This window comes from Hydractinia symbiolongicarpus, chromosome 12, assembly GCF_029227915.1.
Source record: "Hydractinia symbiolongicarpus strain clone_291-10 chromosome 12, HSymV2.1, whole genome shotgun sequence".
NCBI lineage: Eukaryota > Metazoa > Cnidaria > Hydrozoa > Anthoathecata > Hydractiniidae > Hydractinia > Hydractinia symbiolongicarpus.
This window is the reverse complement of record NC_079886.1, coordinates 5,963,866-6,207,172: the sequence shown is the minus strand read 5'-3', so window position 1 is coordinate 6,207,172 and position 243,307 is coordinate 5,963,866. Positions and strand designations below refer to the sequence as shown.

Here is a 243,307-nt window from a genome sequence, read left to right as displayed (position 1 = left end):
ATCCCAGGATAATGCTCAAATAATCGCGTTCAGAAGTTTTTCTGAACAAACTAATTGCATACTCGTATGGAGGAATACTTGGTTAACCTTCTAAAAAAACCCGAATCTTACTTACATATTTTTTTTACGAGATATGTGAGTCTAAAGTTTGGGAATTTTCGTGGTCGTTGAAGTCAATCGAAAAGTCGAAAAATCAACATGGTGTCATTGGCAATGGATTAATAACCTGATATTTTTCTAGCAACAACTAAAGCTAAGTTTAAAGTATTATACTCATGTTAAATTGTACTAAAAAATGTACTAGCTATATATATATACATTCTCTCTGGCTATCTCAGCTAATGGTCTGAATGTTAAAATTACTATACATTATATACTTTCCCCACTGGCTATCTCAGCTAATAGTCTAAATCATTCTTCGATTTGAAGTTCTGTTTTCCGTTTCTTAATCTTAGGAATATAGCTTTTGCATACTGGTGTTACTTTTAAATGGTGTTGTTCCATAATGACACGCACTCTTGATGTTGGTGGTCTCACACTACTATATGTGCTTCTTAACATATTAAACTCAGGGTGAATGCTCTCCCCGCCTTGTTCACCATACAATCCCAAACCGATTTTCCATTTTGAAATGAAATCTACAACATGATTTTCCAGCATGTGTAGTTTTGGTGTAACAGATTCACCTGGGAAAGTTTTCCTCAAGAAACTCATCAAAGTTTTGATAGCTGTATCTGAAACAAAATCTTGAAAAACTGACACGAATATTTTAAAAAAGATTTAAATCCCAAAGCATTAACAAAAATTGTTCGCTGTTCAAAAATTGTTCATAGCGATAAATTTTCTTTTTCAAATTGGATAGCATAACACACACCTGATTGTCACAAGACTGATATTAGGTACCAAGACTTATGTGGTGAGAAAAAAGTAAAGCATAGCTACAATTCCTGTATCTTTGCATTTTCAAAGTTTTTTACAGAATTCATCAAGTTGTGGCACTTTGAATAGTAATTAAAAAGGAGCTTGAAGTTTGTACATAGCTGAATGGATTCTCGGTGTATATCAGTATCACAAAATCCCAAATTCACTACCAAGATAGAGATGCTGTTGCATAATTCCAGTATATTTTTCACCTATTAAAAAAAATTTTATGATGTATGAACAAGGAGATTGAAATTCATATAAAAATACTTTGGAAAATTGATTTTTGTAAAAAATTTGTATATATAACCACTCGAAACACCAATTTACCTTTAACATTTTATGTACGTCATTACCAATAAAGGATTTTCCATGGTATGCTTGACGTTCAACGCCTATTTGCTTCAATTTTGTGTCTAATGACTTCACACAAGGCCCTGTGTTTTTCTCCAAAATATTGTTTTCCTCCAATTCATCAATTTGTGCCAACTTAAAAAATAAAGAAAAAATAATCATCATACTTTGTTTGAATTTTCCTCAGTGCGATTTTGTTTCAAATATATTTTAAAAATTAATGATAATGCATGTTTTATAGTGGGAAAAATTTGTATAGTTACATAATTCAAGTGTAAGATTAAAACCCTGCCCTATGATATGAGAGAATTACCTTTTCTCTCATTTTATCATTCAAGTGTTTCAGTCTTGGATGATAGATGCTCAGTATCTCCTCTTCTTTTTCAGGTCTTGTTAATATGTTCGTGGTAATGGCTTCATGAACAAGATTAATTTTGTTGTGGTAATCTTGAACAAGATATTCCAAGTCGCGTATTTTAATTTGTGCCGCCACATATGACTCAAAGCTTTCATCTGTCATTGTTTTGTTTTTGATTGCGGCACTACCTGCTACCTACCTCCAAGAGATGACATTGATCTTCTAGCATATTGAAAAATTTCAAATATGTTCCCAAAGAAATGTGTAGTGATGGTAGTGCTACCTGGAGAGAAATAATATGTGAAAGTTATTTTTGCATTTTAACTTCCTTTAGTCAAATTGAAATTACTAACTTGATCAAGAGGTATGTTGAACATAGCATCGTCAATAACATTATTGAAGTTTTTTGCGTTACTTATGTTGCCGCCAGCATTTCGAAATCTTGTTAGGTCACTTTTCAGTGATTCCAAGGTTCGTTGTTTTATTGTTCCTCTTTTTAATGGAGGTGTTTTCATTTCTTTTGATGTTATTTCACAAAAAAGGCAGCAATGACGACCTGTAGAAAATTTAATTGAAATATTGAGTGATTGCAACATCATTTAGAATAATTTTTCTTTTTTTTGAAAGTTACATACCACTTGCACCGGTTATTCCATATATCACACACAAAAATTCATAGTCACCAAACATGAATACCCTGATATTTCTTTGTCTAAAAAATATTTAGTATATGCATAATTCCCTTTTTCAAATTCATGAATTTGCTGCCTTTTTAGCATTTGTTTTTAACATTCTAGGAAATATATATTGTAGTATATTTTAGTATTTTTATAGTTTTTATGGTTTTTGCAATTTTTGATTACTGTATGAAAATATTTTTTTCATTGATACGTCAATTCTGTAACTCACCTCCAGTCTAATGTTTGTAGTAAATCTATTTGATCACTGAATCGCGACAAACCTAGTTTCAAGTTTATCCTAAAGTCTTTTGCCTCAAAATAGCTAAACACAACTGTGTTTCCTCTGCTATTTGGATGAACTGTGTTACAACATTGGTAGGACATCTTAAATGATTTTCCTCCATGGTCTCCTCCGATTTTCACATGAATTTCATTTTGATAGGTGCTTCTTTCAACAAACTGAGAATGTCTAAATGAAATTCAGTCCATGTGTGTTACTTGCAATGATACATTAATACAATTTTTAATGTTGTAAGTTTGAATTGAATGTCAGTCTGATAATTTGATAAGTTTACCATTTTCCTACATATTGAAAGTTTTAACTTACTCTGTGAGTGCATCAAGATAATACAGAATATGTGTAACAACATCAATAAGATAACCCCATGGTGCATCCTCAAACAAGAATTTCCCCTTTTTGTCCTTTGGGAACTGGAAGTTTATCATTTCAACAGCTATATCTTCACCAGTCCATTTTTTAGCTATTTGTCGTTGTTTTGATTGAGAGTCAACGTTTATTTTCAATGATTTTAGCCACCTGTAATTTAACACAGAAAAGGAATACGAAATTTATTGATAAATTTATATAATATTATGCATTTTTGGCTGTTTATAGCACATGACATAATTTGATAATTTTAATTTGCTCACCTTCCCATCTTTTTCAGTTTCTCCCAGGGAATTCCAAGATCAACTTTCATTGCTATCATTGTTTCTGCACTTATAACAGAAGGAAAAACATCTGCCTGACTCAAAATTTTCTCTTTATCTTCTTCAGTGAAGGATTTTACTAACTTCGAGGTTTGTGTTACCAATGTCTCAGCACCACCACCTGAATTATCAAGCAATAGCAAAATTATGTGCTTATATTGTATTATGGTTGTATGACTTGAAAGTTTCCAGTTCAAACTTTTATGAGTACACTTTTGCTGTATATATGTTATATGAATTCATTTTTTGAAATTATGTTTTGTTTTAAGTTAACCTTATTTACAGTACCGTAAATTTGCAAAAATTAGTCTTAGCCTTAATTTATCAACTCTATGTTTGTGTATGGGTATATATATATGTTAACTAACTAAGTAAAATTGTGTTAACCTGTAGTAAGCTGAAGTTGGCCTAAGATGAATTTGTTGCGTTTTTGAACAGTCCTTTTACTTAATTCTGTTGTTTTTTTTGCTTTTGGTGTTGATGTGAAGACCAAGGGCTATAAAAAAAAGTACATATAATTTTAATCGTTTTTGGGACAAACTAATATGTGATGTTGGATTGAAATAATGTTATTCTTACTCTTGATCCACCAGTCATAAACTCAATGCCATTATTTGGTAATGTTGACTGTGCCATTTTTGTTTTGATCACATGGAGAGCAGCTTTTTCAAATTCTCTCGGGATATCATTTTCCTTGTTTAATTTAAAAACATCACTCAATAGTGGCGACTTTTGCCCGATACACATGCTGAGATGATTTTCTTTGCAATATTCCCCATGTTTGAAAACTTCACCACATTTTTCGCAATCAATTTTCAAATTACTTAATAAATAGGATATGGTTTGAGAGTGTGTAACGAATTCTGGAGTCACCAAAGTGAAGCAAACGGGACATATGGTACTCTCGAGAGGGCGACCCTCCACTGTTGGTATGAAGCATTTGAAGCAAAAGCTGTGTTGACATTTAGTCAAAAGCACAGGCTTCTGCATTAAATTTTCACATAACTGGCATATGCATAAATAAAGGTTATCATTGAATTTTTCTTTAAAATTTTGCTTCATCAACACGACTGTTTCACCTAACTTTTCATTAATTTTTGATGTCTCATTTCTGGTCCAGTGTGAATTTGAGACACTATAACGTCCTGTGGACATCCTTTTTCCAAGCCTTCCCCCTTTTTTTCGTTTTATTTCGTTTTCACATACATTGCAATTTTGCTCACTATGCTCTGTCCATTTAAACAACTCAAAGTTACTTGTGCTTTTTCTATGGTCCAATTGTCCAAGTCTAGAGTAGCACTTCAGTGTCATTTTCAATGTTTATGAACAAATGTTCCTGCATTCTTCTACTGACCTTAGGGTTTGAAACCTTGAACGTATTGTTCTTATTTTTCGGGAGAAGAAATCCACATATTCGACATAGTTTGTCCAATTCAACATTGTGTTTAGCAGCCATGTTTGGCTAGCGGCTGTAACTGCGTTTAGACAAAATATGAGCTCTACGTTTCTCCTAATATTTAGCTGAAAAAATATGTAAGTAGAATGAAATTTTCACAATTAAAAACTTAAATGATGTGCCTTTATAGGAATATATACCATGTTGCTAGAAAAACTTTTATTTTTTGTAATTTTAACGTGGAAAATGGGGAAATTCACTGATTTCTCGTCGGTTATAGTTTCGTTATTTCCGTAACCACAACAATGGCTATGGCTGCAATTTTTGTTGTTTCTACGAGACGGTGGCCTCACATACCATAATAAAACACATTTTGGGTCTAATATGTAGGTGATAGACTTTATTTGGGCTGTTAGTGCATTACTTTGAATGTGATGACGTCATCGCCGCCTAGGATTTTTACGATTTATGTTTTCCAATTTTCGCGCATGCGCGTTTCTGAAGTTCGCTGCCGCGGGCTATGTTGAATGAGCGTGATCTCTCCTTCTGCCACAATTGATGGTTGGGATAAGAAAGAGATAAGATAGGAGAGGAGCATGGGTCCTACAAAGATTTACTCCACCCAGCTGCTACATACTGAGTTTGGTTTGCAATATTGTTTCCGAAGAAAAAAAAAAATAATGCTCCAATAAAAAAATTAATCAGGTAGTATCTTATCCGAAATAAATCAACATATAGAGTATATGCGATACGGATACTCTGTTGTGCACAAGATTATACAAATAAAAACATGCTAAGCACGCTATTACACGGAGTGTGCAATACGGAGAGTGTGCTATACAAAATGTGCATGCCGTAAAAAGTGTGCCAAACGGAGTGTGGTATATGGAGTTAGCCGTACATTGTGTATAGAGAGTATGTTATATAGAGTGTGTGCCATTAATCAGTGTGGTATACAGAGTGTGCAATATATATGGAGTGTATGCCGTCAAGGTTAACCTCGACTCCAGGGCCTGTAGCGTTTTTTGATATGAGGATGAAACTCGTGCGCGTTTCATTTTTATCGAAAAGCACTACGCCCTGGAATCGAGGTTGTGTATGCCGTACGGAGTACCTTATTTTTGCTCAGTTACTAATATTTTAGCCGACCAATAATTTTTCCCGAACTTCTTCTTACTTAAACGAACGTGTTTGCCGATTTTGTTTACCGAACTTTATTTTTTACCGATGTTTTTTAACCCATTTTAAATTCAATATTGGAATAGAAGAAGTAAGCGTAGGCAGCGGAGGAAACAGAGAGCCGAAAAGAAGTTGAGATCAAAGCAGAGATAATATTCAAACAGGACAAAAAATAAAAAATTATTTTACCCATACGGTATGTGCCATAAAACTGTGGGGAATACGGAGTTTTCCATACAGAATGTGCCATACGGAGCGTGCTATGGAGTGTGCCACAACGAAATAGGCCATAAAGAGTGTGGAATAGGGAGTGTGTTCCATACAAAGAGTGCTACAAGTACAAGACATACTTTTCCTAGAACAAAATCCTATAAAATCATAACTTCGCTCTTAGAACTTGCCTAATTTACGTTCATCGCACTGAGCCGCAATAAACTACATTCGTAATTTCTTTCTGTTTCGGTTCCTGATTTATATAAAGAAATATGTTTCCATTAATCAAAAGACCCTAATATTTCAGGGATATAAGAACAAAAAAGAACAAATTCAGGCCAAAAATATAACCTCGTCCCGTTTTTTCCTTCCCAGCGATTCTGCGCTCGTTTTGCCCAACCTAGACCCAGAGCAATTTTTCTCCGTTGGATATACAAAAAGAGACAACAGGTCCTGGGATCGCGGTTGGCTTGAATTGTTGTTTCTTAAAAGATGACAAACAAAGAAATTTGAGGTTAAGAAGTGTGAAATAATAAGCGCATTCGAATAAATAAGTGTTAGGAGTTTAAACTCCGCAAAAGATCTTTGACGCGCTGACCTGTCTATTCTTTATTGCTAGAAGGCGCTAATAAAGAGTAATAATGCGAAGACAGAAGTCTTATGCGCACAAGAAAACCAAATTTAGTTTGAAAAAATCTCTTTTTTAGAAACTTTTCACACTTGCGTCCTTTTGCATGTTTGTGACGCAAGGTACTCATTTCAATTCTTTGCGCCATTACTCCTTTCTAATAAACTTGCTTCCATATTTTTAACGTTTTTGTTGTTATTGTTTTCCAGCTACGAAAAATATCGCAAAGTTCTTATTACTTTGTGTACGTTGGCTTTCTGTCACGAGTTATTCTACATTCCTGTTTCAACAAACACATTATTAGATAAGAATTACACAAGAATCACAACCTTCTTTACGCAACAAACAGAACGATTATAGTACTGCATTCTAAAAACTTTGCACATTTATTGTTGTATACGGGGTATAGATGCATATTCCGAATGAACATCCTTACATCGTTGGTGAGAAAATCCTGCGGGAACAATGTCACTGATTTCACACGCTATGTGAGATGACATCTTCGACTCCAGAACTAATTAATAACGAAAGTTTTGTCAGTAGAGCCCCCAAGAAGGCACTACAAACATTTATGTGGATTGTATTGACCTTTCTTGAGAGAATTCTTTGGGGTTTAACGCAACCTGGTCCCCAGGGCCGATATTACAGATAACTTCAACAACAAGGCAAACTCCCCTGGGAACAAGGTTGGGTTTAACGTTGTTCAGGGCAAGAAGAGTGTGTTTTTCTTTCTCATTAAGACATCGATGCGGCGAAAAACCTTGGCTAAAACTTCCCTTATAACTCCCCCCCTAATGGATTTAGATCTACATAACACCATTCTCGTCCCCAGAGTTTCTTGACATTAAAACCTCGAAGAGCTCCGGGGTCGAGAATGACTTGCTAAAATGCAATAAGGGTTAAGTCCAGCAAAAACTTTAAAGTTGTTGTACCTTACCTTGTTGTACCTTGTTGTAGGCTTTCGAAAAAAGTCTTCAGGATTAGCAGGTGCCAGTCCTCCATTGGATTGAACATCCAGTTTACACCAATGTGTGCATATGCATAATAGAGTTTGAATCAGCCCGTCTTAACGTGGTGTATCCTACCAGTTGTGGTTCATCTGGTATCTGGAATAGATATTTATCAAGGAGATTTTAAAGAGGTCCAGTGTGCAACCAGACATATTACGGTTGGATTTGGGGAGAATATTAAAGAGCTTTATTCTATGGATTGGTAAAATGAACTCTGCCACCCTACTGTATGGACTACACGGCTCTAGATTTTCAGATTGGTATTTGGTACCAACTGTTCCATGATTTTCCAAATATAAATTATTCGGTATCTTTCCTTTCTATGCTCCCCAATGAATAATACAATTCCAGTTCCTTCAATACTTTCCAATTGTTGTGATTGGTCAAGTTTCGGATTTTTCGTATGTAGGACCATTGCAATGCTGTTGTTGATTTTAAGCTACCTTAACCTCGTTTGAATCCCAATTTTTTTGATGTCGAGTCTGTTTTGTCTTATTAAAACATTTCTAGCGGAAACATTTAGAAGAAAAAAAGGCGCTGGGAACGAGGTTGTTTTTCAAAACTTTTTGATAGCAGCTTATTATATCTGGTCTGTAGATTGTTGAAATCTAGTCTTAATATGGCGCACAAGTTGCATGCAGTGTGGTTACCATGTTAAATCTGGTTTCTCTTTATTTGCATTACCTAAACTAATTTTTGGTTTTTTGACCATATAGGATACCGGTTTCATCTCCACACACAGTTATATTAGGAGGAAAAGTCTCTAATAGGTTACAGCTATCACTTGCCTATAAATTTCACTTTTAGCAAAACTATTAGCTGGCGGATAGATAGATAGATAGATGTGCATATTTTACATGGCTAGCCTCACAAATATCGAGGGATATACCCTGTCTATTATTTCCAGGAGGGGCCATGGCTTAGATGGAGAGTCCTAGAGTATTTAATGCTCATTTTGAGCTACGCAGACCCAATTAGTAGGGCCCACGCTCTACTAGACAACTCCCGGCAACATCCAACGGCCCACACAGTGTGCCATCTCCCCAATTTCCCTCACATGGCTTGGGTTAACCCGGGGCTATGGTAACATTCACTCGCCCATGTTGAATCGCCGTCAAGAGGAATCGAACCCCGGTCTCCCGCACAGAGTACGAAAGCTATAACCACTAATCTACGGCGCCACAAATATTAGAGTGTAAGAGAATTGTTCTGCCCAATCTTTAGGGCACTGCCAAATCTTTGGACATAAAAATGCCCAGTCTTAAGACTGGGCAGCTGGTCTTTTGGATGCCTTTAAAAAAGGGATGTGCCTGCCACAGAAGCTCTGTTGTTTTTGCGCAGGACCCAACAACAAACATTCTCAGGCAGGCACTCTACTAAAACATATTTGGGGGTAGAATGGGTTAGCCCATATACGGCCATCACCCACGGTCACCACTTACTGCTAGGGAGATAAATTATTTATAACTTTTATTTATTACAATACTATGTTAATTCCTTGTTTGCAACACTTATAAGAACCTTCAAGCGTCAGAAAAAACCAAAGTCTATCAATTCAACCAATTTATTTGTCAAGAAATGTTGGTTCAAAGCTTGTCACAGACTGTGCACATTAAAAATGGATGACAAAATATATTGAAAATTCTTGGAACTGTCATAATTCTTGGAACTCAGTGTGACTAACATATTTGGTGCTGTCCTTTAACCACTTTGTTAACAGTTTTTTATCCACACTAGAGGATTAGAAATAATAGACCCGATAAATTTCTGCATTAAAGAAAATAGTGCCCGAATATGGCCACAAACATTTGAACTGGATTTTAATGCTTTAAACATTGTGAAGTTTCATTTTAATAATAAATATTGTAATAAACAAGCTGTTGTTATTGTTTTTCATGACATTGTTCATTTTCCTATCTTTTATTGTAACAAAACAACCACATGGTTGGTCGCGTGATAAAAATGGACTCTGGGTGGGTCACAAACTTAACTAACATGGTTTAGGGGGCTAGAAATGAATATAAAGCATTTCAGACATGTTATTAGGTAACATATAAGAAAGTTCAATTACCCCTATTGCAGATTATGCTATTGATGACCAGGTAAGAGTGTCTATTAAAGCAAATTAATCAGTTGTGGTAAACAACCGAACTACCCGGAAACTCCAGAACTAGCCAAAATCACCCTGAACCATTAAAGTGGCTGCAAATAGACGATTGGCTAAGTTGGTGTTTTCTCTGTTTACCCAGGATCTATTTGTGCTGTACACGTGATAAATATTGGCACATGAACACATACCTGTGATTAAACATATGCCTGCAATTAAAATGCGTCTGTACCTTTCTTGGGAAAGAGAGGGAAGATTCAATGAATAATTAACTCTTCAAAAACGATGCCATATTAGTTTTCAAAGCCATGATTACATTGCTCCTGATTACACACGCTCAAAATTACTTTTGGCAAAAAAAACTGTCATAATCATTAAACAAGAGGAGCTTCAAAAAAACGGGCTCACACTTCACTTGGTCAACACGGAATTTGGCAAAAAAGCTTTCCCATTTAGAGCTGCAAAAGTGTGGAATAATTTTCCAGACCAAGTGACCTGTAACGAAATTTTGCTTTCGTTTAAGACTTCCATCTCTAATGTGTTTGGCAAATCACTTTTTAACTTTTTAATTTTTGTTTTTTATTCTTTTTCTTTTCAATTTTCACAGATTATAAATGTTACATGTTTGATTGAGCTGAGGCAGTCTAAGGTTTATCATTTTTTGTTTCTTTTTTGTTTTACTGCCCCCCCCCCCCAGTGGAAACAATCCACTAATTTGTTTTTGTGTTATTCTTGGATAGCCACTTTAAATATTTTTATATATAAATAATAATAAAATGGGATAATTGGGTAAGAAAGTGTAGAGACTTGATAGTTCCTGGGGCAAACCCCAGAGGCAGACCAAGAAAGACTTGGCAGAAGGCTATAAGGACAAACTTGATACAGAGGAAGTTGAGTTTAGATCTAACACAGTCTAGATCAGATTGGAAGAGGGTCATTAATATACCCCGCCCAACCCATGCTAGCATGGAAAACGGACGTTAAGCCGAGAATGATGATGATTATCAAGACCAGACAATAGTTGTTTTTCATAGCAGTTAACAAGTTTCAAAGGTACATTTAACTCTATGTATATAAACAGAAAAACAAACTTGCCAGTACTGTTGAGATGACCATGTCTTTTGGAAACACAGTAAAAATTGTAGCTATGTAACTAACCAGGTGGAGTATAGGCTATTTGGGTGATTTGACTCTCCTAATTATACTACTGGCATGTATTTTTCTGCATATCACTGTTCTGCTGCATGGTCACAACAATTTTATTAGCTTAAAACGTTTTATTGAACCTATTTTCAATGACCCAACATATTTTTCTTTATTATTTGTCCTGTCAGAAAATATAGTGTTTAGTTGTTTTGAATTGACAAAACATGCACTGTGTCATGGCTCCTTTGGGTTATAGCCATACAGTTGCATTGGAAAAGAGATAATTTCCTGTTGAATATTTTTAACATAGATGCACATAGCCTAAAGCCAATTCAAAGACTTTTGACATATAATTTTTAGTCACCCAAAGCAGATTGCACAAAACTTTGCTTGCGAAAAGATAACTTACAGTAACGAAGTTGCAGATTATTATATAAAAAAGAACATATAGAATATACAATAAAATATACAAAACTTTTCGTAAATAAAACTTTACATCTTCAGGTAAGTAATACTGCTAATATAAAGCCACTATATATAGCTATAATAAAATTTTTTGCTGAAACTCTCAAAGGACTGTGAATAATGAGATGAGTAGAATAGAAAATAAAATACATTAACGTCGCAATAAAAAGTTGCAGATAATATATGCAGATAATAAATTATTGGATCATTGGAAAAGAATTAAGAGGTCTGGGAAGAGCAAACTAGTGTCATTTGCGCAAAAAAAATTATATTAATCAATTCACCTTTATAAATCTATGCATGAAGAAAAATGTCCAAATTTGCTATTTCTTTAAATATGACATCATAATTTATGCTCCATAATTACAAGCTTGTGAGCTTGTATTAAAACGCAATGTGACCCACAAGAATGGAAATTTTTGCCTCTCCGAGCACCGATACGAGAGAAGTCGTGTGCTCGAATCTCATCTTGGTAACTATTTTTACTTTTTTTTTTTTTTGCTGTTATAAATTTTATTTTCTGCAAAGATAAGAAAAGTGTTCAAAAGCATTATTTAACAACTCGTAAAGTAAAAGGTGTTTCCACCAAAGTTTACAAAAGTTAATATGGGGAGACTTAAGGTGTCCTCAAATGCCAGGAAAGTAGTCTGTGAAAAATTAAATTTCCACAACATTACGTAAGAGAGAAACGACGAAACTCCACCATATCTGTTTATTAAGTACATCAATTTTACAAAATTTAGTTAAAATGTAAGCAAAAGGCAAATTATATTGTAAATAATGACGAGAACGGAATTCTTTTTGCTACGCTAATGACACGCCAACATAGAGAAATATAATTTGGGAAACATGCCGAAAGAACGTAAATTTTTCGATCCCGCTCTTGTTATTTGTCTCCGCGCCATAAGTGCACAGGATTCTTTTTATCGATAAAAAAATATGTCGTGACAAACTTCATAACAGAAATCACAATCTGATAGATAGGATTTTGTAAACTTTATTCGCGAGGTTGTTTTACGTATATCATACGTCTTGTTAAATCTAAAATTCTTTAAGGTTACTGTAAAGGAAAAAACTCACTTGATGAGTAGTGTCAGAAAAACTCGTATAATATATCAATACTTTTATATTTTATCTTATTTTTTTTGTTTCTGAATGCTTGATGAAAGACGTATTTGATGGTGTTATTTTCGTGAGACGTTGATTTTCCAAAAAGAAATATAATTAAATAAACACACACCACTTTTTTTTCACTGTACGTTTTAAAATGGCTTCTTTTTCTGAAAGCGTGGTCGCAAGCTTCTCGTTTTTGCACCATTACATTCAGCATAAATTAAATTCAAAAAGGTTCCCAGATTTTTTTTTCTAATAACGTCGTTATGAAATTATTTGTAATAATTTATAATTATTCAAAAAACTGCATATTTTTTTCTTTCTGTTGTCATAAGTTGGTTATGGATAATATATGCTTAAAAATCTGGGAACCTTTTGTGCATAATTTATTCAGTTTTCCAAAAATTTCAATGAGCCAATAGGAAGCTTTCGAAAAAAGAGACCACAAACGTAAAGGCATGTATGCGAAAATTTACTATCGAGATATTTGTTTTTAAAGATTTTCATAGGTGTTATAAAAATGTGTGAACTGAGTATGCAGAAAGATGATAGAAGTGCGAACTTTTTCTTTATGCTGAATATGCGTGCGTGCATTCAAAATTATTATTAGACAGAAGTCAGGGTTATAAACATAGCGCAATTAAAAAATGCCCAAGACAAGAGTAGCACAAAAGAAAAAAATAATTCAGAAGAATAAGAATACGACTGCCAAAGAAGTTCTTAAAGAAATGGGTTTGTTGGGGTAAGTTGAAAAAATGAAAATCATAAATTTCATCATGTGTTTTTTGTATTACACAATCACAATATTTTCATTTCCTAGATTCAATGGTAATCTTTTCATTGAAAACCTGATGGAATCAGTAAAATTACGCCAAAAACGTGGAAAAGTTAATAAACAAATCCGTTATGTGCACTATTGTATGTATTTAAAAGTTTATAAACGAAGAGAGTTGATAGAAATGCTCTTTTAGATCGCATTTTAAAAGTTTATAAGCAAAAAGCGACGATAGAAACGTTTGATTAAATCCCATTTTTAAAAGTTTATACAGTACCGATCGCGAATACCCACCGAAAAAATTACTAATTAGAAAATTGAAATTACTATACACGAGTCTTAAACTACGGGTACAAATAATTTCTTCCGTGGATATTCCACGAGTACGCGACCAGTATAATGCACGTACTAGTACGTCAAAAATACTCTCACATTTTTGCTACTGTACTCACTCAGTACTCGCTAGCGTTCTTGAAAGGCAAACGATATAATTAAACAAGAAACTGGCGGAGAATGCATTTGTGGCCAATATGCTTTTATGTTGGTGTTGAATTTATTGAAAAACACTATTTTTACAGTGTTATTTTCTTTGTTCGTTAGTTTTCTAAGTTCAATAGTGAGTTGAAGCTGGCATTGAGATTACATGCTAACACTTTAAGCCCTGGCGTTTTGTTGATTTACGATTGAATCAGCAGTCCCATTTCTTGTATTATAAATATTTTAGCAAAAAAATAAATTTACAATATACCTACAATTTAGGCAGTTTATTTTTGTTATAAATAAGATAAAAAAACTAAATTTTGCAAGAGCCCCTTTTGGTTTTAGGAGTGTGTGGAGTGGCGCGTTTACAAACGTATGGAAAAATAGGAAGACTTTATATTCTTTAAAACTCATTGCATGTATATAACAAAAGATAAAACATACCTTCTGTGTGTAGGATAATAACATTCGCATTTACACAATCGAAGATACCTTAACAAATAAATTCAGTTACAGAAACAATAGAAACGCGGAGGGTATTTATAAAAATTTTATGATCATTAAATTTCACGTGTGGGACATGAAATCTATTGCTCTTGACATGCAAAAATAGATCATGTATTTAACAATGGATATATATATATTATATATTGTAATAAAAATGAAAGTACTGACACTACCGAAAGCGCGTGTAAAGGTGATAACTACTGTGCATATGTAACATTACATTCAGGCAGTACTGTACTTTTCAGACCCCTACAAAGCGAGTTAAATTCATGAAAATGTGTGACACTAAGATATGTAAGGAGAAAGGAGCAAAAAAAATAAAAACCTAAAAATTAGATGTGGCAATTAAATGTGTGTAAAATTTGTATGCGTTCAAAAAAGAAGTGACACCATTACATAACAGGACATTGTATTTAGTTGCTAATCTTTTTTTTAGTTTAGTTATATAATATAAACATGGATAATAAACCAAAACTACCACCTGGTCCAAGACCAAGGATAAAGCCTCGTGGTATGTATGATTGTATTGTAACTTCTTTTTTTTGCATTTTGTACTGTTTGTATCTGTGAAATGCAATAAATCCTAACTGATTTTCAATAAGTTCAGTAGTTAATTTAAAGTTTATTGATATTTATTAAGACAAATAACCCTTGGTAATCTCTATTTCCAATACTGTTATATATGATCTTTCTTACGAAAACCAACACCTTTCTTCTAACCAAGGTCTTATTTTATAAATTTCTAACTATATTTACTGGATCAGTAATGTTGTCTTACTCTTTGTTCTATATGGCAATAAATACGTGTTGAATTCACAGCCATCAAATTCATCTTTATCTCTGTATGTATCAGTACCCAGGACTTTAATTTTTTTGCAAGTACAAAACTTGTGACAATAATGCTTTTCTATTTTTATAAAATCTATTCCTAAATATTGAAAGGCTGTGTTGTGTGGTGTACCAAATTTAAAGGTCTGATGCAATGGCAATATCATTACTGCTGTCCTTAAAATTAGAATTTTTTTACGTCGGCAATAAAACAACCCACGTGAGATACATTTCAACTGATTTGAGTCGGCATTGCGTCGGCAATATTTTTTTGTAGTAAAATTTTTCAGCTGGCAATAAATTTCATCATTCACCTTTTATTAGGGCTAGACCCCTCATAAATTTGATGCATTGATCTCCTAAGACGATGACAAATGAGAATGGAGTACAAGTCTTTTGACATACCTTCCGGATGGTGAACTTTGTTAGTTTAATATAATAGTTCACTGCAAACTGGCTTTTTATGTTTCGAGATGAACTCATTGGGTTAGGGTATCGTTATGTTGTATATCGCAGAAGGCTACCAAAATATTGTTAATTAAAAATTTCACAAAATTACATCAGCAATTTTTTTGCCGACGCAACTACGGTATCTTCGTATTTTACGTCGGCAATTACGTTGGCAGTGCCGAATGTCGACGCTACTTTTAAGTTTGATACCACCTCTAACAAAAATCATCTAGTTGTTATAACTCCATGTAGACCTCCATCAGACATATCCATCTCTCTGGAACTCTTTAGGTGATGTAAGGTATATATCTGTTTCATTGGGTTTGCCTTGCAAAAAGGGAGTCTCATTCTTAACAAATTAATTGATAGCATTAAACGCAATGATTTTTTTGTGCAAGTTAGAATTTGGTTTTTCAATTTCTTTTTAGCCTTGTGCCACTAAATCTAACTTTCACAATTTTATGCCTATCAACATTTCTCCGTCAGAATCCATCTGGTGCTCATATTATAATCTTGCACTTCATCAAAAAACCTAGTTGTTCAATTTCTTCTTCTTGGCAATCCTAATCTCTTTTTCATTGGCTTTTTCAACCATGTCAAAGCATCTTCTGATACCTGTTTTGTGAAATCCTACTCTTTATTAACCTTTAACTGCTGTCCTTTCTTCTATAGCTAGTGGATCATTTATTTCTAGAACTGGAAAATTAAGCTTGCTGCCGAATGTTAAGTGATTTGCTGAAAAGCCATGTCTGTTTTTTAAGGAAATCATAGCAACTACAGGCCAATGCATAGTTGTCTCTGATGAATAATTTTGTTGCCGTCATTTTAAAGACTGTTTTGCCAAATGTGAAATTATTTTGTTCATCAAGCCTATTACTTCACGGGCTCTCAGTTGTTGTTGTTGTTGTTGTTGTTGTCACAAATTGATTTTTAAATTTCCAGACATCCTTGTTATCAAATTCTCCACCATTATTTACGAGAAATTTAAAGGGAACCCAAGGTATAAAATGATGTTGAGCTTAAAAGTTGGTTAAAAGCTCTTTCGTTCTCAATATATTCGCTTTTAAAGAATTTCAGATTTAATTATGCTGCATGAATTATAAAGTCATATTTAAGTAATAGCTAATTTCAACATTTTCTGTCATCAGTAATTTTAGACCTGTCAAGGGATGTGCATTTAAGCTTTATTAATGCATAAATTTTATAAAGTTGAATTAATTAACATAATTTTTTTGCAAAAATGAATGTTTTTCTTGATCCAGCAGTAAAAAATGAATGTATTAAAACCCAACAATTGGACTTGGTTCTCTACTCTATGCACCTGTCACAACTAGCTTCAGCTATGGTTACTTCAGCAATGATATTTAAGATGCATCAGCATCTCTTGAAAACTGTTGCAGCTGATCTTTTAAACTGTTTATGCAATTTCAGGGTCACTTTTTCTTTTTTTCAATACTCGTATATGATCTTTCTGATGTAAACCAACACTTTCCTTATTATTAAAGGGAGGTAGTTGGTGATTAAACCTGTTCTGGTCAAGGCAAAACATTTAACATAGGTTAAAATTTACTTAAGGAAGATAGGAATGTCTAGTTTCCACTGAAGATCATCAGAAGACCTCTTTGAGTTAGACATCTAGGGTACTTAGGTTCATAAATATAGGTTTTCCATGTTTTATTAAAGTCCTGACTGGCAATTTACTTGTTGTGTTGCGTGCTTTTATATCAGTTCTTTAAAAAAATTGAGAATTGTGTCCCTCTTTGTAAGTTACTTTCCTTGTAAAACAAAATTTATATTCTTCCTTGGAAAACAATAATAAGGAATATAAGTTGTTTTGTTTAAGTAAATATTACTGAAAATTAAATTTCTTTCTGTTTGCTAGGTTTAAAAAAAAATGAATACTTAGTAATTGGTTTGCATATTTCTTATCTTTTAGTGCTGCCACCTCCTGGAGATTTCATAGCTTTGGGAAAGTCAACAGGTACAGATTTTATTTCTGGCTAAGCTTGGGGAATATGACTAATTTTGGTCCCAATATGACTCTCTTCAACATTGGGGAAGATGTACATTCTACATAATATTGTCGTCAAGTTATTGGTACCAAAAATGTATAGTAAAATACACTCACTTTGCTCATACTAAGGCATTGTTATCAAGAAAAAAATCTTTATTTGTGATGCTCAAGTTTTGTAAGAAGGCGTTTTTGATGGTTTAACCATACACAGTAATGTTCAGGCTTTTTAATGAAAATTTTTACAACAAAATAAAGACAATTTTACTTTTAAGCATGATTTTGTAAATTGCAATAATGTTTTCAGTGATAGTAAACCAAAGTTTATTAGTTTTTTAATGTACCTATTAAAACCTAATAAAAAACCGATATGAAGTAATTTCAAATTTTTTTAATTTTTTTAAAAATACCTTTTTGAAACTCTGCCTTCTTTTCCCTGCCTTTTTAAAAAACTTTGTTTCTGATTTATTTTACTTTTTAGCAACGGTTTTTTTTTACTTTTGTCTTCAAACACTGTGAAAAATGGCATAACATTTTTTTGGAGATTCTAAAAAATTAAACTATATTGTTCAAAATTTTCTGTTTTAGCAGTAAAGTAAGGCTTGATATAATAGATGTGCTTCTTTTTCTTTAAGATCACATAAATGCACTTTTGAAATGTTAATTGGCGAATATTGTCAATAACAAAATAATGCCTATCATTTATAAACAGGTGAAAATAACTGACGTCATCTCCTGCATGTGTGACTAGGTACCACCTGAGATTAAAATAGAACCAATTTTGTATTCATTTTTTTTTTCCATTGATTTTCAAACTAGTAGATTTTTTCCATGGATTTGTTAACTAGTAAAGTCTGTAATCAGGCATACATGACTTTTAGCAACAAAAGCCCGGTCAAATGAAGCAGATTCTAAGCCATCACAGATGCCTATCAGAAAATCTGGAATGGTGTCTTCAATTACTTCGGCTCAGAAACGCAAAGATATCAATCCCATAAATCCAGGTATTTAATATTTTATCTATGCTGTGAATGCATTGATTATTCCTTCCTCCGCTTAAAGCTTCATTTCTGTTAAATTGTGTATCTCCGCTTTCCTAGTTTATTTTATTTTATGTCGTCTAAATATTGCTAACATAAATGTGATGCTCTATAGGAAAATCGACCACTTTTCTTTTCGTATTAAAAAATGCGAAATGCGAAAATTTCGTATTAAAAAATAGGGACGTTTTTTCATTAATTTAGAATGAAATACGACAACTCTAAAGCTTTGCAGGCACTTATTCTCGTCATTTTAGAATGATATATGACAACTTTAGATTACTTGCCATGTTTTTCTTGTTAATTTAAAACTTTTAACTTTATAAGCACCCTTGTGTCCTAGTTGCTTAATCCTGCGATTTTCAATAATCTCTAAAATAATATGTTTATACAGTTGTGGCGAAACAGGCAAGAACGTTTTCTCCATCTTTCTTGCACAACAAAGACATGGTTAAAACTCTTGAGATGGAACCCATGATTTCAGTAAAACTTGTAGATGGTAGGTTATTTTTGAGGTTATTAGTTAAACTTAATCTGTATTTAAAATATTACAACCCTCAAAACAACACACAGAAGCATGTTTGACCGAAGTCCAAAATTGTGTATGGAAAGTTTCCCAGACCTAAAAATGTTTTTTGTTGATATTTTTCAGAAAGGCCAAACTTTACCAACTAGCCATTTCTCTGCCATCAGTATGCTACTGAAGTTCTAATTTTGTAGATGTTTTAACGCTGGCAGTGACCACAACCCCATGTAGTTTAAACCCTTTTGAAACATAAATAGAAGGATTTTGAGTGATGTAAGAGGATACTCTCTTAATCAAATGAATGCACACTGTCAAAAAAAGTATGAATATTGGGAAATAAGATGTTGTAGTAACCTCTTCCACAAGAAATTTAAAAAGTTTAAAAGTCAAAAAGCCATACTATTTTATCTTTTTTTAGTTTTTCAATCACTTGACCAGATAATTACATCATAAAAACTTTTTATTGTTCCCACAATGTTCTTTGAGTTTGAAAAAGGGGTAAGGTTTGATTACGCATTCTTTAAAGATATTGGCAATTGAACATTGGCACTCTGAGTGTACAATAGCCAGGACCGAAAAAAGATTAAGTGACTAATTTATAATAAAAAATAAACTACATGCAAACCAGTAAACAAGAATACTGAGTAAAGGGTGTTTTCTTTGCGAAGTGAATAAAATTAATAATAAATAAAAAATTAGATAATTGTATCTTCTAATTTTTTCATTAATATAATTTTTTATTGCGTCTTTAGTTTTTTTAATTTCCTTATCCTTTCTGTGTAAGCTCAACCTGGAGATTTAGAAGATCAAGTATTATTGGCACATGCGAAAGGCGATCAAGACCAAATAGATGGTTTGTTATGCAGTGCAATAAAAAACTTAAAGATTAACCGTCTTAAGCCTGACCCGATGTTGTATCTTTCATTAATGAATCTCTCCAAGTCCAACCCAAGCATATTTTCATCGAAACGGATTGTTGAGGTAATTTTTTGTTTAAGTTTTATTATAAACAATTTGTTTTGTATCATCTCTGTAGAATTCACTCGGGCCATGTTAAGTTGGTTTTGTGTTAACATGTCATAAAAAAATTGGTCGGTTTGTCTGTTTCACTTTATTTTCAGTGCATTTACAAATTATGTTTTTCTTCACTTGTCTACCAAGTTACAGAATTTTTTGAATATTATACTCTTTTTAAATTTGTGAACCCCAAACACAAGAATCGAGTGTCTGAACTAGTGACTCTCCCAGTCTTAACTTCGTTATCTCTGATTGCCGAAATAATAATAAACAGCATAATAATTATCACGGATTGTCTGTAATAGCGATGTACGGAACATTCTTTTCTAATGTTTATAGAATTTTGTCATCCATTTATATCTCAGCAATCACAGTGTGCATGATTAAATAAATTGCAGTAATGGGGAGGAGATAGTTGCATGTTTCTTATTAATTGTTTTTTAAATTATTTTTTATATTTTCAATGGTCACCTGTTGCTTGAAGGTAGCGAAGTTAAAAAAGAAAATTATCACCTGTACATTTAATTTTACATTGTTCAATATTTTTAACAGAAATTAATAATGAAGTCCTGGGCACTAGATTGTAAAATTCATGTCAATAACACCTAAAATTGATACCTGCTATACTGCTCTATTACCAGAAGCAAATCATTTCAATGTGTGACTGCAAAGATATAAATAGATTAGAATTATATTCAACTCAAAAGAAAAAAATGATCTCCAGATTTGTGTTTTCGAGTGAGCTCGTAATAGTGGCACTTGCAAGCAATAGAAATATAAAGCAATTTCACTGTGTGAAAAAAATTAAATCACGTAGATGAAGTAAGGTTACTACGTATAGAATTGCACATGCAGTTTTAATAATCTTTTGTGTACCCTACTTTCTTCCCAGACCACCACATAAACTGTCTGAGTTGCGCTATGTCGTATTTGTTTCATTCTGCGCAATTTTATAAATAAGCAAAAAACAACACACAAAAAATTCTGTTAAAAACGAAACCTTGACTTGCTTGCACCAGTATATGTATAAATGTTAAATTTTACAACAAATGACTGAAAAATCAAACTTATCATATAACCTGCACCGCATTGAAATCCGCACCAACAGTGGAAGTCGTAAAAATTTAACATATAACCCATCGGTTTTATACCAGAAAATACGGTACCGTTAAAATCTTCTAAATATTTTTATCCTGAAAATCTGCAGGAAATAAATGGCTTGTTTAGCAGGTCATAGCAGGCAGGATCTATCAGTTCCTAAACTAATGCTGGGATTTGTGCTAAAACTTTGGGGCGTTACGTACATAGCAGGCTGGTCCTGGTTTTATTTTATTTCATTATGGTTTAAATGATCAGAGAAAGCTTTCTAAAGCGTAAAAGCAAATCAAATTGTTTTTAAGTAGTTCTGCATGCTTATACTTACTTACAGCAGATCAACCACATAGGTTAACTGAGGAAAACGTCTAAACCAATTCATTCCTCCATAAATAGACAAGTGTGAGAAGTTTTTGATGTACTGACTTAAAGCTTGTGTTATCTTGAGGATACTAGATTATTCAAAATAAAATCTAAATCTCTTCAATTCTTTTTAGCACTTGCTTCAGTTTTTGCGGAGAGAGGTGACAGGTATTGCTGTTAAACCTAAGCCAAACACACTGTTATGCATCATGACGTGCAACATTTTGCTTCATGTTTTTCAAAATGAAGAAACCTGGCCACAATCATTTATGAAGGTAAGCATGTTGCCAAAAATAAAAAAAAAAGTGGTAAAGGTTTTTGTCAATAATTTATTCAGAAAAAAAATATTTTTCATTGAGCATTTAAGTGTAAATAATAAAGTGTGGTCATGTTGTCACTATAATTCTCACATGTGTTATTTTGTGTGTAAAATGTGAGAATCTGAAAAGCACAAGGAAAAACAACTAGCCTTGTTTTAATTTTAGGCTTTGTTTACATTAGCACTTTGCAAGACACTAGTTTCTAATCTTGACCATACTGTACAAGATATATTCTATTGTAAAATTTTTGTTAAGGTGTATGTCGAAGATGCATTAGGAGATAGATCATGGGTTGATAACGACTATAATAAAGATTTCGTTGCCAACATAACAAAAGTTTTTGGAACTGTTTTACCCGTAAGACAAACAAATTTGCCGGCTACCAAAACATTAGATGCATCAACTGGTTTGTTAAATGTATCATTAGGGAAGAGTAGCGAAGAAAAAATCTTAGATGAAGCTGGGATTTCGCTAGAAGCTAGTGAGCCTCCTGGCATACATAATAGGTTTGTTTCTGCTATATGTTTAATTTCTGTTATGATTCTTTTTGTTTGACAGCTTTAGGAAGTAGAACTTTAGAGTAAGCTTCCTTTTTTTCATTGTTTTTACTATTGAGATTAGTGTAGTTTGTAACCGTACCCGTCTAGTGTGGAAGTACGAAGATTATTAGTTTTTCAGCTAAGTTATAATAAACAAAATCACCATGTTGGACAAGATAGAAAAACCTTTTTTTTTTCCTTACAAATTTATTTGCCACTACCAACTACAACGATTGCTTCTCAACTTTTATTGACTGTTAATAATCTGCAGTTTCTGAAGCTAGATTCTTATTTGCTACTTTTTAGTGACAAGAAATTTTATGAAAAGAGATATTTATTTGCTTATAAGACATTTCACCTAGCTGAAATTTGTTATGAGAAAACAACCAAAATAAAAGTTTGTTGTTTTTAAGTTATGTAAACAAACTTGAACTCATTTTTTTACTTATATTATTTCCTGTTGTTGCTTTGCTGGTTGTTTAAAATAATCCCTTATATTAATAGGCTACTTCCTTGTTTCTGTCCATAACAGGCAAGGTGGATGTGTGCATTATTTTTTGAAGTCGCCGAAAAATTCATTTTTTAAATGCTAATCCGCGAATTTAATATTGCAACATCAATAACATTAATTTAACGTATCCGATGTATTTTTTGTGGAAATAACTACTGAAAAAATGCTAAAAGGGCAAATAAACAACCTTTACTATTCATTTGTTAGTTTTACAAACAAACCACTCATGAACAGAGAGCTGGAGAGGAAATAGAAGTGGTCAAGTAGATTTTTCAGTGACTTCAAATTATCCTAAAAAGTGTGTTCTTTTTTGTGTATTCATTTTAAATATACCAGAAGATCCAAATAGCGTGATCTGGTATTTAGAATTGTGATTAACAGCTATAACAATAAAAAGCTGTTTATTTGTTTTTTTAAAATCTTTTTTTAAGAAAAACAGTTTTCCAAATGGTTCATAGCACTTTGTTTCAAAATAAAAATTATGTTCAATGTTTACATTATAAGAATAAAATCTGGCTTAATGTTTTACTTATTATATCCGTATTACGTGAACTCACTACACACCGCATTAAATGACAACCTAAGAGATATGTCTGATATAAAAAATATCTTTTCTAATCCCTTTTCCCAATCACTTCTATTTTGCCAAAGTAAATGGGTAATAAACCTGTTTCCTAGCCAAAGAGACAGGGTGGTACATTTCATCGCTAAAAAAATTGGGAGGAAATCTGTGAAATGTGAAATTCAGAACGTTAGCGTATAATAGGTTAAATTTTCAAATCAAGCCTCATTGCCACTGATTTTTTCCCTTTACAATGATCTTATTTCACACAAAAAATGTGCACAGTTAATTGTTTGTTTAAAAACTTTGTTTTTACAATGACTTAATTCACAGTCCAGAATTAGAGAAAAAGACTTCAGTCATTCATTCATTAAAAAATCGAATTTTTTACTTGTGCACTCCTTTAACAGAATAATGCTCATGCTCAAATACTTAAAGTCTAAATTCTAATTTTAATATTGACAGTGTAAATAGTTACTTGTAGGAACAATTTACAAAATTTGACCTCTCTTTCAATAATATTTGCAACAAGGTGTAGTTTTTCTGGAACTTCTTTAATCCAGTGCAGGAAAAACGTTTTTCCTTGTTGTTTTTCCACGATGTCATTATGGGATCTTCTTCACTAGGATTTTAGGATAGGATAATCAAAAGTTAAAATGTTCTTTAGGCATTTGCTATACCCTTAAAAGTATGTAGGTTCTGCTTAAAATCTACATAAAGAAAATTATTTTTTTGGAAATTATTTTTGCATTCATAAAGGGGCTATGAATTGATTGTTGTCTTACATGAAAGCTGAGCTAATTATGGTAATTTATGAGCACAAAACAACAACTTAAGTAGACAACTGTCTAAGACATTTAATCCTATTTTTTTGTTGAGTATTAAGCAGAAATGATTAATTTGTGCTTTTACATTTTTGTTTATGACACTTCTGGGAATAGAATTCACAATTGGACTTAAAATCCACAATACATCTTCTGCCATTAAGTTTTTTTCTCTTAAAGGTGAGAGGCTTCTTAGCATTTTGCAGCATTAAATTCTATTTCACCATTTCAGGTACACATTAAACAAAGATGAATCAGCTATCCATACATACATTAATGAAGTAGTCAAAGAACAGCTAAACAAAAGGCAAATGATTGATAGTGTGTCCAGGAATATTCTCCGATTTCTTACAGCTGTGTGTGGTTATGTTGAAGTGCGTCTGTTGGCTTCTCAACGATTGGAAACCTGGCTCCAAAACCCAAAGGTTTGTCCAAAAAACAACTTTATTTCAAATTTTATATTTTTAGTTTATTTTCTATTTCTAATTCTATGTATGTTAAACCCATCCATTTCTTTGTATTGTAGTTGACTCGTCCTGCTCAAGAGCTTCTAATGTCAGTGTCTATGAATTGTACAACACATTCTGTAGAAGATGTAGAAGTGATTGCAAATATAGTAAAAATGAGGCTAAAGGCCAAGCCAGTTGCAAATCAATATATCCAGTGCATCAAGTATGTGTGTGTTTATTGTTTGATAAAAAATCTTTAATTTACTAACATTGTAAAACTTGTTAGATGGCAATAAAGATGGCAATTTGGTATTTTGCAGACCAATCAATTGTATGGTCACTGTTTTATTCTTTAGAATACAATACACATTATTTTCTTAAGTTTACGTTTCATTATTTCCTTATTGCAGAAATCATATGATTTAAAGTAAAAAACGAATGTGAAATAAAAAAGGTTGTTTCGGATTGGGTAAATGACAGAATCATATATTGCAATGAAGAAGTTACTTCTACTTCTAATTTTATTAGTTTGATACGTAGAAGATGGTTTCAGGGTTAACAGAGATCATTACCGTTCTGTTAAACCTTTCCATGTTTCATATATAATATGTCATCAGAACTCATTGGTTCAGTTTCTCCCAAATATTTTGGCCCGTTTGATAATGTTTAAGTTGTTCTAATGCTTTAAATTCCTGATTTATTTTTGTAGTTTGTAACGAATGACTGTTTATATAGGGAAATGATATCACAACATCCAGAAAACCTTGGAACAACACTTAAACATGTCGTTTATAATGAATTAAGCCAACAAAGAAATCCAAACAATATGGCTACACTGTCTGTTATATTTTCAAATGAACCTGAATCAGCGGCAAAGGTATTTATTTATGTTCTTGTATTTTCGATGTTTTATAGGGCAATTGACTAGAAACGAAGTTGAATGATAACATTATAATCTAGTTTGCTTACAAAAAATTTTTTAGTATCTTTCTTTGGTGTTCCAAGACTTGTTGTGCAACAGGTAAGATCATTTAACCTTGAAAATATACCGACATAAATATTTAACTGTAATCAACCAAATATATTTCTACAATTTTATGGCAATAATAATAATGATCAATAAGCTGTAAGAGATTATTTTGTTAACCTTTTCTTTAGAGAGGATTATCTTCGAGCCATCAGAGCACTATTTCGAGAAATAGTAAAATACTTGAAATATGAAGTGAATTTAGTGGAGTTTTGTCGTGGTATGATGCAAGAAAGAAAAGAAGCAGTATTTTTAGGATTGGATCAACCATCAAAGGTGAATATGTGTTGCAATATACCAGTACATAGATTCTGTCTGTGATTTTTGGGGAAAGTGGGATGTTTTGTGTGTCATTTGTTTTTAGAAAAATGTTAATAATACGTTAATTAGTCAACAAGAATGCGGAAAAATCCACTTATGCAGAAGAAAATAAAAAATATAGGTTGTTTAAGGAATTTTGCAGACATCCGTAGTGCATAATTCAAAAAAAATTTTTTTGAACTGTTAAGGAGATATCAGAGTATAAAATTTTAAAACCTTTTTTTTTTTTTGAAACACTGATCAATAAAATCTGTGCTACTGATGAACGTTTGAAAACAGGTGGTTTGACCCAGCTTTAGTAAATTGGTCCCATTTTGGTCCCAGGTGGTCCCTAGTTATCTACACAGTAAAAAATAACTTGTAAAAATAAATTGTAGTGGCTTCATTCATTTAAATTAACCTATTTGGCATTCAATGAATGACACAATTTTATTGAAGCAATTTTATTTTGTTTCTGCAAGCGATCCCGAAATATATATTACTATCAGGAAATTTGAAATAGTGAAGTAAAAAAATTCCTTTGTCTCTGTCCACTGCACTGGGAAAGAAGTGTAGTACAAGCTCCAGCAATGCTTATGTCAGAAATTTCAACCCAGATATTAAAAATGATTACTTTATTTTACTCCAAAAAATCATCATACCAGCACTTCAAATAACATTTTCAAACCTGATGATTGTAAGATTGTTACTTTCAAAATGCCAGCGATTTTATTTTTCCTAAAAAATGTAATGATCATGCACCATGCAATATTTCACAGGTGTGGAGGTCAACACAGATGAGAATCTCATGTCACATGGATAAAAGAGGTCTGCATAATTGCACTTACAAGCGGAACAGCCCATTATATCATTGGCGTATTTCATTCAAAATTAGTTTTTAATTTTAAAACTAAAAATATGAAATTAGAAAATCTTTTGTGAAACTGGGGGAGCAGTTAATGGCTCAGCTATTATCCCTTTCTCAGATTTGGGCACACATTTGTGTGTGAATGAACAACCTTTCACCTTATTGATAGGCTTTTTGTTTTTGTGACGTTCAATTTGAGACATGCATTTTTCAGCTACCTCAAAAAATGAAGACACCCGCTATGCCTGTTATTTTGTTAGGCACTGGTAAAGGTGCTAATTCTCTCAATTAATTCAACAACAATCATGTATTTCGTAGGACCGCATGTTTGCATCCGTCGTTGACCTGATATGTCTTGGCTGCTTTTTGTCCATTTCACCAGTGGTAAAAGAGTTAGCTGTGTCTTTATTAAAAGGGGACAAAAGAGGTTAGTACATAATATCTTGTTCCAAATTTAGTCAAGAATATATTTCTTGTATTAACAATGTACTGAAAGTTTAATTTTTTGTACTATTAATGTATTTTGACTAGATTATTCTGTGCTTCAAGCATGTCAAACACAGCTGTCAATCATACAGAGAGACGCAATATGGTTCTTTCATACAAAGGTTATGCAGATGTACAATTGTTCAGAGAGAGATTTTGTTTTGGGGTATGACAGAGAAGTTCATTGCCTTGTATTTTTTCATTTAAGTAGGTTTTATGAAGTTTGACCACATTTTCTCATTTTAGATTAAACCGAGTGCTCTTTCTTGATACAAATGATCAATACAGTTTAAAGGACAACTGGCCACCTGAAGCAGAGAGAAGGTTTGTGTTTATTATTGATTAAATGATATTAAAAGTTATTTATTAAATTACACCTAGAATTATTGTTTTCACCAATAACCCTTAATATTTGAACCTTAATAATAAGTACATCTTATGAAAAGTATCTAAATGAAAATGCAATCAGATTTCTTATGTTGCTTTATTTCAGTATTAATAGTGTTACTGGTTTAAAGCAGTTGTAGGATAACAAAGAGCTGTATATGTTCCCTTTTATGTTATTTACCTGACAAAATATATCCAAATATTTTCTCTTTGGTAAGTACTTATGGAAAGAAAAAGTATATATTTTAAGTTTTTGTTAAGAGTGACAGAGCATTTTTTTCTTTTAGTCTTCTGCTAGACATCTCACGGGAAGTCCCGCTGGCTGAGGATGGTTTATTGCGGCTACATTTGCTGGGATTATCAGAAGAGATACCATTAAATTGTGCAGATGCTTTGGATGTTATTGAAAAGTTAGTAATGAGATCTGCAATTTTAAAAACCGGTCAGTGTGAAATTATGCTTAATGCCTTTTTTCTGCATGGTGATTCTTTTTTTTTTTTGAATTTACTTATTTGTTTTATAGGGCTACAAGGGCTTGAGATTGAAAGAATTGAAGTGTTAAACATGCTTCTTAGCTTATCTGCCTATTCGCATCCAAAAGATATTATGCTACCAGCTGGGTAGGCTTTTATTTTTGTTGTTTTTAATGATATTGGTGGTGTAATAAGTTTGGAATAGAAAAAGCATTGGTTGATTAAAAAACTAGCTTAAAACTTCTTCATCGTGTGATGATTTACGGAAAATATATATGATGTTATTGTGTATTGTCTACTAAGGATAAAAATTTCTTTAAAAGTTGTTTTCAAGTAATGTTCAGCACATTTACACAACCCCTGAGCCCTTTCAGTTTTTCATTTAACATTGTCTAAAAACTGCACTACTTGTATGTAGGTCTATAACACCATTGTTTTCCTGAAACTCTCAACCTAAACTTATAAGAATTTTAAGGGCTGGATACAGGGTGTTCATTCGTTTTTGTGATAATCTTGTAACAACAACCATTATCTTCACACAATAAAATTTTAGCAAAAAAAAAAAATGGAATAACATTTTATTTTATCTATTTTCTACAGCTACTCTCCTCCTCCACTTGCCATTAGTAACTTGTATTGGAAATCCTGGCTTATATTATTAATCCTCGCTGCTACAAACCCTGCTACTATAGGTATACCTTTTCACAATAATTTTAAAGTAATTATCATACTTAAACTAGCCCATGGGAAAAGTTATTTCACTTTTTTTTAAAAATGTTGCTTAAATTCCCTAAGAAACGTCCTTTGATTTTTTGTCATAAACAGCTAAATGACACAGAGTTATCTACCCACCATTAAAAGCCATCCTGCTGCCCTTTAATTTTGGGTATGTTACAGCATGGTTTGCCCTATCAAACCAATTAGTTCATTAGATGTTAAAGGGATAGTCTTATGGTTTTCTTGCCTTTATTTATTTATTTATTACAAACAGAGTGGAAATCCTTGTGTTGAAGATTTAAAAAGAGTTTGTGAAATGCCCAAGAGAATTTTTAAAAAAAATATACAGCAAGAAAATTAGTAGAATGATTGTCACAGTCAGCACCTTTTCTCTTTTTGAATTGTAGGTTTCAAGGTATGGGAAACATATCCTACAGCTCGATGCTTGATGGAGATGTTGATCACAGGGTTAGTCAATAATTTTTTTGTTCAAACAGTCAAGGACTGTCTGTATTTTGATTCTTTTTTATAGTGGAAACAATTATTTCTGTGACTGTTGTTTTGTTCTTCAGCTGTTACGAGTTTCCACCTCTCGGCATTGGAGAAGTAACTGCACAAGAGATTCAAGGAAACGATTTACAGGTTTTCAGTAAATTTCAGTATGATTTAAATAGTCAATCTATAAAATCTTTCTGAAGATGGCTGTCACACTGTTCACTATTATGTTGGAGATAACAGTCTTCCAATAGTTTTATTTTATGATTCTTTTTTATTAAGGTACTGTGATAAACAGTATTTATTAAATAAGGAATTAGCTGTTCATGCCCATGCTGTGTAAACAAACCAACTGTTTTATTTTGTATCAGCTAATCACATGATTAATGCCATGGGAAGGTGAAATAGTAAATAAAGTAAATATTGAAACAAATATTTGACTTCCTTAAAGAAATCTCTTAGAAATCTCTTCTTATTGACGTTACAATTTTGGCGTCAGAAAAATACATTGCCTTTAAAGAAGATAACAAGATTCTGCCATTGCATTGCAAATAAATTAAGGATACCAAAGTAAAGCTGAAGATTTCACTTACTTGAGTGACCAGAAAAACAAGATGGGACCAATGCTTTAGGTTTTTCAAAATAGTGCACATGACAAATAATTAGTTTTCCATGGCCTGATAAATAATTTAAACAGCTTAACATTTTTTTAAACCCTCGAACAACAGACTGATAGAAAGATATGATTTACTCAAATTTTACTTAAACTGATCAATTCTTTTTATATAGATTCAACGAGCAGAAAAAGACGATATCATTGTTTTTGAAGGACATTTAGCAGCCGCAACTAGTCGAGCTGTTATAACTGAAAGTACAAGTTTGCTGGTCAGCCAGCTAATAAGTCTTGACCCAAGTGGTTCACCTAGACACCCACCAAAACATATAATAGATTGTTTGAAAGTTTTAAATGAAAAATATGGCCTTGGGAAAATGTTTTGTCGAAGCAGAGACCCAGACTTCCTGCTGTCTATCATTCAAAGTCAGGTACAGTCTATTATTTTGTTTAAAAACTATTCTGCAAAAGAAATTTCTCGATCTTTGTTTCACCATTAATTATTTTGAACCCTTAGATTTAGAGAATTTACAATGCTAGGCTTTATTATCTTTAAAAAGTGAAAAGAGTAAATAAATAATAATAAAGAAAAATACCCTTAATAGGCTTGAAAGTGGTAACGCTATTCGGGACAGTATATACAAAAAACGAAAATTATGTTTAAACAATTTATATCCCAAGCAGAAAAATAAAAAGGCAAAATATTGCCCAGAATGTACTTAAACTCGATTTAAGTACGTAATCGTAGTTTTAGTAAAATTTCTTATGACATAAAACAAAAAATGCTGATGCCAGCAAAATATAATTATGCTAATAATTAATTTCTTAATTTATGAGCAGCGAGACTTAATGCTTTTCCCTACTTTTCAGCAAAGGCCCAAAAAAAGCTCATACCAAATAGGGTTAAAAAAACTTGGTAGACACCTTGTAAAAGGTAGTAAGCAAGAAAATTGCTACTTTAAATTAGATTTAAATGGTTCATGTTGGCATACTTGATAGCAATTGCTAAATGCCGACATAACTTTGAAAACTGCCCTGCTATCTTCCATTACTTGGCTTAACATAAAAATATGTTTATTTGTCATCCTGATTGTTATTTGTGTCAAGGTTTGATGATGTTTGTTTGAAAGGAGTTGCAATTCTAAAAAACATTACAATAAAATTATAGGGATCATCAAGAAGTATGCCATGGTTAGCTGATTTAGTTCAATCAAGTGAAAGTTCATTAAGCACATTACCTGTTCAATGTCTTTGCGAATTTTTGCTGATGAAACACAATGCCCCTGAAAGTGAAACTTATCATTCAAAACATAAATCAACCAAACCTAAGGTGGCTGCAAGATTACAAGACCTTTTACTCGGTCGAGATGCTACTGCTCAATCCTCTACAGAATTGATATCTTATTTTATACAAAGATGGCCGTCATCTGAAATGAGAGACAGAGAAGCGGCTGTTGATGGGTTCCAGTCTATTCTGCTGCTGCAAAAGAAAAGCAGGATAAGCATCAGTGGTGAGGAAGACAGTCATGATGAAATGAAAAGCATCAGGAGACCACCAAAAGTAACAATTGTCAAAGACCACACCTTCTCCTGGTTACATGAAAAGCTACCCAGCCTACCTTTTTTCAGTCATGCAAAGTTAATTGTTGTGACGTCTTTGCGGCAGGTGAATAAATACTCTTCATGATATTATTAAACTGAAATCACATTTTCTCTTCCTTTTTTCAATGCAAACTTTTTATGATTTATACATTTACTTTTCAATAATAATGCTCAAATAAATTTATTTCTCAGGCTCAAACAAACTGTGCAAGCATGTTAAATCCATAATGTACGCAATTATTTTTAGGCCTTGCATGTAGAAGTAAATGTCCCTCGTTTACAAGCATACATTTTATTCCTCACGAAACATCATTATGAATTTGGTGAGAGGTTTACACAAATGCTGACCGAAGACATATCACAATTACTAACATCACGAAAAACTATATCAAAAAGACTTCTAACCAACTCTGAAACTTACCTTGCTTTGTTGAAGCTGTATTGTTTTGCTGTGAAGAGTCAGCTTAAGCCAGTTACTGAAGAACACCAGTGGGTATGTTTTTTGCAGTGTTTCTGCTCCGCATTAAATGATGTTCAAATACCTTTTGTAGTTTTTGATATATAAAAAGGCATAATTGCATGTGGCATAGAAGCTGTTATATTTAAAGTAGTACTAGTTGACCAACTTATCCAGTGTTTTAAGACCAATTTTGCTTGGTTTAAATTTGTAGCTGTCATAGTTGTTTGCCTTTTTAAGCAGATTGTTAGTTAAATTTTGAAAAAGAGGAAGATGGGAACTTTGCTTTGATTTCGTTCAGAAAATCTCTTTTAACACAACAGAAAGTCTGGTTAGAGTTTATTGAAAGAACACCCACTCATCCATTTAATTAAACTCTAGTTTCCCAACTTTAAAAGAACTCTATTAGCCTTTTTATTTTGCAGTGCAATGATCCAGACAAAACTGTTGTTACTTGGACTGGCAATTCGATCCATGCTGGAAACACAGCTCTTCTTCATTCAAGAATAATCCATGCATCCATTATCTTGTTGACTCACAATTCAAATTTTAAGGAACAAGAGGATTTTAGCTTCTTGTTACAAACATGGTTTCCTCAAAATGGAAAGGTCGAAACACGACTAGCAGATACTGGTGACAATTGTGATATATTGCAACATTGGTTAAGGATATTTATGGTTCAATCCAATATTGAAACTCTGGTAACTGCCGGTATGTGGATGTTTTTAGATATTTTTTGTTTGATTGTCTTATGGTTTTGTTGAGATTTATTTAAACATGTAGGGTTTAGAGGATTGCCGATTGAAGAATTGATATCGTTGTTGCAAGTATTTGGGCTACCTTTACCCAGTTTGGACTTACTACTGAAACTTCTTGATTTGTCAGCTGTTGAGTCTCCTGATCAAACCCTTGATGCTGTAAATGATAAAGGTACACATATTTTTTTTTTTATCACTATTGATTTTTTTTTTTTAATTTTTTGATTCCTACTTGTGTTAGCATGCAATTAATCATTACTTAAATGATTAAAATAATTAAAAAAATAATTTTCCTAACACTTCACAGGTGTCACTATAAAGGAGCATTTTTTTGAGAGACGTGCTTTTGTTTCAAAATAAAGTCCTGCAGTATTTACATAAGTAGGTTCGGGTGAAACGTCCATCAGAATTTATCTCTGTCATTCTGATATGAAATTTTTATTTACCTAAAATGTTTTAGATCAGTTACGAGAATGTGTGTGCTTTGTATTTATACTCTAAAACATTTTCCAATATAATTCAGCTTAGTTTAGTTTAAACAGTTAGTTTTACAGATTTTATTATTAGCTATACAATGGAAAATATAAACTAGGCCATGGTAAACCCCAAAAGTCACCAATTTTGTCAAATTTTAACTAAATTATATGCAAGTAAGGGTTAAGAAGTTACAAATAAAACCCTGTCCGCAACCAAAGTTTACGTTGAACAAAAAATGATGTTGTTTAAGATTCATACGATCAAGTTATGATGGTTTTAGAACAAAATGTTGTTTAACCTATATACAATCGCGTTGTGATGATTTTAGAACAAAATACGGCACTGTTCAAGCTCCACACAATCGTGTTTTTGATCAACATATGGTGTCATTTTACCTACATACAATCCCATTTTGGTTTTAGATTAAAATACATTGTTTAAACTCAATACGATCATGTTTTTATGGTTTTAGAATGAAATATAGTGTTGTTTAAGTTCCATATGGTCGTATTTTTATGTATATGGTGACCACAGAAACTCAAAATCTAAATTCCCGGACATTTTTTCTTAATTTTCTAGGACAAAATTGTTTCTTATTTCAGGACGATTGCATAACTTTGCAAAAATGATTGCAAAAATTAATCTACTAAATCTTACCCATCACACTATTAACGTTGAGTACAAAAACCTTGAAACTATGTACAAGCATTACTGTCTAAATAACTTTCTGCTTGTTTATGAAATTTGAATATTCAGTAATCATTTAAATATTTTACCATTCTCTTTCTTTTATGTAACCAAACTACGAATAAATTTCATAACTGTAGCTAAGTATTTTCGGTAGTTGCGTAGCTTACGAAAACAAAGTTTAGTCCACAAATATTAAAATATTTTTTAATATTTGTTCTTTGATTATCTGCCTCTTCGTGGTCACACTTGCTTAAGTTATACAGCTACCTTTCATTTCATCTTTCGTGCGTTCAGTAAATCACCATAAGTAAGAAATGGTAGGCAACAAAAATTTTACTGCCTAAAAACTTTAAGTATGACTAAAAATGATGTTGTTGTTCAATCAAAGCATTTTGAAAGAAAAGAGTTTAGGTCCTTAGTAATTAATCAAGGCAAAAATTCCATTTTTTGAGGCGCCTGCAATGCAATCTTTGAAATTTTTTCAAACAACGAACTCCAGAATTTCATAGGAATGCACCTTTCCTGTAAAGCTTAGGAGGATTAATTTTTAGTAGGAAATAAATTTTATGGATTCTGCAGCATTTTTTATATCTTGGGAATTAAATTTAGTAAAAAATTTACTTAATGGTGTTATGTAGTAAGTTAAGCCTCTATATTCTATTCCACTTATTTCAGAAGAAAAAATGATTTGAACAAAATGTTGTCGTAGATGGGTTACACTATGCAAATTTCATTTCCTGCAATCTTAAATCCTTGTAACATGCTTACTGAGGAACCATTTAATAACAAGAAATTTCAGTAGCTAATAGAGAGGAATTTTTAAATCCAGACAAATTTCTCCCATAATTTGCATACAATACATTTAATTTTTGTTGAAGTTAATTTTCTAAAAATTTGGGGACTAAAAACAAAAATATGGGTTCAACAGAAAAAATAGGATATGACTTAGAAATGGTATTTAATATTCACAAATCAGACTGAATAAATTTCAGGATCAATTTTTAATTTGACTGTTAACAGTAAAGGAAAATCAAAGTCTTTTTTTTTCAATAAGCAAAGCTAGCATAATGAAACTCAGGTAGATTTTTTTTATAAGATAACAAACTGGTTCATAACTCCGATGAAAATTGGTTGCATTCTACAAATCAACTTATCTATCACATTAAAACATGTTGGAAATTCAGCAACTGTTTTTTTTTTAAGCCAATAGGAAATTCTTAATTTTTGTATAATAAATGTAAATGATCTATGTTAAAAAGTGTAGTTGGTTTAAAACATTTTTAAAACTCATTTAAAGAAAAAAATTGCAAAGAAAAATATTTGACATAAATGTTTATTAATGATTGGTTTACAAAATGCAAAAGGCACCTAATCAACTCATGCATCATCAACTTAAGAACCATTACGATCTTAATTTGATGAAGTTTCAATCATGACCCTAAATAATGTAAATAAGGAATTTAAAGAAACCTGTCCCTAAAACATTTTAACTCCTTTTTATTAAAATTCTTTTAGTAGTGTTTGTGAAACGTGTTTGTTTTGATTCCCACAATTTTCACTCAAAATAATTACTTTCCAAGACAATTACTTTTTATCAAAATTCCAGCAATTTCTAGGACAAACTTTTCTTTGTAGGAATTTCCAGGACAGCATGATGTAGCTAAACAAACTTTGTTATTATTATTTTTGAATAAAAATGTGTGATAATCACTGCATTGCGTTCTAACTTGATGAGAAAATGATCATACAAAGCTTTAAATTGATGTAGGCTTGCAGTCGCTGTACTTCTTTCTAAAATGAAAAGTGAACGAGCCTGCAAACATAAATCGCCATTTCTTTGTAATTTGTCATTTTTTTAATTGGATTAAGGTATCGAAACTAGTTGGTGTAAAATAAAGAATGTCTATTTATTCAAATATAATCTAAAGAGCTGCACTTTTGAAGTTTACTCTATGCCTTAATATATACCACCACAGTAAAGGTTTTGATGAGCAAAAACTTTTCGACTCATGTTTCATCAAAGCTCAATCGGTAATGTCAATCAAATATGCGTACTTGCAACCACGATATCTAAGTTTTTTTGTTTTCAGACTATATTATTCAACTCATTCAACTTGCCCAATCCAGAGGAGCGCGTAATGGCAAGCAGCTTTGTAAAATTCTTCAAGAGGATGACAAAATGGTTGTCAAGTCTCTATGCGTTGAAAAAATTGCAAATGATTTATCTGTTATTAAAGTGGACGATGAACCAATGGAAACAGTCCAACCAAAAAGGTATGATAAAAAGTGCACTCCTCAAAATTTACTTTTCGGCATAGCTGTTTTACTCATTCTGTTTTTACAAAGGAAAATCCAAGTTAGAAAAATGGAGAAGAAGGTTGTATTTGCTTCATAAAATTTTCATACATTCAACGAATTGTGTTTTCATTCTTTTCAGTCTAGTATGGTTCAAATCTTCATCATTTTAAAATGTTTGCTTTAAAAAGATGGAGTTAAATGACAAATGTGTAACTGCAAACCTTTGTAACACTGTCTCTAGCCAACTGGTTACAATGTCCATTGCATAATGTCTGCTTATTTGTGAAATTCCCTTAATGTGCAAATCAACAAATTTTGCATAAAACATCATTTTTTTCAATGATATAATTTAGGTTCTTTTTTGCTCCACAACACGATCCAACATTTTTTTGTTTGCGATTTGCTTGATTTCTCTCATCGCAATGCATCAACTTGCACGTTTTATTGCTTATTTTAATTTTTGCCTTCATTCAAGATTTTGGTTTTTCTCATAAACAGTGATTTCCCTGTTTGTTTTTTTGCTTTGTTATTCATTTGTTAGAAGCGTAAGTGGGAACTTTTTTGTAAAATACTTTAGGAGTTATAAGTCATAACTCTTTATATGGTGGGAAAAGAAATATAGGCACCAAACGTTCATAAATAGGTAATAACTCAACAATTGCACCAAAAAATAGAATTATTCAACAACACACTATAAGTGAGCAAATTGTACCACAGTAAAATTGTATGCAACTGCAGTTAAAGGTTTTGGAATTAAACTTCAGTCACCTTGTTAAAATGCAATTATAGCATGCAGTTAGCATGTTGCAAATTTGATGCAAGTCAGGCTTTTTGCAAATTTCACATTATCTGTTTTTTTTAAAGTGAGGCAATGCAGTGAGCGAACCATGTTGCATTATGTGCTGTAATATCACTTCCTTAGACTAAAGTTTAATTATTGGCCTCGTGCCAAATGAGCAATTTACCCTGACATCATCAAAAAAGAATCTTATGATTTTTTTAAGCGCTGACATACTTACTGAAGAATTCATCCAAAAAACTTTGCTTGATATGTTCACGTCAGATAAAAACAAAACACCGTCAAAGAAATTCTTGTGGTTGAAACAAAGGTTAGCACTGGCTTGCATTTCAATACAATCTGATGATTCAAACGTTACACAGTTGGTTGTGTCTGTACTGATAGATTTGTGTGACAAGGAGAGCTTTTGCAGTAATTTCTGCACGCATAGAGCAGCTGGTGCTATACTCAATTGTGTCATGAGAAATCAAAACACAAAGGCAGAGAGCAAAATGATGTTATTTAAAAAATTAGCAAAATGTGCGACAAAGTCATCTGAAGTAGACAAGCTTGTAAACTCTGCATGCAGAAAGTACAATTTATTGAATGAAGCAGAGAATACTTCCTCCAAATCAACAAAGTTGGATGTTGTTTTAAAAGATTTTTTGGCGTGTAAAACACAAGTTGAAGCAGTTAAGACAGGAAAGAGAATGTTATGCAAGATGCAGGAAGAGGGAATTGAAAACTTGCCAAAAGAAAAATTAGTAAAGGGTATAAATATTTATCAAATACGTTTTAGATGTTAATTATGGTATATAATACTGATTATTATTTATTCTCTTGTGGTTTCAGCATGCAAAACTATGTTATCTAAATGCAGATTTCTTTGTGAACGATTTATTCATACATTCTGCTCTGGTTTTCAAAGTCAAAGAAGCATCAAACGATGCTTGGAAGTATTGAGTATGAATTTAGCACTTTTTTTATTTGTAATGTTAGTAATACGGAATCAAATCGACTTAATTTCAACTGGAATATCCATGAACAAATGTCTATGTGAAAGTTGTATCCATTGTCCAAACATTTCAATTTTCAACCCTGTATTTAACCTGAAAAATCCTAAAAAGTTTTTTGGATCTTTCTCAGGCAAAACTAAGAAAAGCAAAAAAGACCAGAAACAGATCCTTTATTCTTTGGCTTTATTTATAAAATAGTATTAAAGCAAGTTCTGTTATTTTACTTGAGGGTTTTTCTTGCATTATGTATGTTTTTGTATTCCCAGGGAATTTTTGATTTTGTTAAATTTCATCTTGTAGTTGAAGTATTTTCAACCTGCGATGAAAAAGATTTGGGGATATTAATTGATTGGATATCGATTCTTGACCCTGAAATTCTTCATTTAAATCCAATCCTTCAACGAGAATTTCTATTCAAACAAAGAGATGCATGCTCACTGGACACGTCCTACCTTGCTTCTATGCTTGTACATGAGAGTAGAGATTTCACTTTGCAAGATTGTTTGACGTGGCTGCTGACGTCTCAAAAAGATGTTGACAGGTTATTATTAGACTTGCATACATTGGGTGATTTAATTTTAATTCACCGTATTCTATAAACATGTGATGCCCAGGATTTGAATTTACTGTTTATTTGCAAACAAATTATACGGTAATGCTTTGCTTAGGTGTATGTAGATGTATCCCAGGGACACCAGAATGTCCAGGTGTTTAAAATGGCTATGGTATTTACTTAGATAGATTGAATCATGATCAAACTTAGGGCTACTTTCATTTTTTTGAAACTGCCTGCTTTGTTTGTTCACAACATGTGTTTTTCCGAACGTTGTTATCTTATTGTAGCTTAAACACAACAACCTGCTTAGACGTTTTAAGTGCAATGTTCAACAATCCTCGTTTATGGCAAGGTCGGGAAAACAAACAAACTGACGAAAGCAGTAATCTTCAAGATAAATCTGTATGTTGTTTACGTTTTGTTGACTTCTCATATTCTTGTTTTTTCTTCATGCAATAAAAGTATGAGCTGAACATTTCTAAACTTTCTGTTAATATTTTTAAAAACCCCATATTTAATATTGGATTTATAAAAACCTGTGATCAGTTATTCTTTCAGCAATTTTTTTCATTTCTTCATAAAATTACTGACGTGAAATACCATTAGTCTTTTTGCGTTTGTGTCAACAATTGAAATAGTGACATTAATGTGTTGTATAAAAAAACATTTCCTTTTCTAGCTAAACAACCATCAAATGCGAATTGATCTTAATGTCAATCAGTTGTACAGACTTATTGAACTGATGCTGCATGAACTTAGACAAACTATGAATGGTATCCAGGATTTGATATTTGCTTTTTTTAACTTTTATGTAAAGCAAAAGATAAAATTTTATCTTTTGCTTTCATAATCCCTATAAAAATAGCGGCTGTCTATGTGTAAGAAAAGGTTCTTTTTACAGACACACCCAAATAACAAATGTGATGTGTTTTGTGAACTTCCGTAAACTTTTTCATGAGGAAATAACTAGTCGCGCATATTAATACGTATGTTCTGTTGTTCAAAATAGTTGCTGGATGTTTGATACTCCTGCAAAGAAAATCAGTAACTTTACGTTGAAGAGGCACGAAATATCCATATGGATTTTCCCATAGTCTAACAACTAGCTCCTTATAATTAATACCTTTATTCTGTTCAAGAATATACAAGAAATAGCAAATGTCTAAAATATCTACAAGGGGTTAAATTTTCTCGGTGGTTTTATTAAAGACTGACAACTAATTTTGATAAAAAACAGTTTGCTGATCAACACGTTTATTAATTGTCCACAGAGTGTAAAGATGTAGTGACTGGTGCTTAATACACCTTAAAATTCTGAATCTATGAAAAGTAATTCTTTTTTTCTGATTGTATTTATCTAGGGATGATGTAATTTTTTATCAATAAAACCCCCCAGCTTATTTGAAAAAAATAGAAAATCGCATCAGACTGCAGGATGAAATTAGTCTTGAGAAAATTAAATTGGGGCAGCTTTGAACATTTGTTATGCCTTTATTCACCAAATGCTTTAAATTTGTTGGTAATTTTTGTTTTTATATCTTTAACAATTTTAACACCTAATATTAAATTGAGTTGTATAAAAGATTTCTTGATTATCCTAATATTTTAAAACTGTTTCTGTTGCTATGTTTTTAGATGGAGCATCCAATGAAAGCGCCACGTAAGCAACCTCCTTTTGTCTTCATACAGTAACAGTGTATCTTTGTAGTTTAATTTCGTATATTTTTTAAAGCCTCGATAGTTTGATGGAAAAGCGTCTGGCGTTGTTATTGAATCTATCCGCGAAGGAGACACAGCGACTAAGAAAAGCAGTTAATCTGATGAAACAACGAAAGAAGTAGGTATAATTCAGCAAAACGATAAAAATAAAAAGAGAAAATTGGTTTCGATTTTCTTCCATTTGTGTCCGTTATGACTGTAACATTTCACATTTCGTGTATTTGTGTAAATTTATTTTATTTAACTGTGCTTTCGAGGTATTTTTCACTCAGCGTAGTCATGTTCTACCTACCCAAAAAATTTTGTTGCGTCTCTTGGGTGTGGACGCAAATGCTTGTTTCATTGATATTATTTGCAAAACCCTACCTTTGATCACCTAAATAACAACAATAACACAATACATTTCATACAAGTGATTAATATAATGATGTGAAACTGACCTGACTTCTGACGTACGAAGTGTATCAAATGTATAGGGTTGATTATACACTTTTCTTAAAGCACTTCTTGTCAAGCTTCGAGAATAATTTTATCGGTCTTTCCTTAAATTATGTCAAGGGTTTGCACATGTGTCAGTTTAAATTGTGTTTGTTTTAGTCATTTTTTATTTGCCTATTCTCAATCTATATCTGATCCTTGCACATTGCTCTGTTCTAATTCAGATATATCCTTCTTGTATACGTAAATTTTCAGCATTTGTGAGCTTTATATTGTTTTTAACCAATATGCTCAAAAAGATAGTGTATAGTACTTCAATATTTTACAAAATGTTGAACTGCCACTTCCCATATGTGAGATAATAGAAATTATTTGATTTATTAGGTTCCCAGAACACGTTGAAACCTGTTTTATGAAATATTTATACATGCGTAAACCAACTCTACTTCGCAATATGGCGGCTGAGCTTGGCTTGAATGAGAGTAATATGCTACCAAACGAGAATAAAACTGAGGTATTGTGAAACTTAATTTGTTTCTATTTCTCATGGCTTTGATGAAAAGACGTCAGATAGATTGTTTTGAAAAAGTGTGAAGGGGTGGAGTGCTTTGTAGAGGTATTTGCTTAAAGAGGGAAGGCTCATCAGGGTTGCAACCTTGTAAAATTAATCCCTTAATATTCAAAACATCGCTTTGTATTTTTTTTGTATTTTTTACTATGAGTTGAAGTTTTTAATGCATTTAAATGTAAATTCCATACAGTCCACATCTCACATTTGTTTTGTTTTTGACTAAGTTTTTGTTTTGCACCTTGTCTCAAATATTTAATCCCATTGACTGTAGAGTTGTTTTTAAGATATTCACACTGAAAAGAAAAATTTTAAGTTCGGAAAATTTTTACCGATTTAGATCATCGTTTTAATTTATGACGCGGTCCTTGAGCACAAACGTATAGTAAAACTTCCTCTAAAAAAAATCATAATTTAAGGCACACAACCTGCTTTGAAACTGAGGTGCAGGTTTTCTTAGACTAAAAGCCAATGATAACTTGGAATTACTCGTTTCTGTTTCTAATTTTAATTTTACTTTATGGCTACTTTTCCTCTTTAGATGGATGAGCTTATTCATCGGTTAATTTTAAAAATAGCCGAACCTGCTGGTACTCCTGAGTGGGAGATGAAATTTAAAAATGTTAGCACAATAAATAAAAGACTGGCAGTTACACATCCTTTTGCGTTTATCAGGTATTATGGAAATAGATTCAATTTGCTTCGCAAGCTGAGATATCTTTGATACAAAAGATAGTATTCACAGTGTTCGTATGACTTAGAAGAAAATATAGATAAGAGATTTAGGTCAAAACATGTACAAGGTCAAAATTTAAAAAGGCTTCAGACCAGAAAACCCAACAAGCCTTAGCAACTGAGACTAAACTCGCAAAGGTTGTTTTGTTAAGACACCTTACATCTTGAAGTTATTAGCTAAGAGAAAGTAACTTATTTTTCTTGGCGATGAGAACTTAAGAAGTTCAATTGTAAACATTAAAGAGGGACTTTGCATGAAACGATTGTGAAAGTATTCACATAAAGTCTTTTACCTGTAATTTTCCTCCCTATTTTAATGATTAACACAACTAAAAAAGATTATTTTATATAAGATAATTATTATTTTATTACGTCATCTTGTGGTCTTTTATTAGACAACTACCATTTATGTTATCCATGCTGAAAGGGAAAAGTCGGTTATCACATGGCGCATTTAAACTAACCAATCAGCTAATGTTGTGTAGTCACGTGTTTGGATTGTTTGATCTTCTGCGACCACATGTGTTTCAACAAGACATGGTAACGACATTTTACTTTTTGTTTATATGAGATTTTGAAAGGGAAAGAAATAACAATCGAGTTTACAACCCACCTAAAAAGCGCGTAGTTGTGTTTGAACAAAGAATTTTGGTGACAGTTTTAAAGTGAAATTTTCCTTGTCTGACAATAATGCTCTAAAGCACTGTTATTTGAAATCAAGGAATTTAATTGGAAATTATCAGTAAAATTTAGGAAGTTTCTTAGATGGTTTTATTTTGGTTGACATAATTATGATGTCTAAGTAGCAGGTACCTTATGAAAACTATTTTGTTAAAATATTCTGACCAGAATTTCTGAATTGTGTTACCCATGTTATTTGTATAAAACATGTTTCAATTGTCCTGTTTATCGTTTTCTTTCTAACCGTCTTTTTGTTTCACAAGACCTTTTTTGACTGTGTACAGTTTAAATTTCAATTTAAAACTGAAAAGCAACAGCAAAATAACTTTCTGATACCTGGTCGAAACAGTAGCAAATTATAATTGGAAGACAATCAAATTCTGGTGTTGTTTTAAAGTATTATTTTGTGTATTCACCACCCTGTGTTATACACTTGAGATGGAATAAACTCGTGGAAAATCTCTTTAAAATTTGCAAAAATAAGGAAAAATTAATTTTTCTTAACCTGTTTTTTAGCCAGTAAACTGTTCACTTTTTTTTCTCAGAAACATTTTCACTTATGTCCAACCAGATCACTCCTGAAAAATGGTCTGGGAAATTTCTTAAGTTTGCTTTCTGAAAATGAGTGGCCACCATATTATAATTTTTTTCCAGGCTTCTAAAAATATGATGTCTTTGTTTGTGGAAGTCTTTTTGGATCTAATACAGGTAATTATTTTACTTGATATCGCTTACATTCTTATTTTTAAAGCTTACCTGCCACCAAAACCCATTAGTTGAGTTGTTTTTAATTTGGACCAAAAACACAGCATACTGTAATCACTCGAATAACTGTTTCAAATAACTAAAGAGAGGTCGAGGTTACTGACAACAAGGGAATAATGAATTTATACTAGTACTGTGCTATGGTATTAACGAGCAGCCAAGTAAGACTAACAACTATTTTGCAACTCTAAGACGTACGATTCTGACTTACTCAGACAAAAATACAACAACAAAAATTATCGGTTCGGAGAACTTTACAGACAGCCAAGAATTAAGTTTAAAGAAGATGATATTTGTCGAAATATTTTTACATTTAAACCCCAGTTATTGGGGGAAATGGTTTACTTTTTTGGCTGATATCAGACGTGACTTTGGATCTTGCTGGATAGTAATGACACCTACATTGTCTTGCATCACCTTGTTCTACTTTCACCATTTCAAATACCTTATTTTCTAAAGTTGGAATGCTTCACAATCCCATATTTGGGTTTTTGGCATTCTTGTATTGAGAAACAGACAAAGAATGGAAGTGTTGAAAAAATACCAGAAGGAGCAGTGTTCTACTTTTTGTTCAGTTTTGTTACATATTGCATTTTATAGTCCTCCTGTCTGGCGCCTGACGAGTGCACAGTATTTGTGAGTAAACTGGTTGAGTTTTTGAATCATTACATCGCATCTGGTAATAATGACGTCGGTAATGTTTTGTCCAAGCACGAAATGTTTTTCCGGTGAGTCTGTTTAAACATTTTTGTTGGTATTGCAAAAAAATCCTGGAAATGTCCTGCAGTTTTTTCTTAAACTGTTTGTTATGTTTTGTCCGAACTAAATATTTATTTAATCCGTTCGTTTCATCAAGTGTTGCAGAAAACCTCATGTTTTTGCCGGCTTTTTAAGATACGGGTAGCAGGAAAAAGTGGCAGTGTTTCCTTTTTTGGTTTTTAAGAGCGGATTTTCATCTGACCAAACAGAAGTTCCTGAGTTGTTAAGATTTGAAGGTCCTCGTTGAAAGCTCTGACAAATGCTGAATCATGCTTGTCTATTCTACGTTGTGTCATGTTTGCGCTATTTTTTAAACATTCACTGTGAGACACCTAACACTGTCTCCTTTTCCGCCATATGCCTAAATTATAACGCTATTCACTAAGGGGGAGTAAAAGATGACAAGTAGAGCACACAGTTTTCAACACGCCTTCTCCATTTAGGGATTTATTGTACGATTTCCCAAACTTTCAAGGACTGACGTCAATATGCAGTTTAATCTCCACACTTCACTCTTCTCCGGAGGTGAAACCCACTTTAGTTGCCTTAACTGCAGCTCCGTGGAACGAGATTCAACTCACTTCTTTTAAACGAAGACTGTCGATGGACCACCATGATAAAGGTAAGTGGAACAAGCTTGAGTCTTGATACAATTTGGAAACTATTTATGACATAAAATCAAAGAAGTAGTAAAGAAATACAAAAAATTCATTTCCTTGGTCCTTTTGTTGTAAGAAAACTGCATTTTCCAGTTGCTCATTTGTGGACAGTAATTCAGTTTTTATAATACGACAAATAAGAAATTATTTGGAGTGTTTTTTAAACTAAAGGAAGAATTTTTTTTTACTTTCTACAAACGTTTGACATCATGTTTATGTGTGCATAAACATAAAATTAGAGAAAGGGGAAGGGTCGTCTAAAAAGATTTGAATGTGAGAGGCCACTACCAACTGGCGATGTTGTTTTAGAGCAGAGAAGAACCTCAAAAGGTGGTTCACTGTGATCTCTTATGGTGTATTAAAGTTACATTTACACTGAATTTAAAGAAATCTATTTCAACAAAGATGTAAATATGATTTAAGAAGCAGTAGCAACCTTTTAGAAATGTTTTGTTACTTCAATTGTCAAACCGTGATATTGTTTATGTTTTGTAGACTTACTAAGCGTGCTTCGTGATTTGGATGAGACTTCGAAACGAAAGACAGACATACTGCAACATTTCATGGTAAGTGTGTAGTGTAAACAAGTTATTGTGTTACGATGTTACAGCAAGCTAATCCATCCTGAAATAACCGCGAATTTCCACTCTATCGCTTTATGTCGACCAGCGCATTTTCAACGTTCCTCCCCCGCCCCACACATTTGCCAAAGGCTGCAGAGCATTCCGCAAGTGATGTTGTTTTGCCATTTTGAAAAAAATAGCCAAAAAACTGTTATTTTCCAAAATCTATGAGCAGGATGGTAGGATGGCGCGTGGCCTTGTGGTCATGGAGTTCGCTTCGTAATCACAAGGCCCGTTGTTTGGTCCACAGTGCGGGCATGTTTAGCGAGTGTCTTTGCAGCTACGGTCAACCCATGCCATGTGAGGGAAATTGGGTAGGTATTGCCAATGTACACTTAATGTATACATTCCGAACACAGGGCCCACATTGATAATAGTGTTTCCAACACTGAAAATATTCGGAATCTATATAATAATACGCCAGTTTTGTCTGTCTGTCTGTGACTTTTGCAAATTGGATAAAATATTCTTTATAATTTTCTTTAACAAATTCTATAAACATCGCCTATAAAATTGTTCTGTATGTTACCAAACATTAACGTTAAAATAGTATTGACGTCAAAGAAAAGTTAATTAAGATTAGTAAAGCCATTACAGTGCACTTAAAACTTTGAGGCCAAATAACTTGGAAACGAGGTGGTGACGTCAATGATTTTTCACCGCGTGGGTAACTAGGGACCACCTGGGACCAATTTGGGTAAGTTTCCCAAACCTGCGTCCTCGAATCCGTTTCGGAATGGACGGGTTGATGCGTCACCAAAAAACCTTCAAACTCTAATATCTCTGCAACCGTTTGTCAAAAGTACACGATCCTATACATTTTCTTGATCAGCGTTTCAAGATCTATACGATGAAAGCAGCAGGTATACAAATTTCTAAAAAAAATTTTGGGGGTTTGACTGGCCATTGCTGACGTCAGCAAAATTTTAAAACCCTTTTATCTCATTAACCGCTCATCAAAAGCACATGATCATATACATTTTCTTGATCAGTGTTTGAACCTCTGCACAGTATAGGCAACGAATAAACTAAATTTCGCCATAAATTTTTGTAATTGCACTGCTGACGTTAGCATAAAATCTAAAACAACCTATTTTTCCATTGTCCTTCTGCCTAAGTGGATTTCTCCACGGGCCTTATCGACTAGTCTATATAATAATACGCCAGTTCTGTCTGTCTGTCTGTGACTTTTGCAAAGTGGATAAAATTTCTTTGATAAAGTCTGAAAAACATCGTCTATAAATTTGTTCTGTAAAATACCAAACTTTGACGTTAAAGCAATATTGACGTCAAAGGAAAGTATATTAAGATTAGTGAAGCCATTGCATTGCACTTTTAAATTTAAGGCTAAATAACTTGGAAACGGGTGGAAATAACTGACGTCATCTCCTGCGTAGGTAACTAGGGACCACCTGGGACCAATTTGGGTAAGTTTCCCAAACCTGAGTCCCCGAATCCGTTTCGGGAATGGACGGGTTGATGACGTCACCAAAAAACCTTCAAACCCTAATATCTCTGCAACCCTTTCTCAAAAATACGCGATCCTATACATTTTCTTGATCAGCGTTTCAAGACCTATACAATGAAGGCAGCAGGTATACAAATTTCTAAAAAAAATTTTTGGGGGGTTTGACTGGCCATTGCTGACGTCAGCAAAATTTAAAACCCTTATATCTCATTAACCGCTTATCAAAAAGATATGATCGTATACATTTTCTTGGTCAGCGTTTTAGCCTCTGCACAGTACAGGCAACGAATAAACTAAATTTCGCCAAAAATTTTTGTAATTGCACTGCTGACGTCAGCAAAAAATCTAAAACAACCTATTTTTCCATTGTCCTTATGCCTAAGTGGATTTTTCCACGGGCCTTATCGACTAGTAATAATAATAATAATAATCTCGTTGTCTGTTGTTGTTGCTGGGTTTTTTTGTTTGTTTTTTATTTATTTATTTTTATTTTAGCTCATGTTCTTAAAACAAATATTTCGCGCACATCAAATTTAAATTGTTATCTCAACTGGTTTGCGCAAAATATGGATGTACGCAAAAAAATTTTATGAACCTGATCTGTTTTTTTGTTTGATAGGAAGAGTTGTGTCTGTTGACGTCATCCTCGCATCAAGAGATAAGAAATAAGTCACATATGCTTTTAATACGTCATTGCAAACAACAACCGAAGTAAGTGGAATAATTTTCATGGCGTACTATTTTATCAAATGAAGTTTTACGAGTTTTATTTTTATCTGAAATAAGCGTAATTTACGTAAGGTATTTGCAAAACATTGCAAATATTGATGATTTTTTGAAACATTCAATTCCAAGACAGCAAAAGAATAAAATGCGTAAAAAGGTAGCGCGAAAATTTGAAAGCAAAGCTTTTCAATTTATGCTGTATTTTGTTATGTTAAATCTTGGAACCTTTTTCTCTATCATATTGTATTTTCTGAGCTACCTTTATTAACATCAACTATTCTCAAAAATGTCATATCATTGATTATCGTGAGGAGATAACGTGTTTTTGGTCATCATTTTCTTGTTTTCTTAGAAAATCTGCACGACTGATCGAGTTATATTTGGAGCGTTTAAATTCCAACAACACTGACGTCATGATGTCAGCTGCTGCGCATGTGTCTCAAGCACTTCTACTTTGTGATGGTATGTTAGTTTCAGTTGCGTTGATGTTTTAACCAATAGTTTGCAACTCTCAGAGAATTTAATGACTGTATGCATTGATCCCATCGAATCCATGTAGATCTCTTTTATAGTTTTTAAGGGGTTTATAGCGACTGGAAAGTCAGGGAAAACCATGTGACCAAGTAGCTAGAGAGTCAGAGAATGTCACGAAAATATTTATTTTTTTCGTTGCGTTGTAAGAGGAAGTTAGAAATTGAGTTTTTACTGTCAAGATTTTTTTAAAAGTTGTGTGTTATTATTGATCAGTGATAAATTTGTCATGATTAAGTTTATGTTTAGTCCGGATGTTTCTTCTAATTTTGATCTAGCATGGAAGTATCAAACACTTGTTCCATGATGTCTCCTAGTATCTTTTGAAGCCTACTAGTCAAGGAGAAGGATGTAGTTTTCAATCTGTCTGGTCAGGAAAAGCCAGGGAATATTTACTTGGATAATTGTTGTGAACCTGGTTTTTATACTCATTTCTGTACAAGTTGATAAATGCTCTAAACAAAGAAAGAAATTGAATGTTTGCTAGCAATAAGTCCTGTGAATCCTTAATAGTGCTCACTCTTCTTGATTTACATTCTAATTATAGATGTGTGTTCTTTTTGTAGAAAAATGCGACGTTCTGCTGAAAAGAATGTACCGTATTGCTATACACTCGACAAACACTGAAATGACGTCACATATACAAAATGTTATGCGCAATATGAACATTGACTATTCCTAATTTGATGTATTTAGTTGCTAGGCGTTGTAAAATAAAAATGGAGGACAATTGATGTTTGAATTCTGACTTATTTTTTCCACCAAAATATGCGTCCAGTCACAAGTACGTTCCCATCTATTTTTTTATATTTTCCTATATGTACTTCTTATAGAAATAACTTGGCGGCCTCATAGTCAATAGACACGCATAATTTCGAGGTTTTCTTGCACAACTCAAATATCAAAACAGCTACCAATTTCTGCTAATGGTTTCGTTTTGCACGAATTGCTATTATATAATAATTAGCCGTATTTTGTTCAAAATAATAGCTACATCGCTATTTTGCGCTCAGAGTGTTAGAAATAGCAATGCCTGGAATATGTACGGCGTGCGAGATGACCGCAATATAAACGATGGGAGAACCCGTGGATTTTTCCAAGGTCTAACAACTAGTATATCTGTCAGCTAGTATATACAACTGGTATATATTTTCAATGGAAATTCGTTGAAACAAACCGAACGCCGCCAATGTGAGTTGGCTAGAGGTTTTTATTAACTATTTTAAAGCGTCCGTGCTTAAAGACAGAATTTAGCGATAACCATTGATGGTAACACATTTTACCCTCTTTACACTTTGCTATAAGACTATACAAGATGGTTGCCAAAAAAGTGAAAAGGAAATATGGAATTAATTTCGCAGTTCACCACATTCTCGACCCCAGAGTTCTTTGAGATAAACCTAGGTTTTAATCTCAAAGAGCTCTGGGGACTAGAATAAGTTGACCATATACACATTACAAAACTTGAGAAAGCTACTCAATTATACTATTATAGACGTAATATAATACAACCTAGGAAGAGGCGCAACCTACCTATTAGCATTCTAAAGTGAGTAGCAAGGCTTATGTTATGTATAAAATTATTTTGCAGTAAAAGCGAAATCACAGCATGTCCTTATGCACTTCATTAACCATGTTTTGAGAGAATTGCTAAGCAAGAAAAACATGTGGTTGTAAGATTTAAAGAAATGTCAGTTTTCTACCTTTTTATTATCCTGTTTGGTGGTGTAACCGTCTATTCTGATTTTATTCAGCATAACTTATTATTCCGAAAAGGTTCGTCCGACTTTTTTGTTTGTTTTATTCAACAGTTTCTTAAAAAAAAGTTATTTGAAAAGTCTGCTGAGTTAAATTTAATCCCTGCCAGAGAGCTTGCGAGTTTTGGAAAAAACAATCTGACATTTTTACTTAATTTGATTGGCAAGTCCTCCGGGCTTATTTCGCAGGACTAAACCTTGTCCCCAGAGAGCCTTTTTTGCTTTGGGAACGAAGTTGGGTAGTGGGGGTGATTTGAGGTAGAAATTAGCGCTATTCAAAGATATTAGCCTTACTATATTCTTCTTTTTGGTCGAGACAGATTTGCTTTTGCTTTGAACAGGAGGTACAATGGAATATACTTTTACGAGACGAAGTATAACACAGAGTAAGTTAAAAAAATATATACAGGGAAGAAAATAGTCAAAAACCAATCTCGTTCTCAGGGTCACTTAAATGACATGTTTTTATATTTGTGTCTGTTTCTGGAATTAACAATAATGGAATAATAACTTTGTCGGAGATTTTATGTAAAAAGTGGTGGCCAGAACTCGCCGGAAATAAAAACGGAGGAGGTAGGGGGCAAGCAGGTCAGGCTGTTCTCCATGAGCTTATTTTAAAAAGTCAACCTCGTCCCTGAGAAGAAGTTAAAAAGTGAAAGAAGATCCCTCGTAAAGAGATTAATCTAAAGGTTGCGTATTACGAAAAAGGATTTCTTGAGATGAGAGATGGAGGGTCGGGTGAGGGCGGGCTTAATTAACTTAGGTACTACAATAACAAAGTCTCAATCAGACATGCCATGACAGATATTATTCGCATCTTCAAGAGGTTTACAAATGTTCTTCTTTATTTTTACCTCCATGGTAAACCTCGATCCTAGGGCTTTTGTTCCTATATCGAAAAGAGAAAAAAAAGCCCCGGGATCAAGGTTGCTGCATGGATTATTAAGGTTTTGGGGCGGAGTTTTGTGCGGGTGAAATATTGTTCCCGGTTTTATTATAAAGTTGTAAACAAATATGGTGGCGGTTTATAGCACGTGTGTTCTTGACGGTTACTAGCTGATCTATTTTTTTTCGTTACTTTTATTATAATAAATTTATTTTATTTTAGATATACTTTTAGCAGATCTTTATGCTAGCAGTAAACTTGAAGGATGCCCTCTGGTAACTAGAAATGTGGCAGAAACAATCCATCTCATTGCTGAATGCGATGAAGGTGCTTCATTTGCACAATTTATTAATGAAGCAGATGACGAAGGTGGGTTTAAATACTGTTCTTAATATTCTTTAACATTTTGTGTATTAGCTAGCTAGCTAAATGTGTTTTAATTTATATATATGTTTATTAGAATTGCATGAATTTCTTTAGCTAGGTGTTTGCGATATAAGGGTATAGCTACACGCATTATTTTTTTAAAGTTAGCTTTAAAATGACGCTAAATGGGTGGGTGGAAATTTTCCGTGACATTTTTATTTTTTTATCGATCATTTTTTCCACATGTATCAAAAATTAACACTTTAGAAAGGGTTTCTCCACAAGGGCGTGGACAGACCCCGGATGAGAAATACCCTAAAGAATGGGGTTTCTTGTTTGTGGCCATTCTCTTATGTTAAGGCTGAAATACACAATAAGTTTAAACGGACCGTTTAGTTGTAAAAAAAAGTTTAGTTGCAGGTAAAACACCTGTCTACACATTAAGTTAAAACGTATATATAAGCTTTCTAAAAAATTTTTTTTTTACAATAAATACCTTATAAAAAACACGTATATATGCGGTTATTGCTATAGCAGCAGAAGGGATAATCGTAGAAGAAAAAAAGTTGGCTACCATTGGTTGTAATTAGAAACCTAAAAAATATGCTCAATCTGTTGTTTAAACAATAGCTCATTAATCATTCTGTTAATTTCAATAGAAAAAACTTAGCAAAAGTTGAACATGTGCAACTTTTAAAAAAACTTATAAAACCAAAAAAAGTTGTATATACATCTTTCCTGTTTACACATTAAGTTTTTTTATCTTACATTTAAACGGTCTGTTTAAACTTACCGTGTATTCTGGCCTGTAGCCAACGACTATAGGATGGTCTCCTGCCTTATCTATTTTTAAAAATTATTAGCTGCTCGTATGTCTTCGCTAGTTAACTGGCAAATATTTTTTTTACTTACTTAGTTTCTTAAGGCATTTTTGTGCTTTTCCAGGGATTTTATTTCAATTTGGATTTTACCCTGGCATATTATTACAGGGTTAACAAAACACAATTAAAGAAGCAAACGTTCCTAAACCCATGTAAAAACAACCTTGGTTATCATATTTTAAAAGGTTCAAACACTGAAATATGTTGCCGCTGTTTTGATGATTGATTTACAGCTATTGTATGACTAATCCCATTTGCAGTACATACGCCATTTTTAAAATTATGCTAGATAAAAACAAACTTAGTTTGTGGGGAAAAGAATGCTAAAAATGAGAAAAAGAACTGATAGATTAATTAGCGCTGCGACCACGATGTGTTTTTTATGTGGATGTAATGCGATCTTGTTTGATTGCAGGTGTTAGCTAAATTGCCCCAGCAAAATTAGAAAATTTTGTCTTCTGTGAGTTACTAGACACAAAAGATGTAACCACATTGGATGATTGTTTTATGAAGAGTAATCAATGTTACGGATTGGTTGTATTAACCCCTTTTTTATTCTAATATCTTATTCTAAAGTATTTTGTTAAAATTTATGAATTAAAAATTATCAAAATAAATCAAAGAAGTTGGAGAAACCGAGAAAAAAATATCATTTCTTTTGATATATTGCTTTCTATGTTCACACATTTTGAACTTTTGTTCACATGTTTCTTATTCTGAAGTTAAAGGCAAACTTTACCCTTTATTATACACAAGTAATCAATTATTTGAAAATTTTACACCCTGCAGTAGGAGTTAACACATTTTAGCAGGTTGAAAAAAACACTTTAAAATGATTTTTTTGTAGCTATACCAAAGTTTGTTTTTCGTAATCTAGCAGCCAATCTTATATATGCCTAAAGTTTGGTTAAAGATAGCAACCATACCTCAACTGTGCCTTAGTCATTTTAATTTTTTTTTTTTTGACATTGTATATTTCAGTTTGTCAACCATCACTTCCCCTGAATAATACAAAAAATTTCATAGAATCATCTTGCTCCATATAACCTATGTATATGAACAAAATAAAATTGGTAAAAAACATACATCCTTCTTCGTCACTTGATTATACACCTTCCATTATATACCTGTTTACCTTTTTTAAAAAAAATTTAATTACCACATACATTTTAGAAATGGACCAGGAGGCTCTAACAGAGAGTTTCTGTGTTTAAGTTTCCAATAGTAATTTCTTTTCGTTCTAATGTTTGAGTGGCCCAGAATGAATGCTAGTTTTGCACATTGTGCAGGCTTTCAACTAATATTAGAGTGATACCTTCTGATTTATATATACCATATTCATTTAACCCTATTTGGTTGCCCCTTTTCCTGGTCATAATATGCACCAAATTCTTTGTGAAAGAAATAAACTAACAAGAAGCTCACTTCACCTAACGTTCCCGTCAAATCCCATCAAATTGCAGATTATTCTTTGAGAATAAATACTAATTTCGTCATCACAAGAATGGATAATTAAAAAGGTATAAAGTAGAAACTGCAAAATATAGCACCTTATGTATCACAGCCTGAATTAAAGTTTTCTTTTAGATCCTAAACCTTCTCTGCAACATACTCTAAAGTTTTGTATTCAATGTTTACTATAACTAACGTGCTTTTAACTTTTGACTGAATGAGATCAATCTCAAACTTGATAAAATTGGTGAATTGTCTAAAAATTTTCTTTTTTAAATTCTTTCTTTTATTGAATCTGTTGTTTGTTAGATCTATTTTTACTAAATTCCTCTTATATTCTCTCCTCTTTATATATACAGAAAAATCCGAAAGTTCAGCAGCCAGGCGTTCAATTCCATCATCTATTGGCTTGAATCTCAAAAAGCTGACAAAAGGTATACTGGATGAAGAAAATTTGAACTTCAAACAACTTAGTTACTCCAGGAAGACATTCAAATTTAGTGGATCAGCCCTCAATACCATTCATTTTGCTGATGGAAATGTTGCTGTATCTGATATCAAAATAAAAAACTTAGAATTTCAGCAAGGTGAGTCAGAATTTTCTAAAATATACCTTTAATTTTAATATTTGTATTGTATCTTTTGCATATCTTAAGCAGAGAATTTTTATGTAGAAAAAATGACAAGATTGCTATTTGTTATTTATTATTTATTATTATCATGCAAAATTGTTCTAAAAAGATTTGTACCCATATAGCCTATAAGTGTTTTTAATGATGTAAACAGAAACTACAGCCTCTAGTCGTAACAAAATGGCCTGCTGTAAGAAATGTAAAAAAGACACCACATTAGGAGAAAAGGTAAAAATTAAACGGGAACAAGGGTAAAATTTTTTTTTTTTTTTTTTAAAATAAAGTATGGTGAGACGATAGTAAAAAGCTGTTTTTTTATCTATTTTATCTATTTTCACTCTTATGTCGAATAAAAGCAATTTAAAACTTCAATGGTTATGACATCATAGTTGCATTAGGCTTTCCGCATTATACTCAAAGTTTGTATGTAGATCAACAAAATTAAAACCAGCAAAGCTAGCAGGTGACTGTAACTTTGATATGTTGACCATGAGGCATATTTACACATATCACACATATAAAATAAATTGATAATATACATAAAAAAGTAGTACGTAATACGAAAAGGCACAGCACATTTAGCTTCAATATGATTTGTGATTTCATTAAAACGACACTATCGATATGTATCTATTACATCAAAAAATGAACTTTGTAAACAAAAATGGAAATTTTTAAATGCTTTTTATTTTGCCCTATATACATTGTTTTAGAAAATCCTTTTTTATATTAATACCAATGTTGTTTTCTGTTTCTGAACACAAAAAGTTTTCCAAACCTTCACTTTCAAGAAAATGTTTTTCCTTTGAAAATTAAAAGATAATTTAGAGAACAACGCTTATGAAGAAAAATGGTTGATGGACATACTGGATATATACTTCGTTTTACAGCCCCCGTCATTTTCAAAACGTGACTCAATTTTCAAGAAAACTGATACTATTTTTCATCACTAATGAAATTGAATTCATGATGAATTTAGCAAAATGTTTGATTTAAAAAATGTAATTCATGCCAAAAATCCCATTTCTGCCAACAGCAAAATTGTTATACTCATTCTAATTTTTCCATTCTTAATGTAGGAAGGTATTTTGTGACACATTTTATTAAGTAAACTATTATGTTTTACAGGAGAGAAAGAATTTTCTAAAGTACAGTTACTTATGGTTGGTGTGATTGAAATCAATGGTGATCAGGTTCCAATCGAATTGGAAAAGAAATTGGGAAAGAGGTAAATGGTAACCTACAGTTAAACATACTTTATATATGATTGATATATAATGCTAAATACTATAATATTTTTTTGCAATTGCAGTGCATTTGATGTAAAAATTACTGATGTAAGCAGTGTTACAATTGAGGAATTAGCTTCAACGTTTAAAGCCAGTGTAGAAAATATTGAGTTGTTGAAAAAGAAAAAGATATTTAAAGTTGATGAAATAAAAAGCATATCATTTTCGAATCCGACAGTCATTGGAAAGCTGACAAGTGAAGGAGTAATGCAGATTGTTGCCAATGCAGATGCTGTTGATGAAAATTTAGCCTTTGGACGTGAAAACTTATTTGTAGTTATCAATAAAAAGCGTGGAGAGAATCCAAAGCTTGCTTTGGTTTTTAATATAGGAAAAGGTACGTTTATATTTCCTCTTAATATAAAAGTTTAGAAATCTGTTTCCCATGCCACAACAACATATTTTGCATTAATAGCTAATTTTGTCATAAGAGGTCCAATAAAAGCCCAGAATGATTTTTTATTCATTATTCATTTTTTGGCAGCAACGTATGCAAATATACATATACCTTATAATACTGTCTCTTGAAGCTATTTGTCCTTTGTTGTGCATGATGCAGTGTTTTTGATTGAGCATTGGGTTGGTCCAATCATAAAAATAAGGTAAATAAATAAGACAAAATTAAACATTCCAATAATCTTTTACCAATCACATAAGACTTACAGACAAGAAATTATAACAAACTAGTCGGTTACCCATCGATAATTCCACGGGTTCAACCGTCCTATATTCCAAGGAGAAAAAAGTTCATTTACAAGATTAAATATGTGAAATGTATAATATTAAGATACATTGAATGAGATATTATTGTGAGAGGAAACAAAATATCGATGTAATTTAAATGTTTTCTTCATGTACAGTATGGTGGATATAAATTTCATTAATTTCTGTGTGCATCTACATACATACAGCAATTTGTTAATCACTGTTCAACCAAATTACCTGTGAATATTGTAAACTTGTGTGCTTGTAGGAAAATCAATGGACGATGTTTTCACATCAATGACTTATGGTGGAAAATATAAATCTTCATTTCCAATTGTGGGGAAAATAGGTTCACTAGAGTGGGCACTAAGTTTATCTGAGGGTGATGACATTACCCTGGCTGCTCCTGAGCCAATGCTATTACCAATTGGATTGACTGCTAGGATGGAAATACCAAAGGCTGATTTTAAAGTGATTTGCAAAGACACTAGTCCAGGTGAGTTTTGTCTTTTATTACCATCGCTTTAATCTGTTATTAGGCAGAGATAATGATAAACAAAAATCTTTGAAAAGTGTCCTTACAATAAACAAGTTTAAAATGAAATGTTATTAAAAGAGTAGATATAGCAAAGTTTAAAAAAATGTTTCTCATCAAAAACCTTTTTGTTGTTCCAGGTATACCTGCCTTTATATCTATTGAACTTCAAGTGAAAGCAGAAGGGAAATATCTGTATAAAATGACAAATGGATTGGATCCAAAGATTGAAAACTTTTTAAACTGCATCTCATCAGATAAAAAGACCGATGTAATTCTTCCTGATGAAATTTTTTCCTCAACTTCAAAAATCAACATTTCACATTTTTATTACGATCCAAAAACATCTGGTTATGGTATGTATAAAATTATTTTACATCATACTGTAGCTATCAATGCTTACACAAATGAACCAGTCTTACTGTTATTTTTTGTTGTATGCTAACCTTTTGTGGACTACTAGTTTGAAATCAATGCCTTAAGTGTTGTCTGTTCTGTTACTGGGTTACACATTTCTGGCGTTGTCTTTTACTGCAAGCTTCTTACGATTGAAAGAAAAGAAAATGCATTGTTTTATTATAGATCTAAGGATGTCTGTGCAAAAAGACTATAGTTTCTTTGCTGGTGCTTTGGAATTCAAAGAATTTGACGTTCGTATTGTAAAAGGAGAAAAAGAATGGTCTGTAACTTCAAAGTCATCAATAAACAAGAAATCTGGCCAAGACTTTGACATTTCTTTAGAAGTATATCAAAATAATAAAGTGGATAAAACCATCAAAGCCACAATTCAAAATTTGAATTTGCAAGAGATGTTATTGACACTTGGGTTCTCTAAAGATGAATTTCAGCTTTCAAATTCTTTTCCTGAATTGGCTAGTTTTGGATCAGATGAGATAGTGGTTACAGAAGAGAAAAGTGGCTATAGGTTGGTGTTTTATGCAGTGTAAGGATTCAAGTGATTTAACTTGAATATAGTAACATTGTTGTTTTTCATTAAATTTAGAATTTCTGGTGTCCCTTTCCTGTTTGGGTCCAATCTGCAATTAGCAGGTGTGGCATGGAAACCAGAAACAAATGTGTACGTAACCAAACTGTTGAATAAGAATAAAAATCGTGAAAAGGAAAAGGAAAAAGAAAAAAGTAGTCTAAGTAACCCCATTAAAGCTTTTTTAAAGGAGAGCAAAGAAGGGTTGGGTAATATAAGATCACAAGATGATAGAGAACTGTCAGACAGTAAGGTTTTTCATGATGGCAAGGAGACTTCTGATATTAAGTTGGCACAAGATTTTAAAAAATTACCAGACACTAAAGCGACACAGAATAGCAAAACATTATCAGACAATAAAGTAGATCAAGAATTTCAAAATGATTTATTTTCATTTGATCTTGTGGGATCTTCAAATTTACAAAAAGTAAACAAAGCGAAGGAAACTGCTGTGCCATTGACAAATAAAACAGAAGATCATCTTAAATCATTGAAGAAGACAGCAAAAGGCAAAGATGATAGTGACTCGCATTTCTTTTTTCGGCCGTCGTTTTTAAATCTGTCTGATGATCATAACACTACAGACTTGTCAAAAGGCGATGAACTTGGCGATTATGACTATATTGAAGACACATCATCTGGTATGTCTAGTACAGAGGATCACAGTTCCAAGCTGAAAACAAAAACAAACAATACTGAAGATGCTTCAGTAGAGAAAGTAAATGTTGGATCAATCACAAAGGAATTTGAAAAACAATCAGCACTCAACATGGACAAGGATCAAACAGATTTTGCTGATGAAGTTGCTAGATTTAATAGTGAAGATGCAAGTTCATTGACAGACACTCATAGTACAAACTTGGAAGCATTAAATAGTGACAGCTCACCATTGAATGTAAACGAAGAATTAAACAGCATTTTTAGTAATCTTAAAAAGTCTCACTTGCGTCACATTCATGATAATGTTGTGCATGAAAAAAGATCCCATGCCTCACGAATCAACAGAACAACTGTTCATAAAGCGCATGAAAGAGGTAGAAGAAATGCCAAAGATGATACAATGGTTGCACCAAAAGAAGAAAAGTACAGCTTAGTTATTGGTATTACTGCTGTTAACCAGCGCCTAAGTGATGTTTTGGAAAATATATATGGCAAAACCACTATTTCAGCATCTTGGCTTCGCAATATGGCAGTAGGTGAGTATGTTATTTAAGATGGTATTTAAATGCAAAAAATAAGTTTTAATTTCGTGTTTCCTGCAAAATTTTACATTGTTTTCACTATTTTAGTTATTCTACTCAGCAATACCGACAAAGATCTACCCCTTCAACAAAAAACAATGCGAAAGGAAAAGGTAAAAAGTTTAAATTTTGGCTATGTATTACCAATATAAATACAATAATTTTTGTATATAAATATTCTAATAATGTTTTGTGTAGACTGATGAGAATAAGTCACACCGAAGATCAGTTATTGCTACACTAATGACTACTGTTGAAGACAACACAAAAAGACAATTTATCTCCAGAAATATCCAAGAAAGTGAAAATAAAACTGAGAAAGGTGAAATGAATGGTAAGATAGAGTTTAATTGTCCTCGTTTCAGTTTAAATGAAATTTTTAAACAACACAAATTCAGAGGTGATGAAACTGACTTAGCTACTTAAACATGACAGCTAACAACTAAAACGGGTTACCATGAACTATTTTAATAAGTGCACCCATGCTAATAAGCAATAACCCAGTCTTTTCAATCCAATTTTATAACTTTAACAATTCTTTGCCAACATAAAAAATGCTTTCTGATTTCCTGCTTTCTTAACATAGTAGTATCTCATTGGCAAAAAAAGCTAGTGTACTGCACAAATAAACGTAAGCTGTGGTCTGAGTTTTAATAAAAGTATTACTTTTTCACAATTACCAGTTATGCTTTGTCTTGTTCCCGCAGAAAAAAAATTCTGAAAGTTTCTTTTTCACTGTGTTCTTTTTTGCAAATTTGAGTAAAGTGAGAATTATTTTTTATGAAAAATTTTGTGAGCAGCGTATTTTTACTTCTTGAAAGACTATCATGTTATTTTTTAAATATTTCAACAGAGTTCGTTCCTGACAACTGGGATGAAGAATTTACTAGCACTAAATTAATATTTCCTCCAGATGACATGGCAAACATCAAAATTCGAAGAGGTATAGTTTATCATTGAATTCTGTTCTGGTATTTAATGATTGAAAACCCATCTACCATAGGTCATTATCATTGCATAGAAGAAGAAAAAAAGGAGTTTTATATAATTTCACCACCTTTTTTTTCAACAAGTTTTAGTAATGAGAATAAAAATTTTTGCCCAAGGCACACATTTTTAGTGACATGTTCCTGTATGCGTGATGATGTATGTAAATACATCATCCTAACAGGAAATTGGTATAGAGTATCTGAATAATGACTGAGTGATGTGACTGATTTCTGTTAGTGGCTATGTAAAGAAGTTACAGTTTCTAAAGAATTTTTCAATTTTTGCAGGAGTAAGCATATCTTGTTCGATGAGTATTCCTGAGAACTGTAAGAAAAACGAATTGTGTCGCTGGTTGAAAAAACGAATGACAGATGATGCTCGCATTGTTTTAACTGGTATGTGATGTTGCTGTGACTTTTTTAATCACAATATAAACATCTATGTTAATCTATTCTAATGGAGAAGAACGCCCATCTTTACCTTGTAACATTTTTGGCAAGAAAAAATTTGTTTTACTTTTCATTGCAGGATTTTTGTCACAAACCAAAGTGAATTTAGCTGCTAAATTACATCTTCTGGAGTATTTTGCTATTAATGATAATGTGAAAATAGAATCTTCTGAACTAATCGTTGATTATGATGAAGTAAATACTGTTCGTTCTGGTGTTCGAATCATTATGGATGTTACTGTAAAGGATCCATATCCAATAACTATCAGAGGTGAGAATGTCATGTTACATGTCATGTTAGAATTTTCCTAGTTGATTTTGAAGGAATATATTATGCCTATAATCTCAGTTTTCGGAATATATGAATTTGTGAGTATAAATATACTCATGTGTCATTAAATCTATATATAAATAATGTCTCTTCTGTTACACTAACAATGTAATAAATTTTGTTCAGAAAAGATTTCTAGTTATTTTCCCCCAATCTTTTTTTCTTTCAATTTCTTAAATGTAGTGGTTGGATATATTTATGAAGCAATTGTGCAATAATTATTTACTCTATCAAGAATCATTATTATTGAAATTATTTACCCAGGGTAGCCTCTTCAGTTCCTATTGGTACTGCTATCAAGAGATCCTGTAAAGGGGTCCTAGTGCATTTAAAGCTCCCATTTGAGCTACAAAAGCACAGCAATCGCTCAAGACTACTCATGTTGAGCATTAAGCAGAAAGGATAGATTCACACTTTCTTAGTCTCTGGCATGAATCGACCGGGGTTTGAACCTAAGACCTTCCGCACTGGAAGCACACACTCAACCATAGCACCATGTAATGAAGGGTGTAGTAATGTTAGTCACAATATATGGTACTCAAGAGAAAAAGGCATGTATTTGAGAGAGGTGTATTGAAGAAGATAGGTGAAGTTTTTTGCTGGTTAAACAGACTTGTAGAGATATTGTCGCTTTAGTTAAGAAAGATATGGATTTTATGTTGCAAGTTCAATGTGTTAAACAGAATCATTTTCATCGTTTTATCATACGAAAAATAATAGTAATCTCCGCAAAGATATTTGTATGCACATAGCTTTGTAGTACTATGAAATATTTTGTGACCTGTATAAAGTCAACAATTTTCAATTTCTTACTTTGGTTATTGTTTTGTAGGGCAGTTATATGAATTATCTAGTGGTAAGCTTCAGATCACCTCCTTACCCTCAAGTACTGCTACATTTAGCTTAAACCCAGCTGGTTATGGTCTAAGGTACATAGCTTTTGCTGATGTTCTACTTCGGTCAAGCTTAGAAGGCGACAAAGATACATTGGCATTTGTTGGTAGGTTTATATAATTCTTGTTGCTGCATATTTTGTAAACATTAAAAGGTATGCATAAGAATGTATGGTTTCTATACAGGGAGTAAAATTTTAAGTATCAAATTTGTTTTTTACAACCACAAATTACACTGTGTATTACTTTTTCTTTGTTTTTTTTTTCGTAGAACAAAAAAATGCAATTTATTTCGTACATCAGTGTATTCAGAGTTTCGCAAACTCTGTGTTATTTTGCTTTTGTTTAGTAAGAGGGCCTTTTGGACAAATTTTAAATGCCTTTTTTTTAAAAACTGAAATTTATGTTGTGATCTGCAAGTGACTTTAGGGTTTACTTTCTTCATGAGAGCCCTTTGTTTTGTTTTATTTTATCTTCACTCGAAGAGACATTAAGGCGATGATTTTTAGTACAGTTGTTCCATAGTTGTTTAGTCGCCTGACTTTCTTGTTTATTTTGTGTGCTTATAACGAAAACAATTGTTTTGTTTTTTTTTGGTTCACTTGTTTAAGATTGATAGATTCTTCTCAACACAAGTGTTAAAATCGCAATAGTTTTCTTTGATTTCTTTAATAAATAGCTAAAATGAGTCGTTGCCCGTCGATACAGCTGTGGCTGTCGAAACGTAGCCTAGAATAAACTCGCTTGTTCATGACATAATAATATCTATAATATTTTAAAAATTTTCTTGTTACATAAATACTAATTTTATGGTTTTACAGATATTGGGTCTGTTGAAAAACAAATGAAAAGTTATTATAGATTAATTAATCCTGAGATAAACTGATTTTAGCTATTAGTACAACCATCTTCCTTGGGAAAGACAAAACGAACAAGAAGCTAGATAGTGTTTTGCAATTAAAAGGCACATTCTATTTCGACTCGAGGAATCCATCAAATAATTATTTAATTGGAGAGTTTAATGGATTTGATTTTCAAAAACTCGCAGATGCCTTTGACTATGAAAGTGCTAAAGCACAAAAGTTGGTTACAGGTGCAACATTTCCAAATGGAGCTAGGCTTACGTTTACGACAAATGAAGAAGGTGAGAGTGTTGTCATGTTTTTCGTTAGTTAGAGGAATGGACAAAACAACGGCTCAACAGAACAATGGATTAGAAAATAAAAAGAATATTTTGCAGTTTGCCATTTCTTTTAGTGAAATCGTTAAATTAAAATCCTGTTGAATTTAGGTAGGACACGAAACTACGAAATTTGAATCGAAAATAGATCTATTTTTTATAACTTAGTTCTGATAAAAACAATTTTTTGATCCATTTTAAAAAAAACTGGAACTTGATTTTTATTTTACCACAAAACGACTTTAATACTTTCCCTTCGCAAACGCGAAATTTAATTCGAAAAAAATTCTGTTATTAAGGTAGCTCTATTTAAGTTTTTGTTGAATTTGATTTGGCGAGAGGGATGGAATAGAAATGGAAGTTTATTGCATTAATTAAGATACCTTTTATTAATGAATATTTTTAAATGATTTAAATTTTCATCCACTGCCTAGAAAACTTTCCGACGAAAAGAGAAATTAGACTTATAAGTAAATATAAAATAACTTAATTTGGGGAGATTTTTACCTCAGCTAAGTATAAGCTGTTAACATGTAACCTAACTCTTTGTGTTCTTCCTTTTATCCTCAATGTTGTATAAACAATAAATTAGCCTTTTAAATGTGATCTTTCTCTGCAGGATTCAACTTAAAAACAAATGGAATACATATTGACAGTGGATTCAATATTATATCCAACGTTCGTGTTCTGGAATTCTTTCTTCCAATAAATTGTAAGCTAAAAGATGAAAAAATAACATGTTCAATACAGATGATACCCTTGGACATCATGTCCGGTCTTGTTCAAGTTCGATATTCTAAAACGTCACCGAACAAGGGACCAGTGTTAAATATAATTTTTTCAAGCCTTGAAACTAATGTAAGTATTATTTTGCATATTGCCTTACTACTGTGATACGATTGGGTTTTTCCCTAGCCACTCTCTGAAATCACACTGAAAGGAGTTAGTTAGGTCTCCCCAACTAGCCGTCGTTTTCACCAGAAACATGACCAAAGCCATCATAAGACGAATCAAGCTGACATTTAAAGGAGACGTTTACATTTGACGTTTAGTGGGGTTTGAACTAGGAACCCCTTGTTCTTGAGCACAATGTTTAACCACTAAGCCGTTACTTCTTAATTAAATTTTGAAGGAAGCAAGCCTGCTTCTCTTTCCAAAACGCATATATAAAAACAACAAAAAAAGCAAAACAAATATACTAAACAAAAATAAATAAGTACGAAAAGATATAAACAAACTATTTTTTTTCTTTATTAGGTATCGTTATCAGGATATCTGCACACTGTTGGAACTGGGTCCAATGTGAACATGTTTTTCCTCTCTGAACACGTGGTGTTTAATATTACTGGAAACTTCTACGACATTTTCTCAATGGATTTATCATTTAAAGCGAAATTCTTTGGACAGATATTGAAAACAGAATTTCAGGTTTGTAGACTATTGAAAGGAAAATATATATTATTGATTTTAAGTAGTTCTATAATGCATCGGAAAAGGTATAGTGTAATTTTTAATTGTTCTAAATGGATTCTGTAAAAAATGACTATTTCCTAACGCATAAAAAATATATTGTCTTTACATAAGCATTTAAGCATGGGAATATGTGCAATGAAGCAATGAAGTGTTGGATATTTACTGTTAAATCGTTAGGCAGGAAACATATTTGAGTTAATTAACTATACCAGAGAACTACATGAATGTTTAAACATAAATCTAATTTTAGAAGTGTATTGTTTCAAGGTTGTGTTATGTATTATAGTTTCAAGGTTGTTTGCAGCAGAAAGACAAAACGATTATTGAAGGCAACATTTTGTTCTCATTAAATACTTTCTCAGATAATGCTGAAAACACTAAAACACAAAGTGATGCATTATTTAAATCCATCGAGCTCGGTAAGTATTTATTTTATCACTTTTTCTTTCTGGATTGTATTAGTGATTTTTTCTCAGCCTGTTTTTATAAAAGTGGTGAGAAGTCTTCATTAAATTTAAATGATTTTTCTTTGTTTTTTTATATAGTGTAATTAGTTGCTTCACCACGACTCCTCCAAATTTCCCCATCTGCAAGAAGCAAACTTAAGTTGACAAAAAGAACTGTTTATTAACCAATCGCATTTAAGTACACACCTAAATTCGTATATTTTATTGCAGTAGTTTCATCTTAACAACTGTTAACTAAACAATTTAACCCAACACTCTCCTGCATTCAATCATGAATAATATTCATAATTTTTTTAAAAGTAAAGTCCTTAGGAAGTCTATCCTAATAGATGAATTCGACTAACTGCTACACGACCTGTCAAATATACATAGCTATAATACTGCAGCTTTCTTCCCTGCCACTGTGTGACAATAGGGGTCAGTTAAGGACTAACATGCTACATTTGTGGATGTTGACATTGTAGTCAAACGATGATAATTACACTACCGTAGTGGCTGTAATAATATAATATATCCACGGTTTTGTAAATAATAATCCAAAATGTTGATGTATTGATATGTTTGGGATATTAATGAAATTTTCGATAAATTTTCAGCTTACAAAGACGCCAAAAAGCGTGTTGATACTTGGAAATCCAACCTGCAGATATATTTGTTTTCGTTGAAAGAAAGAATTGAAAAGATGAAAGATTCGAAGCAGGAGCTGAAGAAAACATGCGATAGCGAATGTGGAGATGGTATGTAGTTCTTGTTGCCATTACAATGTTGGTGACTAAGGATGATTATTACCTGTACAGCGTTTAAAGCTATATCCAATGAAACCGCCGAAACAAATGCTAGTAGAATGATTTGAATGTGACAGACTAAATGTTTCCTGTTGTTTTCCAGTCTAAAGTGATTGAATTATAAAAATATTAGCTTCGCATAAGCATCATGAAATTTATGCTTTGTTTCTAGTGTGCGTTCCATTCTTTGGTTGGAATGCGCAATGTTATAAAATTTGGGGAAATTGGGTTGGATGTCCTGGATGGGATAACTGCAAGTGGAAAGTGAAAGACATCTTATGTATTGCACGTTGCGAGGTTGAAAAGATGGGGAAAAAGATCGTGTTGTGGGGTGACAGTATCGGTATTGACGTAAGGATTTGAATCCTAATTTTTATACTGTATGTAACATTTGCTTTTTCGTTACCAGTATGGATTGAACATCATTAGGTTAGTGAGCTAGACTTAGTTAGTACTAGTCCCAGACTTCATACTGCTGCCTCTGACGACCTTCTGCAAACTTTTGAATATTCGTTTAGTGACCATTTGTTAAATATAAAACAATAAATTAAATCAAACAACTGTGCGTAATTCTAGGTGATTTATAGGAAAAACGAGATAAAATTAGATAACTCGCTACTGCACTTTTCTTTCTCGATATCACTCAGGTTATATGAAAGCTAATTTTGAAAGAAGGATTTTATCACGAGCACAACAGCTGGCTGTTTTGTAATAGACAGCATTTTGAAGTGAAATATTGATTGGCTTATTTTTTAAATTAATCTTTAGCGCAGACAATTAGATTGATGCATCATCAGATTGATACATATAGAGCATTTTAACATATAAACAGCATTTTAAAGGGAAATATTATTCACATTTTTTTTTTTAATTATTTTTTTGTAAAATTCATTAGATTTTTTCGTGACAGGCATTATCAGTGTCATATGAATAAATAAAAAAACATTTTGATCAAATAGTTGCGCGTTAGTTGTGTCTATCATCCTAGGTTGTATACTGTAAATGTGCTCCATTGCCTGTCACAGAATTGGAGAGCGCTTATGCAAAATAATACAATTTGATGAACGAAAAGTGAATTCGGAATATATGAAAAAGGAAAAGGGAAAAAATGCTTTTATAAGCAAGGGCCAACATTCCATGTAAAGAAAACTATTACTTAGCGAAGAAGAGGAATCCTTTGTTTTAAATTCGAATTCGTAGCGTATATCTTGTATTGCTGAGAATAAGGATGACATTATTTTAGATACCATGAACAAAAATCTACTTTGTTAAGGCTTACTCAGTTATTATTATTGATCGTTAGGACTTATTAGGTTTATTTTAGCTCGTCAGAGGGCACTTTAGGAAGTTCGTTTAGAAAGAAGTTTTAGAGAACGCCTTCCTAAAAATAAGTAATTCTGAAGTTAAAAAAATACTGAAATTTCAGTAAGGTGTATTTGACAGAGTTCATGTAACTCTCCTACAAATGAAAAGATGACTTAGACTTTTCAGTTCAATTTTAAATCCAAAGTTTTTTTTATCATAGGCTATCATTGGTTTATCAGAAATGGCCACCTCACTGATATCAATGGCAAATAATTATTTAACGAATTATGTCACCTTGCAAGAATCCACAAAAACGTTACTACAAACTGTTTCTGCAACATTAAAACCAATGTTGGAGATGAGGAACACCATTACTTACAAAAATGCTTCCATCGTGATGGACAAGATTTGCACCAGTGGTTATTTAAATAAGGTTAATATGTATTCCTAAGAAACAGATAACAAAATACTTTAAATGTTAAATTATAAAATGGCAACCTGATGTTTCCTTTTAAAAATAAAGCAGATCTTAAGATAACGGGATAAAAATAATACTTCCACTCGATTGCCTAATTTCATAATTATTCTTTTGTTTTCATAATTTTTTTTCGTTCCCATCCGCAAGTGAGGTTGAAATAATTTCAGTTTGAATTGGCACGTATTGTAACGGAAAATTTTAACGTATGGTACTTATTCTAACGGAAAACTAATCGGATACCAGAAGTCAGAATTTTATAGATCTGATTTGTTCCATTTTGAAGTTGAAATTCACTTTTTAAAGCGTTAAAACCCCAATACTTATAAATATTAATTTTCGCCTCACGACTGTTGATGCGATAAAGCACCAATAAATAGCTTTTAAAATATTGCTTATCTGTCCATTCATTGCCATTAAATAATATAAATATTATCATGTCATGAACAAGAGAGTTTATTTTAAGATACGTTTCGACAGCTACAGCTGTCATCGACTGGGTAATTAATGGTCTTGTTTTGTCATACATATTTAGTACTGGAAAGCTTCAGCATTTGTCACAGTTCAAGGAACTCTTTTCAAGACACCTGTTCAGTGGAAGGACAACCTCCCAATCGATCTGAATATTCATCGACGAATTTCACAAAAAACAATAAATCAACGTTTTCCGCTTCTGTTTGTGGATGATGCTATCACGCAGGATTTTTCAGGTAAGCTCTTGTAATTTTTATTTTCTTTGGTCACCATTCGACGTACAATCTTTTTTAAATATTGACACAGCAGGTATTAAAATATTTGTCTTCCCCAATAAAGTCGTGGTTGAAGTTAAACAGTCGTTTATAACATTTCTTTAGAGCGGGCTTTGACTGTAATGTTTTTAAAAAAATACCATTTGATATTTTAATGTGACAAGTTTTAATAAAACGTGGAAAATAGCGAAGCAATAAAAGTCTCGTTTAACCGATTGGTAGCCTTGTGGTAGAGCTTTCGTTTCCAGTGCGGGAGATCTTGGGTTTAAACCGCAGCCGAATCATGCCAGAGACTATAAAATTGTCTATCTATCCTTTCTGCTTAGAGATCAGCATGAGAACAGGATTGATACCTTAGCCGTTTGTCTAGTTGAATGTAGCTCAAATGGAAGCTTTGAATGAACTAGGACCCCCTTCGCAGAACTTTCGTTGATAGCAGTGCTAATAAGAACGGAAGAGACTATCCTGGGTAAATAATTTCAATAATAATAAAAAAAATAATCAGAAGGAGTATGGAAAACGTCCTACACAGCAATTAAAATATATAAAGATTTTCTGGTAAGAAAACCTTGAGTTCATTCATGTTCTAAATTGGGAGGTTTAGTTGTGTGAATGTTCGTTTAACTGTCTGGCGGATTCGCTTCCATTGCTTATACTACAACCAATGAATTTATATTTTGTTCATCTCCTTACAGGCTCGTTAAATGATATGCAGCAACAACAGAAAGAGTTAGATTTGCAGAAAAACATTATCCAAAATAAAGTTGATGACGTGATTGCTGGAAGGTCCTATCCAAGAAAAGATGTGGAGGTTTGTCGCTAGGTTAAATCACTATCTTTCCGGGGTATCTACAGAGTTAGGCCAAAAGAAGGAATTTTACTAAAGGCTATGGAATTTTATTGCTATCAGATGTAAACATGTTTCTCGCAAAAATTACCTAATATTGACTTTCCTTTTTAAAATACACCATGTGTTACCATTAAAAAAAGGAAATTTGTAAGCAACTGATTGGTCAAAACTCTGTACATGTGATATTTATTTTAGGGTAAAGGTACGCGAACAGTGGTATCAACAAAGGAAGATACGTATTACCGTTCAGTGATAGAAGAACCCATCGTGTACGATCACATGAATGCAGAAAGCATGTTCGCCTATCGGTCTGCTTCGCCGTGGAATTTACTTCTGAATTTCAATTATCAAATGAACAGTGTTCCCTTATTTTCTGGTAACGTTGAAGAAAGAGAGCAATTGGCTGAAGTGAGATGTAAGGACGCTTTGTGTTGGGTAATACTACTGATTTAAGAGTTTATTAAGGACGTTCTAGGTTACGTACAGGCTTAAGGACCCTCTAGTTATAGGAATCAACTATACAAAAACGTATTCAACGGGTGAAGAATTAGTAAAGCCGTTTTTTCACTTATGAGTCTTAAACATAAACAAAATATGCAAACTTTTATGTGTCCTAACTATTTCAAAACTCATAATTCGTATAAGCAGTAATTTTTTGATTTCTTTAGCAATATATTTGGATACAAAGCCCTTTGAAGCTAGAATGTAACTTTTTCTTAATATTTTATCAATGAAAACCTTTGGTTGTTATGTGTGATTCTTTCTTACGAGACAAACGAAGAAGTTAAAGTTAATATGACATAATCCTTCGACTTGATTGACCGAGGAAGGAGATACTTTTTCGTAATGTGTTGTTTAGTAGACCTGACTTTGATGTTTTTTTCTATTTCTTTATAGCTTTAGACTCGTGTCAACAAATGCGTCGTGTCGTCGACAAATACGACAAACTTACGCAAGGGATGAAACAATTTGCAATATCGTCGGAATATCAACGTCAAATGTATTTGGCAACGAAAAAGTCTTACTTAAAAGATTTAACAGACATTAGAAAAAACATTAACGATATAGGTAACTTCTTGTGTTGGAATGTTATTTCGTCGTTAAAGATTTGCCGAATGCGTGGGATGAAGTTCTTTTAATTTATGACTTTTACCAATATCTATAAAAATATAACTTGTATATATAAGTAAAACTGATGCCTCAATTCAACTTGCTAGTTATACCAGAATTGAGACAATTGGAGGACTGCGCTACATTTTTGACTGAATATATTCTGTTCTTTTTGCATCCTAGAAAACACGAGAAATCTTTCTGTTGCTGACATTGAAGATTTGTTTTTCTGGTACAATAAAATTCGTCATGGTAAGTTAATGCTATCACTAACATAAACTGTTTTTTCTTTGTTTTCTTGTTTGTTTGTTTGTTTGTTTGTTTGTTTGTTTGTTTGTTTGTTTGTTTGTTTGTTTGTCTGTCTGTCTGTCTGTCTGTCTGTCTGTCTGTCTGTCTGTCTGTCTGTCTGTCTGTCTGTCTGTCTGTCTGTCTGTCTGTCTTTCTGCCTGCCTGCCTGCCTGCCTGCCTGCCTGCCTGCCTGCCTGCCTGCCTGAAAATTGATGTGCATATTCCTTTTTTTATTAACAAACTCTAAATTGTTTTTTTACAGTTACGCCTCTCAAAAAATTCTTTTTGAAAATCCAACACCCTGATGTACGTTTTTTTACGCCAGCCCGTAATGTCGTAAATTTTCGTAACGAAGCTTAAGCGTCAGTGGGATTTGTTTACGATAATATGACTGTTTTAAAAAATAACTCCGACAGTACAAACATTCTTATTTCTTCGTCTTTATTACAGGCTTGCAAGACTGGAACACCAAATCCGAGGCGATTTACATAGAAGGTCAGAAAAAAGGTTTGACAGCTTTTAAGAATCAAATGGATTATATTTTAAAGAAACAGAAAGAAGCGTCGATTGAAGAATACGTTAGCAGTCTACATTCGAATGGGATTGATGCTTATAAAAGGTCTCACTTACCTAACTTCCCTGCTATTAAAGGTGGTGTTTACCTTGGTGAAATTAAAAAGGTAAGCGAGTCTTTTGTTTTGTTTGTTATATATATTTTTAGCAGATACAGATATTAAAATATTTTACCACTAAGACTTGTTTAGGCTTCATTTTCATTCGATTTTGCTACAGCGAACGATTTTCGTGCTGGTGTTCCTCCACACGCCTCGAAATTTTAGTTAACTCGTAACTCGATTGCCCAAAAATCCTGAACCCGATCGACAAATTTAAAATATTTTTCTGCCATTACTGGAACGAGTCAAAGATATCGCAAAAACTCGACTGCTAAAATTAATAAAAGTAACCAGCTCCAAATGAAGCAGACGCCTACAAATTTAAATGTCTAATTGCACGTGTCTTTTTTTCTTTAACAGTGTTTCTGCACTGGAGGCTGAGTTTATAGGTACTTATAGCTGCTTACTAACAAAATAATGACAGGCCTCTTGCTGAAAAGGATTTTAAAGGTACAAAACTGGCATCTGACTCTGTAAGTTTTCTTAAAATCCCCTGTAAACTAAGAAACATGAGACCGAATTATTATAAAAAAAGATGTAGCTAATGTCGGTGTAGATGTGGAATTCAATTTCAACAATTTTTTTTTTTCATCTTATAGGCAATCTTGGATTTGTATAACGACGGAGATACGTCACCAGAAAATTTTAACGAAAAAATCGCGAAAACAGAAGCGAGAATTGATCAGTTAAAATCTTATATGAATTCATGTCAACAAGAGCAGCAGTAGAAACTAATGCAAAGCTGATGACATCTTATGTAGTGACGTCTTATTAGTGACGTCTTATATAGTAGCGTCTTATGTAGTGACGTCTTATATGGTGACGTCTTATGTAGTGACGTCTTATGTAGTGACGTCTTATATAGTGACGTCTTATTAGTGACGTCTTATATAGTAGCGTCTTATGTAGTGACGTCTTATATGGTGACGTCTTATGTAGTGACGTCTTATATAGTGACGTCTTATGTAGTGACGTCTTATATAGTGACGTCTTATGTAGTGACGATGTTATTACACTCTTCACCAAACGCTCCTGTATTTGATGTTTTTGTTTATATTTCTTTTGAAATTATTTTTCAACAAATTATCATCCTCATTCGCATGTTTTCTATTCGTGTACGAAAAAATGATGTGTGCAGATGAACTTCAATTTGTTGATGTGCAGTAAAACCCTCCTAAAGCAAATACTTGCATGATTTTTTGTGTACCTTCTTTGAAAGCGTTCGATCTGAAATTTGCCCTAACCGGGTGTTTACTCTGGAAATTCAGGTTGCGCTGGGAGAGTTTCTAAAGAATTCGTTCGGAATACAAATAAAACTGTTCGTCTTGTGGAGGTGTCTTTATAGGTTGTTCGCTTCACGAAGACTCCACTGTATTTAACTAGCTTGCCACATTATGTCTGGATGATGGTAAACCTTCTATGATTGGGATTTTTCACAAGCAAGCGATCTACTTGTTGGGAGAAATTATCTTTGTGTTAAGTGGAAATCATATAACATAAAGAAGATATTCTCTAACTGAGTGAATGCAGCAAGGCTTGTGTGTATGGAACTAGAGCCCGTCAGGATAACTCGCGTGTTGATGCACGGTAGAGTGTGTTGTTAATGGCGCAATGTTTCCACGATTAAGCAAAGGTAATGCGGTGTTGTTGGAAATATCGTATTTGATCTATTTTTTAACTGTATAAATTGCTGGCGGATTTTGGCTAGTAGCCTTTGGTGATGTTGGCAAAAGTTGATCTGTGTTTTGTTTACATTGTTGTCGGCTTCATTCGAATATACAAGTGGATTTTTCTTTTGGTTCTGCAAACACAGTACAAAAAACAGTTAGCTTTTACGATACTTTCGTATTAAAACATTCTCACTTCTTCATATAATGCATTAGTTCAAAAGCTGTCTTGTGAAACAATATTTCTTATTTTTTTGTTAAATGTTATTTTGGGTTTTGGGGACAAAGTTGGGATCAAGATAGACACTCTACTTCCAATACTGCTAAAAACTTACTCTGACCGGCAACAAGAGTAAACAGTGATCTAAAGATTTTTTACGGAATTGTAGATTAACTCTAAAACCATGAAAAAAAATTTATTGGACCCAAAATAATCATGAAAGTACTCCGAGATTCCGAGTTATAAATTCGATTCAAACAACAAGTCTTATCCCAGAACTTGTTGGGCTTTTTATATTTTTCCGCCCAAATATAAAAAGCCTAACAAGTCCTGGGGACGATGTTGAAAATCTCTAAAGTAACAAGGTTTCGTAACAAAACGATCATCTTAATGTCCTTCAGAAGTACCAAGTACGAGATTCGGTATAACCTACCCTTCGCTCTCCACCTTGGTGCTCAATCCTTTCACCCTGTCAAGTTGAACAAAGAGCAAGCCTTTTTCTTTCTCAGCTCTCTGCCATTTTTCAAGAAACTCTCTGCGCTGTTGCTCGCATTCTTTGCGCTGGTTGATCCAAACTTTTGTAAACATTTCACGTAGCTGAAATCTGTCTTTAGCCACAGCGAGGTCCATCTCCAAATCCATCACCTTCGTTTTTAGTTCTTACTTTTCATCCTCTCTAAACTTTAGGTTTGTGAGAGATCTTTGTCAGCAGCGCCATCTAATTCTAAATTGTGAATACGTTGCTTCGACTCCTTTACTTCTTGTTCCAGTAAGAAACATCTTCTCATTCAGCTTTCAATCCTTGCTTTATTAACACTAAACGAACTCTTATGCTCCCTATTATTAGCTGCTTACCAATATAAAATGTGTCTAGCATTGATGCAAGATATGTGTAGACTGAAGTTACGATTTTGTGTCACTCATATTTAACAGCGGAGACTAACGTCATCCACATTTGACGTCATAAATAGACGCAAATCCCAACCTCGACCTTAGACTTTGTTAGATTTTTAATAAAGTTTGTTATAATCCTTTTTCTGACCAAAGACATCGTTTTTATGATGGTACTGTTACGAATGCGTGATAAAGAGAAACCAGCAAAAATACACCTGGTTATGAGCATGTCCCCTGTTGTGCAAAAAAACACGAGTTTAAAGAAATCCGTATACTGGCGATAATTTTTTTATGTCGTATTATAAAGCACTCACTTTGTGCTTTGTGTAATCATAACGTTTCGATTGCAGGATTACTCTGCTTTTGCCGGTGGAATTTTCTTGGGAAGCAAGTCGGTAAAAAGCGAGCAAATTTTTAATTTGTAACTATTTTATATTTATATTAGTTTTAGCTTTTAAGGGGTGTTAAAGATTTTTATTTTAATTTTTAATTGAAGATGTTACATAAAAAAGGAGAAATTGGGAATTCCTCTTGCATGCATTATCTGTTTCGATTTCTAACAGTACTTGCTTGGAAAAAAATATTGTTTCCAATAATCGGTTAAAAATTTGAAAGATTAATATTTTCGCCGACTAAGAAATTGTTACCGACTTCTTTTAGCTGATTTTTTCCACTAATAAGATAGTCGTAAGATACAATATCAGCATCGCCAGATGTTAATTTACAATATTGTGCAACTTATCTAAAATAGGAAGGTATCAAAAGGGTTTTCTTTGAATTCAAATTTTTGTATCGTTTGAGAGAAATCTTATTTCACTTGTGAAATCCAGATAAACGCTTGGCCTCTCTTAGGAACTAATTTGTACAGAACTCAATTTTAAAAAGGGACATTTAGAAAAAGTCATGAAATGATATTAACCTGAACAAAGGCAAGACCTAATTACGTCAGATATTTATGTGTTTACAGAAAAGAATTGTTTAAATAAATATTTATGAGCCATAAAAAACCACCCATAGAAATGAAGGAAAACTAAAATTTTGAGATATTTTTTATAGTCATCGATTGGTATTATACACACGTGTTAACCAATATTGAAATCCACCGCCAGCTGTAGAAGTTATAAATATATAAATAATTACATTTGATCATCATTAAGTCGAAATTTGTTGTTGTCTGTTTATCGTACTTCGCACGCATATCATTTTCTGTCTGTGCATACTTTATGAGCCTAATTTTTTTAGCCAATTTTTTTCGGCTCCTTGTCGGTCCTAATTCTTTCAGTCCTTCTCAAAATCTCGTCCGTCACTTAAGATCTCAAAATCTTGTCACTTAGCGCCTTCTCAAAATCTCGTTACTTAAGATTTCAAAATCTCGTCACTTATCACCTTCTCAAAATCTCGTCATTTAAAGTCTTCTTAAAATCTTGTCACTTAGGACCTTTTCAAAATCTCGTCACTTAAGACTCGACGCTTACGGCTGACAAAAAATTTGAGTCATTTTTAATTATTTGTTATTACTTTTTACCAGAAAGCTGATGATAAAAACAAATAAAAGTCAGTGCAAGTTTCGACACACTTTATATATTATGTCCTCGTAACCATAAAGATGATATTAGTTTTTGCGCAAAAAACACAAAAAAAAGAAAAGAAAAATGCACAAATCTGCAAACATTTATTCATGCGAGGTTCAAAATTCGTCTCTGGTGTCTCTAAGAACTCGACTTTTTAAAACGTTTAATTTGGTCCAAAATATTTGCTGGCCATAATTTCGTCACCTACTGTATACGCTTTTACCGCAGGATAAACAAGCTACAGCAAACCACTTCCGTATTAAATAAGATAATGTATCAATATAATACTAATAAGAAATGTCGGTTAAAGAAACATAAAAATTTGACAATGTATACTTTGTCATAACTTACTCACTGTTCGTTATTATCAACACGATTGATAAACAAAATTAGGCTGTGTCACTGGGCTATTTCACCTGACTATTTCACCGGGCTGTTTCACCTGACTATTTCACCGGGCTGTTTCACCTGACTATTTCACCGGGCTGTTTCACCTGACTATTTCACCGGGCTGTTTCATTGGTATGTATCACCGAACTATATCGTCAAGTTTTTGATAACTATTTTACCCGCTGTTTCATCAGACTGTTTCACTGGGCTGCTTCGATGCACTATTTTACCGGGTTGTTTCTCCAGGCTGTTACACCGGACTGTTTCACGGAACTTCTCCATTAATAACGTTTACGAACATCGTTAAAAGCTATTTTATTTAACTTCCATGGTGCAACATTAGTACGAGTTAAAAGAACATAAATTACGCGAAGGTTTATACCCAATTTCTACAAAATATTTTAAATGGGAAAATATGTCATTTAAGTTTCATCTGTGCAACCTTTTTTCGTAGCCAAGATAATTCGGCAACGGAATTAGCATTTCCTTCACATCTTCTATCAACAGCTCTGCCAGTTCCATGTAGTGATTTAAGCAGTTTAAAGTATCAAGATTGTGTTTATGGTTCACCTTCCTATATTCATGACGCGCTTTTCATTTAAAAACAGAAATTAACCAATAATGCACCCAAATTTAAAATCAATCCACCCGCCTTGAATCTTACGCAATTGAACTTTTCGTGCAAAGAACTAATACACCCCAATTCAACCATTATTTTAAGCAATATGTGATTTTTCCAACTATTCGTACAACTTTTCCTATTAAACCAATTTTCACACAAAACAATATTGTCTCAGCCTTGTAAGAATTAAATACGTCTTCAATTGTTTCATAGCTGGCACAGGTAAGTCAGGACATATTGCCATTCTTCTTGGCAAATATAATTCGTCAAGATTCTCGTCTTCATCGCTGCCATATGGAATCGGCTCTGACATTGTCCTAACAAGTGGTCGCTTTCTTTCGCCACATAGCAAATCACCTACGTTGCTTCCTTCCATGGCTGTTTTAACAGGTTCGTCATCACATTCTGTACCTTTACGACGCGATGTTTCGTGTCCTGTGGCACTAACCTCGTGAGGTGAATATTCGTTTTGAAACTTTTGATGTGATTTTTTTTGTCGAAACTTGGAGAAACCCAACGAAACCGTTCTTTTGAATCTTCGGCGACGGTTTGCGGGTTTAGTTTCTTCTAAGAAATAGTTTTGTTCATTTTCCTCATCACTGTATGTGCCTTTATCTATCTCCTTTGGTTGATCGCTGAAATCGTAAAATTCTGCAGTATTACAGCGCCTTAGCGCAGTTTTTTTGTTTCTCTTATGAGATGCAGAAACAACGTCTTCGTGTATTTTGGATAAATTGCTTTGTATAACATTCAAGTGGAATTCTTCATCTTCGTAATGCACAGTATCGTTCAAGACACTTCGTCTGTTTGCTTCTAGCAGTTGCTTTGTCATCCGAACATGTTCTGATGGACTCTTCGTCTCACTTATCGCCCTTCGTATTTTTCTTTGAGTTTTATCATCGCTGTTTTGATGTTGTTTATCTAACATGTCTTCTCTCCTAACTTTTGACGTCGAATCTGAACTATGATTATTTGATATAAGGCCATGTACCTTTTCCTCTTTCAGCATTGTGATACAGTCTTTTCGAGTCTCTCCTGTTTTGTAAGCACCATTAGCTTCGTGCAAATCTGTCGAAGATTCACCGAGTAGATCTATTTCAGATAATTCTAAAGCTGATGTCTCAATACATGTTGAATTACACGTCGTTTTAGGTTTTTGAATAATATCTGGCAACTTTCCAACAAAGTTTATGTGTTTCCCATTAGGGTCCTTTATGATCTCTTTAGGTTTGCTGTCTAACCATGTTTCGTTGCTGTAACAACGTGCTGTTATCTTTTCATCGCGAATATCAGGAAGAAATTGTTGATTTTGATGTTGATTGTTTTTGTCCATGTTATCACATTGCAGTATTTTCAACATGTTACTGCGTTTTACTTATTTCACTTTTCTTTTTAATTAAAAACCTATGGAATATAATAATAGTATTTATATGGCAACATAATGCTTCTGTTTACTGTCGGAAAAGATTATATAGGACATGTCTGAATGGATTTTTTAAAACATGACAATCAGAGTAGTATAAAACATTTAGAGTGTCTTTTATGGGATTCACCAACCTAAAAAAAATAATCCAGACATGCATGGAAATGTGAAGAAAAATGAAAGGAAGCAAGAAGGAAGTCGTAAAAAAGTAGTTTTTTAAATTCGTTCTTTACCAAAGACGTGATCAAACATTAGCTTCCAACTTTATCAATTGCCACCTTGGCTAAAAACGAATAGATTTCATTGCTTGAAATTGTAAGCTGTTTCATATCTTCATACATTGTCCTTTTATATTCTTTTTAAACATTTTTTTGGGTTGCTACTGTTGCTAAAAGTTGCACATACATCATCATCTCGTGTAGTTCGTCTATTTTATAACATTATGTATGTTTGGTTTTTGATTCTGAAAAAAGAAGTTTTTTAAAGAGACGCTACAGTTTTTTACTGACCACTTTAAAACGTGCACACACAAAACAAATAAACAGAACAAAAACAAGCAAACAAAAAACAACGAAACAATAACAACAGCATTCAGAAATATATTAACACGTCAGACAACCCCTAAGAAATTTCTCTGTTTCTTCTTAACCTGCTGAATATTTTAATGAAATAAAACAATGAATATTTTATATAAAAAGATTTAAAATTAGCATAGGTGGCAAGCGCAATGGGAACAAAAATAATCGTCCCACTTAACGGAATTTCAAAGGAGAATTTAAGACATTTAATCGGAGAGATTGTAATACATACGTTTTAGCCAGCCTTTTCGAAGCGAAATTATATTGGACTGTTTTCATGGGGGAGGGATTTGTGAGGTCTTTTATTTCGTTATCAGTAGAAAGTTTGTCATAGGCATGGTCGTCTAAGGTAATATAATCAAACATATGGGCACAATTTAACTCAGCAGCGCTTAAAAAAAACGTTTAAGAGAACTTTCTATGGACACAGAAAATGGTGTGCTAATCGTAATACCTCTTTGGGGTAATAAATAAGCGGAGTTTCTTACCTTAAGCACAAGTGAGGGAAAGTTCACTGAGAACAAGAAACTTGCCCCATAAATAATTATGTGTCCGAACATTTTACTAACGACTAAACAAATTTCAGCATGCGCCCACTATTTACGCCCCTAATGACGCCCAATAATAAATGTACCCTGAAAAGATGGAATAAGTATTACAAATTACAACCATTAACATCTTATAACAGCGCCCTTCCTTATGAAAAGGATCAGACCTAATAGCCGTTTTAATAAGCAAAGCATCAGTATACAGCACATTAGGTGTATCGATGTTGTGATGTTTTTGACATACCAAGGAATACATTAAAACCACACAATTAAACCTGTTGACAACAACACGAGTTTTCTTTATATTTTCTTCTTCTTCTTCTTCTTCTTCTTCTTCTTCTTCTTCTTCTTCTTCTTCTTCTTTTTCTTCTTCTTTTTCTTTTTCTTTTTCTTTTTCTTTTTCTTCTTCTTTTTCTTCTTCTTTTTCTTCTTCTTTTTCTTCTTCTTTTTTTTCTTCTTCTTCTTCTTCTTCTTCTTCTTCTTCTTCTTCTTCTTCTTCTTCTTCTTCTTCTTCTTCTTCTTCTTCTTCTTCTTCTTCTTTTTCTTTTTCTTTTTCTTTTTCTTTTTCTTCTTCTTTTTCTTCTTCTTTTTTTTCTTCTTCTTCTTCTTCTTCTTCTTCTTCTTCTTCTTCTTCTTCTTCTTCTTCTTCTTCTTCTTCTTCTTCTTCTTCTTCTTCTTCTTCTTCTTCTTCTTCTTCTTCTTCTTCTTCTTCTTCTTCTTCTTCTTCTTCTTCTTCTTCTTCTTCTTCTTCTTCTTCTTCTTATAAAAACCAATTTAGGATAAAAAGAAGATTTCGGTACAGTAAAATACTTTTTTATAGCTCGCTAATGATTCTTTTTTTTTCTTTAAAAAAATGTTAATACAAGAAGAGAAAAAAAAATCTTTTCTTTCCTTTTTTCGCTGTTTAATTAAAAAATCTTAAAAAATTTGCACATCTATGATAAAAGCTAAAGAATGTAAGCTTTATATATAAAACGGAATACATTTTCACTACATTCGACGCGGGAAACTTTAAAACTTTGTAAAAAGGCGATCAACGGAATATAACACCTGCTTTTTAACATATAAATATATTTACAATGACTTCAAAAAATTCTCACCGTGGTAAAAAAAAATTTTATATCACCTGTTGTAGAAGCAGAAATACTTTGAAATGATAAAGCTAATGACACTGGTAATGGTTATATGAATATCAAAACACTTTTTATGTAAGTTAACAAAATTGAACTAAATGATATACCCTGGAAGCACAAAAAATTCTAAAGCTTTCACGCTTCGTTGAAATGTAACATTTACTTCTTTTCTGGTAATGCTATTTTGCAATAACTTCGAACCTAGGATCTGTCAAGTTTTTTATGATCAAGAAACCCGTACCCTTTCATCTTCATATCACAGGTCCTGAGTTCGAGGTTGATGCCGTCTATGTTTCTTTTAAAAGAAAGGCTAAAGTAGCTATTTATAACGCTAGATGTTCTTTAGTGTTCTGAAAAGTTTCACGCTTTAATCTTCTCAAGTTGTTACCAGAATATGTTCTTATGTACGTCACGTTTTTGCCAATATTGTCAAGTTATTTCGCTCTCTTTTTTCACTGTTTATGGCAGAATATACTTTACAAAAAAGGGTTTCGCTATTGAAAAAGTTAATTTAAACACTGGGGGTTTTGCAATCGAGAACGTAATTGTATTCCCGCCTATAATTATAGTAATGACCCCCGACTATTATATAAAGCTACATTTATTGAAATAGGTATATTCTACTTGGGTTTTTTTCTCGAATTCTTCGCTTCCTGTTAGAGTTCACTTAATTGCATAAGAAGGACGACCTTCTTGTCATAGTCACGTAAGACATTGCTACTCAATGTTAGCAGAATGAAATTTTTAGTGGACAATTTTTTTATAGTAGAACGTTCGCTTCCAGTGCGAAAGGTCTCAGGTTTAAAACCCGGCTGGTTTATGCCAGAGACTATAAAAATACGAATCTATCCTTTCTGCTTCCTTAAAGTCAAGTATGCATCCTCTCTGTCAGGGTCTCTTGCCCAGATCATTATCGCAGAGTGACAAAATTAGGGACATGTTTTTAGCATGAAAAAAATTTAATTAGTGTCGCAATGTAAAACAAGACGTAAAAGACCCTGGGAACGAGTTTGAATAAAACTTCGTTTGTGTACCTACACAAACGAAGTTTTATTCAAACTCGTTGCGACGCTAAGAAGATTTGTGTGGCTAGTGAATTTGAGATGTATGAAGTATGTAGATATATGACAGATGTATCTATGCGACGCTAAAGAAGATATATGTGTGGCTAGTGAATTTGAGATGTATGAAAGACAAATTTATTGAAATTCCTCCCAATACAAAAAACAAGAAGTTCTAGAAAAGAAGCAGCAGGAAGCCTTTAAATATTATTACTTTCACTTACCAAGCATGCTGCATCTGTTTGTTTGAAAAAGTCGTTCGCAGCCAGTAAATAACATTTCTGTTTATATGTTCATCTTTAATCGAAAAAGCGGTTAGGCTTTCTTTAACATTTATAAATTTTATTATTTCTGTGGGCGTCTGCGCATTATCAATGGTCACGATCAATAGTAACTGTTCAATACGCTGAAGATTACTACTACACGTTTTTAATAAATGATTTTCGCTCACCTACACAAAATATATATGGCCGAGAATTAAACGCCTACGAACACAAAAGTTTAAAACACACGCTTGAAACATCAAAAGAACAACAACCCAATTTGTTTGTTTTCTATCCCACGACGAGTTTTACACAGTTCTTTTACAAAACAACAGCATTCCATTACAGCCTTGAACTGTCAAGTTTTTGCAATTTCTATCAGCGCCTTAGTTTAGATCTTATCACCTTGCATGTGACATTTGAAACACAAATTCTTAATTTTTAAAACATTCTTATATTCAGTGAGATCTGCGAAATTTGTTAGACACTCACCATTCATCCTTTTCCCCAGGGTTTGTTACCTATGTCAAAGCCGCTAGCGCTTACTGTCCTCGATGTCAAAAAGGAGAAAGCACCTGGGAGCGAGGTTGCTCACCATGAACCTTAATTACTGTTTATATGGTCAAAGAGACTGGCTTGTAGGGGAGATCTCGTTTCTCAGAGGCGAATCCCGGCGGGATGAACATTTTCTCATCTAAAAAGTAACAAAACGATTGTTTATTATGCTAAACTAATTATCTTTAATTATATGAAAAATATTTCTTTTGCTCTACATTATTTAATGTTTCATCTTCCTCCTCCACAATGGTTAAGGATGACAAGCAAGACATTTTTCAAATTTTAATCTCTCTAGAATTCACCCTAAGTTCTATAATTTTCACGTGCGTACAGCATGTTTTGATATTTTACACAAAGGCACAAAAAGCCTAGGTCACTTCTTAGTAAACAAAGAAGGGACATTGTATTTTCCCTAATTAATACCAACTGATAATTTAATGCCGTTACAAAATTATATTTTGTCTCTACAACATGGCTAAACAAAAAGTCGCTAAAGGACATGAATTTTTTTTAAATAATAAAATTTAATTATTAAACATCAGATGAGTATTAATTAGTCAGTTATTAATAACTATAAAATAATGCATACTTAACAGGGGACTGAGTCAGTTGGAGAAAATATCATGTTTAGATGGTTAAGAAATTTCAATTTTACAGATTCGCTGTTGAAACAGAAGCATTACCAACTGAAATGACTTTAAGCGCGATTGGAAAATTCCGCCATATGGTTTGTATCATAATGGACATCTGTTTTTACATGAACCATGTCTGGTTCCCAGAGATGTATAATAATCTGATAAGCGTAGAGCAGGCATGGGCCATGAGGTCGGAAAGACCTACTATCACCATAAAATATTGTTGCTTTCCATTTTGAAAACAAATTATAAAATAATCAATGAAAAAGAAGACAAATAGAATCCCAGTGTTCCGATGCCTCCAGATTCTTAGGAATGCAGGTTACGTTGTTCATAAAGAAAGTGATGGCTACTGCGTCCTTTACAAAAACGACAAACTTTTATACTGCATTATGTCAAACCTAAGAAATATGATGATACCTTACTGAACAAAAAAAAAAAATGAGACAAAATTGTCATTATTCTTCATAAATATTGTCACTTTCGTCTGACTGTTAGGGTGTTGTTAATATGTAATATATACAGAATATGAGACATTTTTTCAAAATCAGCGAAATAAAAGCTAGGATATTAGGAAAATGAGAGGAAAATTCGCGTTAAAATGACTGTCAACTCTGTCAAAGAAGTTTTTATAATACAACATGGACACTAATTACAGAATTGCTCAAAATATTTTAGTTTTAAGCTTTATTTTTCTTATTTCTATCAGGAAACATGTACCGTTACGTCAGCGAGTTAAATAACCGCCCAATAAAATAACAGCCCATTTAAATAAACGCCCAATCAAATAAACGCCCATTATCAAAAAGAATATAAATAACCAGTGCTTACCCCTTTATTGTAATACACACTCCTTACGTCAAATCATCAGAAACTAACTTATCATTTTTTATGTTGTGTTTCCAAGATAACGAATATTAAACAGAATATTTGCTAAGAATGTAAACAAAAAAAGAATAGAAGAAAGAAATATAGAAAATACAGCTTACAAAAATCAACATAACATTTCTTGCACCTGCTTGTGTGAATAAAAACTAAAGTCCTAAATATTCAAAACGAATGGAAGTAAAAAGAGCTTAAAGTATTATTTTTAAAAAAAATATGTTTTGTATTTTGATCTTCGTTTTTTTATATCAATAGATAAATGAAAGAGACTAAAACAACTAACAAAAGACAGAAAAATATTGTTCACAAGTCTAAAAGAAAAAAAGGTTGGACCAAAACGCGGGCCTTTAATTGAATTCAATGTTAATGTTAATGTTTACGCGCTGTTTAAATTAGATTACCGGTAACCGATTGGTAACCTTGTGGAAGAGCGTTCGCTTTCAGTGCAGAAAGGTCTTATATTCAAACCCCGGTCCAGTCATACCAGAGTCTATAAAAGTGCGAATCTATTCTTTTTGCTTAGCGTTCAGCATGAGAATATGATTGATATCTTAGGTGGTTGTCTAGTTAAGCGATTGCTGTGCTTGCACGACTTTCGTAGCTCAAATAGAAACTTAGGCACTAGGACCCCCCCCCCCCCCCCCCCTTTAACAGAACCCGCGTTGATAGCAATACCAACATAAACTAAAGACTGATAATATTCCACTCAAACTACCATATCTTAAAATTAATAACGTAAACATAAAGAGAGAAGAAACAATAAAATTTCTTGGCGTACTTTTAGACTTATTAACATGGTATAAACATATACAAACCCTTGAAAATAAAATCTCTAAAAACTTAGGGATATATAGGGATATAAGGCCAAACGATACTTAAATTTCCATTGCTTAAAGAACCTATATTTTTCTTTTATACACAGTTACTTAACGTATTGTAATATATCCTGTGCAAGTAACAATGTAAATAAATTAAAAAAGTTGTATAATAAACAAAAACATGCTTGTCGCATAATTTTTGGTTCAGACAGATATGCACCAACACAACACTTATTTCTTATAATTGTGGCTTCGAACATTTATCAATTAAATATGCATGAAGTTTTACTTTTTATGTACAAGATAAAACAAAACATAACACCAAAATTGTTTACTAACTAATTTAGTTAAATACAACATAAATATGATACTAGGTTTTCAAAAATAATTATTAAGTGCCAAAGGTTTTATTAAAATCTTGCACGTTTTCAATTAGACATAGGGGACCATACCTATGGAATAAATTTTTATCTAATGATAAAAACAAACTCAACTCTTAATATTTTCAAGAAAAATGTAAAAACAAAATTATTAACGACTGATCTTATAGACATTTGTAAATATTTTTAGATGCAAACTCTCACAAAGACCTTTGTAAATTCAACTAATCTTTTTATGGAATATATATAGTTAGAATATTGCTTTTTTATATTAAGTATTATTTTAACTCTCTTTCTTTTTGCTTAACAACGGGGCTTAGTGATAAGGCAATTTGTGCCTTCTTTTTGCTCCGGCCATTTTTATATATATTACAAGATATTTTAACCTGTTTTATTTATATAACGGCGAAATATACCTATAACCTATAACCTAAAAATAACCTCTAACCTAAAGAGACTATCCTGCATAAATAATGTCAATAACAATAATAGAGAGAAAGGGCAGGGATGGTTATAAAACGCGGCTAAGAATAAAAAAGATTGTATCGGTTTATTAATAATGCCTCTACATATGCACTGTTTTTGGTATACAATGTTTTTCCACATCCTTGCTCTATTTTCTTTACGTGAACGTCCCGATTGGTGGACGCTGTGTTATTACAACCCACTTGAACCTACTTTTTCTTCCACTAATATGTACGTTTAGTAGGCCGCTTCCTGTTAAAAAAGTCATGACAAAAGCTCCCAGCGTTAAAACTTCGTCTCAATTTCCATTACATAAAAGATGGCAACGTTTTCTGAATTTTTATTGCTTGTTAAAAATTTTTTTTGTCTGCAAATGCTTGGAAGTTGACTAGTTTAACAGGCGTCGTGTTTGGACAATAATATAACACGCATGCCCAGATACTAAGCGCTGGTGGCTGGTCACAGCTGTGAACGCCTGGAATACGGCCTTAAGACTGAGGCACCGTATGAGAGGTTTGGGATGAAAAGAGTCGATTCACAAAACTAACTAAAGACGCAAGACTAACAGAATTCTTTACGTGGTTAACTTGGTTAGCAATACATAAAAAGGAACTGACCGAGTGATGAAGGTCATCACCAGAATTATGATATCTATTGAGGGTAAATACCAAAATTCTCTACTCTTCTTGACAAAAAAGGACAATGTAAATGGTTTTAAATTTTGTTATTATGCCAGCCTCAGGCACAAACTTAAAACTAACAAGTCTTGGGGACGAGGTTGTATCTTTTCCAGTATCGTTTGGCTTTTTATTTGCTGATTTTGCTCATATCCAACATTTTCGTTTCCGTATGAACTGTCATATAATAAAGCTTTTTTTGTCTTTCTTATGTACCCCTTCTAGAAATCTGCTTTGCTAAGAAGTGTTTTAAACACAGAAAATAAGGATTTTGTTATGCAAAATTATTTTGTTTACAATTTATGTGAACTGTTGAATTATCAGGTACATTTACCTACTGTGTATGGTATTCAAACCAACTTTGTCCCCTGGGCTCTTTTTCTCATTCTGACATTCTCGCCGTCTGAGATTGTCAGAAAGAAAAAAAGGGCCCTGGGGAGGGGGTTGGCATTCAACCTTGTTGAATTAATGGCAATTTAGATTTGTAATGCCTAAATTGATATTATTATCTTCCTCAACATATATATAAAAAAATTTATTTCAAGCTCTTACTCATTGCAAGTCTTGTGCGATATTAAAATTCGTTTTGATAGACTGTCCGTCTACATCTGTTTAGGGTTACTCTTATGGGATTATTCCAACTAATTATTAACATTGACTATGAAGTTTATTGACCTCAAGTATGACGTAGGGGGTTTGGTGACCTTAATGATTTTCCTATGATCTGATGTGACGATAAACTTCGTTTGCTGCAGAGCACGATACAACGATAACGTTGTCAGCAAACATTTCGTAAAAAAGAAAAATTCATTTGTTTGAGAGATAAGCTTTTTTCTGCCGTTTTGGAACGTATTCATTTTCCATTTAATTTTTTTTCAAATTTAGTTTTCATATTTTTTAGAACTATACCTCATAAATGGAACGTGCTCATTTTATGAATCCATAGCAAAAGAACAGTAAAAATAACGTTCTCCATGGTTGCCCGTTTTTTTTTTTTGCTTTTGACCCACTAGAATATTTTCAAACCCATTTAAAACGTTTGTCATGCATGGTGATAAATCTTTTTTTATCAGTGATACAACAAGTAGATAAAAAACAAGTACCTGTCTTGCACTTCCTCCCTTCGATTATCTTTTATATTATTATTAAACTCTTATCATCTGACTTTAAAGGAACATGCAAGTTAAGGCTTTTTTATGCATATTACTCACAAATGAAAAAGTGTATTCCCAACCTCAATCCGAAGTTAGGGGGTTAAATTTAGGGGGTTAAATTGGATTTTTTTAGTATTGCATGCCGTGAAACATAATTTTTTGGCATAATGAAAAGTATTTGTCGTTATCACACTTCACCAACCTCATCCCCAAGGGCATCTTGTATCTTTTCTGACATCGGGACAACGTTACTTGCCGTCCTGGTTATAGAAAGAGACAACAGGCGCTGGGAACGACGTTGACGCTTCACGAAAAGTGAAAACATTTACGGGCTGTTTTTAATGCAATTATCTTTACGGTAAGGAAGAGGTAAGGTTGGCGTTTAGTTTTTGATTTGTAAGTACGTAACCTGGGTAAATCCCGAAAAGTCCTGGGGACGAGATTTTATGTATTCATCATTTGATACAGAATGTTGATTATTGTTGTCATAGTAATTGTCGGTCATTAAAAAATGTGTAGCGGAGATTTTTTAATGACTATGAAGTCCTTTATAAGATTCTCGAGTTTTGAGTTTATTTTTCGCACGATAGTACCTCATTTCTCTTTTCAGGCACCAAATTCTCTTGCTGATACGGTGGCAAGTCGTTACTATAACAAATGTGGGTAAAGAAGGTGCATTCCCACACTTTCTGCACTCAACTAAAAATAAAAGCATATCAACGGCCATAGCAACCAATTCCCGTCAATTCCCAGGAGATTCATATGTCTTGATCAAAGTTTAACGTATTACGAAAGATAGATGTCACTTTTCGGTCCTTTCGAGACGATATGCTATAGTTTTGATTGCTGTGTTGTGTGCACAAGCAGTCAGAAAGCTACCTTAACGGTGTACTCTACACAGTGAATTATAAGAGCTTATTCATCACCAAAAAGACTAAAGATTAAATTGTTTCTGGGATGGTTTGAAGTTCCAACAACTTGCATTTGTGAACATTCTTTTTATATACAACGCACATTTTCTTGTCCGAAAGGTGGTCTGATCATTAACAGACATAACAAAATTAGAAATGTTACTGCTGAAGTCCTTAAAGAAATTCGCACTAATGTTTATAGATCCGACCTTAACCCACTCATTGGTTAAAATTTGAGTTACGAAGCATCAAATTGGGCTGATTTTGCCATATCTGATGTTTTAGCTAAAGATCACAGGACAAAGAACATATTGCGATGTACGTTATTTTAATCCAGTAGCTAAGTTTCATTTGAACCAAAGCATTGCTGCAGTACATAAGAAAAAATAAATCAAGAAGAAGCGACAGTACAATCAACAGATTTTACAAGTGGAACATGGCTCTGTCACTCCTCTTCTCTTTTCATGTTTCGGTGAAATGAGTTGTCAGTGCAGTCGTTTCTTTTAACTTGCATGTGATCATCCATTTGATAAACGTAAAGTTAGCAAAATTTCTGTGAACGCACTTATCAAAGCAAGATTGAACTTTTCACTGCTCAGATCATGCATGCTTTGTATACCTGGTTAAAGAACTTCGGCTAAAATCGAGCCTATCAGTGAATCTGGCTTGAATCTTATAGTTTAAGAAAACAATATTGTTTTTAAAGGCATATAAGAAATTATATTCTGATGACACCAGCAGCTTTTTGGTATACAAACAGAGCTATCCATTCTATATTTGGTCGGTCAACCGAAAAACGGAACCGGTCTTGCAAAGTCTTATTAAATATATCTCTTGTTTAATAAACAAAAGGACAAACAAGAGACGTTAAAAGCAAAGCGATTGTGCTTTACAATTTTTTTGTCGTTGCAGACATGCACTACCACTAAAAATTGAAACGAAACCTATTTTATACTGAAGTTTCGTTCTTGATTTATTCTGGCGATAAAATAATAGTTAACAAAGTGACTTTTGATCTCCGGTCTACTACCGATACGGAAACTACTTTAAGAGGTCACAACTTGCACTCATGTGATGTGATATAATAGTTGTCCGACGAAACCAAATCATGCAGACGACTATTATAGTATGACTATTGTTGTAGAATTTTATTTATCTCCTTTCCCGATATTTAAAATTTTGTTTTCTAAACTGATACGAACGTACATCAAACGCTTCCTCGTTTCGAGGGCTTCCTGTTTTTTTTATATATAAAAAGGAATGGGAGAGAAACAAGTGGACATTTAACGTTTTCATCTTTTTTATTCATTTGTTTACACATCCATTTGTTTATCCAGCAAGCTCAACACACATCCTTCTCTCAACCTCGTTCCCAGGACTTTTTGTCTCTCATTGGCGCTTGGCTTATTGATAGGTCCTGGGATCGTGGTTTTCTTCACTGTAACATATAACATCATATATGTTATATGTTACAGTGAAGAAAACCACGATCTGTCATGATCTGTCATTGACACATTTTGACAACCTCGTTACCAGGACATTTCAATCTCGTCCCCAAATAAACAGCCTAACAAAAACTTCTGGGAAAGAGGTTGGAGCATTTTTTACATTTATTATTGATTGCTATATTCTCACGAGAATTTTGCAACATTTTTTGTGCAACACGGCAGGCTGGGGAACAACTAGTAACATATTCTCAAGTTTGTTTAAAATTTGAAACCCAAACCCAAGTTTTCAAATCTTTTTTTATAGTTTTTTTTGAGTTTATTTCCCCACAAAATTTCTCAAATATTACAATAGATGGAATCATGAAAATAGTTTGTTTTTCATATTCTCCAATACTATATTTATTTCTTACCCCAAACGAATATTTAACGATACTTGTGACGCCGATTGTCGGCTGTACGCGTAACAAATTGAGTTAAAAAGGCGGATTAGATCTGGGAGTTTATTAACAATGGAGTGCCGTTAACCTAAAAATACGACCGAAAAGTTATAGATCAAATAAGCAAATAATAAAATCCGAGGCGGACCTCTAAGTTGAGGAGTCTGGGCATAGTGTAAATACTCCATCTTGAATATGTTAGAGGAGGACAAACTACAGAAACAGTGATTTAGTTGAAAATTTTTGTACACAAATATTCGTACACTTTCCTGTTAATTTCAATATTAATCTTTAATTTAGATAAAACAAACACTGATTGTTACTTCTGGAATTAGAAAGCTAGTTTAAACAATTCTGAAAGCTGTTTTAATGGTATATATATATAATGTTTGCTACTATTATTTTTTATTTTCTGTGTACTGCTCACTTTGAGTTTGTTTTCAAATGTGTTAGGAAAAGTAAAGCAAACTTAATTTGTTGCAGTTTTATCTAAATTTGTATTACAAAATAATGATAGGGAAACCAAAGGTCACTTGTGGAAAAAGGAAAATCTAAAATGTTTTTGGTATTTTAAAATTGTTTTCAATATTTGCACTAAAAAGGTTTACTGCATTTATTTCCCTATATGTAAGTTCTCTCAAAACGACAATTGTCTGTTAATTGTGATCTGATTTATTTTTCATCGGAAAGTGGGGCAGGAGGGGCAGGACAGGACAAAAAATTTTTCTTTCTTTTTTAACCTTTCAGAAACTTAATATTGAGGAATAAACAAGTAAAAACTACCATGTTGTGTCGTTGCTCACAACTGCAGTTTGTGAGGCATCGTTTCCCCTTGGCATTGATTCAAAAAAGTGAATTTTGCCCCTGGTTTTATTTGGTACTTGGGAGACCTTGAAGGTCTGGGAATTTTAAATTATATCAAACAATCAGGGAACTCCAGCCATGTGAGAGAAATTGGAAAAATGGCATACTGTGTGGGCTGTTGAATATTGCAGGGAGTTATTAGACAGGACATTCGTGAGACTAGCCATATAAAATATGCACCTTCATCTATCTACTTTTATAACGAAATTGTCATTTTGACAACATCAATAACAACGATAGCCTAATTATTCTGTGCTATGGTCGCGTCAAACTTTATTTAGACTTACTGCAGAGGTACTTTTAACAATCAATACTAAAAGAACATTTGAATAATTGATTGGTTAATTAATTAAATGTTTTCCTTGTAACACCTGTTTGATGCATCTTGGTATTCTTCTTGATTCTGATCTCAGCTGGAAGTCTCAAATTAATGCTACTTTTGTCAAGCTTAAAAAAAGCATCTAAAAGCTAAAAAAAAGCTTAAGCTCAAGCTAAAAAAAATCTTAAAAAAATTGGAATCATTGCTAAACTTTGACATTTTTATTCCACAAGTTTTTTTTTAAATCTGTGTTATTGTACTAAAACTTAGGTCAACCTGGCTTTCATTTTATTGAATGCATCTCTTGTTTACAATGATGTGTAGTCAGACTAATTTAATTTGCACATTACAAAGTTATTTCTACACCCCTATTTTCTGATTTAGAGATACTGAAATTTTCTGATATGCTCCATACAGAATTTTTTGACCCTATTCTAAAATTTTAGGTCACTATGTTGGTTACCTAATAGTATGGCTTTTTTTATTTACTTCCAGAATTAGCCTTTTGTATATTTTAGCATGTTAAAAAATATTTTTTATTTTATCAAGAGCCATTTTAATAAATTAGTAAACCATTTAAAATGACGCTTTTATAGATTAACCAACAGATTTTTTGAATTTTAGAGGTTTTTTTTGCTATTGTTAATTGTATGAAAATGACGCAAACTGGCCATAAGGTTGAATATTGGAGGGAGCATAAGCAGAAGATCCAAGTTTTTTTAGGAGGAAAGCGAGTTATTAAAGATTTTTTAGGTCAGTGAGAGAAAGGGGTAGAAGTTGGCTCTCCTGAAAAGCCTGTTAGGAAGAAGAATTAAATTTTGTCAATAGTTCCTAACATAGAAAGGAAAGGAAAGTCTAATTGTATCCTAATTGGAGTTTTATCCTGACCAAACCCAAACATATTTTTAAGATTTATATCACAAAATAATTCACAAATCTAGCCAATAAATCAATTTAAAGGACTTACTTACTTCTGATACTTTTTTTACAAGGCTTTCACTAAAATCCTTATTAGTTTAACAAAAAATTTTATAAAGATAATATTAGCGGAAATATTTTATTTTTGCAAAATTGATTTTCGTGAATAAGTATTTTTTTAAGTATATATAAATCTTAGAAAAGAAGAAAACTTTAGAAATTAGAACTTGTAGCAGAATTTTGAGGAATTACACACAGCGTAAATATTTTAACAGTCTTCTTTTAGGCTTTTAACTGTATTATAGCATGATAAAATTTGAAAAAAGTTTGGAATATTATCAGATAGTATGTGAAAAAATCATGACTTTGCGTTTGTACTATAATTAAAGAGGAGAGTGTTATTAAACTGCTAAACTTTGCATATATGTCATGATATCATCAATAGGAGAGCACACTACAAAATAGGTTTTATCATTGTTTAGTTGTGTAATATATTTATGCTGATTACCTTATTACATTAATGATGTCAAGGTCAGGTGGAAATACTTTACAGTTGTATATCTTAAAAATAAAAAAGAGAAGGTTATAAATACAAAAAAAGGTGTTTATTAAATCTAAAAGGTGTAATAAACACCTTTTTTGTAGTTATAACATAATAAGTGTGAACTACCCTGTAACCCCCCCTCTTTTACCCAAAGTTTGAATCTGTATGTATCTTACAAGCAAAAATTATAACAATAAAATTTTTTTATAATTTGTGGGAACACGACGTTATAAGTTATGCAAAACAATTATGTAATAATCATTAAAAATGAATTTCTTGAGAAGAAAAAGAGCTTTAAAATTTTAAAAAGAATTGTTTAAAATGTTTTCAAAATGTATAACATAGTCATTATTGATCCTCTAGTTTAAAGGAGAGAAAACTAGCCACACATGTTTTATGCGATGGGAATTACAAGCAATTTCAAAAAATCCATTGTTATGTTTGTATGGAAATTAATGAGTGGATATTTTACTGAGGATGTAAAGTGCCATGCAATATATAAACGTTGGATATGATGTGTAGTTCATCAAAATTTCATACTGTTTATTCCTTGGAAATCCATAGGAAAAAAACTAAATAAATAAACATGTGTTAGCAGTAAAATTTAGCTAATTATTTTTAAAATAATGGCCAAGATTTTACTATCCTGTGAAATGAAATAGTAGAGTCTTCCCATGTGGCCAGGACTAAACAACATTTTTAGAATTGAACAAGTTTTAAATCAAAAAAAAATTTAATTAAATAGAAAGAATGAAAAAAGTCATAAATTTTAAAATGAAAGTTTAACAAACCTATTGTGAGATGTTTTAATTTTCATCACCTTTTTTAAAAGAAATTTATTTTTTGGTGATCATCTTATTGTCTTTGTGCACAAAAACTTAAATAATTTTGAAATTTTTATAAAAAGGTTTGTACTAAAATGGATAGCTATAGAAATCATTTTTTTTTCTGTTTTTGCAGCTGCAATTAGCATGAAGTACAACTTTTTGCTTTTCAGTCATTTTCCTGTTTAAAACTTTCTTTGTCAACCCTTCGATTGCCAATCGTGGGCCAATCTCCCGTTAATAAAAAGTCAAAGGATAAGTCTGGGAATCGCCAGAATTGGCCTCGATAAATTAAAAACTAGCTGTTTTGTAATTTTTGAACTTTTGGCACCTCAAAGACTGATAGCAGGCCATTTCTTGAATAAAACTATGCCAGAGCTACAAAAAGCACCCGTTAAAAAAATTAGGAGTGCTATGGTGTGCGAAAAATCGCACTCACAAGCAAAATTTACAAGTGCGATGTTAATATTTGCAAGTGTGATTCACATTTAACTATTTTTTGTTTACCGCAACGTTTTATGTTATTTAAGCTGTATAGAAATGAATTTTGTAAAACGTATTAACCACAAGTGCAAGCTTGAAACACTGTTGAATGTGATGATGTGTTGGCAGATTCGCCATGTTTTTGGCATTAAATATATTTCTGGACATTCTCGATTTCTCTTTCCCCTTTTAAAAAGATTTTTTAAACTTTATTCAACATGTTTTTTCTTTGGTATTACATCACGAATATATTCGTCCGAAAGCTGTATTGAGGTACAGGACACCTAACCTCTCCCATGTTCTGGTTATATTTAACTTGCATGGGTGGGCACTCTTCTCGCAGTTTTCTGTGACGATGAAGGTCGGATTGACTTGTGGCATGGTTCCAAATTGTCTTCCGTCTTTCGTTCGAGTCTCAGTGTAATGCACTAGCCGAGCATAAGAGTGTTGGCATGAAGGAAAGGGGCCGACTTTAATGTTCTCTATACTTTTTAAACAAATCAATCACAAAGAAATGAATGTTATGTAATCAGCATAATAGCCTTTTTCATCACTCTATAATATTTTATAAATAGAAAAAATTCACGAGTGCGATAAAAAGCACTCGTAAATCTTTTTACGAGTGCGCGAGCGAGTGCGTGTGCGATCACACTCGTCTCAAGGAATGGCCTGTGATGGTTGGGCTGCAAAAATTGGCACCCTAAACTTTTTAAACTCAATCCATGAGGGTGAAATTTATGTAGTGGGTGTGAATTTCTCCATTTTTGGTAAAAAGTGGCTGGTGATTTACCAAAAAGGTCCTTGGCAGTCAAAGGTTTAAAGGAAACCTTTAAAAAAGCTCTTAGGTTCGGCACTAATAAAACTGGGCTTTTCTTGTGTCTGTAGCACGAGGGTTGCATAAAGTGTCCACAGGCCACAAGTCTGGAACTTATTGTAGAAAGTCTTTTAATACAAACAAATTCCAGGTGAAAATTAAATCGATGATGTCATACTAATGACATTGATGATGTCATACCAATGATCTGGTTTAAAGGAAATCAGAGGTTTAAAAAGTTGTTGGAAAAAAAAGTTTGTGATGACATATTTTTGGTAAGCTTATTTGGGCCCTACATGTTTTACTCACATTTGTTTGCAAATCCCAAGTTATGAAGTCATCAACAAAATATTAAGTGGCCTTGGACGAGCAAACAAGGTTTTATTCTGGCCAAAAAGTTATGGTAATCAATTCAGTTTATAATATTCAGATTCCTTTAATTGTTGGTAAACTTACTCACTAAATATAAAAAGGATTTTTTATAATAAAATAATTTTGAATGATGTCATTATGGTAAAAAATGACATCATATATATAAGAAGAAATCACATTATTTATCTGGATCGATATTTTTTTCAAATCTTGTCTGTATTTTATCCTTAGGACCCATATATCCCCTTACCTTAGTACCAACCTGGTAACAAACATAATACGTAATATAAATTTTATAACTAATATATTCTACAACACTTGTAATATACAAGTCAGCACTTTTACATTTTTTTACAATTTTACTATTTAAAAAAAAATGACACCCATCTGACCCCCAATGACACCCATACAAAAAATGCAAAGTATAAAAAATACACTAGAACTTTATCCCCCCCAACCAAGGCTGCCGGTACTAGTAGCGTTTAAGATTTTGACAATTTTAGTCATCCTGCATAAATTGATCTTGTGTAAGTTTCACAGTTAAAGACAATTGGACCCAAAAGCAACTTAAACTTTCTCCTGTTTAATTTGCCAGAGATTTGAAACTACTAAAATTTTTATGCAGACAAAATTTGGCAAGTTAGCTAAAATCCACTAAGTTTATAGTATATACATTTGACCATTCGCAAAATTACATCCACATTAAAAAAAAAATTATCAATTCCTATGAAATGTTAATACATTTTTGACTTGATTTTAAGTGAATTTTGAATACAATGCTTTTGAGATAAAAAGTTAATTGCATTATTTTTTTTTCATTAAAAAAACTATTACCACACTAAATTAATTCCACATAAATATTTTTTGATTAAGCTGAGCACAAAATTAAATCCATGCAAAATTACTTTTTAACAGGAGAGATGTTTACAAGATTTTCATTCGTTTTTTGTTGCATGTTGCATATTGCATTTTAATATTTATTCATTCTGTGTGTAGGAAGGTTAATCAAATTTACTACAAAAGTGGTAGAGTCACATCAACTGCTCAACTATACAACCGCCATGAAATTACTACATTTGTCAATTTCGTGAAAGTTTAAAAATGCTTGCTGGCATGGGTGTTGTTTTCATGCGTTAAACTTTGTGTTATTTTCTTTGAATATAACTTTTTACACCCCTTATTTGCATTTATTTACATGAGATACGAACATCTTCAGCAATTTAAATTCAATTTTTTTCTTTGATTCTTAGTTTGAGTAAGGTGAAGGTGGAAGTTCTTTATGGCATGGAAATTCACAACAAGAGCGGTTGGGATAACTTTCTTGCTATTAGGGCTTGTATTTCTTGGGGAAGAAAAAAATGTTCTTGAGAATTGGCTATGATCACTTACATAATAAACATAATAAAGTCGCATTTTTTTAAATGCCTCTATAATATTTGGCTTATACAAACTTCCGGTATAAAATATGTACATATGGTCTGCAAGATCTATGTTGGTGAGAAATCAAAAATTTATTTTGGCAAGAAAACATGAATAATTATGGTTTTATTCTGATGTACCTTGTTTCTCACAATGTAAGTGTTTTGCACAGACAGTGCCAATTTAGTGATTTAAAAACTTTATAAAAATTTCTACCGTAATAATACCCATGTTCTGTCTGTACCCAAGAAAAAAGTCTGTACCCAAGAAAAATGTCATGCTACAGATACACAAAATAGAAAATGCGATATAAATTTTCATCCACTTTATTATAACTACTGGATATTAAATTGGTGTTTGTCTGTAAGCCAGAGATGGTAGGTGCAAGGTGCAATGGGTGAATTTTTGTGGATTTTTTCACTAGCTTGCAACTACTTTTAGAAAAAGGTGGTACTTTATTTAAAAATATTTTTATTGGAAGCGTAATAAAAAAGACTGAGAATGCATTTAGGCTGAACTAATAAAATGTTGACCAGCTTATATGTAACACATAAATCAGCTTATGTTTTTGTATATTTTTTTAACTATGTTATCCTTCTGTGCTACATACTTTCCTACGATAAATGTGAAAATTTAAGATTGATTATACATTAAGCCTGGTAATTAGTGTCAATTTTATATTTAACTTTTTTATAATCTAGATTAAAATATTTTGTGTTAATTAACTGTTCCCCATTATCTAATAAAACAAACTCTGTGCAGCATTGCTATAAAACTATCTACTATGGTTTTCTTAACTTCTGTAGTAATAGTAAGTTACTTCTCTTGAGCCGTATATATTGTTGTTTTCTTTCAGGGTATATGGTTATACTGTATGTAGGCTATAAGAAATATTCATTTATATTATAAACCAAAGGAAAATACAGGATTTAAATTTTGGTGGTGTAATCCAGAAATTTTAAACAGTGGCTGTTAGATCGAATTGAAAATTCTATTAAGGATGTTTAGAGTGCGTACCATATTATTTTTAAATAATTAGAAATATGTGTAATATAGTGATTTAAGAGAAATGAATTGGGAAATTCAGGATAAATTTTAATGGCTACTGAGGATGCTGGATTGCACCCTGCACAATACAAATCTAGTCTCTTTACATTGCTGTTTTTAAAACAAATAGCCTACAAATTATTTTTTTCAATCGAAATATAAGAAAACTGGCCTCCAAATTTAAGTGTCCTTTTCCATTTGGAAACCATTAAATTTCATTTTGAAGTTACCTTAATGTAATTATTTTAAGGTATATTTTTTTAAAAAAGCTCCTTTTACTTTCAAGTTATTCACTGCATATAAAGAATTTCAGATTTAATTATGCTACATAAATTTTTATATTTAAATAATAGCAAATTTTGACATTTTCTGTCATCAGTAATTTTAGGCCTGATAAGGGATGTAAAATTAAACATAGATAGATGTTATAAAGGTGAATTGATTAACATGATTTTTTTGCCTAAATGACACTTTTCTGCTCGTCCCAGGCCTCTTTTTGACAATGTTTTTATATAAAAGTATATCTATTTAAAATCTAGAAAAATTATATATGCAATGATGTAACCTTAATATATTACATATTTATTGATATATATTTTGCATTTGATGGTTAAAAATTATCCACCAAACATTTAATCCTGTTGTTTTAAAAAAAGACTTTTGCATAGTTTAATTCAGTATTTCCATCAAAAAAAGTTATTCCATATTAGGTATTATTAAGCCAATATTCACCCATTTCAGCTCTTTTAACCTCAATAAAATGTAATTGTCTCGTTGTCATACAAAGATTTGAGACGAATTGTCGCCATGGCTTTCCTCTTTCAAAAATACTAAAAGTGTTAAAAATGCTCAAAGTTATTTACAAAACTTTGCAAGTTTTGATACAGAACGAATTAACCGTTATTCATAAATAATTATTTTAGATGTCTTGTTTGAAACATAAGAAAGATACAAAACTTCTTAAATTATTTTTCTACCTTGTCCACGTATAAAGTTTTATTTTTTTTTTTGAAAACTTATAGGATATGTAAATATGTAATATATCATTAGATGAAATTTTTTTTAAAAGAATAGTGATTTTAATTGATATAGTATCCTTAAAGAATCTTACATTGTGTTTTATGTGAAAGAAACGCATCTTTGCCTTTTTGCTTATTTAAATAATTTGATATTGCTTTTAATTCAATGTCTTTGTTACATATAAACTCTAGTTACTAATAATAATATAAACATGAACTTGAGTTGCTAATAGCTAGTTTCAAAAATTTTCAACTACACACACTTTCCTATACACTTTATAAGAAAGCTAGGGAAAAAATTACCCAGCTTTCTTATAAAATGTTCATTTTCTGTGCAAAAAAGTTTAGGTTCAATCTTGTGCTCAGTTGTGCCAGAGACCAGAAAAGTGTAAACTATTCTTTTTCTGTTTTTTTATCATCAGCAAGTGCTGCCTTTAGGATTTCACCAGTGATATTGTCGCGTTTTGCTTGGACTAAATAATTATTCTGAATTATTTGTTCTACGGACCTGACTAACTTTTCTTTTTTTGAGAAACCATAAAATAATAATGCAGATTCTTTGAGTCGAAAAAAAAGCACAAGAAAAAAATCAAAAATGTTAAAATGCAACTTGTTAGTGTGTGTATAGTACAAATACATGACAAGTTATGTTTGGGAAGACATTAGCTACACAATATAGCTCTTAAAAATTTGTGCATGTGTACAGCTTATATATTTATATATAGAAAACAACAAACAGCCTAGAAGCCCAATACAACTTGTGGGGGATAAAAACTTCAATTTGCAAAATATTCTTGTTTCCACCACATTCCACATTTCCTTTTAAAGCTATACCACACATGCTTTAAAATGCCCCTTGCAGAACCCCTTATTACTAAAAGTACTGATACCAAAACCGTTCTTTGGTTTCATTATCATAATATAATATAGATAATTGAAAAAATTGAACTGAAAACTTCTTGTAAATAAGACATGTTAAAAAGATGCAGTCTTTATTAATTATTAATTATATTAATCGCTAATTATTAATTATTAATTAGCGATTAATAAAAGAATGTGACATGAAAGTGCAATCTATCCAACCTGTTAATGTTTTTTAATATTCTGTATAGTGTCCTTTCTTATCTCTTTAGATCATGTGCACAACTGATTGTTAAGTTGACCCCACATTTAAATTATGCCACCTCCACCGCCTCCACCACCACCTGGTGCACCCCCACCTCCAAAAGCTAGCAGTGGAGGCGTGAAGAAATCAGGTGGGGGTGGGGGAAGTGCCGGCCGAGGTGCTCTGCTTAGCTCGATTCATTCAGGAGCAAAGCTTAAGAAGACAGTTACGAACGATAGAAGTTCGCCACTTGTGGGAAGTAAGAGTTTATTTATTACTACATCGCTGCTTCTAACTCAGTTGCATAATGTCAGAAAAATAGTAGTAATTGCTGTTTCTTTACTTCTTGGTAGTTTCATTATTTATAACTGGAATTACTAAATAATCAAAAGTATGTAATGTAAATGCAGGTTACTATTTAAACTATTTTTATGCTCAACTATTTACCTTTAAGCTCAACATTAGGTCATAACAATGCTCTACTCTGTTTTTAAATCCTTTGGTTAATTTCGCTCAGAATTTGCTACAATTTGTTCTGCTGCAACTACATCGTGATTTAAGAATAAATTTCTTACTGTCCATATGATTTTATTTATTGCGATATATGTATTTCTTTTCACATCTTCCTAACAATAAATTAGAACAGAAAAAACAACAGTATTGGAGTAACTTGTTATATTGGTGGGAAGGTAATTGGTTGCTAAGAGTGGTACATCGCATGACATATTTTATAAAACATATTTCATATTCATCACAGATCTTTGCACTTGACATCAACCGACTTGTGACCAGCAACTGGATTAAAAATCCTCGGCCAAATTTGGATTGCATCTTTTCTGTGTATTTTCCAAGAAAGAAAGCCATGAAGCTGGTCACTTTACAGTTGTTGACGTTCGTCTGTACTTTTTCACGCCAACATTTTCTTGATTAATTGTGCCAGTGAGGTACATAAAACAAAAATTGCATCAATTAATATTAATGACAGTTAAAGTTTGTGATGCTTTCCACGCAAAAGCATCGCAACGATACAACACGTGCATTTATACTATTCTCACGCGCCCGAAAAGTAGGGTTACATTGTAATCTGAAAAGAAAGAAATGTTCCCGACTTATCGCAGAACGTCGGAAACAGCGCTTCCATTTGTCTCTCCTAACAAATTTTTACCCGTCTACTGATCGCAAATAAATAATGCATCTTGCTTTTAACAACAACTTCGCATGCCAAAATCCGTTGACAATCTCGAAAGTATAATAGAGATTAAAAAATATAATGAATCCACCGTGAAGATTGTTGGTATATTTTGTTGTTCTAAGCTGTTTATATTGCTTTACTACTTATCATTTCTTATATTTAGAAGTCAGTAATGGTCCTTCAGGAGGTGGAGGTTCTGGAGGATCGACAGGTGGTGGTTGTGGTGGTGGAGGAGGAGGAGGAGGTGGTTTAGGTGGTTTGTTTGCAGGAGGTATGCCAAAACTGAAATCAGCTGCGGATAGAGGAAAACCAGGTGGAGGTATACAGAAAATCTTTTATAGTAATATCATTTTTTTTTTAACTGAGAAAATTTGTAATTAACATATGCAGTAGACATAACTGGTAATTAATCACTGTAATTAAGACAGAAATTTGTACGGGACGAAAATTATCTGAACTAGTTAGTTTCTGTTGGTATTTTTCTTAAATATTTATTTTTGATTTAATACCTATTCAATGAATGACTAGTTTCTGTGGACCTAGGGCCTACAATAGTTTTTTATATTTTTTTTTCAGGCTCTGGCGCACCCATGATACCAGGAAGAGGACGACCCACCGCAAATAATTCGTCCGCAGTTAGAGGTCCTACTCCATCAAACTCCAAACCAAATAATATTAAAGGTCCTCCATCTCGAAATGATCCGCTGCCAGAAGCACCCAAACCAGTATCAGGAAACCGACCTCCAGGAAGGGGAGGGTTACCTGCGCCACCAAACAGGTCACCACAGCCTCCACCGTCTCGTCAAGAAGCACACAATCGAACTTCTCAACCGCCGCCACTGCCACCTTCATCAAATCGGACTTCTCAGCCGACATCATCGCCATCAAATCGAAGTCAGCCACCACCAGCACCACTGCCGCCAAACAAGTATAATCAAGGACCCCCTCCCCCACCTGATCGTCAACCTCCATCAAGTACTCGCAACAGTGGACCTCTACCACCCCCACCACCTAATATAAACTTAGTGTCAGGACGGGATCCACCTCCGCGTCCACCACCAAATAGGGTAGTACCAGGACTACCACCTCCACCTGGTGCTACACCAGTAGTACCTCCTCCACCTCGTAGGATTTGTCCACCTCGTAGGATTTGTGCACCCCAGCCAACCCAGCCACATAGGCCTAGCTTTGTACCGCCGCCACCTGCCAGAGGTCAGGAACAATCTGTAGGATCAATTAGAAAGTCTTCTAGTCAAAATTTTGATGTGAGTATCCAGAGAGGCAATGCACCGCCGCCATTACCTGCACATAGGAACTCAATTAGTAGGAGTAGCGACTTGCCCCCTCCACCTCCACCACCCTCGAGAGATGTAAGTAATCTTCCAAGTAATCTTCCACCACCTCCTCCAAGAACAGGACCACAAAGAAGTTCGATGTCGTTTCCTCCTCCTCCACCAGAAATGACAGGTAAGGTGTTTTGTTTACTAAACAAATATCGTCTTTACTGCAAGAGAGAAACCAATCCGCTGTTACGGTGTTATTTATTTACTCACAAGTGTTTGATATTAAAGAGGATACATCATTTTCGCTTAGGCAACTCAGATGACTTTGAATCTCGTTTTAAATTTTCAAATGATTTACCGCAGCCAGATCCTTTCCGAAATGAAGCTAAAACGTATCCAAGCAAAAACCCGAGAAATACACAAAGAGGTATATTTTTATGGTTTATGGCCTTTGTCTTATACATATTATTTTATCTTGTTTTGAGATAAATAAGTAAGTCTGTTTGACGCTTTAAATTCATGCAACCCTCATTTTTTAGGTCCATCCGGAGGACCAGGAAGAACTGCTCCTCCGCCTCCTCCTCCTGCTCCAGTTCGTGGAGCTCCACCGCCGCCCTCATTTGGAGCACCACCGCCTCCGTCAATGTCAGGAGGCCCACCACCACCGCCTCCTCCTATGAGGAGATAGGAAATATTACGTTAGTAGTAGGTTTTTTAAAATTGTTTCAATATGAACTGCTGTTGGTGGAGAGTGAGCCATCTGCACTCAATCTAGTGCAGAAAAAAGGTTTCACTAATCGAAGTAGAATTGTGAAGATATAATTCCATTCGTTCATTTGATGAGGGATAAGGTGTTCAGAAAGCTATGCGATGTGATTTTATATCAACCAATAGTAATATTTGTATTCAAAGAGTCGAGAGTTTTCGTAATTTATAAAAAAATCAATCAATTTTATCGAAGCATATTAGTAATAAAATTGTGTCATTACCCATGTGGTATTAGTCAGTACCATGGTTAGTCCTCAAACTGTTAGACTGTTTGAGCTTTTGTTAAATCTTCGCTTTTAACAATTCCCATCATTTATTTCGTTAAAAATGATGTTTAACTCACATTACTTTAAATGGAAGTACCAACATGGCAGGCACATTATAATCCAGACACAATTTCTGCATTTTGTTTTGACGCATAGAATATTTTTGTTTCTTCTCTTATTCAAAATTTAAAAATTAAGTGTATTTTATAAAGTAACTTTTCGCGTTTCCGTTTTTTTGTTAATTTGTTATTTCTCCTGTTAACAAGGTTTACAAAGTTTTTATGGACAATTTCGCTATTATTTCTTCAAAAGTTCTACTTTTCAGATCTTAAAACGTAGTATAATCGGTATTAGAAGTAATATCAGCACCATCCACTCACAGTTTTGTGAACTATGCTATGGAAATTTGAAGTTAAAGACTCAAATCATTAAAGGCTAAAACAATTCCATCACCGTTACCATTTCTGTTTCCTATCAGGCCGTTGTTATCTAGTTAGAGCGCGTTGGTTAATATAGAACGTGTTTTTAACCAACTTGTTTCGCAACCTCGTACCCAACCTTTGGTTTTTTTATGGTAGGTGGAAATTTTTAATTTCAAAAAAAAAGTTTAAAAAGAAAGACTTTTTTTGCTATTTTAGAATTTAAATTTTTCAATCAAACTCAATTTAAAGAGATGTGTTTGATCATAAAGTGAATCGGTTGATTAAGATTGCTAACAAAAATTCTGCATGTAAAACAGAGGCGCTGGGAACGAAGTTGCTGCGCACATGTTTGTTGGTTAATTTATTTGTTTTTGGTACTATACAAAAGTTTATGTCATACCACGAAATTCTGACTGGCAAGAATTTTTTTATATGGTGTAAATTATAGATTGATCTTGTACATTATGTGTTATTTTTTATGCAGCATCAGCAATATTTTCTTTCAGAATAGTTTCAATATCTCTTCTGTAAATATAAAATGGTACTTGTAGCCATGGGAATGACGAAATTCAGTCTCGTTTTTGCACGTGCAAATTTTCTTGTTTTTATGTGCTGTGTATCAATACCCTAGTTAATATTTTTACAAGTTAGTTCGCCGCCCTGCGTGCTTCAAACTTTCCAAAATTTTTAAAATAATATGCGTCCGTCCGTGCCTTTGTGCGTGCGTCCGTTACCAGCTTACCTCCGGATTGGATCATTAGTTTTCTCTAATTTTTTGCACAATTACGCGGAACAATGAACCTCGAATGTGACGCAGTTAGTTTTTTTTTAAAAAAATCTTTTGACTCAATAATGGCGCATTCGTGGGGAAAATGAGTCAAAACAGTTCAAAAGTACGATTCTCGAACTATTCTAAGGATTGGATTATTAGTTTTTTCTGATGTTTTAAATCCAGGTATGTCCATTGAAGTTTCGCTTGGCTATTTATCAAATTAAAATATAGATCTTCAGCGTAGTTTTCCGACTTTTTAAATTTTAGCTACTCAGTATTCACGACATCACAAATGACATCCAAATATTAGCAAAAACAATGCTTACAAGGTTAAAACCCAAAACTAGGTAGTGTTAGGTATTCTTTTAGCGTGTTCAGAAAACTGCAAACTTAATGTAAAAAGTAAGCCATGCGGTCATGTGCGGCTTCTCTTTCTAATTTTTGTTTCTCAAGCTATGTTTATGCTTCCTCATTACTTACATATTTTTGCCAACGCAAATGCAGAAACCTCCACCTTTTGACACATGAGGATAAAACGCGTATCATCTAGCATGAAAAAGCGCTAGAAACCCTGCGATGGAGGTGTGATACACATGCAAGCGCTTCACCTTTCTTCCCAAAATTAATGTCAAATTACTATCACTCCAGTTTTTTGGCGGAAATAACGTTGAGTATTGTATTTCTTCTTATAAGAGATTCTCAACCTTGGAAAGAGAAAAAGAGTCCTGGAGACGAGGTTAAAGACTCCTTTAAATACTAGACTCACTTCTAATTGTAGCCCCCCCTCAGCTCCTATATAATCTTTCAAGATTGAAACAAATCAAATTAGGTTAAAAATTTTAGAGGTATTGAACCTTTGACAATCCTTTAGAACTCACTGACGGTGCGAGCGTTCCCACAGCTCTGTGTCATAAGAACGGACATTTGACGTGGACTAGACTCAGACGTTTATATTATGTAAAAAATTTATTTAGCAAAATTTACTGGAAAATGAGTTCCCCTTAGGTGATGTGTTTTTCTGGTGCATGGCAAACTCATCTCCGGGGTTTGCTGCCTGATGTCAAAGGGCTTACTAGTGCTTACTAAAATTCTCCGCCACCAACCTCTGATGTCAATAAGTAAGAACCACATGTGAACGAGATTGGGGTGCGTACGTGGGTGTGTTTTGATGTTTCACAAAACTGCCAAATCTCTAAAATCTTTTCTCGCGCTTTGTTGCGAATCTTCTCCAAGCTTGTTTAAAAAGGGCTTCTTTTTTACTTGGAACTTCTTTCTCGGGCTTTCTTGTCTTTTTTGATATAAAGGTGGTTTGATAGCGCAACAAAATACAATTTTTTAGGCGCCGCGTAACAATGGCTTAGGGGCAAAGACAACCTCGATCCCAGGACAAGTTGTCTCTTTTTGAATATCGGACGGCGAGACGAACATGGCCCTGGTGGAGGCTGGTCAAAAATCTTTGATTTTCGCAGATTTTTAATTAATGCACTCGTGTCTCGTTTATCAGGAATTTTATACTTCCTAGTCTTTGGTAAGCGAGTTTCAATTTAATTATTAGGGTCTGGATTTTATCGTGATCGATGGAAATAGAACTTTTTAGTGAAGACTGGACCTTGAAGGCTTTAGGTCGTGATGGCTCTAACGTATATTGATATTTTAAAGCGAATATCTTTCGCATTAAATAATTACATTTTTCAGTTTTGCCTGAAACCAAAGCAAGTCATATGTTTGGAAGCTTTGTTAAAGGGGAATGATGTGGTGGCAGTTCTGCCTACTGGATTTGGAAAATCAATTATTTTTCATTTACTTGCTGATCTCTTCCCAGTTAAAAATGAAAAGAATATTGTTTTGGTCATCAGCCCTTTAACTTCCATTATAAATGATCAGGTGAAATACTTGAATGGGATTGGTTTTTCTGCTGCTGTATTGAACTTGGAACAGAGGAAGTTTGAGGCAGATGAGAGCTTGTTTGGAAGTAATGATGCAGTGGAAGACGACCATGATGGTACAAATATTACAATTGATTGTAAAATTATAAAAAAACTTTGGTGGTTTTTTAAATTCATTTTATAAAATAATAATGAAGTACTGTAGGTATGTATATAGCACATATCATATGAAATATTTAACAAAACTGAATATATACAGTATAAAAATCTGTTATATATATATAGCTATATGTAATATATATATGAAAATATATAATGAAACTAATATAAACGAACATATCTTTTGACAAGTTGATAATATATATCTGTTGGTACATAACATAATAAATTGCTAATATATTAGCTATACAAAATTTTAAAAAAAACACTCCATTTATATGTTTTAGGGGTGCTGAATTTCGTAAAGATTTTGGAAAATTATGCACACTGAAAGCTCTTTTTCCAAGCACACCCATGATTGCTTTGACAGCAACTGCACCCCCAAGCAAAATAAAAAATTTAAAAGAGAAACTATGTTTCAGTCCTTATTGTAAGGTTGTTGTTGCAAATCCAAATAGAAAAAATATATTTTTAAAGAAATTGCCAAGACGCGGAAACAACTTTGGCTTAAGAAGCTATGACGATATTTTAGTTCCCATTGCTAAAGAGTTAAATAAATTACGGGATGATTATCCCATGACAATCATTTACATGAAGCTAAAATATTGTGGCTATGCTTATTCGTTATTTCAGCAAACAGTAACTCCAAATAACACAAAACTATTTTGTCAATTTCATGCTCCTCAAACATCTAGAATGAAGAAAGAAATCTTAGATGAAATTACAAAACAAGATTCGTCTATTAGAGTTGTGTTTGCAACCACAGCACTCGGGATGGGTGTTAATGCACCAAAGGTTACTGAAGTTATCCACATAACGCCTCCAGCCAATATTGAATCTTACATGCAAGAAATTGGTAGAGCTGGAAGGCGTGGGCAAAACTCAACTGCAACATTGTATTACAATAATGCAGATATTGCTGTTAATAAAAATAATGTTGACGATAGCATGAAGTGCTTCTGCAAAACAGATCTGTGCTTAAGGAAATTTATTCTAAATTTCTTTGGTTTTAAAAAATATGAACAAGATAATTGTTGTTCAAATTGTACAAAGTCTAATTTGCTGATAAAAGAAACAACATTACCTTGCCGTGATTTAGTATCAGAAGATGCTTTTAAATGCTTACAAACTGAGCTGAAAGAAATTATTGAAACTTGGAGACTTTCGCTATTGACTACCCTTGATCAAACTTATGAACTTCCATCTATCAATAAAAATTTGGTTCAAACACTATTGAGTAAACTTCCATTTATAAGATCTAAAAATGATCTGTTATTTGAATATGATGTTTGGGATGATCAATATGCTACCACCATATACCTATATCTTCTATACCTTGAATAAAAAAAGAAAATTTTTATATTTAGCAATATAGATGTATATATATAAATGTATAGATAGCTTTGTGTTTTTATCTTATATATAATCCCTTACCATTTTAAGAGTTAACAGAATTCTTGCAATATGTAAAATCTGTGTAATTAGCATGGAAAATACATCCAATCCTTTATCTGTTTTTGCGTTGATGTAGCTAACTGCGCTTACTTTGTATTCTGATGTTCAGTAGTAATAATAATAATAAATAACTAGTAGCTATCTATCTGTAACTATATATATGTCTACACTTCTTGTTTTATAACTAGCTAGCTCTAGACAATCTCTTGGTCAGTTGCTAATATTAATTTGAGCATAAGTAGCATGTAGTTACATACAAGCACATCTGGACTGAGAGTTAACTAGTTAAAACTAATTGAAGCCATAAAAGTTTCTTGCCAAAATGTATTTTTCAAATATTTTTTTCTGATACAAAACATGTATGCACAGTGTCGGCCATCTTTATTGTTTACAGTTAGTTTCAGCGTGAATATTTCACGGACCGAGTGACGTTTTATCTTTCGCATAATTAGGTGAAATTCTCGACCAATCACGGCTCGGAATAAAACCAGCCTCCTCCAGGGCCTTTTTCGTCAGACCTATCAATAAGCGCAGCGCCGATGAGAGACAAAAAGCCCTGGGAACGAGGTTGGGGCAAAGAGACCGTGTGTGGGGACGAGGATGTCATGCTAGCATTAACTGCGTAAACGGCACCCCATAATGTTTCTACATCCGCCAGCATGGCTTGTGACTAAACACTATCGCTCCGAAGTTCGCGGTTACAGAGTTCTTCCTATTTTCTCGGGAACTCTGAAAAACTGGCATGGTTTAGGTTCATTAGAAGAAACATTCTACATTTAAAGTGCATTGGTTGTGCACCTAAAAGATTTGCGCCTTTATTTTATCATTTTTCACAGCGTTTTGTTTTGCCTCACAACTTTTGCTTATCAACAAGAATAATAAAAGATAAAGTTATCATGACAAATCTAGAAGAAGAAGTAAAGAAGCAACGAGCTCTTGTAAAGGAACAGGTAGAACTCTTCAATTCATAGTAGTTAAGGCTAAAAAAGTTTCTGCACATTGGTTGAGATAGGAATTGCAAGCAGGCATGAGTGGCTTTTCCATGCGCATGACCTTAATTTAAGGGGGCCCTCAATAATATTAGGTTTTCTTTCTGAGTTGATGAATCAAAAAATGAAGTCAAAATTAGTGTAGAATGTACAGATCTTAAGTTTTTGTCAATTTAACACAAAAATCTGTCACGTTTTTCTAGCCTATCCTTTGACCGCAGATATCTGCCAAAGCGTAAATCATGCAAACTTGAACTTCTCTCCAGATAATTTTATATAAATGTTTAGTATGTTGTATATTAAAAACAAAATGTATTATTCCTGCTTTATGAAATATTCAACTAGGAAGTGGGCACAAGGAATTTCAATGTTTCTTTATTAAATAATTGATTGTTTTCGTCTGAAAGCTTTCAAAAAGTACCATTTTCTGTTTTTGACTTGAAAAAAAAGCAAGGTATGCTAAATCAATGTAAGATAGCCCAATATTGTTTTTAAGTCTCTTGTTACTGGTGTAGTTAAAAAATTGGGTTTACGAAGAAAATCTCATCAGATCTATGAAAAAAAATTGTTGGGTTGTAGTCCCCCTTGCGACAAAAATAATAATAAAAAAACGTGTGGAGAAGATCTGAAGCAGCGGGCCATAAAAATTTTCCTTGCTTATATTTAAACATTGTTTACTATTAAAAATGCATCTATAGAAAATCATAAAAGTGAGTGTAAACACCTCTTGGGTAAATTAAGTTCTGGGTGGTGAAATTGTACTTTTGGAAAATTTGTACCTATGGCAAAATTGTACCACCTCTCTTATATTTGTTGGTATTTGGCCTGAACAATCCTGTATCCATTTTGAAAAAGATAAAAACGAACAAATTGTTTCAATCAAGCCTTTTTGAGAACTTAACATCAACAAACTTTTAACACAAGTTCTTTGTGATATCACTGCAGTACATATCTACCATAACATTTTTCCTCAAGGTTATGTGAAAGAATTTTGGTAAACAAGCCTTTACTGCCATACTGGCCTGCCATTAAAGGGTCTACAAGGATTCAATAAGCTCTATCCCTGCACGCAAAAATAAACTTGCAAAACCCTCAAGGGATTAAATTATAACAAAAGACAAACGACTGCCGCCCTCCACGCAAAGGTGTGATCAGAAGACATGTTTACTTAACATTAAGTTTTTTTTATCTTATATTTAGGGTGATTTGGTGAAGAAGTTAAAAAATGAAAAAGCTTTAACAACAGACATTGATTTGGCTGTTAAAGAACTGAAAGCGAGAAAGCGTGTACTAGAACAGAAGGTTTTCTAAGCATCTTATGTTGTTTTACTGAATTGCTTTTAAGAACAATTTGTGTGTGTAATGTTTTTGTTTTACCTTATCCATCATTTTAATCATTTAAATATATTCAATGTAGGAACTCCTGCTTGATCCACCTGACAATTTCGATCGTGGAAAATGTGAAGATTTATTAAAAAGACGTTTTTTTTATACTCCAGCATTTGAGATATATGGAGGTAATGTGGACTAGTTACACTACACTATGCTTTTTCTAGGGAGGCGTGCAACACGCCCACACACTCCCACACACTCACAAAATAACTTAGAATGGCTGTCAAGAGCACGTACAAAATGCCAAAGTTGACTGAATGCAGCACATACTAAAGTGTGCCTAAAACACTTGGGATGTACTTTTAACACCCATGTTTTTGAATTTTCTTGAAAAAGCCTGACCAAATTGCAAATACCAAACTTGCCCACAGAAAATAATTAGACTGCTAACACAATGGTTTATTAACACAGGAGTTGCTGGATTGTATGATTTTGGACCAATGGGATGTGCAATGGAGAACAACTTGATAGGTATCTGGCGGTCACATTTTGTACTTGAAGAGCAAATGTTAGAGGTGCGATGCACTCAACTGACCCCACATCAAGTTTTAAAGTAAGTTTGTTTTTAATGTTTTTACATGGTCAATAAATATCTTAGCTTTTAATATTGGGTGTAACTAAATTAAGAAAAAATTTCTACAGTTGATTTTTTTATATTTTATTTTAGAGCTTCTGGACACGTTGATAGGTTTACTGATGTTATGGTGAGAGATGTCAGAACTGGTGATTGTTATAGAGCAGACCATCTACTAGAAGGTAGTGTTTGTATATAATTGTAATTTATTATATCTTATTTCAATGAATGCCAAATTACCCCTCACACTCTTCTTTCTATAACCATTTTAAGCCTCATGAATAATACCTTGAAATAATATTTGAAATTACTTACAAGACATGTGTTACAAATACTGCATGAAAATAAGCCTAATTCATACAATTTAGGTGCCCAAGAATTTAACTGTACAAATCATAAGGGGTCTTCTGTTTTTCTATATTCTATTCTAATCCAAATGTGAGTTTTACACATGTAGTACTAAAACAAAAACACTCAATGCTGTTTATAAAGGGATGTACAAGACTTAAAAATAAACTAACAACAGGAGTGATTTAGTGAATAATTTTTTGGGTTTTCTGCAGGGAGGTTTTGTTCTTGGTCATTAATGAAATCCTGGTCCCATTTAAATCTGTTATCTAATATTCAGTAATTTTTTGAAATTGTCCTGTTAAGGAAAAAATGTTTCTGTTTTGCTAATTATTTCAAATGAAACGATCATTTCCAACACTGCCAAGAACAAAAGCTTCCATGTATTTGATTACAGAGACAGTCGCTAACAGCACCATTATCAATATTGTTACTGATTTTAAAAATATTCTCTCCTGAATCTTACAATTATTTACACTTTAAAATAAGAGATCATATTTTTTCAGTCCAGGAACTTCTATCTGCCAAAATTTTGGTCTGTTTTTGGTCAGTGTTTGCTATATACTAATCTATAAAATACCATAAATTTTTGGGAATGTTTTACTAGTTAATATGTACTTTTATACAGGAATCATAATGGAAAAGATTTTCCTAGTAGACAGTGCAGTAGACAATGCAAGCGTTGTTTTTATGTTTTGACATGTTTTTTTGTTGTCTTGTTTGTAACTGGTAATTGCCTTTCATTTCTTTAAAGGACATCTTGAGAAACTAATGACTGGTAAAAAAACTAGCCAGGAGAAGAAGGAGGAGTATAAGAAAGTAATGAGTCAGGTATACCTTTATTTATATTAAATAAACAAAGTCAACTTGATGTGAATTAGTTGTTTTTCCCACATATAACACCGATATATATATCTTGTTAATGTAATATCCAGGCATTATTATAACGTTTTCTTTATGTAGTTATAAACTCGATTTGTTTTGTTTTAGATTGACAATTACAAAAAAGATGAACTGTGGCAACTCATTCAGAAATACGAGTGCAAAGCGCCTGGCACCAACAACGATTTATGTGACCCACAAGATTTCAATCTAATGTTTGCCACTTCTATTGGACCCAGCGGATTAATCCCTGGTTTTTTAAGGCCTGAAACTGCACAGGGCATATTTTTAAATTTTAAACGGTTATTAGATTACAATAATGGTAGACTACCATTTGGTGGAGCTCAAATTGGGTGTGGCTTTCGTAATGAAATTGCTCCTCGTGCTGGCTTGTTGCGAGTCAGGTAAAGTTCAGTGTTGTGTTTATTTTCTAGTTGTATAGTTCTGCTCTTAACAATTAGGTTGAAATTATATATTGATTTCAGTAATTTTTTGCCAGCTTTTAATTAAACAGCTTCATTTTGCTACCTTTTTTCTTAAGTATCCCCCTCTCTGTGGATAAGTAGACTAATCAATATCTCTTTATCTCCACATCATAATGTGCTTCAATAAATAATTTGTAATATTTTTCTTTCTCATTAAATGGTACAAAAAAATAATACTGTTCATACTTTTATTGATGTGATATGGTCTCTTCCTTTCATTTTTTTTTCACAAGAACCTTTATAATATCCACCTGTATCCACTCTTTTCAGAGAATTTCTTATGGCAGAAATAGAATACTTTGTCGATCCTGACAAGAAGGTGATTAACAAGTTCGCAGCTGTAGCAGCAACTAAATGCAAGCTGCTATCAAGAGAAAGACAAATGTCTGGTGAACCGGCTGTTGATTGTACTTTACAAGAAGCGCTAGATCAGGTACATAATGTTGACTCAAAAAGTGTTACTATTCGCCCAACCTTTTTAGTTTTTTAAGTTTCCAAGAAAGAATCCATGAATATATTTAAGTGGAAATTCCGAATCAGTGATCTAAAGTGATACGGGGTGAACTGTGGTATATGTTGTGGCGCCTTTTAAATGCTTCGCGGTTGATAGCTTTTAGTCATTTCTTTTAAGCTTATTTCGCGATTCAGAAATATCAAAAAACTTAAAAAAGGGTCCGTATTTGTGCAAAACTCATCAATTACCGGTAATAGACAATTCTTAATAGCGATAATGATGTCATATCCGTTTCTATTATTTTCAATGATCCACATTCAGTTTGATTATTTGGAAGTACATCAGTCTGACTTGGTACTACAAATGATTTAATTAATGGTGTCTACATTAAAAACGAAAATTTTCGGACGAAAAAACCTTCGGATTTTTTTTGTCCAAAAAATTTTCCGTCCGTCCGTCCGTCTGACTGCAGAAAGTGTTTTGTCCGAAAATTTTTGGTTTTTCTTTTTTTTTAAAAAAGGATCAGTGCATAGAAATTATATATAAGGTAATCAGAAAATCAATAAAAACTGCAGTTTTTCAACTTATTTTTCTCCTTTATTTTTACATTTGGCTAAGGCTCTATCTATGAAGTTGGATCCTGAAGACCCTTTTGGATCTTGATTGAATATTAGTACACTATATATGCTTTTAGCCTTCTTTTTTGTGTCATTTTCCGTAATCATTACTTTCGCGTACATTTCGCATGCCTCACTTATTAGAAAAGGCAGCTTGTTTAGAAATAAATAAACATGGTCTTCATTTTACAAAGTTCATCTTTATATTATTAATTTATCAGGGTACCATTGACAACACTGCCGTGGGTTATTTCTTGGGACGCATTCACACGTTCATGCTAAAAATTGGTGTCGATCCAGCTAAAATGAGATTTCGCCAGCATATGGCAAACGAAATGGCACATTATGCTTGTGATTGTTGGGACTGTGAACTAAAAACGTCATACGTAAGTCCCTTTTTCTCGTTTTTTAACAACAAAGTAGATATTTCTTTTTATATAAGTAAACTTTTTATGTTAGTAAACTCACTATTATATCTCACATATGCACCGTTGTTTCTATAATATTTTCTTTTGTTTGTTTTAAGGTCAGTTATCTGTGCTTTTAACAAGTAATGAGTTTTAGGATACGTGGGCAAGCTCTTAATAAAAAAAGATTAATTAAAAATGTCGTTTTAAGCCATGGCTGGTTCATTAAATCGCTATTTGATAAGAAAGAAAGCTGAGATAGAGAGAGTAGTGACGACGCCCCCGATCTATTCTCTTGTCAGTCTGCTTTACATTTTAAATTTTGAGGTTTTGTAGGTTAGTTTTTTTATTGTTAATACAATGTGAGCTTATGTGAACTCCGCAATAAAAATAGGTGACTTTTTATGATAATTTACACCTCAAAAGTCATGAGTCTTTTAACATTGGACATGTTAAAAGATTTTATTCCCTTACACTACTAAGAAAAATTTTGTCATCTGCTTTGAACATCACTGCTGTCTATACTCACTAGCGATGTTTGTATAAAACTCTTAATAGTGGAAGATTCGCTTGTGGCTTCTGCTAACAATAAGTGCTAATATCATCTTTTTTTCCAGGGATGGATCGAATGTGTTGGTTTGGCTGATCGTGCTTGCTTTGATCTCCAGCAGCACACTGATGCGAGTGGTGAAAAGTTGGTTGCCATGGTTGATCTACCAGAGCCAGTATCAACTGACGTTGTGGAAGTAGTGCTAGAAAAGTCAGCAGTTGGCAAGGCCTTGAAAGGAGCAGCCAAGTCTGTTACTGAGTATGTTTCAAAGATGAATACTGAGGAAATCCAAAAATTGGAAGAATCTTTGAAAGAAAAAGGGTATATTTTGTTTTTTAAGCATTTTCATATTTCTTTATTTACTGCATGCATTACAAATGGTACGCGGTCGATACTCTTGGGTTGCTTCGTTATTTACGTAAATTATTAAGTTACATAATATTTTGTTTATATTCTATTCTATGTTTGAATCTTGGTTAAAACCTTCTTTGTAAAACCAAAAGGGAAACAAGTAAATATGTTTTCTTAGCATATTTTCTTCACAACTTTTTCCATTTGTAAAAGTTTGTTTTAACAGACAGTTTATAACGAATAGGAATTTGTTGTGTGTTCTCTTCTGTTTACCAACAAAGAAGGCGTTGTATCTGAAATCAATGCCTTTGGTATATCTCCTTGCTGTTTATGACGTACACAGTCAGTTTTTGCTGTCCGTCGTTTTGCGTTTTTTTTTGTAGAGAACTTGATTAAAACACAGTGCAATTCTCTGTTTGGAATGTATTAGAGGTTTTAATAACTAGCTAGTATCGTTGACTAGTTGTTGTACCTGTATCTCTTTTTCCCCATTAAACCGCAGACCCTAGTTTCGTAGTACTAGAACTTGTTTTTCTTTCTGTTTGCCCTACGTGTTTTAAGTTACTTGTCCATATTTTTATAGATCTTACTCAATACAAGTCAATGGCAGCGATCACGAACTGTTAAAAGGAATGGTAAAAGAAATCCGAAGATATAAGAAAGATGTGCACGGTATAAAAAAGTGCTCCGTTGTCAGAAAATTTTCCACTTCGAAAAAAAAACGCAAAAAAATTCGTTTTGTACGGAGTTAGTCGCGAGTGACGGGGCACACAATTTCGCGGAAACTAATTTTTACGGCTATTCCTAAAAATGAATTTTTAAAAGTTTTGGAATTTCGTGGTACACGAAATGCCTTGATATTCCGCAGAATTTATTTTTTGCGATTTTTCGAAAACAATGCGAAAACGCAAAAAGTTCTAACATAGTAGCACATTGTGTGTTGTTGTTTTCAATATTTCAATTTTAATCCTTTTTTCTTTAAGTGCGAGAAGTTGCTCCACATGTAATCGAGCCTTCGTTTGGCATCGGAAGAATCATGTATGCTGTGCTCGAACATAACTTTCGCGTGAGAGAAAATGATGAGCAGAGGACGGTAGTTATCATTAGCTCTAAATTCTTTTCTACTGAGGAACAAAAAATATTAAAAAATGTCAATGCAATGTTAATTTATAACTCTTATATTCCACCCACCCTTGGAAAGAACAAAAACAGTAAAAAAAGTCATGTTTTTTTTTGCAAGAACCAAGTTTATAAAAACATTAACTTCAAAATCGTAAAGTTACGACATGTTAAAAAGGCTTTGTGAGGCATGACTACAAATTTTTTTCCATGAAAATATAACGAAGGGTAGCTAATAAATCTAAATAAATGAAAGATGACAAATAGCTACATGCAAACTAAATAATATATATACAGTAAAAGTAACTGAAACTATATATCATGCATTAAGATTCAAGCAAGTAAATTCTCAATCATTGGTGTGAAATTTTTACTTTAATATTTCACATGTGCAACACTGGAATAACAGCCTTTGGAAGGTAGAGCTTCAAGAACAATTTAAGAACATTTGGAGGCTTTAAATTGGAAAATTGGAAGTCTAATTTTAAGATGAGCGTTCTTATGAAAAGCGTAATTTATGTTCATGCAAATGTCGAGGAAGAAAAGTTAAAATCTAAATAATTTATCACAAAAATTACTTCCCATTTGCTGATCATTGTATTCTATTTTTTTCAGTGGCTTTCACTTCCATCACTACTGGCACCAGTCAAGTGTTCTGTGCTGCCACTCAGTAAGAATGAAGCGTTTGAACCATTCATCAAACAGATTTGTAAGTTGCATTACTTTTGGTCAAATGATTTTAAGCCCTTCACCATTAAGACAAAGTGGCATTCGTATTGCAGTCATTTTGCGAAGAATGGTCGAATAATTATTTATCCAAAATTTATCAGTTCATAATTTTATTACCACACATTAATACTATTTGGAGAGCCGAGAGCGAAGATTTTTGTACATATCTCATATCTTGTATAAATGTTTCTCTTTCCATCTACAGCTACAGCCTTAACCGAGTTGGATATTTCCCATAAAGTCGATGATTCCAGCGGCTCTATCGGTCGGCGTTACGCTCGCACTGACGAGATCGCTATACCGTACGGTGTCACCATTGATTTTGATACTGTCAACAAAAATCCACACACAGTGACGCTCCGTGAGCGCAACACAACGAGACAAATAAGAACTGCGGTACGTATGCTATGTTTTTTTTATCAGTGAGCTCAAGTTTGATCATCTAGGCTTCTTTTACCTTCTTCGTAAAAACCCTGTTTATGTGATATGGTAACTTCGCGTTGGGAAGTTGGACGAAACCCTTACCGTCATTTGAGAAGACGAGGAAAAAGCGCTGTGGTATCTATGAAAAGCCTTGTCACGAATTCTAGAAGATTCTTCTGTGGTCTAACAGCCCTGCCAGCTTTAACAAATGCTGTTGTCCTATTTTTATTTAGATCGATAGCATTCCAGAGCTTGTTCGAGATTTAGTTAAAGGTAAAACAAGTTGGGACGATGTAGAGAAGACGTATGGTTTGTTCGAAGGTCAAGAAACAGCGTCCAAATAAACGGATTGTTTTTGTAAACCATGTCCATAGTAAAACGAATAGAATTATTTATATGAAATTGTTTTACGTTGTGGTTTTTAGGCATATTCACGCTCAGATAAGGAAATTCTTTAAGCATATGCTAGGCATATTGTTCAGCCTTGAGAATCGTTCTGATGTGTGTTTAACTGATGTTGTGGGTATTTTAACTATACACAGTCTTTTAATGCGTGATTAACACCACTACACTGTTTGAACGTGGCCTTGTGTAATTATAGCCTTAGTTTTGTGACTATTCTTGTAAAGCTTAAAAGAGGACCATTTCTTCTCACCCATATAACTCATAGGACAACGTTCGAACTTTTATTCTTGCTCTAATAAACATAACGTAAGTATACTCCTGATTGTGTTTTTAGCATCAAAAGCCATAAATCCACTTATGCTCAGGTGGTAAAACTTGGCATAAGTGGATTTATGGCTCGATTTTTAAAAATTTCTGAAATCTTCCTTGTTTATGTGACATGGTAACTTTCTGATCCGAATTATGCATTTGTATTACTACCTAGTAATAAACGTATGTCTAATAAATTATTACATAAGCAACTACATTCAAGTCAGCAATTTTTATCATTTAATAAAAAATTACCTGGCTGAGAAAGAAATGTGATACTTCCAGGGAAGTTTTCTTTTCATTACAAGCCCCGATAAAAGTTGTAATTGTGAAAAATGCAGAACGTGCGTTAACTGTAAAAAAAAATTCAAAGCCCAAATTTTGAGGCTTGTGCAGTTTAAAGCATGTTATTTACGTAATCAACCTCGTTCCCAGGGCTTTTCGTCTCTTATTGAGGCTGCGTTTAAAAGATACAACAGGTCCTGTGATTGAGGTTGTTAGGTAATATCAAAAGATCCTAAGTTGCTTTGCTGTACTCATCTGAAGGAATGTTTTTTACTAGAACCGAGAAAGAAAAGCATTGAAGAGGGCCTGAACATACAAACATTTTTTCGACAACCAGCGATGTTTGTGTGTATAGCACTGCAAAGACGTTGGTAATTAACTGCAATAAGCAGACAAGAAATTATGCTGACTTCACAAAATGGCGATTTCAATATGTTTGCTTGAACTTGTTCACGTGCTTCCCTCATATATGCTGATAAAGACATTCCTTAAATAATGTAAAAATTTAATTAGTTAATAAGCCACCAGAGAGAGAGAGAGAGAGAGCAGTTGAAAGGTCCAGGATTTAATTAAGATGCGACGCAAATTGCAATGTCTAACTTCAACAATTTATAGCATCTACGGTGAAGGGTGATGTCAAAATTTTTTTTTTTGTCAATTATGACATTGTCAGCTAAATCGATCACAATTATTTTTGTTAATTTTTTTATTGCACGTAAATACCATCTGTTCAATGTGAAGTATGGAGAAGCTTTGAGATCAAGCACTCGGAATATCTTAGTGAAAAATTCAGTTCTGATTAATACAGGTACGTGCATGGAAACTTTAAAAAGGTAGTGAGTATTTTATGAGCTCTTAACTTATAAAACGATTTTTGAAAAACCTTTTTATCTCGGCTTCAACGTTGTTATGTTCTTGTCACCACTACTGCTCCAAAAGTTCTCTAAGTTGTTCTAACCTCACAAATTGGGAGGGGTATGAAAAGGGGATATTTTTTAAGATTAAAGAACCATAAATTAAACCATAAACTAGCAATCATTTAGGTCATAAAAATTAACAAACATTAAAATGTTTCTAGAAAGAACTTCAACATATCTTCAATCCTGAGAGGCTTATTAATATAAAAGGAAGCTCTCTTTTTTTTCTGGCGGTGCCAAACTCCGTCGGCTTTGAAGCAACAGGTGTTCAGAAATCGTGTTTAGTGCCAGAAGTTATCGGCAAAAAATCAAAGAAAAGCAAAGAAATTCCGTGAAAATTGACTCTAAAATTATAATAGAAGGCCTGACAATGGTTTTGCCCTCGTGCATAATAACTGACTCAACTAGCGCGATGATCAGCTCAGATGTCAAGCGACTGAAGAAACATTTTTTTAAGATATAACCAGCAGATCGACTATAATCGCTAAAAGCTCCTTAGAACTCCTGGAAATATAATAATTGCTTAGATAAAGTTCTGCAAAAGTTGACAAACTGAAAAAATCATTCTTTTTTGTTTTCAGTTTAGGTGTACTTTGCAGTCACTAAAGTTATATAAATGGTTTTCTCATTAAAATTCTTGTTTCAATCCAATTATTTGACTTGGGAAAACTTCCTGCTTATTATAAATTACTCAACCCAACCTAATAATATAAAGATTTCGCAAGATTGAGTTATTTGCCAAAAATTCGTTTCATGTGATATGTGCTATAGTTTGCTGTTGCGTGATTCTTGATTTTTACAAAAAAACAAAACAAACAGTTTAAGACAGCCTTAAAGTTAACATTTACTTAATTTTAGTCAACTCTAATTGGTCAAACTTTTAAATAAACAACCAGGTGCGCCATTATATTAATGAAACACAGAACCCGCCATATTAGCTGGGCTTTTCCACAAAGTAGATAAGTTACAATATTTACTTATTTATTTCCTCTTCTTGTCATTGTGATGCGCACAGACATATTGTGTAACGCGAAACCCTGCTTTAGAACTTGACAAATCTTTTTTTCACAGTCATTTTTAATTTTGAGCTTGATATCTACTTCAGCACAGAAGAAGAAATTTATTAGTGAGCAAAAAAATTACCATATGTTGGTAAGAATTTGGGAAGGTTATGCTTATTACAAAAGGTCGATAGAATGACAAATTTTTTATTTCTAATCTGATTATGAAAATCTTCTGACTAAACGTGAATGCAAAAGCTCCCTGGATGTGGGTATGGTTATCTTTTTTCTTCCCCAACTTCACTGTATCTCAGATTTTTGCCAGTAAAGTAAATCATTTTTAGGGTTGAGGCTTATTCAAAGGAGAGCATATTTGAATCTCGTAGATGGTCTATTTAGCGCTCCGTGTGAATACAGCCCCCCCCCCCCCCCTATTTTCAGATTATTTTTTACATAAGCGCTTTCTGATTAAACGCCCCGGAGCGGCTTCTAATGGACGTTTAATGACTATAGTTATGTTGTTTCTCGAAGAGAAAAGGTTAAAAAGTGTGGAAAATCATTTTTTCATTTAGCTCCATTTTTGTTTAGAATCCCCTCTCTAAATGCCCCCCCTCCTACTATCGATTTTGAAATAAGTCCCCGGGACTTAATCAAGTATTTACAAGGTATCAACTTGACCCAGAAATTAACGGTATCTTTCTTCTATTGTAGATATGGAGAAGAAACTGAAGCTGTTCCTGCAATTGGGTTTTGCATCCACGCTAGTGTTTTGTGCGTCGGCTTTAATCGGGTTAACTTTGGCGTTAGATTCATGGAGAAGTGCAACTATTGTCGAGAATAAAATATCAACTCACTATACGCAAGGAATATTTAAAGAATGCATTAGAAACAGTACACACAAAAATGTTTGCCACGACTGGAGAGTGTCCAAATATGCAAAAGAATTTTACCGTAAGCGTAATAACATCTTTCTAGAAAATTATGACAAACTTCTGTAAAAATACAAAGCTAATTGTGTCTATTATGCGCTGTCTTGTGTTCAAACGTGATCAATTTGGCGCTTCATACGCTGTGCGTAAAGGGATTATGCACAGCGTATGAAATAAGCGCGCTTTTTTAGTCAAGATTTTACATAAGTAACCTTTTTATTAAACAGCCAGCAAAAGTTTCCGAATATACAGCAATATTCAAGGTGCGGTTTTCTGTTTCTGTTTTTAATGAAAATGTAACCTTCAATCTCGTCCCCAGAGTAATTTTTTCACTAACGATATTGAGCTTCTTTGCGCTCTGAGTTCTATTTTTCTAAAACGTTTTCTTCCATTTAGAATTCGAAGAACTCTTACTTTCGTTGATAGTTTCATCAAGTGCGTGCGGTGGTCTCAGCTTATTGCTTTCATTAGCCGCTACCACCTCACGTCTACCTAAACTTGTACTTCAGGTGACTGTATTAGAACTCGTTTCAGGTATTTCCACTTTTAACATTTTCATTCCGCTTATAAAAAAGTCTGAGTACTAATAGCAAAGTCTAAGATTTATCCAAGAATTTACATTTTTTGATGCAAGGCTTCAAAACTCGGCTGATAAGCTATGGTTATCTCTAGTTGAAATAACTTTTTTAAGAAGATTATAAATTTCTTGGCTTATTTTTGTGTTGTGAATTTCCATAGAAAGCAGTCTGATTAACGAATCCGCCTATCTATGAAATAAATAAATAAATTAAAAAGTTATGCTTATACGCTAGAGGACTATTCGCTAGCGAGATAATCTACCGAATTTCACGGTAACAAATATACAAACACATTTGAATGTTGCATATTGTATTGAAACTTTTTAAGCCGGACGTATACCATGTATTTTGTGCACTGTTTTTTTTCAACGTTAATTTTTTTAATAGTAATAACCGTTGCGTGTCTGTTGGTCAAAATCCGACCATTCAAAACCACGCCCGAAATTTTTCAGCTACAAATAACAAATACGATATATTTTTATCAAATTTGCTGCGACGGGTAAATTCCCGTGGAATTTGTACAGACTAACGACCAGTTAGGCGGTGGTATCAACTTTTTTAACAAGCCGTGCGACCACGCCAGAAATTTCAATCATTTGATAACATCATTGTATCCTATTTTATGTTTCTCCATTTTTTTCAGCGTTGCTTGGTATCGCGTGTCTAATCATTTACACATCTCAATTCATTAAAGAACCTTGGTCACCAGGCCTCTCATATTTTTGTTTGTGGATTGGAACCATTTTTATGTTAATTGGACTAGTTACGCACACATGTGTAGGAGACGTGAAGTTTTACGGAAGAAAATTTTTTATTCCACCACAACCACGGTACCGATATCATAAAGGGTCCAACACTGTGGTCGAGTTATAGTCGTTGAGTTATAACACCGCCGTGAGTTATAACACTGCCGTCGAGTTAACAATTTACGTTTGTTTCACGGACAGTATCCTCTCAGTTTAAAGCTTGAAGCTTTTCCACTTAGTTGTCTCTGGAAATCACCACCTGGTTTGACTTTCTTTGGATCCCCTCGTACTTGTGATTAGAAGTTCAAATTTTTCTTCTTTGTTTAAAAAACTGTAGAGCTTCTTTTGGTGGCCTTATTATGAAAGATGGATCTAAAAATATGAAAAATGGAATAATTAATATTTTATATTGTAGTTTTATTTTATTTATGTACGTTGGTTTTGTAAATATATTTATCTTATCATGTTTTAAACTTGCGTTACTTTAACTAAATTTTGGAATTGAGGTGTATTTTGTATCATTCTTCTTTTTTTTTTCAGAATTTAAAAGCTAGTACAAAAAAGGGACACAAAACCTTGGCCGGGGTCTTCATACAGAGAAAAATCAACACGGCAACCCCGGTTTTCTAGGGACAAATATGAAAAAGTTAAGTTATTTGCCATCCATGTGCATCCGCCTATTAAATCAAACTCGGCAAATTTAAGTTACTATATTATGATGGCGTAAATATTCGTTGTATATATTTAAATATGTGAATAGAGTATGATAATGTCAAGACAAATACATTCTATTCTGTCTTTACTACGTGTATGATACAATCGCATGCATTCCTTACATCGTACCAGTAAATCATCATTACCGATCTATTGATATTAGGAACACGCGCAATTTGATTTTGTTCACACGGTGACTTTGGTTGCTAATGGACTTTTAACTAGTCTGAAATGGTATAACGAATGCTGATTTTAACTCTAGTTTTGTCAAAGTGCATATGCGCTATAAACAGCTCGTGTGCTTTTTGCGCTTTAGCTGAGAATGCAGACAAATGGAAACGAGCCTTACGAAAGGTTAAAAGATGTTTACTTGCGCTATGGGTCTGCAGATGTAGTATTGTTAAGTTGAGGTTAACTTCGAGATATAAACGAGATATATAAAAGTACTTGCCCTTGATGAGACTTCGTTTCAATAACCCTCCTCCATGGTGGCGATGTTCATGACGAGTTTCGCGCTCCACCTCAGCGTGCTCATGTGATAATTCTTGTTGTTCATCTTGTGATTCGAGATGATGATGTTGATTTTCACGTTCCATCTCTCTGTAATTCACCAACCAATTTGCATATTCCTACAAGACATTGAAAATTACGCAACCTCGTTTCCAGTACAAAGCTTAAAAACGTAGCAAATCAAGAAGGGTATGTTGGACGGCAAGCACAAATGATTTTTGGCAGCGTTTACTACTATATTCTGTAGAAAAAAGGCAAAAAAAGAAATCAGTTACAAACTTTTATAACGAAAGTAACATGAGACAACATACATTCAAAGTCTTTAAAAACTACTTAAAAAACAACACGTGCAACTGTTGCAGGGATAGAAAACATTATTTAAATTTAGTCCAAAATTGTCAACATCTGTTCAACATTTCTTGTGCATATCTCTTGTGTCGTTTTGTTGTTTGTAATGTTCCCATTAAAATGGGAGCGGCAACTGCTTTTATGATAATAAAAACCGGCCTTAAGTTTCTGTATTTTCCAGCTTCACCTGTTGTTTTTTCATTTTTGCATGTTGACTATCTATTTGAAAAATCAAAATTAATGTGTCTGCATGTAAGCAGGTGAACCAATAAATTTCAAACTCAGTTTTCATCACGTTTGTCGTCGTAAGAGACTTCCTATGACTTTTAAAACAAGAAAAAAATCTCAAAAACTCATAATGTTTTTATAATTTATATTGTTTGTTCTTTTTCTTTTCTCACTTGCACAGTCCAGGCTAACTTTTGGTTATAAGCTAAAAGATTTAAGACTCGAGTTTTTATAAGATGCTTCTCACACAAAACAAGCAATCAGTTCTGAGATATGTCTTCTTCAAAATGTTCTATGTGAAGACGTCATTATAACTAAAGGTTATTTCAGGTTGGCGCAGTAGCCCAACTGAACAGGCAAAAATGCAAATTTGATAATCACAAGTAAAAAGTCAACAAGAAAAAAAAAAACAGTTGAGTTTGTAAAAGAAGAGAAGATTTTAAATAACAGTCAGCCTTAGCAAAAAAAATTTACATTACTGATTTGGAAAACGTGTACAAAAAAAAAATTACCTCCCGTTTTGAGTAATACTGTTCGCTTTTGCGTTTCAACATTTCACCAAAGTGTCCAAGATAGTGCGCTTTTTGTTCTAGATAGCTTCTCAAGTGTTCATTTTCCGTATACACGAACGTTGGCAGCAAAAAATAACATAACACAGCAAGATGCATTATGTAATAAAATTTATCTAGTTTGTAATGTTAACAATTTTTTAACTTTTGAACTAACCTCAAACAGAATGATTTTTTTAAAGATAGTACAAATGACAACCTCGTTGCTAGAACTTTTTAATTTTTCTATATTTAGACGGAAAGCCTTGGGGACGAGTTTGTAGAAAGGTATGATTTTTCAATACAATACTCTTAATAATTTAAATAAATAATCAATCCCCTCAGTCGCTTGGCCTTTCTCAATCTCGTACCTAGAGCTTCTTTTTCTCTTTCTGATATGCAAGCTGGCGCGAAAGAAGAGCCCTGGGCCTGGGCGGTTGAAGTTCGAATTTAATTGGCTCAATAATTTCGCAATTTGAAATTTTTGCCCAACCAGACGCCTTATACGAAGGGTAAAAAGGCCTAAATGGTTTAAAATTACTTTGGCAATTTTTAATGTGTTTACCGCCTTGTAATAAAATAAGTTCGGCATGATATCACAGCGGTTATTTTGTTAACAACAGTACAAGCATACAATTGCAGTGCACACCTAAAGAGTTTGTTGCTGGTAAAGTAAGATTAAAATGCTATGTCAAGTTAATAACTCACTTTAAATCTAAACAAGAATTAGAATTGCAACCATCTAAGAATTTTGTGTGCTTGTTAGCTAACCAATCTAATTTCATTTTTCAAAGATAAGTAATATGTATTAGCAAGCTAGTTTTTAAAGTTATGAATGTAATGTAATCCAAGACCAAAATAGACTGAAAGTTGCTCTTCTTGGTCGCTATAGGTAGTAAAAAGCGTTTATTTAGGACTTGTATGCAGCCAAAGGTTCAACTAAAATTTAAAAATTTATAAAAACGCAAAAGGGGTAGATTTCTCGCATTCAAGTCGCCAGCCAGTCAGTCAGCAAGCTAAATACTTTTCGTCTTACCGCTTTCAGATTAGCCAGAACGTTTACATTCGACATTTGTTCACACAAATGGGAAGTTTACCTTTAAATGTCCCAGGGTAAAAACTAGACAAGGAAGCAAACGGCTTTTAGGCCGACCAGTACGAGAGCTACTTCTTTTGCGCCAGCTACATATCAGAAAACCCAAAATAAGCTCTTTGAACAAGATTGGCCGTTTCCAGGTCATTTGAGCAAAAATGACCTGTCAACGTCATTTCCGGGGCTCTCTGCTCTGTTTTAAAATAACGGCCCGACGAGATGTTTTCTTGTCCCGTTCTGAAGAAAGACAAAACCCTAAATACTTTAAGGGAAGAAACTTTCGCGAGAAATTACGTTTTTCACTAAATTTTTCACCACTGATTTCTTAGATATCTCTGCGATTTCCTTTCATTAGCTTAAATATTTCTTTTCCTTCCCTATTTTCACACTTAACGTCATTTACGAAATCTTGCAGAAGCTTTTTTTAAATGAAAAATAAATAAAAAAACATAAAGTAAAATAATAGACCTCTTTAAAAAATGTTGATTCTAATATAAAATTTGTGGAGATCATGTGGAGATCATGCCCCCCACCCATTCCCGACCCCCCAGCTCTGTGAAGAGAATACATGCCACCCCCTCTACCCCCCCTACCCCCTATGCAGAGTTCTTTAGTATAAAATTGACGGAACAGTACTGTGTGTTTATCGTGAGCACTTAAAAGATCGTTTATTAAAAATATATTTTATAAAAAATATATAATAGTAGATTTACATAACAGAGAATATTATATGACATTTAATGCTTAGCATTTGAAAAATCTTTATTACCGTTTCTCTGGCAACGTTAATTTCACAGGTCTTTCAAACCCTCTTTACAATATCTACATACTCTACTAAATATATATTCGTATATTGTACCACCACTCTGCTTGTTACGAAACATAACTTTTTGAGCAGTTAGTTTATAGTCAAAATAATGTTTTCTTACGGCTCAATCAAGCATGAAATTTAACGATAATTCGTCAGTGTATTTTGCCGAATGGTTAAAAGTAATGTTTCTTTTTTCTAGATGTGAGGAAATTGTTTGATTCTTTATCGGTTAAAACCATTTCTTTATAACCTATAAAAAAGTATATCAGGAATCTAACAAGACGGTATTTATTTTTAAGCGTTTAAAATTAAAGCTGGATAAAGCTGCAAACCAAGAAGTATTCACGTCTAGGTATTTCAAAATTGCTTTTGCACATCTTTGGCGTTAATAACTTAATAATAATAGAGACTATAGATGTGTTCTCTTGTCAAAATATGAACGCCTGAATCTTCGTTTCCAAGTTTCTAATCGCTAATTGGCTGTGCAAGTGTTGTAGCGATCTAGTTAAGTAAATCTCTGTGCAACTTTTGTTGTGGCGCTTTGTTGTACAACATGTGGTTTCAATAAAGTCATAACGGCCAGAATTGACCAACTCTTCTGCCATAATTAGCGATGAACAAAGAGACAAAAGAATCCTGGGAATGAGATTGCTCAGTCTATCAAGAATTCATCCTCATCCCCAGGGTTTGTTGCCTATGCCAAAGCCGCTAGCGGTTACTTCGCCTTGATGTCAAAAGAAAAGAACCCCTGGGGACGAGGTTGTCAAGAAATTCAAGCAATCTAACTTATATCTGTATTTTTAGAGATCATTGCTCATCACGTTGCACTTTTATTTAAGGTTGGGTAGAAATTCAGATTTACCTTTACGTTTAGCTTTCTTTTCAAAGCTACTCCTTTGTTTCCCGGGTTCGCCTTTCTCAGCCTGCTTGACAGAAGATTCTCGTTTAGTTTCATCTTGCATGCGACGTGTTTCTTGACTCTCATGCAAACTTTCATCGTACTGTTTCTTGTTTTCGTCTTGATGTACTTTGTTTTCTCTCAAAACTTCTGTGTGAATTCGTTTATCGTTTTCGTGTTGCTTTTTTTGCCACTCATAGTAAGGCCACGGACTTCCTCTGCGATTCAAACCTGCATTTTTTGGTTCAAAACGATCTACATAAAATGATTTGTAGTGATGTTTATCAACGTGTTGTGATAAAGTTTCGAAGAACTGCAGAATTATAAGAATGTGTACTTGAAACAGCAACATGGTTGAGTGGCTGTTAAACTTTCTTTAGAGCACATTAAAACCTAGTCTTATCATGCTTAAAGTGAGACATATATACAAAAATTATACAGAACATAACAGTTTGTTATACAGAAAATTTTCCAGCGTTATTGTGATTTCTTGTGCAATCCTTTGTTTAATCATGCAAACCCTAATTTTTGTCAGGTAAAGAACATTTAACCTGGAACGTCAAAATTTTCACAATTAGAAAAATGAACTGACTGTCATTCAGCTTTTTTTCTGATAAAAGGGGGCGGAAGAGGCCAGCATCTGGTTACTAAGGGGCAATACATATTTTACATTCTTTTTCAAAGGTTGTGAATCAGCCACTGATGCTAAGGTGAAAACGTTCCAGTAAAGTTTTTATTTATCGCTGAACAAACTACCACTTTTGTTGATAAACTTTTCCTTTTTTATTTTAAAATTAATTAACTAAAGTAAGCAGAAATTTATACAGAGTAATAAAAAAACAAATGTTATTCTTTACGTTCGTTCTGAAATAAGCCTAGTTAACTAAGCTTTTTTCAAATATCAAAATGATAATCAAAGTTTCTCTCACACAAAAGCTTTCTTCAAACAAAAATGTCAGAGCAACGTCCTAATTCAAATCCACCAATAAATACAACTTAATTTCTTAGAGAAAACCGGATTAAAATCAACCAACCAATGGGCATAAAGCCAGTGTGACCACATGTTACCCTCTGAAATAATAAAGGAATTAATCATGTTTGTTCTGATTAGTGAGATCATTCTTGCTCAAAGCATAATGATCACATAAGTAGCGAACAAGAAGTTCGTTTGCAACCCCAGCGTAATTTTTTCACCTTAATTATTCCAATAATTATTGGAATGGAAAAAACCTTTGAACTTCGTACATTCTTCCATGATTTTATGGTATTTTTATTTCCTGTGTTCTTTATTTTTCTTCCAGTTCTTCTCAAAAAAAACCAAGTCAGTTCATGAAGACGTGACATTGTGTTGTTTTTAATGCGCAGCTCTGCAAGGACTTCTTTTTGAATAACGTATGAAGAAAACAAAACAATAAAAAACAGAGTGTGATCGCTTCGAGGTAACATTTTTTTATTCATTTTTATAAAGAATTCTGTGTGCTTTTCACGACAAACGCCACCCTTATGTTGAATTTCGCCAATAATGATTTTCATGAAAAAACGAGTATTTTCATGCACCATAGTAAGCTGATTCAAAATTTGTTACTTAATAAAAGCTTCTTTTTTATGTGGTGTGTTCAAAAAGCATTTGTTGATAGTAGATACGTTTTTTTACTTAGATGACAGCCAATGAAGAAAACATTTCAAGTAAAACAAGCAAGAGAATGAAAGATACAGATTGTGAGCTAATCCCAACTGACCACAACGATGATATTAATATTGCTGAAGGTGACGATAATAGTTTATCAAGCATTACATCTGTAACTGTTACTGCATCAAGTCAAATGTCCAATACACATGATTCTCCCGGTGAAGTGAACCCAAATTTGGGTGTACACGATTTAATAGAAAACTTGAAACGTTTCCTCCAGAAACTTCAAAGAAGAGACGACATGTTGCATGATATATCTGTAGCATTTCAATTATGCGATTTACTTGATGCAAAGTATAGGCAGGAAGTCGCGCTGTCAGAAGAATCACATCGAGTAAGCACAGATGAACTTTTTAACCAGTTGGACATTGCAAAAACGAAGCACAAGGAACAACTTTTACTTATTGAAGCCTTGGAGAAGAAATGTGAGCAGTTGAATTCGGCACAACACGATAATGGGTTACTGAATGAGTACATCCAAAATGCCGATAGTTACCATTCGCAACAAGTGGGAGAATTAAAAGCAAAGTTAAGTCTGACGAGAATTAAAAGCGAACTAGAAACAAAAAACAACGTGACAGCTGATATTCAAATGGAAATGGAGGATGTGAAAACGAAAAAACGCCGGAAATCTTCCTTACGATTTTGGAGAAAATCTTCGAAAAGTTTAATCAGTTTAGAACACAATAAATCGCTTGACATTATTGTAAAAGATATCAACAATAATGTGATTGATAAAACAATGGAGAAAGAAATAGAAGAAAAATGCATTAAAATTGAAGAATTGGTCACCAAATGCAACGATCAAGAACGGCGAGGCGATTTACTGGAAACAACCATTCAAAATAAAGCTATTGAAATTTTTGAATATAAAAAACGAATTGAAAAACTTCAGGCTCAAGTTAAATCGCTTTCAAGCACTAACAGTCAATGTTGTATGTTACTAGATGAAATTGACAATGTGGTTCAAGCAACATGCAAAGAAATGTCGTACTTAGAACAAGAGTGCCTCAAAAATAGACAAGAAACACAAAAATATCATGAAAAACTGGAGCGGCTTGATTGGAACATCAAAAGTTTAAGCGAAGAAAACAAAATTTTGCTGTCTAAATGCAGTCAGAAAAATTATTTATTGAAACATGAACAAGTGAAATATGAAACATTAGTTCAGGATTTAAAATCACATATTAAGAAATTGTACACGAAAGTTGATAAAGAAAGTACTGATGTGGATAAATTGTTTAGGGATGAAGGAATTCGTGGTGTTTTTAAACTGATGGAAAACTTTTCGACGTTAATCCGTCGTAAAGCGAGAAACAAAGATCAAAGCAGTCAAGTAAACAAAGAAGACATGCCTTGTGAATTTCATCACCAACAGATTGATAATAGCAACATAAATGAAAATTTTGTTGAAAAACAACATTCTGAAAACATCCTAAAAGAATTGGTCAGTTACGTAAAATATGCAAAAAACAGAGAAATCGACCACTATAAAAAGGTACGACATATTTTTCATTTCCAAATCTCTTTTACCGAGGTATTTTAACTACTAGAATTTAAGGGAAGGGAATTATTTACAGCAAATCTCAATAAGCAAAAAAATTTTATCAGAGATGGAGTAGGCAATGCTGGTTATATTTACCACGGTAAGTCCCCGGTATTTCCACATAAACTGTTGTTCAACTTGTATTTCTTGTCAATGAGTTACTGGTCCTTGCATCGATTTATCAAAAGGTAAAAAGATGAGATTAATATTGACGCTTGCTAAGTTTAAACCGGGTGATTGAGAACAGTGTTCACAGGTGTCGAAAAAATTCCTTAATAGGTAGGTAAGAGAAAAGACTTCGCGGATATTGTTTTTAAATTTCGTTAACACGTGATGTCTCTTTAAATTTACTTGTATCGATATCTTGACACACAGAGATTCTGAATTGATACAACGAATATCTAGAAAGGTGATGTTTAAATTGAAGAGGTTTTAAACAATGTTTAAGTCACACAAAATTTTTGTATGAAATGTAAAGAATTTCATAATCTAGAAAATAGAGACATTTTAAAAATATAACTTTTTTAGAGTGGCTGAATCTTACAAAATGAGTCTTACACCTTAGACTAAAGATAAAAAAAGTGTTTATGATACAAATTAAAATTAGCTGTTCTTAGGTGCATTCACAATGTAAAATAAACCAATTTCTTTGCCCTAGGATATGGCCAAGTTATTAAAAGAAAACTTCCTTTTTAAAGAATCACTGGAACGCTGCTATAAAAACATCAAAACTCTACAGAACGAAGTTGAGTATTGCAAATCAATTCACATTAGTAGCATTAGTAGCTGTATGGTTCCATCTACGAAACAAAATCAATTTGAGGGGAAAAATAAATCACCAGAATTTCCTAAGAAAAATTGCAGAGTAGTTTATAACAGAAAGGATAGAAGAACATCTTCAAGGGACAATGCAGACAGATCTAGCGTTTGCAAGACCAGTCAAGCGCAACTAAAACATATCGATGATCAAATACCATTTTCTGTTCCAATTAGAACAGAATGGGACCATGCAAATGACGATATGACAAGGAAATCTCCTGATGCTCTGTTTCTAAATTCTTATCACGCTGGAAGTTCGTTAATAAATAAAATCTTTACTGAGAAAGATAAACTCGAAGAAGAGTTAAACCAATCAAGAGATGTTGTGACTAGACGAAAACTAACGCTGAAATAATACTGTGCACGAACTCTAACCATACGTTTATAATATAACAGTCCAAACAAAGGCGTTATATTTTGTTATATAGCTATATGTGTTATTGTCAACTTTTAAAACCCCTTTACCCTACACTAACTATACAATTTATACATTTCCTATGAGTTTTAACATTCAACTGGATCTTAATATATCTGTGTAGACACCACTGTAGATAAAGTAATAAACATTTTTGTGCAAGGTACCTTCAAATCTTTATTTTTTCGTGTACTGCAGTTAAAAAGAATAGGCAGGTCTTGACTTATGCTTTTATCTTCTTAGAAAGTAAAAGAGCTCAATCCTAAGAATGAGGAAAAAAGGTGGAATACAGCCGAAACTACACAAAGCAGTTATAATCTTTTCAAAATCGTTTTAGAAAACAATCATTTTATCTTAATTTTGTATCTTCGTCACATAAAAGACTTTCTCGCTGATCTGATTCAGTTTAATTGCTCTGCTCCATGTCATCACGCACATCCAAGTGGACTTTTTTGTCTCGAACACTCTCAAAATTTTTAGGCCCATACCGGATGCCCTGTCCTTTTATATCCTATCAGAGGACAATAGCGCATTATATTTAATCCTTTACCTTTACATCCTATTTTAATTATTTATAATGTCTTATAATACCAAATATATTGTAAAAGTTTCCATATACCTCCATGTATCATGAAATAGCTAATAATAACAACACGTGTTTTTGTTTTCACTTGTTGAAAATAAGCGTTACCAACTTCTTTATAGGCCCATGTGCATTTGCAATATAACAAGCGAAAGAAAATTGTCAATAAGAGTTGCTATTAGAGAAGTTTCGAAGAAGAAATAAGTCAGGGATATGACGCGGTCATTATTTAAAATAAGAAAGTAAATATAAAAGAAAACGTGAACGAATATCACATTTTAAGTTCAAAACAATAGATTGTCAATTGCACATAATTTATTCGGTTATATACGATGGCCCTGAAGGGTCATTCTCACTACTATTTTTTATTTGAAATGCGAAAGTGAAAAAAAGTGGAAATAAAAAAATTGGTAATAAAAAAGTTGTCTAAAAGTTTTGGTTAAAATTTTAATTATTTGCACAAAATTTATTCACTTTTTAGACTTTTGTTTTCGATGCTGAGTTTTTATATCAGATCCTTTTTTTATCAGAATTTTAATCAAAATGTAAAGTGAAAATATCCAACCTTTGTGTCCTCTAATTTTTAAGGAATTTTGATTATAAATGATACACTAAAAAAGAAAGGAAATGATCAGCGCAAAACCCTATTCGGGAAATATAAGTCTGTAAAAATTCTTGATCTGTAGAAAATAGTCACTGAGTCAAAATATGGTCACATTTCATTGATTTCCTTAAACAATGTTTGTTGCTAAGAGTTTTTGTACACGACAAAAAAGTTGAAAAAACGTTCGAAAGTTCATGTTTAGGTGGGCACTACAACGTCAGCAAATTTAATAGCTATTCAAAATGCCAGACAATTATCGTCTGCGTTAAAATCTGATTTGTTTATCATGGCTCAGACTAATAAGTAACGAATTCCAGCACGCGTTAAATGTAGGAAACAAAATATCGAACATAAAGAAAACAAGGCAGCCAAAAAGAGCATATAAAACAACTTTGCCATAAAGTTTCGCCTATAACCAAGATAGATTCTGCAATTCCTAATGATGGTCTTGTAGAAAGCATTCCTAGCTTCCGGTTTAATTCACAGAAGGCGCACGAGCACATTGACAGCCTTAGAAATGAAACCTGCATCCTGCATTATCCTACATGCGCTAAGTAGATAGTAATTCACACTTTCTGGACTGGAGTGGAGACTGGATTGGCATGATTCCTTGTTTCACAGAAAATACTCTTTTTTACAAATATCCCCATACATCCCTGTTCCTTGAACGCTATCATAAGTCAGAATAAAAGTGCAACCCGTGTTGTGTCAAAGAAAGGTGCCAGCACTTCCTTACATAAAATTTCATTTCGATCTCTTGTCTAGTCTTTATAAATGTGATTTCGGGTGAAGTGAAACTCATTTCAGTATTGATTTCATTTACCTTCCTATATTTATGTGAAAAGGATTTCCCTTTATTCCATGGGAACACCACAAAATTTCATTGCGATATAATTTCGGGTCAGTACATTTTCCGTTCATGTTAAGGCTATCTAAAACATTGATTTGAAATCAGACCAAAAGATGTGGAAATTTTATAAAAGAGAGACAAAGATATAAATCAACATTTGTTTTTAATTTTCTATTTGTTCTTGTAAAGTAAAGCAGAGTTGAAATTTTCGCTGTTCCTGTTAGATAATTATTAAGTGCAGCACTAAAACAATTTCTCTGCTCCAATTGGGGTTATATATTAATGACACTTTTTTTTATTTCGGTCTGATACTGAAGTCAGCAAAGAAATTTTTATACAAATTATATTTATGTTTTTAAACTTTACTTCGTAAGTTTTCTTTCGAGCTATAGCTGCTAATTTTTTCGCTTTTAATCACAGTAGGAACCATCAGTAACACCAGTAACTGCCAGTATTTCAAAGTAGCCACCAGAGAATCAGCAGTATTTTAGTTAGGCTCTGCTGGTTTTAACTTTTAGTATCTACTTACTTTTTTGGTGTAAAAAGTGGGTTTTCACACGGGTTAACGACCTGTATTCTATACTTCTACGCTAACTGTATGTGTGTGTGTGTGTGTGTGCCTATCCGTAACAGGAAAGGTCGATTATAATTTCTACAATCTTGTTTCAAAGCGCCTAGAAAGCAACTCCTAAAAGCTATGTTCTTTATTTTATAAAAAATTTTTTTATGCTTTTAATTGGCTAGAATAAATCATGTGATAGAATTGAAGCGATTTCATTAGCTGTGAAACCGTGACATGTTTTAAAAACAAGGCGAATGAAATTGCTTTAAATAAATTCACATGCAAAGTCACGGGTAATAAAGATTGTTTTTGTTGTTGTCTATTGTTCGGAAGAAATTGACTTTAAACTATTTGTAATTGGTAAAAGCATACTAAATTTTCAAGTTTTGGTAAATTTATTTTTCAGGGTTTTTTTAACTTTATGTTAATATAATTGTTTTAAGCGCATTAGCTGAAAGTTTCCTTTGTGGACGTGAAAAACACTGGGCACACTCAAATACCGGGCGTAATACAAACAATAGACGCAACACAAACAATGGGCGCAACGCAATTAGTCGATACAATTTGCCAATTGATATTTGAGTCCAATTCAGGATAATGTCCTCGGTGGTATGATATACTATTTAACTGTACAGCTTAGGAGGGTAGAAAATCCCACTAGGAACAACTAATTAAACACGCGCCCAGCTTGTATCCCTTAATGCCTAATTAAGCTTGATATCATAGGATGTGCAATGATCTTGTAATTTCTGACATCATCGATTTTCTATCAAAATTCTCTGACACCTGACCAGTTAATTAAGTTAAGTATAAATTCTTTATGTACATGAAAACACTAAAAAGTATATGATGACAACATCAACATAAAAGTGCATATTACCTCCTTACATGTATAAGAACAATTATATTTCTGCCTCGCCCACTTTTCCTTGATCAGCATTTTTGGAATTCAAGTATTCATTAACCTTTGGTGTTGCAAAATTTCTGTCTTAGCAAAGAACTTGCAATATCATGTTAGAAACATTCAAGGCATGTAGAAAGAGAAGATATGGTTTGATTAGGTAGGTGTTCTCAATCAGGAAGATATCGAAGAAGACATTTGATCTGTCGTCGGAATAAAAAAAAAATCTGTCATATTTTTACACTAATAGTACAAAAGTAAGAGAGCAATAACAGTATCGACCGCAATTGCGTTACATTATCTTCCAGTCTCTGCACCATCCAGGGTACATCTAACTATCTAGGGTCTATATTTTCCTTGCCTTTGATTACTTTGTTGCCAGACTTAATTTAATAATGTCGATAACACATCTGTCACGAGAGAATGAATCAAGTCCTTTTTTGATATACTTACATTCTTCGTATCTTCAAGCACAGTTTACTATAAAACATTTCCCTATATATATACACATGAAATTAAAGAAAGTTCTAGACAAATAACTTGTATAAATAAGCAAATACATAAACAATTAGAATGTTCTGTGTAATTCTTCAATGACCAAGATCTTCGTTGAACGTGCATTAACTTGCGAGCTGTACTTCCAGAATGTTTACGTTATGATCCTGTATATTTGTTGAAGGTGTATAATCTTGTAAATTGTATATCAAGAACATTCAAGACAGATTAAGAGAGCTTTGTTGCTGCTACTCGATAAAAAATATCTTGTTTAAAAATGATCCCTGTTGTCTGATGATGTTGTTGCGACTTCTTCTTATATGCTCATGATCTTTTAGAATGTCCTGCAGGTACATACGGACACTCTTTGCATATTGAAAGTTGTCAGCTTTCTCAAAAGAAAAAGAGCACTTGTAACACTTATATTAGCCGTGAGATGTATTTCTAAATCCTCCAGATGTTCCGATTGACTGTACGGTCTTATCACGCCAACATCATCAAGAAACTGAATCCATAATTTTGCTGACTGACTATCCTCTTTCAGAAATTCCTTTTTAAAGTCAATTTGTGTCCTTGCTAAAGCTTCAGTGAAGCCTTTTGACACTTTCAGTTGATAAATTTTAAAAAGTCTTTTTAAGGTGAGCTGCATGCTCTGGTTTAAGGGACATGACTTTATTAATCAGTAAGGCGTTTAAAGTGGAGTCAAAAAGAATGTAGCCACTTCCCTCTCTTTTCAGCATGCATTTACAACACTGAGTACATCTGTGCATATATTTAATATCTTTAAACTTAAATGTAAAAACGTCAGTAACAACGAGTTATAAACAAGAAAACATTACAATTTTAAGAATTAACTTTTAACTTTGATGACGTTGTAAAACTTTGCTGATTTTAGAAAAAATTGATAACTATACAAAATCGTTGCTTATTCCATAATGAACATGTTGACTGAGTTTTACTTCAATATCTTTGTGGTTGAAGTGACCTACACCAGCTTAAATATGACAAACGATTGTAAAGTAGTTAAATTCAAATAGTGATAAAAATTAGTGTTTAATTCCCTTGGTGATTGGTGGGTTTTAGAATATCAATGTTGAATTCAAAATCTCGTTTTTGACCAGCAGAATTAAAAAGTACGGACGCAGATAAATGCAAAAAGCTATATTAATTAGGTCGAAGGCACAGGTAGTTGCACCAAATGCGCAACTCTGACAACCGTTTTTGTAAGAATGTCAAAAAGATTTAAACCCCCCACAAAGGTTTAGGCTTTTGAATTAGGAGAAAGGTGGCTCAAATTAAGCATATATCCTGTACTATATATCATATGTATATGTATACTATGTATCACTCTAATAATGTTTTAGGGATTTGCGCTCCGACTTTTAAGAAGGTTTGGATCAACAAATCTTTTCTTAGCAATAGGGACTGATTATATCAATTGGTAAATTATTGCCAGAAACCTGGAGTTTTAAACGGCAAAACCATCTTGAAGCTTTTGCATCAGTCTTTCTCACAACTAAAATGACACCCACATAGAAAAACAACCACAAAGTGGGGAATGGCAATGGGAAAATATTTAAAAATGGTATTGAAAAATAAATAATACATATCTTATTGTATCTGTACGTTATGCTCGATCTAAATATGGAGAAAAGATGTTTAAGAAATGACAAAAGATGAATATACTCTTCAAAAGTCTTACACTACGTGTACCTCACCAATGCGTCATCTGCATTTCCTGCAATTTTGTATTGGTGTGTCAAAATCAGAGTATGCTTGAGTTACAAAGCAAGTACTTGTTGAGTTTACACACGATTGGGTGAATAAACATACGAACTCTTCAAACCTAAGCTCATATCATTATATCATTTAACTGTCTTTCAGCAATCGAGCGCCTTTTAACTGGCACGATACGTCAGCAGGAAACAAGTCGTTGAGCAAGGTTTGAGTTATCTCTCTTGGATTGTCATAGATGTCTAGGCATTTCGTCATTTTATTTTTTTGTGGTTGTTGTTTCTTTTTTCGCTTTGTTTTCTAGTTGTTGTTGAATATTTATTTAGCAAGAGGCTAAATATATAATAATATATATATCTCTAAATATTTTTAATAATTAGTGTCCGCATTATACATTTGTGGCAGTCATGTTATGCAGAAGCTTGGAGGAAAGAATACGGAAGGAGAAACAACTTCATTTCTGTATGCTTTAAATGTATTGAATTTTCTATTGTTTTTAATTTCAAAAGAATCAGTGCGTGAGGTGCTCGACCGAGTCTTTTTCGCAAAAAAATGATCAAATTCCATATTCTCCTTTAATAGGGGCTAACTTTTTTCTATTAAAATCTGACTGTAACACGCTGCAGGCACGTGATATTTGTATGGAAAGTGTGCCTAATATAAGTCGGTAAACATTGCTGTTAAAAACTTCAACAATACGTTTGGAAATAAGCGTTTAACCATGATATAAACCTATTTTTGCAGGCTTGAGTATACCACTTTGATCATGAAAAACAATATAGATAGATATGCGCCGGACGAGTGCCGACAAAATGTGTGCTGGAATAATGTTTATTCTAACTAAAGAAATAACTTCTTATAACAGAACGTCGTTTTAAAACGAGATATAAACTTTTTCTTTTTGTTTACAAAAGTGTCGAGCACGTGCTTCTTCGCTAATTATGTTAACATAAAACCAAAAGAAATTTTACCAATTTCAATGTGGCTTCTTGTTTTGGTATTATCATCAAATTCATCATCAAATTATCTAATTGTTTTTATAACCCACCATAGTTGCGAATTGTTATTCACGAATAATTTAGTCACACAACCGCCAAAATTTCAAATTAAGTTTCTATACAGACACCTGCTAGAACCTCACGCAGTGTTTCAATAGAATTAAAAGAGTTGTTTCTCCTTCTGTATTCTTTCCTCCAAGGTAGAAGTAATGCTATGCCCACTTTTCTATTTTTATTTTTATTCGCTACTTTACTTTCTTATTGTGCTCTCAAGGGATTCCATTTAATTCCTCCCTTCAGACAAAACGTTCTTTATAGACAATCGATAAGATGATAAATGTCTTCAATTTTCCCAGGATACCTTTTTTACTATCTGTGTTGTCGTTAACCAATCTTTGTTTTAACATTCAAAAAGTCAAGTCGGGCATAGGCGTATTACAAAGCTGTCAGAATCCAACAAGATAGATTTTAGTTAGAATGAATAGGTGAAATTGCTAATAAAAAACATTCATCCAGTTTGTTAATTTAACAACAGAGAAAGCTGGATTAACAAAGAAGCCGCCCAATTCATTGAATTTGTTATCTAAATTGGTCAAAGCCTTACCATATGAGATTTGTACGCTTTACCATATGTGTGACAGGGGGAAGGACTGGTCAGAAATTATCATCATAGAGAGAAAAAAGTTTGATTTTATCATGTACCGCCATGCCCAGAACTGAACAATTTGTGTTTCTATGTTGACATCCAATAAACAATGGAGTTCTGTCATTGCAAACTGATCTGATCAAAGGAGGAGCTTGAAGTTAAATTAAGTTGTTACTACTAAGAGATCTCTTAACTGCGGGAAGGCAATCAGCTGATATAAGATGCTTATCGTGATCGTTGGAGAAGTAATCCAATTAATCCTTAACTAATCGTTTCACATCAAAGTGAGCAAAAGCATACACAAAAATACGGCTTATAAGAACATCAAGACTTGAAGTTGTCAAAATTTGCACAATGAAGTAATAATGGTAGTCAAGCTCTATTAAACTGCGATCTTTTATCTTTTGGTATTACAAATTTAAAAACTCATTGATTGATTCGAAACAAGTGTACTTTTCATTACCACATTCAACTTCATTTCCAGGTTATCAAGGTGTTCTTGACAAAAGACTCTTGGAATATAAAATGTATTTCATTGCTTTCAAGTCCACCCTTGAGAGTCAGGTGGCAAAATTTCATTTTCTTCTTTTCTCAGACAGAAAGAGGAATTTTGAGAATCAGTAAACTCCTCCTTTCATCTTCATTTTTACTTCATTTAATTTGTCAACTTTCCATCATGTATTTGTTAAGAAAGTCTTAAATAGGTCTGTATGCTAAACTTTGAAATTGCTGAGCTGAGAATGCTCGAACCGTTTTTTAAAAGACTCCTTAAAAATTTTTTTAAAAGACTCCTTAAAAATTTTTATGTATGTCTTATTCAGAAAACTTAAAAAAGCAGAGATGATAGACAATGTAGATGAATGTTAGCGAAGAAAAAAATTCGACAAATATGGTTCAAGCATAAGCTCCAACTTTGCACAGTCCCTCATGCTGGTCTTATCGTACTGTCAATATCAATTAAAGTTATCATCACACCTTCTGCAATTATTGAGGCTCATGTCACTTGTCAATAACGTCAGTATTGAAGACTAGCGGTGACTTTAAGTCATACGATTATAAAGTATTGCCACAAGTCAATGAAAGAACTAACATTTGCTAATCTTACTTAAACTTAATTGTTAATAAAAAACTTTTAATAGCATGTTTAAATCAACAAACGAAATTGCAAACAAAAATCGTCATGATATAAGCTATTTCGTGTAAGAAAGTCACGAAATGGTTTAATGCAATATTGGAAGACAATTAATTGCCCGACTTTTTTATACGATCTCTGATCTTTATAAGTTTTCTTGAAAGAACTATTGAAAAAAACATCGACAATTTTGTGATTGTGTGGGATGGTTGAATTTGATCTTATATTTTGTGGAAAAACTCATCATTTTCGGAATAATACAAGGCATCGCTTTAAGTATGAGTAAAATTCCATGTTTAGAACTGAGATAAAAGCTCTTTTGGTTGATTGCGTAACGCCAACATTTAGTGAATGATGTCTCTAATTTCACACATGAAAAGGTAAAAATGACAATTGTCAGGGACCAATATAAAATGGACCCATTCGGTGCTTAGTACTCGTGACGAACTAAATTTACGTGTTTACATACTCAGTGTTATCGTAAAGACACTTTTTCTTGCTTTGTCTTGATGCACTCGCAACGATAACTTGACTCCGAAAGCTTTATCAATAATTAGTGTTGATTAGTCCTTATTACAAAAGAGCAAACAAACATTTTTAACAACGCTAATTAAATCATCGATCAATGTGTTGACGTGATTACTTCTTATATAAAGCTTGTAAGTAAAAACAAACTAAGCATTTCTACTTGGCAGTTAAACAAACACAGCATAAAAACGTGAGACAAGGACACAAAGTGAAAGTCAGAAGACCAACAGAAGAAGTTACCGTGAGTTAGTTCGACTGTATATGTTTCATGCAAATTTTATTTGTTCATATTTTATTTTGTTTAGCTTATTTGAATGCAGTATCTATTATGCAATGCGTAAAAAATTACCTTTATAAAACCTTTTTAAAATCATAGCCATTAAGAACCAGCCTCGTTTTCATCTGGTCAGACTTTCAGGGGCACTGAAAAAAAGTGTAAGAAGAAAGGTCAAATTAAGTATGTCTTTAATCTGCAAGTGATAGAATTTATATATGTCATCCAGAGAGCAATGCACTGCATATAGTCTAGACGGCAATAAAATGTTTTAAAGCTGTTGATTGACATTCGTTTTAACTAGTCTTACACACTTTAATATTGACATAATAGCTTTTACCATCCAGAATGTTTAGAATGTCTGCTGAATTTTAAATGTTCAAAGTTGGTAGCTTGTTAATGACAGTAACAAGAGTGTTGATGTTCTCTGTCTCTGGTTCGTGATCCAAGAATTGTAAAAAAAATATTCGCGCTTTTTAATTAATTTTTGTTCTTAATTTTGTTCTTCATAGTTGCTTAGTTTGGAGACATTAACCAAAACCGAAGTCAGGAAGGTAAACTTATCAAAGTGGGCCCAGCTTAAAATAAGTCTAAGTGATCCTTAGAGGTTTTAGACTGGGCCTTTGGTGCCTTAGTAAAATTTCAGGGGGCATTAATTTTAGTGTGACGTCATGGATGAAAGGTGGTAGGTGAATACTATAAAGATAAGGGGAGAGTACTGGAAACGACATTAAGCATATAAACTGTCGAGAATTGAAGAAATTGATGCAAAAAGGACAGCGTTCAATTTACAAAATTTTCTCACTAAATCTGGTTATAACTTTCGAATAAAAATCTCGGCAATGAATTTTTCCTACAAAAATGTTTCCAAAATTATGTATAAAAATATTACTTTCACTATTTAAAAGTAAAAAATCAAAATGGCAAATATTAATGTCAGAGAAATTTGTTTATGATCAAAAGACTATTATTCAAGAAATATCAAATTTTTTAAAAAGCCATTCTGTATTTTTCGAATTCCGGTCTGCAAAATATACCACCTGTTTTTGCACCAAATAATAAATAAAATACTTCATACATTTAAGCGATCAACAAGTTATATTTTATTGTCTTACCCCCGTGACTATGACTTAATGTTTCACAAAGAAATTGCTCATTAGATAGAACTGAAGAAAAATGGCCTAACGCCTCCTACGGGCCTAATAGAATTAAGGATTTTCAGTACGAAAGTCTTTTAGAAAAGCTAAAAATCATATTAAAAATTCCATGAATATGATATTTTTCTCTTTAAGAAGCACTAAAATTATAAAGATAAAATACCCTTTGCAAAATTCACCTTCGTCGATTTAAAACTGCGCAAATAATTTTATTTGTTGTAGGATATTCTAAGAACATCTAAAAAAAGTACAGAGATGCATGTACTCAAAACATTCAAAAACATTTTGCGCTAAGACATACAACTTGACTGACTTAAATACTTTTTAAGGTTTAGCATATAATCTGTGCCATGATCAAAATACTATTACTAAAACACCACTACTAATGATTTTGGCGTGGCGCAGCGTTACCGTGCTTTAAAAAGATCATATCTAGTTCAGGTCGAGTTTATATTTTACAGTTACAGCCGATGCAAGATTTAGTTTTCTTTCTGAATCTGGTCGACACATAACAGCCTTTAACACAAATTTAGCTTTGTGCAAAGCAGAACTTTATTCCGCGCGAAAATTAGTCCGAAGTATTCGAGGAAAATCGTGCATACGTCTCACTCTTGTGCTCAAAGGCTGCCTTCCCACTATTTATCCGACATTTCAGTTCATTTCCTACGGTCCAAACACCAACCACTCTCGCAGTTAAGTTATTGTGCAATATGGTTGCTTCTGCGAGGATAGCCAGTATCAGTGCCAAAATATACTCTAATAATGGTACTACAATACGCACTAAAAACTATATATCTTAAATTCATTCCTTAACATATCATAGGATTTCCTACATTGAGCTACTAAAATGGTGATGATTTTTGCATCTCCTATCTAGCAAAGACACGTACAAGAATAGCACTTTTTGGAGTAGACTCTCAAACTTGTAATGGAACGGAATATTTGTTCAAACTAGAGAATGTTCAAAATGGGCTGAATGCTGTCAGAGTCAGAATGACAACGTGTAATTAGATGTGTCAATTAAATTATTTAGTTATGTGCCGCGCTAGTTATCTCAACATGAATTACGTTATTTTTCAATAATAAATGCCAATCTTGAATAGTGGGAAAGATAAAACTAATGATTCCGTACAAGAACAGTGTGATAGCATACCATTTGATTTGTAATTGACGTGAGTAAATTGTAAATGTTTATCGACGTCCATCTTATTGTTGTCCAGCTGATCGCAGTATGATTAACTCTTCACAATCACATTGTTTTAAAGTTAAAAATTCTTGCCCTCTAATTATGGAGTCACTTTTAAGGGGTGTTCAAAAAATGTTCAAAAATTTAAACTTGCTAAGCCTTATTATTGCGACTTTATTATGCTGTGGGGCGTATAGAGGGCGGGCGTTGCATGGTTAATTATATAAGACTTTCACTGTGAAAATTCAGGAAAATGAAATCAAGAAAAATGGACCGGTAAGATGACCGGTTTGATTTATGACAGGTATAAAAGGTTGTACAAGCTAGGGGAAACGTGTTTTTTGCATCAGAACACTAGCAATCAATTATAAATGTTGTCTAAGACAAGAAGATTTGCAAGATGATTGGATTGGAATTTCTTTAGGCGTGGAATCAAACTAGCATAGTTAGGTCAGATGACCTGGAGAACACTTTTGTCTCGCTGCTTAGATTTTGGAGATTTGACTCAACTATATATGAAGCTGTGACACTCAAGAAATAATAAACTCGGAAAGTTATAATGACTTTAGCTAGCTAATTTTTTTACTCAGAGATTTCTTCTACTTGATTTTGTTTCGTGACAAGATAGTGTTTGCAAAGAAATGTTTTAAAAATATCAATTTTATCAATATAATTGTTACATTTAAAATATTATTCAGGGAATTTTCCTAGCAAATTACATCAATTATCACTGTACGAAGACTTCTGGTGCACTCCTGTTAAATTGGCTTAAGGTTAAAACTTTTGATCAAACACCCAGAGCACTACTTAGTTTTAACTTTAAATCTATTATCCAATCAAATGACTATAAAAATATTTTAGTGGGTTCGTATTTTCACTGCAGTAGTGAAGAAGGAGTTTTCCTTTCATTTTTCTAAAAATGTATAGAAATAATTAAAAATTAATATTAAAAAAAAAAAATTATTGGTTGAAATTTTTTTGTACAGGATATCACAGGTTAGCACTTCAAAATGAGAAAAATAGGGAAGAAAAGGTGAATAAACAAAAAAGCCAACTATTAAAACCAGAATTTTTTTGTTTCTGGAAAGTCATATCCTAGTCTTTGTTGGGAACTTTTTAACGTGGTCCATTGCAGAGATTCTGTTATATTTATTTTACCGTCAAACTTATTTACTACACCCTTCGTAGTCTAGTTATTACGGTGGCCGAAAAGTGCACAAAAATAATCTTGGATTACACAAATTTAAAAAATACACAAAAATAGCTGGCGCGTGGCCTTGTGGTTAGGGCGTTCGCTTCGTTATCACAGGGTCCGTGGTTCGGTCCACAGCGCGTGCATGTTCAGCACGTGTTTTCACCACAGCTACGGGTCAACCCATATCATGTGAGGGAAATTGGGTAAGCAATGCCGGTGTATACTTAATGTATACATTCCGAACACAGGACCCACATTAATAATAGTGTTTCAAACACTGAAGTGGCTATATCCTGTATAATCATTTGGAATAATAATAATAATCGAAACTGCACAAGCATAATGAATTTTTTTTGTGCAGTTTTAACTATTTTTGTTTTTTTTTACATTTGTGTATCCAAGATTATTTTTGTGCACTTCTAGTGTTTTCTCGGCCACACTTAACATTCATATGCATGTAAAAACTCAAGAGGTACAATGTTTGTTGACCTGTTATCAAATTTCTTTAAAGGAACATTCAATTTGGAACGGAGAAAAACAACTTCGTACAAGAAAATTTTATCTATCACGAAAAACCGATATTTACGACTTCCATTTCATTTTAGAAATTACGTTTAGTTTCTTCAAGTTTATTCTGGGTTTTAACTTTTTTCCCTCAAATTAGAATTTCGTCAGTGGGTCGCTATCTCCAAAATAAAATAGTTATTATTATAATCCTGGATTTAATATTTTTGACAATAGCCGGTTTTGGATACTTCCCGAAATCACTTGGACAGTGCTTTGGATCCGATATACTGCACAAGTTTCACTTTAATAGAGCTGTGTAGGCCGAGTAACCAACGTCGAGGATGAACTAACTGCACAATCCACAGTGTCTGCGTTATGGAACAATTGTTTTGCGACCCGGGAAAGTCCGAAAAATTGAGAAATTAGGTTGTGCTGGCATCATTCTGCTAACTACACTTTTTTTTGAAATTCATTTGGTCTTGTCCCCAATTTTCCATTCGATCCGATCCGTATATGTCTTGTGGCTACTTAGATTCACAAAAATGCGCTCTTTGATTGTAATATCGAACCCGATAAATAATCTGAAAGGGTCGCAAAAATAGAAATAAAAGGAATTCTCCGCCAGTATCATATCTCTTCAGTCTTGAAAATATCTAAACACAGTTTGACGCAAAAAGTTTTACTAATAGACACAAATTTTTGATTTTAGAATTGAATTTGACAGTTACGCAGTCATTCGAATGACAAATTTTTAACATCCACTTTAGTTCACAACCTGTTTTTATTTCATTTTAGCGCGTTCTATTTGAATGTGTTGTTGTGTTAATAAGCGTTACTTGCACGACCTTGCGCATGCGCTTTAAATATTCTTGATCAATTGGTAACAGTTTAAAACGGTTATGTTATACTGGAAGTCCGGTCACATCTTTACCCCCTAACCCTTTCATTTGAAAAAAAACCCTTTTCAGTCAACATATAATCAGCTTCCTGAAGCCTGAGACATGATTGGTGGCTGAAGAGAAGACCTAGTCGGTTCGTGCTTGATACGTTAGGCAGCCCAATTCATCCTCTTTCTAAAACATTCGGAAAACGTTTCATTCTTCTTTTAGTCGTCAGAAGTTATAGCGGTAAAACTGTGGGGCGCAATTTTTTAAAAAACAAGGAACAGAATGAAAAGTTGTAGTTTACTTAACGTTATGAGAATGTCGCAAAGAACATGCGTTGAAGTCATTCTTGTTAGGAAGGACAGTAAAATAACAGTAATTTTTAGGATAGTGAAAAAACCTAAGTTCCTGATTATTTCAATTACTTTATGGAATCTAAACCTTAGGTCAACGAACCCGTGGATTTTTCCACGGGCAACGACTAGTCTATATTATAGTACTCGTATACGTCTGTCTGTGACGCAAAATGGTACCGCATGTAGCGAGACACACGCAAGCGGTATAGAAAGGACGACCAGACCCGTGGATTTTTCCACGGGCCACCGACTAGTTTTTTAAAAAATTCGTTAACCCGTCAGAAAATCGATGAGTATACACCCGGTCGCAGCAAAGTCGATAAGAATATATCGCATTCGCTATTTTGAGTTTCCATAACATGTCTATCTTTAATACGCACGTTTTATACTGCGTATACATATTGCACACTTGAAAATAAGATGTAACACAGGAGTTGCATAATCAGGTCAAACAAAGTTATTTTCATTAGACTATACAACGTTTTTGAACATTTAGGAGATCGTTATTAATAAATGAAGGGATTAGAAAAGGTTATGATCTAAGTTAATAAACATAAAGCTTATCACGTTGCGGATGTTCTTTTATGTAGCGTGGTATACATTTTCTGCATTTTTGCAAGAAAAGGAAGATAACTGATACTTATTTGAAGGTTTAAAGCAAGCATATGAAAGCATATTAAAGTAGCTCCAGTCCAACAATAAAGGCTTCGTCCCGTACTACTCAAGTTTTTTAAAAAGTAATATTTAAAAAAAGTCTTATGTGTGCTTATTCTTTTAAACAGGAACCTACAGGAATTAGGTAAAAGACTGAACTTACACGATAAATAAAGTAATGAACAAAGGGACTTCTTCCTTGTTACACGAGGTTTATCAGCACCAACATATTTCAGCGTAGGTTTTTCTCACGTGTGCATTGCTAGCTAAGAAACGGATAAGAATAGAGATGATTTAATGCAAGCTATTAAATGAAAAAGACTATGCCAGATGTCTCACAAAATTTTGCAAGACTCCGAGATGTTGGTTGCTTGTCCGTTTAATACTGAGTGTCTTTTTTTCATTTTCACATCTTTTATAGTTCTCTTCCGTCCTTAGCATTTTCAGATTCTTAATTCACAGTACGCATACTGGCGTCTCAGCCGGGTCAAAATACCGACACACCGTCTATTAGCCCTAGCTCGTGATCACTCAACTTTAAGGTATAGAACCCTATATGAAAGAGAATTTAATTTTACATCTGTCAGGTTCAGGCTCACCTCTTTTAAAGAGAAATCGGACTGTTGGTAGAAAGCAATGGAAATTTGAGGTTCTTCGGTTAAACTATTGATCGGAAAATTTTGCAGTCGTGGCTTTTTTAAACTTTTACAATTTTTTAACAGATCATTACAAACACTACTGTTTAAGGCTTCCCGCATTTGTGGCTAAATCTGATGTCGCTGTAGAAGAGTTCCAGCGAAGAGAAATAGCAAATATATTCAATGTCATAGCACGTAGGTAATTTTAAGTAATAATATATTTTGATGCAATTACCTAATAACATCCATTTTGTAGGGGTTTATCAATCTGATTGACACAGGTTTACCGCGATCAAGATTATTTTAATTGATACATGAGAAACTTTCCATATTTCTCAGCTGGATATCTCAGTAGGGATAAAGTCTGGCCCAATATTATTTTTTAATCAATGTTTCTTTGTTGTTGACGTTATCGATTCTGATTATTTAAATTTCAGGTAGAGAATTCATATGACGACAAACACAATTGAATTTCATTGGAAAGAGTCAATAAATTTCGGCAAATATAAATGCTTAATATAAACAACTATTTTAAGCACAATAGCGAAAACTTCGTTAAAAATTAATAAAATTAGATACAGGTGCTGATACTGGTTAGGTAAAACTAAGATGGCAGACATGTATACTATGGTTCCTTATAACTAAAGAAAAGCCTAGTCCTCTTTGCATAGAAAGACATCTTCAGATGATATCTTTTTGTCTTTGTGCCGCGTACCTTGCAGGAAAGAATACGGATTCTTTCCTCCGTATTCTTTCCTCCGTATTCTTTCCTCCAAGCGCGTACCCACAATCTCACAATTTCTACCTGTCTTGATCACACATCTTAGATAGAGAGGTTCACAATGTATTGAAGAAAAAAATAAATTGTGTTATTTAGTTTATGAGGGATTCTCATGTTTTATAAAATGTAACCCGTTTTTTTATTGTCATGGCTTCCAATGTGCAAAAAATCTGGAGCTAAATCTGTCGTAATTGAAAAGTCTTAATTACCTTAACGATTTTTATTATAACCTTAAGAATAACACAGCAGGCTTATTATTCTTAGTATTAACATATTTTCGCACAGCTCGGTGTACCATCTTCTTAAGTGCGCAAACAAGCGTAACTAGACATTAGCCTGCGGCCAAATCCCTGACATCGTTTTTTCGTGCATCCGTAGCTAGAAGTAGTATTTGTCTATCACCTTAAACGAAATACGGTTAATATGATAAGACTAGTCGTTAGCCCTTGGAAAAATCCACGGGGTCGCACGTCCTTTAAATTAACCCGGTGTTACAAAGTGGAACGAAATATATTGCATTTGTTATTGATGCATATTTTAAAAATTTTGTGTTTGCGTTACAGGACACGGCTTTCGCGAACACAGACAGACAGACGACGGCTATTATTAAAGAGACTAGTCGGTATTCCGTAGAAAAAATACGCGCGTTCACCCGTCCTTTTTTATATCGCATTTGCTATCTTCTGTCGTAAAATACATAGAGAATAACAGGCAACAGGTATTATTAACATAGAGAATAGTCTAGTCCGTGAAAAATCCACGGGTTCGCTATTTCGTGCATCTGTAGCACAGAATTTTAACAAATTTGAGGTATTAATAAAGAAGTGTTGGAGTAGGTCAACCATCTACTACACTCAGCTGTTTGTAACCTATATTTTCATGATGTAAAATAAGAACCGAGGCTACACCGTGTTGTGCCAACATCTAGTTCTTTTATTTAATTATTTATTTTTTGTTAACAACATTTTCAGTCACATACTTCGTGATTATTAGCTCGTCCTAACCGTAATAATTGAAATGTTGAATTGAAATCTCTAAATCACACTGGTTTTTCATTTTGTAATTCCGTGCTGTCTGTGTCGGCGGACCAGTACGCATATATCTTTGTTTTAGTAGAACCTCGAAATTGCAGAAATTGTGAATTAAAAAAATTGTGAATGCGCGCTGATTTTAATTGAAAGTACGGGATTATTGGTTGTGAAACTACGGAATTAATGTTTGTGTCTTTCGTAAACTTTGCCACTCTTTTTCCCGCTTATTCATGTTCAGGGTTGCTGATCCAATCCAAAAAATTTAATTAAGAAAAAACTATATTAACTAGCATAGAAATAAGCCTGTTATTTAACTTGTTCTGTAAAATGTATTATTAGCAGTATGTACCTTTAACAACAAGTCACTGGAAAAGAAATTTTATTGGTGGACTTTAATTGCCTTGTTTGTGTCCTTGTTACTGCTACATTAAAATGTTTTTTGAAGGAGATTAATCCTTACCCGTTAGCTGTTCGCTGTTAAGAAATTTTATTGCGTCTTTTTACGTTAACGTATTGTGGTGAATATTTCGACACATTCAACAGTGATTACATTCGCCTACTTTACCAATACTATTGAGAAAGCTAATTCCCCTATGCTTCCCCAACAATTCTTTTTGTTTGTTAAGTCATTAGCTAACTCGCTATTCTTCTATTTGCACTAGTTTAAATATTGTAGTATAGTTAGTGTTTTTTTCTTTATGAGCCTATCAACAGATAATTAAAACTTCATTCAAGCGCATTTTTTAATTCATACCAAACAATAAGTGAATCCGGCTTGTTTCAGATGGTCAGCATTGTACAATTTTAGATTCATTAGTGAACGTTACCTTTGATGATATTTCTAGGTGTTGATTTGTTAAGTGACATCATTTGATGATTAATTAAGCAATGCAATAATATTAAATTAACCGAACGCAACAAGTAAGGATAAGAATAAAAGACTTAATTTTATTAAATGGACTAAAGGAATCTGTTGTTACGAAGAATTTTAAATATTCTAGACATAATACAAAATTTTCAAATGCATCTTATGACCTAATCAATAATAATAATAATATTAATAAAAAAAAAAATGAATTTCCCAATTAATAGAAAAACAAACGTTGTTTTCAGTTTTAAATGAAAAATAAACTGAAAGCTTTGCTGAAAACGTAAGGGTTAGTTATTTTTTTGCAGCCCTCTGCGTTTCGGACATAATCACTCACCATAAAATTTGTTTACTGGCTATGATGCCTGTTACGAGGAATTATTTTAAATGGATTGATTCAAATTCCAAGGCTTCTGAATCAGACATAATTCTCCAGAACCAACCAAAACTCACAACAAGCTGCTATGAGATACAAATTCCTAATAACATATTCAACATTTATAGTTAACGACAAATATTTTCATTGATCTTACATGAACAAAACACAATCATAATAAAAAAACTGTTTCGTCGTAATGCACCCACAAAGGAAAGAATTTCGACAAAAAATCACAGCTTTCCTTCTAAACTGTTGTTATGTCTTGAATGTTTAAAATCATTGATAATGGACGCGTTACCATATTCTCCAGGGAAACTTCTTGTACGTTTTTAACTGTAAACAAACAAACACGCACCCTAGTGACATTAATACACTTGAGAATAAAAAAAAGCATCGTACTTATTGTATTTGTTAACATCACCATCACACAGTTAACCTTTCTCAGCAGACCACAGCATGTTACCTCTCCTTTTTACTTTTATTACCTACTGGTTAAGTCAGTTAATCTTCTTTTTCAATATACATTTATTAGTTTGTTTATGTATCGCAAATTATTAGGCGGATTAGTCAATCAAAAGGTCGACATATTTCAGCATGGAAAATCTCAATATAACCTTAAGCTAATATCATTAAGTATATATGATATGCAATGATTGTCTTCAAATGCTTTACTGAAATAACTAAACCAACTGCAATGAAATAGCGCTATCGAATGGATTAATCAATAAAAAAATGATATTGTAAGAATATATGGTTTTTGTTATGGTGTATTGTTCACAGATTATCATAAACACCTTTTCTTTCTTTTTTCTTTTCTTTTGCAATTAAAAAAAGTGGGTTAAGTGCATATACCACGTTGTATTTTAGAAATCAATTTTGTTTTTATGGATGTATGATCGTGCAGAGTTTTTTTTTAGTAGCGATGCGAATGTTTTTTGATTATAAGGTATCGATTACAAAGACTGTCAACATCTGATGCCTTATCAGGCTAAATGTCACCGTAATCTATTACTTTTTTAGGTACATCAGCCAATGATTTTGATAAGAGACAAAGAATACGTTGTCAGAGGTTAAACTTAAGAAATCTCCGATTTATTACTGGATTTATAACATTGCGTTGTTCAAAGTGTAGTCACTGGAACATTGTATGGAATTGTGTGGAAGGTCAGCAGAAGAGATTTTCATGGCGGAGTTGTCAAATCATTCTTATCATTACAAAAGCAGTAGCTTGAGCGTACCCAGGGAGAGTGGAGAAAACGCAACGAAGAAGAAGACGCGAAGAAGAAAAAGAATGTTAACTGGTGTAAGCAAACAAAGACGTGCTGCAAACGAAAGAGAAAGAAAAAGACTACAAATCATTAACTCTGCTTTTAAAGATTTAAAATCAGCTTTACCATTGTTTCCCAATGAAGAAAATATTTCCAAAATTGAAATTGTTAGATTAGCGTCAAGAACAATTAAGTATCTTTCTGATTTGTTAAATGGTAAAGAAGAAATGAGCCAAGCAAGAAGTCCTGGTGGAAGCGAGTCCTCTGAAATGTCATCAGAAGGATCTGTTAGTAGCAATTTTAGTGACCTAACTGACGTTGAGTCGACTCTTCTAGACTCTGCATATATTGACTTATCATCATTTCTTTTTCCTCCTGAAAATTGTAACATTACAGAGCTTGACTTAAGTGACAGTTCGTCATCACTAGTGTCAACTACTGACGGATTCAACGGGCTGGACATAAACTCTTTTCTAAAGGACATTGATGTTACTAATAACAACAAAAACAACAATTTCAATATGGCGGACGGTAACGATGACAGCAACGACGATATGTTTCCAAGTATGATATTTTGAAAGATAAAAAGGTAAGACAATCTACTTTGCGTCATGCGTTTGTGTAGTGGATATCTTATTACTTAAAAATGGCATCACTTGATAAGTTTATTAGTAAAACGAACTCTCATGTTTACAAATTAGATTTTAATTGCTACATGTCTCGAGCTGCTATCCATAGAAACGCAGTGAACGCCGCCAATCTATATTTTGTCTGTTAAATATTTAAAGCTACTTTTCCGACACGTAGAGAGCGATTTATAATCTGTAGGTGTTAACCTATTATTACCACCCGGTCAGAGAGGAACGACGAAACTTCTTTAAACGCTGTCAGTCACTTCCGTCGACATATCATAACACTGATTGTGATTATAATTTTATTAACGATCACTGTAAGATACGTTCATTCCAGCGCTTTTTTGCACAAACAAACACGTTAATCTGTTAATGAGAACAATCTTTGCAGTTAGAATTAAAACGCTTCACTTAAATTAAATGCACTGTACATTTTCTTTGATATGTTGTAAATTAGAAAGCAGGAAACGATTTTTGTGAGCACATTTTAAGCTTTAATTGCATAAAAGATGTTAGTAATACGTTGACAAGATATGAACTTAGTATTTTCCGGATATTTATTAGTTGGATAGGATAAACATATTTGTTACAAGAGTCAGTGAGTTTGCGACCAAGGATTGCAGAACAACACCTAGACAAAATTAAATATAATTTAAGATTTTTGTCATTACCTGTATATAATTGTATTGTTTTTGTGTTTTAGGCATGACCTCTTTGCTGAATATTGTGCAATATTATATTTTTCTATACTAATCGTTTTTGTAGCTCATATCTGCTGTATGATGTGGTTGACTATTTTGTTTCATTATGTTATGCTTTGATAAATTATTTTTATCTTTGCGTGGTTCTAGTATAAAAGTCTGCAACAGTGAGACACAAATGAAAATAAAAATAACCTTATTAATACTAGAGTCACTAACTTGCTGAAAAAAAGTCTTCTGTACTTGTTTAATGTTATACAGTCTGTATCGAGATTATCTAAACCTTATCTCATAGGTTGTTCGCCATTTTTCAAAATTTTAATGCTTACTTTTTGAGAAATACAGATTTATTATAGCTAGCTAGAGCGTAGAGATTATTTTTTGTTGTTGTAAATATCATAATTTTGTTAAGGTGTACATAGTTAATTTTTCAATCATGGAATATATTTTGTAACGATTATAACGTAGCTAGGTAGGACAAAAAATCTGCATAACTCTACAAAAAATTTTAAGTTGCTACAAAATTGAACGTTATTAGCTGGAAGAAGCGGTTACCAAACTTAGACGTCAATAGTTGTAGAAGAGTTTACATAAAGAATAAAATTTAAATTGCATTCTATATAGTGTTAACTTTATCTCCCTTTCATCATGTTCAAGGTTTTCTAATTTTAAGCAATTTAAGGTTATGTTATGACAGTGTTTAATGAGGCCTTTTGTTTTTTAACCAAATTGAGCCTTATTTGCTCCTTTTTTTAAAACATGAATCCTACAAATCGCTACTTCATTTTTGCGTCGTTAAAAAGTTTGTAAAACATCTACTGTCTATAAATCTACTGTCTACTTTACTTGTCGCCACGGTTTGCTGCTAATGTCAAAGCCACTAGCGCTTACTCTACGGCTAAATAAGTGTTTTCGCCGCTGGCCTCGATATCAAAAAGGCAAAAGCCCTGGGAATGAGGTTGTATAAATAGTATCTTATTTGTCATTACTTTACACAAATTGGTTTCTTTAATTTCTATTTGACTTTCAGCTACCCCCAAAAGCACAGTGAAATCCTAAGGTAATCACCTAAGCACCAAGTGCATTCTTGTTCTGAATGATGTGTAAACAAATAGATCGATACCCATGCTTTAAAAATATCTGGCATGACTTGACTAGACCTTGAAGTCACAATCGTGTTGCAGTCGCAAAATCTGACAGTTGGGTCTTTAGTTTGGAGTCTTTGGAACCATTCTTTAAAAGAGAATGCCTAAGAAAAAATCCAGCTATTAAGTTCTTTAGCTCTCTACTAAAACCGTTTGTAAGATCTGCTTTTGAAGTTAAACAGAAACAAGCAAAATAGTTTATAAAACTGTTTATAACTTTAAGGATCACTATAACATCTATTTTTCATTTGATAACTCTCTGTTCTTTCTCCGATAAGTAAGTAAGATGCTACTCCACGAGTCAAATTTCTGAGTAGTGCACTGCAAAAGCTTCATTAAGAATAATCACTTGCAGTGAAAGTACAAAAACGCATTTGCGGCAGCAGGCTTTCATTATTTTGTAAAGAATAACTTATTGTACATATAGTTCCCAGTCTTTATTTTTCCCTCAAAGTTTGGAATGTGAAGATGAATAAACAATAAAACGGCCTCCCAATACGAATATTTAGAGCATTAACCATTCTTCATCACATGATCTTTTAATCTACATGGTTTTACAACAAAATCCTTCATGTCTACAGTCTTTTTGCTATATATTACTGACAAATACAGACCTTTTGTGCTAAATTATGCTATCAAGATTTCAGTGTCTGTGATATATTTCCACGAGTCAGCATTGACAGAACTGGTAACGTTTCATGCGAATAATATGACGAAACAGTAAGGTTTTTAGGGTGTTTGCCAAAAAAGAAAGTATGTAGGAATGGACAGCCGTAATAAGTGACAAATCCAGACTCAGTAATACTAAGTAATGGGCGATTAAAATAAATTGGATATTTCTTCCCTGGGATATTCCATAACACTTCTTCATCAAAAAAACACATTATCTTTAATTTGAATGTCGTTATCCTACTAGCTGTAAATCGCTTAAGCAAAATCCGATTAGGCGAGCAAACGTTGGAAATATGTGATTTCAAAATTTTGATAAAATGACCAATGACCTTTGCTACTTAAAAATATATTTTATAAATTTCTTAGATCATTGTTTAAGCTATCGTATAGAGCTAGAAAATTTGATTTAAATAATGATAGGATAACAGCTTCTTAACAGCCTCTTTAAAAATTTGATTTTCAAACATTTGAGTGACTGTTAACATTAAAAATGTACAGCAAAATGCATTTTTATCAAATTGATCAGTTCCAAATGTTTCTATCTATATTAATATCTGTTATATATGCCTTTTGGAGTCAGTATGATAAAGTGCAGACGTTTGACGTAAGGAATATGACGAAACACCACACATTTTGAATAGAATGTTTTTCTTTCTAAGTTGTAACAATACAGGGTATGAATATTTGGAGACAAATAAGTGCCTGCGTAAAAATAAATAAATTTAGGAGCCGCCCAGAACGCTAATTTGAACAATTAAAGCATCAGCTTATCAGTGTCTTCTAATCTTCAGTCACGATTGGTTTTCAATTTTTATGTAAAAGTAAAAACATGCCTCATCGACCCTGATGAAATCAGTCCTTAGTGTGAGATGTTTTCAAAAGGCGCGAAAATTTAGACAGCTGAAAAATTTAGGCCGACGAATATTTAATGAATCCTGGTTTAAAGGTCTTTTTTCTTGCAGTAATGAAGTAATATTGTAAAAATATTATAAAATGATAATTTCGGAAGGTCGAAAAATTATTCGTCTAGCCTAGGAGAAAAAAAATTCCAGGCCGAAATTAAAGTCGTTAAACATTTAGCCGACTTTGTTTACACCTGTGAGATACATGTTTCTGAAGATAATTTGAAAATAGGAATATAAATAAAAATAGGCTCGTTTCGTTTTTTAATATTTACCTTAACTACAACGAAAGCCTTTCCTCGTAATCATGGAGTTTATTATCTTTCAATCCTGTAATCTGACTTTTGTTTTTCTTTCATAAAAAGTCTAGTCAAGCACTATTAATTTTTTACATTTTACAAGCCAACTTGAACTGAACTAAGTAAACAACAAATCTCATTTACAGGCTTTTTGCCAACTTAAAATGATTACAGTATGTGCCAGAAGACAACTCACACCTTTCATAATAATAAAAAGTTGCTGCCTTTGTAAATGCAATGCTTTCGTTGAAACAAACCAAAGTAGATTTGTTGCCCTCCACTGTCCAACTGTATTTGTTTTCTCGCATCACATAGACACAGGGAAGGTCTAGCTTTTGAAATGTGTTGCATCAATATAATTTTACCAAATAATACAACAGTCACGAAATAAGGGTCTCATAGTGATAGCGTTAAAAGCATTTTTAAGGTGAATCTTGGTTCGTGAAAATTACTAGCATAGTAAATATAATTTTAGACGATAAACGCAATGCAGTAGCTCTGTGGTAACTTGAACACCACCGTTCCAATCCAGTCATTTGTTCTTTTGTGTTTCTTTCCCTATTTTTATGAACATTATCTCGAAAAAAGAACCAACAAGCAAAAACAAATGTGATATTTTTTAAATCATTATTTTAGTAAAAAGTCATTCTCGTCTCCAGAGTTTTTTGAGATAAAACCTCGTGGTTTATCTTAAAGAGTCCTGGATTCCAGTATGATGAGAATACTGCACTTTAATACATATAAGCATGGCTGGTAATGTATTTATTAATGTTTCTTATCTAAAGCAAACTCTTTTCGGAACAACTCAAATTGACCAGTCTTTCCCTTTCCTGAAACATTTGTTTTGGGACTTTTAGAGTTATAACATGGAGGTATAAAAGCTGGCTGCCACCTGCATTGTCATATGCGTATGTATCAAGTGCCTGTTCTTCTAAACAAATTCTTTCATTTTGGGAATGTAGAACGTCCGAACTTGCCATAAATTCCTTTAGGGGTAAATGGTTTTGGTTCTTTAAATGTTTAAGTTATTATGAGTTTATTGTAATTACAAGAAACGCTTTTAGATTTTTATAAATAAACATTCAACTCACATTAAGCCTAATAGCTGAAATTGAATTGGAATACTAATATTTTATTTTATTGAACTTATTGACATTCTTAATGGAAGTTTCTTTAATATCTGTTCAAGTTGTACACAGGTATTAAATTTCGCATGGAATTAAGAAGACCCTATCTATGACATTTAGATATTTTGCGGAAAAGTTCGCATGCAATCAAATGTTAAAATTACTTTCCTATTATATTTTAGCCAGTGTATAAACGTTCAAATTGCGCTGCAGCTCTGGTAATTTTTAGAATTTTCGTGTGTGTTTAATTTCGCGGATTTTTGTGAATTTAATTACAAACCGCGAAATCCGCGATATTTATTCCAACTAATTTGAAACCACTAAAGCAAGAAGAAGTTAAAAATGTATAACAGTCTCTTTTCCTTTTTTATATTGAAATTTTCAATAGACTTTCTATCTCACAAAAAAGTCATCCAGATTTGTTTAAGATAGAGAAAGTTTGAAATAAACCAACTGGTAGCCTTGAGGCAAAGCCTTCGCTTCCAGTGCAGAAAGTGAATCGACTTATATCATCAGGGTATATCAAAATGAGAATCAAACCTTTCTGTTCAGCGTTCAGCATGAGAATTGGATTTATACTTTGTCGTTGTCTAATTGAGCTAGCTCAAAAGGAGCTTTCAAAAGCGCTAGAAGCGTATTTGCAGTACGCCAATAGATAACATTAGTATTGGAACTAAAAAGGTTGTCCTGGGAGCCAAAGAAAAGGACTGAAGTAAAAGTTTAAGGGAAGCCTGGGATGCTATTTAAAATAGAGTCGTTTCGCCCATTCGCGACATGGTTTAAAAAACAGTGTTGCAGCATGGTGACATTGCGTGTTTTGGCAGTGACGCAAAAATGTTTGTTTGTGAGGTATCGATTACAGAGATTGGTAATGTCTATTGTCTTATCAGTCAAAATGTCACATTAATCTAATACTTTGTAGGTACATCAGTAAATGCATTTAAAAAGAAACAAAGGGCACACTCGTAGCATTATCAATGAACTTACAGCAACACGCTACGTGTAGCAGTGTCCAGTTAAATCGAAATATCTTTTGTGGAAAATAGAAGAAATAGTCAATGGCAGAGTTATCAAATCATTCGTATCATTACAAAAGCAGTAGCTTGAGTGTTTCTAGGGAAGAAGAGTGTAACACAACGAAGAAGAAAACACGAAGAAAAAGAAGAAGATTAACTGGTGTAAGCAAACAAAGACGTGCTGCAAACGAAAGAGAAAGAAAAAGACTACAAATCATTAACTCTGCTTATACAGACCTCAAATCAGCTTTACCATTGTTTCCCAATGAAGAAAATATATCAAAAATTGAAATCATAAGATTAGCGTCGAAAACGATCAAGTATCTTTCTGAATTGTTGGAAGTTAACCCATCGAGAAGCCCTGGTGGAAGCGAGTCCTCTGAAATGTCATCAGAAGGATCTGTTAGTAGCAACTTTAGTGACCTAACTGACGTTGAGTCGACCCTTCTAGACCCTGCATATAATGATTTGTCGACAATTCTTTTTCCTCCCGAAGATTGTAATATTACAGAGCTTGATTTAAGTGACAGTTCGTTATCATTGGGGCCACCAGCTGAAGGATTTAACGGGTTGGATATAAACTTCTTTCTAAACGAGATTGGCGTGACTAATACGAACATAACCAGTGGAGACTGAAATCTTCACGTCAACACCAATATGTTTTAAAGTATGTTATAATCAAATAATAGAGGGTAACACCGTTATATGTGTTTTCCTCAAACATATTTCTTACCCTTGATTAGGCGTCTTTGTGATAAACTTACAAATTTTAAGAAGGAACGGTCTTTGCAAAAACTTCAATCTTACTATAGTAATAACTTGAATTATCTAAAAGTCAATTGAAATATTGAGCAAGATGATAACTTTAGGTAGGAAACCTTATTCTAACGTTGTATATACTAAATTTTTCACAATATTTTTCACCTGTATTAATATGACATGTTTAGAAACACAAAAATTTGATTTTTCTGTTTTTGTTCAACAAGCATATCACTTCGATATTTTGTCATTGGAACCACCGCCTAAAGAAGAGGCGAACAAAAGATTATTTTGTGGCGGTGAGAAAATAAATTTTAAGCAAGAGAACAAAATTTATATATTTCTAAATCCTGAAATCTACTAGATGACTACTATAATAACAAATAAATAATTATATTTCACAACTAAGTATCTATATATCTTTCTAACAACATTTTTACAGAACTTTCATGGCGGCATGGGGACACATATTTACAACTGCCGAACAAGGACTTGTCCAACATCTTCTTTGTAAATTTAAATCCTTCTTAGTCAATCTATTGTGCTTGTAAAGAAAACTTTTAAGATAATTAAGTGACTTCATTATCGTTTAGATGGTTCCCAAATAAATTGATTTTGAACTTTCCTGTGGGGTTAAATTTAAAACATTCTTTTGTGCTCAGATATCTGTTTTTCTCATAATATTGACGAATAAGACCTACTTATAAAACATTAGTATTTAAATTGAAAGTTCATAGCAGAAAAATAATAATATATACTTCTTTTTTTTAGTCAAACCCCTTTTCCTGAATTAATCTGTGTTAACCACGCGTAAAAAAGAAAAGAAAAGATTTGTTATAGATTTGAAAAGGAATGTAGCTAGCAAACGGTATTTCTTCTAGAAAGCTATATAGCCTGTCTTGTGAATCTTTCACGCGTTGCAATGTTATGGACTCTGAGTTTAAAGAAGTATAGTTTAAAAACTTAAAATTATAAAATATAAAAATATTTTTCTTTACTGGATTTTAATTTAAAAAACAACAATAATTATTCTACAGTTTCATAATTTCTAATAAAATGACCAGCCAGCTTTAATTCTTGGAATAAGTACTTTGTTAAGGGATTTATTCGACATTTCAAAATGTAAGGAAGAGGCGTACCAACCAAGCATTTTAGAGCACCAATAATACCTCTTTACCTCATTTATTAATTTATTGTGATAAGTAAAGTATATAATTCGTTTAAAAGATCGAGACAATCTCCTTGTTCTGTTATCGAATAGAAACAGTATATCAGATAAAGTAGCCTCACAAATCTGAGTCAAGAACAATAATGCATTGCAATATGCATTGGGTATTGCAATATGGTATGGCTACAGAATTAATTTTGCGTGACCATAAGCAGAAACTTTCATGTTGATACTGATTGCCTGTAATTATTTTAATTAATCCTTTGCCTAACAAAACTGGCTGAGTCCGAATATCTTATGAAAAAAGTCTGAGAACCAACTAACTTTACTCAAAGGGAGAATACAACATCGTCTCCGAGCCCTAGGGACGACAATCGTGGTTACAATATGTTGGGACAAGACAACGAATTTCAAAGTTCGCCACCACAAGTAATTGCGTAGGCTCATTCTATATTAGATTCACATATCTTGAACATGTCAAAGTTCACTTGTCAATGTTCAGAGTGGACTTAGCACTTCGGATCTTAGGTTAATTGGTAAATACGAATTTCTAAAAATGTGCTAATTGTTGCCGACGTCAGCAAGACCATTAATCACGAATTTCGGGGCCTTCGTGGTCTCCGACGTGAATTATTTTGGTGTGCGGGCGTGTTAAAGAATGTGTGACTAGCAACTTTTCAACGCTCTCTGCCTAGCCTACTTGTGTGCGAAAGTAGCGACCTTGCAGCCTGTTGTAAGACGTGACGGTTGCCTAAGGTGCTAATATAAATAATTAATTTTTTTTATTAACATGGTGTCACCTTTCATCTTTGATGGGGAATCGATTCACTCAACCTTTTCGTTTATATCTTTTAATTAGATCGGAGTGTCTCGTATCCACGAGTCAGTATGTGCGATATGCTGATGTATGACGTCAATGATATGACGAAACGCTGGAGTGGTTAACGCTTTTGCTCATGGATTGCAACAAAGGCGAATGGAGATAATCATGCAAAAAAAGACCTAAATTTTCGTTCTCCTGGCAAAAACAGGAATTTTTTCACTTCAAAATTGACCGCGCGCGAAACTTCGCGAAATCGACGCTGCGAGTCGAAGGGGTTTAGAGCTGTGGTATTTATTTTGTAAACAATTCATCTTCTGGCGGGAACACGAGGAAAGTTACATGTTTTTGATTCTAAAGTCTTCACTTTAATTTTAACTCAAGGTAAACTTAATTTCTTTCTACCTTAAATGTTATATATTATACCGCTAGCTAGCAATAACAGACTAGCCTTTAAAAGTAAAATAGAAACATTTATATCTTACTTGCATTAAAAAAACCCAGGGATCTAAGATCCCTGGTTTCTTTCTTGTTCTTTCTCCAATCCAAGAACATAAATGTCTGGGCAGGGATAAAGTCCACCATTAGCTGCAACAAAGGTAAATCTGACACTCCTTTATCTCCTTTTATAAGAATATTAATAATCAGAACACTTTTAATCCAAACTTCATATCTAATGCGCTAATGAATGCATTCAATAACTATTTTGGTTCCATTGCTGAAAAGACAAAGGAAAACATCCCTCCCTTGCACAAATCTTACACTGATAGCTAACTTGAATAATCCTACTGTTAATTCCATGTTTCTTGCACCCACAAATGAAATTGAAATGAAATTTCTAAACTAAGTCAAAATAAAGGGGCCCTTCAGATCCTCAAATTTTAAAGGCTATGGCACCTACTATCAGTATCCATTTGTCAACTATTTTCAATATGTCCTTTACAAAAGGTATATTTCCAAACTATCTAAAGGAAGCCAAGATTGTATATATATACCTAGACTCTCGGTATAACGAACCCCCAAGGGGAATGGAAAACAGTTCGTTATATCGAGGGTTCATTATATTGAGAGATCAGAAAAAATGGAAATTTTTCCCCAATTTTCCCAAAATTGCTTGAATTTTTGTCCATTAGAAGAACTTGGATAAAAAACACTTTTGATTTATATTTCACTTTAGAACACTGTTAAATATATGTAGAATTAACTAAGGTTGAATCACATAAAATTCGAATAAATGTGCATAGGTGTAATGTATAAGCTAAGATCATTTGTGAACATAAATGTGCTTAAAAATATTTATAATAGTCTAATTTATTCTCATATTGTTTATGGCATTCAAGTCTGGGTGTCAGCTTGTGATTCTGTCCTTAGACAGATTCTTACTCTATTAAAAAAGGCGGTAAGAATGTTAACATCTAATGACAACTATCCCATCACACCTTTTCGTCTCATAAAAACTTGGATACCCTTGTCTCCCAGGTCGAGTTAGAACTTTCGCAAGTCGACCTCTGGCTGAATAATAACAAAATGACTATTAATACGGACAAAACTGAAACAATCTTTTTCGGCAACCACAGCGAGTTAAAAAAAGTTGAGAACAAAACTATCAACTATATGGGTATTCCTTCGAAGAGGAGCGAAAAAGTTATATATCTTGGGGTAACATTTGATCAAAAAATGCAATGGGAAAAGCACATTAATGACATAAATAGAAAAATACTAATTAAATATTCTAAAATTAGAACCATTGCATCCTGTTTAACACCTCACACAAAAAACCTTTTAATTAATGCACTTGTCATGCCATATTTCCACTACTGCTCCTCGGCATGGGCTTGTGCCACCCAAGGTAGATTGGGAAAACTAGAAAAACGATTAAAATGTGTCCGTACCTTTCTTGGGAAAGAGAGGGAATATTCAATGAATAATTTACTCATCAAAAACGATGCCATATTAGTTTTCAAAGCCATGAATCACATTGCTCCTGATTACATGCGCTCAAAATTCCTTTTGACAAAAAACTGTCATAATCATCAAACAAGAGGAGCTTCAAAAAACAGGTTCACACTTCCCTTGGTCAACACGGAATTTGGCAAAAAAGCCTTCCCATTTAGAGCTGCAAAAGTGTGGAATAATCTTCCAGACCAAGTGACCTGTGATGGAAGTCTGCTTTCGTTTAAGACTTCCATCTCGAATGTATTTGGCAAATTCTAATGGAGATCACTTTTTAACTTTTTAATTTTTGTTTTTTATTCTTTTTCTTTTCAATTTTCACAGATTATAAATGTTACTATGTTTGATTGAGCTGAGGCAGTCTAAGGTTTATCATTTTTTGTTTCTTTTTTGTTCTAGTGGGGCCCTCAGTGGAAACAATCCACTAACTATAGGTTTTTGTGATTTTCTGGGCTAGCCACTTTAAATATTTATTATTATTATTATTATTATTATTACCTGGGCCATTACCTCCAACTAATCCGCTCTTTAAAGAACTACGCATGAAATTTAAAGATGTATTCAAACTGCATTTTGCTAATTTTATCTACCGTACTCTATCACAAGAAACACCTATCAATTTTCTAGAATCCTTCTCCTTCTCCTTCTCCTTCTCCTTCTGCTTCTCCTTCTGCTTCTCCTTCTCCTTCTCCTTCTTCTTCTTCTTCTTCTTCTTTTTTTTTTTTAGGACGGTATTGAAGTTTGTACAAAGGGTGTTTTGAGAGGTCCCTTGCTGGTTGTGATAGTTTATTTAATATTTCCTTGTATTTATTCAGTTTAATTTTTGTACACTTTCATTCCCAGAAAAGATTATCTGTATCTGTATCTACCGAGACTATATTTAGCTTCTGTTATTTTTTTTCATTTGAAATCCAGGACGAGACAGTGTTTTTCTTGACACCATATTCTTCAGCTATGCATTTGTTTGTACTTTTGTCCTGTGCAATTTTCTGCAGCGCTTTATATTTATTGGTTATAAAGATATTTACTCGCTGCAGTTTTAATTTTCCTTCTTCCCCTGAAAATTTTGAATAGTATTTTGCGTTTTGTTTACACTTAGTGTTTAGATTTGAACGTTGAATGTTATGGTTCGAATCATTCAATTTGGATGAAATTGCATTGCATTTTCTTTTTTCTGTACGTGAAGTGCTATCTACGTGGTGTAAAAATATTAAAAAAAAACATTGCGTGTGTTTTGGTTTTGTTTGTCGTATTTTGTAGCATTTGATACTTTGAGTTCGTTATATAGAGGTCTTATTAGTTCAGGGGATGGAAAATTTGGTTCGCTAAATTGAGGGTTCGTTATATTGGGGGTTTGTTATATAGAGGGATTCTATAAGAGTTTCCTAAGGCAGAATACAAGGGGAACAACTTTAGTTCATTAAATCAAGGTGTTTGTTATATTTGGGGTTTGTTGTATATCAAAAGTCTACTGTATATAAAAAAGGTAATCGTGATTGCATTTAAAATTATCATCCCATCTCCTTGTTGTCAAATCTACGGAAAATCTTTGAAAAAAATCTCTATAAAGGCTTGTCTAGTTTCCTATGTAACCATCAACTCCTATACAAAAATCAATTTGGTTTCAGAAATAATCACTCCACTAACCACACACTTATTCAAATTACAGAAAAAATTAGAACTGCTATAGACAAAGGGGAATTTGCCTATGGGGTCTTTGTGGATCTTCAAAAAGCCTTTAACACCGTCGACTATTGCATTATTCTTAAGAAACTCTCACATTATGGAATTAAAGTGTGCGGCAAACAATTGGTTCAGGTCATATTTAACTAATAGGACCCATAGAGTTGAACTAGGTGGAGTGTTTTCACATAAAAATGATACACTACATGGTGTGCCGCAGGGCTCCATTCTTAGTCCACTTTTGCTCCTAATCTATATATTTTTATGTTGCGATTTCTCACTCCAAGGTATTCCACTTTGCTGACGACACAAGTTTACTTTTAACGTGTTTACTTCTTTCATCCTTATTTTTAGCTCATCCCTGTTTGCAAAAAAACAATAGATGTTTAATGAACTCTAACATGTTAATATTGAGTAATGGACTCATGGAGCATATTCATGACATTTGACAATGGCGGTGCGTATGAAATTTAATTTTACTCAAGTTGTAAACCTGCTAAGACCCAGATTTTTTAAACTTTCTATCTAGTAAAGATAATATCACAATAACAAAAATCACATTAAACTGTTAACCTTCTTTTCTTAGTATGTCTTTGAGAAGTCTTAAAGTAGAGCTAAATCAGTAATTTTTCAATAAGCATGTTGTGGTGCATACATGTCATGGTAATTTATAGGAAAAGTATTATCTTTCATAATTAAACATACTTCTGACCATGATTTGTTTGCATGTATTTAGTTGTTATGCTTACACATTTTGAAAATGTATATGCTGTAAATGCATATAAATTAAATTATTATTTGGCAAATTATAAATAATGTTTGCGGGTGCTAAATACAAGTGTGGAGCGAGGAAGACCTGGTAGGTCAAGAAGACTACAATAATTTGCAGTGATACTTGTTTGAAAATTAAAAGACGAGGGGATGACAGAAGGAGATGACTTTAACTTTTCGTGGAGTATTGCGTTGCGTGCTCCTCCGTACAAACCAGGATCAAGAGTTTGCAATTTGTGCCTGGCGAAAAAAGTGTGTATCATCCGTGCAGAACCTAGAGGCCTACTCAATAAAAGAACACAATTAATCAGCAAGTGTCGCCACAGAAACAAATTCATGTTGCGATCGTTAAAGTAATTAAAAAATGTTGTATAGATTTTACTCTATAAAAAGTTGTTAAACATTTATTTAATGTATAGCTTGAAAAATGCAAAAAAAGCAAGAAACTTGAAGTTGCTATAACTTGTAGTTTTTAACTTGTGTTAACCATACATATCATCGCTCTGAATATTTCATTGAACACTCTTTATTTATATATTTGTTAATGAAGCCACTTTTGGCAAACTAGTATAATACTTTCGACCTAACAAACTTATTCTTATCAATAAACGCTAATCATTTATGGCAGCTGTTTTGGTATCTTTGGTGGATGGTTAGATTTGGAGTTAACGTATCAGGGGTGGTTGTTTGATTTTTGGTAGTTTATTACGAGAGTTTATTATGGTTGTATTTTTTTTGCATCCAGCTTTGCTCTATCAATTAAATATTTCAACTGTACAATACCAATTTTAAACTTTTTTAATTTTATTTTTAGGATTATCAGAACTGTTAGAACATTTTGAGAATGCAAAGAACAACAATGGTATGTAATTATGGTACATACAATGATTTTTAGTGGACTATTTTTTTTTATAGAAATTGGAAACTGTATAAGCATGCAAAATTTGAAAATTTACAGCTGCCTCAGTTGTATTGCTTTCAAAGAACAAATTAGTTTTCGTTAGAGGTTTGGTTTGCTATGTTTCTTATAACCAAGACTAACCATGTAATTAAGTACAGTGAAATTCTTAGATGTAGCTTATAATTAAAAAGACGTTGTATAATGCACTAAAGTTTGCCAATAAATTCCCATCTGTTTAATATGCCCTTCAAGGTAAGTGCCAAAGGTTGTGAGGAAAATGCAGAGCCTGTATCTGACCATGTCTTCTAGGTTTTTTTTACAGAAGGATTACCAAAGAAATTTAAAAAAAATTAAGCTGCTGCTTTGACAATTATTTGCAATAAAGAGACTTGATTGTTCCTGGCAGGACCCAGAAAGACTTGGCAGGAGGTAATAAAAGCATGCTTGATGCAGAAGAATTTGAGTTAGAACCAACACAGACCATATCAGATTGAGAGGAGGTCATTAGTTTACCCTGTCCTACCCATGCTAACATAAAAAGAGGGGGAGTTAGCTGAGAGTGCTGACGGTGACGATATTTAAATTCTTTAAAAATTTGATGTTGAAACTGTAACATTACTCACCATTAAGTAATTGTTATGCTTGATTCATATCTAATTTTTTGACAGGCCTTAAAGTAACGCAATGCATAAATTGTCATAATTTATGCATTCTTATATATATTTTGCATAATTTTATTTGTTGTTTTTTTAGAACTTTTTCAAGACGAAAATAGATTACACTATGCTTCCGTTTTATTGCCTGCTAGTTGGATGGAGGTAGTTTAAACTACAAATGTCTAATTACCTATAATTATTTATAATATAACTTTTACAGTTAAATACTAACTTTTATATTTTTTTAGGCAACGTTTTGTGACAAAATAGATTTTTTGCAACTTTTAAATGGTTTTTATGGATGGACTAAGAAAAAGGATATTATTGACAATAATTTTATTAGTTCACTTCAAGATGTAAAAACCTATTCATTTGAAAGGTATGCATACATAATATTATTTTAACCTTATTTATTCCCACCTTTTTTAATATGTGTCATAAATACACTTGAAAGTAAACACCACATACTTTCCAACAAATTTGTTTACAGATGCTGTTTTTTAATTAATAAATTTCGCCAGCATTGTTGCTCAAATTTTAGAAACTATTTGTTTAGTAAACCATTGTCGGATGAAGAAGTAGACGTTTTGACTGATGCCATCCATCAGCTTGCAGATGAGACTCCTTCTCCAGGTTAAATGACTTAATTCATTTTCTATATTTTCACAGGTTACATACAGATCAACTTTTATATTCAGTTCACCATAGAGTAACCTACTTCAATGTAATGTAACTTACTTCAATATCTTAGTGAACATTCATAACAGATTGTTGTCATTAACAAACAAAATATGAAATTACAATTTCAAAATTTAATTTGGAAAAAAATTATTTTTAATTCTATATTAAGACTCCAGATTTACTGATTCTTGTTTTGCCTATACTTTCACACAATTTTGTCATTTACAAGTTTCTTAAAATATTTATTATATATAGTCTATTTATTTATTATATATAGTCTAAAGCTTTGCAAGGTCTTTAACATTTAGCAAAAAAGATATCTAAACATTGCCGTTTAAAAATGTTTTGAATTTTAAGTACGAGAATACAGATAATTTAAGATAAGAATCTTTCTACTATTTTAAAGATATTCTTGTTTTATTACAGAATCGTTTTTTTTTATAACTAACATAACTTGTTATATTTATTTTTTTAGGAAGTTTTATATTCCAAGTGTATATTTTTATTGGGAATGAATTCATGGAGAGGTAATTACTATAAACCTGTTCCGTGCTATAAATTAAAACAACAAGGCAGAAAAAAATAGGAAAATAGGTTTTTTTTGGGCTAAAATAGCTTCAAAAATATAGCCCATAGTTTTACAGATCAGATTCCTCAATTGTAAAATACTTATAAAATGGCATTCTTGCTATTTTTTTGTTACACAAACATAAGCAATAAATTTTTTTTGGAATTGTCAGTTAATAACCTATATAAAGCTGTTGGTTATTATATTTTTTAGGTTTTCATGTGACCAAAAGAGTATAAATATTTCACAGTCTTTCCAATCCAATTTTTCAAGTTAGCATTCCTGCCACTCAATTGTCAGCGCGAATTAAAAAGGCTGGAAGTTTTGAAGTAATACAGAAATAATAACAAATGTTTTTCTTCCAGCCCACATTTTAACTTGATGGGAGCATTAAAAAGACTTGAAGTTTGGCATCAATGTTCTTTAAGTTTTGTTTCAAAATTACCAGAAGCTGATGTAACAAAATTGTGGTAGGTTTTTTCTAATTTTTTTAATATTTTAGTGAAGGTTTACTTATTTGGTTAAAACAGAGATAAAAAATACCTTGTTTTAAAAAATTAGTTGTGTGTCTTATTTACCAGATATTGAAAACCTGCATTAATTCAAACTATTTCAGTCGTAGGTATTACGTTGTCTACTTTTTTCTTTGTTATAAAAGTAAAACACACTTTGAGAACGTATTCCATCTGCATTAATTTTTTGGCATATATTTGACCTCAAAGGTGTTTAGATTATTATTATTATTACCACTTTAAGATGAAATAACTAATCAGTCAGTTCCTAGTGAAAATAAAGATTTCTATAAGTTAAGCTGCACATAGTTTGTTGATAGCATTTTAAAAAATTTAAAAAAATTTTAAAAAAGTTGACATGCATCATTTTACTTGCAATTAATGCACAGATTCTTAGCTCATCCATCTAAAACTATCACAAAGTATTCATAATAATATTTTGTAAGAAAGCTTCATTGGTGTTGATAACTTTTGTATATGATGAACAAGAAGGTATTAACAAGGCTTTGGTCATGACTCTGTTCATATTTAGTCTATCATTTTCACCATTATCAAATGTAAATTAACAGGTCGTGTCTGTGATTCTTCTTGCAACTCGCATGAAAATCTTAAATAATGCTTGTACCCTCTATGTAAGGCCATTATTGACAGCAGTTATAACAGGATGTAAACTCCTTATGAAAAACAGGAATATAGATACTACATATGGTGTATATAATATATATGCAATTACTCTCTTTTACAGTACTGGTTGGTACCAATTCATTAATTTCAATGCGTTAAATTCATCGGAGTTGCTAGCACACTGTAATTCCCAACCTCTTTGGTATGGTGCATTAAATGCAATATTAGAGAAGGTTGGTGTGTTGCTAGAATTTTTTAGATTGCAATTTGAAAGTTATTGAAGCTGCATTTATTGCTTCTGTTTTCATTTAGCGATCAGGCGAGATACATATTAACAACTATTATCTATATCTCCCGCATGGTACTAATCTCAGTGAAGTTTCTGATGAACTACCTTTTCTGGAAGCGATACGAAAAAGGTTTTGTAAAAATGTTAAATTTTAAAAATAACCCCCCGTAGAGTGACTTGTTCTTAAAATTGCTGATTCCATAAAACACAAATGTATTTTAATTTTATAACTTCACCCACTGAGACTGTTTGCACTAATTTGAAAAGTTCAGTGAGAAAACTATTAAAATGCAATGAATTTTCTGTTGTTCTTCAATGTAACATTACTAGCTTTTTATTATTTTATTTTTAGTACTGAAAATTCTCGGTTTATGTTTGATAATCAAATACAAATAGTTTCTATGGTTACATCTGAAGATTTACCGCTTCATCTGATCTCACCTGCTTGTTTTCAATTGTATCTTTTCATGTATGTCATAATTATAAAGATTTATTTTCTGTTACAATGTAGGTAGTTATTTATGTTTTATGTGGTTAGCCTCACTAACTTCATGTGTCGTAGAATATTGCATTTCGTAGGTATCGTTTCTAGCGATATTTGAGATACAAAATTGTTTTGCGTGTATAAGTTTACCAAATGAGGTCAAAAATGTTATCAAATTTTTTTTTTATAAAAAAGTGTTTTCGTAATGAAAAGTAAAGCTGCTATAATTTGGCCACACATTTTTTACATGTGAATAAAATCCCTATTTTCTTTTCTCTGGGGGAAAAATTCATGAAGTTTTGGCCTTTCGTGATTTTTGGTATTAATTTTTGAGAATGTTATCTGGAAGAATATTTTTTTCGAATTTAGTCAAAATTCACAAAAGTTGTGAATATTGATACCTGCAAAAATCAATAACATTAGGGTATAGTGTCAAAATTTTAAACGTAAGAATACAAAAAGTTTATGTCAACTTAACCTATCCAGAAAGTATTTGAATTCGAAGAATGAAGACATCTTCAAATTAGCTGCAAAAAGAAAGGTGAACCAGTTTTCTTTATTTTCAATTATATATTTTTCATTTTTTGCTAATATGATCATTGTTATTCAGAAATATACAATGTTTTATTTTGATTTTTAAGCACTTGGAATGAAAATTGGCTTGTTTTAATTTCACACAATCTGCTTACCTGCGATAAGTTTTTAACACTCATACGGGTTTATTTCTAAATCTGTAACCAAACTCATCGCCATAAAATGCACAATTTGATTCATAAAAAATGATTATTAAATAAGTAGCTAATTTCAGTGGTTTTTATTATTACAATGTGATAACACTGCTAATAAACAGGGACTGCCATTAAAGGACTTTGACTAGAATGTTGTTGGAACTACCATTACAGCTGTGCCATCAGGACTACCGTTATAGCTGCACCACTGGAACTACCATTATAGCTGCACCACTGGAACTACTTTTATAGCTGCACCACTGGAACTACCATTACAGATGCACCACTGGAACTACTATTATAGCTGCACCACTGGAACTACCATTATAGCTGCACCACAGGAACTACTATTATAGCTGCACCACTGGAACTACTATTATAGCTGCATCATTGGAACTACCATTATAGCTGCACCACTGGAACTACTATTATAGCTGCACCATTGAAACTACTATTATAGCTGCACCACTGGAACTACCAATAAAGCTGCACCACTGGAACTACTATTATAGCTGCACCACTGGAACTACTATTATAGCTGCACCACTGGAACTACTATTATAGCTGCACCACTGGAACTACTATTATAGCTGCATCATTGGAACTACTATTATAGCTGCATCATTGGAACTACCATTATAGCTGCACCACTGGAACTAATATTATAACTGCACCATTGAAACTACTATTATAGCTGCACCACTGGAACTACCATTATAGCTGCACCACTGGAACTACTATTATAGCTGCACCACTGGAACTACTATTATAGCTGCATCATTGGAACTACCATTATAGCTGCACCACTGGAACTACTATTATAGCTGCACCATTGGAACTACTATTATAGCTGCACCATTGAAACTACTATTATAGCTGCACCACTGGAACTACCATTAATGCTGCACCACTGGAACTACTATTATAGCTGCATCATCGGAACTACTATTATAGCTGCACCACTGGAACTACCATTAATGCTGCACCACAGGAACTACTATTATAGCTGCATCATCGGAACTACCATTATAGCTGCACCATCTTTTTTATTTAGGACTTGTGGTTTTTAGGATTCCTAAAGTACGGAATTATTTCAAGGAGACAAGAAAATTTATTCAGTGCTGATTGGAACAGTTTTCTGAGTGAAAAATTTACCCAATACATATGTAAGAAGATTTTTTGAGGGTATATTTGAAAACCAAGTCTTTTTCTAACTTATCCTGTTCTTGTTTTTTAAATTTATTTGTTTTGAATTACAGCTGCTCCAGCTTCGAGAATATATCTAAAAAAGCACTGTTCTGTCTTGATGCGATGTAATGGTAAAGATGGCGGTCTAGATGTTTACTTCTTCAGAAGTAATGAAGTTATTAATGCTACTGGCTTGCTTGAGTTACTTGAAACATTTGACAAAAGTATGTTTTTATGCGATTAATTTTTAAAGTAAAACTATAGTATTTATTTTAAAAAACATGCCCAAATAAAATTCCAATGAAAATTATAGTTGAGTACATCCCTTTTTTTTATATAAAAATACAACCTATTTTGCCAAACGCGCAAGAACAAAATAACAACAGCTTCGGGCCCAAATTTTTGTTTTACAACTTTAACTGTTTTTGCTTGTGATGTTTTCTCAGCGTCAATAACTACGAAATAATATAAATATTGGCCCGTTTGCTTTATTTTTAATGATCACAATTGTTAGAAGGTTCGTAAACAGACTGACTATAGTAACTGTTCAGACAGTAATATAGTAACTGTTCAGGCAGTAATATAGTAACTGTTCAGACAGTATTATAGTAACTGTTCAGACAGTAATATAGTAACTGTTCAGACAGTAATATAGTAACTGTTCAGACAGTAATATAGTAACTGTTCCGACAGTAATATAGTAACTGTTCAGGCAGTAATATAGTAACTGTTCAGACAGTAATATAGTAACTGTTCAGACAGTAATATAGTAACTGTTCAGACAGTAATATAGTAACTGTTCAGACAGTAATATAGTAACTGTTCAGGCAGTAATATAGTAACTGTTCAGACAGTAATATAGTAACTGTTCAGACAGTAATATAGTAACTGTTCAGACAGTAATATAGTAACTGTTCAGACAGTAATATAGTAACTGTTCAGACAGTAATATAGTAACTGTTCAGACAGTAATATAGTAACTGTTCCGACAGTAATATAGTAACTGTTCCGACAGTAATATAGTAACTGTTCAGACAGTAATATAGTAACGAACAGGAAAGCAGAGCAACTGAAGAATGTGCAACAACTACATTTTCCCCTTGATCGAGAAAGTCAAAATAATGCAGGCTAACTTTTGCAAATAATATAGAAATATTTAAAACACAAATGCTAGGGCGTTCTTTTGTTAAGTTTGATAGCAACGAGAGTAGTGATGGTGAGTAAAATTGAAGAGCTTACAAAAAACGCGTTTAAAAATATACTCCAAGTTACTATGGCAACTCTCAGATAAAATAATTCCAAAAAATGTGATGGATGTCACATCAAAAAAATTGAATAATAATGGCGAGGAAAACGTTTAAGATAGCCACGCACGAGTTAAAGCTTAATATGCAATTTGCAGAATAAAAACGAAAATGCAAAATAGATGAACTACCGAAACATTTTGCGAAAAGTTTACACGGCAGTTGAATGAAACTGAATTCTGAAGTTGTGAAAACTATGTATCTGTTTTATTCAGAGTTTTTAATTTTCTTTTAGATCAAATATTTGACGAGGAATTGATAAGAAATGCTGCAGGTAATAGGATTTTTGTACCTATAAAAGTTACATTCATTTTTTATGGGTATCTTGGTTCATGTCAAAACAATGTGTGAATCTTTTTTCACTGCACTGAGTTGTATGAACGCAGAAGACTGTGCACTGTACGTAAAAACTATCACGATTTTTTATAAGAAACACTCTTAAGCCTGGATGTTTCTTAACTTCAAATGAGATTTTCTAACAACTTTTTTATACCCTTATAGTAATTTTTAGGAAGAGAGTCCTGTCAATTTATCATTTCAATTTTTTTAGTTTTTTATATTTATCAGTTTTTCCTACCTACCGTACATCATATGAAATTGTGATCTGAGCGATGCGCGAAAATTTGTCGCGCGGCTTTGGCAAAGGCTATACTTTTGATTTTTTTTTTTTTACTAACATTTAGAGCACATCTCCCCATCTCTTTGGTGTGAGAAAACATCTTGGTTGTTAGAAGAAAATTGCTTAAATGTTGGGAAGTAAGTGACCCGGCCAATTTTTTATTTAAACGACATTTTTCTCTCTTTAATTTACCCTAAATACCAGAATTTCTGCGATTGCTATGGGTTATAGTCATTGTCAAGTGTCGCAAAAAATGAAAATTTGAATTCTTAGCTATGCGTTTTTGTTCCCTTTTCTATATTTTAAACTTAAGTTTGGAAGTTGAACGATAAAATATTTGAGCTAAAAAATAACCGCGAAAAATTCTTCTTTCTAACAACCATGAATATTAATCTTTTGAATCGTGCAACTAAAAAAATTAAAAAAAAATCTACTGTCGAGGTACTTTTTATTTTGTTTGGTGCTAACTTTTGTTTTCTTTATTCATTATCTTCCGACCCTCTTTTTCTCAACATATTCAGGGAATGTTGTAATTTTATAACTTATTAGATCAATATCAAGATGTAAGTCGGACGATTTCTATATGAATGGTGTAATGAAGCCCGCACCGGAGACTAACAAAGAAGGTAGCCGGTAGTCTTATTTAACGGAACGGTAGCAACTGCAACTTTTGAGTTTAATATCTCCCCTTAATTATTTCGCAGGTTTACAAAAAGATTCATTTGTTGATATGTTGAGTTTATTTGACAGCACTGGGAAACCAACTGGTACCAATTTTCAACCAATACCTATGATTCCTGATCGACTTTTAAGAAATATGAAGAAAGAAGGTAATTTAATGATAAGAATAACATATCTTTAAAAATCTTACCACTGATCTGTTTAATTATGATTGAATAATATAGATATTATCATGTCATGTCATAAACAAGCGAGATTTTTCAAAGGTACGTTTCGACAGCTGCAACCTGTCGATGACAGCTATAGCTGTCGAAACGTAGCTTAGAATAAACTCGTTCATGACATGATAATATCTATATTACTTCAAGGGCAGAAATTTTCGCGAAGTTAATAAATCGTTAATTTTCGCGAATTCTACTTCTCGAAGAAATTTTGCAGAAAAAACTTTCGCGAATTTTCCACAATCTCCACATTTGTGAACAGAAACTTTCGCGAATGACAATGAAGCAAATCATTACCACCGCTCACCTTTAGTTCAAGGTGGACTTGAAATCCAGTGAAAAGTCAAAACAAATGCGCGGTTAACAATTCTTCAAACAAGAATAATAGCACGCACTTAGAATTGGTTCACAATATATATATATATATATATATATATATATATATATATATATATATATATATATATATATATATATATATATATATATATATATATATATATATATATATATATATATATATATATATATATATATATATATATATATATATATATATATAAGTTCACCAAATCATTGTCTCACTCTTCTCTTAGTTTTTTGTCTTGAAATTTGAGATTTCTGATACGAAGATATTCGAATCCTTTTTTTCGATTTTTAGCTGATTTTCCCAAATTGAGTCGGGCTTTGGAGCCATTTTTCAGGCTGATTATTTTTTTTCGTTGTGATTCTATTATCTCGACCCTTGTCCTCGGAGCACTCGTTAATTAAAAGTTTTCGAGTTTTAAGAGTCACTTAGGAGTTTTCGGCTTTTAAAACTTGAAAAAAACTTACGCGATTTTTATAAAAAGTTAATTTTTCGCGAAAATAACTTTCGCAAATTTCAGGTTAAATTTCTTACCGGGCAGAAATTTTCGCGAAAGGGACCAAAATCGCGAAAATTTCTGCCTGCAAAAATTTCTGCCCTTAAAGTATGCAATAACATTTCGTTTTAAATCTTTTTCTTAATTAGTTAGAGAAATTTTTTTAGTTATTTTCATGGTAAAAGGTTTCATGTCGTTTGTTTTGATTAAAAAAATGGAAATTTGCGAAGGTAATTTAAGGGTTAAAACCAGATCAAGATTTTACAAAAGCAACAAATAGAAATCCGTGCATTCTAATCCTAGTGATGGCAGCTAGCTAGAGCAGGCCTGGAAAGTCATTCTTTTGGTCATATGAAGCCCAATTCTTTTTAGTTATGCATATTAAAACCAAGTGCCTAGAACATGTGTTAAAATTAACGCGTGTTAAAATTAAAAAATCTATTTCGCACGAATAAATTCGCACACTATCAATATGATCGTATTTATACGTATTAATTATCAAGCAAGTTCTAATCCCCTCCACAAGAGAAACAAATAAAATTCAAGGTATAGACGGGTTTCTTCTATGTAAACTGTGGAATTATTTGTTGTTAAAAAAAGAAGATATTTGACGTTTAAAACTATTCCAGAAACAGTTTTTTTTTTTGAAAAATATTATAAATCTAGCGCGCATTAATTTTAGCGCGATAGTTGCACCTAATATCCGTGCTAAATTTTGTTCACTAACGGTCTTTTTGCGCGAAGATTAACAGCCTCCGGTTGCCGCACTAATTTTAGCAAAAATTAATTTTTATTTCCTACAATTTTGTTTGATATAAGAGTTATATAAGAAGTTTAGTTCGACACTTCTTACCCCATTTTCTTTGTTTACAGGAGACGTGAAAAATTTGAATTATTTTGAAGCAGAAAAGATGATTGGTCATGGAATTGAGTAAGTGTGGACACATTTGACGTAAACTGAATGTAACCCATTGTGTGGCTGAACACACTTTTTTAATAAGTTGTTTGGTCATAACTTCAGCAAGTACTGCAGCTTTGTGAGGCTTTCCCAATAAACCTACCAAACTCTCTTAATAATAACCTTCCATCTACAACAAGTTTCAAACTAAAATCTTTTAAAATCTAAATATTACGTCGCAACTGAATTAAAATGGAAAATAGAGTTACTTATATATAAAAAAGCATACTAAAAAGAAGTGCTTAAAAAACGAGTAGCAAAAGTTTTGAATTATTTTGGAAACACCTTTCTTTAGATATTGCGTCGATTCTCTGTGCGCGGTACGACTCGACAATAGACTTCTAAAAATACAAAAACGATTTGTACCCGAAGATACAATCAATTTAAATTCATATAATCCAAAGCCGTTGGACGAGCCAGCGACCATAAAAAAGAAATCGTGTAATCCAAAGCCTGATGATGAACCGGTAGCCATAAAAAGGAAAACATGTAACCTAAAGTCAACAGATGAATCGGTGACCGGTAAAAAAAGAAAACAAGCGGTTTCGTCATCGAAAAAAGTAAAACTTACAACCCAAGAAAAATCTGCGAAGGGTGTGGATTCTACTACTGATGGAGGTACGCTTTAATTTTAATATACAATAAAAAGTCATAATTTCGGTGTTTTCTAATTGTCCGTACTCTTGAGTTTTCTTTTTCTTTAATACTGTACTTTTCTCAAATTTTTGTATTTTAGTCAATCTTTTTTCATTTATAGAAAGCCGCTCACAAAGACATATGCGTGTAAGCGATTAGTTGTGCTTGTCATAGTTAAACTGTTTACTTCAAACTCCAGAGAGTATGTGTGTATGAAGCAAAATGTTTGTACTGGTGTGAAGACCTAACCCTTTCTTTACTTTTACATTACCTGTTTTCGATTTGTCACAGGTATTTTTATAAACAGATAAACATTTAGAAATAGTTTACCATATTCTCTTATTTGTATTTTAGCGCCTACGAACGTTGATTGCCGGCACAGTTCAGAAATATGGTTCTATATCCATGGATCATCCTTGTTTTCAAACATGTTGCGATCAACTCTTCAGTGTTTGTGTTCCACTTCTTAAGGTATGCAATTTAGTGACTTTTATCTAGAAAATAATTTCTTCGAATTAGAAAAGCTTTGTAAAGTGCAGTCTTGATATAGCAAACTTTGAAGGGAAATCAAAACAAGTTCCTTAGGTTATTCCTTTGTATTAAAATGAATGCTATTTTAAATCAGATGCATATTTTAAGGAAATTGAACCATAAGAAAAAAGAAGAAAGAACAGCAGATTAAAACTCTTCCATAAGAGAATAGATTTTTGCGGTATTTAAGTTCGATAATGGAGAAATTAGTTAATTTTTAAACTTCGAGGAATGTATTACAGTATGGACAATTAATACGGTAAACGAATTTGCTCCTCAGCGATACATCACCAGGGGTAATGTTTTTTTTAGTTTTCCTCACGTGAAAATTACTTTACAAGGGACCTTTAATATCTGTAGCGCATTTTGGAGTTTTTCTGACGTTTTCTATTGCATTGCACTTTCCACCTAGAGATATATCTTCGAGGAAGGATATATAGATCCTGTACTTTAATCAATAAATTTTGAATTCATAGCATAATGTTGCGTTAACTGCAATGTATTTTAATGCGCGTTTTTTTTTTTAATTTTTATATTTGTTTTTAGTATGAAGATGATATAAAATAAATCGAAATATATTACAAAATATTATTCATTGCGGGTTACTTCTTAATAATGGCTTTGTGTTGTCGCAGTTATTTTGGCTCAAATATTTTCCTTGCTGTACAAAAATGTCGGCAGTTTTCCTGTCGGAGTTTGCCCTATAGTCAATTTTAAAACACTAAAGCCGAATCTCCACTGGAGGATATTCGCGACGATTTTTGTGACAAAAAGAAGAAACCAATTCAACTTTTCGTCATGACTAAAATCGCGACCAATCAAATTTGGGTATTTATGACGTTCGGCGTTTAAATCGTCCCGTTGAGATTCGCCTTAATGTGCAACGAGGCTTTCTAAAAGAATTCTTTTCTGTTCAATTTTTCCACTTTAAATTCCTTTTTTTTAAGTACTGGATTTTTCAGTTATATTTATATCTGGTACTTTTTTGTAGACTGATTTTGACAGTGCGATATTTAAAGTGTGCCTAACTATTGCCTAGTGACACATGCGCAGAAAATCTTATCTTGATTAACCTTCACGACGTTGGATGGATGTTCTGTTTTCTATTTTTTTTAGTCTCTCACCTCATCAAAAGGGCTAAACGAACAGATGAAGCAAATTGCGAAAGATAACGTGGCAGAGGTATTATTTTGTGATCATTATCTTTTATTTTATGCCAGAGTTTTTAGAAGTTTGAAAGGGCTAAGCAACCGGAGTTTTTATTGTCTTGTCGACTCAAAACGATGACATCATTGGCGTATACAATACACGTATACACTTAAATAGTAGTGTAACTAAGGGACAGCACACTTTTCCTTTTCATTTCCAAAATATACTGCGATTCTTTTAAAACACAGTGATTCTTTCATAACTACTATATAATTAGAGAAAGTTTACTTTTTTAATTTAATAATGACCGTTTTTTGTACCAGTTTTAGCACTGGAACTTTTGTAACAAGTATACACTTGTTTAAAATTTAAGTTTAAGTTTAATATTGTTTTCGCGTGAACTTCTCATCTGTTCTCATTTCAAACAAATAAGCAGAACAATGGCTAAGTAGATAGGGTATGTGTGTGTATCTATATTTTCTCCATGCTGCTACCAATTTTCGCATATTTGCTGCATAATTCTTCGCAAATCAATAGGATAGGTAAAGCATATAATTAATATCCCTTTATAAAGTTTAAATGTATGCGCAAAACACGCAATTTTTTATATCAATTTTAGGTTGTGAAAAGCGTGATTTCCGAGAGTGACGAGACATAGAGGATACAATTTTGGCAATTTTTTTGTGAATTTTGTGTATATTTGTTTTATATGCTGATGTAATTACTTATTTACAAATGTGATTATTTTATGTTAGTAAAAAAAATAAGGTGTACTTATATCCCATATAGTTCATAAAAAAACTTTGACATGGTACTTGGCAGTTTTCTTCAAAAGTGTTCCAAAACCCTTTTTTCTTTTTTTTTAATAATGACGGCTGGACCTTTTTTGGCCATACAAATAGAAAAAGAGCCCTGTGGAGGAAATGGAATAATAGACATTTCAAAATTCTTCTATATAAATGGCCTAATTTATCTCTGTAGTGTTATTCGGTTTTACTTTTACATTCACGAAGCTGAGCGATCTTGTTTCGAGTACCATGATGATAAATTCATACAGAAAACGCAGTCCTTTAGGGCGCAGCAAAGTCACCGCATGACCATGGGGGTTTTCTTGTTGACTTCAATTTTTAAAATTCCCCTGAATGCAATAAAAAAAAACATGTGTTTGACCGCGAAATTTTTATTTCTTGTTACTTCAATTTACTGTACACAACCTTGCCCCAGGGTATTTTGCCTTTCTAATATTAAGGTGGTGGTGGCGACGCAGTTAGCCGTTAAGTAAACGGCAGCGGCTTAGACATCAGGCAACGAATTATGAGGACGAGCAGGATAAAACCTAAAACAATCGAATACCAATCTCGTTCCCATAGCTTCATTTTCACTTTCTGATATACGAACTGGCGCAAGCGATAAGGAAACCCTCTGGGAACGAGATTGTGAAAATACCTTCTTTTTTTTTCTGAATAAGACAACCACGTTCCCAGGCCATTTTTTCTTACTCTCGGAAAAATAAGTAGTGATCCGGCGAAAATTTGCCCACAAAATAAATAATTTATTCCGCATGAATGAAATTAAGGAAAATTTTTATAAGAATACCTACTTTTAAAAAGAATTTAATAACACGAATAAGGACGTTTGATTATTTTTATTTTTAGAAGGGTTCGTTGCCTGGTAGTCATTTTATATTTTCTGCATAACGGTCGCAATTATCAGCAACCTCGTCCTCAGGATATTAAGTCGTTATTATGGAGTGCAACTTTTTCAACAAGGCAAAATGTGTTGGCAAACGAGATTACAAAATCGGCTTACTTGCGGCCTTTTATTACAGGTATATCAGGACATATTTTTTGTGGACACCTAAAAAGAAGAATCAAGTTATGCTAGTGGTGTGAGCTTTGTATATTGCGATTGATAGAAAAATTAACTTCTTGCTTTAATTACAGATTTTGAATTAACTAATAACTTTTTTAACGTCTTGGATATTCACGTTACGCCTTAATAAGGGCATTTAACTTACGCGAATTTTCAAAATTTACGTTGTTAATGTTATGCCTCGTTAATTTCCTGGAATAAGGTATATCCTCGCGGTCTTGATATTTAAATCTATTAACTATGATTTCAAAAAACAACAAGATACCCTGGGGGCATATCTCATTTTTAGTGCTACCTACTGGAGATAAAGTCTTAAAAGCACTTTTTTTTCGATTTAACAAGCAGAAAGAACGGCCCAGTCCTCTTTTTTAATAGACCCTGTGAGTGAGGGTTTCGCCATGTGGAGAGCGTATTGTTTTTGTCATGGCATATTTGAGGACATTGCCCAAGAGAACAAACAAACGTGGATTCCATCAGATGACTGCGTTCAAGCCAAACAGAAAAGAAACTTTGTAATTCAATGGTTTCATATCAGCTATAGCTATAAAAGATAAGTTATACTTTAAAAAAATGGCCATTACAACAATTTATCCTGGTCCTTCTTGAGCAGAACGTGTGTTGTTTTCACAGCAAGTGAATGGGAAATGTGTTGCCTTAGCTAACCCACAATTAAACTTTGATGTCTACTCTTTAATTTTTAGCTAGCTATGTGTGTTAAATTTGCCTGTTTTTATAGATGAATTTCGTTCTTTACATATTTAGCAGTAATCTCTTTTGGCTTTGGCATTTGTATGGCAGGAAAAAAGATAGGGGTGCTAGGTGAAGCAAAGTAATTACCATCCCATTTCTTTGGACTTTTCAGGAATTCAAATAATTCAGAAGGCATTGAACTACACTCAATAATAGTATATAACCCCAACGATGTTCCTGTTAAAAGAAATTCACAGTAAAAGACCTTACCAAATCCTTGCACCTTTTTTCCTGCCACGCTGATACCAGAGCCAAGGAACTTAGGCACCATAAAAAATATGGTATGTTTGTGTCCCAAAGAACCTGCAAAAATGAGTTGGGCGGCAGGCGGGCGCATTTCTCCCTGGGACTTTCAGATCAGAGCACCCAAATTTGTTCCCAGCCCCCCCATGTTGTCGGCAAAAGGATTCGCTAGAATCCAGACAACTTCGGTATTTCGACCCTTACGGGCCTTCGTCAGTGGTAAACCAGAGCCAGCATGGGTAACTGAAAGGAACTCTGGTGCAGATCAAGCTCTATATTACAACAATGTAGAGCAACAACAGTGCCACTCTTATTTACTTTTGAATCTATTGAAACAATGTCACATATGTATCGACAATCTCCCTTTTCTTTCTTCCTCTCTGTTAATTGTTTTAAATTGCTTGAAATGTTTTTGATTTTTGTTGTTCTTGTTTATAACCAATGGTATCTATACACTTTTTACATCAACATTTCTTTAATTTGTAATCGAGCTTCAGCGAACACTTGCAGAAGTTGACTTGTTGCAGTTCCAGACTGTAACTCATTCTATGTAACTACTTTGTTACTATTTTGCAATCCAATATTGTAAGCAGGTTGAGATGTCTGTTTTCACAACTTTGAGGGCACCAATCTATCAAAGTTGTAGGCTTTGTACAGCAAGTGCAAATTGACATAGTAAAGTATTTGTAGAAACCCTTATCAAAAAATAGAGCCAAAATTGATACTTAAAGGTACTGTCCGGTGAAAAATTAAAACTTGATATTAGTTACATCTCGGCACAAAAGTAAAGAAAAAAGTATTTAAATACAACCAAAATTGTCTTTCATAAGTTTAAACTGAATTTGTTTACTTGACCATGCCATTCTCATTCGCCATCTTTACTGAACTTCGAACGCGGAAAAGGACTGGGTAAAAACATTAATATGCGCAATTTATGCAATGACGTATTCTTTGGGTTACCCCCATACTGCCGCGTGCAGAAAGAAAAATAAAGAAAAAAAAGTTAATGATATTCCCAACAGAATTTTTTTACGTTTATCATGTTCACAAGCAGAAATATAAACATAATTGGATTTCAGTTTGAGCCAGAACGACCCAATAACAAACAACAAATTCCCTCTTATAATGACGATGAACCCAGACGCACCAGAATCACCCGCTGCTTCTCGCACACAGATAGATGTCAGTGATTGGTGCTTATGTGAAAAGTGCTAGAGGATGCCTTCAGCTGTTGAGTGTTTGTGCTGTAACGAGGTGGACACTATAAAATACTTGCAGCTACGGTACCTATATAATTTGACCTCACATTTTTCTACTGGTTGTATTATAAATGAGCGAAGCGTGCGATCACACGCACACGCCGTGGCACACGCGTAAATCGTTTCAGGCGTGCAATTAATCGCACGCCTGAAAAATAAATATTGAGTTTTAAAAATCAACCTATAAAATCCCATTTTATAGCGTGCGATGGCAGCCCTCGAAATAATTTTTCGAGTCTCGTCAGACAAAATGCCCGCCACATTTCCAGTTTGGTCGGACATGTCCTTAGCTCGTTTAGAACTTTTGTCGGACAAAACGTTGATAGATTTCCGTCTTGTTCGGACACTTTTAGATCTCAGAATTATCGAATAGTCCTGGTCCTTTTCATCCACGAGCAAGCCTATTCATAGCCAACCTGACCATTCTAGCTAATTCACCGACTCCTGACTTAGTTAAAGGAACTACGTAGACATGAACTCTTTTGCCTGGCCCCTTCGTCGTTGGTGACCAGGTCTTACACAAGAAATCCAGCCATGCGGTTCTTAACTTATGCTGAGGTGAACGCCGACGGAGCACGGATGAATCAAGTCTGCAAAACTGCACTTACAGGCGGAAGAGACATTTTATCATGGATTTAATTGTATATAATTTCTTCATTTGACAAAACAATTGGAAACCATAGCAGGTCTGAATTTACTGGGGTTTTTTCTTCATGCCCCAAGTGTTATTTAAACAATTTTAATCCACTTGCGGTATAATCTTTTTTCTGGGGGCGTTTAATGGGCGTTTATTCGAAGCATTACGGTATAAAAAGTATAAATATGAATAACCTCGAACCAAGTATTTCTTTTTGTTCGCTAATTGAGGTAGCTTTGGTAATAGAATAGGGGTACTGGGAACGAGGTTTATAATTTTCGAGGAAGTATAAAGGTACAAAAAAACACAATTTATTTAATGCGTTTGTATTTTCTATACTTTCTTCTTTTGCTGGTCGGTTTCTGGAGTACGATATATGTACGATATGACAACAACAGTTGATAGTTTGGTATATTACAAAAAATGATTCAGATTCGTCAAGGATTTTAACTTGTAATGTCGCGTCAGATTTTTTCATTTCATCATCGCACTCCAACGGATGTCTGCGTAGATATACTTTTACGTAAATTATCTTACCCGCGTCTGGTCTCAGTATCGGCACAAAAAATAAAGCAGCTTTAAAATAATCTACTTTAATTTGTGTAGAGACAGACATTCTGTTTGTGTGGACAGGGACATAAAGTTCTATCTCTGAAAGTAAGTTGCATGCTTTGAAATTAAATATTCATAAATTGCTACATTTTTTTAAAAAAGGGGGTAAAATATTAAAAAAAATTAAATTTAATCTGGTAATATTGTTCAGAGTAAAACAATCATTTTCTATTTACAATGTTTTGATTCGCCGAGAACCCAACGCTTACGTCACAACAAAAATATTATTTTAGCCTCCCTTTCATGTAGAATGGCTTCGGTATAAATTTGCTTTCGACAACGTGCGATATGAAAAATTTGTAAACATAAAGGAAATGTTATTCGAGTTGTAAAACTTTAGAAATATAATCACTTATATTTTCGCAAAAAAAAAGAAAAGTGCAATTCAGTTCAGGCTACTTTTTTATTATTATATTTTTACTGGACAGTACCTTTAAGCCTTGATAATTCTAGACTAAGAATAAGAAATCTTAATTTTGGTATGAGTCACCTAGAAAACTTTGGAAAAAGCAGAAACAACTATAAACGATAAATTCCTTCAGCCAAATTTATAGATACATTAAAAAATTTTGGTTTACTTACAGAAAAATTTTTTAGTTTAGAATAAAATGTCTCCACATCCTTTTTTTCCTGTGTATACAATTATTAAAGATCATGCGGTTTCGACTTTATATTGGTTTATGTATTTGTAGAGCTTGTAGGCATTCGTACCCAAATTAAATTTCAAATATTGTCCTAATCAGAAGGAGTAGTGATCTCTCAATTAACAGTTTTCCCTAACTAAAGTTTCAGGTACCATAACCAAAATATGTTTGTCCCCTCTTTTTTGCTTTTTTTTCCAGAGCACTAAATGTAGTCCCTAGTTGATGAAACTGTGTCATAAGCAGTTTAAGACTGTGGTTGCACGAAAACAGTCTGCTTAAACTTATTTAAACTGATAATCTTTGTAGCAATAAATTTTCAGACAAGTATCCAGACCAAAAATTGAATCAAGGGGTGGTAAAGCAGTTTCTTACATTGAAAAAATAATTGTACCTGTGTTAATTGGCTCAAAAAAAAAGTAGTCTGGTGATAAAATTTGACCAAATAAAATACATTTTCTTTTGAATTAATGAAGTCATATTCTCGGCTTAACGTCCGTTTTCCATGCTAGCATGGGTTGGACGGGGTATATTAATGACCCTCTTCCAATCTGATCTAGACTGTGTTAGATCAACTCAACTTCTTCTGTATCAAGTCTGTCCTTATAACCTCCTGCCAAGTTTTTCTCTGTCTGCCTCTGGGCTTTGCCCCAGGAACTATCAAGTCTCTACACTTTCTTACCCAATTATCCACCTCCATTCCTTCCAAATGCCCAGCTAATTCAATCTTCTTATTGATGTATCCGAGGTCGGCTGCTGTATGAAAGGCAGAAAGGAGAGACCAAGATTGCGACAAGAGCTGTGTAATTTGTAGCTAGACTTATGTTGTTTATAGCGAAGAAAGCTTTGTTATGTTAATGTATAGGCGTTCTTTTTATTGGCGACGAGGATAAAACAAAACAAACACAAAACAGCAACAACACAGGGAGACTGCGAGTCAACAAGAATGGCGGAGCAGAGTTTGAAGAAGTTCTATCCTGGTATTCACAGGGACAATTGTTATGATGCATTTTCAGATTATTGTAATGCATTCCAGTACGAATATGAAGCGATTGCAAAAGATCCACCAGCAGGAAGCGAGCCAGAGCAAGCAGAATGGATCCAACTCAACAACAGGAAGGTATTTTTAGGAAGGTTTGCATCTCGGAACCTTCAAAAAGACTTTGAGGAGGTCGTTCCCACTGCAGAGAGGCGTACAATCACTTTTGATGAGACAGTTACAAGACTGAAGGAACGTTACCAACCACTGAAAAACACAACATTGGCAAATTTTGAGTTCCACAAAATGAAACAAACAGCAGGTGAATCGTTTGACCTTTTCCTTAACCGTGTCAAAAATGTTTTCATTTCAATGTGATAGTGACACATGTAATGTGAAAGATACCATGGTTAGAGACCAAATTGTAATTGGGACGACAAATGATGACATCAGAAAAAATGCTCTCAACAACCAATGGAATTTAGAGGGGCTCATTAAAAATGGGAGGAAGCTGGAAGCAGCCACAGTAGGAGCTCAAAAGATAACAGAACAACCAATAGCCAATGTAAGCCGTGTAAACACACCTGGAAAATACTCTAAGAGAAACTGTGCAAGAGAGGACCTCTTCAAGAAAGAAGGAAAGAGGAATGGATCTCCACCGAGAATGCCCAAATGTAATGACTGTTCATCGTAACGTTGTAAAGGAGGGAAGAAGTGCCCGGCATTCAACGAGAAATGCTTTAAATGTGGACAGTATGGACATTTCAAGGGTTCAAGAACATCCACGAAAGGAAACAAAAGCATAAGCAGACTAGGCGGGTAAACGACTCATCAGCAGAGAGCAACTCCGAAGAGAGTACAACAGAGAATGAATCGTCTGAAGAATCTGAGGATGAGCAACAGCATGTCAAAAGGCTAGTGTATGCAGCCCGGAGAGTAGCAAAAACCCAAAGAGCCGCACATAAAACGAGAAAAACCCCACCACCCAAGAGATACGAAGTCACAGTTGGCATAAAGGAAAGAGTGGCTAAGGCCTATGCAGATACAGGCGCTGACATTTCTAGCATGTCAAAAAGGATGGCAAACCAACTACAATTATCCATTGCAAAGACTTCCATCAAGATAAAGCCATATGGCTCAAAGAACCTTAAATACATAGGACACTACACTGGACCAGTTATGTATGGTGAAGTTGTGGCAAACGTGCGATTTTACATCATCAAAAAGGAACTGGAAACTCTCATCAGTGGTGCAGTATGCGAGGAGATGGGAATCATCAAGTTCCAGGGCCCGACAAATTCTAACATCTGCAGTGTCAGCGTAGGCAACACAAACATCAGAGATCTGACCGCGAAGTACCCAGACCTTTTTAAAGGGGTTGGTACACTAAAAAACCACACCGTTAAATTACACATTGATGACTCAATTACACCAACAGCGGAACCAGCCAGACCCATACCATATCACTTAAAGGCCAGATTCCAAGAGGAAATAAAGAAGATGGAAGAGAACAACATCATTGAAGAGCACCATTGCCCAGCACCATGGGTATCAAATCCTATACTGGCACCTAAAGAAAATGGAGGAATCCGAGTTACCATGGACATGAGAAAACCAAATCGAGCAATAAAGGACACTCACATACAAGTCTGCATTCCATCAACTGGAATTGGACCCAACTGGAGACCGTCTCATGAGGTACTGAAAATTAGTCATGGGCACTAAACCTGGGTCAGGTGAACTTACAAAAGCATTGCAACCACTTTTTAGTTCAATCCCTCACGCACATGCAACCCACGACGATCTGATCTTAGCCACCTAAACACCTGAGGAACACTATAAAGTACTCGACACCGTGTTTCATACCATACAGGAGTCAGGTTTAACACTCAACCCGGAGAAATGTATCTTTGCAGCCAGAGAAATTCCATTCTGGGGAATCAAGGTAACACCGGAAGGAATTATGCCAGATCCATCAAAAGTTCAAGCATTGAAAGACGCTTCTGTATCAACATCGAAAGATGACATCCTTGCCTTCCTTAGCATGATCCAGTCTCACTCCAGTTTTATGCCCGGTTTAGCAACAAAGACTCACCACATGACAAAGCTGACAAAACTGCACAAACGTTTTGAATGGACCAAAGAATGTCAACAAGAGTTCACAGCACTAAAGGACGCATTCACCAACGACACACTAATGAGACACTTTAATCCAAAATTAAACACCTATATTTTTGTGGATGCCCACCGAACTGGCCTCTGTGCAATACTCTCACAGGGTCACAACATAGATGACTCTTCTCCAGTCGCGTGCGCAAGCAGGACAATAACGAATGTCGAACAACGATACCCTCAACTCGATCTTGAATCACTCGCTGTGGATTTTGGCCTTTGGCGATTCCACCACTACATTGCTGGAGGACCAGGAGTGGAAATCATCACAGACCACAAACCACTGGTCAGTATTTTTGCAAGCACCCGAATTGGTTCGATTCGAACAGACAGAATAAAACTGCGACACCAGGACATTACCTTCAAAGCATCGTGAAGACGAGGAAAAGAAAATCCTGCGGACTTCTTATCCAGGCATGCAACACCCATTACCAAAACGTCATGGCAACAGGAATCCGACGAACTGAAAAAACTGTCTGGTTCCTCCAATACGCCCCCTATACAGAAGCCATCTCCATCAGTCGAATCAGAAAGAAACCAAGAAGGACGCAGTGCTGCAGTCCCTTGTCAAGTGCATTCACCAGGGGTACATTCCAAAGTCAAAGATATCGTTGGAACCATACCGTAAGGTCTTCCACGAGCTGGCGATATTGGACGAAGATCTAATGCTGCGTAACGACCGCATTATCTTACCACAAAGTCTTTGGTCGAAAGCTATCGTTAAAGCCCACCAAGGAAGCAACCCTGGTATGAGCAGCATGAAGAGAAGAAACTGATCACACTTCTGGTTTCCCAGCATCAATACATTGGTCCAGGAAGCAGTCGAACAATGCGAGACATGTCAGCTTTTTACGAAGAAGACAACCAAGGAGCCAATTTCACCACAAAACGTACCTACAGGCCCGTGGGAGGACGTATTCATTGATCTGTTTGGTCCGATGCCAGACCACAGACATGTCTTAGAAGTCTTGGACAACTACTCACGCTTCCCAGCAGCCAAGATTGTTCCGACAACCGCAACAAAACCAGTTCTAAAAGCCCTCGAAGATATTTACACAGACTTAGGCACACCCGAACGTCATCGCACCGACAATGGTCCACCTTTTAACTCAGCTGAATTTGCCAAGTTCTCTAGCGAGAACGACATCACGCACGTCCTGACGTACCGTATCACCCACAACGTAATCCAGCAGAAACCTTCATGAAACCACTCGGGAAAGCTATGAAATCAACCTTTCACGAGCACAAGAGCAGAGATACAGCACTCAACCAGCTACTAGCATCATACCGTGCAACACCGCACCCGGCTACAAACCTCTCACCCGGTGGAACCATGTTCCACAACGGATACAGAAAGGATTTTCAACGAACGCGATACACTATGAAGGGACGACAAACAACACAGGACAGAGATCTCCAACAAAGAAAACAACGGAAAGAGCTGACAAACATATCCCCGAGACGCCAACCATCGACGGTTCAACAGGGTGACCTAGTTCTCGTCATCAACAGTACCCGCTCAACAAAGTTTGAGCCCGTATATCATCGAACACCCTACTGGATCTGCGAAATCAACACCAAGGGCGTAGTCCTGAAGCGATTGACCGATTTCAAACGAATTCGCAGACACAAAGATGACATCAAGGCATACCACGAAAGTATAAAGGAACTAGTTACACCAGTTCCTTCTGACCTACCGAAGAAATCAACAACATTGATCTTCGATCGAAATGAAGAACCAGAACACCGCCACGACGAACACACTGGTAGCAATAACGACGAGTTGATCACAGAAGACGGAAGCGACACAACACGATAACGGATGACGATGCAATAGCCTACGAAGGAGACACTTCAGACGCACACCACGAAGAAAAGATGACAACAGCAAGAAGACGAGAGAGGCGACCTCCGAGACATCTACAGGACTATGAACTTTGAAAGTATATATATACATGTAAAAAACACTTTCTGAAAAGATGAGAGTGATGATGTGGCTGCTGTACGAAGGGCAGAAAGGAGAGACCAAGATGGCGACAAGAGCTGTGTAATTTGTAGCTAGACTTGTGTTATTTATAGCGAAGAAAGCTTTGTTGTGTTAACGTATAGCCGTTCTTTTCACTTATCTGGATAACAAGAAAAACAAATCCCTATTTTGTGACACTTAGTTTGGATTCCATGGATTAAAAATCATATTAAACTGATAAAAAATGCATAAATTGCAGATTATTTATCAATTTAAGCCACTTTTATGGCATATAATTAAAAAGATGATCTAAAACTGTTCCCTTAAAAATGTCACACATTCACTGATCTGTTTCCAGGATCACCCCACCACCAGAATAATTTTACCCTGCTAATCCTATTACTCACAATTATTATTTTTATTCTCAATAAAATGCTACCAGTGAGTGCAAAAGTTCCTGGGAACTAGTTTAAAATAACACACAAAATTCAATTAAATTTGGTGTGCAATTCATTTATTGATGTTTTTTAAATTTGAAATTCTTTTTTGCGACTGACCTACCCTATTTTTAGTGCCTAATGACACTGTAAGTAAGTTTAGGCTGTTTAGTTTAAAAGAATTTAAAAGTTTTAAAAAACATTTACTTTAATGATGATAAAAACTCCTTGTCCATTTGAATTTTTTTTTTATTAAGAAAAATATATAGAATATGGAGGATAAAAGTATGCATCAAATCATGAATTCTAATGACAGCCCTGAGGATCTTGATCCTTTGTATTTGCTACAACAATTAGAGGTTGCAAAGCAGTACATAAAGGATCTGGAAACAAGACTGGAAAAACGAGAACAGGAACTACGGGTATCTAAGCTTCAAACTGAAAGAAGTATGCGTAGAAAAAATAGAAGACAAGGTTTGGTTAGCCCGTTAAATGTATCACAAAATATTACGCAACAAAAAGCAGGACAACCCACAACAACAGGTGATCTTCTATCTCTGTCTAATTCCTAAGTTCATTGAAACTATAAATAGTAGTAAAAGAAAATCTTTAAGGCTAATGGCAACAATTTTATGAAGCATAGTTGAACCTATGTTATTTCTTCAAACCACTTGGGTGCAGTAAAAAAAGTGAAAAACAAGTTGTAAAAAAATATTCAGTATGCCTTGTCACAGATTAATTAAAAGTTCATTTTTCTATTGTTTCTAGATGCTTCTTCTGATTTTGGAGATTATATACAATTAACTATATGTGGTTTCAATGACAGTGTGTCAGTGCCTTTTCGAATCAGATTTTTAAATGGGAACACTTACGTCGTTGGACCAGAAGGTGTTACTATAGGGTGTGGTAAGGATACTGTGTCTTATTAAAACTACTAATAAATTTTAATAATTTTTGCCAGTCTAAAATGTCTTGTAGAAGTGTATTTTACAGACTACAATCATGGAAATTTGCTAGTTGCATTTGCTAGCCTACCCTGACAACAAAATAACCCAAGTCACGACCCACAAGTTCGTGAAACCCCCGAAAAAATAGTCCTGTTGATCTCAGCAACATTTAGCATATTTCAAGGTATTCAACCGAATAACATAGATCCAAAGTCTTAAGTCTACTGTACACATCGACTATTGAAATGCAATGCATTAAATAAAGAAGTTTCACCAGTTTCTGATATATAAGATTCTTGAACTTGCATTATGTATTTCCCAGGAACAAAATGTTATTTGCCAAAGCAATATTGTTTTGCGTTAACAATTTTTTATTAAATAGCTTTTTTTCTAAATTCTTTTTTCTAAATTTTTGTGAACGAAGAGATTTTGTGTGTATTAATTTTTCCGACGTTTCAAAAAATTTCAGCAACACAAAAATTAATAGTATGCTTACAGTAACACATGTTTTAATACAATTTTAAATAAGAATGTCAAATTGAACAACTTAACCTTTTTTAGTAAGTTTCTGTAAATTTATTTTGTCCTTAATCAGCCAATCTTTTTAGGATTAGGTTGTGGAATAAGACTCCCATCAGATACCAATCTCTCCGATCATCATTCAGTCATTACCTCAAAACTTATGGAGAGTGGAAAGAGGCAGTTTTTCGTGAAAGAATTGGCTAAATTTAAACTAGAAAATGAAAATAAAGATTGCTCACCAACATGTTTAAACTCGCAAAGTAATTTCAATACTGGCATTATTCAATGGTGTGTTTCTGCTGTTCCCCCAAAAAAGCTTATTCAAAGTCAATTGTTTCAAAGTATTCGAAGTATGGATTTGAAACAATATGAAACTGCATTTAGTAGTTACGAGGAATGGAATAATTTACACAGAAATACATCCTTGATTGAGGAAAACATAGATTCTGACACTATTGATTTAAACGACTTGGAAGATAAAGAATTTTGCATTATTACTGATACTCATGCCAGTTTGTCTCATCCTGATTTTAGCAGATGTTATATTACTAACAATGCTGATCTAAATGAAAAATTTTCACTTCTGCATGTTGCTGTTGATTATGGTTGTTCTAATATTGTAGAATCATTGTTAGCACATGGTGTTAAGGTAAGATCAACCTTAGGTATATTTATATTTGCAACACTTGAAAAAGTAATGTGAAGATTTAATTAAGCCTATTAAACAACTCTTTTGCGTTGCTTGTGAAATTGACCAGGTCGAAGAAGGCGTATTTTTTAAGCCTGGCACATTGCTAAGCAGTTGCTTTAGTTTTCACCCAAATATCAGCTCCGAGCTTTAATGACATTCCTAATAGTTAATAAAGTCAGGATAAACACAGACCAAAGACACCCTTAAAATTATGCCTTCATTTTTGTTGTTGTTATTTTATATTTTTAAGACATTAGTCAAACTTCCATCCCTCGTTTTTATTAGGTTTTTTTTTCTATAAATATTTCATTAGGTTGACATGCAATGCGGAAGCAAATTAACAACAGCATTACACATTGCGACGAAACAGAATTTTGAAGTCATTGTTTCTCAATTACTCAGCGTAAGTTATCATGTCACGTCACAAGATTCCTTTTCTATCTTTTGTTAATTCAGCTGTTATTTTCTTATTTTTCAAATTTAAAATGGTTGTATATTTGCAATTACAGTATTTAGTTTCCCTATACCAAAATAATTTTTAATTTATGCAATGTAAAAGCTCAGTTCACCATCCTCGAAGATGATAGGGCTTAATGCTGTAGAGTATTAATAAGTAGATTGAATTTCCTCTTCAGAATGGTGTAGATATCGATAAGACAGATTCAAATGGTTGTTCAGCATTGTCCTTCGCAGAGTCTTTTTCTGTAAGGTGTGTTTTAAAATATAAATTTACCAATGTGTACTGTTATTAGTATAGAATGAGTTGTTATGTCTGCTTCTTACACATGCTTTTGGCAGCAATGTATTGTTGATGTTTTCAGTCACTTTATATCCCCCTCCTGATTAAATGCTCTTTATTCAGCACAAGTTTCTTGATAGAATCCGTTGAGTGTATTTTCAGTTGAGTACATACCCTCTTAAATACTCACTTTCTTCTAATGCTGAGTTTTACTGGGTTTTTTTTAAGGTCAATGTTATTATCTGCGTCAATGCTTTGTTCTTCATGTTTTGGTGGTGATATTGATGAAGTAAGAAGATTGTTGACTGTCAAAAATACCAGTAGTAATGTTAAAGCTTACAAGTATGTAATTTTTTTAATTACTGTATCCTTGACTCCAAATGGACAATCTGACGGACTGTTGTTGTATGCTTTAAGTAATATCAATGAAAACAATTAATTCTTGTTGATGGATTTTGATTTTTCATTCATGTAAAAAACATTGTTATTGTTATTTTAGAGGCTATGGACCTCTTCATTTGGCAAGTATGAATGGACACGAAGATATAGTCAATTTGTTATTGCAAAACTTGGTTAGTGTGTTTCTATAATTCTACAACAAATGCAGTTAAAAAATTTTTCAGTCCTTACTGGTAATATATGAGCATGCTTTGTAAACAATAATTCATACAATATACGCACTACATTGACTACAAGAGTTAGTGTCAGTGTTGTGTCAATGTGCATGTTGTCTCTGTTGTAGTAAATAATTTAATACTTTGTTACATTCTTAACTGTGGGGCATAGAACAGAAATTGATATGTCATCTCAAAAATTAATAGGACTCAAATAGAGGGGCCGAATGTTGAAAGAGTGGGGACTGATTTTTTAAATTCGATAGACTACATTTCTTAAATTAGGTATTGTTTTTTAAATAGAGAGCAATATTTAAAAGAAAACTTGTGGGAGTTACACTGTTATCAATTTTACACGCGTCGAAATCTGTTTATATCATTTTAAATTGCCTTTATTTTGATTAATTTAAAAAACCCGAAACTATATAGGCTCCTGTTAATGGCACTGGTGGAAAACACAATCGAACACCATTACATTTGGCGAGCATGGCGAATCAGGTTGCGATTGCGAATTTGTTGATACAATATGGAGCTTTAACATCAGTGGTAGATTCTTGCGGTTACACGCCATTAGATCTGTCCTCTAGTAAGGAAATGTGTCAGCTCTTACAAAAGGTAGGACTCCTTAATAAGGTCATGAGGTTTCAGTTTTTAACTTTTTGTTGGTGATCCAGAATGATTGCGGTCAACTGTGAATTTTTTTTATGCGATAGCAAAATTTTAAAACCAAAATTTTGGATCTGTGGTAAGGAAAATAACCATAATGATCTCTAATTGACTTATTTCCTCGGTATGAAAATTCAGTACTGACGGCAGCTGATCTTTCTTTTTTAAATTTCTTTAATTAGTTTCAATAACTTTCAAATTTTACGGCCATCTGATAATCTCTACGAAACTTAACCTTCAACGAAATTAAAAATGTACGTAGTCGTAATTACATTTCAGTGAAACAAATAGTGACTTTAAAATAGTATGTTTGCTACTATAATATGTGTCGGATATTTAGGAAAATAATAATTCGCTCTGTGTAGCAGTTCAAAGTAACGATGTTGCAGAAGTGAAGCGTTTGTTAGATGAGAATATTTTAAAGAAGAATGTTTTCGTATCTCCAGACTTAATGCATAAAAAATTATCTACTGGATCACATGGTAGGAAAACAAGTCGCCAAATGATCCTGAAAAATCTTGGTTTGTGCGCTTTGGTGGACCAAAAAAATGACAAGAACCTCGCCCCAATCCACTTAGCAGCTGCTGCGGGACACAAGTTTGTTGGCTTTGTTTACTTATTTTTTTGTTTCTTCCTTTTGTTGTTGTTGTTGTTTGTTTGTTTATTTGTTTACGTTTTGCCTTTGACGGCTTGTTTTGTTTGTGTAATTTTATAAAAGGAGTAGGACGACCCACTGGCATTAAGTTTCGGAAATGGCTGCGTTTGACTATTCTTTAAAATTACCAAACATAATCCCCTGATCAATGTTCCAAAGCGGGTAAGCTGTCAAAGCTCAACTTTGACAGACGTGTGTGCTAGATAAACAAAAGGAGTGTTAGCAACTTGATAGTAACGCCGTCCTTACTGTTTATTGTTACCATTAACGTATTTAAACCCTTTTCCCCAAATTATTTTTTTCTGGCGTTATATATTGATCAAGTTTTATCCGCTGAGTCAGCAAAGTCTTAAAGTTGGCAGAGTTACCGAAAAGTCCAAAAAACAGAAATTTTTTGTGTATTCTAAAATCATGTGTTGCTTTTCTACCTTACAAATAATTAACTGTTTAACACTTCTATCTTTCTTTACATTTTTTTACATTTTTGTACTACTTAAAACTAGTGTGGAGTAAACGCTTCTGTAAGTAGAACTCTCAAGTTGATCGAGTGTAGTTAAAAGAAGGATGGTAACAACCTGCTGTTAATAGATTTCCAAATTGTACTATTCTCCTTTTTGTATATAGGGAATTGGTCCATCTTCTTCTTTCGTATGGAGCAAAGTTGGATTTGCAAGGTGGTTTGGAGAAGTGGACGGCATTGTTTTTTTCTGCACTAGCTGGTCATGCGAATTGCACTCAATTTCTGTTAATGGTAGGATCTGATGACAATTATTGTGATGCTCGGGGATTGCTTTGTATCGACCAGGTTGAAAATCACATCAAATATTTGAAGAGTAAAATCGACGATACAGATAACTCGTCTAATGGTGTACAAGCAGATGACATTGAAGTATTGGTTAGTATATTCACTTTGTTGTTTTTTATTCCTATTTGTTTGTCCTTGTGGTTTCAGCTCACAAAAAGTATTTTTTGGCGGCTGTTAAAACTACCAAGGCAATTTTAACATTCACTAGCGTTTCTATCATATCAGTACTTTGTGATTTGCACGAAAAATCAAGATGCTATTATTTTTGGCTCAACCTTAGAGACACAATGTGTTAAGATGACAGATGACACAGTGATCTCTTACGATTTTTATTTAGATTCCTGGACAATTCTTAAATAAGTCAGATAAAAGACATTGTATCCTTGATACTACAGCTGAACTCCACCATCGTGTTCAATGTCTCCACCGTGTTGTTAATGTGTTACGGTCAGGTCAGCAAAAGCTACTAAACGCTTTAAAAGACAACGATATAACTACTTTGAAAATATTACTACGTGAAGAAGAAGTAAACGTGAACAGTATTCTCTGTGAAACTCTTCCAATAACAGCGTTAAACTACGCAGCGTCAATTGTAAGTGTTTACGTAAATAATGCGCATAAGATACCAATTATAATGTAATCGCGTGTGTTAATTAATAAATTCATATTTAATCTTGGCTGATGCTCATCCTCATCCTGGGTTGGAGCGTTAAAATATATTTGCACTGTATTTAGGGTTTAGCAGATGCTGCAGAGATCTTATTGCATTACAAGGCAGACCTATATAGCGAAGATAGTCAATCATATACATGTGTACATACTGCAGCAGACTGTGGACACATAGATGTACTAGAGATTTTTCTGAATCATGAATTTGATGTCAATAGACGAACAAGGTTGCAAAAATATACACCGCTTCATATAGCTTCTCTGAAAGGACGTAAAAAAGTTGTTGAATTGCTTCTTAAGCGCGGTAGGTAGCTTGTCACGGTGTTGTAAATACGCCTTAAGCTGCGCGAACAATAATTGTATTTATTTTTTATGGTTGGTGCAGAAGAACCTTTAATTTCGGATGTCCTTGTAGTTTTTGTCAATGTGTGTGGGAAAAAAGAGGGGGGGGGGGGGGGGGGGGACTTTAACTTTATAACCAGCCCTGCTAAAACGCTCTTCTTTCTAAAAAAATTTCAAACAATACGAGGGAGGTGTTTTTCTTTAAAATTTACTTTGGGGGTATTGTGTATCTAGGAGCCGACGTCACTATAGAAGATCGAGATGGAAACAAAGCGTTTGACTTAGCAAAAGAAGCCACCATAAAATCTCTGTTAGCACGTGGTGCTGAAAAACTGTACGTAGCTATTATGGAGAAGAATATCGCACTTGTAAGCGAACTTCTTAAAACAATTGACGTGAGCGTTCGCTTTAAAGATGAGCTGACACCATTACATGTTGCAGCGGAGAAAGGATTTTTAAACGTGTCAGAATTACTGATTCAGAATGGAGGTGCTGTTAACCTGCAGGTGGGTGGAAGGAAGTTTTAAGCTTAATGACCCCCATGCTTAATTTTTTCATAGTTTCCTGGCTCGCCAGCCATTAATAGAATCGCTCGTTTTTTAAAATAGCCGGATATACAAATTGGTGCAACCCTTTGTCTATTTTTAGCCTTTTCTCAGACTTTTTCCGTTGTGGCATTTTTATTAAGGCGATAACTACTGACCAATTAGATTAATTCGCTATCGTTCAATGCTTAATCACGATGACTGTGAGAAGTTATCTTTGTTCATTCGTCACACCGTCTATGTTAATTTTACGTCGATGTCGCGACGCAATATGAACCGTATGCCTTGTGAAAGTTTCTATATGCTGAATTTTGTTACATGTGCTAATTAGACGCGCACGATTAAAATTGGCTCAACTTTCATTTGTAGTTTGAATCAGAAAATTCTGCGAAAGCATTTTTGCGGAATGTTATTGCCTAAAATTTGTTTAATTTATTGTTTTACGTAGTATTAAGGCGGAAATACACGGTGAAACATTTCTTAGAAACATTCGAAATTTTTCTTTCTAAATTTTCTGTTGCAATGTATCCTGTATTTAGAAAGTATTCAAACGCAATAAAAGTTAATTTCACGTGTTGCAAAAGTTTACGATTTTTACCAAGTAACGGTTAAATTTTTCTTGTAAGAAAGATCAAAGGAAACCAACAGTTTCAAAGTCGCACCAGTTCATTTTAAACAAAGATATTTGTGGATTTCTAGTTTTGTGAAAAGGAAAATGTGCGAGGATGGAACGTAAAAAAGAAAAGCTATTTTTGATAACTTTTTTAACTTTTTGATTTTTTGTTAATGGTTTTATCCAACAGAATCGCCTTTTCCTTTCTTTTTACCTTTTTCTGCTAGTTTAAATTTTCAATTATAATTATACAAGCAGCTACCTTGCGCTTCGTCTTTATATTTTACTTATCTCAAGCAACAATTCTTTTTTAGAATACACACGTGCAACAGCAAAATAAATTTTTTGAAAGGAAAATGTTTCTAAAGAAATATTTCACTGTGTATTCCCGCCTTTGTTGTGTGTTAAAAGTGAAGTTAAGGTTGTCTGATTTTCTGGAAAAATAATCTATAGCTACATTTCCACCCCTTCCCTTAAGTTCATACTCGCAACAGTTTCATACTATAATTTCATATATTAACTTTTGATTTGGTTAGGGCGGTAGAGACCTGTCAACGCCGTTACATTGCGCTGCTCGTTCCACTTCACCCGCCCTTATTCACCTACTTGTCAAGCATGGCGGCGATTTAACATCAGTAGACATTGATGAGAAAACACCATTTGAAGTTTCAACAAATCAAGACGTTCGAAAAGCTCTTTTCAAAGCCAGAAAGTCGTCAAATATAACTACGAGTGGCAATGCTGGGTTGGATAATATGAAATTTAACGTTGGCAATTATATTACTGACAGGACGACAAATGAAAAATGTCGGATATGTTTGACGGAATCCATTGATACCATGGTAATGCCGTGTGGACACAAATCGTTTTGTTCCGACTGTGTGTTGAGACTGGATGAGTGCGCGTTAGATAGGCGGCCAATTCTCAATATCATTCCATTATCTTAATTTTTGTTTTCTCATTAATTTTAGCACTGATCGTGATTTTTTGTAACCCGTTTAAACGAATTTTTGTATATTTGTTTCAAGCAAAATGAAAGTAATTTATTAAGTATTTATCGAAAAAATGACTGAAACTTTGATTGTCGCCCTAGTGATGCTCATACCTGTTTTCTGACGTGCTTAGTTTAAATAAAGATTTGTGAACACTTCAGTTTTCACGTACTTCAAATATTCATAGTTGGAATAGGTAGATAGATAGATAGATAAATAAATAGATAAATAAATAAATGAATGAATGAATAAATGTCTTTTTAAATAATGTCTCACTTAAAATATTTTTTACATTCATGGTTTTTCTCTATTGAAAATCTACATAATAAAACTCGATATGAACTTTTTGTTTTATAATTTTCATCATTGTTTTTTAAATCTATTATGATTACTATTATGATTTTTGGTTAAGCATTACTTTTAAGATTTTCATTTAATTTCTCATTTGCTTTATAAAATTTGCGCTGTTTATTTAAAATTGACCCCTCAAATCTCCCCAAGACTCATTAATATTTCCACCAAACGCATATATTTGAACAACTTTCTTCTCAAATCTCTCCATTTTTAGCTTTACAAAACTGTATAGTCTGTGACAATTTTTTTTCTTTTAAAATACGTAGAAATGCTCCATGACTATAGAAACAAATTTTTCTTGTGGCGTTACTTTTAAAATCTTCCCAAATCTTCTCAATTTCTTTAGAAAAATGTCCTCCAATGTGCTCAATTTTTTTTCGAAAGGCATCTTCTCAAAACAACTTGAAAATTCTCATCAAAAGAATCCCTTGATATTCACTCAAATATTCTAAGATAATTAATAAATTCCTTCATTTTTGTATCGTGTATATTTATTGTAAGGTTTTTAGTAAGGTAAATTAAAAAGATGTAAATATAGAATTTCCAATTTTATATGATAACAGATAAAAGTTAAATGTGTTGTGTTAAGCTAGGGCGACACGAGGGAATTTTTTCGTGTGCATCCAATGCAACATAATACATTGTACGCGCATGTAAAAATCTCTTCATGTCCCATAACCAATAATTTGATGCAACACATCAAAAAAATTGTTGCTGCAACACGGGCACAAAATAGATTTATTCTATTTTGTTGCAGTTAAAATGTTTTATTGTGTCGCTACCCTCTACAGGTTGTTGCAACACATTTTTGCAACATATCTTCTATTAACAAATTAAAATCACCCATATGACTATTTTTGCAACATATCTTCTATCAACCAATTAAAATCACCCATATGACTATTTTTGCAACATATCTTCTATCAGCCAATTAAAATCACCCATATGACTATTTAAATTTTTTTACATTCGGCATTTGATTCTTTCTTTATGTAAAAACGCTGAAAAGAGTCTGCCCTATAATTCACAATATAACCTGTGAACTCTTGCTGCATAGTGGTAGTATAACTGTTTGGTCTATTACCTGTCAGAGGAAGACACTTAACCGCAGCCAACTTTTAGATGGTACGTTCTTCCGCATGGGGTCTTCTCTCACGTTTCCGGATTCATCTTCTAGGTCGACAAAGCCGTTAGGTGACTCTACCTTCCCTTGTTTCGTTTATAAAAATTTCATGAAAAAGTCTTTCGTGTCGCCCTTACTTTATTCTCATTTGGTGACTCGTTTTATGCATTGCAGACTAACTTAAAGGTGTGGTGACGTAACATTTACGAAAGGGTGTCTGCCGGACCTTGAATACTTTACAGACCATGAAATCAGACAAGGTGACTTAAATATCAACCATGTTCTAGAGAAACAGCTTGAAATGGAATATTTCTAAATATTATTTCTGTTTAGTATTTATATATTGTTTTGCAGTAATTTCTTGACCCTTTCCGAAAAGTTTGAGAATTCGCCTTGATTGCATCTAAGATTTGTGTTTTCTTAAAACTTTGAAACATGGCAAAATTTTGAGCAAAAAGAACCTTGTAATACAGCGACATAATGGGAATAAACCCTAGAAATCTTTATAAGAAATTAACACGCTGAAACAATTCAAGTAGTACATAACAATAAGTTAAGAGAGATGAAGACATTTATAGACCTTATACTTTCTATCTGTCGACGTTTTTAGTAATCGTTGACTTCACAGCTGTGACATTTGAATTTCGTTATTACGGGAGATTACCAACAAATATAAAGAAAAACATTACAAGCTCCAGGTTGCTTCCACATTTGTAGTCGTCCTTACTTTCAGCCAGGATGATAGCTCACAGCGAAAGTAAAGTGAAATACTAGGAGGTTGATTATAGAGTTTAAAGTTTTGTTCAGACAGTAGACTAATGTTTTATTACATCATTTAAACTTTTGGTTGATATGGCACTAGCGTTCATTTGTAAACAAGTGAAATTTAATTTTAAATTACCTTTTTGTTATCCTGAGAAAACTTTGTCCAATACAAACAGCTTTTCTTTTTACTCGACATGCTTTAAAGCTTAAATTGTGACTTCTGGAATCTGACTCGTTGATAATATTTTCCTTCTGATCCGAATGGAAAGTTGGAATAGTTTCAACTTTTCTTGCAAACAGGAACTTAAAATGTTTATGGAAACAAAGGAAAAAAAAAAAGCAGAATAGCCAATCAAAGTCCTACTTTTGTTCCGTTCCAATCCGTTTTGTTCCTGAGTGGAAATCCAGTTTAAGTCACTAAATTTATAAAAAATTTATGGGCCGTTTACGGAAACTTACACCCCCTTAAAAGTAGTAAAATTAAACGGAAAATCCAGAAACTAGAGTCAAAGGTTAGAAGTATAGACTTGGTCAGAAGCGTAGAACAAGACAATGCAGGAAAAAAAAAGAAGAAATTTTTTGTACAAAACTCGTTTCATTCAACGCCAAATACGTGAATAAAATTCAAAGCCAAAGGAAGTTGTTGCGACTTCACGAGAAAGATTTGAGGAAATCTGCCTGCTAAGAAACACAAGCTACACCCCGGAGATGATATTTTCCATAGCGATGGGTTGTTTCAGCCTACCTACCCTCTGCATAGAAATAGGGTATAAACTTGCAAAGAGTAACTCTCAAACGTAGTACCTTTCAGCGACAATAAATCCATGATCAAAAACCATACTGGTATAACAGTATTGACCATATTATGTAACTGCGAAAATGACCAAAAATGGCTATTTCTGTAAATATTATGTTTAGAATACAGTTAAGTATTGACTGACACTGTCGATGTAGAAACAGAAAATTCTATTGTTATCACAAACGTTACGTATTAAAGTTATCAGTGTGTAAGTGTCAACACAAAACAATGGTGATCAACCACACAAATAACATTGCTCATAAGCAATGCACGCATTGTCAAGTGTAATCTGAAAATGAATCATCGATGTTATCTGTCGCAATAAAAGCAATGTACTTTGACAAAAAACCAGACCTTTTAGTAGAAAGCATTGTTTTTGTACTTTACCAATATGTAAATGAAAGTCTTCACATCTTAAGTAGCAAGTAAAAATTGTTTTATCACAAATGTCATCAAAGCGGATCCACACATCCATATAAGGCAATTCATTAAGGAAACTATTATTACTTGCGATCTATCGTCTTCCGGTTCGTTAGAATTAAATGACTTGCATCATGTCTCATGTCCGTAATCTTTTGTTAATTAGACCTTGGAGGGACGGGTTTTGTATCGACACGACAAAAAATGTTTTGGCCCTGTGTCTATAGATGGAGAAAGTGTATTTGCTATATTACTGGGATGCTAGGTAAAAAAAGTTCTTAAGGAAAACCAAAGTCAGATAAAGGTTATTGGTTTTAAACTTAATTTAACGCAAAGTTTTTATCAGCAATCAATCAATTATCAACTTTCTCTACATCATGAGGACAAGAGGTCAGATTTGCAACTTTTATTTCCCTAACCATATGCAAATGTTAATTACAATATTCGTTCACATTACCATCCTACACGTAGCATTGTTGAATACTTCCTTCCTTCGTGGGTACAAGTGTATGTTGATTAAATACATATAAACCATGCTTAGATATCATTAAACATGAAAACACCCATAAGACATGAAGTTACTTCATCTGATCATCATAATGCTCTCAGTAACAAATATCTTCAGCTTTTCAACACGTAGGCTGCACACAAAAGGTCTGAAAGTTGTCAAAGAAGCAACTCCAGATATGACACAAAAATGTAAGTTATTAGAGATTGTTATTGCGCTATAACTGAGCCATATAAATATGATACGAACTTAAATTTCTAGTACATGAAAAACCTTTACAACAGAAATGTGATTTTCTTTTTTTGTTTTTGTTTGTATTGAATATATTATCTTGATAATAGTTAAGCATCTACACCTGTAAAGCATCAACTATAAGAATTGTTTGTTGTTCGTATACAGATGTATCACCCTTTCTCAGTTATATTATCATTAATTTCTTTTGTTTGTACATTTAGTTGCAGTTCATTTAATCAACTCAATTTTAAATAATGACTATTATGAAAAAGTTGATTTAAAACAAATGAGAAAAGCTTTCAAGACGAGAAGTCGCCGATGATTTCATATTAACATCGCTGTAACAGCATATAAACAAAGTAACATGTACCCACATCAAGCTGGTATTGTTGTGGAAACAATTATGATCAGAAAACAAGAAAGATGTAAGCTGGTCTGCTCAGATTTTTACATAAATACATATAAATTATATTATATATCTATATTGACTGCTTTATACTGGATGTTGTATATTTTTCATATTTATTTGTTCATACTTTTTCAATACATTTTACGTTGTATATTACATATTCGTATATTTTCATGCTGTTACTTAGCTGGTCTAAAAACTATTTTATGTTTTTAAGTATTTTTTATTTAGTTTAGTTTATTGGATAAAAGTGATCTGTAGAAATTATTATGTATGCCGAAATTTTGACCCAAAGTTTTTGATGAGGAAAAAAGTATTTGTATATTACATAAATTTATTTAGTGTATGTATATTATAATTTATATAGAAAAAGTCTATCAAGAGTATTTGGAATTATAAAAGTTTATTTATTTTCCTCATCCACCCGTCATCCATCATACAAATCATGAAACCAAATAGTCCTTATCAAACACAATATTTTACATAGCTGCTCTCTTTCGACTAGCTCTTAAATGTTTTAATCATTTTTAATTTCTGGTAACAACGAAGGAAAGATAAACTTGCTTGTTCATGACATGATATAATAATATTCAAATTATTCAGTGACAATGACTGAACAGATAAGTGGAAATGTACATTAAAATACTCAATTTTCCGTATGTGAGCTAAAGATGGCTGCTAGTAACGACTTGCAAATTTTCGCGCCTTTTCTCAGCGGGTTAATTACCGTGGATTTCCAGGAAGTTACGACAAGGAAACATATTTAAAACGAAGAAAAAAAATTCGGAAGACCAGCTTAAGAAATTATAACCTTTGTGGTTTTAATTGAAATTAACAATTTCCAAAACTTTTTACAAATCGCCAAAAAAAGAAGAACAATATTTACTTGGTTTGTTATTTAGATTTTTTGTCGCTAAGTTGGCGAGTCATAGAACTTCAGTAAATGCATATTAGTCACTTGCACAAAATATTAGTCTGTATCCTCTATATCCTTTCATTTTATTTTTGGGACATGTTGGTTTTTTTTATTACACTCAAATAAGAAAAAGCAGGAAAAGGGGGATTAAACCACTACGTTACATAACTTAAGGCTTAAGCTATTTTGATAAAGGTTGGCAGGAATATAGTGAGGCATAAAAGAAATTGATTGGAGGAGATAAAAATTTGCTGACGTTAGAAAATTTGCTATGACATCTTCATTTTTTTTAAAAATCAGATTTTATTTCTGAGACCACGTTTAGCAGCACTGTTGCCAAGGTAACATTTAAAATAAAATTTTGAAAAAATGACCACGTTTTATAGCACAGCTGAAGCAATATTTTTGGCGTTATAAGAAGTGAGTTTGCGGAGGAATCCTCTCCATCAGTATAAACAAAGTTAATAGTTCACCAAGTATGATCTGCAAGATTTGTCCTCGTGATTTAAAGTCTATATAGTTTATCTTCCTCTTCTTCTTTAATTATCTCTAAATAGTCCCCTTAATCTCTTTCAAGAACATAATAACTAAAGCTAGTCGCTAAAAACACTATTGTGCACTGTTATGGCGTTGCATATTTTGTAAAAACAGCTTTAAGTTATACGCTGATTATATGTTCCCGGGAGAGAAAAAAGTTGATTCTGTCATGTGTAAACTACTTGGGTTTAATAAAATAACGCTGCTTAAGATTTTTTGCTAATGCGAAAGATATCTCATACTTTTTTTCTGCAATGTTAGAAGTTTCGCATCCATTTGATATTGAAATGATAAAGATTTATAACTCAAAATCACTAAAACAAAACAAATATTAGATAACCCGTTTATACAACCTAACAGATGCTATGTTAAGTTTGTTATACTACAGAACCTATTATTTGGCCCAGGAAAATTTCCAACTTCATTAAGCCATACCGCTCTGACCCTGTAGTCAATACAGATAGCTGCGTAAGATACAGTAAAGATAGCTTCATTGGTGAAAAGCACCATTACCGTTTAGCTCTTTTATTATCTGTAAAATTTAAACTTTTAACTAATATTGTTGTGTTAAAGAGATGAGTGCTACACCACAGTCGGTTACAATCGGTTGTTATAAGTATTAAGTCAGGAAAACACAAATAAAGCTTATGTTACCGTTTACACATTTTTACTTTCGAACAGTTTCCTCCGCAAAATCGGATAGCTGATTTCAAAATTATCATTGTTAGAGCAAAAATATATTTTGTAAAATTGTCATCAAAAAGCTTACTTACAAATTGTTGAACCAACATTCGGAAGGTATGATATTTCATACTATACCTCAATAACTCTATTTTGATTAAATATTCACATCCTGCCACTAATTGATGACAGTTAATTTTGGTTTTATTTTGCAAGGAAAAGAATCGTTTTGCGGTAAAATTCATGGAATATTAAATCTTAAACGAGAACTTGTACCATAATTGCATAGTTTCGACTGTAGTCACACTTCCTTAAAAATTTATAGCGCAGATTTCTTCAATATCTTTATATCGTCATGGTTAGAGGCTTGTCTTTAAACTAGAAGCTGTTAGTCGTGACTAGTACTTGCTACTCTAACAGCTTAAATAGGACCTGATCATATTGTGGTAAATTTAATTGTCTAATCCCACTAGATTAAATCTTTGCTAAGAATCCCTATCAAACTTAAATTTGTCTCATTATAAGTTGCAACATCATGATACTAACAATGCGTGGTAGCTGCACACCTACAGAACTTATTAGATTAAGCAATCTTCTTTGTAAGGAAATGTGATTTAGTGGCAACCAATTAATTCAAGTCGCGTTAACTCCAAGGAAGTATAAGCTTTATCAACGGATTTTAAAGAAAGAAAGAAAGAAAGAAAGAAAGAAAGAAAGAAAGAAAGAAAGCAATTGACCGTTTTGTATTGCATTTTGAATTTTAATATATTTTTCTCAAGCGTTAATTATCACATAATGTCATTTTTTGAATTCTAGCTGTAAATGAGAAGTTCCTGCGAATAATGCTGCAATTAATTCAACGGTTGCAAGCAATAATATTATGACAGGTAACAACATGATTATGGTGGTGATTTATTGTTATTCAGTTGAGCTTGATACTTTGATGTTTTAATAAATGTTAGATTAGTGCATGGATATAGAGTTAGCCATAAAAAATGGGGTAATTACTATAAATTACCATTTACCATAACAACTGAGCATGATTTTTTAACACTAAACGTCGGAAAAAGAGAGAAAGAGGAAAAAAGTATATTTACAACCTGCACAAGTGCCTGTCTTAATATTTTTTATAAAGGACATCTCTTATAATCATACGAAGACTGTGTTCGTCTGTCTGTGACAAGCAAAGTAAATGTGTTTATTTGCCTTTGATTTAGCTGAGGAAGATAGGTCTAATTTTTTAATCTTTCTGACGTTACGGCGCAACGTCAATGCTCTTAGACAGACGTAAACTTTTTTTTTTACTTTTTTTTTAACTTCTTGGAAAAATAAAGTACTGTACAAGTAAATAGAATAAATTAAAATACATAAATTAGAATGAAATAAAGCACACACAGACAAAAAGGCTACGAAAGGCTAAGAATGACAGACTGTGACTAAATCTATTATAAAGGTTTAAAAATTTTGCTGACGTAACCAAAGTTCCCCCAAAAGTACAAAAGAATTCTTTAGAAATTTCTATACCTGTTGCCTTAATGGTATAGATCTTGAAACGTCGATCAAGAAAATATATAGGATCCTGTACAAGTTATGGTTCTCTTATCTAATGTACTTCTGCCTAAGCGAATTTTTTCCACGGGCCTTATCGACTAGTATAAAATATTAAAATACGTAAAATCATAGAGGTATAAAACTTCATGCTTGAATTGGTGTAATATTATGTTTAATCTAATATGCAATCCGAAGTTCTACAACTTCTACAAAAAATTTCCAAATTTTAGAACATCACAGCAAAAAATTGCTAGTGTGCACATGTTTATATAACTGCTGAATATAAGAATACGATTATAATAATCTTTACAAAGTATTGTTTTATTTTTATCGTGTTTGTAGTGAATTTTACATTTAATTTAAACAAGAGTTGCAAACAAGCCAATAATAATAAGGTAAAACGCGAACCAGCATAAGTCCTTTCCGTGACAAAAAATAAGATTCAAGAGTTGCAATGAATAAACGCTCCGAAATAAATGGCCTAAATTCTACAAATTTGTATCTGGTGAAAAGGTACAAAATAGAAAATGACACAGATAATTTGTAAAGCGACAACAGTTTCATTTAAACTTTATCAAGCACAACCTTTGCTTGGTAAAGGAAAAACATCTCCAAGAATTCCGAACCTGACACAGACAGAAAAGCCACCTGTGTAAGAACTATACGCATGCAAAAATTTGTAATGATTTTTATTTGTACAAGTAGAAATTAAAAAAAAACTCCAGTTACGAAACCGAAATGGGTGAAACGCGCTTTAAAAAGAGAAAAGCTCGGCTGAAAATTAAATTTAGTGCCATTTGGGTTCTGTTTTTAAGAAAAATATATTAATAAGTATTTTACAGTAATATTCTGCTTTATTTCTGATATAAATCAACCACAGCTTGCTTGTATATACGATATGAAAAAAAGCTATGATAGACGATACATGTAATTCCAGTGCATTCAAATCTAGCTATAATATATCAGCAGGATTCTTCTTAATTATTACAAATCAGAACATACTGCCAATGTCTTATATTAAGAGACATTTCACACTGAACCAAACCTCAAAATCAAAAAGGTCTGCAAAACGACTTTTACAATGTTTGCCGCAACGACGAGAACAACATGGATCGGCGATCTCTTTTCTTACTCTGAAGTTTCCTTATCCTACTTCAATATCGAAGAACAACTAGGTTCAGACGAGTTTTTCAACTTCAACTTTTTACCTGAATAGCAGCTCATCAGCTTATTTGTTATCTATTGCTGGCTAGCTGCAGTCCCAAAATGTATGTTAAATATATAACTCATTTGTTGTCTATCTAAGAAAAGGAGTAAATAGAGCATTTTTTTTCTCACATGCAATTCAGATCAGGCTTGCCTAGCTTGCCGATCTTGCCTTTCTTCGACTTCTTTGCACAGGGTCATTTATCAATTTGCAATCGTCCAATCTCCTGGTGTCAAGTCACAATTAATCTATCATTTTTTATGCGGAGTGTATTAACAAAAAAATTGTTGATTTAAACTCAAAATTCAATCTTATGTATCAATATGGTCATAAAAATCTACCGATGTAAGAAAAAAAGCCTGTACATGAAAATGAAAAATGAACAGTAATACGCCTAATCTTTGTAACATTGTTAGATTGAACATTCTTGCCGATGCAATTAACTTATGACTGGAGATTTGGTAGGAACATACCTCGAGTAGAATACCTTTCTCAATAAAAATGAGTCTACAAGATCAGCAATTATTATATAAAAGAACATATAAAATTTGCAATAAAATACACGAAGCTTTTCGTAAATAAACTTTTACATCTTCAGGTAAGTAACACTGCTAATGCAATAAAGCCACTATATATATATAATAAATTTTTTGCTGAAACTCTCAAAGGACTGTGAATAATGAGATGAGTAGAATAGAAAATAAAATACATTAACGTCGTAATAAGAAAATATATTTTTACGTCACGCCGTTACACCAGTTTAAAGATCAGCAATGATATGCTAGATCCTTATTTCGAATCCCAAGAAATGGAACTGGGATAAAAGATTTCCAGCTTGACTTATTTTATACGTTTTTGCGTGGTCAAATGATAAGTAAAGTGACAGAAGGAGAATAGCGTCATCTTTGTGAAATAATCTTTGTGAAATATGTCTCATTTGTTGTAGTCCCTTGATTTTGCATAGAACAATAGGCTTAAAAGATGGAAGCGTTAACTGTTTTGAAAATACTATACTTAACAGATACAAACCGGGATTGCTAAAGTAAAAAAATAATAATATGAAATTAAAGATAACGCTGACCCTAACGAAACCCCTCCATGCAAAATGTCTTATCGTGTTGTCGGACATCATGACTAGCAACGAATGGGACGAAGTAACCATAAGCGGATGGAAAGAAACTGCATCGTAGAAGCACAAGAACAAAGGTCATCGCTGTTGCCATCACTTTACCTTTTCGACATTGTTCCTTCTGTGACTGTGGAGGGACATCAGTTGATGGCTTCTCACCCACGTCTTGAGAACCCTAACGTCAATGATAGTGATGACGGTTCCTACGATTAGTCTGATTGGGAAAAAGAATTGCATGTTGATGAAGGACAAAATACCTTTGATAAAAAAGGTCGCACTAGAATTCGTGCTAGAATGAAAACAACAACTTATGTGTTTTGTTTTTAATTTTAGTGATTGGGTATTCGCGAAATGAAATTCTAGGGAAATTTAAAAAAATTGAAAAATTTTGATTCGCAATATCGCCAGAGTAAATTCTTTCGAAAGTGTTATTTAAAAGTTCATCCAACTGCTGCATTCAGGATTTCACCAGTGATAAATTTGTTTTGAAAATCAAAACGTTTTGTATGGTCATTTCAAATGTCAGTATTTTCTACAGGCATTGCTCAATGCAAAAATATATGAAATAAACATAATAAATTTGTTGCTTATTTTAAATAAAAACGTCTATTTATGAATTAATCAATTTACTCGAACACAACTTATAACTTATTATCCCTAAAATTCGCTAAAAAAAGTTTTTTTAAAAAAGAATTTTGCGAAGTAACAAAATTTAATCCTTTTTAGTAGCTAGCCTAAATTCTAGCATTGTGTGTGGTGAAACTTACGCATTAGAAAAGTGCTGGACATGCTGAAATGCAACAATACTTTGCGCGGAAAAAAGTTATGGTAGCTTTTTTTCCTCGCAAAATACGATAACTTGGAAAATTCGCGAAAGTTGTTTTTTTCTTTTTTTGTTGCGAAAATGAATTCCCGGATGGTTAAAAACCAGTTTTAACCTTTATTACACCAAAGATTATCTGAGAGAATACAACTAAAACCTTTTTCTTGATCAAAATTTGTTTAAATTGAATGCCACATTTCTGTTCTTTCGTCGGACACAAATATGGCTTTTGTTGTTTTTGTCGTAGTACCTGTATCAGTGTTTAAAGCATTCCAAACCACACATGACATTCTGAGGTTGTTAACAAAAGATTCCACGCTTAGCAATACTAAAATAAACAAAACCACAATTGGCAACAAAGTGGACTCGAATTTTTGCACTGAAAGGTTAAGACTAAAGGTGTAGAGATGTTACAGAAGGCGCCTGATCCGAAGAAATATTTAAGATAATAAATTGCGTTTTATAGAAGCATAGATTTTTTCAGGCTTTTTAGATAACAGGCCATTGTGGACGATAAAGAATAGTGATATTATATATACTTTTATGGCATTACGTTTTTCAGTTGAAAAAATTGTGCATTTAAAGTAACTTCGGAATTTGATCTTTGATGCAACATAGGAACCTTTTCTGACAAATCACTCCAGTGTTCTATAAAAGGACGTGTTGTGACTCTAAGTTAATTTTCAGCAGAAGAGAAACTTTTAGCGATATATTTGGCGATTATCACCAACATGCTTAATTGTGCATTTTTGCAGCCGCGTACAATAACACTTTTCATTAGGGAAATAATTCTTCTCAAATTTGCTTATATTCGCTTGAAAAAACTGAGGGTGTTGGGTATACTGAAATCGACCGCAAAGTGTATCAAGGAATTGATTGTGAGAGAAGAAGGCGATATATCGTAAATATATAAAATATAATGTAAATAAAACATACACTTTCTTGTGGGTAAACATACACATGTATTATACAAAGATTAAAAATTAAACATGAAACAAGGTGTTCATTTTTGTCAATTTTTTTTTATTTTTGCTATTGAAAAGCTTATAATTTATAGAATATTTATTTTAACATTTTTTTCCAGTTCTTTTAAATCAATTTTAATATATTTTAAACGGATCGATATCTGAAAAACAATTTTTGCTTGGTAAACCTCTTAGACATAACGGGAAAAGCATTCATGAAAATGGAGACAAAACTATTTTTTTCTTAAAAGAAGAACCACGAAAAGCAGCTTTTCAATGTCAATTCTGAGTTAGACCTTAAAAAGTAAAATTGAGACAACGTTTTAGTGCCCAAGTGAAGTATAAATACACTTCACTTGGGCACTAAAAATGGTTTGATTATTTATGTGATGGCAACTCAATAAAAAGTGTTCAATAATTTTTTTTACATCTTTCCAGTTTATTATTTTATGACAAATAATAACATTATTTGACTTGCACAAAATATATTCTTTTATAAACTTTAATTTCGCAGTTTGGAAATTATAAACAGTATTTTCAAAATGTGTAAATGTTGTTACATGTATCCTTAAATAAAAATGGAATTAATATTTTTGGTAATATATACATAAACTTCTTAAACGAAGTGCCTCATATGATCTATTGTTTATTTCGTTTTTTGACAGCCTGGCGAGCGCAGAAATGAAGATAAAACCAACTTGTCTTTGTATACAATATAAAAGTTAGCTATAGTAAATGATAGATAGTAGTTGTTACACTGTGCCGAGAAAAATGTTAGAATTAGCACCTCTAATGCTAATTAATAAGGCAAGCGAGCAGATATGGTTGCACTGAGTACATTGGTAGAAGTTGTACCTTTCAATGCACTAAATCTCAATCTTAATTATCTTTATCAAAGTGTTCAAAGAAGACAAAAGTCTATCCTGGGTTATTAATAACCTTGATCGTTTCTATTTGCTAGAACTGAGTGGTGTGTGTAATGAAAACAGGAACAAGGGGGATATAGAGTTACCATGATGTCATGACATCGGGCAGAGCAATTCCTCTCATTGCTGATCAGACGCCAAAAAATATGACCGGGAAGCTAATACTTATCATAAGGTAGCCAGTAAAGTAATGTCAAAGTTTGTAACTCAGACATTTTGGCTCTTAGATATGCAAGGGGGTAGTACAATTAACATAGACACCGTAACAATGTTATATTGGTTGTTTTAACTTAAGATCTCAACTATGATAAGTAGAGTATTTTATAACAGAAAAAAATTTGAATTTTAAAAGTCTTCAATGGCAATTTCTTATCATTGCCGTTGTGGTGCTTTGTGATGCTCACAGACAATGCTTTAGCTAACTGCCTCGGAGTATTCTGGCATCACCAAGTTGTTAAAGATATGTTAAGTGAGAAAGAAAAGGAAACTATAAAAGTGATTCTAGCTGTTAATCCAACTGTTTTGCTGAAGTTGGTAAAGGCCTGGAAGTTAAGGAATGCAATATGTCGAATGTGCTGAACAGTTTCACAGAGAGGAGTGTCAACATGGTCATCATGTTACAGCCATACGTCACATCATTTGCTCTTTCAAATCCTCCAGTTGTACGTTTCAAAAAAACTTTATTATTGATTTTAGGTGCACATTAACCCACGCTTCACTTCCTGGTTTCCGTAGATTTTCATTCTCTCATAGTATCCATAGAAACTAGCGTTATAAATCTAAGAACGTGCTCCTTGTTCTTGTCAACTTGTTGATTAGGAAACCTTGGCACGTGTGTTTTGCGACACGTGCAAGTAATCTAATCCTTTTATATTGTTTGGAAACAATTTAGTATCTATTGTTCATACTCTCAAAATTTATATATATATAAAATTTATATTCATTCACTGTGGAATTTTTATTAACTGTTCGATATCTTTTGTACTACAACGTTTTCCGAAAGATCTGTAGTTTTGAGATCAACCATTTACCAGAAGCATTGTTGGTCTAAGGGACGATAAATTTTCAACGGTTAGGACCTATTAACCAGAAGGTTTTTAAAGTTTTATTTTACTGTTTCGTCAGTACATTTTGCTTATGATGGAAGTAAATTATTAGATAGTATCATACGCTTTCATTCAAGAGACCAAAAGCTCTAGAAATTTTTTTTTATCTATATCATGCTTTAAAAAATACGCCAAATGGATATTAATTGGGAATTAAGTTGATTTTAGAGCATTAAGTATGTTCTTGATTACACCTATTGACCTTTTCCTGTCTGTTGACAATTACGCAGTGTTACTGAGATGCGTTAATGCAAACTCATGTTTTGAAGAAAAAAAGCCAGAAAGGATAATTTGTGGAAAAGGTTAGGACAATTATAGGTAGCTAGATGCTACCAAATGATAAAACACATTGCCAACAGTAATATGTCGTCGCGTATTCCGGTCGTACTGAACTTTCCCATGAATTAAGCAGACACTATTTACAGTTTTCAGAAACAATTTGTGATTGCTGAAACAATAAAAAATAATTATATGATAGATGACAGTAGAGATAATTATTCCTACAAAAATTACCTGCACGTAATGAAACAATGCTGTAATTTTCGATAAGGCATTTGACGTACGTCATAATAAATATGTCGTACTTTTTAATTACGACGCCAGTGCCGATAAGGAAATATATCGCGGGCTGTCGGATTACCATAAGGTTAAATGTCATTACCTTTCAATTAAAAACATTGTAATTCATCTTCCCACGAATTACTATCTCCTACATCCGGTTTACTGCTGCATATAAGAAGAAGAAAATCCATTAAACGTTAATAAAACAAACGAAAAAGATTTCAAAAACAAACAAACAGCTAATAAGCCTGAGATAAAAAAAAACAATGCATATGGTTTTAAAACTGGTTTTAATTTTTGCTGTTGTTTCACACACAGTATGTATACCTCCAAGAAGAATCCATTTAAAAGGTGTCGAGAAGGTTAAAACTGCCACAACAAACGCTGGAAAAATACGTATGTATTTAAATTCTTCTATTAATTACCATGGTTAATCTTTAAGTTCTGTCCTAAGCTGTTAAATTCTGTCTAAGTTCTGTAATATATACCATATTATAATTTTATAATAATGTTTCTTGTTTCTTTTAGTGGTTAAAGCTCTGATTGCAGAAGTTACGACTAAAGATGGTGACCATTATAAAAGTGTGAATCTATCAAAATTGCGATTGACTAAATCTTAAAATAATATTTCCGCAACGTGAGCTGGCCTTACAGGATGCTATAAAGCTTTCTCAGCTGGTCTGAGAAATATTTTATTGATGACGCAATAGCGAGGACAATATGATTGATACACAGCGTATGGACATCGCTATTTAATAAACTATGATATACTTTTTACGATAGTCAAAAGATTAAAAAATCCTCCGCTGTTTTATATTATTTATTTATATACATTGTATATAATATGTCTTGTACTTGTACTATATTAAAAATCAAGATTTCTATTGTTTATATTTTACCATTTTTTATATATATATATATATTTATCTATTTATTTAATTATTACTACAAAATTTATATTTATATATGCTTTTACTGAAAATTATTAAACATAAATATATAATTGTGAGAAAAGTCACACATGACATTTTTATACTTTTTTCTCTTTTTTTCATGTGAAATGTCATATGTCAATATTAACCACACGTACCAGCTACCAGCAGAAATACCCTCGAATTGATATATGTTTTCCTCAATATTTACTTTAATTTAAATCAGTGTGATTTTCTTTTCTTTTGACTCAAATTTTTTTTTGTGCAAATTACTTGAGCGGTACCCTAACCTTTTTACGCCATCTTTTTGACCTTAAGGTGGGTAGAGCAATTCTTCAATATCTGTCATGATATTTTCTTATGTCAGCGTGTGTAGTGTCATTTTTCAACGTGGAAATTCTTTCTGTAAGCATGACGGTGCCTATTCATTTATCCATTTCTGTTCCATGTCAACAAAATCTAGAATTTTTAACAAGTAGCAAGAATTTTGATCTTGTCCTTTTAACAGAATTCGCAAAACAGTTGGTAATTTCTACAAAATCTTTAAATTTGTTCATACACCATTGCGCATACATTTATGTTCTTATAAAAACAATTTTTCAAAACAACGAAGCTAAGAATGGCCAAAAAAAGAAGAACATGATAGGAACTATTAAAATTTGACTACTATAATTTTTACTGAAAAAAACACAAATAACATGGAGACAGAGAATTTCGAAGAATTTGTTTGATATTTTGAAACTGGTATATCATAAGACCTTTGATCACAAAGTTTGTATAACGAAAAAAATGAACAATGCTAGAGAGTTAAGAACAAAATCAGAACAATGTCAGGGTGGAACGTGTGTAAAGAATAATAATTTCCTGGGTGTGTACGAGTTCTAATAATCTTCCTTATGATCTGCAACTGCAAAATATTCAAATCCATGTTTTCTCCAAGTTTGCACTTCAAATAAAATATTTGACATTAGAAGTCAGACAGAAGTATATGTAAGTATATAGTTTCTGGTGTGTTCAAGCATATATCAATAAAAGTTAGAGACGCATTGGCAACTTAAGATAATTAATTTAACTTACCCCTATAATGTCATCCAACCATTTTGTTTGCTAATAGAGTTTGTATCATACAAAGACATTCTATAACTCTGTCACTCTTGCTTCTATCACCTATGGTAGTATCCTATCCATAACGAGGATTTTGTCACAAATGTTAAACAAAAAAAAAGACATAAACAGAAAAGTATCACAAAGTTGAATATTTCTTTACAAGTATCGTCACCATTAATAAACAAAGACGTATTTAGCGCTTTAATTTTTTAAACCATTAGTAACTAATATTTTGAATGATCATGTAGTCCATCAACCCCCGATCCTTTTCTCAATAACTTTTTTAGCTTTAATCTTTTTCATTTCACGAAACGATTTGAAACATTCCATTGCGATTACAGAAGAAAGGTGGGATTTTGTACATTATGTCGAAGCTAAGTGCAAAAAATTTTGTTGTTGTTACACTTCTAATAAAAGAAGGCAAGGATAAGGAAGGCTGATTGGATATCAAATAGTGATAGCAGTTAACTGCAAAAGTCGTCCACGTTGTCATAAATCTGAATCTGCGAGCTCATCTGGACAATTTCTCATTTTGCCCCCATTGGGCAGTCTGCGTGGAGAAATGTAGAAGTAAAATCACTTAGTTATTTATTTATTTCCTGATTTAAAGTCATTTTTTCTACAGTAATTTAAATAAAATTAATTTAAATAAAAAAAGTAATTTTAATCGACGAAAAAAATTAAATAAAAAAAAGAAATCGTATAATAACGTTCAACAAAATCTTAGCACTGGGTTACATATTTTACATGACCAATCAGTACCTTTCCAAGACCGTATGGAACAACGAAAACTGCAAAGCAAAGGAGATTTTTTGACGGAAGATGGGAGAGATAACCATAAAATTCCTGTCCGATTAGCAAGACTATTTAAACCATACGATAGTGTGCGGTATGTTGAGCGCTTTACCACATTAGAATTTCGTTAGTTATTATTATTTTTTCTAACGCAAATGAAACTTTACACATATAACTAGGCGACATCCTGTTTAAAAAATGTCATGGTTATAATTCCTTCATAAGACTTCTCAATTACATAACGTGGATGGAATCAGTATCTGATAAACTAGGAAGACCCTTAAAACATGTTGTCATTATTAATTATGCGTAGACAACATTCATGTATAGCTACGATTGATACGATTATTAGCTTAATAAAAACATTTTTTTTATTAAGAAGTAACTAGATTAATAGTTAAAGGTAATTAATCAGTCCCTGTCATCAATTATGATAAAACACACGTCATACTCGTGTCACGGTATCATCATTATCAAATCAACTTCATCATATGTCATTAAATGGTCAAAAAGAGGAAGTCACGAGAAGTGCATACAGCTTCTTCATAACAACTTTCTGACATGTGTTTGATGAAAACTTTTTGAGATTTGTTATACTTGAAACTACTAGTCTAAATTACTGTTTGGATATACCAGCTGTAAACAAAGTCAACAGTAGAAAATGATTTATCTATAATTCTTTTAGCAGGGAGTCTTGAACTGAGGTTATATATTGAAACGATTTTTTTGGTGTGGATAAGTTATACATCTTTTTGAGATAGCATTACAGTACACTCGTGGTAAGTGGGACACTTAGGGACTCTGAAAATTCGAGCTAATTAGCGAATATCTCACTTAGTCGATTCTTTCTCTAACTGGAACTTTTTCAAAAAAGCTTAAAATGTCCCACTTATTAAGATTTTTTTTACAAGTGGAAGATAACATTTAATTTTCGACTTTTTGCAGAGAATGACATTACATTTATTTACTAGCATAGAAGACCAGTGTCGCCCCGGGTGTAACAGTACATGTCAATTGAATTGTTTTTTTAAACCGTTTTTCACACGTTTTGACTTTATATTAGGTGGTGGTTAGTATGCATGTGCAAAATATGAAAAACACAATAGGTTAACCGCCATAACCATTAAATGCACATTTACCTTGCTAAAAAAATTAATAATTACGTTATTGAATTGAGATATGGGCTTGGTAATAAGACTCACTATTTTCTTTTTGTTTGTGTCAGCAAATTATATACGATAATATATTTGTTATAGTATCTTGTACAGGTATCTTAACATTACTTAATCTCTATGTTAAAATTATAAAGCTAATATAAGGCATATAACTTTCTTGAATTTAATACACGGGGATAAATTCGTTTTAGAAAATATTAAACCCCAGTAGATGTTGTACGGATATCTACTGGATCGTTGGTATAACGATGTATGTGTGAGAGTCTAGAGAACGAGATTATATTTTTAAAAAAAGTTACTTTAAATTATTGTTTCCGAACTTCTGATTTGCTCATGTGATCACGCGGAACATGGACATACGACTTTTTGTGCGCGGACAAATGTTCCGACCGCGTTATCAATCCGAGACTTTTTCGATATTGCCATTAACAACGGCGATGTTTCGTAACGCAGTTAAATTATCTGATGTAGTTGAATGGAATCGTTTACAACACAGATAGTTGAGTGCCACATCCCTCAATGGTTTGTTAAGAAATACGTAAATTAATGGATCAATAATAAAACCGCAAATCAATAAAGTACCTCTGATTTTAAAGATAAATTCGGTATCTATGTTGTCTTTGTTACATTTCAATACGCACCATGTAGTGATGCATTTCGGGATGGACGAAAATATGATGAAAGTAAAAACAAGTAAAAACGGTACGATAAATTGTTTAGCGTTTGTTATTGACTCTCCATTTCTTACATTTTGTTGAAAATTTCTTCTTCTTCGCTTTAAATGCAAACCAATGATCGAATAGACCACCACAGCTATCAAAACATAAACTCCATTTGTAATTGTCACAGCGTAGGAATATTGATGTAAGTCAATATCTTCAACAATAATTACTAGAAATGCTGTAAGTCCACTTATAATCCAAGCTGCAATTGTAAATTTCACCAAGCGTTGTTTTGTGACAATATAACCATATTTTATGTGCAAAGAAATGCAAAGAAAACGATCTGTTATGATTAAAAACATAGCAAAAAGCAACGCAAGATTTCCTGCTGAGTGTAGGTAAGTGAATATTTGATGCCATAACTTCCATCTACTAACATATGGGTGCATATATACTATTTCATTATAAATTCCAAACATCAAAAGAAGAATTTCTGTTACACTCAAGTTTATCAGTAATACTTTCTGATTTTTATTTTGTTTTTTGTGTTTACACAAGGAAAATAGTGCTAAAAGGTGTAAACACAACGCCAAGAAAATTAGAACAAGCAAGAAATAACTAACCAGTACCATTTTAAGGGCACTCTGAATACGCAATGTTCGTTACGTTCGTGCACATGATAAAAATAAAATAAAAAATCTCATATTAATACACAAATGTGTTGTATGTTTTTACATGGAGGTATAAAGGAATTGGCCAATGAAAATTTGTTTTTAAACAATCGAACTTACTTCCCGTGGCAAATTTAGAGATAGTGCGTTTTCTTTGAATGCAGCACCTGTTCTTCCATCACGCATGAGTTCAATAACTCTAAAGAAAATGTATTTTCTCTTCTTTTACATCTCCACGGTTTTTATATACATATCTTCATAGGTGACTATAAGTAACTGAAGTATTGATTTAATTGAGTATGAAACTAATTCATTTTTATTTTTCTAAATTTTCACAATTTTGTGAATATGTCTTATGTGTTGGATAATACGTTCGGTTTTAAACACAGATAACAACTTAAATTGTGTACTATTTAGTTAAAAAAAAATGAATATAGCCGAACCCTGAAGAGTAATATGGTGTAGCGGAAAAAACAATTGATTTGTATATATATATATATATATTTATATATATATATATATATATATATATATATATATATATATATATATATATATATATATATATATATATATATATATATATATATATATATATATATATATATATATATATATATATATATATATATATATATATATATATATATATATATATATATATATATATATATATATATATATATATATATATATATATATATATATATATATATATATATATATATATATATATATATATATATATATATATATATATATATATATATATATATATATATATATATATATATATATATATATATATATATATATATATATATATATATATATATATATATATAGTAAATTTAACCGCCAAAATGAACGCCAATCTGAAACGATGTCATTTGATTGGTTCACAGTAAGGTTCCGCAAACATATAATGCACCTTCAACGGGAAAAACCTTGCACAAAGTTCTTCAAAATGGTTATATTTTATTGTGAAACCAAACAATACAGTGAATTCTGTGCCAGTTTTAAAAAAACCCGAGCTCCAAGACCGATGACGTACTTGTGATGTATGCTTTTCGTGACATTTGGACATTTCGTCAATATGTAAACATATCTTCTAACAACTGCCAGAAACGGCATTTTTTACATTGACTTTCCACTAATCGCTGCTCGGCTAAACTCCGCATGTTATATTGCACTACAACGCATATTTGAAGACATGCAATGCTTAAACGAGGCACGACACAAAGTTAGCTACTTAAGGAAACACTTCAGTTATGGTTGACCAACACATAACCGTTGTAAAGACAAATGGACTTTGCTCGGACGTCTAATCCAACGCGTTTGCGAACAGTTTATTTGAATCATCAGCTTCCATGAGATTTTGCTTTTTGAATAATTATCTCCTTCGATTAAACGCCGCACTAAAAACCTTAAGTTGTTGAGTGAGCGTCTCGTGACTCAATCGGGATTTATGGTACCTCCTGGGAAAACGAAAAAAATTATATGAACTTAAAAAATTATCTTTAGTTATTTTTTCTTTTATTTGAAAAAGATGTTGGACGGCTCTAGAAATCTAAGCCCTAGGCATTTCTTTACTGATGCTAACTATTTATGCTAGGTGCGAAAAGGTTTAGCTAGCTGTATTGTTTTCACATATTCATTTTTTGATAATTGGAATATATTTACAGGTGTATTGAAGCTTAGTTATTCTCATTATACTTTATACGAACAAATGTTTTTCAGGGTATAATTTTTGATGTCATAATTTTGCATGATTTATCTCGGAAACTAATAAAAATTTTCTAGGAAAAGAAATTTAAGTATTAAAAAATAATACAAAGTTTCTATTAAAGCTCACTCTTATGGTTTTTCCGCTAAAGGTGAAGCTTTTAAATTTATTGTTATTAAACAAAAAACAGTATGTCCAATTTTATCTGTTATTATCTATTATCTGTTGTGTCGACAGCTATCTGTTCAAAATAAATGCGGAAAGGTATTAATTTTCTTTGATCGTGTTGCAAAATCTTCTTAAACACTATTGTTTGGTAGCAAAGAAGTTGAATCGCCTTTGCAACTATAAATTAACAAAAGCTCAATTTCTGGTTAATAATGCATTCCCTTTAAAAGAACTTTTTTTACAACGCGACAAAACTCTTGAAAAGATACACCATCCTTTTGAGGATTTTTGTATCTCAAATACAATCTAAATAAAAGTTGAATTGAATAAAAAGTGCCATATGATAATTTCTTTATTCACTATTTTTCAATATTTTAATAGATTCTTTTTAAACTTCAGATTCGTCATGTTTCTATTTCAGTAGCATATCTTCTTTAATCAGCTAACAAGAAATCCTAAAGTTTAAATTATCTGATGTTACGGCGCGACGTTAATAACACTATTTTAACGTCAATCTATATAATAATACGCCAGTTCCGTGTGTCTGTCTGTCACTTTTGCAAAGTGGATTACATTCTTTAAAATTTTCTTTAACAAATTCTATAAAACATCGCCTATAAAATTGTTCTGTAATTTACCAAACTTTACCGATAAAATAGTATTGACGTCAAAGGAAAGTTAATTAAGATTAGTGAAGCCATTACAATGCACTTAAAACTTTGAGGCCAAATAACTTGGAAACGAGGTGGTGACGTCAATGTTTTTTCACCGCGTGGGCAACTAGGGACAACCTGGGACCAATTTGGGTAAGTTTTCCAAACCTGGGTTCCCGAATCCGTTTCGGAATGGACGGGTTAATGACGTCATCAAAAAACTTTTAAACCCTAATATCTCCGCATCCGTCTGTCAAAAGTACAAGATCCTATACATTTTCTTAATCGGCGTTTCAAGATCTATACGATGAAGGCAATAGGTGTAGAAATTTCTAAAAAATTTTTTTGATTTTTGGACAGGCCATTCCTGACGTCAGCAAAATTTTTAAATCCTTTTATCTCAATAACCGCTCATCAAAACCACACGAACATATACATTTTCTTGATCAGCAATTTAAGCTCGACACAATAGAGGAAACGTGAAAACAAAGTTCTAATTTTTTTTTCTGGATGGGTTGCTGACGTCATCAAAATTTTTATTCTGCCTCAGTGGATTTCTCCACGGGCCTTATCGGCTAGTCTATATAATAATAAGCCAGTTCCGTGTGTCTGTAACAGGCAAAGTTGATATCGTCATTTTCCTTTGATGTCGCCGAAAAAAATCTTTGATGTTGCCGAAAAAAATATGTCTTCTTTGTCGTGAAAAGCCGCGAGTTTTGTGTGGTTTGTTAAATAAAGTTCTAGCACAAAGTAACGGAAATTGTGTTTGCAAAAAAGATGGCTGTCCTTTTTAAGCATTTGTCTTCTCTTGCCTTCAAAATAAATCTTTACAAAAGCATTTAAAAAGGGGCATGAAAAGGGGCATGGTATACAAATGAAGTATAGAAAGGTTTCTGTAAGGTTTGTTTATGTTTTTTAAAGTTTTGATGATATTATTGATGCGAGACATGTTTGTTAGCTAGCATCAACCACACCCAACAACAACTAGCTAGGTAGCTAGGAATTTATAAATATGTAGCCATGTTCTTTATACCTAGCTAAGTCTCCAGTTTATATTTAAGTGACCAGCTATTAGCTGCTGTAGCTACCTTATGTTAGCTTCAGTTTTATGTTGCTTTTTACATGTAAGCTAATCTTAGTGGTCTTTGCTAAGAATGTGACTGTAACTTATTTTAATTGACATTTTAAGCTTAAATTAACAAACCACAACAACTTTTAAGCAAATAATGTATTTTTCACAATTTGTGTATGCAAATAATGTATTTTTCACATTTTGTGTAACTAAACTTATATACATCGGTTACATGCAATATGACGAAACGATTTTTATTTAACATGTAGTAATTCTGGTACCTTAAGTGTAGTGATTTTTGTTGTTCTAGATGTTCTAACTAAAATGTTTTTGTTTATGGCATTTTGTCTCAATTAAGAAAAGTTTCAACTTTTTTGAGGGAGTACAACACCGAAAAAACTTGTGTTTTTTTATATTTTGTATAAATTCTTACCGGGCAGGACTCTGTACAACATACCGAAATGACTGATCCCTCTCTATTTATAAATTTGATGCGTTCCAAATCACAGTTTTTTGAAATTTTGGGTAATATTTAATGAGTACAAGATGCAAATACTGATTTTTGTTGAATCAGAAGTATTTCCTACAACCATTCTTTTTTTACACTTTTGTGGAGAAAAAGTGTATGCCAATTGAACTGATTTTTGTTCATATTTTGATTTGCTCCTCATAAACCTTTGTGTTCTACATTTATTGTAAACTTTTGTGAGGAAGGACATATAGGATATATACAATGTTTTCAAATAATGATTTTTGTTGATTTGAAATTTACTCCTTGCTCATTGCTTTTTCGACATTTCAGGTTAAAATGTTTGGTAAATTCAGTACGGATCATTAGACAAAAAATTGTTTTGTTGACCGGTTAATTTTTACATTTTGTGCATATTTTTGCGGGAGAGGATGGTATGCAACCGAATAAATGATTTTTCAAAGTTTAACTTTTTGTTTTTAGGTGTTTTGTGTTTGTTTAAGTTTGGCTTTTTGATATTGTTCAGGTTGTATTGTTGTATAAGCATTTAGGGAAAAGACAATGTTTAAAATGCGTAAAGAACTTATTTCATAGATCTGTGCTTACTGTTGCAAGCCTTTCTTTTCGACACTTCAGATTAAAATATTGAAGGTTTTCAACATAATCACATAATAAGATGTATATTTGAGATATGTGTTATTTCTGACATTATTATTATTGTTGTCGTAACTGTCTGGGTTGTGACTGTCAATGTTGTAACTTTCTACTAACTAGATTTTACACCTTGCACGCCGTTGTTTTTCATATTTTGTCTGAAGTTTTGTTGGGAGGATTTCATGCGATTTGACATTTGATATTTTGTGTTAGATTTTAAGAACTTTTTTGTTAAATTATGACTTATATACTTTCTTTTTATGCATTTTCAGATTATTTTTTTTAGTAAAAGGCATATTCAATATACTGAAATATTTGCTGATGTCATCAAAATTCAAATGACAGAACTTTTCAATTGTTTTTCTGCCTAAGTGGATTTTTCCACGGGCCTAATCGACTAGTCTATATAATAATACGCCAGTTCCGTGTGTCTGTCTGTCACTTTTGCAAAGTGGATTACATTCTTCAAAATTTTCTTTAACAAATTCTATAAAACATCGCCTATAAAATTGTTCTGTAATTTACCAAACTTTACCGATAAAATAGTATTGACGTCAAAGGAAAGTTAATTAAGATTAGTGAAGCCATTACAATGCACTTAAAACTTTGAGGCCAAATAACTTGGAAACGAGGTGGTGACGTCAATGTTTTTTCACCGCGTGGGTAACTAGGGACAACCTGGGACTAATTTGGGTAAGTTTTCCAAACCTGGGTCCCCGAATCCGTTTCGGAATGGACGGTTTGATGACGTCATCAAAAAAACCTTTAAACCTTGATATCTCTGCAACCGTTTGTCAAAGATACCTGATCATATACATTTTCTTGATCAGCATTTCAAGATATATACGATGAAGGCAACAGGTATACAAATTTCTAAAACAATATATTTATGTTGTATTTGCACTGCTGACGTCAGCAAAAAAACTAAAACAACCTATTTTTCCATTGTCCTTCTGCCTAAGTGGATTACTCCACGGGATTTATCGACTAGTATCCTATATTAAATTGATGAAGCCATTACAGTGCACTTGAAGGCCAAGTAATTTGACAACGAGATGGTGACGTCAATGTTTTTTCACCGCGTGGGTAACTAGGGACCACCTGGGATCAATTTGGGTAAGTTCTCCAAACCTTGGTCCCCAAATCCGTTTCGGAATGGACGGGTTGATGACGCCATAAAAAAACCTTCAAACCCTTATATCTCTGCAACCGTTTGTCAAAAGTACACGATCCTATACATTTTCTTGATCAGCGTTTCAAGATCTATACGATGAAGGTAACAGGGATATATATTTCTAAAAAAAGTTTTCTTGTTTTAACGGGCCATTGCTGACGTCAGCAAAATTTTTAAACCCTTGTATGTCCTTAGTCGTTCGTAGAAAAGATATGATCCTATACATTATTTTGATCAGCGTTTCAACCTCGAGATTCAATTTAATTATCAAGGACTAAATTTTATCGTGATTGATGAAAATGGAACTTTTTATGGAAGACACGTTGTAGAGGCTCTGAAGTATATATTATTGTTATAAAGCGAGTATTTTGAATCTTTGAATATTGCCTGAAACCAAAGCAAATCATATGTTTGGACGCTTTCTTAAACGTAGTTTTGCCTACGAATTTGTAAAACTAATTAATTTTTATGTACTTGCTGATCTTTTCCCAGTTAAAAATAAAAAGAGTAATGTTTTGGTTGTCATCCGTAAACTTCCTTTATAAATGATCAGGTAAAATAATTAAAGGAATTGGTTTCTCTGCTTCTGTATTAAACTTGGAACAGGGGTGAGTTTGAGGCAGATGAGAGCTTGTTTGGAAGTAGTGATACAGCGAAAGAAGGCAACGGAAATATTAAGATTGTATTTGTCCAGCCAGAATCCTCTTTTTCTGACCAAGCCCGTTTAATTTCAAGCTGGCTATCCAAGTTATCTCCTTGTTTTGAACAAACTTAAGTTGAAAACAGAGGTGATGTTTTCTGTCAAACGCGTCTTCTTCAGCGTTACAACTTTACCCCAGTTGTAAGTTAAGTTACTTTGCAAATACAACAGTTATTTCAAAGAATCACACAATGAATACATGGAATAATCTTGAGTTTGGAAAAATAGTATTTATATATGAAAGCAAAATTTTCTATCATGGTTACTTCACGTTTTCAGTTTTTTTAGTTTCAACTTTTCGTGCTGTCTATTTAGTTCTTCTAAAATTTTTTCAACTTTTGTCTTTGTGTCTAATTTTTTTTTCACGCACGCATATACACTTATGGAGAACACATTGACAGAAGTAATTTTTGTAAAATATATAAATGAATTGTACACAGTATCTCTTAGAGTTTTAAATATTAAAAATAATTGCTTTTGGTGTTTTTGGTGATTATTTTTGGAAAAATATATGCCCACGTTCAGCATTCATTCATTTTGTTGACGTTGTCAAAATCCAAAAAAATGAGATATTGTAAATTTGGCCAAACTAACTTTATTTCAATATATTAACTGTTGGTATGCAATACAGAAGCAAAAATATCACAAAAATATGTCAATTACTCATTTTTATTCATTTTCACGTCACTAATCTATTGTAATCTGTTAAAAATTGAAAATTGATATAAAAATATACTGTGTTATATATCAATTGTTTGCAAATTTTACAGGGATTACAAATATCTACTCAGTCTTAAGTCTTAGTGAAGAAAAAAAACATATCTTTTATAAACTACATATACACCTTAAACCTTCTTTATAGATACTTCTCTTTCGTTATGTTTTTCTTGTTATACCTCCTATATATACTTAGCTCTTTTGTTATATTTTATTGACTTTTATTGCGTTATCATTCGTTGTTATTTTTTCCCTAGAGTAGAAAAAGTTATTTCTTAATGATTTGAACCAAAAATGAAAAAAAAAAAAAATATAGATGTTGTAACTAATACAAATGATTTCGCACTCTCATTAGGTCTAAGAGACCAAATTAGGGAGTTTTGATGACGTCACCTTACAAATAATGACGTCATCATGATTTTTTTTCTCAAATGAACTTTACTCATTAAATACTAACTCCCTACCAGATTTGAAGTCAATACTATTTGCAAATCAAAAGATACATAGTGGAACCAAATGGTCCCCCAAGCGATTCAGAGCCCTTAAAAGCTAAGTTGGAATAGGGTTAAAGGAGTTCCTGCCTCAAAAATGATCTTTTTATATGTTGTGGAGAATGAGAAATTGTTTATCAAGCCTTTTAGAATTTTTAGAGTTAACTAGCTAGTTAAAACTAAATAAAGCCATAAAAATATCTTGCCAAAATGTATTCTCCAAATATTTTTTGCAAAACATGTATGCACAGCAAGCGTAAATATTTCACGGACCAAGTGATGCATTATCTTACGCATAATGAAATGAAAAGTCTCGACCAATCACGGCTCGGAATAAAACCAGCCTCCTCCTAGGCCTTTTTCGTCAGGCCTCTCAATAAGCCCAGCGCCGATGAAAGAAAAAACGCCCTGTTTTCGGAAAAAATTTCAATTAATTGCAATGGTGAGGCATATTGACCTTTTCCTGTGTAATGCATGGAGAGTTTTGATTGATGTCTAAAATTTGTAATGTATGAATATGACACAGGCGTTCTCTATGTTGGTCTGTAAGATGCCAGTTAGAACTCCACGCCAGTGTAATCTGCGCCTACATCTGAGCTACATCTATAGCACACGTCGTAACTTTTTTGTAGGTTTTAATATAGACCGTCGTTCATCAGGGAACAGCTATATCTACAAATGACGTCATAAGTGACCAGGCCATTTTAAACTCAATGAATGACACATTTTTTATAGTCAGAGTAAGACCTTAGACGCGCTGTTATAAAACCTCCAATTCAATGCAACCCGCAATGCGCCGTTTTGGCAACTTGGCAGTACATAAAGCGCGGGAAACAATATTTTTCTACGTTTTGCAACTTTGTTAACATAGTGAGCCTAAACACATTAACACCTAAGACTGCAATGACGATGTCATTATTTTCTACACGAACTTTATGGGGTCGTGATATAAGTCATAAGTTTATTATGTGCTATGTTTAATTGTGTTTTTGTCACTTGAGCGTAACGTAAGTTCCTTAGTGTATAAAAGTATCTATGCCGTGTGTGAATGTGCAAAAGGTAAAGTGTTTTATTTTTTTGTAAGTATTCCTGTTTGTTGTATATTTTCTTGCGTTTAATATGCATTGTGTATTGTATGAGCCTTTCGGCGTAGGTCTTTGTGGAATTAATTCAAACAGCTCATTTATGCGAATACGTTTGCAGACGTAAATAGGGCGTACAAGGACCAACGCACCTGAAAACGACCCATTTATCAGCTGACAAGATATAAATGCTTGTACCAATTTAATAGTTACTGATTGGTATGATTATAGATGCGCTTTATGCTAACTTTGTAAACACAGTAAAAACAAAATATTTTAAGCATGTTTCTAAAAGAATTAATCATGTCTTTAAAAAAGGGCGGAGATTTCATAGACTAACATCCCACGTATGTAATACATATAAAACTACATCTTTAGAAATTTTTATACTGGCATATATCTCATCATGATATAATTGAAACAGAGAAGACAAAATATCAACTTGGCTATAACAAAGAAAATTAAACCCAAAACAGAAATTCCCTTCAAACCACACTGTAATTAGAATGACATGAGGTATTAAATTGTTTAAGGTTTTAATTTTGCCTGTACTTTTTCAATTTGTCTATAAGATATGTATTGCTCATCTGTTTTGCAGCTTTTTGCACAGAAAGTGTGACCTAGCTATATTATAATACGCGCTATCTTGTGGCCTTGTGATTATGGAGTTCTCTTCGTAATCACAAGGTCCGTGGTTCGGTCCACAGCGCGGGCATGTTTAGCAAGTGTCAATACTACAGCTACGGGTCAACCCATGCCATGTGAGGGAAATTGGGTAGGTAATGCCGGTGTATACTTAATGCATACATTCCAAACACAGGACCCACATTGATAACAGTGTTTCAAACACTGAAGTGAATATATCCTGTATAAATATTCGGAATAATAATAATAATAATAATAATATGAGCCAAAGGTGGTACGTTGGAGCAAAGAGGGGTGAGTTACCGCGGTATTTTTGAATGGGTTAATTCCCATATTTTTTTTAACAGGCCTAAGACCAGTCAAAATTTGTTTTGGAGTGATTTTATCACTAAGAATCTGTGGAATATAAATTTCCTTTGAATAACTAGTTACTCCTAAATGCTTTAAGATGCTTCACATAAGATCACATCTTTTTTTTTTCTATATTTTCGATCCCGGGGAATTCTTAAATCCAACAATAATTAATGTTATATTTTCTCTAATAAATTTTAATCCTGAATGCGACCGTAGATCACATACTTTCCAGAGTGCTAGATATTGGCTATTGCTCGGAACTGCCCCTTAAATTTATAGGAATCCTTTTAATTGCTAAAGTATAATAACCACATAATACCATTTACCATATAATAATAAGCACTACATAAAAAAAGGGTTGTGAAGCACTTCGCAAGTTGCAAGCAAAATTAAACTATCCAATACTTTGTCCCTAGCGCTTCTTATTTCTTTGGCGTTAACATCTTCCAAAATCATCAAAATTGAATATCATAGCGTAGAATAACCCTGGGGACGATGTAGGAAAATGAACGCTCTGCAGAACAATTCGTTGCGCAAAAACAGTTTTTTTTTTTGCGAATAGAATGCGCGAGTATTTGATGTGCGTGGGATATTCTTTTCAAAATGTGCGAGAAAATTAGATTACGCGAAACTAACAAAAACGACAAGAAAACAGTATTTTTTCACGTAAAAATGGCGGCACTAGAAGCCAAAGAATCTGCTGGAGCGAATTTCGAAGACTCACGGGAAACAATTAAAATAAAAACAAACAAATCAAAACAAGTTTTTAACTTTATCAAGACTTATTAAATAGCTTCAATTTTGGGTAGAAAAACAATAACGGTTTCGCTTTCTTTTCACCACACGCATTGGAAGATTACATCACTCACTCCCATTGTACACAATCTAAAAGAAAAAGAAAACATTTTCATATAGTGAAGCTTCCAGTGCCTTTAAGGGATGGCCAAGTCAATGGAATTGAAAGCGCTGTTTTTCATCTCATAAATAATTAAGGCAATTCGGAAGAGTATAAAAGAAAAAACTAAACAATTTGTCAACTTTACTAATTTTATATGCAAAGTTCCAACCATACCAATAGTTTCCAAATCTGACAAAATTATTTTAAAAGTGTTTATTTTTTCAGGATTTGATTGATGCAAGATTAAATAAGTTTATTGTCCTAGACCCATTCAAAAACACATGCTTCTCATCATTCAGGTTTTTTTCAACCAACATTAATGTAATCACACATAGGAAATTATAGTGTCTCTTTCCTGTGTTTTAGAAGCTGAGTACACAAATACAAAAATAATACAAGTGCTGAACTTTGGCAATTATATTTTGCAATCAGATCCTTTTAAAAACTATGCTGAATCATGTCAATTATTAAATTCAGCACTATAGAAAAGCACCTTGGATAGGATTCATTGTTGGATGAATGAAATGACTGACCAATTGTTTATCGTGAATAAAATAGTAATTTTTACACAAATAATTTAAAAAATAACAAGCATTTTTATGTGGGTTGTTTTCAAACACACATGGGCGGTTGACAAGAAACTGTGATGTAATTTCTCTTGGTCTATCATTCCTGAGAATATTCTAAAATAAGAGGGTGTCAATAAGCTGCAAACGCTCACATATATAAGGGCGAGTTCGGGCAACTTTTCGAAATAAATTAGCGGTTGTCTTCCGAAACCGCCCGTACTTTCCCGAACTTGCCTGGAGCATTTCCAAAGTTCAATTCCTTGTAACGCACCTTGCGGACGATAGTTGGAAAAAGGTGCTTTAAGAGAAAGGAGTTAATAAAGTTTATATTTAAGTTATTTATCAATTAAATTTCATCAAAAACTATGAAAAACAGTTCTTTTAAGAACTTTGCTACCACATAGTTTATTTTATGGTCTATGTGGTTTTTTTCGGGTGAATATTTGCCCAAAAACGCCTGCACGTTTTACGGCGTTTAGAGGACGTGTGCGGCTTGGGCATCCTTGGAGTTCTGTTTAATGACAGTTTTAATGTTTTAATGTCGTTTTAAACCTTCTCAGGGAGGGTGTACGTACAACTAATTCCTATTGACAATTACATTGATGTTGGTTTGATAGAGAAAGTGGATATTTTTTTAATTACTGTAACAGGTTACTTATATAATAAATAAAAAACTGTGATAAAAAACGGTTGTTCGGCTCACTCTAGCACCCAGAGCTATTTGTTTTGTCTGCGCCCTAGCTACACGTTTTCCTATATCTGCCTATCAGTTAGGTAGTAATACAGCTTGTCCATATGTATTCTACAAATTACTTTCAATTCTTTTATACAAAACAGAGCTCTAGCGCGCTACCTTTTGTGTGATTAAGCCTTACCTTGATTTGGATAAAACCAATTAAAATTGATAATATTGTATTCTTACATCTTCTTAGAAACAATAAAATAAAACACAGCTCGGTGCGTTATAATTGTATAAATTACTTCAATATTTCTTTAGAAAACTTACACAGGAGCTTTCCAATCCAACTCAAATGTCCAGAAAAAGCACAGCAACAAAAAAGCTTAAAATACACAAGTAAAGTCGATTAGAAACAGGACTAGCAATAAATTATTTTAAAAGAAGAAAACCGTTTTAATACTATTATGTTTCATTAAAATACAACTATAATAGTATTAGAAGCAAAATTGCAAAATAATTAATTAATTATTTATGCAATAATTAGCTATAATACAAAGAAATAAGGCATATTTTAGGTCTGTAAAATATACGTGTCTAAAATGCCGACTACTGTTTCTTGTTCACAGCATATTCCTCTTTGTGTGTTTAAGTTCGGCGGACGTATAATGTGGACCAAAAGACGGTGGGGAGGTCAAAATCCTTTTTGCATTATTACTTATTGCATTTTTTGCTAGATTTTTACTTTAACCCCTTGGTCCAAACTTATTTGTTTTATTAGAAAAAAAAATACCCTAGCTTTATGTGCAAAAATATCAGTCCTATTTCTTTACGCTGATTTTATATGATTTTTGTGCTATTGAAATTTTGAGAATCTCAATAATTCTCGTAACGAACGTGCTCCACAATTTCGCTTCGCTCCCGAAGCTCAATAGCTTCGCAAAAATTTGGTACTTATACAAAAAGGTCGTTGCTTCATGTTGTTCTTCAAGAAGAAGTTTGTAGCTACATTTCAAATTATCTAACTTTTTTACAAAGTCATTTCAAGCCTGTTAGTCCATGCAGCCATTTTGGTGTCAGTAGTATGAAAAACCGTGCTTTCCGTCAGAATTAAAAGTCGTATAACTTCAGTAAATAATAGGAAACTTCGTATTATAAGTTTTTAGAGAGGTTTTATATTTTTGCATTATATTTTTTGAGATTTTGAGTATAGTCCTTGTTGGAGACGTAAATAAACTTTTTTAAAGCATTTTCATTTAGACAGAGATACACGTGCAGAAAGTATTAAAAACCATTCTCATATTTAAAATACTTTGTAAGAAATTGGAAATGTGCCCTTTTGACCTAAATTTTATGCCGTATAGGTAAAGTTAAACCAAATTTGTAATAAAGGTATTCTTTGTGCTCTACTTAAATCAGCAACACATTTTATCTCTACTAATCATTAACTGATGCCACTCACGATAACTTTTAGAACATTCACTTAAATTAATTCTGCAAAATAAACTTAATAAACTGAATATTACATCTTACTAGATCGAACATGTTCTTATTTTGTGAAAGAAACTTTCTAAATGAAAGATGCTTCTCTATTCAATAGACAACTTGAAAAGACAACATATTTGGCAAACATACAATAATCCTGCATTCCTAAGCTATATACTCAAGTTTTTACTGTTCACTTTTATGACCGGATTGTGAATAATCCAAAGTTCATATAGGTAGCTAGCTTCTTATTAAAATCAGAATCCTCTTAAAATTATGTTAGATATCTATATATTGTGGCTATAGAGTTTCCTGTACTTAACTGTAATGTAGCTATATATCTACTGGTGCTTTAAACATTGTTTACAAATATAAAAATGTGATTTCTTGGAGCCTCAGTATAGCATTTTTCTTTGTTATTACACTTCCGATATAAAAAATTATTCCTCTGATGTAAATATACTTTTTTAACATATCAAGGGCAAATTAGGCAAATATAAATTAAAATGTCGAAAAAATTCAGCGACAGCATTGATTGTTTTCCATTTTGCAATAAACACTTTTCCATTCTGTAATATTACACTGCTAATAAGAAATATGTCATTCCTTTAATATATTTCATGACTTTTATTAATCACATTGTAGCCTCCATTTAATATTAGAGTAGCGTTTGTTCTAAGAACATCTCGTAGATTTTTTTTTAAAAAAATTATTTAATCTTACAAGTTAACTTTAGCTAAAAAAACATTTAGAAAATTTGAAAACCCTTTTTTCTAACATTTCATGGATAATAACAGTGAAGAAACGCTATTTGGATTTTAAATAGTGATAGACGTTAAGTTTGTCTACGTTTGCATAATTTCTGAATCAGTGCGCATATCTGGACAACTTAACCCTTCGTCCCACTTAATTAGATTTTTTAAACTTTTTTCAATATGTTGGATTTTTAAATACTACTATTTCTGTTCTGTCTTTTGCATCCCTATGTCTAAACACTTGTACCCTAAAACCTAATAAACTTTATATATCGTCGGTAATGTCAGTAGATTTACCGCCGAGACGGACGCCAAATGATATAGTCACATTGGTTAACAATAAGGTTCAGCAAACAGATCACGCACTTTTAACGCAAACAGCCTTTCACGAAGTTTTCCAAAATGGTGATATTTTCTTGCGAAACCAAATATTTAGTGAAGCCTGGTGAAATTTTCTGTTCGACTATTTCTAATCTACCATGCCAGTTTAAACCCCAAGTCGAACCCCAAGCCCGATAACGGGCTTGTAAAGTGTTTGTGTCACGTCACGAAATGATCATCATATTCGCTAAAAACTGCATCTTTTACATTGATTTTTCACTAATCACCGTCCGCGGCTCTAAAAGTTTATGCCTTAGGAATTTTGGTATTTATGCTAACTATGCATACAATCATTTATTCCAGATAAACTAGCTGATGTATGTCATAGTTTACCAAGTTGTATTGAATTAAGTATGTTTTCACATATTTAATTTTTATTTACATATAGATATTGAAACTTAATTATTCTGGTTATGATTTATACCAACAATTGTTTCTCAGCATATAATTTGTGATGTCATAATTTCGCATAATTTTTAACACTTTTATGTTCTATATCTCGGAAACCAATAAAAAGCTTTCTTTAAAAAATTAATAGGAATAAAAAGTAATAGAAAGTTTGCTAGACAACTATTTAGGCTTACTGAACGGGTGAAGCTTTAAAAACTTATTGTTACTCGACAAAGAACCGTATGTTCAACTTTATCTGTTATTATCTGCTGTGGCCACAAGGATTTTTTTTATCTGTTTAAATGAATGCGCAAAGCTTTCAATTTATTTGATTTTTCCGGAAAATCTATGTAAACACAAACAGTGATTCTATTCAATCAACGACAGCATAAAAGTTTATTGTTTCAGCTCTTTCTTCTTTGTGACCTATAACAGCTAAAATTTAATGCGGAGAAAAGAATAATACAATACTTAAAAGGGGGGAGGGGGTTCGTACAATTCCGTCTTTGCAAAAACTAACTTTTTAATCATGTCTTTAAAAGAGGGCGGAGATTTCATTGTCCAACATCCTAGTTTTACATTACCTGACTGTAAGAATAGAAAGGAACTATATCTCTAGAAACTGTCATACCGTCATATGTCTCATCATGATATACTTGAAATGTAGAAGACAAAATATCAATTTGGCTATAACAAACCACGTTGCAATTAAAATGACATGTGGTATTAAATTGTTTAATGCTATAATTTTTGCCTGTAATTTTCAATTTGTCTATAATTTTTGAGCTATATTATAATACACGCTGTGTGTGAGTTAAACGTGGTACATTGGAGTAAAGAGGGGCGAGTTGGAATTTTCACACGGATTAATTCACATAATTATTTACAGGCCTAAGAATAGAAAAAATCTGTTTTGGAATGGTATTACCAACAAGAATCTGTGGAATTCAAACCTCCTTTCAATATGCAGTTATTCCTAAATGTTTTAAAATACTTCACATAATCTTCTTTTCTTTTCTATACTTTGTATCGCAGGGTATTTACAAATCTAACCAAAAGTGATGCAATATGTTTTCTATAGTACGTCATAAAAAAGAACAAAATGGAAGCCATAAATTTTTGCATGCGTCAGCACATTTTCTGTGACGTCATCACAAGCTTAAAATTTGTTAAAAATGAGACTACCTGCTTAAAATTTAATCACATTTGTTCAAGTTTGAATTTTTGCATTCTGTTTAAGTTTTGTGAAAGCTAAATAAAAGTCATTTAACATATTTTCCGGTTTTTACGTGGATCGCATAAAAAATTGCCAAAAAATACCCGAAAATTCGTTTATTCCCGATTGTCGGGTCGGGCTCTAAGGATAATCCTAACAGGAGTTATTAAATTTTACCCATGATAAGGATTTCATATAGATTTTTAGGGGTAGTTTCGAGTACTGGCCAATATCAAAGCCTCTGAAAGGTATTGTTAATTTTGACAAAGATTCATGTGTAAGAAATATTAAAAATAATTCTCATATTTAGAATAAGTTTTGAGAAATTGGGAATGTGCTTTTCTAACCTAAACTTTATGCCGTATAGATAGAGTTAAACCAAAGTTGTAATAAAGTTATTTTTCGTGCTCCACACAAATCTGTGACACATTTTATCTCTGCTAATCACTAACTAGTGCCACTAACGTTAACTTTTAAAACATTCACTGGAACATATTCTGCAAAATAAACAGCTGCATTCTGCAAAATATACAATGCTAAACAACTGCATTTCCTTTGACAGAATAACAATAGGTTTCATGCCAAATCTTGAGAATGTTTGTTTTGAAAAAAGATACTACATCCTAAATAGTTCAATTGCTACATCGCTCGCCACGAATGTGTGACATTATATACTTATTATAGGTCTTCCATCTAATTATACAAAAATTGAGAATCAAACACAAAATTCCATCATTGTGAGAACTTAAGAATGAATATTACTTCTTACTAGATCCAGTATAGTCTTATTGTGTGAAAGAAACTTGAAAATATTTAGGAATTTCATTATTTTAAAAATACTTCTCCTTTTAGTAGACGAATTGCAGAGACAACATATTTGGCCAACATAACATAATCCTGCATACCTAAGCCATATACTCAAGTCTTCACTGTTCACTTTTATGACCGGATTGTGAATAATCCAAAGTTCATATAGGTAGCTAGCTTCTTATTAAAATGACAGAATCCTCTTAAAATTATGTTAGATATCTATATATTGTGGCTATAGAGTTTCCTGTACTTAACTGTAATGTAGCTATATATCTACTGGTGCTTTAAACATTGTTTACAAATATAAAAATGTGATTTCTTGGAGCCTCAGTATAGCATTTTTCTTTGTTATTACACTGTTATTCCTCTGATGTAAATATACTTTCTTAGCATATCAAGGGAAAATTAGGCAAATATAAATTAAAATGTCGAAAAAATTCAGCGCCAGCATTGATTGTTTTCATTTTGCATTTAGTGATCATTTTGCACTAAACACTTTTCCATTCTGTAATATTACACTGCTAATAAGAAATATGTCACTCCTTTAATATATTTCATGACTTTTATTAATAACATTGTAGCCTTCATTTAATGTTAGAGTAGCGTTTGTTCTAAGAATGGAATTTCGCAAAAGAATTAAAAAAAAGTTTATTTAATCTGACAAGTAACCTTTATCTAGGAAAATCATTTCAGAAATTGGAAAAACCCTTCCTTCTAACATTTTGTGGATAATAACAGATAATAAAGGCATATAATTTTGAACAGGGTTACTATCAACAACACACAAAAAAACAACAAAAAAACGGTTCCTTTGTCTTCAAAAAAGTGCAAATAGAATATATGAGAATATATGAGAAAGAAAGAAAGAAAAGTGAAGTTGGAAGCCACAATAAGTTACTTAGAAAGTGAAGAACGGAGCTAGAAGTAGTAAAGTAAAGTTGGAAGTAGAAAATGAATGCTAGAGTTTCAAGTGGATTGGAATTCAGAAAAAGTAAGAACTTAGATATTTTTAAACGTTCCGTTTTTATATGTAGGACTTAAAATTGTCAAGGAGAATCGTATTATCAAAAAAAACCATTAGAGCTTTAAATTATTATAGCTTACTGCGTTTTTTATAAAGAAGCTAGCATATTTGTTTTGTTTTTTGCATAATTAATCTGTCTCCTGGTGCGTAACTGCTGTATTTGTCCTAAAATTCAAAATGCTACATAAAACTTTGGTTTGTCACTGTTATCATTTTTACAATACTATTGTTTCTCTTTATAATGTATTTTACTAAGCATGAATAGCTAGCTATAGACCCAGTTAAGTCTCCCCAGTTAAAGTATATTTAACTGGGTGTCTTAGCTACTGTTAGCTAATAGCTGTAATGTTAGCTTTAAGGCTCCCATCCCAAGCTTAGCTAGCTCTAACCTATCTCTTTTTTTCTGAACACGAATTATGATGTAACAAGCTAGCTACAAAATCTTTCTTGGATTCTTAGGATGGTGTGACTCATTGTTATTACCAGTGAACTTTACAAGGGGACCGCAATATGACAAGTGGAACGAATTTTATAGAATTTAAAGTGTGTGTGTTAAGCTATTTTTTATTATTTTGTTTCTGACATCCCGTTAATCTTTTGTCAGCCTACATATAAAATGCCAGGTTTTTTTACAGAATTTTTTTTACAATTGATTCGAACTTTATGACTTTGGGTTAAAAAAATTATGAGAGGATGGTATGGTTAAGTCAGTTTTTATTGTTTGTGTTGCAAAATAAACTTTTGTTGAAACAGACCACATGCAATTTATACTGCAAAGAACGTTTTTTTGTAGAATCAGACTTCACTGTAGGCTGTTGCATAGGCTGATGCCTTTATATTTCGTAATATAAACTATTGTTGGGGAGAACTAACAGTATATGATTTCATTTTGCAGGAAGAAAATTCCATGATTTCACGGTTTTGTTTTTCTTGAGAATGTTTGATGATGATAAAAGAAAACACTAAATGTTCTGACTGAAACTGTTTTTGTTTTTTACATTTTGTAATCTAATGGGCGAGGACTGTATGCACTGAAATGACTGATTCTTCTAAATTTTGATGTGTTTTATAACCTTTCTGTGGAAGATTATTGGATTTTTGTTGATTTAGATGTGTTTCTCCAAAACCAATCTGTTTCACAATTTGTGTAATTTTTGTTTACGAACCGTATACAATGTTTCCAAAATAATAATCTCTTTTATTCAAGTTTATTCTTTGCGTGGTGATTTTTTGACATTTACGTTCAAAATTGTTGGTAAAGGACAGTACAGATCATCATACTGAAGGGAAAATTTTTTGTGTTCTTAACTGGTTGATTTTTACATTTTGTGTAAATTGTTGTGGAAAGGGATGGTATGCAACTGAAATAACTGATTTTTGTTGATTTAAATTCGATGCTTTCTAAACTATGGCTTTTTCATATTTTTGTATAAGCTTTTAAGGGTAAGAGAATATTTAAAATGTGTAAAGAACTTACTTTTGTTATTTTGTGCTTACTCTTGCAGGCTAACTTTTTGAGATTTCAGAATAAAATACTGACAGTTTTCAACATAATCACTTATAAGATGCACATATTTGAGATGCGTTATTTTTGACATTGTTATTATCCGTGTTGAGACTGTCGGTGTTGTAACAGAAGGTGTTCTTACTGTCGGTTTTGTGAGTATTGGTGTTGTGAGTGTCGATGTTGTAACTTTTTATCAACTAGATTTAGCACATTGCAAGCTGTTCTTTTTTATTTTGTGTAAGATTTGACATTTGACATTTTGTGTAAGATTTTAAGAATGTTTTCTTTGTATATGTTTTGCTGACGTCAGCAAAACATCTAAAGCAACCCATTTTTCAATGGCTTTTTGCCTAAGTTGATTTCTCCACAGGCATTATCGACTAATCTCTTATAATAATACGGAGAGTGTGTGTCTGTGTGTCTGTAACAGGCAAAATGGATTTGTTCATTTTGCTTTGATGTTGCCGAAAAATGCATTTCCAATATGTTAAATTTTCTGACGTTACCGTGCGACTTCAATAACACTATTTTAACGTCAACATCCTATATTAAATTAAGGAAGCCATTACAGTGCACCTAAACGTTTGAGCCTAAATAATTTGGAAACAAGGTGGTGACCTCAATGACTTTTCACCACGTGGGTAACTAGAAACCACCTGGGACCAATTTGGGTAAGTTTCCCAAACCTGGATCCCCGAATCCGTTTCGGAATGCACGGGTGGATGACGTCACCAGAAAATCTGTAAACCCTAATATCTCTGCAACCGTTTGTCAAAAGTACATGAACCGATACATTTTCTTGATCAGCGTTTCAAGATCTATACGATGAAGGCAACAGGTGTACAAATTTCTAAAAAAAATTATTGGGTTTCGACGGACCATTGCTGACGTCATTAAAATATTTAAACCCTTATATCTCCTTAACCGTTTATCGAAAGCATATGATCCTATGCATCATTTTGATCAGCAATTTAAGCTCTACACAATAGAGGCAACGTGAAAACAAGGTTCTAATTTCTTTTTTGTGCAGATGAGTTGCTGACGTCATCAAAATTCAAATGACGCTTTTTTTCATTTTTATCCTGCCTCAGTGGATTTTTCCACGGGCTTTATCGACTAGTCAATTATGATAAAACACACATAGCATTCGTGTCACAGTATTATCATTATCAAATTAATCAAATCAAATGTCAATATATGGTCAAGAAACAGGAAGTCATGTTTGATTTAAAATTTCTGAAATTTGTTATACTTACTAATAGTTCAAATTACTGTTTGATTATACTATCTGTGGACAATGTCAACAGTAGAAATTGATTTATTATTATAATTCAAGCAGGGAGTCTTTAACCGGGGTTGTATATTGAAGCGATGATTTTTTTGTTGTTGTACATGCTGAAAAATACGACCACATTTCCACTGCTTTTGACTCTTTTTTAATGACTGTACGCGAGACCTGAAAACCTGATTGGTGCAGATGCGTTGCATAATTATTGCGTAACAAAAAACAGATCGGCGCGGCGATGAGTTCGCAATAACCAGGATGAAACCAAATAGAGAGAAAATCGATTTGTTTACAAGTGGGAGGTATGCTTTAATTTTTGAATTTTTGCGGAGAATGACATTACATTAAATTACTTGCTGAGAATCCCAATGTTTTCCCGAGTGTAACAGTACATGTCAATTCAATTGTGCTAGCTACTTTTACATGTTTTAACTTATTCATACCAGGGAGTGCTTAGTAAGCATGTTTATTACTTTGTATATTTCAGTTTACAATTTACCATAAAAATATGAAGAGAGGGAACAATAGGTTAACCGTCATTTCCATTAAATGCACATTTACCTGGCTAAACTAAAAGAATAATACCCTTATTGACTTGAATTACGGGCTTGGTGATAAAACTCACTGTTTTCTTCTTGCTTTTGTTAGCAAATTATTATACACGAATGTTTATATATTTTTTATAGTATCTAATACATGTATCTGAAAATTACTTAATCTTAATGTTAAAATCATACAGCGAATATAAGGTGATATAACTTTCTCAAATTTAATACACAGAGATTATTTCGTTCTAGAAAATTTTAAACCCCAGTAGAGGTAGTATGTATTTCTACAGGTTCGTTGGTACAACGATGCATGTGTGAGAGTTTCGAGAAGGAGATTATATTTTCAAATAGAGTAATTTAAACAAATATTTCCGAACTCCTGACTTGTCTTGTACAGGAGCTATATCTCCAAGCGTTGCTCATGAGATCACGTGGAACTTATACATATGACCTTCGGTTCACGGACGATTGTTCCAGCTGCTTTATCGATCCGATGGTGCGATACGGCTTCGCCATTAACAACGGCGATGTTTCGTAACGCTGTTGAATTATCTGATGGCGCTGAATGGATTCGTTTACAACACAGATAATTGAGTGCGACACCCCTCAATGCTTTGTTAAGAGATACGTAAATGATTGGATCAACAAGATATCCACAGAATATTAAAAAACCTCTGATTTCAAAAATAATTTCGATGTTTATGTCTATGTTATCTTTGTCACATTTCCATACCCACCATGTAATTATACATTTCGGGATGGATGAAAATATTATAAAAGTAGAAACGAGTAAAAACGGTACGATGAATTGTTTTGCGTTCGTTACTGACTCCCCATTTCTAACATTCTGTTGAAAATTTCTTCTTCTTTGCTTCAAATGCAAACCAATTATCGAATAGACCACCACAGCTATCAAAACATAAACTACATCTGTAATTGTCAGAGCAAGATCATAGTAAAGAATAAGGTAGTAGTGTTCAAAGTAAATATCACCAATAATTACTGGTAATGCTGCAAGTCCACTTATAATCCAAGTTGCAATTATAAATTTCACCAACCGTTGTTTTGTGACAATATAAACATATTTAATGTGCAAAGAAATGCAAAGAAAACGATCTGTTATGATGAAAAACATAGCGAAAAGCAACTAAATATTTCCTGCTATGTTTATAGAAGTCAATACTTGCCATAACTTCCACATACTGTATATATTGGCATCTGGATAGATATATGCTATGTAATCAACAGCTCCAATCATCAAAAGAAGTATTTCTGTTACACTCAAGTTTATCAGTAATGCTTTCTGATTTTTATTTTGTTTTTTGTGTTTACACAAAGAAAATACTGCTAAAACGTGTAAACACAACCCCATGAAAATCAGAGCAGGCCCGAAATAATCAGTTAGTAACATTTTGAGACCACTCTGAATATGAAACGTTCGTTACGTTCGTGCATATGAAAAAAACATCTCTTATTAACGCCTAAATATGGTGCATGTTCTTTTATACATATACTTATAGCTGACTATAAATAAGTGAAGCACTGATTCATTGAAGAATAGAGCTAATTCTTTTTTTTTCTTAACACAATGTTCTATATCTTGTCCGATTATTCCAAAATTTAAATGA

General features: G+C 33.0%; 16 protein-coding genes across 20 annotated transcripts; 11 read left to right on the top strand and 5 right to left on the bottom strand.

Moving 5' to 3' along the window:
• The first annotated feature begins 14,734 nt into the window (after window positions 1-14,734).
• Window positions 14,735-49,269, top strand: LOC130622345 (integrator complex subunit 1-like). Of its 2 annotated transcripts, none has more exons than XM_057437802.1 (43): window positions 14,735-14,833; window positions 17,537-17,581; window positions 18,493-18,615; window positions 19,046-19,150; window positions 19,962-20,158; window positions 21,787-21,927; window positions 22,228-22,478; window positions 24,641-24,833; window positions 24,935-25,080; window positions 25,593-25,734; window positions 25,841-25,878; window positions 26,016-26,160; window positions 27,371-27,479; window positions 27,584-27,704; window positions 27,785-27,862; window positions 28,213-28,367; window positions 28,449-28,545; window positions 28,999-29,090; window positions 29,523-29,583; window positions 29,688-29,757; window positions 30,400-30,654; window positions 31,392-31,889; window positions 32,073-32,318; window positions 32,708-32,993; window positions 33,066-33,212; window positions 36,298-36,481; window positions 37,510-38,054; window positions 38,136-38,246; window positions 38,600-38,840; window positions 39,143-39,257; window positions 39,535-39,628; window positions 40,491-40,515; window positions 40,588-40,692; window positions 41,397-41,526; window positions 42,122-42,255; window positions 42,711-42,855; window positions 43,651-43,704; window positions 44,362-44,489; window positions 44,964-45,142; window positions 45,675-45,745; window positions 47,890-47,981; window positions 48,349-48,458; window positions 49,094-49,269. In XM_057437802.1, the coding sequence occupies exons 1-43, from the start codon at window positions 14,779-14,781 to the stop codon at window positions 49,207-49,209; spliced, it is 6,375 nt and encodes a 2,124-aa protein (XP_057293785.1). In that variant the 5' UTR covers window positions 14,735-14,778; the 3' UTR covers window positions 49,210-49,269. The 2 variants fall into 2 exon arrangements, with proteins under 2 accessions (XP_057293785.1, XP_057293786.1); XM_057437803.1 differs by lacking the exon at window positions 49,094-49,269 and adding an exon at window positions 48,806-49,087.
• Window positions 49,171-72,368, top strand: LOC130622346 (uncharacterized). Of its 2 annotated transcripts, none has more exons than XM_057437805.1 (29): window positions 49,171-49,311; window positions 51,393-51,539; window positions 54,229-54,456; window positions 55,630-55,729; window positions 55,814-56,127; window positions 56,764-56,991; window positions 57,171-57,386; window positions 57,613-57,955; window positions 58,034-59,211; window positions 59,305-59,369; window positions 59,455-59,590; window positions 60,110-60,199; window positions 60,534-60,641; window positions 60,775-60,966; window positions 61,859-62,026; window positions 62,812-63,063; window positions 63,719-63,957; window positions 64,357-64,527; window positions 64,859-64,991; window positions 65,636-65,776; window positions 65,997-66,175; window positions 67,350-67,562; window positions 68,140-68,314; window positions 69,049-69,164; window positions 69,399-69,618; window positions 70,101-70,271; window positions 70,497-70,565; window positions 71,052-71,281; window positions 71,875-72,368. In XM_057437805.1, exons 1-29 carry the CDS (start codon window positions 49,296-49,298, stop codon window positions 72,001-72,003), a joined length of 5,967 nt encoding a protein of 1,988 aa, XP_057293788.1. In that variant the 5' UTR covers window positions 49,171-49,295; the 3' UTR covers window positions 72,004-72,368. The 2 variants fall into 2 exon arrangements, with proteins under 2 accessions (XP_057293788.1, XP_057293787.1); XM_057437804.1 differs by lacking the exon at window positions 49,171-49,311 and adding an exon at window positions 49,724-50,303.
• A 2,708-nt stretch (window positions 72,369-75,076) lies between these two features.
• LOC130622349 (uncharacterized) lies at window positions 75,077-83,690 on the bottom strand. Its single transcript, XM_057437807.1, has 2 exons — window positions 83,670-83,690; window positions 75,077-78,043 (listed from the first exon to the last, which is right to left on the bottom strand). Exon 2 carries the CDS (start codon window positions 77,997-77,999, stop codon window positions 76,791-76,793), a length of 1,209 nt encoding a protein of 402 aa, XP_057293790.1. The 5' UTR covers window positions 78,000-78,043; window positions 83,670-83,690; the 3' UTR covers window positions 75,077-76,790.
• Window positions 83,691-90,306: 6,616 nt separating this feature from the next.
• On the top strand, window positions 90,307-104,266 carry LOC130622347 (WAS/WASL-interacting protein family member 1-like). Its single transcript, XM_057437806.1, has 6 exons — window positions 90,307-90,385; window positions 99,770-100,000; window positions 101,097-101,252; window positions 101,510-102,400; window positions 102,527-102,643; window positions 102,756-104,266. The coding sequence occupies exons 2-6, from the start codon at window positions 99,814-99,816 to the stop codon at window positions 102,902-102,904; spliced, it is 1,500 nt and encodes a 499-aa protein (XP_057293789.1). The 5' UTR covers window positions 90,307-90,385; window positions 99,770-99,813; the 3' UTR covers window positions 102,905-104,266.
• A 1,807-nt stretch (window positions 104,267-106,073) lies between these two features.
• Window positions 106,074-107,833, top strand: LOC130621190 (uncharacterized). The gene is made up of 2 exons (XM_057436507.1): window positions 106,074-106,489; window positions 106,777-107,833. The coding sequence occupies exons 1-2, from the start codon at window positions 106,074-106,076 to the stop codon at window positions 107,831-107,833; spliced, it is 1,473 nt and encodes a 490-aa protein (XP_057292490.1).
• A 766-nt stretch (window positions 107,834-108,599) lies between these two features.
• LOC130621839 (glycine--tRNA ligase-like) lies at window positions 108,600-117,666 on the top strand. Its single transcript, XM_057437192.1, has 15 exons — window positions 108,600-108,894; window positions 110,134-110,235; window positions 110,351-110,450; window positions 110,737-110,878; window positions 110,993-111,081; window positions 112,002-112,078; window positions 112,238-112,533; window positions 112,885-113,047; window positions 113,907-114,071; window positions 114,710-114,963; window positions 115,577-115,665; window positions 115,977-116,086; window positions 116,728-116,821; window positions 117,047-117,237; window positions 117,498-117,666. Exons 1-15 carry the CDS (start codon window positions 108,841-108,843, stop codon window positions 117,606-117,608), a joined length of 2,037 nt encoding a protein of 678 aa, XP_057293175.1. The 5' UTR covers window positions 108,600-108,840; the 3' UTR covers window positions 117,609-117,666.
• Window positions 117,667-117,813: 147 nt separating this feature from the next.
• LOC130621840 (uncharacterized) lies at window positions 117,814-123,236 on the top strand. The gene is made up of 4 exons (XM_057437193.1): window positions 117,814-119,071; window positions 120,893-121,132; window positions 121,507-121,644; window positions 122,332-123,236. The coding sequence occupies exons 1-4, from the start codon at window positions 118,897-118,899 to the stop codon at window positions 122,559-122,561; spliced, it is 783 nt and encodes a 260-aa protein (XP_057293176.1). The 5' UTR covers window positions 117,814-118,896; the 3' UTR covers window positions 122,562-123,236.
• Window positions 123,237-123,238: 2 nt separating this feature from the next.
• Window positions 123,239-125,508, bottom strand: LOC130621841 (uncharacterized). Its single transcript, XM_057437194.1, has 2 exons — window positions 124,747-125,508; window positions 123,239-123,777 (listed from the first exon to the last, which is right to left on the bottom strand). Exons 1-2 carry the CDS (start codon window positions 124,900-124,902, stop codon window positions 123,370-123,372), a joined length of 564 nt encoding a protein of 187 aa, XP_057293177.1. The 5' UTR covers window positions 124,903-125,508; the 3' UTR covers window positions 123,239-123,369.
• A 1,031-nt stretch (window positions 125,509-126,539) lies between these two features.
• LOC130622361 (uncharacterized) lies at window positions 126,540-128,553 on the bottom strand. The gene is made up of 2 exons (XM_057437822.1): window positions 127,549-128,553; window positions 126,540-126,936 (listed from the first exon to the last, which is right to left on the bottom strand). The coding sequence occupies exons 1-2, from the start codon at window positions 127,934-127,936 to the stop codon at window positions 126,860-126,862; spliced, it is 465 nt and encodes a 154-aa protein (XP_057293805.1). The 5' UTR covers window positions 127,937-128,553; the 3' UTR covers window positions 126,540-126,859.
• A 422-nt stretch (window positions 128,554-128,975) lies between these two features.
• LOC130622147 (myosin heavy chain, clone 203-like) lies at window positions 128,976-132,248 on the top strand. 2 transcript variants are annotated; one of them, XM_057437563.1, is made up of 3 exons: window positions 128,976-129,023; window positions 129,243-130,772; window positions 131,479-132,247. In XM_057437563.1, exons 2-3 carry the CDS (start codon window positions 129,243-129,245, stop codon window positions 131,992-131,994), a joined length of 2,046 nt encoding a protein of 681 aa, XP_057293546.1. In that variant the 5' UTR covers window positions 128,976-129,023; the 3' UTR covers window positions 131,995-132,247. The 2 variants fall into 2 exon arrangements, with proteins under 2 accessions (XP_057293546.1, XP_057293545.1); XM_057437562.1 differs by lacking the exon at window positions 128,976-129,023 and adding an exon at window positions 129,083-129,145 and having other exon boundaries at window positions 131,479-132,248.
• An 8,401-nt stretch (window positions 132,249-140,649) lies between these two features.
• LOC130622386 (neurogenin-1-like) lies at window positions 140,650-155,043 on the top strand. Its single transcript, XM_057437841.1, has 3 exons — window positions 140,650-141,328; window positions 152,018-152,854; window positions 153,601-155,043. Exon 2 carries the CDS (start codon window positions 152,145-152,147, stop codon window positions 152,841-152,843), a length of 699 nt encoding a protein of 232 aa, XP_057293824.1. The 5' UTR covers window positions 140,650-141,328; window positions 152,018-152,144; the 3' UTR covers window positions 152,844-152,854; window positions 153,601-155,043.
• Window positions 155,044-158,801: 3,758 nt separating this feature from the next.
• LOC130621188 (neurogenin-1-like) lies at window positions 158,802-159,395 on the top strand. The gene has a single exon (XM_057436506.1). It carries the CDS (start codon window positions 158,802-158,804, stop codon window positions 159,393-159,395), a length of 594 nt encoding a protein of 197 aa, XP_057292489.1.
• A 2,387-nt stretch (window positions 159,396-161,782) lies between these two features.
• Window positions 161,783-180,320, top strand: LOC130621136 (mdm2-binding protein-like). Of its 2 annotated transcripts, none has more exons than XM_057436441.1 (24): window positions 161,783-161,890; window positions 165,497-165,599; window positions 166,728-166,775; window positions 167,568-167,632; window positions 167,719-167,849; window positions 168,027-168,103; window positions 168,627-168,678; window positions 169,085-169,189; window positions 169,977-170,088; window positions 170,168-170,274; window positions 170,497-170,601; window positions 171,115-171,169; window positions 172,411-172,522; window positions 172,616-172,768; window positions 174,084-174,122; window positions 174,532-174,604; window positions 175,017-175,093; window positions 175,172-175,297; window positions 177,106-177,163; window positions 177,486-177,808; window positions 177,948-177,973; window positions 178,181-178,297; window positions 179,474-179,539; window positions 180,126-180,320. In XM_057436441.1, exons 2-24 carry the CDS (start codon window positions 165,560-165,562, stop codon window positions 180,162-180,164), a joined length of 2,106 nt encoding a protein of 701 aa, XP_057292424.1. In that variant the 5' UTR covers window positions 161,783-161,890; window positions 165,497-165,559; the 3' UTR covers window positions 180,165-180,320. The 2 variants fall into 2 exon arrangements, with proteins under 2 accessions (XP_057292424.1, XP_057292425.1); XM_057436442.1 differs by lacking the exon at window positions 161,783-161,890 and adding an exon at window positions 162,009-162,105.
• Window positions 180,321-191,322: 11,002 nt separating this feature from the next.
• LOC130621134 (poly [ADP-ribose] polymerase tankyrase-2-like) lies at window positions 191,323-200,450 on the top strand. Its single transcript, XM_057436440.1, has 14 exons — window positions 191,323-191,617; window positions 191,843-191,980; window positions 192,630-193,192; window positions 193,548-193,637; window positions 193,870-193,943; window positions 194,202-194,315; window positions 194,473-194,545; window positions 195,017-195,202; window positions 195,594-195,850; window positions 196,533-196,803; window positions 197,051-197,305; window positions 197,449-197,686; window positions 197,959-198,230; window positions 199,419-200,450. The coding sequence occupies exons 1-14, from the start codon at window positions 191,347-191,349 to the stop codon at window positions 199,827-199,829; spliced, it is 3,213 nt and encodes a 1,070-aa protein (XP_057292423.1). The 5' UTR covers window positions 191,323-191,346; the 3' UTR covers window positions 199,830-200,450.
• An 18,844-nt stretch (window positions 200,451-219,294) lies between these two features.
• LOC130621187 (melanocyte-stimulating hormone receptor-like) lies at window positions 219,295-221,364 on the bottom strand. The gene is made up of 3 exons (XM_057436505.1): window positions 221,285-221,364; window positions 220,351-220,429; window positions 219,295-220,203 (listed from the first exon to the last, which is right to left on the bottom strand). The coding sequence occupies exons 1-3, from the start codon at window positions 221,362-221,364 to the stop codon at window positions 219,295-219,297; spliced, it is 1,068 nt and encodes a 355-aa protein (XP_057292488.1).
• Window positions 221,365-242,106: 20,742 nt separating this feature from the next.
• On the bottom strand, window positions 242,107-242,814 carry LOC130621186 (adrenocorticotropic hormone receptor-like). Its single transcript, XM_057436504.1, has one exon. It carries the CDS (start codon window positions 242,812-242,814, stop codon window positions 242,107-242,109), a length of 708 nt encoding a protein of 235 aa, XP_057292487.1.
• Between the last annotated feature and the right edge of the window lie 493 nt (window positions 242,815-243,307).

Bases quoted from the DNA above. Each gene is read 5' to 3' on its own strand.
- LOC130622346 (XM_057437804.1), top strand. From the start codon at position 50,216: ATGTCAGTTTTCTACCTTTTTATTATCCTGTTTGGTGGTGTAACCGTC. The intron at 67,563-68,139 runs GTTAATATGTAT...ATACATATTTAG, and splicing joins CCAGTGGTTATTTAAATAAG to TACTGGAAAGCTTCAGCATT. The intron at 68,315-69,048 runs GTAAGCTCTTGT...ATCTCCTTACAG, and splicing joins TATCACGCAGGATTTTTCAG to GCTCGTTAAATGATATGCAG.
- LOC130621136 (XM_057436441.1), top strand. From the start codon at position 165,560: ATGGACTCATGGAGCATATTCATGACATTTGACAATGGCG. The intron at 168,104-168,626 runs GTTAAATGACTT...TTATTTTTTTAG, and splicing joins AGATGAGACTCCTTCTCCAG to GAAGTTTTATATTCCAAGTG. The intron at 178,298-179,473 runs GTATGCAATTTA...TATTTTTTTTAG, and splicing joins TTTGTGTTCCACTTCTTAAG to TCTCTCACCTCATCAAAAGG.
- LOC130621134 (XM_057436440.1), top strand. From the start codon at position 191,347: ATGGAGGATAAAAGTATGCATCAAATCATGAATTCTAATGACAGCCCT. The intron at 196,804-197,050 runs GTTAGTATATTC...ATTTTTATTTAG, and splicing joins CAGATGACATTGAAGTATTG to ATTCCTGGACAATTCTTAAA. The intron at 197,687-197,958 runs GTAGGTAGCTTG...TTGTGTATCTAG, and splicing joins TGAATTGCTTCTTAAGCGCG to GAGCCGACGTCACTATAGAA.
- LOC130621186 (XM_057436504.1), bottom strand. From the start codon at position 242,814: ATGTTTTTCATCATAACAGATCGTTTTCTTTGCATTTCTTTGCACATT.
- LOC130621841 (XM_057437194.1), bottom strand. From the start codon at position 124,902: ATGCATCTTGCTGTGTTATGTTATTTTTTGCTGCCAACGTTCGTGTAT. The intron at 123,778-124,746 runs GTAATTTTTTTT...AATGTCTTGTAG, and splicing joins AGTATTACTCAAAACGGGAG to GAATATGCAAATTGGTTGGT.
- LOC130622147 (XM_057437562.1), top strand. From the start codon at position 129,107: ATGATTTTCATGAAAAAACGAGTATTTTCATGCACCATA. The intron at 129,146-129,242 runs GTAAGCTGATTC...TTTTTTACTTAG, and splicing joins GAGTATTTTCATGCACCATA to ATGACAGCCAATGAAGAAAA. The intron at 130,773-131,478 runs GTACGACATATT...TCTTTGCCCTAG, and splicing joins AAATCGACCACTATAAAAAG to GATATGGCCAAGTTATTAAA.
- LOC130622347 (XM_057437806.1), top strand. From the start codon at position 99,814: ATGCCACCTCCACCGCCTCCACCACCACCTGGTGCACCCCCACCTCCA. The intron at 101,253-101,509 runs GTATACAGAAAA...TTTTTTTTTCAG, and splicing joins TAGAGGAAAACCAGGTGGAG to GCTCTGGCGCACCCATGATA. The intron at 102,401-102,526 runs GTAAGGTGTTTT...ATTTTCGCTTAG, and splicing joins TCCTCCACCAGAAATGACAG to GCAACTCAGATGACTTTGAA.
- LOC130621839 (XM_057437192.1), top strand. From the start codon at position 108,841: ATGACAAATCTAGAAGAAGAAGTAAAGAAGCAACGAGCTCTTGTAAAG. The intron at 111,082-112,001 runs GTAGTGTTTGTA...ATTTCTTTAAAG, and splicing joins AGCAGACCATCTACTAGAAG to GACATCTTGAGAAACTAATG. The intron at 112,079-112,237 runs GTATACCTTTAT...GTTTTGTTTTAG, and splicing joins ATAAGAAAGTAATGAGTCAG to ATTGACAATTACAAAAAAGA.
- LOC130622386 (XM_057437841.1), top strand. From the start codon at position 152,145: ATGGAATTGTGTGGAAGGTCAGCAGAAGAGATTTTCATGGCGGAGTTG.
- LOC130621190 (XM_057436507.1), top strand. From the start codon at position 106,074: ATGGCTCTAACGTATATTGATATTTTAAAGCGAATATCTTTCGCATTA. The intron at 106,490-106,776 runs GTGGTTTTTTAA...TATATGTTTTAG, and splicing joins AAAATTATAAAAAAACTTTG to GGGTGCTGAATTTCGTAAAG.
- LOC130622345 (XM_057437802.1), top strand. From the start codon at position 14,779: ATGGATAATAAACCAAAACTACCACCTGGTCCAAGACCAAGGATAAAG. The intron at 17,582-18,492 runs GTACAGATTTTA...CATGACTTTTAG, and splicing joins AGCTTTGGGAAAGTCAACAG to CAACAAAAGCCCGGTCAAAT. The intron at 45,746-47,889 runs GTAAGTGTGTAG...TTTGTTTGATAG, and splicing joins ACATACTGCAACATTTCATG to GAAGAGTTGTGTCTGTTGAC.
- LOC130621188 (XM_057436506.1), top strand. From the start codon at position 158,802: ATGGCAGAGTTATCAAATCATTCGTATCATTACAAAAGCAGTAGCTTG.
- LOC130621840 (XM_057437193.1), top strand. From the start codon at position 118,897: ATGTCAAAATTTTTTTTTTTGTCAATTATGACATTGTCAGCTAAATCG. The intron at 119,072-120,892 runs GTACGTGCATGG...CTTCTATTGTAG, and splicing joins TTCAGTTCTGATTAATACAG to ATATGGAGAAGAAACTGAAG. The intron at 121,133-121,506 runs GTAAGCGTAATA...TCTTCCATTTAG, and splicing joins ATATGCAAAAGAATTTTACC to AATTCGAAGAACTCTTACTT.
- LOC130621187 (XM_057436505.1), bottom strand. From the start codon at position 221,364: ATGCCGTTTCTGGCAGTTGTTAGAAGATATGTTTACATATTGACGAAA. The intron at 220,430-221,284 runs GTACGTCATCGG...CATTTTCTTTAG, and splicing joins ACGAAAAGCATACATCACAA to AGTTATTGAACTCATGCGTG. The intron at 220,204-220,350 runs GTAAGTTCGATT...TTGCGTATTCAG, and splicing joins CTCTAAATTTGCCACGGGAA to AGTGCCCTTAAAATGGTACT.
- LOC130622361 (XM_057437822.1), bottom strand. From the start codon at position 127,936: ATGTTGCTGTTTCAAGTACACATTCTTATAATTCTGCAGTTCTTCGAA. The intron at 126,937-127,548 runs GTAAATCTGAAT...ACTTTTTTATAG, and splicing joins AAAGAAAGCTAAACGTAAAG to GTTATAAAGAAATGGTTTTA.
- LOC130622349 (XM_057437807.1), bottom strand. From the start codon at position 77,999: ATGTTGAAAATACTGCAATGTGATAACATGGACAAAAACAATCAACAT.